The 288358-nt window shown below is 41.3% G+C and overlaps 1 long non-coding RNA gene and 1 pseudogene across 2 annotated transcripts; one reads left to right on the forward strand and one right to left on the reverse strand.

The window, feature by feature from the left end:
* The first annotated feature begins 37008 nt into the window (after window positions 1-37008).
* Window positions 37009-37502, forward strand: LOC307057898 (small ribosomal subunit protein uS12-like; annotated as a pseudogene). The gene has a single exon. The product of its transcript is annotated as a small ribosomal subunit protein uS12-like (transcript).
* A 53143-nt stretch (window positions 37503-90645) lies between these two features.
* Window positions 90646-201434, reverse strand: LOC307057748. The gene is made up of 4 exons (XR_013811071.1): window positions 201369-201434; window positions 175834-175889; window positions 174641-174722; window positions 90646-90713 (listed from the first exon to the last, which is right to left on the reverse strand). It is a non-coding gene; the product is annotated as an uncharacterized lncRNA (long non-coding RNA).
* Window positions 201435-288358: the final 86924 nt, after the last annotated feature.

Below are 288358 nucleotides of genomic sequence, written 5' to 3' on the forward strand. Positions count from 1 at the left end.
GCCATAGTTCATTCAGGAAAGTTGTATCTGAATTTCAGCCACACATGCCCTCAATTCTCTTCCCACTGTACTCCGTACATCTTTTCAAGGCACTTTAGAATTTTATGTATGTATATATATGTTATATATATAAACTATATATATATATATATAGCATATATATATTATATTTTATATATATATAGTTTTAAAATAGTTTCTTATTGTTAGTTTTTCTGTGTGTGGTGGGATTCTATTTTGAAAACCTAGAGAGGCCTTGCAGTCTGGGGAGGGAGGACACAGTAGGGAATGCCAGTTTGGACTAATGACCTGAGATCAGGTTTAGCCTGGGTGCTTTTTGGTTAAGCACACTTGGTGAGTCCTTCCGACATGAAGCCCAATATCCTTCTGTCTGGGGAAACTGTTTCCTTTGTTATTTGCTTTGTGGTTTTTAAGGCTCTCCTTCCTTCCCTTTCTCTGCTGTCTCTTATTAGAATATTGTTTGTCAAATGTGGGCCTCCCTAACTCATTTTGATGCTTTTTACTGGTTTTCTTTTCACATGTTCCAGTTTATTGACTTTTTGTTTTACTTTTGCTTAGAATTCCTAGACTGCACTTTTCATGTTTTACACTGATTTTTTTTTCCATTTTGACAATGATATTTTAAAAAAAATTTTTATTGGAGCATAGTTTATTTACAATGTTGTGTTAGTTTCAAGTATACAGCAAAGTGAATCAGTTATACATATACATATATCCACTCTTTTTTTTTTTGACAGTCACATTTTTATTTACTGAATGTTCTTTCATGTTCTCTGATATCTCTTTTTTTATGGGATCCTCTTTTTGTTTCATGGATTAAATATCCCCTCAATCTCTCTGAAATGCCAGATGTTCTTTTCCAGTTCTAGATTTTTCACTTTATTATTTGTTTCTTCTGGGGACTTTTTTCCTCTTAATTCTGGTCTTTTCCTTCCAGGTTGCATATTTTCCTCAAAGTTGGTGATCCTTGCCCACTATTCCATTTTGTCCTGAAAATTTCCATGCCGGTAGTTTTTATCTAAAAGCAAAAAGTCTTCACATCTGCATTGATAGCCAAAAATATTTTTATGGGTTCTTCACCCTTAAAGTACACTGTTCTTTCATTACTAATGGTGATGTGTTTAATAACTCTTTGGAATCCTCTCACCAAAGGAGGGCCTTCTTTTGCTCTTATAAATAACCCCAGATGATATACTCATTTGCATGTTCGAGTACAGTCTGGATTCTGTGACAGCTGGCAGAGTGGGTGAGGAGTGGTTCCCCACCCACTCATGGTCAGCAGTTAAAAGCTCTGTTTGGGTCCACCTGCCAGAGAGAGTTGCCCTGCACCTGCATCTATCCAGACCCTGTGATCCTGGTCACTTTAGTTTCTGGTTGTTCTGGTAGTTCCTGAAAAGCACACCTGGTTCATTTGCATCCTGGGTAATAGCTCCCTCTGCTTCAAACAGGCCATTTCATCAGGAGTTTGGCAAGATGATCTTTATAGGCTGAGGATAGGTACATATAAGCCCAGATCTCCAAAGAGGGACCGTCCTTCCTGGGAACAGGAATTGTAGCATGTTGAGGGTGCCATCTGTCTTATGGTGAAGGGAAGAAGTTGTTCCAAAGCACATTCTATACCTTTACATTCTAATCTCGCTTATAGTCAAGAATTATACCCTTAGTAGAGCTTGATTTGGGGGGAAGAAAGATTAAGAAAAAAGAGGGAATAAGAGCCCTGAGTATGAGACACTGGCACAGTCACACCAGCAATTTTTACTTGGCTAATTGGTATTTCTTTATCCAGAATAATTCTAAATGATAATTTTCCTTACTAGATTATTAAATTCAGGCAAATCTGCTTCTATCTGAAAGGCTTAGGAGTCGCAAACCTTCGATTATTCTGTAACTAAATGCATTACTTATAATAAAAATAGAGATGAACTAGTAATCCTCGTTTCAGCTTTAAAACATGAAAAGGTCTTAAATGATTAAGAATCCTAATCCAGCAAGTAAAATTGGATGGATGCCAAGGTTTTAGATTTGAGAAGATGAGAGTTCAGGTGAGTAACATTCCAGGCTTTTATGATACAAATCTCTCTATTGGAGTAAAAAGATAAGGACAAGATTAACACTTGTATAACCAGTGAGAGTGTACATGAATGCATCTGTTTTGTAATTATTGTGTTGCTCTATACCTATTCTTAAAGGGTGTTAAAGCATTTACAAGAATCTGATATATTAGATGTTGAAAAATGTAAGTTGTAATCAACATTTAAGTATCTGTGGAACTCTTATATTCATATTTATTTGTTTTTTATTTTTTGTTAAGTGCATAAATACTTCGAGGAATTTTAAATGTTTACAACATAATACACTAGATTTTGTAGGATAATAAAATGGATACTAGATGAAGCACTACCAATAAAGTGCAGTCCTCAGTTAGAGAAACATCCCTCCCTCCCCCAGCCTCTGCATATTCTGCTTTTTTTGTTTTGTTTTGTTTTGTTTTGCATATTCTGCTTTGAGAGCTCTCTCTGATTACACCAAACCATTTATGTTATTTTGTCATGAGAAAAAGAGAGAATTCTACAGAGGGAGGACAAGACCAGAATCAAGAGTGATAAATTTTGTCTCATTATAAAATCCTTTCCATGGCTATGTTTCTCTCTACCCCACATTAAACTCATGACTCTTCTCCCTGTTTCTCAGGTGGCAATTTCTTCAATGTGTTTGGAACTCTACCTAGAAAAGCAGACTGGATAGTGTCCCAAAACAACTTTTATATGCACAATAGGCCTTTACCAAACAGTAATAAGAAAATTACTTTTAATTAATCGTGTTGCCTCTTTATATTATTTCTCTTCACAGAAGAAAACTAAATAACAAAACCCCCAAACTATTCTAGATAGAAAAATTTAAAACATTGAGTTTTTGAAAATTTTGAGTAATTGAGTTCTATTTTGAGGTTTTTTTGTTTTTGTTTTTTTGGCCACACAACTTGTGGGATCCTAGTTCCCCGACCAGGAATCGAACCCGGGCCCTTAGCAGTGAGGGCATGGAGTCCTAATCACTGGACTGCCAGGGAATTCCCAGAGTTCTGTTTTTGAACTCAGAAAGATCCTATGTACTCAAAGTAAGTTAAAATTTAGATGGAAGGAGATACATGGACTTTCACACTAACAGTAAGAATGAAGAAGATAATGAATATGTTTGTATGCTTGCTCTGTGCAAGCTTTATTTTAGGTCTTACCTGAGCCTCACTGTGTGGGCACCATTGTGGTTCCCATTTTGCAAATGGGGAAACTAACTTGCAGAGGTGGGCCGTTGCTCATATTCACCCAGACACAGACCTTCTCTTGGTCAAAAGTACAGAAAGTAATTTATTCTTTAAACTTCTATTTGCCTGTTATGTGAATCTGGTAAAACCATGTAATATTTGGGTTAAATACAAATAAGAAAGTGTTGAATAGAAACTTCATTGTTATGAGGGTGCTCCATAGCTCCCAAGGATAGTACATTCTAACGGCTTAAAGAAAATGTCACTAAAGGGTTAAAGAGCTGACTTAGCTGACTTTTCTATTTCAGGCACAATTTTATTTAGGTAGTGATGGTCTTCATAGCCTGGGATAGAAAGCATCTGGCATTATGCCCAGAACTTGCCAAGCGTTCAAGTCTTAGGAGAAAAATTATGGTTTCGGTTAATTTGGGATCTTGGCTGGTGGCCACGGCTTATATAGCTTCTGAACTGAGAGCAGGGGAGGGGTGAGCTGAATTTCACTCCACCTCCTTCCTTTAGTAAAAGGAGTGTGTGAGGAGAAGGGAAAGGGATGCTACTAATCAAAGGAAAAGTGCATATTATTAAAATGAGCAAAATCAGGACCTCAATTACCAGGTCCCTGGAGGAGCCTAGGCATGCTGCAGGGGACTCCGAAAGAAACAGGAAGTAGAAGAAGGTTGGTGAGACAGAGGCGGATCCCAAGTGGAGGAGGGGGATGCTGGCTCAGGGGAAAGTCACTAGGAGTTGGCTCAGCTCTCCTCCTAGGCAGACTGGAGGGGAGCCAGTGTCCTCAAAGAGGCTTCCTCTCCCGGAGCTGGAGAGTTTAAAGGCCTAGAGTAGAGTGACAATGAAGGCCCCAGAGGGAGGTGTCTCCCCCATTGCAATGCAGGTACTAACTGGTATACAAGGTGGAAACTTCCAGTATTATCACCCCAAACAAAGATTTTACTATTGAATAAACTATTTCAAATGGGAATTATATAGGCAGGGGCTATCCCCAGCAAATTCCAGACAGCAAAAATAAATTAGAGGCCTCAACCAGGTCCTAGCCAGAAGCTGAACCTCGTGGGCCTCTGTGCTTAAATAAATGGATGGATGGATGAATGAATGAATAAATGGAGGAGGAGGAGGAAGGAAGGAAGGGAGGGAGGGAGGGAGGGAGGAAGCCCTTATTTGTACTTGTTGTCGATTTCTATGGTATCTCCATAGATACTCCCATCATGGCAGGTTTTGAGCTATCAATGTGAAGTCACTGCACAGAGTTGATAAGAGGTGCAGAGCGGTGACCCTCTTGGGCCAGTATCATCCAGCCGCAGCCCACCACTGAGTCTGCCCTGACTCAGGGGTCTGGTTTGTCCTCATCCATAAAGCAAAGACAACTATAATAAGGTGACTCTGTGTCCCTCCCCCTCCACTGATTACACATTCACCACAGAATGCAAAACTGGAGCTTGATGTGCTTTGGAAATGTGGGTGTTAATCAAAACTTTCCATAAATGTTGTGAAATTCTTTGGTTGTTTTATATCAAATAAAACCCTCTGGCAGGGTTTGAAATGTGTCTGAAAATTACTTGTAAAGTTATTAGGAGATAACAAAATGTAATTTAAATATAATTTTGCTACTAAAACATGTTAATTAAAATATGCTAATGTCTTTTGAGTAGTTCTTGTGGAATATCAACAGTGTTTTAAAGCTGTTTACCTACACAAATTGCTCCAATGACATTTCTGGATCAAAAGTTCTAAAAATCCGTGATAATTCTGGTTATTAATTTGGTGATACTTGCTGATACCTTTAGAGTTAATGCAACATTGAGACAGTAAATACTTATTTAAAGACCTTATAAAAATGGGAGTTCAACATTAAAGTTATCTGTCCTAAAAGAGAAATAATGTACTGATTCCCATAAAAATAGAGTTAAATGAGAGTCAAAGTCTCAGAGTCCTAATTGGTCTGTTTTTCTCATTATTCTCTATTACCTCACTGCACCCATTTATTCTCTTTCTTCTCTGCTTTGCACCATGATCTGAGAGCTGGACTCTGTGATTGCATCACCAAGCTCCTCTGCATCAGCTTCTGGTTGAGTTTGGCAAATGGGAGGCAAAAGATTGTGGGGCAGGAGGGATAAGTCTGGATACTTCTTCCCCCTTCCTTCCTTGCTTTGGAGTCACATCTTGGGCAGTAAGTGGATCCTTCCATGAAAACATTTCCCACTGGGTGAACTTCTTCCCCAGTGACATTGTTTTCTCCCTTTGTCTCTTCCTTCCGAGGGATTCTAGTGGCTCCACGCTGCTGCTAGTCTCTGGGGCCCTGGCTTTGCTTCATTTGTTCCCGTAACCCTGCCCAGCCCTCTAAAATCTCCCCCTCACTCCGGTCTCTTCATTTGAACCATCTGGAGTGAATTCTTCTTTCTGCCGAGATCCTGCCCTGATACATTCATATTATGTTCTTTCATTTGTATTTTCTATTAATGGCGAATGTAGTTCTAAGAACAGTTATTCCATGTGTTTGTGTTTTCTACCATGTGCCTTTTGAAGAGATTTATTTAAAGCCTTGTACGGTATGAGCAGCAGCCAGTCATACCAGACGCTGACTTGTGTGTTGTTCTAGTACATTCTGGGTGAATATTAGCCCTTTTTAGTACAATAAAACCTAATTCCAAGATACTGGGATTGAAAGGAAATAAATAAAAAATAACTGATGAGGTCTAAAAATAAATGCATTAGCTTATTCTGCAGCCAAGGCAATGGCCTTCAGTCTTTATTCTGTTATTTCCTCTGTTTGAAATGGTTTTTCCATTAAAACTGACTTTCCCACTGCTGTCTTTTTGAGATGTGGCAAATTTAAAAAACTAGGCCCCAGAATTAGGAAAAAAATATCGTAGAGCAGTGGTACCCAAACTTTAGTGAGCAATGGGGTCATCTAAAGAACTTGTCAGGACAGGGACTGCTGGGCCCATCCCCAGAGTTTCTGATTCAGTATGTGGTATAATAAGAGACATATTTGGTCTTTGTCCCTAGTTCCTGGCACAGAGCTCCTAAAACTCTTGGAATTTCCTGAGCGGTAGGAGTGTCTTTCGTTGTTTGTAAGGAGGCCCTGTTGAGTGCACCAGCATTTATGCTAGTGAGGTGATAGGATGGGGCCCCTACGTAGCCTCAGGATGGGGCTGGTCACCAGAAAGACCAAGCAATTAGAGGGCTGGAACTTTCAGCCCCATCCACTGACCTCTGGGAAGTGCGGGTGGGGGGAGGAGCTAGAGATTAAGCTGCATACAAACTCTTGAACAAGAAGATTTGATGAGCTTCCAGACTGGTGGACCCATCCACATGCTAGGAGGGAGGTGCACCCCAACTCCATGGGACAGAAGCTCTGCATTAGGGACCCTCTCAGACCTCGCCTGTGTACCTCTTCATCTGGATGTTCATCTGCATCCTGTATAATATCCTTTATAATAAACCGGTAAATGTAAGAAAATGTTTCCCTGGGGTTTGTGGGCCATTCGAGGCAATTATCAAACCCAAGGAGGGGGTTGCAGGAACTCAGATTTTTAGCCAGTTGGTCAGAAGCACAGGTGACAACCTGGACTTGTAATTGGTGTCTGTAATCGGTGTCTGAAGTCTGGACTGAACCCTTAACCTGTGGAGTCTGACAGTGTCTCTAGGTAGATGGTGTCAGAATTGGGGTAAATTTATAGGACACACAGTCTGTGTCCCTTAGAATTGGAGGATTGTTTGGTGGTATTGGAAAACACACCAGAAGTAGGTCTGAGGTAAGGCCTGAGGATCTGCATTGCTGACATGTTTCCAGGTGATGCTGATGTTGCTGGTCCGGGGACACACTTTGAGAACCACTGCAGTAAATAATCTGGATCATACAACAGATGGTTGTCTGGTGGCCCTTCAGATTATTCTCCATTTTACAGTTTATATTGGTGCTCTTTGCTGCTTGTGAGAGAAGGGGAGATAATAAATCAGCTAGAAAACATTTGTTTTGCCCTAAGTATTAAGCACCTTTCTCAAGACTTTTACCTCTAATGCTTTATGTTCACAGTGTAAAGAATCCTGGGAAGACAGCTGTGTCCTTTCCTAAACTTTCTAATGGGTTTTCTTTCAGTTTCCCAAAGTAGTGACTATATATTTTCCAGATATATAGATGCAGCTTATTTTAAAAGAGCTAATTCATCTGCAGTTACAAAGACATATTTGAATGATTTAATTCCTGATTGGAGACGGTCTGTTTCCATTGTCAGGGAGAATGGGTCAGGGAATAAATCAAATAAATACATTTTAGAGCCTAACAACTTTTGTACTTCCTTACTAACCTCAAAGTGCAGGCGGAACTAAGGAAAAACACAGTATTTCAAAGAAAATAGTAGCTATGTTGTTGTAACACTAGATGGACTTCTGTTAAAGCAAGATACCCATAAATCTAGAGGCTTCTTTTTATTGAGAATAGAATATGCCATACCAAAATAACTGAGTTTAACCCCACATTATAGTTATTGTTGAATATATTAGGAAACTTAAGATAGAAAACTAAGGCAAAGAAAAAGCTCATAAACTTTAACTAAATCATAAACCTTTTAGGGGTTTTCACATTCGAAGTCAGCTCACAGCCAGAGGATACTAGGAAGGTAATCAGGTTCTCAACCTGACTCAGATCAACCTGACTCCCATCTGGGAAGATGGATTAAGTTGCTACATCTGGGCCCATGGCCCAGCCAACATACATTAAGACTAGATTTATTTGAGTTACTTTAAAAATATTGATTTCAACACTCTTTGACATAAGTCATAGCAATTTTTTTTAGATCTCTCTCCTAAGGCAAAGGAAACAAAAGCAAAAATAAACAAATGGGACCAAATTAAACTTAAAGGCTTTTGCACAGCAAAGGAAACCACTGACAAAGCAAAAAGACAGCCTACTGAATGGGAGAAAATATTTGCAAATGATATGACCGATAAGGGGTTAATATCCAAAATATATAAACAGCTCATACAACTCAATATCAAAAAGACAAACAACCCCTACAAAATGGGAAAAAGGACTGAAAAGACATTTTCCCAAAGAAGACATACAGATGGCCAATGGGCACATGAAAAGATGCTCAACACTGCTAATCATCAGAGAAATGCAAATCAAAACCACAATGAGATATCACCTCACATCTGTCAGAATGGCTATAATCAATAAGATCACAAATAAAAATGTTGGCAATGTGGAGAAAAGGGAACCCGTGTACACTGTTGGTAAATTGGTGCAGCAACTGTGGAAAACTGTATGGAGTTTTACCATATGATCCAGCAATCCCACTCCTTGGGTATATATCCAAAGAAAACAAAAACTCTAATTCAAAAAGATACTTGCACCCCAATGTTCATAGGAGTACTATTTACAGTAACCAAGATATGGAAGCAATATAAGTGTCCATCAACAGATGAATGGATAAAGAAGTGGTATATACATACAGTAGAATACTACTCAGCCATAAAAAAGAATGAAAATTTGCCATTTGCAACAACATGGATGGACCTAGAGAATATTATGCTTAGTGAAATAAGTCAGACAGAGAAAGGCAAATACTGTATGTTATCTAAAAAATAGAATGAATGAATATAACAGAAAAGGACTCACAGATATAGATAACAAACTAGTGGTTATCAATGTGGAGAGGGAAGAGGAAGGGGAAAAGTAGGGGTATGGGATTAAGAGGTACAAACTACTATGTATAAAATAATTAAGCTACGAGGATATATTGTATAGAACAGGGAATATAGCCAATATTTGATAATAACTTTAAATGAAGTATAATCTATAAAAATTTTGAATCACTGTGTTGTACACTTGAAACTGATATAATATTATAAATCGTATATATATAGCTTTAAATTGTCATCCCATCCTGAACGACTCATGGTGGTCACTGGCAGATAGAAAGGCAGTCCTAAAGTTGAAGCCTCGTATTATAAGCACAATAGTGGCATGCAGGTGAGCCAGGTAGGGGAGCAAATTCAGCACTAATATTACTCCAGGGAAGGTAACTAAGGCATTTTTAAAAATCTTTATTGGAGTATAATTGCTTTACAATGGTGTGTTAATTTCTGCTTTATAACAAAGTGAATCAGTTATACATATACATATGTTCCCATATCTCTTCCCTCTTGCGTCTCCCTCCCTCCCACCCTCCCTATCCCACCCCTCTAGGTGGTCACAAAGCACCGAGCTGATCTCCCTGTGCTATGCAGCTGCTTCCCACTAGCTATCTATTTTACGTTTGGTAGTGTATATATGTTCATGCCTCTCTCTCGCTTTGTCACAGCTTACCCTTCCCCCTCCCCATATCCTCAAGTCCATTCTCTAGTAGGTCTGTGTCTTTATTCCTGTCTTACCCCTAGGTTCTTCATGACATTTTTTTTTTCTTAAATTCCATATATATGTGTTAGCATACGGTATTTGTCTTTCTCTTTCTGACTTAAAACAACCTAAGTGTCCATCATCGGATGAATGGATAAAGAAGATGTGGCACATATATACAATGGAATATTATTCAGCCATAAAATGAAACGAAATTGAGCTATTTGTAATGAGGTGGATAGACCTAGAGTCTGTCATACAGAGTGAACTAAGGCATTTTTAACTGGAAATAATACTCTCTCAAGTTCCTTCCCCTACCACTTGACTTGAGGTTACGAGAGTTTCTCTTCACCTAGTAAGAGCCCTCATGCTTTCAATGCAGCCACTATGCTCAGTCAGTATCTACCCCAATTCTCCTCCTTGATGTGATTATTAGGTAGTTCCCTTTCTATACATATAAAAGCATCATTTGCATGTTTAAAATAAACTCACTCTGGTAGTGTGAGCTTCCCCTGCTGAGCAGAACACATAAATATGTGCCTGCAGGGAAAAATAAATGCTTCTTGATGTAAATGGAACAAAAAGAGGGAAAATGGTGTGGAAATTTCACTGCTGCCTGGTACTCTGTTTATATTCAGGCAAGGCAAGTTTATGAAATACATAGAGCCAAATTCAAGGTTGAGTTTGAATTGGCATGATCTGAATGCAGGCACTTTGTTGCTGTCTAATCTATATCACCTAGCTCTGATATCGAGAAATGTTTACATGACGTTTTTAACCCTTAAAGTATGCTAGTATTGCACTGCTGGTGTCAATACTAAAAATAATAATAATAATAATATGCATACAACAGGTATTTGGAATCTTCTCACTAAAAGAAGGCATTCTGCAGCTCTTTTACATAAATTCTAAATAATATATCTGTAAATCTGAGGACACTGTGGTTTCTGTTACAATCAGTGCCAGGCTAACTCTTCAATAATTTTTCAATTCTGTGGTCAAGGAGAAATTCTCTTCATTACACATTTCAGCTGACAATGTCAAGATAAAGAGATGCCTTTTTGAAAGGGCCTGCATGGGTCTGTCTGATGGAAGAACTTACCTGCCATGATATCCATTGGAACTACAAGATCTTTTTTTTTTTCTTTTAAGTCATGCACTTGTTTTAATTAGTGTGGGTAGATTCTGGTTAGCATGCCTGCTTCATCTGAGTACCAGGTATGAAAGGAACTCATTGAAGTGGTACATTATAAGTGCCACAGAGAGAGAGCTAGAGAGATACAGAGCTCTATATATCTATATCTATATCTATATCTATATCTATATCTATATCTATATCTATGAGACATTTATTATGAGGAATTGGCTCACTCAGTAACAGAGGTTGAGAAGTCCCATGATATACCAAAAGCAAGCTGGAGGCCCAGGAAAGCTGATGGTATAATTCCAGTCTGAGTGAGAACCTGGAGAGCCAATGGTGAAAATCCCAGTCAAAGGGCAGGAGAAGACCAATGTCCCAGCTCAGCAGGCAGGCGGGAAGAAAGAGGGGTGAGTTCTTCCTTTCTCTACATTTTGTTCTGTTTGGGCTTTCAGTGGATTAAATGATACCCACCCACATTGGGAAAGGCAATCTACTTTAGTGAGCCCACCAATTCAAATGCTAATTTCATCTAGAAACACCCTCACAGACTCAGAAATAATGTTTAATCTGGGCACTTCATGGCACAGTCAAGTTGACACATAAAATTAATCACCATAGTGTCCTTCAAAACTGAAAATGAAATAAAGTGATTCCCAGATAAACAGAGCCTGAGTGAATTGATATTAGAACTGCCTTATACTAATACTAAGGAAGTCCTTCAAGCTGAAAAGAAATGATGCCAGACAGAAATTCAAATCCAAAGGAAGGAATGAAGACCAAAAAAAGTGATAAATCTGTGGGTAAATGTAAATAATTGTATAAATTTTTCTTTTTCTTTTTTTCTCTTTATTTAAGAGACATAAGATTGTTTAAAGTAATAACTAACATTGTGTTTTTGGGTTTATAACATATATAGATGTAATAGCATATTTATATGCTATATCTATATGTGTTATAAACTATATAAATATAAATACATAAAATATAAATATATAAACAGCATCTATAGATGTACAGATGTAAGGAGGGAGAAGGAAATGGAGCTATAGTGTAGCAAAGTTTCTGTTTTACCGAAATAACCTAAATATTAATCTGAAGTAGATTGTGATCAATTAAAATGCATACTGTAATCCCTACAGAAACCACTAAGAAGATAATTCAAAATGTATAGTTAAATCAACAGAACAATTAAAAGGGTGCGCTAAGATTTTTACTTAACATAAAAGAAGACAAGGAGGAACAGAGTAACAAAAAATGACATGCAGATAACAAATAGAAAAATACCAGGTGTAAATCCAACCACATCAATAATTACATTAAATGTGAATGAACTAAATACTCCAGTCAAAAGGCAGGTATTGTCAGAATGGATAAAATAGCAAGATGTAACTATGTTCTGACTATAAAGTCCGGCTTCAGATTCAAAGACACAAATGGCTTGAAAGAAATATAATAGAAAAATATATACTATGCAAACAGGAATCATAAGAAAGCTAGAATAGCTAGCTATATTAATATCTGGAGGAAATTGGTAACTTTAAACACCTATATTATAAAGGAAGGTCTCAAATCAATAATCTAAGCTTCAATTTTAGTAAACTGGAAAAAGACAAAGTCAACCTAAAGCAAGCATAAGGATATAATAAAGATTTGAGTGGAGATCAGTGAAACAGAAAACAGAAAAAAAAATTAGAAAAAAATCAGTAGATACAAAAGTTGTTTCTTTGAAAAGCTCGACAAAATTGATAAACTTTATTTAGCTAGACTAAGAAAAAAAAAAAAAGACCAAGATTACCAAAATCAGGAGTTTAAAAAAAGGATCATCAATGTCAACCCTACAAAAATAACAAGGATTATAAGGGAATGTTCTAGACAATTTTGTACCAACAATTAGGTAACTTAATTTCATGAAATGGTAAATTTCTAGAAGGACACAAACTATCAAAATTGACTAATAGATAAACAGAAAGGCTGAACAGACCTATAACAAACATGCTAAATTTGTAATTAAAAATCTTCCTACAAACAAAGCTTAGGCCCAGATGGCTTCGCTGGTGGATTCTATCAAATATCTAAAGATGAAATAATGTCAATCTCACACAAACTCTTTCAGCAAATAGAGGAGGAGGAAACACTTTCCAACACATTCTGAGTCTAGTATTACCTTAATAACAAAGTCAGAAAAAGACATGATAAGAAAAGAAAACCACAGAACAATATCCTTAATTAAAACAGACATAAAATTCCTTAACAAAACATTAGCAAACCAAATCCAAAAACCTATGAAAAGTATTATACACCATGACCAGGTGTGATTTATTCCAGGAATGAAGGTTGATCTAACATCCAAAAATCAATTTATGTAATAATACACCATACTAATAGAATAGAGGACAAAACCCACATAATCACTTAAATAGAAACAAAAAAAAGCATTTGACAACAGCCAAAAACTATTTATGATAAAAACTCCCAACAAGGGCCTCCCTGGTGGCGCAGTGGTTGAGAGTCCGCCTGCCGATGCAGGGGATACGGGTTCGTGCCCCGGTCTGGGAGGATCCCATATGCCGCGGAGCGGCTGGGCCCGTGAGCCATGGCTGCTGAGCCTGCGCATCCGGAGCCTGTGCTCCGCAACGGGAGAGGCCACAACAGTGAGAGGCCCGCGTACCACAAAAAAAAAAAAAAAAAAAAAAAAACTTCCAACAAAATAGGAATAGAAGGGAATTTCCTCAGCCTTATAAAACAGGCATCTACAAAAAAGCTACAGCTAGCATTATTTTTTTTTTTTTTTTTTTTTTTTTTTTTTTTTTTTTTTTTTGCGGTAGGCGGGCCTCTCACTGTTGTGGTCTCTCCCCTTGCGGAGCACAGGCTCCGGAGCACAGGCTCAGTGGCCATGGCTCACGGGCCTAGCCGCTCTGCGGCATGTGGGATCTTCCCAGACCGGGGCACGAACCCGTGTCCCCTGCATCGGCAGGCGGACTCTCAACCACTGCGCCACCAGGGAAGCCCGCTAGCATTATTTTTAATGATGAAAGAATGAATGCTTTCTCTGTAATATAAGAGATAAGGCAAGAACATTGGCTCTCGCCACCCCTATTCAACATTGTACTGGAGAAATTAAAATTGCAGAAAAATAAATTTAAAGGAATACAGGTTGAAAGGAAGATGTTAGAGTCTTTATTCCCAGACGACATAATCCTATATGGAGAAAATCCTAAAGGGTCAACAAAAAAATTTGCTAGAACTAATAAGTGAGTTTAGCATGTATGCAGAATACAAGACCAAGATAAAAATCAATTGTATTTCTATATGTCAGCAACAAATAATCCAAAACCAAAATTAAAAAATTCTTTTCACAGTAGTACTGAAATGAATAAAATGCATAGGAATAAATTTAATAAAAGACAAGTACACTGAAAATTAGAAAGCACTGCTAAGATAAGATAAAGAAGAACTATACAAGTGGAGAGACAATTTATGTTCATGGATTGGAAGACTCAGAATTAACAGGTGGCAATTGTCCCCAAAATGATCTATAGGTTCAATGCAATCCCTATCCAAATCCTAGCAAGCATTCTAATAGAAATTGGCAAGCTGTTCCCAAAATGTGTATGGAATGCAAAGAGCCTGAAACAGCCAAAACGATTTTGTAAAGTAAGAACACGATTTTATGTACTTGATTTTAAAACTTACTATAAAGGGACAGCTTGGGTGGTTTTAGTGTAAGGATATAGATATCAATGAAGCAGGGTTGAGAGTCAGAATTAAGAAATAAATCCTTATATTATGGTTAATTGATTTTCAACAAAGGTGTCCAGGCAACAGAATAGGGGAAAGAATAGATTTTTCAACAACAAGTGGTCCCGAGGGAAAAGAGAAAAACACCCTTAACCCACAGCACACAGAAGTCAACTTAAAATGAGATGACAGAGCTAAATATAAGAACTAAAACTATAAAATTCTAGTAGAACACATTGAAGAAAATCTTTGTGACCTTGGATTCAGCAAAGATTTCTTTGCTTAGTATGATATGATACCCAAACCATGATCCATTACAGAACAAATTCATCAAATAGACTTCATCAAAATTTAAGACTGTTGTTCTTCAAAAGATAACATTAAGTAAATTAAAAGTCAAACCACAAACTGGTAAAAATATTTGCAAATCACATATCTGATAAAGGACTTATATCCAGGATATAAAAAGAGCTCCTTTAACTCAAAAGACAAACAATACAATTAAATAATAGGCAATAGATTTGAAAACCCATTTCACCAAAAAAAATATGAATAGCTAATAAGCAAATGAAGAGATGCCCAGCACCTTAGGGAAATGCAAATTAAGACTACAATGAGACACTATTACATACCTATTGGAACGCTATAATTAAAAATAAAACAATACCAAGTGTTGGTGAGGATGTGGATAAACAGTAACCTCATACATTGCTAGTGGGAATGGTATAGCCACTTTGGAAAACGTTTTGGCAGTTTCTTAAAAAGTTAGGTGTAGGACTTCCCTGGTGGCGCAGTGGTTGAGAGTCCGCCTGCCGATGCAGGGGATGCGGGTTCATGCCCCGGTCCGGGAAGATCCCACATGCCGCGGAGCGGCTGGGCCCGTGAGCCATGGCCGCTGAGCCTGCGCGTCCGGAGCCTGTGCTCCGCAATGGGAGAGGCCACAACAGTGAGAGGCCCGCATACCGCAAAAAAAAAAAAAAAAAAGAATCCTCCTGCCAATGCAGGAGACATGGGTTTGAGCCCTGGTCCAGGAAGATCTCACAGGCCGCAGAGCAACTAAGCCTGTGTGCTGCAACTACTGAGCCTGCGCTCTAGATCCCGCGAGCCACAACTACTGAAGCCCGCGTGCCTAGAGCCTGTGCTCTGCAACAAGAGAAGCCACTGCAATGAGTAGCCTGCACACTGCAACAAAGACCCAACGCAGCCAAAAATAAATAAATAAATAAATAAAATTTATTTTTTAAAAAATGTGTAAACTTACGATACAATGAAGCAATTGTACTCCTACATATCTGTCTACCATAAATGTAAATATATGTCTACTCAAAGATTTTAAGTGAATGTTCATAGCAGTATAATTTGCAATAGACAAAAACTGGCAACAATCCAAATGTTAATCAACTGGTGAATGGATAAACAAGTGTACATATTCATATATTACTCAACAATAAAAGGGAATGAACTATTGATAAATGCTACAACATGGGTAATCTCAAAATCTCAAAAATATTATGCTAAGTGAAAAAATAGACATAAAATATCACATAATTATTATTCCATCTATATAAAATGTCCAGAAAGGGCAAATCTGTAGAGACTGAAAGTGAGGATTTACTTCAAATAGGCATAAGGGAATTTGGGGGCTGATGGAAATATTATAAATTAGGTGATAGTTAAATTGATATATCAATAAATTTACTTTAAAAAATTGAATTGTATACTTACAAAAACAAACAAACACTCAAGCTCCTGCGTATTCCAATTCTTGCCCCTGGACCCGCCCCTATACTATCCTTCTCCAAATAGCTGGACCAATAATAATTCCCTTCACTTCAAGATGGGTAACAACTACCAAAAAACCAACCAAACAAATAAGGACAATAAAACAAAACAAAACAAAACCCCACAATGGAACCTGTGTAAAAATGCACGAGAAAAAAAGAAAAGAGCCATGATAAATAAAAGACAGAAAAAAATACACACACTAGAAAAATTACCTCATGATCCAGTAAAAATTGCGATCAAAGAATTCTTTATGAAATCAAATAATTTAATGCGTAAATGATCCCCATGAAAAGTAAGTACAAATAAGATATATAGAGGCTCAAGAAAGAAATGATAGGACAGTACAGGAAAATAAAAATAAGTTAGCAGAGATCTAGAAAGCGAAAGAGGAGAAAAATTAAAATGATCATGAAAATTAAAATCACTGTTAAATCAGCAATGAGGAGAATATATACTGCTGAATATACACACCTGGGGTCATGGGATAAAATCTTTAAAAAATTGAATATTATTAAGTGGAAATGAACAAAGAATGCAAATGGATTGGATAGAAGATGATAACTTTGAAAAGAGAGAGCTGAGTTAACATACTCAAAATTAGTGACCATGGAAAAAACAAAAGAACATAAGAACAAGAAAAAAAGCATTCAAAGATGAAATTAAGGACAGGTCTTAAAATAGACGTGAATCTACAGATTGAGAGTACACACTATATTTTAAGAAAATACTACATATGCTAATACACACAAGACATATTCTGGTTAACATATTCTATATAATATAAAGTTAAACATGGGTAATGAATCTGCTGGGCATCAGGCAAAAAAAAATAAGACACTTTTTTTTTTTTTTTTTTTTTTTTTGCTGTACACGGGCCTCTCACTGTTGTGGCCTCTCCCGTTGCGGAGCACAGGCTCCGGACGCGCAGGCTCAGCGGCCATGGCTCATGGGCCCAGCCACTCCGCGGCATGTGGGATCTTCCTGGACCGGGGCACAAACCCCTGTCCCCTGCATCGGCAGGTGGACTCTCAACCACTGCGCCACCAGGGAAGCCCAATAAGACACTTTTAAAGGAGAATCTGTTTGGTCTCATACTTCTACCTGGCAATATTCAGTATTCTTAGTGAAAAAAGTGGTGAATAATTTTACGAAATTTTTATCCAAGTTCGAAGGCAAATATTTTCAAATACAGTTTCCTGGTGTATTTCTCAAACAAAGTATTAGAAGTTGAACTTCTGTGAATCAAATGTTGAATGGAAAAGTTTGGGGTCAAAAAACTGATGGCATTGAATCCATTGGATGCAAAACTAAGATTTAACAAATGAGAGAATAGTTAGAAAATTGCAGGTAAGTGTTTACTCTTAAGGTAGAAAAATGATTTATCTAAAGTCAGGAGACGGAAGAGGAGAAACAGTGGAAGACAGTGTAAATATGTCAATTTGCTCATGTTCTATGATGAGTTAGTAGATGTCTTTCAGAGTTGATAAGTTAATATGAGAACTATTAGTATATTATTTAACAGTATAACAGTAATATTGAGTAGTCAGATTTGAGTGTGAAGGGGAGGATGGTGCAGTGAAATGTAGAATTATACCTATTTCCTCATTTTTCAAGTGAGAATCCAATATGAATCTGATTGTAAAGTAAAAGAAGATTTAGTATATTGTATCAACATTTAAAACCTGGGGGTATGGATGGTGGGGGGTGGCCGCGTGGCGCGGGGAGATCGGCTCGGTGCTTTGTGGCCGCCTGGAGGGGTGGGATGGGGAGGGTGGGAGGGAGGAAGACGCAGGAGGGAGGGGATGTGGGAACAGATGTATATGTATGACTGATTCACTTTGTTGTAAGCAGAGACTAATAAAAAATAAATAAATAAATAGTGGGAAAATAAATAAATAAATAAAATAAAACCTGGGGGATTAATTTTGCTATTATAAGAAAACAATACATTGGGTCAGAAAGCAAAACCATTTATAAAGGATACAACTAAAACAAAGTGACTCGGAAAGTTCAAAAATAAGAGGATAGGAACTAAACCCTACTGTATAGCACAGAGAACTATATTCAATATCCTATGATAAACTATAATGGAAAAGAATATGTAAAAAAAGAATGTATATATATATAACTGAATCACTTTGCTGTACAGCAGAAATTAACATTGTAAATCAACTATACTTCAATTAGAAAAATAAGAGGATAGAAAGAGTCATACGAGGCAAATTAAATTAAGAGAAGGCAGAGATTTTTTTTTTTAACATCTTTATCGGAGTATAATTGCTTTACAATGTTGTGTTAGTTTCTGCTATATAACAAAGTGAACCAGCTATATGTATACATATATTCCCATATCCCCTCCCTCTTGCATCTCCCTCCCACCCTCCCTATCCCACCCCTCTAGGTGGTCACAAAGCACCGAGCTGATCTCCCTGTGCTATGCAGCCGCTTCCAACTAGCTATCTGTTTTACCTTTGGTAGTGTATATATGTCAATGCTACTGTCCCACTTCGTCCCAGCTTCCCCTTCCCCCTCCCTGTGTCCTCAAGTCCATTCTCTACGTCTGCGTCTTTATTCCTGTCCTGCCCCTAGGTTCATCAGAACCATTTTTTTTATAGATTCCATATATATGTGTTAGCACATGGTATTTGTTTTTCTCTTTCTGATTTACTTTACTCTGTATGACAGACTCTAGGTCCATCCACCTCACTACAAATAGCTCAATTTCGTTTCTTTTTATGGCTGAGAAATATTCCACTGTATATATGTGCCACATCTTCTTTATCCATTCATCTGTGAAAGTGGAGATCTTAATATCAGACAATGGCAAATTAAAGACAAATTAAAGTTCACCAAATGAGATAAACATGCCATTCCACATTCATGACATAACAGTCATGCACACTTGCACACCAGATAAAACAAAGAAAATCTGGAGGAACACGCAAATTCTTTTTGCTACTCATGATAGATCAATAGGTTTTAAAACTGTAGTGGGAGCTGTGGATGTCTCCCAGGAATTCTTTTACCTCTTCCCCATTGAATAGAAGCATGAGGTGCACTTGGAGTGGGGGTAATAGTGATAGAGGGAATTAATCCCATCTAGAATTCAGGGTTAGCACCTCATTGTTTTAACCTAATCAGGACCATCTTGTCAGGCCTCCCAGTAATGGTTTCAGCAAACCAGGCCTATGCAGTCACTGTGCAGTATGCCCCTTGCCTGTGATTACTTAGGAATGGACATGGGCAAATAACCCAATTTAGGCCAAAGAGTTGGAAAATTCTCTGGGCTTCTAGGCAAAATTTCCACATTCTACAAAAAAAAGAAACATGGTCATCTGTCTTCAGAATGCTGTTGTGTAGGAATGTGAGTTCTGGCACTACTCAGCCATCTTTACAAAGCACTGACAAACAAGAGGGTTTAGCTCAAGAGAATCATGGGAAATGATCTGGTGCTGTAGCCTCTGGGTAAGTCAACTTGAGGCTCATCCTACCTCTGGCTTTCAGCCAAGTACGTCTCAGATAATTAATAAGATAAATAAAATAACTAAGTATATCTAATTGGGATATAAAAGACTCCACACCTGAAAACCACACATCTGGTTTTCAAGTGCCCAGGAAAATTTTCTAAAATTGACCACGTAGGGCTTCCCTGGTGGCGCAGTGGTTGAGAGTCCGCCTGCCGATTCAAGGGACACGGGTTCAAGCCCCAGTCCAGGAAGATCCCACATGCCGTGGAGCAGCTGGGCCCGTGAGAAATGGCCACTGGGCCTGCGCGTCTGGAGCCTGTTGCTCCACAACGGGAGAGGCCACAGCAGTGAGAGGCCCACGTACCGCAAAAAAAAAAAAAAAAAAAAAAAAAAAAAAAATTGACCATGTACTAGCCATAAAGAAAATATCAACCCAATGTAAGAAGCAATATCACAGATTCCAATCATAGTACAATAAAGCTAGAAATGAGTATCACAATCTAGAAAACCCACAGTCATAAATACTAAAATAGATGAACAACAAGGAATAAAAATAAAGTTCATAGCAGCACTATTTAGCCAAAAGGTAGAAATAGCCCATATGTCTATCAACTCATGAATGTATAAACAAAATGTGGTTATCTATACAATGGATGGAAAGTAGATTAGGGGTGCCAGTGGCTGGGGGAGACCAGCAAGTGGGAAGAGACTGTTAATGGGTACAGGGCTTCTTTGGGGGATATTCTGGAATTAGATAGTGGTGATGGTTGCACAACTTGGTGAATATACTAAAAATCACCAAATCGTACTTTCAAAGGATGGCTTTTATATGTGTAAATTATATCTCAATATAAAAAGTGACATACTTCATAGAATATGTTGGTCACAGAGACCAACCATGATACAGCGTGAGAAGGGACACAAGCATGTGAATACCAGGAGGCAGGGAGCATTTGGGACTCTCTTAGAGGCTGGCTACCATATACATCTTCAAAAATGTGTGTCCTATTACACCTGACATCTTCTCCTATGTCAAATACCTTCAACTGGATTCAGCTACTAATGTACCAAAACTGACATCTGTGTACTTATGTCCTTTCATTGGCTAGTCTCAGATATATTTCACAGCTCATTTTCTATCCTAAATGATGTCCTACTTGAACAAAGGTGATATGATTTGGAAATCATTTTCTAACATAACATTATTTCTTACTGATCTGTCTGCTCTCAAGTATAACAGTTTCCACTTTTAGGAATCGCCACTATATTAACTGTAGATACATTATCTCCAGTCCTAATAGAAATCCTGTGAGGACTTCCCTGGTGGGGCAGTGGTTAAGAATCCACCTGCCAATGCAGGGGACACGGGTTCGAGCCCTGGTCCGGGAAGATCCCACATGCCGCAGAGCAACTAAGCCCGTGTGCCACAACTACTGAGCCTGCACTCCAGAGCCCATGAGCCACAACTACTGAAGCCCATGTGCCACAACTACTGAAGCCCATGCACCTAGAGCCTGTGCTCCACAACAAGAGAAGCCACTGCAATGAGAAGCCCACGCACCGCAACAAAGAGTAGCCCCCACTCACTGCAACTAGAGAAAGCCCACGTGCAGCAACGAAGACCCAATGCAGCCAAAAATAAATAAATAAATAAATTTATTTTTAAAAAATCCTGTGAAGTAGAATTGCATATTATTGATGAGGAAACAGAGGCTTGGAAAGGTTACATAATTCGCCCAAGATTTCATGGCTAGTAAGTGGCCGAGCAAGGATTCCAAACCATGTGATAACAACCACCACAATAGTTAACACATATTGAGTATTTACTGTGTCAGGCATTATTCCACCTGCTTTCCATGGATTATCTCATTTAATCATCACAACAACCTGATGAGGTAGGTACTATTATTAATATTTTACAGATGAGAAACTGAAGCTCAGTTACAAAGGTAGTGAGTGACAGAACAGAGACTAGAATCTGGGTATGTTTGACACTGGGTGCACTTTCCATTTTACCACACTGCCTCTCAGGGTAAAGCAGAGATGAGTAGATCAAGGGAGGGTTTCAGATTTTTATTTATGTACTACTCATTAATTTATGTACATATCCATTATATCTTTGGTCTATAAATAGTTTCAAGTGGCCAGTCAGTCTAAACTCTTTCCATGAGTATATTACTAACTCATCTTTCTCGTGTAGAAAATAACTGACTCAGTTTTCTACGCAAGTCTTTCACAGAAAGTCTGACTGAATTTTTCTAGATTCTATCCCTACAGCTTTCTTTCTATACCTTTTGAAATTTCCCTCTAGTTATTTCCCCTTTTAGCTCTCACCATAATGGGAGATAATGAACAAAACCTTTGAGATCCAATTCCACCAAAATGGTTTCCTCACCAACCACCTTGTCTGGAGAAAGATCTCCAGTTCCCAAAGGGGGCACTGTGGTTCTGGTTAGTGCTTCCCTAACGAGTTCCCACTTGGCTTTCTTCCTTTTGCTTCCTCTGAACGATGAATTGCAGTATAAATTTAGGATCAACTTTTGTAGGAACTGGACAACTCAAACACAAAAACCTGATTTTCTTGGAGGAAAAGGAAACAGCTGAGGTTTCTGCATAATTAGAATGAGAGGAGAATGCCCTCAACCAGTGTCCATCTAGCAAAGAATTAGAGACAGAAACAGATTTACATGAACACAGTTAATGAAAACTAAGCTTCAGGACCACCCACCCGCACAGCCCTCTCCAAGGTCCCAGGAAGAGGTCCAGCATTGTGTTCAGTCATATGTTTCTGTAAAATTTGCAAAATGTGGTATTTATTTTAACCACAGTCAGTTAAGGTTGCTATTCCTTCCTCAACTTTCTCTTGGTCACATGCCTCCCTAGATCCAGTCCTTCTGGGTGGCCTCAGCATGACTTGGACCTGGCTAAGGCCAAGTGGAGCTGGGGATGCATTCAGTTTGGGGTTAATAGAATATTCTTATGGGATTTGCAGTTATTTCTGTAGAGTTAAGTTACTGCTAGGCGCCCTGGTGCTGGAATGGCTTCTAAGAGCACTGCTATCACCCACAGAGCCAACTTACCCAATTATCATGACATGAAAGTGTGGGCCAGTGGTCCTATAGGAATAGGAACGTGTGCCCAGCACCAAAATTATGTCAGTCGTGTTGGTGGGAATGTAAATTGATACAGCCACTGTGGAGAACCGTACGGAGGTTCATTAAAAAACTAAAAATAGAACTACCATATGACCCAACAATCCCACTACTGGGCATATACCCTGAGAAAACCATAATTCAAAAGGATACATGTACCCAATGTTCATTGCAGCACTATTTACAATAGCCAGGATATGGAAACAACCTAAATGTTCAACGACAGATGAATGGATAAAGAAGATGTGGTACATATATATGATGGAATATCAATTCAGCCATAAAAAGGAACGAAATTGGGTCATTTGTAGAGATGTAGGTGGACCTAGAGTCAGTCATACAGAGTGAAGTAAGCCAGAAAGAGAAAAACAAATATCATATATTAACGCATATATGTGGAATCTAGAAAAATAGTACAGATGAACCTATTTGCAGGGCAGGAATAGAGATGTAGACGTAGAGAATGGACATGTGGACACAGGGGTGGAAGGGGAGGGTGGGACGAATTGGGAGATCAGGATTGACATATATACACAGCCATGTGTAAAATAGATAGCTAGTGTGAACACGCTATAAAGCACAGGAAGCTCAGCTCTGTGCTCTGTGATGACCTAGATGGCTGGGGTGGTGGGGTGGGTGGGAAGGAGGTCCAAGAGGGAGAGGATATAGGTGTACATATAGCTGATTCACTTCATTGTACAGCAGAAACTAACACAACATTGTAAAACAATTATACTACAATAAAAAAGCAAAACAAAACAAAAAAAACCCCAAATTATGTCAGTCGTGGTGGAAGAACAAGATTTGGAATGTATGGACACAGAAGCTAGTCCACAGAGAACTCTTACATCATTAGACATGTAAAATTATAAGCACAGGATTTGGTTCTCATAGATGCCTGGTCAAAATAGAAGTACTCTTATCAGGAATATATTTGATAATGCAGCATATCCAATTATAAATACACCAAACATTTTTAGGCAAATCACACAAAAGAATATTTCCAGGGCATGAGCCTACAACCACAAACAGTAACTTCTATGGATGAAGTTGCACCTTTTATGAACCCTAGAATCATAAAAGCAATCATAAAAGATACATTTATATGCAACAAGTATATATACTATGTATAATAAAATATATATATAAAACCATACTAGAGGAAAGAAATAGTTTTCTCTTCTTTCTATAGAAAATATTATAAAGTCACTCTCATATAAACAGGTGATCAAAGAGTATGCAGCCAAAATATGTACAAAACATATCATAGAGGTTTGTCAGGCAATAAGTCAATAAAAACATTGAATTCGATTTATGATGTCTGTGGTATTTGTCATATGTTTACAATTTTTAAATTTGCTATGACTGTTTTATCACTTTAAATGAACATTCTCATTCCTGACTAATTTTATATTTGTACATTTGTGTTCTCTTGCTCACAACAGATCTCCAAAATTACATACATTTCAGACCCCACAAGACCCACATCAGCCCCTGGTTAGAGATGTTCTTTCTGAAACTAGAGCAGAAGGATGGCAGGAAAAAAATAGATTTAAATTTTTGGCTTATTTAATAATCAGAGATTTTACTTCTGGATTTCAGTTTTAGTTCTATGAATTTCCTTTTTTACTCAGTTTTATTGAGATACAGTTTACATATGCTATATATACAGAGATCTTAATTATACATACACTTGACAAATGTATGTATGAGAAAATAGAAAATATATATATTGGTCTCTGCCCCCAGTTCCTGGCACAGAGCTCGAAAACCCTTGTATATTCCCAAGTGATAAGAGCACTCGGAACATCTTTTGTTCTATTGAAGTGACTATGGGTGGGCTCCTGGATGGCTTCTGGTAGGAGCTGTTTACCAGAAAGACAAAGACATGATTAGAAGCTTGGAATTTTAGCCCCAGTCAATAATTGATCATACCTATGTAAGGACGTCTCCATAAAAATTTCAATAGCACAGGGTTCAGAGAACGTCCAGGTTCAAACACATCCACACTAGGAGGGTGACACACCCCACCTCCACAGGGACAGAAGCTCCTACACTCAGGACCCTGCCAGACCTTGTCCTGTGCATCTCTTCATCTGGCTGTTCATCTGCATCCTTTATCATATACTTTAATAAACTGATAAATGTAAATAAATGTTTCCCTAAGTTCTGTGAGCTACTCTAGCAAATTAATCACACTGAGGAGGGGGTCATGGGACCCTCCGATGTATAGCCACATCGGACAGAAGTTGTGGGGAACCTGGGAACCGACTTCTTGCAATTGGCACTTGAAGTGGTGTGGGAGCAGTCTTAACCTGTGGGTTCTGACACTATCTCCAGGTAGATTGAGTCAGAACTGAGTTAAATTGTAGGACAGCCAGTGTCACAAAGAATTGCGTGGCGTAGGAAAAACTCCCACACATTTGGTGACCAGAAGTATCAGAAGTGGTGTTCTGTGTGAACGTGGTAGTAGTGTGAGAGTAGAGACACACAGGAGAAACTCAAAAGGGAAAGACTGGGTTTCTCCCTACACAGGAGGAGACCTGTACCTTTCTCTAACTCAGTAGGCACCCATGAAAATAACACCCAAATGAAGATATAAAACACTTTCATAACCCTCCCAAATTCCCTTGTGTCACTTTCCAGTAAATACTCCCCCACTAGAGGCAACTGGTATTCTGATTTTTATCACCAGAGATGAGTTTGCTATTTTTGAACTTCATATAAGTGAAATAATGAAGTACATATATATTCCTTTGTGTTTGACTGCTTCCTTAAGCATATGTTTCTGAGATTCATGCATGCTGTTGCCTACATGCTGTTGCCTAGGAAAGTAATCTCTTCCTTTTTATTGCTGAGTAGTTTTCCATTGTGAGGCTGTATCACAATGTGTCCATTCTCCTGTTAAACATGTGGGTATTTTCAGGTTTGGGATATTATGAATAAAGCTGCTGCATATATTTGTGTATAAGTTGTTTTGTGAAGATTGTCAATTCTCTTGGGAATGTACTTAGGAAAGGGATTGCTGGGTCCTATGATAGGAGAAAATGTTATATATATATTCTATCCATTATTGAAAACGAGGTGTTTAAGTCGCCAGACATTATTGAATTGTATATCTCTCCCTTCAATTTTTCTTTCTTTCTGTACTTTGTAATATGCCACCTCACTGCCTCTGCTGTTTCTAATGGAAAGTCAGGTGTTAATCTTATTGGGATCCTTTTGTAAATGATGAGTCACTTTTTTCTTGCTGCTTTCAAATTTTTCTCTTTATCTTTGACTTTCAGCATTTGTATTTATTTTGCTAAGAGTTTGTTGAGCTTCTTGAGTTTTCAGCTATTATTTCTCCTCCTTTCTCTCTCTTCTCTCCTTCCCATTATGTGTATATTGATGTGCTTAATGGTGTCCTACGTTTCTTTGAGATTCTGTTCACTTTTCATTTTTTCCTGTTCTTCAGATTACATAATCTCTGTAAATTTATTTTTTAAATTGTCGACTCTATCTTTTGCCTGCTCAAATGTAATATTGAACCCTCTAGTGAATTTTTCATTTCTGTTATACCTTTTGACTCCAGAATTTCCATTTGGTTCTTTTTTGTAGTTTCTATCTCTTTATTATATTGATATTTTCTATTTTATGAGACACTGTCATCATTCCTTCCTTTACTTCTTTTTTTTTTAACATCTATATTGGAGTATAATTGCTTTCTTCCTTTACTTCTTTAAGAATTGTTTCCGTTACCTCTTTAAGCATAGTTCTAATGACTGCTGTGAAATCTTTATCTGTTAAATTCAACAGTTGGGCCCTTTCATAGGCAGTCTGTTGCCTGCTTCTTTCCTGTGTATGGTCTTTCCTGTCTCTCTGCATGTCTTATAATTATTTGTTGAAAGTGTACTAATTATTTGTTGAAAGTTGTACATTATGGAATATTTTGTAGCAACTCTGGATACTGATTTCCTCCCATGCTGGGGCTTGTTGTCTGCTCATTTGTTTAGTGACTGGCTGCAATATTTTAGTGAAGTCTATAATTCCCACAGTGTGAAGACTCTGATGTTGCTTCTCAGTGGGTGCAGCCTTGGGCATGTGCATGGTCATCCTGGTCTGACTAGGCTTTTGCAGGACTCCCTTGGATTGTCTCTTTCTCACCAGCTGTTAGGCTCACTAACTGCCAGCTGATTGGTCTATTGCTTTCAATGCCCTGGGGTATACATTACTCCTCAGTCAGACCTGATTAAATCAGGCCACTTTGCAGGGGTTGTTTTTGAGGCAGGTCTTTGAGGTTTGTTCTGACTTCAGAAGTGTTTTTTGTAGCTGTCTTTTTCCCTGATTTTTTTATGGTTAGGCTAGCTAGCCCACGATTTAGTATGTTGCTCTAATGAAGCTACCAGTCTCCTCTTAGTTGCTCACCAACAAAATCTCCATCATTTTTGAGAGTGTCCTTAGGCTTGAATGTTCTCACACTATTTCAAATAAAGTCAGTTCTTTTGGGGAGAGCTTCGATGCTCTCTAATCCTGTAGACTGTCTTTCCCTCTTGGCAAAATCTCTGGAACTGGCTTCTTTTGGAGAGACACCCTGCTTTAGGTGCAGGGAGCTGGGTAGGTGGCTTGCCTCTCTTGGCATGGAGCGTCTGCCCTATGAGCAAGCTGGAGCAAGGGCACTTGGGGCTCCGATATTCTTTACTGGCTGTGTTTGTGGTAAAGCCTCTATACTATGAGCCTGGGCTGGGTGGAGGACGGGTGCCCTGATCTCTCAGCCATACTCCCCAGGAATTTAACCTCTGCAACTCTGTAACTCTCACTTTTATCCACCAGCTCTCATCCACCATGGTTGATGAAAGGCACTGGGGCATTAATTCTCCTCTCCATTCTTCTAGGCTAGCTCATGTGCTGAGCAGGTATATCAGTCAACTCAATAACAAAATACCATAGACTAGGTGACTTAAACAATAGGAAAGTATTTTCTCAAGTTCTAGAGGCTGGAAGTCTGAGAATAGAGTGCCAGCATGGTCAGGTTCTGATGCAGACTGTCTTGCTGACTTGCGGGGAGCCAACTTCTCACTGCATCATCTCACAGTAGAAAGAGATAGAGAGGGAGGGAGGGCACAAGCTCTCCGGTTTCTCTCTTATAAAGTCGCTAATCCCATCATGAGGACCCCACCTTCATGACCTCATCCAAACCTAATTACCTCCGGAGGCCCCACCTCCAAATACCATGAAACTGAGGGTTAGGGCTTCAGCCTATGGATTTGGGGGAATATACAAGCATTCAGTCCATATCAGCAGATTTCAGTGCCTTTCAGAAGGCTCTGAGGCAGAAAAGCAGAAACGCCTGGCATGCCCTTTGAGGTGGGACCCTGTTAGCATGACATATGTATTCTATATATTGATTATGCTGGTTAGATTTTCTATAATCTTACTTTTTGTCCATTTGACCTGTGCCCTGTGGACCAAAGGTGATATCTCCTAGTTTTGCTGTGGTTTTATGTATGTATATCCTTAACTTTCTGATTTATAAAGATAGTTTCTGTGCTATTTGTGTTACATATATTCACAACTGATGTATTATCATTGTGAATTAAGCTCTTGGCATTATCAAGTATTCTGCTGTCTCATTTAATGTTTTTTGTCCAGATTCAACATTTTCTGATATCATGATCACAGTCTCTGCTTTCTTATTGTCTTATTTGCCTGCTATACCTTTACACATCTCCCTCGTTCTAGCCATTTTGAATCACTTTGATTTAGTTGTATCTCCTGAGCACAGAGTTGGGTTGTGCTTTGTGAATCAATCTGAAAACTTTTTTTTTTTTTTTTTTTTTTGCAGTACGCGGGCCTCTCACTGTTGTGGCCTCTCCCGTTGCGCAGCACAGGCTCCAGACGCGCAGGTTCAGCGGCCATGGCTCACGGGCCCAGCCGCTCCGCAGCATGTGGAATCTTCCCGGACCGGGGCACGAACCCGTGTCCCCTGCATCGGCAGGCGGACTCTCAACCACTGCGCCACCAGGGAAGCCCTGAAAATCTTTTTAATAGGTAAGTTTCCATTTATACGTATTGAAATGAGTGACACGTTTGATTTAATATCTATTTTACTGTTATATTTACTGTGCATTTTGTTTTATTTAATATGTTCCTTTCTCTGTATGGTATGTTTCCTTTTCTCTTTAAAATTTTTTTGATGTTCAGAAAAATTTGAAAATTTGTTCTTGCAGTTACCTTCCAATGTTCATGTGTCACTCTGCCTGTGTGTGTTTGTGTCCAAGTTTCGCCCTTTTGTATGGATACCAGTCCTATTAAATTGGGGCCCACCCTTCTCCAGTATGACTTCATTTTAACTAAATGTACCTGCAATGACCCTATTTCCAAGTAAGGTCGCATTCCGAGATACTGTGGATTAGGACTTCAACATTTGAATTTTGGGGACACACAACTCAACAATAACAACTCCCATCTTAATATCTGCTGTGGTGCCTCAAACTCTGTCCTTTGATTCTTCAAGCTATTAAGATTGTGAGATTCCATCTAAGTTTTGTTTGTTTGCTTGTTTTTTGGCCACATGGCATGGCATGTGGGATCTTAGTTCCCTGACCAGGGACTGAACCCGAGGCCCCTGCAGTGGAAGCGTGGAGTCTCAACCACTGGACCGCAATCTAAGTTTTAGTAGCTCCCTTGGAGGAGGACTATGGGCTTCCCTTAGTCTAAAAGCCATCAAAAGGGAAAACTTGGGCTTCCCTGGTGGCGCAGTGGTTGAGAGTCCGCCTGCCAACACAGGGGACACGAGTTTGTGCCCTGGTCCGGGAAGATCCCACATGCCGCAGAGTGGCTGAGCCCATAAGCCATGGCTGCTGGGCCTGCGCATCCGGAGCCTGTGCTCCGCAACACAAGAGGCCACAGCAGTGAGAGGCCCGCGTACCGCAAAAAAAAAAAAAAAAAAAAAAAGGGAAAACTTACCCAGTCTGGTCTCTTTTCCCAAGTGTCAACCCCCACTCTTGTTTCTTCTTCCTTTTGGTTGTTCTCTAGTTCCTTCAAGTGGTTGTTTTTATATTTTGATAGGAATTTCATGGCTGTTATTTGTAGGAGGATTGGCCCAAACAAATTCTTCCACCATTATTGCAAGACTCTCATTTTATGTTACCTTGGGTTTTGTTTTGTTTTGTTTTGGGGAGGGGGAGGGGTTGAGTTTTTGAATTTGTGACTAGGTGTTTTTCATATCTGCAAATGTTTAACAATGTTTAATTCAGTTTGGTTATTGTGCATGTTTCCTTCTGCTTCGTTTTTGGGAGGGATTTTTTATTGGCTGAAATGTTATGATTTTTATTTTATGTGACCTTTATACGTTGGCTTTGTATGTTATCTTCCATTTGCCATTCATTTGGAAATGTTCTGTTTTTTTTTGGACTAGCAATAACAGGCAAGGATAAGGATTTGACAGCTTACTGTATTTCACAGTTCACGTGCGCCCTCTTCTGTTTATTTAGAAAATTGTAGTTCCTTTAATAATTACGCTTTTTGGAGGGTAGATTAGTGTCTTTCATTTTGTTCTACCAGTTATTACTAGTTATTTTTAAAAATATGCTTGGGCTTCCCTGGTGGCGCAGTGGTTGAGAGTCCGCCTGCCGATGCAGGGGACACGGGTTCGTGCCCCGATCCCGGAAGATCCCACATGCCGCGGAGCGGCTGGGCCCGCGAGCCATGGCCGCGGAGCCTGTGTGTCCGGAGCCTGTGCTCTGCAACGGGAGAGGCCACAGCAGTGAGAGGCCCGCGTACAGCAAAAAAAAAAAAAAAAAAAAAAAAAAAAAAAATGCTTAACTTCCTGAGGTTCTAACAAGGTTTTATTTCTTGATGTCTGGGATAGTTGCAAGGTGTGTTCACCTAGAGAAAATTCAGTGAGCTGTATACTTATGATATGTACATATTTATATATGCATATTACACTTCAGTAAAAAGCTAAAAATATACTTAAGTCTATAATTCTCTAAAGACTAATGTCAATAATGAAATGGTAGTATGTTTGAGAAAATTATCTTCTATCTTCCACTTTTGTTATAACCTACCTACTATTTTTGTCCAGTTGTTACTCTAAAAATTATACCTTGCATATATGCCTAAAAGGTATATTTTATGAATACACATAATGGCATCTTTTTTTTTTTTTTTTTGCGGTACGCGGGCCTCTCACTGTTGTGGCCTCTCCCGTTGCGGAGCACAGGCTCCGGACGCGCAGGCTCAGCGGCCATGGCTCACGGGCCCAGCCGCTCCGCGGCATATGGGATCCTCCCAGACCGGGACACGAACCCGTATCCCCTGCATCGGCAGGCGGACTCTCAACCACTGCGCCACCAGGGAGGCCCCATAATGGCATCTTAAAGTTACTTGTTTTTAGATCATTTGATGCTCACTGCCAGTTCTCTTCAAACTATGTCTTTAACATTCATGAATTCTCTGTCTTGATTCATCTTGCAGCTGAAGTACAAAATCAAATAGTTTTTAGTGGAAAATAGCACTCCTTCATAGTTTCACCATTAAAACTAGCACAGCCTTGCATATTTAAGATTGTCTTTCTGTTGCTTCAAAGAAAAAGAAAATTTGGCACATCACAAACATTCCCCCTCGGGCTTCCCTGGTGGCGCAGTGGTTAAGAATCCGCCCGCCAATGCGGGGGACACGGGTTCGAGCCCCGGTCCGGGAAGATCCCACACGCCGCGGAGCAACTAAGCCCGAGCGCCACAACTACTGAGCCTGTGCTCTAGAGCCCACGAGCCACAACTACTGAGCCTGCGTGCCACACTACTGAAACCCGTGTGCCTAGAGCCCGTGCTCCACAACTACTGAGCCCGCGTGCCACAACTACTGAAGCCCACATGCCTAGAGCCCATGCTCCACAACAAGAGAAGCCACTGCAATGAGAAGCCTGTGCACTGCAACGAAGAGTAGCCCCTGCTCGCCGCAACTAGAGGAAGCCCGCGCGCAGCAACGAAGACCCAAAACGCAGCCAAAAATAAATAAATAAATAACATTTCCCCTCAAAACTTGTTAGACAATGTTTTATTTTCTGACATCACATATTGGTCATAATATGAAGTCAGCCCATTTTTTAAATTAAAGATTCTTTAAATTCTACAGTGCTTTACAATTTTGAGAAGTTTCACACACGATTTCATATAATCCCAGAATAACCCCTTCCCCCCTCACTCCTAAAGTGCCCCTCCCCCTTTCCCTCTCACCACTGGTAGCCCCTGGTTTGTTCTCTATATCTGTGACTCAAAGCCAGCACATCTTCAGAAATTCCATTGTCTAATTTTTTGCTGCTGGTATATAGAAAGACAATTGATTTTTTAATATCCATCTTGTATCTAGTGACCTTGTTAATGCATTTATTAATTATGATAAATGATTCTTTTGAATTTTCTGTATATATGATTGTGTCATCTCTGAATTAAACATTTTATCTGCTGCTTTCTACTAGGATTCTTTTCCCCTGCTTTACTGTGAAATAGCAAATGCCCTCAAGGGAAAAGCCAGGGGAAATATGAAGTCCACCTCACTATGTTTCCTTTGTTTCACATATTGTAGCCCCTCAAATCCTGCCTGAGTTACATATTCTCTAAATATTTTAAACAGTTTTTAAATGTACATTGTACATCTTTTATAGTTGTTTTCAGCAGGAGAATTCATCTGATATTAGCTATTCCATCATGGCTGGACCAGAAGTACAACCTGCCTTTTTGCTTTGTTTGTAATTTTATTTTCTACTTACATGCTTATAGAATTCATTCTTTACCCTTAAATCTTAAGATTAACCAAGAAATATATAGGGGTTGATTGATTTTCATTAATTTATTGTTTAATGGGAATCTTTTTGATGTGCAGTGGGGTCTTTATTCAGTTCCATCAAATATCATTCCACTTATTTTGTTCATAAGTCAATGAAAAGAGCCACAATAAAGGAGCACTCCCTCCCTCGTAGTTTCATCATTAAAACCAACATCTACCTGCCTTTCCATCCTTGGATGGAGGATCTCTCTTCTAGAGAAAGGACAGCCCCTCCATTGTGCCCTGGATCAGAACCCTCCCTTCCCCGGTGTATTAACCTCTTCGTCTCCTGCATCACTAGCTTCTTCCTCACTCCTGAATCACCATCAGCAAACAAGCACACTCTAGTATCCCTTATCCTAAAAAAAGAAAATCTGCCTTCACCACATATCTCCTCCAAGCCCAGTTTGGCTTCCCTTCAGAGGGAAACTTACCAAAATTCCCTTCATTCTCTTTCTTCATTTTCTTCCACTTTGTCCTCAACCCTCTCCATCTGCCTCCCCTGTTCCCCACCACCACAGAGAACTCCGTCGAAACTTCCCTTGTCAAAGCTGCCAATTAGCTCCATTTGTCAAATACTATCATTGCTTAATATCTCACTCAGTCTCTCAACAGCATTCAAAACACGCTTTCTTCTTTTGGCTTCTATGACTGCATACTAACCTGGTTTTTCTCCTGTCTTCACATCATTTATTCTATGTATATTCTCTCTGGATGATCTAATCTAGTCCTTTGAATTAAATATCATTTGTATACTACTGACTTCCAAATATATACATCTTTGGCTCTGGGTGTTCCCTTGAGGGATGGGGTTGTCTCTCTAGTGGTTTATTTAACGTGTGCACACAGCTGTCTAAAGCTAATACAGAGAAAAATAAGCTCCATTCCCTCTCTTCATACCTGTTAATCCTTCATTTGCTCCCATTATGGTAAATGGCCCTACCATATATTCAGTTGTTCAACCCAAAACAGTGATCATCTGCAATCCCCCTCTTTCCTTCAACCCCTATTCCCCACTTTTCTGTAAGTCCTTTCAGATACACCTGCAAAATGCATTCAAAAGAATTCCACTTCTATTTTGCCTGTAATCAGTGAAGTTCAAGTCACCATCATCTCACCATTGCTAGTTCTCTAACAGGGCTCTGTGTTTCCACACTTGCCCCCAACAATACATCCTCCATGCAGCAGCAAGAATTATCCCTTTAAAATGTGATCCATATCACATCATTCTCCTAAACCCACCAGTGGCTGCCTTGTACTAAAGTCCAAACTCTGCACCATAGTCTACAAGTTTTATATGCTTTAGCCCTTGCCCAACCACAAAGAGCCAGAGGATACCACTGTGTACCCAGAAGGTGGCAGCTCTAATAGCTATCAACTCCTTCTCATATCATGTTGTTCACACAATAGTTTTCCAGTTATGAAATATGTCATAAAGAATGAACATTACATCAGGGGAGTGATGTCAGCATCATGACGGCATAAAACATTCCTCTTTTTTGCCCCCTTTTTAAAACAACAAAATAGACATCCATCCACAAACAAAAGCACCTTTGTGGGAGCTGTGGGATCCAGAAGTCTCACCTACCTGTGCATCCAGTAATAGGCAGACAGATTTCGGTATAGGTGGCAGAATCAGGGGAGCCAGTGAACCTGCCCAGAACCCCCTCTTGCTATGATTGGAAAAAAAAAAAAAAAAAACCGAAACTGGAGAGTGCTGACCTGGGCAGATACTCATGCATGAGAGGGAGTTCGCAGAAGTCCAGCCTTCCTGAGGGGAGATTCCAGCACACCATTCTAGAAACAACGACAACAACAAAACAAGTTTGGTCACAGCAGAGGGGGTGGTAAGAGGAACTTTCCCAGTGTCCCCTCCCCCAAGGTAACACTGCACCAGGCTGATGTATCTAGTAGCGGCACCCTCTCCCTCGTTAGGGGTAGGGGAGGATAGTTTGGGGTGAGTACCCAGCTACCTCAGTTGTGTGGGACAAACCTGTTTCTCTCCAATAGCACCCAGAGTACTGAGGTTGGTCTTTCATGCCTGGAGATGGGGTAAGAGGCAGAGAAGGGACGCCTTTCCTGCTGATTGCACTCAGCAGGAAGTCCACCCACAGACCCCTGGGAGTACCACACCTGAGGATCTCCCTACTAGATCCATGGGCCAGTGCTAAACCCACACCTTGGCCCTAGTCTGTGGCATCTCCATGTGCACGCTTCCTACTGCAGTAGTGAAAGCAAGCTCCTGTGGCTAGGAAGCACACTCAGAAACAGGCCACATAATGTGGACAAGGGAGAAACCACAAACTGAAGCTATAGCACCACCTTCTGGAAGACAATAGAGAGGTTTCCAGGAGCCTGCCTGGTGACTTGTAAGCATCAGAGAAGACCTAAAAGCTTAAGAATCCTGCCACACGAGGGAGCAAGAGAAGTGGAGTAAGAGTACCAATACAAAGACAGATAAAACCCCAGGTAATAACGACACCATTGAACAGGATACTCCATCAGAAACCAACTAACAAAGGTTTAAGGTGGCATCTCCTTAATTTCAAATGTGAAAGCAGTAATGCAAAACTACAAGGAACATTTAAGATCAAGGAAACATACCATTACAAAAAGAAAATAATGATTCTCCAATAACAAAGCTCAAAGGTACAGAATTTTGTGATCTAGCCAAAAAAGAATTCAAAATAGCTGTTTTGAAGAAACTCAACAAGCTGCAAGAAAACTCAAAGACAGTTTGATGAAACCTCAAAAAAAAAACAAAACCAAGATCAAAATGAAAATTTCCCCAAAGAGATAGAAATCATAAAAATGAACCAAGCAGGGCTTCCCTGGTGGCGCGGTGGTTGAGAGTCCGCCTGCCGATGCAGGGGATACGGGTTCGTGCCCCGGTCTGGGAAGATCCCACATGCAGCGGAGCGGCTGGGCCCGTGAGCCATGGCCGCTGAGCCTGCGCGTCCAGAGCCTGTGCTCCGCAACGGGAGAGGCCACAACAGTGAGAGGCCCGCGTACCGCAAAAAAAAAAAAAAAAAAAAAAAAAAAAGAACCAAGCAGAGATTCTGGAGCTGAAGAACTCAATATATGACATGAAAAATGCAGTAGAATCTGCAGTAGAGCAGAGCTAATGGAAGACAGAGCAAGTGCGTTAGAGATCAGGAATTTGGAAATAACCCAATTAGAGGCAACAAAACAAAACAAAACCAGTATGAAAGAGAGTGGAAAAAGCCTACGTGGTCTATGGTATTCCATCAAAAGGACAAATATCATAACTGGGGTTCCAGAAGGAGAGAGAGGGAGATGGGAGCAGAAAATTTATTTAAAGAAATAATAGCTGTGAACTTCCTAAACCTGAGGAGAGAATTGGGCACCCAAATACATGCTAATAGATCATCCTATTGGTCATGATGTATAACACTTTTAATGTGTATCTGCTCTACGTTTTTGCTTTGCAGTTACCATGGGGCTTCCACAAGACATCTAACAGATAACACGGTACATTTTAATTTGATAGCAGCTTGACTTCAATCATCTACAAAAGTTTCACCCTTTTACTTCTCCCTTTTTATATTTTTGATATTTCTCAGGATATAGAAAGAATTCTAAAAGCAGCTAGGGAAAAAAGGATTATAACCTACAAAGCAACACCCATTAGGCTATCAATGGGTTTTTCAGTAGAAACCCTACAGGCCAAGAGTGTGGAATGGCATATTCAAAGGGTTGAAAGAAAAATCTTGCTAGCCATGAATGGTCTATCTAGCAAAGTTATCCTTCAGTTATGAAGAAGAAATAAAGCCTTTCCTAGACAAAAACTGAGAGAGTTCATTACCACTAGACCTGCCTTGCAAGAAATGCTGAAAGGAGTTCTTTGAGCTGAAATGAAAAGAAGCTAATCAGTGACAAAAAATACAAAAGTATATAACACACTGGTAGAGATAAATATACAATCAGACCTAGAAACTAAATCTGTAATAGGATAGTTTGTTAACCACTTAATTTTAGTATAAAGGTGAAAGGAAAAGAGTATTAAAAGTAATAATAGCTACCATAATGTGTTAATGAATCTGCAATATAAAAATGCAACATCGAAAATATAAAAACAAAGAAGTAAAAGGGTGAAACTTTCATAGATGACTGAAGTCAAGCTGCTGTCAAATTAAAATGCACTGTGTTACCTGTTAGATGTCTTGTGTAAGCCTCATGGTAACCACAAAGCAAAAACCTAGAGCAGAAACACATTAAAAGGGTTATACTCTTTCGTTCAGGCCCATGGCACCGGCAGGATGGGCAAGTGTCGCAGTCTTTGTACTGCGAGGAAGCTCTGTAGCCACTGACGAGACCAGAAGTAGCATGATAAACAGTACAAGAAAGCCCATTTGGGCACAGCCCTGAAGGCCAACCCTTTTGGAGGCACTTCTAATGCCAAGGGAACTGTGTTTGAAAAAGTAGGGTTGAAGCCAAACAGCCAAATTCTGCCATCAGGAAGAGTGTCTGGATTCAGCTCATCAAGAATGGCAAAAAAAATCACAGCCTTTGTACCCTATGGTGGTTGTTTGAATTTTACTGAGGAAAATGATGAAGTTCTGGTTGCTGGATTTGGTCGCAAAGGTCATGTTGTTGGTGACATTCCTGGAGTCTGCTTTAAGGTTGTCAAAGTAGCCAATGTCTCTCTTTTGGCCTTATACAAAGGCAGGAAGGAAAGACCAAGATCATAAGTTTTGATGATGAAAGCATGATAGTAATAAATTTCCATATGCCAAAAAAAAAGAAAAAAAAAGCATTATACATCATGACCAAGAGGGATTTATCTCTGGGATGCAAGGATGGTTCAACATATGCAAATGTGATATACCATATTAAAAGAATGAAAGATAAAAATCATATGATAATCTCAATAGATGCAGAAAAGGCTTTTGACAAAATACATCCTTTCATCATTAGAACCCTCAACAAATTTGGTATAGAAAGACCATACCTCAGCATCATAAAGGCAAATATGATCAACACACAGCTTACACTGTACTCATCAGTGAAAAGTTGAAAGCTTTTCCTCTAAGATCAGGAATAAGACAAGGGTGCCCACTCTCACCACTCTTATTCAATATGGTACTGGAAGTCCTACTTAGGAGCAACTAGGCAAGACAAAGATATGAAAGTCATCCAAATCAGAAAGCAAAAAGTAAAGCTGTCACTATTTGCAGATGGCATGATCCTATATATAGAAAACCCTAAAGACTCAACCAAAACACTGCTTGTTGGAACTAATCAACAAATTCAGTAAAGTTGCAGGATATAAAAGAAGCATACAAAAATCAATTATTTCTATTCACTAACAACAAAACATCTGAAAAAGAAGTAAACAATCATTTTGATTCAGTAGCATCAAAAACAATAAAATACTTGAAATAAAGTAACCAAGGAGATGAAAGACCTATACAATGAAAACTATAAGACATTAATAAAAGAAACTGAAGAAGACACAAATGGAAAGATATCTCGTGTTCATGAATTGGAACAATTAATATTGTCAAAATGTTTATACTACCTAAAGCCATCTATAGATTCAATGCAATCCCTATCAAGATTCCAATGGCATTTTTCACAGAAATAGGAAAAAATCCTAAAGTTTGTATGGAACCACAGAAGACCCTGAATAGTCAAAGCAACCTTAAGAAAGAAGAACAAATTCGGAGGTATCACAATTCCTGAAACAGTATGGTACTGGCATAAAAATAAACACATAGACCAATGGAACAGAACAGAGCCCAGAAGTAAACCTACGCATATATGGTCAACTAATTTACAACAAATGAGCCAAGAATGTACAATGGAGAAAGGACAGTCTCTTCAATAAACGGTGTTGGGAAAACTGGACAGCCACATTAAAAAATAAAATCGGACTACCTTACACTGTACACAAAAATTAACCCATAATGAATTAAACACTTGAATATAAGACCTGAAACCATAAAATTCCTAGGAGAAAACATAGGTGGTAACTCCTTGACATAGGTCATAGTGATAAATTTTTTAATCTGACACCAAAAGTAAAAGCAAGAAAAGCAAAAATAAACAAGTGGGACTAGATCAAACAAAAAAGCTGCACAGTAAAGGAAACCACCAACAAAATTAAAAGGCAACCTACCGAATGGGAGAAAATATTTGCAAATCATACATCTGATAATGGGTTCATATACAAAATATGTAAAGAACTCATACAACTCAATAGCAGAAATATAAACAATTCAATTAAAAACAGGCAGAAGAGGGCTTCCCTGGTGGCGCAGTGGTTGAGAGTCCACCTGCTGATGTAGGGGACACGGGTTTGGGACACGGTCCGGGAGGATCCCACATGCTGCGGAGCGGCTGGGCCCGTGGGCCATGGCCGCTGGGCCTGCGCGGCCGGAGCCTGTGCTCTGCAGCGGGAGAGGCCACAGCAGTGAGAGGCCCGCGTACCGAAAAAAAAAAAAAAAACAGGCAGAGTATCTGAATAGACATTTTCCCAAAGAAGACATACAGATGGCTAACAGGCACTTGAAAAGATGCTCGACATCACTAATTATTAGAGAAATGCAAATCAAAACCACAGTGAGATATCACCTTACACCTGTTAGAATGGCTATCATCGAGACCCTGGGAAGATGGCGGAAGAGTAAGACGCGGAGATCACCTTCCTCCCCACAGATACATCAGAAATTCATCTACACGTGGAACAACTCCTACAGAACACCTACTGAACGCTGACAGAAGACCTCAGACCCCCCAAAAGGCAAGAAACTCCCCACATACCTGGATAGGGCAAAAGAAAAAAGAATAAACAGAGACAAAAGGATAGGGACGGGACCTGCACCAGTGGGAGGGAGCCGTGAAGGAGGAAAGGTTTCCACACACTACAAGCCCCTCCGCGGGCGGAGACTGCAGGTGGCGGAGGGGGAAAGCTTCGGAGCAGCGGAGGAGAGCACAGCAACAGGGGTGTGGAGGGCAAAGCGGAGAGATTCCGGCACAGAGGATCGGTGCCCTCAGGCACACACCAGCCCGAGAGGCTTGTCTGCTTGGCCGCCGGGGCGGGCGGGGCTGGGAGCTGAGGCTCGGGTATCGGCTTTCAGTCGGAGCGCAGGGAGAGGACTGGGGCTGGTGGCAGGAAGAGAGCCTGAGGGGGTTAGTGCACCACGGCTAGCCCGGAGGGAATCCAGGGAAAGGGTCTGGAGCTGCCGAAGAGGCAAGAGGCTTTTTCTTCCCTTTTGTTTCCTGGAGCGCGAGGAGAGGGCATTAAGAGGGCTGCTTTGGGAAGCGCCGGAGACGGGCGCAAGCTGCGGCTAAAGGCGCGGACCCCGGAGACGGGCGTGGGACGCTGGGGCTGCTGCCGCTGCTGCCGCCGCCGCGGGGCCTGTGTGCGAGCGCGGGTCACTGTCCGCCCCGCCTTCCGGGGGGCCTGTGCACCCCACCACTGCCGGGGTCCCGGAACCCGGGGACGGCTTTCCCGGGAAAGCGCACGGAGCGCCTCGGTCTGGTGCAACGTCACGCCGGCCTCTGCCGCCGCAGGCCCGCCCCACTCTGCGCGCCCCTCCCTCCCCTCTGCCTGAGTGAGCCAGAGACCCCACATCAGCGGCTCCTTTAAACCCGTCCTGTGTGAGCGAAGAACGGACGCCCTCCGTCGACCTACGCGCAGAGGCGGGGCCAGGTCCAAGGCTGAGACCCGGGAGCTGTGAGAGCAGAGAAGAGACAGGGAAATCTCTCTGTGCAGCCTCGGAGGCAGCGGATTAAAGCTCCACGGTCCACTTGATGTGCCCTGCGTCTGTGGAGTGCATGAATAGACAGCGAATCATCCCAAATTGAGGAAGTGGACTTTGAGGACAAGATTTAAGACTTTCCCCCCTTTTCCTCTTTTTACAACGAATTATCCCAAATTAAGGAGGTGGACTTAGCAAGATTTCAGACTTCTCGCCCTTTTCCTCTTTTTACAACGAAGTAACCCAAATTGAGGAGGTGGACTTGGAGAGCAAGATTTTTGATTTTTCCCCCTGCTCTCTTTTTGTGAATGTGTATGTGTATTCTTCTGTGTAAGATTCTCTCTGTATAGCTTTGCTTCCACCATATGTCCCAGGGTTCTATCGGTCCGTTTTTTTTTTTCAATAATTACTTTTTAATTTTAATAACGCTACTATATTTCATACTTTATTCTATTTTACTTTACCTGCTCTTTCTTTTTTTCCTACCTTCCCTTCCTCCCTCCCTCCCTCCCTCCGCCCCTCCTTTCCTTCTTTCTCTCTTTCTTTCCTTCCTCCCTCCCTCCCACCCCTCTTCCTTTCACTTTCTTTTTCTTTCCTTCCTCCCTCCCTCCCTCTCTGCTTCCTTTCACTCTTTCTTTTTCTTTCCTTCCTCCCTCCCTCCCTCCTGTCTTTCTTTCCTTCCTCCCTCCCTCCCACCCCTCTTCCTTTCACTTTCTTTTTCTTTCCTTCCTCCCTCCCTCCCTCCTGTCTTTCTTTCTTTCTTTCCTTCCTCCCTCCCTCCCTTCTTCCATTCACTCTTCCTTTTTATTTCATTCCTCCCTCTCCCTCCTTTCTTTCTTTCTTTCCATCCTTCCTCCCTCCCTCCCTCCTTTCTTCCTTTCTTCCTTCCTTCCTTCCTTCCTTTCTTTCCTTCTTCCTTTCTTTCTCTCTCTCTTTCTTTCTTCTACTAATTCTTTCTTTCTACTTTTTCTCCCTTTTATTCTGAGCCGGGTAGATGAAAGGCTCTTGGTGCTGCAGCCAGGAGTCAGTGCTGTGCCTCTGAAGTGGGAGAGCCAACTTCAGGACACGGGTCCACAAGAGACCTCCCAGCTCCACATAATATCAAGCAGCGAAAATCTCCCAGAGATCTCCATCTCAACACCAGCACCCAGCTTCAGTCAAAGACCAGCAAACTACAGTGCTGGTCACCCTATGCCAAGCAACTAGCAAGGCAGGAACACAACCCCACCCATTAACAGAGAGGCTGCCTAAAAACATAATAAGGCCACAGGCACCCCAAAACACACCACCAGATGTGGACCTGTCCACCAGAAAGACAAGATCGAGCCTCAACCACCAGAACACAGGCTCTAGTCCCCCCCACCAGGAAGCCTACACAACCTACTGAAACAACCTTGGCCACTGGGGACGGACACCAAAAACAACAGGAACTACGAATCTGCAGCCTGCAAAAAGGAGACCCCAAACACAGTAACATAAGCAAAATGAGAAGACAGAAAAACACACAGCAGGTGAAGGAGCAAGATAAAAACCTACCAGACCTAACAAATGAAGAGGTAATAGGCAGTCTACCTGAAAAAGAATTCAGAATAATGATAGTAAAGATGATCCAAGATTCTATTTCCAAGATCCAAAATCTTGGAAATAGAATAGACAAAATGCAAGAAACAGTTAACAAGGACCTAGAAGAACTAAAGATGAATCAAGCATCGATTAAAAACACAATAAATGAAATGAAAAATACTCTAGATGGGATCAATAGCAGAATAACTGAGGCAGAAGAACGGATGAGGTGGAAGATAAAATAGTGGAAATAACTGATGCAGAGCAAAATAAAGAAAAGAGAATGAAAAGAACAGAGGACAGTCTCAGAGACCTCTGGGACAACATTAAATGCACCAACATTCGAATTATAGGGGTTCCAGAAGAAGAAGAGAAAAAGAAAGGGACTGAGAAAATATTTGAAGAGATTATAGTTGAAAACTTCCCTAATATGGGAAAGGAAATAGTTAATCAAGTCCAGGAGGCACAGAGAGTCCCATACAGAATAAATCCAAGGAGAAATACGCCAAGACACATATTAATCAAACTGTCAAAAATTAAACACAAAGAAATCATATTAAAAGCAGCAAGGGAAAAACAACAAATAACACACAAGGGAATCCCCATCAGGTTAACAGCTGATCTCTCAGCAGAAACTCTACAAGCCAGAAGGGAGTGGCAGGACATAATTAAAGTGATGAAGGAGAGAAAGCTGCAACCAAGATTACTCTACCCAGCAAGGATCTCATTCAGATTTGATGGAGAAATTAAAACCTTTACAAACAAGCAAAAGCTGAGAGAGTTCAGCACCACCAAACCAGCTTTACAACAAATGCTAAAGGAACTTCTCTAGGCAAGAAACACAACAGAAGGAATATACCTACAATAACGAACCCAAAGCAATTAAGGAAATGGGAATAGGAACATACATATCAATAATTACCTTAAATGTAAATGGACTAAATGCTCCCACCAAAAGACACAGATTGGCTGAATGGATACAAAAGCAAGACCCATATATATGCTGTCTACAAGAGACCCACTTCAGACCTAGAGACACATACATATCAATAATTACCTTAAATGTAAATGGACTAAATGCTCCCACCAAAAGACACAGATTGGCTGAATGGATACAAAAGCAAGACCCATATATATGCTGTCTACAAGAGACCCACTTCAGACCTAGAGACACATACAGATTGAAAGTAAGGGGATGGAAAAAGATATTCCATGCAAATGGAAATCAAAAGAAAGCTGGAGTAGCAATTCTTATATCAGACAAAATAGACTTTAAAATAAAGACTATTAGAAGAGACAAAGAAGGACACTACATAATGATAAAGGGATCGGTCCAAGAAAAAGATATAACAGTTGTAAATATTTATACACCCAACATAGGAGCACCTCAATACATAAGGCAAATACTAACAGCCATAAAAGGGGAAATCGACAGTAAGACAATCATAGTAGGGGACTTTAACACCCCACTTTCACCAATGGACAGATCATCCAAAATGAAAATAAATAAGGAAACACAAGCTTTAAATGATACATTAAACAAGATGGACTTAATTGATATTTATAGGACATTCCATCCAAAAACAACAGAATACACATTTTTCTCAAGTGCTCATGGAACATTCTCCAGGATAGATCATATCTTGGGTCACAAATCAAGCCTTGGTAAATTTAAGAAAATTGAAATTGTATCAAGTATCTTTTCCGACCACAATGCTATGAGACTAGACATCAATTACAGGAAAAGATCTGTAAAAAATACAAACACATGGAGGCTAAACAATACACTACTCAATAACGAAGTGATCACTGAAGAAATCAAAGAGGAAATTTAAAAATACCTAGAAACAAATGACAATGGAGACACGACGACCCAAAACCTATGGGACGCAGGAAAAGCAGTTCTAAGCGGGAAGTTTATAGCAATACAATCCCACCTTAAGAAACAGGAAACATCTCGAGCAAACAACCTGACCCTGCACCTAAAGCAATTAGAGAAAGAAGAACAAAAAACCCCTAAAGCTAGCAGAAGGAAAGAAATCATAAAGATCAGATCAGAAATAAATGAAAAAGAAATGAAGGAAACGATAGCAAAGATCAATAAAACTAAAAGCTGGTTCTTTGAGAAGATAAACAAAATAGACAAACCATTAGCCAGACTCATCAAGAAAAAAAGGGAGAAGACTCAAATCAATAGAATTAGAAATGAAAAAGGAGAAGTAACAACTGACACTGCAGAAATACAAAAGATCATGAGAGATTACTGCAAGCAACTCTATGCCAATAAAATGGACAACCTGGAAGAAATGGACAAATTCTTAGAAATGCACAACCTGCCAAGACTGAATCAGGAAGAAATAGAAAATATGAATAGACCAATCACAAGCACTGAAATTGAAACTGTGATTAAAAATCTTCCAACAAACAAAAGCCCAGGACCAGATGGCTTCACAGGCGAATTCTATCAAGCATTTAGAGAAGAGCTAACACCCATCCTTCTCAAACTCTTCCAAACAATTTCAGAGGAAGGAACACTCCCAAACTCATTCTATGAGGCCACCATCACCTTGATACCAAAACCAGGCAAGGATGTCACAAAGAAAGAAAACTACAGGCCAATATCACTGATGAACATAGATGCAAAAATCCTCAACAAAATACTAGCAAACAGAATCCAACAGCACATTAAAATGATCATACACCATGATCAAGTGGGGTTTATTCCAGGAATGCAAGGATTCTTCAATATACGCAAATCAATCAATGTGATACACCATATTAACAAGCTGAAGGAGAAAAACCATATGATCATCTCAATAGATGCAGAGAAAGCTTTTAACAAAATTCAATACCCATTTATGATAAAAACCCTGCAGAAAGTAGGCATAGAGGGAACTTTCCTCAACATAATAAAGGCCATATATGACAAACCCACAGCCAACATTTTCCTCAATGGTGAAAAACTGAAACCATTTCCACTAAGATCAGGAACAAGGCTGCCCACTCTCACCACTCTTATTCAACTTAGTTTTGGAAGTTTTAGCCACAGCAATCAGAGAAGAAAAGGAAATAAAAGGAATCCAAATTGGAAAAGAAGAAGTAAAGCTGTCACTGTTTGCAGATGACATGATACTATACATAGAGAATCCTAAAGATGCTACCAGAAAACTACTAGAGCTAATCAATGAATTTGGTAAAGTAGCAGGATACAAAATTAATACACAGAAATCTCTGGCATTCCTGTACACTAATGATGAAAAATCTGAAAATGAAATCAAGAAAACACTCCCATTTACCATTGCAACAAAAAGAATAAAATATCTAGGAATAAACCTACCTAAGGAGACAAAAGACCTGTATGCAGAAAATTATAAGACACTGATGAAAGAAATTAAAGATGATACAAATAGCTGGAGAGATATACCATGCTCCTGGATTGGAAGAATCAATATTGTGAAAATGACTCTACTACCCAAAGCAATCTACAGATTCAATGCAATCCCTATCAAACTACCACTGGCATTTTTCACAGAACTAGAACAAAAAATTTCAAAATTTGTTTGGAGAAACAAAAGACCCCGAATAGCCAAAGCAATCTTGAGAACGAAAAACGGAGCTGGAGGAATCAGGCTCCCTGACTTCAGACTATACTACAAAGCTACAGTAATCAAGACAGTGTGGTACTGGCACAAAAACAGAAAGATAGATCAATGGAACAGGATAGAAAGCCCAGAGATAAACCCACGCACATATGGTCAACTTATCTTTGATAAAGGAGGCAGGAATGTACAGTGGAGAAAGGACAGCCTCTTCAATAAGTGGTGCTGGGAAAACTGGACAGGGACATGTAAAAGTATGAGATTAGATCATTCCCTAACACCATACACAAAAATAAGCTCAAAATGGATTAAAGACCTAAATGTAAGGCCAGAAACTATCAAACTCTTAGAGGAAAACATAGGCAGAACACTCTATGACATAAATCACAGCAAGATCCTTTTGGACCCACCTCCTAGAGAAATGGAAATAAAAACAAAGATAAACAAATGGGACCTAATGAAACTTCAAAGCTTTTGCACAGCAAAGGAAACCATAAACAAGACCAAAAGACAACCCTCAGAATGGGAAAAAATATTTGCAAATGAAGCAACTGACAAAGGATTAATCTCCAAAATTTATAAACAGCTCATGCAGCTCAATAGCAAAAAAACAAACAACCCAATCCAGAAATGGGCAGAAGACTTAAATAGGCATTTCTCCAAAGAAGATATACAGACTGTCAACAAACACATGAAAGAATGCTCAACATCATTAATCATTAGAGAAATGCAAATCAAAACTACAATGAGATATCACCTCACACCAGTCAGAATGGCCATCATCAAGAAATCTAGAAACAATAAATGCTGGAGAGGGTGTGGAGAAAAGGGAACACTCTTGCACTGCTGGTGGGAATGTGAATTGGTACAGCCACTATGGAGAACAATATGGAGGTTCCTTAAAAAACTACAAATAGAACTACCATATGATCCAGCAATCCCACTACTAGGCATATACCCTGAGAAAACCATAATTCAAAAAGAGACATGTACCAAAATGTTCATTGCAGCTCTATTCACAATAGCCCGGAGCTGGAAACAACCTAAGTGTCCATCATCGGATGAATGGATAAAGAAGATGTGGCACATATATACAATGGAATATTACTCAGCCATAAAAAGAAACGAAACTGAGCTATTTGTAATGAGGTGGATAGACCTAGAGTCTGTCATACAGAGTGAAGTAAGTCAGAAAGAGAAAGACAAATACTGTATGCTGACACATATATATGGAATTAAAAAAAAAATGTCATGAAGAACCTAGGGGTAAAACAGGAATAAAGACACAGACCTACTTGAGAATGGACCTGAGGATATGGGGAGGGGGAAGGGTAAGCTGTGACAAAGCGAAAGAGAGGCATGGACATATATACACTACCAAACGTAAGGTAGATAGATAGTGGGAAGCAGCCGCAGAGCACAGGGAGATCAGCTCGGTGCTTTGTGACCGCCTGGAGGGGTGGGATGGGGAGGGTGGGAGGGAGGGAGATGCATGAGGGAAGGGATGTGGGAACAGATGTATATGTATGACTGATTCACTTTGTTATAAAGCAGAAACTAATAAAAAAATTAAATTAAATTAAAAAAAAAAGAATGGCTATCATCAAAAAGACTAGAAACAACAGCTGTTGGCGAGGATGTGGAGAATAGGGAACACTTGTGCACCACTGGTGGGAATGTAAACTGGTGCAGCCACTATGAAAAACAGTATGGAGGTGCCTCAAAAAACTAAGAATAGAACTACCATATGATCCAGCATTTCCACTTCTGGGATTTATCTGAAGAAAATGAAAACATTAATTCAAAAAGATCATGTTCATTACAGCATTATTTACAATAGCCAAGATATGGAAACAATCTAAGTGTCCATCAGTGGATAAATGGATAAAGAAATTGTGAGATATATACATATATATTTTTGGGGGGTTGGCCAAAATGTTCATTTGGGTTTCAAATGAACATTTTGGCCAACCCAATAATATAAGATGTTATATACACACACACACACACACAGGAATATTACTCAGCTACAAAAAGAATGGAATCTTGCCATTTGCAACAACATGGATGGACCTCAAGGGCATTGTGCTAAGTGAAACAAGTCAGAGAAAGACAAATACTGTATGATCTCTCTTATATGTGGAATCTAAAAAAGACAAACTTGTAAAAAATGGAGTAGAGTGGTGTTTACCAGAGGTGGGCAGTGGAGAAGTGGGGATATGTTGTTCAAGGGTATAAACTGGGAACTAGTAGATAAATAAATCCTGGAGAGCTAATGTACAGCATAGTGATTATAGTCAACAATACTGTATTATAAACTTCAAAGTTGTTAAAAGACTAGATATTAATTGTTCTCACCACAAAAAAGAAATGACAATTACGTAACATAACAGAGTGTTAGCTAATGCTATGGTAGCAATCTTACTGCAATATATAAATGGATCAAATCAACATGTTGTACACCTTAAGCTTACATAACGTTATATGTCAGTTATATGTCAACAAAAAAGAATGAACATTACATAATGTAAAGTGTGAGGAATAATAAATAAATCTCTGTGTATCTATCACCCAGGTTAAGAAATAAATAATTCCAAGACCTTAGACACCCCTCCTTAATGTGTTCTTCAAGGAGCCACCTTCCATCCTAACCTTTGGGTTAATAATATCCATGCTTTTATTTATAGTTTTACTATATAAGCATGTATCCTTGTTTAGTTTTGGCTGTTTGGGACTTATATAGATGGCCATATATAGTTGGAGTTGTTTCTTTCAATAAATGTAACATTTGTAAAGTTAATCTATATTGATGAATGTAGTTATTATTTAAATGTATCCATTTAAAAGATTATTTATTTATGGCTGTGTTGGGTCTTCGTTGCTGAGCACGGGCTATCTCTAGTTGAGGTGAGCAGGGGCTGTTCTTCGTTGCCATGCACAGGCTTCTCATTGTGGTGGCTTCTCTTGTTGCGGAGTATGGGCTCTAGGCATGCGGTTTCAGTAGTTGTGGCACACGGGCTGAGTAGTTGTGGCCTGTGGGCTCTAGAGCGCAGGCTCAGTAGTTGTGGCACACGGGCTTAGTTGCTCCACAGCATGTGGGATCTTCCTGGACCAGGGCTCGAACCCATGTCCCCTGCATTGGCAGGCAGATTCTTAACCACTGTGCCACCAGGGAAGTCCAATGTATCCATTTTTATGTTTAGGTGTACTTGTTTTTTCTACCTTTAGGCTTTTATAAACAATGTTTCTATGAATATTCTAGTACATGTGTTTATTTTTTCCTGTTTTATTGAGATATAATTGACATACAGCACTGTATAAGCTTAAGGTAAACAGCATAATAATTTGATTTACATACATCATGAAATGACTACCATGATAAGTTTAGTGAACATCTGTCATCTTATATAGATACAAAATTAAAGGGGAAAGTGGGGGGAGGGATAAATTAGGAGTTTGGGATTAGCAATACACACTACTATATACAAAATAGATAAACAAAAGGACTGACTGTGTGGCATAGGGAACTATATTCAATAACCTATAATGGAAAAGAATCTGAAAAATATATATATATAACTGAATCACTTAGCTGTACACCTGAAATTAACACAATGTTGTAAATCAACTACACTTCATAAAATAATTAAAGAAATTGAAAAAAAATTTCCCTTGTGATGAGAACTCTTAGGATTTACTCTCTTAATAACTTTCATATACAACATACAGCAGTATTAATTATATATATATATACACACATATGTACATATACACATGTAATAAATATATATATATAATGTTGTACATTACATCCCTAGCACTTATTTATCTTAAAACTGGAAGTTTGTACCTTCTGACTGCCTTTATTCAATACTCATCCCCTACCTCTGGTAACCACAAATCTGATCTCTTTTTCTGAGTTTGTTTATTTGGTTTTGAAGTATAATTGACCTATAACACTGTGTTAGTTCCCGGTACACAACACAGTGATTCGATATTTCTATACATTTAAAAATTTTTAACTTAAAAAAATTTTTTTATTTTTATTTATTTGTTTTGGCTGTACCATGTGGTATGCAGGATCTTGGTTCCCCGACCAGGGGATTGAATCCCTGACCCCTGCAGTGGAAGCGTGGAGTCTTAGCCACTGGATCACCAGGAAAGTCCCTGTATACATTTCAAAATGATCACCACAATAAGTCCAGTACCATCTGTCACCACAGTAAGTCCAGTTACCATCTTGGTTCCCCAGTCAGGGATTGAACCCATGCCCCCTGCAGTGGAAGCGTGGAGTCTTAACCACTGGATCACCAGGAAAGTCCCTCTGTACATTTCAAAATGATCACCACAATAAGTCCAGTTACCATCTGTCACCACAATAAGTCCAGTTACCATCTGTCACCACAGTAAGTCCAGTTACCATCTTGGTTCCCCGATCAGGGATTGAAGCCATGTCCCCTGCAGTGGAAGCGTGGAGTCTTAACCACTGGATCACCAGGAAAGTCCCTCTGGACATTTCAAAATGATCACCACAATAAGTCCAGTTACCATCTGTCACCATACAAAGATATTACATAAGTATTGACTGTATTCCCCACACTGTACATTTCATACCCATAACTCATTTATTGTGTAACTGGAATTTTCTACCTCTTAATCCCCCTCACCTATTTCTCTCCTCCACCCACCCCCCTTTCCTCTGGTAATCACCTGTTTGTTCTCTGTATCTATGACTATGTTTGTTTTGTTATGTTTGTTCATTTGTTTTGTTTTTTAGATTCCCCATATAAGTGAAATAATGAAGTATTTGTTTTTCTCTGTCTGACTTATTTCACTTATCATAATACCCTCTAGGTCCATCCAAGTTGTCACAAATGACAAGGTTTCATTCTTTTTATGGCTGAGTAATATTCCATTGTGTGTGTGTGTACGTATATCACATCTTCTTTATCCATTCATCTATTAATGGGAATTTAGGTTGCTTCCATATCTTGGCTATTTTAAATAACACTGCAGTGAACATAGGGGGTGAATATATCTTTTCAAATTAGTGTTTTCATTTTCTTCAGATAAATACCCAGGAGCGGGATTGCAGGATGATATGGTAGTTCTGTTTTTAGTTTTTTGAGGAACCTCCATATTTTCTTTCATAGTGGTTGTATCAATTTACATTACCACTAACTGTGTACAAGGGGTCCCTTTCTTCCCATCCTATCCAGTATTTATTTGCGGACTTTCTGATGATAGCCATTCTGACAGGTGTGAGGTGATATCTTGTAGTTTTGACTCTGCCCATTTTTTAAAATATTTTTTATGTTGAATTCCATTAGTTCTTTGCATATTTTGGATATAAACCCCTTATCAAATATATGGCTTGCAAATATCTTCTCCTAGTAGGAGGCCTTTTCATTGACAGTTTCCTTCACTGTCCAAAAGTTTTTTACTTTGATGTAGTCCCATTTGTTTATTTTTGCTTTTGTTGCCCTTGCCTGAGGAGACATATACAAAATATTTCTAAGTCAGATGTCAAGAGCATACTGCCTGTTTTTTAGAATTTTATGGTTTCAGCTCTTACATTTAAGTCTTTAATCCATATTAAGTTTATTTTTTATATGGTGTGGGAAAATAGTCCAGTTTGATTCTTTTGCATGTAGCTGTCCAGTTTTCCCACCTTCATTTATTGAAGAGGTTGTATTTCCCATTGTATATTCTTGCCTTCTCTGTCATAGATTAATCAACCATAAGTGCATGGGTTTATTTCTGGGCTCTCTATTCTGTTCCACTGATTTGTGTCTGTCTTTGTGCCATTACCATACTGTTTTGATTACTGTAGCTTTGTAGTATAGTGTGAAATCAGGACACATGATACCTCCAGATTTGTTCTTCTTTCTGAAGATTGTTTTGGCTATTTTTGGTCTTTTGTGTTTTTATTTATTTTTTTTTTTTGTGGTACACGGGCCTCTCGCTGTTATGGCCTCTCCCATTGTGGAGCACAGGCTCCGAACATGCAGGCTCAGTGGCCATGGCTCATGGGTCCAGCTGCTCCGCGGCATGTAGGATCTTCCCAGACCGGGGCACGAACCCGTGTCCCCTGCATCGGCAGGCGGACTCTCAACCACTGTGCCACCAGGGAATCCCGCCATTGGTACTTTTATATGGATTGTATTTACTCTGTAGATTGCCTTGGGGAATATAGTCATTTTAACAATATTAATTCTTCCAGTCTACGAATATGGTATAGCTTTCCAATTGTTTGTGTCATCTTCAGTTTCTTTTACCAGTGTCTTATAGTTTTCTGAGTATAGGTCTTTTACCTCCTTAGTTACATTTATTCCTAGGTACTTCATTCTTTAGATGTGATTGTAAATAGGATTGTTTTCTTAATTTCTCTTCTAATAGTTCATTGTTAGTGTATAGCAATGTAACAGATTTCTATATATTAATTTTGTATCCTATAATTCTACTGAATTCATTGATGAGTTCTAGTACTTTTTGGTGGCATTTTTAGAATATTCTATTTATAGTATTATGTCATCTGTAAATAGTGACAGTTTTACTTTCTTCCAATCTGGATTCCTTTTATTTCTTTTTCTTGTCTGATTGCCGTGGCGAGGACTTCCAATACTATGCTGAATAAAAGTGGTGAGAGTGACCATCCTTGTCTTGTTCCTGATCTTAAAGGAAATGCTTTCCATTTTTCACTGCTGAGTATGATGTTACCTGTGGGCTTGTCATATATGGCCTTTATTATGTTGAGGTATGTTCCCTCCATACCCCTTTGTTGAGAGTTTTTATCGTAGATGGATGTTTTGTCAAAAGCTTTTTCAGCATCTGTTGAGATGATCATATGATTTTTATTCTTCAGTTTGTCAATGTGGTGTATCACATTGATAGATTTGCAGATATCGAACCACCCTTGCATTCCTGGGATACATCCCACTTGATCATGGTGTATGATCCTATTAATGTATTGTTCAATTTGGTTTGCTAATATTTTATTGAGGATTTTTGCATCTATGTTCATCAATGATATTGGCTTGTAATTTTCTTTTTTGTGTGCTATCTTTGTTTTTGGTAACAGGGTGATTCTGGCCTTGTAGAATTAGTTTGGAAGTATTCTTTCCTCTTCAATTTTTGGAATAGTTTGAGAAGATAGATGTTAACTCTTCTCTAAATGTTTGGTAGAATTCACCTGTGAAGCCATCTAGTCCTGGACTTTGATTTGTTGGGAGTTTTTCTATTACTGATTCAATTTCATTACTGGTAACTGGTCTATTCATATTTTCTATTTCTTCCTGATTCAGTCTTGGGAGATTGTACATGTCTAGGAATTTGTTCATTTCTTCTAGGTTGTCAATTTTATTGGTATATAATTGTTCATAGTAATACCTATGAACCTTTGTATTTCTGTGGTGTCAGTTGTAACTTCTCTTTCATTTCTGATTTTATTTATTTGGGCCCTATCTCTTTTTTTCTTGATGAGTCTGGCTAAAGGTTTATCAATTTTGTTTATCTTTTCTTAACAAACCAGCTCTTAGTTTTACTGATCTTTTCCCTTTTTTAAAAGTCTCCATTTCATTTGTTTCTGCTCTGATCTTTATGATTTCTTTCCATGTACTAATATCAGGTTTTGTTTGTTCTTCTTTATCTAGTTCCTTTAAATGTGAAATTAGGTTGTTAGAGATATTTCTTCTTTCCTGAGGCAGGCTTGTATTGCTATAAATTTCTCTCTTAGAACTGCTTTTACTGACGTCCATAGATTTTGGATTATTGTTTTCATTTTCATTTGTCTCCGGGTATCTATTTATTTCTTCTTTGATTTCTTCAGTGATCCATTGATTGTTTAGTAGCATGTTGTTTAGCCTCCATGTGTTTGCATTTTTTGCATTTTTTTCTTGTAGTGCATTTCTAGTCTCATAGCACTGTGGTAAGAAAAGATGCTTGATATGATTTCAATTTTCTTAAATTTACTGATACTTGTTTGATGGCTTATTAGCATGTGATCATGTGATCTATCCTAGAGAATGGTCTATGTGCACTTGAAAAGAATGTGTATTCTGCTGCCTTTGGATGCAATGTTCATATATATATATATATATATATATATATATATATATATATATATATATTCTATTTGGTCTAATATGTCATTTAAGGCAGCATTTCCTTATTGATTTTCTGTCTGGATGATCTGTCCATTGATGTAAGTTGGGTGTTAAAGCCCCCTACTATTATTGTGTTACTGTCAATTTCTCCCTTTATGTCTATTAATATTTGCTTTATGTATTTAGGTGCTCTTATGTTGGGTGCATGTATGTTTACAATTGTTATATCTTCTTCTTGGATTGAACCCTTTATCTTTATGTAATGTTCTTTTTTGTCTCTTGTGACAGTCTTTGTTTTAAAGTCTATTTTGTCTGCTTTAAGTATTGCTACCCCAGCTTTCTTTTCATTTCCATTTCATGAAATACCTTTATCCATCCTCTCACTTTCAGTCTGTGTTGTCTCTGGATCTGAAGTGAGTCCCTTGTAGGCAACATATATATGGGTATTGTTTTTGTATCCATTCAGCCACTCTATATCTTTTGATTAGACCATTTAGTCCATTTACATTTAAACTAATTATTGGTAGATATGTACATTGCCATTTTGTTCATAGTTTTGGGGTTGTTTTTGTAGTTCTCTTGTGCGCTCCTTTCTTCTTTTGTTCTCTTCGCTTGTGATTTGATAACTATCTTTAGTGTTATGTTTGCATTCATTTCTCTTTTTTGTGTATCTATTGTAGATTTTTGGTTTGTGGTTACCATGAGGTTCATATTAACTATATATGTGATTATTTTAGTTGATGATCTCTTAAGTTTGAACACATTCTAAGAACCTTGCATTTTTACTCCCTCTCACACACATTTAATGTTTTTCATGTTACATTTTACATTTTTTTGTTTTGTGTATCCTTTAACTACTTAGTGTGGATATAGATGATTTTTACTACTTTTGTCTTTTAACCTTCCTACTAGCTTTATAGGTTGTTGATATACTACCTTTGCTGTATATGTCTTTACCAATGAGATTTTTCCTTTTGTAATTTTCATATTTTTAGTTGGGGCCTTTTCCTTCACACTTAGAGAAGTCCCTTTAACATTGCTTGTAAAGGTGGTTTCATGGTGCTGAAGTCTTTTAGCTTTTGCTTGTCTGTAAACTTATTTCTCCTTCAAATCTGAATGATAGCCTTGCCAGGTAGAGTATTCTTGGTTGTAGGTTTTTTCCTTTTATCACTTTAAATATATTGTGCCACTCCCTTCTAGCCTGATAGTCTTATGGGCATTCCCTTCTATGTAACTAGTTGCTTTTCCCTTGTTGCTTTTAATATTCTCTCTTTATATTTAATTTTTTTGCCATTTTAAATGCAATGTGTCTTGGTGTGGTTGTCTTTGAGTTCATCTTGTTTGGGACTCTCTGTGCTTCCTGGACCTGGATGTCTGTTTCCTTTCCCAAGTTAGGAAAGCTTTCAGCTATTATGTCTTAAATATGTTCTCTGCCCCTTTCTCTCTTCTTCTGGGACCCCTATAATGTAAATGTTCATATTCCTGATGTTGTTTCAGAGGTCTCTTAAACTGTCCTCATTTTTTCAAATCTTCTATGTTCTTCTGTTCAGCTTCAGTGATTTCCACTGCTCTGTCTTCCAGATTGCTAACCTATTTCTCTTATCTTCTAATCTATTAGTGTATTTTTCACTTTAGTTATTGTATTCCTCAGCTCTGTTTGGTTCCTCTTTATATTTTCTCTTTGTTAGAAACTTCTATCTTCTCATTGTGTTCATCCATTCTTCTTCTGAGTTCTTCTGACCATCTTTACAATTATACCTTGAATTCTTTATTGGGTAGATTGCCTATCTCCACTTAGTTCTTCTTCTAGACTTTTATCTTGTTCCTTTGCTTAGAACATATTTTTCTGCTCCTCATTTTGCCTAATTCTCTATATTTCTCTGCATTTGGTAGGTTGGTTATATTTCCTGATCTTGGAGATGTGGCTTTATGTAAGAGATGTCCTATAGGCCCCAGGAGGATACTACTTTCTGGCCACCAGAGCTTTATGCTCTGGGGGGGTGCCCTCTTTGTGTGCTGCATGTGTCCTTCTGTTGTAGGGGGCTGACTACTGTGGGTGTGCTGGTAGGTGTGGATAGCCCTTGGTCAGGTTGGTTGTCAGGCCTTGCCTAGTGTGAATGCTGCCAGCTGCTGGTGGGTGGGGCCTGGGCCCAGGGGATCCTGTGGTTGGTGTCAGCCTGCTGGTGGGCAGGGTCAGGTCCTGAGGGCTGGCTCAGGGCCCTGGGTGTCCTGAGGCTAGTGCTGGCCCACTGGTGGGTGGGGCCATGTCCTGGGGCAGCTTGTGGTTCAGGGGTCCTGTGGCAGCCAACCTGCTTGTAGGTGGGGCTGTGTCCCTGCCTGGACAGCTGCTTGACCTGGGGTGTCCCAGGACTGATGCTGACTAGCTGGTGGACAGGCTGGGTCCCAGCATTAATAAACTAGAGGGAGGATCCCAAAATGGCACTTGCAACACTAGCATCCTCATGGTAGGATGAGCTCCCCAAGATGGCAGCTGCCAGCATCTGTCTCCAAGATGATTCCCAGTTGCCTCCTGCTTCTCTGGGAGGCTCTCTAAGATTAGCAAGTGGGTCTGACCCAGGCTTCTTTCAAATTACTGCTTATGCTCTGGGTCTTGGGTGTGTGAGATTTTGTGTGTGCCCTTTAAAAATGGAGGCTTTATTTCCCACAGTCCTCTGCCTCTCTTGAAAGTAAGCCCCAGGGACCTTCAAAGACAAATGTTCTGGTGGCTCATCTTCTGGGTGCAGGACCCTCACGCTGGGGAACCCGATGTGGGGTTTGGACCCCTTGCTCCTTGGGGAGAACCTCTGCAATAGTAATTATCCTCCAATTTGTGGGTTTCCTACCAAGGGGTATGGGTGTTGACTATACTGCATCTCTGGCTCTACTATCCATCTTGTTGTGGGTCCATATTTATATCTTTAGTTGTAGAAGATCTTTTCTGCTAGTCTTCAGGTCATTCTCATTGCTTGTTACTCTGTAAATAGCTATAATTTTGGTGTGTCTGGTGTGTCTAAATTTGGAGGTGAGCTCAGGGTCTTCCTCCTCCACCATCTTGGTTAGTCCCCCTCTAGTACATATATTATGGGAGTGGATTTGCCAAATTATAGGATACGTACATGTTCATTTTTACTAGATAATGTCAAATTGTTTTCAAAAGTGTTGTAAAATGTACTCCCAACACTATGAGTTCCAGTTGTTCCATGTCTTTACCAACACTTAGGATTGTTGAGCTTTTTCATTTTTGTCAATCTGGTGGGTCTACGATGGTCTCATTTTATTTTTGCTTTGATACAAATGAGGCTGACATTTACATATGTTTTCTGTTTATTTTTTTAATGAGGATGATTGGTTTATATTTGTTGTTCCAGCATAATTATTAAAAGGCCTCCCTTTGTTCTCTAACATCTCAGTTTGGACACTAAATTATGCAGCATTCTATCCTTAGTTGAGTTCCTCTACTAACATAGAAATTCCCTTCTTGCTCTTTAGGATTAAGGATGATACTCACATGGTCAAGTGGCTCTGAGGGAAGAAGACTAAATTTGGGTAGATACAGAGGATGGAGCAAAAAAAAAGAGGGAAATCAAATGTATTAACTATGACTACTTAGTCTGACTCAGGATGATCATTTCCAAAATAATGTGAGATGGTGCCTTCTAATGGATACAAGCAGATGGACTTGATCAATATCATTCAGCATCAAAGTAAAAGAATTTGTTTACTTATTTCTGAGAAATGACTCAAGTCACAATCATTATTTGAAAGTTGGTCACAGTGTATACTGCAGCCGCTTACTTCCCTCTCAATCTGTAATAATTCTTTAAAAAACTTGCATATGAAACCAAACAGTAATTTTCATACCTTGAGATCATTTTGTGAAGTCCCCTACTCTTTAAAAAACTCACTTGTAATGGTGCTATTGAACCACTTCCATATTATACTCAACTAATGCTTCATTTCCCCCCAAAAGGAAATCAAATAAATAACATCTCTGTAAATAATGTGTATTGAGGGGTACTTTGCATTTGTTAAAATGATTTATGGTTCTAGTCTTCTTCCTTGAAGAAACCCTGAGAAAGCATTTTTCCCCATCCTTGTAGATGAAGGAGAAGAGGCCCATCAAGGCCGAGTGTCCCCCAGTCATTAAGGAGGGGAAGTCACGCTGTTGCCCCTGAACTTTGGAGTCTCTGGTTTAGCCCAGCACATTTCCCAATAAAGCACATTTCCTTCCTAATATGATTTAATGGGGTTGCGTGTACGAACTCATGCTGGGGACTAAATGCCAAATTATTTTCTTGCTCAATATTCTTCTGCCATCATGTCAAACATGAGAAATTTCAACATTTCAAGTTCATTTTATTTCTAATCACTTGAACAAAAACTCTCCCAAGACAAGCTTGACAAATGTTATTTCTCCTATTTAGAAAGCTCCCTAATAGCTGGAAGGATTTTTCTTCCAAATCTCCCACAAATTGAAGTAAATTTAAAGATAAATCCCACCTTTGGAAGGAAACCAAAGGTGGGAAATTCTAGCTCTGTTTCTTTAGTTATAAGTGACTACTAGGCAGGGGCTTATCCTGTACACATTTGGCGAGCATAAATACTAGTGTTTCCTGCCGAAGATGCTCTAATTCACTGTTTACCAGATTAGATCCTGCCTGGTGGCTAACCAGTGGTTTAGGGTCTTCAGGAGGCACCATCATTCTCTTTGCCCCCCCCACCTCTTCAGATTGCTAGTAATTTAAATATGGAGCACTCAGTAGCAAGAGGATCACTGAGTTCATTTGTTTGGAGCAATCCTTTCCCAAACTCTTGACGTGCTCATGTGTTGGGAGACACGTCAATCACTGTGTTATGAGGACCACGTGGCTGTGTTATCCAATATGGTAGCCACTAGCCACATGTGGCTATTTACATTTTAATTACATAAAACTTAAAATTCAGTTGCTTAGTCTCATCAGCAACATTTCAAGGGCTCTTCAGCCGCCCCATCGGATAGTGCAGATGTAAAATACTTCCATCACTGCAGAAAGTCCTACTGGACAGGGCTGCTTCTTAGTGCCCTGGTGAGCAAGATTTCCCAAATGGTTTTGGTGTTTTCCTTACGGGCTGTCTCAGATCTCTCAAAGCCCAGCCTCTAATTGGCTCTACCCCACACACATCACACTCTTCGTGAGGGCCGAGGTACCTCTTGTTTGTTTCTGCATTCCCTCACCTCCACAGAAAGCCTCTTCCAATTTCATTCATGGGTGTATTAGGGAAGGAAACTTTTGGGCAATGACTTTTTAGAGCAAGGCGACAAGAATGCCAGTCTCATGAGTGCAACCTATGTAGTTCTGTTGGCTTTATTTAGCTCTTGATCCGCCTGGTCACCCAGCTATCTTCTGTTGGCTGGTGTCACAAATAAGCACTCCTGGCTACTGGTGAGCGTGGGGTCATTCCTCACCATCCCCTCTCCCCCAGGTGCCCTGCCCTCGAGGCACTTCTTGCTCCCCGACGTTCCTCAGACTTCCTTGTCTCACATCTTTGTTTCTTCCCTGGCCAAACCCTCCGCATTTATCCAATTTATCTTATCCGATTTCTCTCTGGATAAGCAGCTCAGTTTATGTACTTAACAGAGCAGAAAGAAAACTTGTCATTTCTGAAAAAAGAAGTGAGGTTGCAAATGTACAGGGTAGAACAAGATTGGGCAGGACCAAAAGGCAAGAGCAGGATGCTCATAACAAAGACAGTTTAAAAATTATAACCATAATTGTTCATCCTATTGGAATTTACTGGCTGTCAGCACACTGTGGGTGTAAATTGTTAGGCATTTTGATGAGTGATCGTCCTTCCTTCCTTCTGGCTTTCTGATGACATCCTCTAGCAAAGCTCAATGTCATCTTTAAAAAGAAAGAACAGCACACTGATGAATTAATTTGCAAGTATTTGACTAGCTCTTCTAGTCACAAATTTGGAAATAAATAGATATTTTGCATAAAACAAGTACAAGAGCATGGAGTTAAGTACATGGAATATCAGTCCTTATTCGCTGTTATTAGGGTTCTCCAGAGAATCGGAACCAAAAGGATGTGTGTAGATGTATGTGTGTGGGTGGTGGGAGTGTATTTTTGGGCCTCTCACTGTTGTGGCCTCTCCCATTGCGGAGCACAGGCTCCGGATGCGCAGGCTCAGCGGCCATGGTTCACGGGCCCAGCCGCACCGTGGCATGTGGGATCTTCCCGGACCGGGACACGAACCCGTGTCCCCTGCATCGGCAGGCGGACTCTCAGCCACTGCGCCACCAGGGAAGCCCGGGAGTGTATTTTTAAAATAGGCTCATGTAATTGTGGGGCTGGCAAGTCTGGTATACGCAGGGAAGGCAGACTGGAACTTCTGGCCAGGGTTCATGCTGCAATCTTGAGTCCAAAGACAGCCTGGAGTCAGAACTCCTTCCTCTTTGGGGGATCTCAGTCTTCCTATTTAAGACGTTCAACTGATAGCATGAAGCCCACCCATATTATGGGGAGTCTAAGTCTACTGACTTAAATGTCCATCACATCTAAAAAGTACCTTCACACCAACATCTAGACTGATATCTGATCAACTAGATACCATAGCCTAGCCAAGTTGCCACATAAACTTAACCGTCGCAGTCACCGAACATGTAATTAACATGATGAGTGGGTGTATTTGCTAGAGCTGCCATAACAAGTACTACAGACTGGGTGGCTTACACAACAGAAATGTATTTTCTTATAATTCTGGAGGCTAGAAGTTTGAGGTCAATGTGTCAGCAAGGTTGATTTCTTCTGAGGCCTCTCTCCTTGACTTGTAGATGACTGTCTTCTTTCTGTGTCTAACCATTGTCTTCCCTTTGAACAGGTCTGTGTCCTAATTTCCTCTTCTTCTAAGGACAACAGTCGTATTGGATTAGGGTCCACCCTGTGACCTCACTTTGATGTAATTACTTCTTTAAAGACTATCTCCAGGGACTTCCCTGGTGGTCCAGTGGTTAAGACTTCACCTTCCAATGCAGAGGGTGCAGGTTCGATCCCTGGCCAGGGAGCTAGGATCCCACATGCCTCGTAGCCAAAAAACCAAAAAATCATAAAACAGAAGCAATGTTGTAACAAATTCAATAAAGACTTTTAAAAAAATTGTCCACATCAAAAAAAAACCCTTAAAAAATAATAAAAAATAAAGACTATCTCCAAATAGTCACATTCTGGGGTATTGGGATTTAGGACTTCAACACATGAAATCTGGGGGGGAAGGGGCAATTTAGCCCATAATAGTGGGAAAACACAAGAAAATTCAGGGGTGGTGGTGACTTTCCATTGTGCTGAGAAGTGCTGTGTTCAATTTAATCATTTCCAAGTGATTGGGGTGGACCTGGAAGCAGATAATCAGTTTACTTTGATGGATGGATAACTTCCCTGTGGTAAGCTTTAAAATGGTCTTCCCGTTTAAAACATGAGTGTTTATATGCTAACTATTAGATTGAAAAAACTCAGATATGGGATAGGGAATCAATTTGCTACCCCAAAATGTAGGATAGGCATGGTTCCACATGGGCATCATCTGCAGATGTCAACATCTCCTTCCCCCAATTGTAAAACAAAGCTGTTGGATGAGAGAAGCAGGATTGTTGGACTCTCCACAGCATATGTGGCTGTTGGTTACTTTCTTTGGTTTATAAACTCACTATCTGGTTTTAGCACTTAGACTGAAGTGGTCTTCTTGATTGACTGATTGGTTGATTTTTAAGCTTATTGATTTATTTTCTAATTAGAAAAATATTCTGGCTTATTGCATACATTTAGAAAATTTATAAAAGTATGAAAAAAATTATTAAAAGTCAGAGAAATTTCACCATATATTTAGAAAATCTGTTAGTAGGTTAGTGTATTTCTTTTTTCTAGGCATACTATACATTTTCAGTAAAATTAGGATTACACTATAGTCTGTTTTCACATATTATATTGTAATCAACATTTCCCTGTTTCTTACTTATGAAAATATTTAAATGGTTATGATGCATTTATCCATTTCCATGCATGTATCTGTTCTTTTCACGTTTTTTAGTGCCTTCAACATGCTCTGCCTTGTGCTAGGTGCTGGGGATGCACTGGTAAAATAGACAGGAGTCTTGCATTCACAGAGACTTTCCCATTTTATGGACATATGAACATGTACTTAAGCACACCTTTCCTCTGCTCAAAGAGAGCTGAGTTGGGAGGAAGGCATTTTGCCCTCTCCCTCTTCCAGCTGTACACCTAGGAATGTGAAATAATGGCTGGCACTCCAGCAGCCATCTTGGACTGCTGTAACTTTGAAAATGGAAGCCAAATACTGAATACAGGAGGACATATAGGAAATCTGGGTGTCTGAGCAAACCATGGAGATAGTTTATGGGCCCTGGGCTGTCCACATCACGACTTCATCTATGTGAAACGAAAATAAACTTCTAACCTGTTTAAGCACTGTTATTATGCTGTTAGGTACAAAACATATCCTAAGTGTTACAACACTATTTGTATAGAGCCTGCAAATTTCTACATAATATATCACATTTCATCAACTCTAAGACGTTTGCTTTTGTTTCTACAATGCAGTGTCTCAAATCACTATCATCTTAAAATGAAAGACAGTTTAAATGACTTTTTTTGAGGTGAAATTCACATAACATAAAAGTCACCATTTTAAAGTGTACAGTTCAGGGAATGCCCTGGCCGTCCAGTGGTTAGGACTCCGCGCTTCCAGGACAGGGGGCACGGGTTCAATCCCTGGTTGGGGAACTAAGATCTCACAAGCTGTGTGGTACAGTGCCCGATCCCCCCCAAAAAATTTAAAAAATAAAGTGTACAATTCAGCTGTTTTTATTACATTCACAATGCTGTGCCACCACCACATCTAGTTCCAGAACGGGAAACCCTGTACCTGTTAAGTATCACTCCCCATCTCCCCTCCCTCCCAGTCTCTGGCAACCACTAACCTGCTTTCTGGCTCTGTGGATGTGCCTATTCTGGACATTTCATATAAAGGGAATCATACAGCATGTGGCCTTTTGGGTTTGGCTTATTTTGCTTAGCATAATGTCAAGGTTGACCCATGCTGTAGTACATATCAGTTCTTCATTTCTTTTTATGGCTGATATTCCATTGTTTGGCTGTACCACATTTTGTTTATCCTTTCCTCAGGTATGCATGCGTGTTTGGGTTGTTCCCACTTTCTGGCTATGTGAATGATGCTGCTATGAATGTTGGTATAGAGTCTTTTATGAGGATGTGTGTTCTCGTTTTCTTGACTATATACTGGCAAGTGGAATATCTGGGTCATATGGTCACTTTATTTCTAACTTTTTGAGGGACTGCCAAACTATTTTTACAAAAGTGGTTGTACCATTTTACATTCCCACCGGCAATGTGCCAGCAGTGTTTGTACCTTTTATCTATTAGGAATAATGCTGCTATGAACATTCGTGTACGTGTTTTTGCTTGGACATACCTTCTCAGTTCTCTTGGGTATATACCTAGTAGTGGAATTATTGGGTCATATGTAATTCTGTGTAAATTTCTGAAGAACTGTTGAGCTGTTTTTTACAGTGGATGCACCATTTTACATTCATACCAGCAATATATGATTCTGCATGCCCTCACCAGCATGGTTTAAATGGCAAATTTCTAAATTCTTTCTTAGTGGTGTACAAAATAATAGTGCATCTTTTAGTCAGTGTCATGGAGTCAATGAAATATGATATGCAAATTTTCTTTGGACTCTCATTTTCTGCCTTTTTTATCTTAAAATCTAAAGAACAGCGATAAGCACGTAGAATAAGCATTTTTATACTTAGCACCCATAATTGACAAAAATTAACTTTCTGTTCACTTTTTGACTTTAGATATTAAAAAAAAAAATAGAACATAACAGATAAAGAGTTCAAGCCCTCCCTTTCCCCTTCACCATACCTATTACATGACCCCCCTCTCCAGCGACAATTGTTACCACAAATTTGGCATTTATCCTTCTAGATTACATTTTATTACCATTGATAAATATTATAAATATATAACTTTTTTTTTTTTTTTTTTTTTTTTGGCGGTACGCGGGCCTCTCACTGTTGTGGCCTCTCCCGTTGCAGAGCACAGGCTCCGGACGCGCAGGCTCAGCGGCCATGGCTCACGGGCCCAGCCGCTCTGCGGCATGTGGGATCTTCCCGGACCGGGGCACGAACCCGTATCCCCTGCATCGGCAGGCGGACCCTCAACCACTGCGCCACCAGGGAAGCCCTATAACATTTTTATATGTTTTTGAGCTCTAAATATATGCCACCACATATTCTGCAACTTGCCTTTTTAAAAATAAACGCTGTTTTTGAAGTCTATCTAGTGATGTGCTGGTAAATATTTAACTAACAGCTCTTCTATGGGGGGAAAGGGGGTGTGCTTTGTAGCTTTGTCTAATTTCAATGTTGTAAATACTCCTAACATGGCTGATCTCAAAGTACTGCTGTAATATCAACCACCTCGCAAAATTCCTGAAATTTTAACAATCAGCTCTTGAGACCCGGCCGCAGCATTCCACTAAATTTTCCATATCCATGTGTAGATCTGGGTTCTGCTTTTGTTCTTCATCTTAATATTGTAAGACTGTGTCATGATGTTTCTATCCATTCACTTGCTGACAGACACCTAGATTGTCTCCAGGTTTTCATTGTTATAAAACAGCACCACAGCAAGCACCCTTCTACATCTCTCTTGTGCACATGTGCAAGATTTTCTGGGTCACCAGGTATGTTCATCATCAGCTTTACTAGACGTGGAAAACTGCTCCCCTTAGTAGTTGCACCAGTTCACCCACTCACTGGTGGTATGTGAGAGATCCCACTTCCCCACAACCTTGCCGACACTGGTGTTGTCAGATGGTGATTTTTGCCATTCTAAAGGGTAAAATTCCATTGATTTCAATATATTTTTGAAGTATAGTTGATTTACAGTGTTGTGTTAATTTCTGCTCTACAGCAAAGTGATTCAGTTATATGTATATACATTCTTTTTTCATATTCTTTTCCATTATGGTTTATCATAGGATATTGACTATAGTTCCCTGTGCTATACAGTAGGACCTTGTTGTTTATCCATCCTGTATGTAATAGCTTACATCTGCTCACCCCAACCTCCCACTCCATCCCTCCCCCAACCCCCTCGACAGCTACCAGCTTGTTCTCTACATCCATGATTCTGTTTCTGCTTCGTAGATGGGTTCATTTGTGTCATATTTTAGATTCCACATATAAGTGATATCATATGGTATTTGTCTCTTTCTGACTTACTTAACTTAGTATGATAATCTCTAGCTGCATCCATGTTGCTGCAAATGGCATTATTTCCTTCTTTTTTATGGCTTCCATTGTGTATATGTGCCACATCTTCTTTATTCATTCATCTGTCAATGGACATTTAGGTTGTTTCCATGTCTTGGCTATTGTGAATAGTGCTGCTATGAACATAGGGGTACATGTATCTTTTTTTATATATATATAAATTTATTTATTTTTCCCTGTTTTTAGTTCTTCGTTGCTGTGCACGGCTTTCTCTAGTTGCAGCAAGAGGGGGCTACTCTTTGTTGCTGTGCACGGGCTTCTCATTGCGGTGGCTTCTCTTGTTGCAGAGCACAGGCTCTAGGCGCCCGGATTTCAGTAGTTGTGACACGCGGGCTCTGTAGTTGTGCCTTGCGGGCTCTAGAGCACAGGCTCAGTAGTTGTGGTGCATAGGCTCAGCTGCTCTGTGGCATGTGGGATCTTCCCAGACTAGGGCTCGAACCCGTGTCCCCTGCATTGGCAGGTGAATTCTTAACCAGTGTGCCACTAGGGAAGCCCTCATGTATCTGTCTGAATTAGAGTTTTGTTTGGATATATGCCCTGGAGTGGGACTGCTTGATCATACGGTAGTTCTATTTTTAGTTTTCTGAGGAACCTCCATACTGTTTTCTACAGTGGCTGCACCAACTTACATTCCCACCAACAGTGTAGGAGGGTTCCCTTTTCTCCACACCCTCTCCAGCATTTATTTGTAGACTTTTCAGTGAGGGCCTAAAAGTAAAATTCCAATGATTTCATACATAGTTGTCCTTCATCCTGAGATCCAGCACCTATTTATATGTAATTACTTATATATTTATCGTTTCCTATTTTTTATACACTTAACTCTGGCATTTATCTCTAGTGATGATAATAAATACAATAGGTTATCGTAGAGCTTCAAAGCTCAAAACTAGGGAATGTGGCTACTTGGCTTCTCTATGAATTTAAAATAAATGTAAAACTTCAATTTGGAGATTTAGAAAGAGAAGCTAAGATGTGTGTGCAAGGTTGTATTGGTTAGTACTGCATTTGGCTGCAAGCAGCGAAGAACCACATTAACAGTGGCTTAAACAAGTGTAGCAAATATTTATTTCAAGCAATAAGAAATTCAGGGCTGGTAAAGGAGGCAATAGGCCATCCTGGACTCAGATTCCCACCATATTTCTCTGCCATCCTTAGCCCACGGCCCCTTAGTCTCATACTCATCACTTCATGGTTGCAAGATAGCTGTTGCAGTACCTGGCTTCACATCAGCACTCAAGGCAGGAGGAAGGAGCAGTGCCCAGTTCAGGAAAACAAGGGCTTTCACATAAATACCGAGAGGACTTTTGTTAGTATCATTGACCAGAACTGTCACAGTACCATCTCATGTGGTAGGCAAGTATTTTTAGTGGGGGATACATTATGTCTCATCCTCTGAACAAAACTGGCATTCTGTTAGGATGGGAAAAGAAGGGTGATGCATGCCACAAGTTATTTGAATGTGGATTTTATATGTATTATTTTTTCCTAGTATCATCAAATTGGGTAAATGCTGGGAACTTGTTCAGAAATTTCTACTATCCAAAAAAACAGAACACACAGTTTTCATTGCCTTATTCATCACTGTTTTTTTTCATTTTACACTGCCCATTAAGTATCTAGGTTTCACTTCCCTTTGTCTCTTTTCACTAATTCAAAAAGAATTTAATATTTAACCAGGAACATGTTATCTTATGATGAGTTTTCCAGGCATGCCTCATGCCATAAAAGTGCAGAAATTTTATAAGTATACATTGTGGGGTATGAGAAAGAAGCACATGGGGCCTAAAAAATCTGATTTGTCATTATCGTTTTGTGTTTGTAGACAAGTCCCTTTTAATGTCTCATATTATTAACATAACTCAGGAATGCTTTTTCCCAAAGTTGAAGACTCTTAGCAATATGTGTAGACAGGACCAAAAAAGGTGTGGTTCCTTATAGACCATTACCAAAAGGTGAATCATGGGAGGGTTGTAAATTAAACAGGAAGGAGGATATTTGGATATGAAAGGAGGAAATACATTAGATTCCACAGCAATTAGACTTTTGCATAAAAGAAGCATCTGGTTTTAGAACTTGCAAAAAAGAATAAAAAGTGAGAATTTGAAGGAGATCTTGAAGAAAGCATCTAGGCACTCAACTAACAGTAGTTAACTACTAAGTCCTGTGAAGAAAGGTTGAGCTGTGGAATGTAATCATTGCTCCACTTCCCAGGACACTTGTTATTTATTTATTTTTAAAACTTTCTATTTTATCTTGGAGTATAGTTGATTAACAACGTTGTGATAGTTTCAGGCATACACCAAAGTGATTCAGTTATACAGTTTCCCATTTAGGTTGTTACATAACATTGGGCAGAGCTCCCCGTGCTAGACAGTAGGTTCTTGTTGGTTATATTTAAAATGGATAACCAGGACACCTGTTATTGAGATGGTACATGCAGTGTATCACCATTAGGACCTAAAGAGGGTGGGTGTGCCTGTGTGTCCATGTTACTTTGTAATATTAATTTACTGAGGTCTCAATTTTATATATTCTACATTTTTATACATTCTAGAATAGATCAGAGAAGCAATTAGTCATCTACTATGAAGTGTTTCATTTAACATTTTATATTCCCACTGGAAGGATTTCAATTCTAGTTCTGGATTTAAAACTTTCTGAAATAAGAAAAAAAAAACTTGAATGATGTGCTCTCTGATCTAAGACAACACAATGCGTTTGTGAAGCTGAACTCATATGCCTCTTTAGAAGTGCATATATCACATAATGCAAGGCACACAGTTTATTAACAAGAATGGTTTTCTCCACCACGGCTGTGTGTGGCACCCATGCTTGTGTGCAGGTTCCTGTGAAAGGAAGTTTGAGACTCGCATCTGCATCAGGCTGCTGTGAGGATGGAGGTAGTTTCCATTTCACACCTGGCACACAGGGGATGATGAGCAGGTGTTAGTTCCTGTCCCCTCTGTCCTCCAGGGTCATCTGCATTCTAAGTTTGTCTGTACTTGCATAGGTTTAGCTTTTCCCTTCGAAGAGGCATTAGGAGGGGCAAAGGAATGGTTCTGGGGACAGGTCTTCCTCCCCAGAATCACTGGGGAGGCCCTTGGGGGGGCCCTTGAGGTCAGCTCCAACCTTCTGTTTTGGAGGACCCCTCAGACATCTGGATTAACGTAGCTAAGAGAAACAATGGCTCTTTCTGTTTCACAGATTAGCAGACACCGAAAATCAACAGGGGGAAAGCAGCTACCTCCAAAGTCAGAAAGACACTTAATGGGGTAAATTCAGATTGAGACCTGTGGGTGTAGGTCACTGTCCAGGCAACACTTGAGGACAGAGTGGTGCCCATCAGAGCACAGCACTGGGGCTTCAAGTGTCTTTTCTCTTGCAGACCTGAGCATTGGCTTGACTGGCCATTAGAGTCCGGGAAGAAGGTGAATTCTTTTCTTAAAAAAAAAAAGACTTTATTTTTTTTAGATCTGTTTTAGGATTATAGCAAGATTGATAGGAAGATTCAGAGGTTTCCCATGTAACCCATCCCCACACACGCACAGCCTCTCGCATTACAATATCCCCCACCAGAGTGTACATTTGTTACAACTGATGAATCTACAGTGACACATTATCACCTAAAGTCCTTAGTTTACATTAAGGTTCACTGTTGGTGGTGTACATTCTATCAGTTTGGACAAATCTATAATGGCATGTATCCACCACTACAGTATCACACAGAGTATTTTCACTGTCCTGAAAATCCCCTGTGCTCTGCCTATTTCTCTCTCTTTCCCCACCTAATCTCTGGTGACCACTGATCTTTTTCTTGTCTCCATAGTTTTGCCTTTTCCAGAAAGTCATACAGTTAAAATCATACAGTATGTAGCCTTTTTGGATTGGCTTCTTTCACTTACTAATACTCACTTAAGTCTCCTTTTCAAAGTTTGATAGTTCATTTTTTAGCACTGAATAATATTCCATTGTCTGGATGTACCACCATTTATTTATCCATTCACCTACTGAAGGACATCTTGGTTGTCTCCAAGTTTTGGCAATTATGAGTAAAGTTGTTGTAAACATCCATGCACAGGTTTTTATGTGGACATAAGTTTTCGACTCCTTTGAGTAAATACAAGGGGCACAGTTGCTGGACTGTATAGTAAGCGTACGGTTAGTTTTGTAAGACACCGCCAAACTATCTTCCAGAGTGTCTGTATGTACCAGTTTGCATTCCTGCCAGCGATGAATGAATATTCTTGTTGCATCACATCCTTATCGGTGTTTGGTTTTGTCAGCATTCTGAATTTTGGCCATTCTAATAGGTGTATATAGTGGTATCTCATCATTGTTTAGAAGGAGAATTCTTCAGGTAAAGATTCCCTTTATTTTCCTCCTACAGAGAGGATTTACTTCACTCCCAAATTCGTTATCTCTTTGGCTCTGACCATGGTGCTGAATCCTCTGATCTTGAAAATTCAGCTCCTACAATGGTAGTACATTCACACTCTCAACTGCTGTGGGATGCATTATAAGTGGTATAAGGAAGCGTGTGCCCCTCCTAAAGCCATGTATTTAAGCTATAGAGTTCACCTGCTCCCTTGAGCTCCTTTTAAGGAATATAAGATTTGGGGAGAATTTCTGGTTAAAATTTACAGATTAGGATGCTCCCAGTTCCTGAATTCCATCTGAATATGAGTAGAAGATTTTGTTTGTTTGTTTATTTATTTATTTATTTTTGGCTGCATTGGGTCTTTGTAGCTGCGTGCAGTCTTTCTCTAGTTGTGGTGAGCGGGGGTTACTCTTCGTTGCAGTGTACGGGCTTCTCATTGCAGTGGCTTTTATTGCAGAGCACGGGCTCTAGGCATGCAGGCTTCAGTAGTTGTGGCATGTGGGCTCAGTAGTTGTGGTTTGCGGGCTCTAGAGCACAGGCTCAGTAGTTGTGGCGCACGGGCTTAGCTGCTCCGTGGCATGTGGGATCTTCCCGGACCAGGGATTGAACCCGTGTCCCCTGCACTGGCAGGCGGATTCTTAACCACTGAGCCACCAGGGAAGTCCCATGAGTAGAAATAAAGTTTTTAAATAGGAAACCAACCAGTGCCAAAATAAATGTAATGCAGGTCAAGTACAGTATTTCCCCCTCAATTTCTAATGGAATAATAATAGCTATGCCATAGTTCCTAAGATAATGACCACAGAGAGGCTTCTGCTTCTCAGAGTGGGGATTCCCACCTTCAGTGTGGTGCTGCCTTGCTGACATCCAGCAAATTTTTGTTTATGTAAAGCTTTATCGTAGGTTAATCCTCTAAAGATAGAATCGCGGGAAATAGCGCTTTTCGTGCCAATTCAGTTCAATGCTGAGTGCCTACACTGTGCGAAACGTGTGCTGGGAAATGTGGACCCTGACGTCAAAAAGCTTACAGTCTATTAGGTGAGAAAAACATGAATGTGGGCGATGCTAATGGAAGGCAGAATGTACTATGTGATTTAACAGAGACACCATGTGTTAGAAGAATTGTGACAGGACAGTGATCCTTCCTGACGTAAAACCTAAGCAGAGAGTTCTCCAGAGTCCTGAGCTCTGGTCTTGACCTTCCACTTACCCTCCATTCCAGGCCAGGGGCAGACATACCTGAATTGACGAAGTCCGGTCAGCCATAAATTTCCTGTTAGAGGTGAATTCCACTCTGCTGCGAGATCTGGTCATGACCCTCAGGATTCCCGCTTGCTGGAAGCTTGGGTGGATTGCCTTTTTTCCTTCAAGTACTGCCAACCGGGGAGCGGATAGTCTCAGGCAGGTTGGGGCAGATAGTGTTTAATCTGCTCCATGGACACAAACTGCAGCTCCATCTCCACCAGCTTCTGCAAACAGACAAGGCAGAGATTAGTGTGCGGAGGTGGTGTAAACAAAGGGTCACACAGGAATTTGTTCAGCAAGGATAAACCACACGATCAGACTCTCCTCCACTGATCTGGGAGGACCCTGGTCAGCAACAGGATTACAGTGTCTTTCACCTGATTAAACAGCAGGTTTTCCTGTTGCCCTTCTTTGGGTCTCTTTCTCAGGACTTAAAAAAGTACTTCAGAGAGAAAGTTGTGGCATGCTGGGGGAACAGCATGGAGAGAGCAGCATGGGATTTTAATTGCATGAAAAGATGGCACTTGCAATCAGTTTACCAATATCTTGAGGTGGAAATGGCCTGAGAAGTAGAGTTCTGGGCACATTACAGAGGAACTCACCTCTCAAGGCCTAGACAGTGCTTAGAACATTGTAGGTGCTCAACAAATCTTTATTCAACTGAATTGCTGCTGAGATACTAAAGGAATGGGGGGACCGCTGCTTCCCAGGACCAGTGTTGTGTTCCAGAAGGCAAACAGGAAGTAGTCGTGTGTTCTGGACCTTTGGGACACTCCCACAACCCAGCAGACCATAATCCTCACATTCTACAGCACCGAGGAGAACTCTTGCTGCTGGGACGAGAGGCATGAACTCAGGAAAAGTTCACCCAAGGACCTGGAATCTGGCCCATCTCAGATGGCCACATCGTCTTCAGATAAAAAAGGCCAATATACATGTCCACAATCCCTCTTTTTCTCTTTATGGGCTTTGCCACTTTCATTTTCAGGATATCTCAATGAGGTATTGCTATTGACCTTACCTTCTAGATAGGAAAAATGGGGCTAGTGGTTTCTTTCAGTCCATCAGTGTGGAAACGGGACCTTTTCCAAGGTCATTTCAAAGTCATTCACGGGTGGGGTCCTCCCAAGAATCTCGTAACTGTTCATTGTTTTGTTGTTGAATTTCTGCTCATTTATATTTCTCCCAGCCTTTTCCCTACCCAACTCTATTTTTTGCAGGTAGTCAGCCAGTGAGGTAGGATGAGAAAATGGCTCCATATACAATCCACACCTTATTCCTTTGCCCTTGTTCTCCTGCCTGCCCCTTGACCTTCCCCTCTGGCCTGTTCAGTCACAGGAAGGAAGCCTGAAGGGAGGGGCAGCTGTTTTCATAGAGTAAAAATGCCTCCTACAAAACCATACCCAAGGGCTGTGCTTTTTTCCAAGACCAGTTCTGACAGCTAAGAAGGCTGGCGCCCAACTGGCACACTCCAGTAGCTTTGTTCTGTCACCTCCTGCCACATCAAGCCTTTGGCACAGGACTGGCTACCCAACCTCTGCCAGGCCCGTACCATCTCTGCCCAAACCATGGCGGGTGGTATCCAACATGTTCAGGGTTGATACAGACTGGTACAGTGCCACACTTCTGTGGAGTTTTGTTTTTACAAACCCTGCAGACAGGATTTGTAAAAGCAGTAGATGTACCATCGTCCTTCCTCCCTCCTCCTCTTTGACTTCCTCCTAGGACTTCTGAGGAACAAGCTCCCTGTCCATCTACAGACCCTCTTATCTCCCAGAAGGAAGAATTATGTGTCTACCGCCACTCATCTCTTCTGTAGCTTTAGAAAGTGCTAATCGTGAGACAGCAAATCTGCACAGTTTGGCCACGAGGCTTCACAACCGCACCCACATACCAGGGCAGTGCCAGCTAAGGCAATTATCTATTGTTTCCACCCAGTGGGCAGGGTTGGCCATTGGGTACTAAGGCCACCTGGGTGGAACGAACCTTTTCAAAGCAGGGTGGGTCCAAAGCAGTTGGCTACAGTTTGTTCCTTGGCCTTGAGAAAGAGTGAATGAGGGGCACGGAGATCAGAACTTCTCTAGAATCAGGTCATGGGAATTAAAAATCAATGCCGAAAAATCCTTTCATCAACTTAAAACAATTTCAGTGGGGTTCTAAGCTCCAGTCTCAGGAGAATCAAAACTCATGGCCATGGGTGGCCATTGTGCCTAGATAGGGTAGAACAAAGGGGATGCTAGTGCCTCTTCCCATCCCTCATGGACCCACTGGGTGGGTACTGAGACAACAGTTCTCCCTTTGGATACCTCTGTTTTACCAACTGTAGAATGGGGTAAATACTGTTAAAACTCATTTCAAAGTCTTTTTTAAAAAAGGAATGATTGGCTGGTAGAGCTATTGCTTTAACTATATGCTGTATGAAATGATCAAACATAACTTGTATTCAGCAGACTCAACTTTCTAAAACTTACAGCATGCAAAAGAAAGAGTGTGAACACAACTACTAAGGCAAAGGAAGATGGCCCCATGGTTACAGGTGTATGGCATTCGTCCACTCAATAATAATCCTATTGTGGCCGTACACCTGGGTTTCCACGTAGCCTCAACCAGATAACAATTGAAGACGTTAAGCCTTGCAAGGTAAGCTCATGTGGGGTCCAGAGATAAAGAACTGTAACTGCAATGTTGCTCTGATTTCTTGGAGGACAGTTAGCAGATATCCTTCCCTTCACAATTCCTCCTGACCTAGGCAAAACCTGCCCTCATTCCTTTCATCTTTCTCAGAAATACAGAAAAACGGTTCTGTCAGCCACTTACATGCAGCCCCAAACAAGTCATTTGGCTCCTTATCCACACAGAGCATAACACGCACAGAATCCCAGGAGCTATGCTGCTCTTCAGGCCCTAAAGAGCTGGAAACAAAGATCAAAACTAATATAGAGTCGTTTGGGTACATAGTGATGCTATTACCTATCATCTGTAGTTTTACCCAGTCTGTAGTTCAGTTGAGCCTGTTTTCTCAACATCATTATTAAAAACTGTGTGCCGGGCTTCCCTGGTGGTGCAGTGGTTGAGAGTCTGCCTGCCGATGCAGGGGACACGGGTTCGTGCCCCGGTCTGGGAAGATCCCACATGCCGTGGAGCGGCTGGGCCCGTGAGCCATGGCCGCTGAGCCTGCGCGTCCGGAACCTGTGCCCCGCAACGGGAGAGGCCACAACAGTGAGAGGCCTGCGTACCGCAAAAAAAAAAAAAAAAAAAAAAAAAAAAAAAAAAAAAAAAAAACTGTGTGCCGTAAGAGTGCACGGTCAGAGAGGCCATTGCTAATGTAACCTGGACTACCCCCAATGGCTGCTGGCAAAGCCTCTGCTGAGATTTCTCACCATGATTCCATGGCGTTTTTCATGATGAGCAAGTGAGAGACTTCTGGACCCTCTCTTCCACCAGCCATGCCGACTAACCATCTAGAAGTCCACAAGCCACTTAAACTCTAAGCCCCCTTTTTAATTTACTTAAAAAAATTTTTTTTATTGCTGTATAATTGATTTACAATGTTGTTTAATTTCTTCTGTACAGCAAAGTGATTCAATTATACATATATTCTTTTTCATATTTTTCCATTATGGTTTATCACAGGATATTGAATATAGTTCCCTGTGCTATACAATAAGATGTTTTTATCCATCCTGTACATTGGGTTGGCCAAAAAGTTTGTTTGCGTTTTTCATAACACCTATGGAAACCCCCGAACAAACTTTTTGGCCAACCCAATAGTTTGCATCTGCTAATCCCACACTCCCAATCCTTCCCTCAGTCCCCGCTTTGGCAACCACAAGTCTGTTCTCTATATTTGTTTTTGTTTCATAGATTTGTTCATTTGTGTTGTATTTTAGACTTCACATATAAGTGGTATCATATGGTATATGTCTTTCTCTTTCTTACTTCACTTAGTATAATTTCTAGGTCCAGCCATGTTGCTGCAGATAAAGCCCCTTGACCTCTCTGAATTCAGACTAATGCTTGGACTCCAGATTTTTTGGTTTCCTGATAAATAGTGCATTGAAAACTATTTCATTAACTCTTTAAAAGGCCTTGAAATGTCACCTTTGAAATATACTACATTTAACCTTACAGCTTTGAAAAATCAGAATGTCAGGTGACTTCAGAGGTGATCTGAGCCAGGGGTTCTAAACTTGGGGCTTAATATCCTTGGAGGCTTCTTGGAAGGCCCTCAGAGACCTGTGACCCTTCTAAAATATACTCAATTTTGTGTGTTTGTGCATGTGTACTATTTTTCTTCTAAGGGAGAGGGGCCACAGCTGTCATTAGAGCCTTAAAAAAGGACCTCGATGGCACCACCTTGTTTTTAAAAGTTTTTATAAATTTATTATTTTTGGCTGCATGGGGTCTTTGTTGCTGTGCGCAGGCTTTCTCTAGCTGTGGTGAGCGGGGGCTACTCTTCGTTGCGGTGCACGGGCTTCTCATTGCAGTGATTTCTCTTGTTGCGGAGCACAGGCTCTAGGCACATGGGCTTCAGTAGTTGTGGCTCGCAGGCTCTAGAGCACAGGCTCAGTAGTTGTGGTGCATGGGCTTACCTGCTCCGTGGCATGTGGGATCTTCCTAGACCAGGGATCGAACCCATGTCCCCTGCATTGGCACGGAGATTCTTAACCACTGCACCACCAGGGAAGTCCTGGGACCACCTTGTTTTAGAGATGAGAAAATGTGGTTCCTTAAAATGGTGAGATAGCTGGAAGTAGACCTAGGCCACTTGGCTTTGAGCTCTTTGCACGTTATTATACAATTTTCCTTAAAAAACTTACAGACGTTCAAGTTAAACACAGTGAACTCATGGGCTTGTTGACTTCCTTCTGAAATCCCACTAATATGATGATACAGGGTAAAATAAGTCTGAAGCAACAAGGACAAAGGGAATGTGAGAGCAGACAGCAGCCCGTGAGGCTGTCAACAAAATCTCAGGGAAGGGACAGATCTGTGGTAAGGAGACTTAGGCGGAAACCTGAGACCCCAGCGAAAAAAGCCCGCAAGAAGCAATCTGATTCCTGTGCAGATCGGGGGAAGGTCGGAGGTGCAGCCAGCCGCCTCTGAAGACGGGGACCGAAAACCGGTCTCACTGGGAGTCTGGGTAAGGGCTCAGTTAAACTCCAGTCTTCTCTCTCGTCCTCCCAACACAAATTCCATTCTCTGGAGAAGCTCTGGACTTAGGAATCTCAGGCACAGCCAAGGGAGGATTAGGTGCCTTACTACAAAGAGGGTTAGATTTAAGTCCACGTTGTGAACAGTGAGCTTTCCTCATTGTTCAGCTTCCAGCCGTTTTCTTTAGTTCAGCTTCCAGAACCTGGCAGCCAGGCTTACAATATACCTCCGGCTGGGTTGTCTACTGTCAGTCAACTCACGACCATCACCATGCCTGTCTACAGCTGGGAACCACGCTTCCCAGAACCCCTTTCCCGGCACGATTCCAGGCTCAATCTGCCAGTGAGAGGAACGTGCGTAAGATTCGGGCGGCTGAGTGGAGAGAACGCTATCATTCCAATCGTCAGCTGTGGAGGGTTCACGGATCTCTCTCCACAAGCTCCCGTCTCTCCCCACAAGCTCCCATTTAGCAGCCTCTTTTGGTAGATGCTGTGGCTTCTTGGAATTTCCTGGTACCTCCAGCTTCTCCCACCCCAGTGCTGCAGGCTCAAGCCCTCAGTGACAATTTCACTAATTTTCTAGCCGCGTTTTCAAGCCCTTCCCTTCCTCAGCAGCCTCCTCCCACATTTGTGAAGGCCCTAATGCCTTAATTTATTCTAGTGAAACCTATGGTGATTCTGTTTGACCCAGTCTAACTGATAGACCCCCAGCAGGAGAATGAAGGGTTCATTTCTGAGGAAATTGACCAGACCAAGAGAGAGAGAAAAAAAAACACCCCAAACTTTATAAATAACGACACTGGGAATCCTCAGTGAAGCAGGTGACTGACTGTCCTTCCAATCACCTTATATTAGTTTTCTATTGCTGCTGTTACAAATTATTACAAACTTAGTGGCTTAAAACAACATGAATTTATGACCATACCATTCTGGAGGCCAGAAGTCTGATACAGGTCTCACTGGGGTAAAAGCAGTGTCAGTAGAGCTGCGTTCCCTTCTGGAAGCTCTAGCGGAGATTCTCTTTCCTCGCCTTTTCCAGCTTCTAGAGGCTGACTGTATTCCTGGCTCATGGCTTCCTTCCTCCACCTTCAAAACTCGCAGAGTGGCGTCTCTCTGACCTTTCTTCCCTTGTCACGGCTGCCTCTGACCACAGCTGAGAAAGGTTCTCTGCTTTTAAGAACTCCTGTGATTAGATTGATCCCACCTGGGTAATGCAGGCTACTCTCCCCATCTCAATGGCCTTAATCTGAATCTCATCTGCAAAGTTCCTTTTGCCATGTGAGGTAACATTTCCACAGGTTCTGGGGTTTAGTATGTGGACATCTTTGGAAGGTCATTATTCTGCCTATCTCACCCTAAGATGAGCCCACCAGTTGCCAATGTATAGAGAGTTTCTAACAGTTTTAAGATCCCCATCATTAAATATGAACAGATAGTCAAGGATCACAAGACATCTGAGCAAGCCTCTAACATGAAAGACAAAACCAAAAATTAAAACACAAAGAACCTGAATAAACAGAAACAATGCAGGGAGCAGAAACCTTTAAAAAGGGGGAAGGGGAATACCTATTTAACATCTTCAGAGGCATTTGTGAATCCTCAAAATAAGAACAAAAGGCTAAAAAAATACAGACAAGAACTCTCAGATATTAAACACGTTAGCAGAAATAAGAGTTCTGTATTAAGTTTTGAAAATACAGGTGGGAATTTTCCCAGAAAGTAGAACAAGATCAGAAAGGTAGGAAACTGGAAAGGAAAAAATAAGAAAAATCACAGGGTTAGTCCAGGAGGTCCAGTATAGGAAAAATAACAGTTCTAGAAAGAATAGTGAAAATGAATAAAGGAAATTACCTAAGAAATAACAGAAATATTTTTGAGAGTTGAAAGAATAAACCTCCAGAATGAAAGGGATATTAAATACCTGGTCAAATAAATGAACAAAACCTCTATCATACACATGATGAAATTTAAACAACACAAGGGAGAAACAGAATCTCCTGACAACTTCCAGAGAAAAGGAGCCAGAAATGAGCATTGTATCAGGCTCCTCAGCAACACGGGGGGCTTGAAAACAAACGTCTGTTTTCCAATCAGGAATTCCAGTCAAATTATCAATAAAATATAAGAGTAAAATGAAAAGCCTCAAAAAATTACCTCCTGGTCATCCTTTCTTAGGAAACTACTGAAGGATGGGCACAAAAAAAGGGGGGAGAGGATGAGAGTTAAAAGTAAAGCAAGAAACATCCTGTGACCCAGGGTGGAGAATCCAACCCAGGAGAAAAGATAGAGAATTTCTAGGATGGTAATGGAATTAAGTCCTGGGATGATGGCTGGGAACCATGCCCAGAGAGCAGCCAGTCCAGATCACCGCAGGAGGATACACAGCTCCGAGAAAACAATGCTGAGACGGTCTTATGGTTCTATAGTAAACACTGGGAAATAATTAAGGATAAAGAAAATTAAGCAAATTAAAATGAGGAAATTATTATTTCAGAAATTTCAGAATTAAAGTTTAAAAGGAAATGTAAAACTATGTGGCTATGCTGTCAACAGTATTTATTTAATTATCAACACTAATTTTTGATTTAACCAAAAATCGTGCTATAACTAAATTGTGACAGTAACTGGAGTAGTATACCCAAGTGGTGATGTTAGAGCTAGATCCTCATTTCCCATAGTAGAAAAAGTAAAAAAAAAAAAAAAAGCCAAAATGAAGAAGTATCAATATGAGCATTTTAAATGGAGGGAAAAAATCAGAAGAAACAGATTGGGCTATTTAAATGGAGGAAGATAATCAGAAGAAACAAAATGGGCTGAACTTCCCTGGTGGCACAATTCCCTGCCTGCCAATGGAGGGGACACAGGTTTGAGCCCTGGTCCGGGAAGACCCCACATGCTGTGGAGCAACTGAGCCTGTGAGCCACAACTACTGAGCCTGCGCTCTAGAGCCCAGGAGCCACAACTACTGAGCCCACGTGCCACAACTACTGAAGCCCGCATGCTCTAAGGCCCATGTGCCGCAACTACTGAGCCCGTGTGCTGTATGAAGCCCGTGCGCCTAGAGCCTGTGCTCTGCAACAAGAGAAGCCACTGCAATGAGAAGCCGGCGCACTGCAACAAAGAGCAGCCCCAGCTCGCCACAGCTAGAGAAAGCCTGCACACAGCAATGAAGACCCAATGCAGTCAAAGATAAAAAATAAAATGTAACTCTTTAAAAAAAAAAAAAGAAACAAATGGGCTGAAAGTGGTTGCTTGTGGGAGGGCAGAGGATGGCTCATTGTTATCGTGGGACCAGCACCATCTGACTTGATAGTCTATGGACATGTATGCCATTGATAGAAATAAAAATGTAAATGTAAAGAACAACAAGCCAAATGCCCATCAAAATGATGGCAAATAAACAAAATGTGGTCTACCCATACAGTGGAATGTGATTCAGCCACCAAAGCAATGAAGTACAGACACTGCTACAACATGGAAGAGCCTTGAAAACATTATGCCAATTGAGTGGAGCCAGGTGCACATATTGTGTGAATTCATTTGGATCAATGCCCAGAATAGGCAAATCCACAGAAAGCAGACCGGTGGCAGAGGGGCACTGAGGCGTGCCCACTTAATGGCTACAGAGTTTCTTTTGGGGGTGATGAAAATGTTCTTGAACTACATAGTGGTGAAGGTTGCACAACGTCGTGAATGTACAAAAAGCCACTGAATTGTACACTTTAATTGGTTAAAATGGCGAACTTTATGTTAGGTGACTTGTATCTCGGTAATAAAATATAAAGAATACTGGATTCTGTCTATAGAGTATACAGATTTTATTTTTGGCTAAATGAGAGTTGTTTACAAAGTCTCTATAACATATTTCTACATTCTTCTGGCTTTAGTAAGCATAGGATGATGAATATGATTGAAGCCTTCGATGATCTATTGTTTCCACGGTTTCTGAGGATCAGTCATCATCCTGCATAGCCAAGATTATACTTTAGGCACATTAGACAGAAATGAATTATGTACTAACCTCAAAATATAATATTAGAAATATTTATGCATGCAGTTCTTCAGTAAACTTAACAGCTTGCTTTCTTGTCATCTGACACTTTCAGAGTAGAGAAGTGTGGAAAACTTAATGAATTCAGAGATCTGGGAAGTGACGGCTTGTGAATGAGGTTACACTGTATTCTGCTGCTTTTCTTCCCAATCATATTTATTTCTCATTCTTTGGCATCCCGTCCTTCTGCAACATCTTCTATTGTCTGTTTTATTCAATAGTCAATTACTGAAAATCAGATAAGTCATTCTGCCACAAAGAAGAGCTTGATCCTTAAGAGACAAGCCAAGAAGCAAACCTTGGCCACTAGACTTGGGGTCTCATGTGTGCATTATTTTCAGAGTTCAAATTTGTTTCTGTTATTATTTTTTAGTGGTTTGTTTATTTGGGTTTTTGGTAGGTCGCCAAGAAGATCTGAAAAATCCCATCTCACTTAAGAGCTTTTTAGGATCTATCCAAAGCTTCGCTGTGCTTGTTACTTTCTCCTAAGTCACCTGATGTCCTCATTTATACACCCTACTTAAAAAAACTCAACCACGAGAGTGTATGTAAAAATGGGATGTCTTTTCTCCTTTAAGCAACATCACTCATTCTTTCCTATAAGTTTTACTTTTATGTGGATTGTTCTTTAAGAATCACTTGGAACAATGCTGCAAAATAATGCAGCTAAATGTTTAAGCAATTAGAGAGTGGTTAGTTTTATTAAACTTTGCACACAGTTTTGTTTGCAAAATGTTTACAGCTACTAAGTGGTTGTAGTGCATGACTAATTTGTGGTAAAATTCTAGTAATATAAATTCATTCCAAAGAAAAACCCAGAAAGACCAAGTGACTTGCCAGGATCACACTGCACAGGAATGAAGAAAAATGCAGATTAGTACTTTTAGTTGAATAGCTGCCATTTAAATAGTTACAAGCAAATTAGGTATTTGCATATTATATAAATAAAAATTAATTTATACCAACATCATAAGGCAAAAGAACCATTTGTGAATCTTGTAGTATTTGACATGTTTATTAATAAATGAAAACTTTAAAAGTTTTACTTTATTAAAATATTATTGCTTTTTAGAAAGGTGTATTTTATTTTTTAAAAGTATTTGTGACTTGTTAGGGCCTTATCATTTATTACTTGGAGCCACTCCCACCTCTCCCCTCAGTAACTTTACATAATAGTTTTCAGTTAAGTTAATGTAATGGTTATTTTTCCAACTAATTATAAAGAAGATCCCTGATTAAAGACTTTGGTAATATTCCTTTCTTATCTATGGGTAGGTCTCCCAAATTTTAGCAAACACATATATATTTCATCTCTCTTTCTCTACACAAAGAGTTATCGGGTGTGATATCTATTAGGCTATTACAAATATGACCCCAATCCTGGAATAGAAAAAGGACCTTAGTGGAAAAACTAGTGAGATGTGAATCAAGTCTGAAATTTAGTTAACAATAAGGTACCAATGTTGGTTTGTTAGTATTGACAATGTACCATGATTACATACAATATAACAGAGGGTGAGAGATACAAAACTTCTTTGTACACCTTTTCTTTAAAGTTATTCCAACAAAAAGTTTATCTAAAAAGTTAGGTACTATAAGCAGAAAGTTTGAGTCTAGACATGAGTACTATGAGTTGTATAGTTATCTACTGCTGCATAACAAATAACCCCAAAACGTAGTGGCTTAAAACAACAAACATGTATTATGTCACAGTTTCTGTGGGTAAGGAGTCTGGGCACATTTTAACTGGGTCCTCTGGCTCAGGGTCTCTCATAGGCTACAGTCAAGGGTTTGGCTGCACCTGAAGTCATCCCCAGGCTGGTTGCAGGGGGATTCATTTTCAAGTTCACTCACGTGGCTCTTGGAAGGCCTCGGGTCCTCATGAGCTACTGTCTGAAGACATCAATTCCTTGCCAGATATGCCTCTCCACTGGGCAGATCCCAACGAGGCAGGTGTCTTTCCTTAGAGAGAGAGAGACAGACAGACAGCACATGCAAAAACATCAAAGAACCATAGTCCATTTGTAACCTAATCTCAAAAGAGACATCCACTTCTGCTGCATTTTATCTGGAAGAAGCAAGTCACTAGGTCCAGCCCACGCTCAAGGGGAGGGGACTACACAGGTCATGAATACCCATAGGTGGGGATCAGTGGGGGCCATCTGAGAGGCCGTCTACCAAACGAGCAGCCCCATGATTACATCCACAGTGAAGAGAACAGCACTGATCAAGAGAGAGGCACTGGAATCAGAGCGATCTGGGTTTGTACTCTTGCACAAAAACCTTATAGTTACATGATCTAGGACAAATTATTTCATTCTTCTGTTTGTTCTCTCACGTGCAGAAATTTGAATGAATACCTACTTCATGGGACTATTTTGAAAGTTAGATTAAGTGAGATAATTCATGTAAAATGTTGAGCAAGTGCCTAGCACAAAATAAGAGCTCAGTGTTAGCTGTTACTACTGTCATCATTATTGTTGTTTCTTATCTGATTTAGAGTCACTTGAGCCTGACGCTGAAGAATTGCTGGAGTTTTCAGGCTGAGGAGGAGGAGGAAGAGAGGGAAGATGTGGGCAGAGGGAATGTTACACACATGCTTGGAAATGTGCAGGTGCCTGCAGGTCAGCAGCAGCAAGCAGCTGGGTGAGCTCAGAAGCCAGGCCCTAATTGGGGGGGTGTCTGGAGAAGAGGGTGGCCACCTAGGCAGGGGTGAGACCCACGAAAGACGGAGAGGGAGCAAAGTCACGTGTCAGTAGAAGAAGAACTGGACTAAACACAAAAGCTGGACTAAAGGTTAAGAGGTGGGGCAAGAAAGCCACCTAGGAGGCTACTGAGGGTGCAGAGAAAGGGGTGAATTTTGAAGAAGTTAAGACAGAAGAGAGGCAAGGCTTGGAGAGTGTGAGTGAGGCCGGGGCAGTGGAGGCGGTCAGCTTTAACCACGGCGAGAGCTGGTTTTGGGCAATGAAAATGAGCACAGCTTTGGCATTATAATTGAAAGAGGTTTAGAACAGCAGGTTAAGCTATTTAGTACCCTCTGGAGGCAAGGTTCAAGTACCGCTGCCCCATAGCCTGTTTTGAGTAAGGCATCCTTGTGGAAGAAGGTTGCGGGGAAAGTGGCTGCTTGGTCCTGACTTGACCAGTTGAAGAGTCATGCAAATTATCTTCCAAATACCCGTGTGCGTGTGTGACTTATTGGGTGGCCAAGTCTGGTAAAGCTGTCTGAATGAACAAGTGATCCTTTCTTTTAAAACTTAAGGATTTTGTATGAAAAAACTAGAAATATGGAAACAAGGAGTTGTGAAAAATATCTGTGGCTGGAGCTCTAGGTGGGGAAAGTCATCACGTAGCAGGTGTATCTGGAAACAGGGGAGTAAGTAAGGTTACTCAGGGAAAACAGAGGAAGTAAGAAAGCAAAAGACAGAGTTCTGGGGAAGTAACCACAGGACGGAAAAGGAAGAGAAATGGTCTCACTTGATTTGCGTGGCAGACAGAAATTCCAAGCCCTAGCCCTGAGGTGAAAGGCCTTTCCCGGACAAATTATGAGCAGGAGTGGGGAGAGGCAGGGCGGGTGTGGGAAGGGTAGGAAGGTGGAGGCCTGAGCTTTGGGAAGCAGGGCGAGCTGTCACCTGACGTCAGGCTGCGGAGCTGCTCCAGGCCGGAGGGAAAGCGGAAGGACAAGGCCTGGACTTTCCCAAGGTGCCCCTTCCATGCAGCAGGATGGCACGTGGAGACAGCTGGTGGCGTGGCAGGCTGACCTTCGGCTAGATCAATACCTGGGGCAGAAAGAAGCGGCAGAAGAGCCCTGGGAGGTGGGCGGCTGAGACAGCTCCCTCCCGCGCCATTTTTTTTTTTTTTTGCGGTACGCGGCCCTCTCACTGTTGTGGCCTCTCCCGTTGCGGAGCACAGGCTCCAGACGCGCAGGCTCAGTAGTTGTGGCTCACGGGCCCAGCCGCTCCGCGGCATGTGGGATCTTCCCGGACTGGGGAACGAACTCGTGTCCCCTGCATCGGCAGGTGGACTCTCAACCACTGCGCCACCAGGGAAGCCCCCTCCCGCGGCTTTTCAACCCCCTGCTCGGACCTAGAAAACCCGGCGTTGCTTGTGGTCTAACAACTTCCCTTCCAGGGTAAGAAGGTAAAATTTAGGAAAGTAGTTCAAGTGTGACCTGGGGCCTTCTTCACCTTGCTTTCCAAACCGAATGGAAACGTTAACTTTGTCGTGTCCTGGACACAGAAACCTAGTCGTCCGTGCCATGTTCCCTCCCGCGCCTTGTCAGATTTAGCTTCCAGCCCACCTGAGCCTGGCGCTGCCTGTTAAGAGAAGGGTCTGGCGGACCACGGGACCCACTCTACTCCAGGAGGCAGGGGAGCGTCTGAAGGTGAGGTCTACAAGCTCGGAGCGGGATACACTCCCGCTCTACACCTTCCAAGTGACCCGAGGCACCGACTTCACCCACTCTTTCCTAGGTATCCAGCATCAAAACAAATATCCCCACAAATTCTGTGGAATTCCTCTAAAATACAACCATTAGCAATATGCTAATAATTAACCATTTATCAGCATTAAAAACACACGTAATTCAGGGCAATGAAACTCAAAAACTGAAAGAAGAGAAACCACCTTGGTATTTCTGTTTTCTTGTTTCTTATTCACGGCCCCAAAGGTCACCAATCCATTTTCTCCTCTTAATCGGCGGCACGGTGCTCTTCCCCAGTCATTATAACCGATTTCAGATGGTGCTAGAAAATTATATTGACTCTGAACACCAAAAGAAATCAGTCATCCTCTAAGGGGTCATAGGAGGATGCGAGGGCTGGGAAGGGCCCAAAGATTAATAAATCCGCCATACACTCAACCTTTTAACCCATGCACGACGGAGTCCGTATTACAGGAAAAGTACTATAGAAGGTGTATCGTACAAATGAGTGTGAAGTTCTAGCAGTGAGACGTCGCATAATTAACCTGTTGTTTGTAACACCACTGCTCACCGCTGGCGGCAGGGAGCTGGGCGGGGTGACGGCGGGGAGGATGGATCAGCTGCAGCGGCAGCGCCGGGTGGGCTCTCCTCACCGGCTGGTCTTTGCTTTCAAAGTCTTCAGGGCTGGTCCCATTCGTTCCTTTTGCCGCTGGCAGCGCAGCTGGTCTCCCCCAAGAACACTGATTTCAAATGGTGCTAGACAATCACTATTTAAATCTAAACCACCATGTGAAACCAGCTTCCTGAAGAAGCTTTAGCATCTGTTCTTCCTTCAGAGTGCTCTCTTACAATAAATAAGACAACCTAGAAAGGAAAAAGTTGAAGCTCCGCTGTGAGGTATTTACTTTGTGGTCTAAATCGAGCTTTAGCAAATCTCTGTGCACGTGCTGCTCTCACCAAATCTGATGTGGGGCGGGTTGTGTGTGTGTGTGTGTGTGTGTGCCTGTGACTCTTTATTCTTGAGCTGCCCAGACAAAGATTCGGTTTTATAATTTAGAGGCAACGGCACACATCAACTCCTTCACTCCCGGTGGGAGGTCCAGGGAAATCCTTTCCTTGGGGAAAAGATCAGCCAGAGCTGATCCAGGGGTCAGAGTGCCCAGGTGCAGGATAAGTCAAAGTGCTACAACATACATGTAAATGGTACCAAGTAAGCAGGCGCTCTGGTACGAGTTCAAGAAAACGCTTCCCTAAACCTGGTGCTTTCATTTGAAGATAATTTTGTTTGATTCAAAGGATGACTATGATTTGGGGGTCTAAGGAGGACAATGGAATAGCTCAGAGGCAAAGTAATATATTGATGCTAATGAGATCCTAATGTTTTTTCCAGAACGGAATTCCTTAGATTGCACCTATGAGTAAAGGACTTTTGTTGGCTTTACTTAAGGTTCTGCTCCCCTCCACTCACTGCACTCCCAGTTCCCCTTAAATTATTTTTTGCTGCAGTTCTTTTCTCCTTCCCATCATGGTTCTTGATATCATTTTACGAGGAAGCCTACCACCATTCCCTTCAGGGTTCTAGGGATTCAAGAAGATACTTACTGTATCTGGGACACCTAACTAAAGAGATGTGCATTCTTTTTTTAAAATGGTTATGAAAAATTTCACACATACATTAACTTTGAATGACAATAAATGTATTCCTAAATTTCTTCCACCTAAATTCAATAACTGTTCATTTTTGCCACTTTTGCTTTAGTGATGTTATCTACATGTACAACATAGGTATACTTTTTGCTGAATCATTTGAAAGTAAATCAACAACCATCCTGACATTGTTTTCCTAACTTCTTGAGCAGGTCTAAAAAAATAAGGCCATTCTTCTATATCGTTACAATATCTTATTCATACCTAAGAAAATTAACAATTTCTTAGCATCATCTAACATGTAGCCTATATCCAACTTTTCTCACTTTCTCCAAAAAAATTTCTTTTGTGGTTTTGTTGGCTTATTTTCAACCCCAAATCCCGCTGAGGTTCACTCATTAAGACTCTTTGGTTTCTTTCAACCTAAAACATTTCCCCACCCTTTTTTGGTTTTATCATGATCGCGTCACCTTGTGAGAATGGTTCTAATCTTGGCTGTACCGTTCACTTATTCTGCTTTCTTTGCTTAAATAAGTTAACAGAAACTTAGCTTTTCTTTTTAACTTTCCTCATACATCAAATGACTGTGGGAAGAACAGCCAATTACAATGTGCCTGTGGTTGAGGATTTCAGGTGGGTTCAGCTGGATGTTAATAAGCCAGGAGGGACAGAGGCTTCAGCTCAGGTCTGATTCCCATTCTTACCCGACAGGCTTGGCCACTTACCCCTCAATAGGAGATCCCAAAGCAGACTCACCCTTCACAATGGAAAAGCATCACTGCACGTGCCTACCACTACTAGGCTAGTTTTTTCATCTCTTTAAATAAGGAAATAGAACACTATGGGCTGCAGACTGGGCAGCAATCATTGCTGGGTAGCAATCACTAACTTCATCAAAGTAGCTCACTAACTGCAAAGAAATGCACATATTTTGTCAAGTGACAGGCAGTTAGATATTTCAACTGGATAGTAAATTCAAGCATTTAAAATTGAAAAAGTGCCAAGAATCACTGGCACTCTCAAATAACTATTTCACGAATTTTGTGATTAATTTAGGGGTCCCCTGTATCCTTCTGGATATGCTATTGTAATTGATAATAACAATGATTGAAGTATGCAAGATGCAGCCAGATTGTTCTCATTAGTTAAAAAATCAAAAACCAGAACAAAAAGGTCTGCTTACTTTTTACAAATGACTAGTTACAGCTTTTGCTTACTGCCACGTAGAAGTTTTTTTGTTTTGTTGTTTTTTGTTTGTTTGTTTCCCTGAAGAGTGAATTTCTTCCTTTTACTTATGACTGATAAGATCATACATATCTTATACATCAAATATGTCACACCCACACATACACATATATGCACGTGTGCACACACACACACACATATACATACAACCATACCGTTCTGTTACCTGAGCAGAAACAAAGAGATATGGTAAGTTTTCTGTATTATCCTTTAAGTATGTTTTTCAAAAAATTCAGCAGAAGAACGAAGGTGGATATATTCTTTCCCATGTATGTCTCTTCACACGAGGAGGCATTTTCAGCAGACAAAGAGTAATTACTAGCACAGGGATCAGTCACGTAGTATACTTCTCTGAAGTTTGTAATCCCTTGGGGGGAAACTGAGGTATTTAGTTGGTGACTGTGAAATGACTTAAACAAAATACAGTGAATTAGAGATCTTGAGTTGGACCTCTGTTTGTGTTTAATCGTCCAGCAAGAGGTCGGTTTCCTGCAAAGCAGCCTGCATGGGCAGACTGGCTATCAAATTAACACAGAGAAAAAAATCTCATTGTTCACTAGTAGGGAAGTGAAAAAAAAAAAAACAGTTGATAAATTAACAGGGGCTCATTCATTCTCTTTCCAGGACGTACATAGGTAAACAGGATGACAGCACGTGGTATCTACTTACTTTTTTTTTTTTTTTTGCGGTACGCGGGCCTCTCACTGTTTGTGGCCTCTCCCGTTGCAGAGCACAGGCTCCAGACGCGCAGTCTCAGCAGCCATGGTTCATGGGCCCAGCCGCTCCACGGCATGTGGGATCTTCCCGGACTGGGGCACGAACCCGTGTCCCCTGCATCGGCAGTTGGACTCTCAACCACTGCGCCACCAGGGAAGCCCTCTGCTTACTTTGTTGAGTCTTTCAGTGACAGTCAACTGCAAGGAGAGATTTTACTCAGTAAACATCAGCATGTTTCCACTCCTCCCCATCCTCCAACCTGCAACAATCAACCTGATTGTTCTGTATTTTCAGGGCAGGAGACGGCAGGGCTGAACTTCTGTAACTCAGGGTGTCTCTATTTTAACCGTTAACAGTTTTAAGGTACTGCATCGTTCGAAAGGAATGTTACTTTTTAACAGCTTTCTTACACACAGAACACACACTTAACACTGTTAAACTCTCCACCTCCACGTTAAAGTGATCACCTTTCAAGAACAAAATTCCTCCTTGGTGTCTCTCAGCACAGGGGCTACAAGAATGTGTTTCTATTTCAAAATTCCACCTGCGATTCCTTACTTCATGCTGTTCTGGAGCAAGCTGCCACTCTGTTTTTTTTCTTCCAGATCTGATAGGAAAGTTAGAGCCTGAAATGTGAATCAGTAAGCCACACCGGTAACTCCTGTGTGGCAAAAGCGGAACAGTGGAAACACGCTGTCTTCCTTGAAGTGAAATGCCAGTCTGTTCTTGCATGAGCAAACTGGATTAAGATAATGTCCCCTGGGGCTTGAGGATATTTCACAAGGAGACAGTATCTGACTATGACGCTTCTTTAAAGAAGGCAGCTTCAGAACGTTACAGACTTCAGGATACAAGAGTCCTAACCCAAATATTCAGGCCAGACTAAAGATGCAACCGTTATCGGTTGGAAGGTGCTGGATCGTACGGTGGGAAGTAGTTCTCTGTTGACTTACATGCCTTTAATGAATACTTTCTTACAGGAAGCAGATAAATAAGTAGCGCAGGATCTGGAGCTCTGGCTCCAAGCTGAAGTTCTGGCTGTGCTTTTGACTAGCTATGGGATCTCGGGCAATCATTTAATTTTGCTGAGCCTTAGCATGCCGATCTAGAGAACGGAGATACAAATTCCTATCCTGCAGTGGTTCTTAGAGGCATATGGAATTCTGTATATGGCAACAACTGTAATTTTTTAAAAAGCACTACACACAAATATTGTTTTATTAGATGGATCAGGACGCTGCAGTGCCGTTTCAGAGTGAAGGCCAACATGAACTGCGAAGCGGATGGAAAGGTACTCTGCTAAATAATAACAGCTTTCATTTTTGGAAGACTTACTCCGTGCCAAACACTGTGCTACGTGCTTTCTATGCATTTTCTCATCATTCACAACCACCTACAAGGCTAGTGGCGTTATTTCCATTTTTCAGGTGAAGGAACAGAGACATAGCGAGGGTACAGCACTTGCTCTTGGTCACAAAGTTTAGGAATGGCAAGACCAGGATTCAGACTCCACTCTGCTTGATTCCAGGCCCAGGCTCTTACTCACCATTCTTTGCTGCTTGGTGCTTTATAAATACTGTAACGGCCAATCTCCACATGGCCATGTGGACCTCTGAACATAAACGGGCTCTGAGGTGCAGGGTTTTGTCAATAAGCACATGAGCAAACCACTGAAACCAGCTTTGGTCCCAAACAGCAGAAGCGGCACCTAACAGCCAAGAGGAAGGAGAAAACTTGGAAACTGGTAGGATTTGGCCCCAGACCCTCCACCACACTCTGACTTGCAGCGTGACCTTAAGCAAGTCACATCGTCTCTAAAGCCTTGCTCTCCTACTAGTCTTAAGCAAGCTCAAGTCTTTTTAAGTCCAGCAGCCCCCTCCCGCATGGGATTGTGGCAGTGCTAAAACACCGTCTCTGAATACAGTCTGCCAGCTCATCCTCCAAAGCTGCCTGTTTCTAGGGGGCAGTTTGGTGGGATGGTCCAACGCAGACTTCTGGGGCTGGAACGTCAAGTTCTGGAACTCGCTCCCCGCACAAACTGGGGGAAGTTACTTAACTCTCTGTCTCCTCATCTGTGAAATCAGGGTAATAACAAGACCTACCACGTTAAGGTTGTTGTGAGAATTAAGACGGAGAAGGAGAAGCAAGTGGAAGTAGAAATAGCACATGTACACATTCAATAAATGACGGTTACAGTGATAAAAATAAGAAATCGGTTTTCCTTCAGCCTGTTATAAGCAGAGATGCGGCTAAGAGAGATCTGTCACGGCTCCCAAACGGAAGGGCTCCCGGATCCCGTGCCCACACCCTGAGCTGTACGGGGCACATTCCACAGTCGCTAACCACAGAGGAGTCTGACGAATACTAAACCCTGAAAAGATGCCCTCGGATCTACGAATGGCATCTCCAACTGAATTGACCAAAGTGAGTGGTTTTAATATTTTCTGCCTTCTCCTCTTCCCATTCTGAGACCTGAATATGGGATCCATACCCTTGATTTTAAGCAGAAGTTCATGTTATAGACTTTTTCTGATAGTAAATTGGAAGTTGAGTGTTTCAGAGAAAAAAAAAACCAAGATCAAACACGGATGACCCCCTAAAAAAACTTACTGGGGGATTCTCCAGGAACAAACAAAATAAAACAAAGCTCCCTTGAGACTGATTTTTGAGCACAAGCCTCTACTTACATAGGGTGTCAAAGAAATCGTAGACAGATATTTTCCAGGCACAGAAATCCTCAGGGGGCATTTGTTCAGAAGATCAGCACCTGGAATTTAAAAGACAGTATATGAGCCCTTAGGAAATATCCCAGAGTTGACAGAGGAACAAAGTCAGTTGTTTTCTCTCGTTACTCCACCAGTGTGATAAAGAGATGAATTTTTTAGAAGGAAAAAGGAGCACCTTCTCTTTCCTGCTTAAGACACACAGGCTGGGAAAGTTCCTGCCCAGCAAGCGGCACACACCTCCTCAAGCTGGAGTTCTCTCTGTGTGAAGCTGGTGTGGCTGCGTGCATTTCACATCCCCTCAAGGTGTGGTCAGCTAGACGTCTTATGAAATAAAGCACTGTATGGACCCTATACCTCCAGTCACGGAGAAAGGCATGAAAGCAGCCTGCACAGGAGGCTTCTATTTCCAAAACTGGTTTTGCAACCTCCTGCTGCAGCAGCACAGACTCCAGAGGGCCAGCAGAGGGCAGCACGAGTCTGTAAATTTGCCCTTTTCCTGCTTGGGAATCAGGCGGAGGACAATCTAGAAAAGGATCCGGGTGACACTCGCTCCTATGTGGTCTAACTTTAAAGGTGGAAAGCACCTTTCACCACATCACAGGAGCGGAAGCCCAGGTCGTCGAGGTCTTCGGTCCTGAAAACTGGTTGTTCGAGGGAACGCTTGAGTCTTCCGCACACGGGGCCTGCCCAGCTCCTGGGAGGGCTTCGGAGCAGCTCCAAGGAAGGTTTCTTAGGGAGGCCTGGCTCTCAAACGCTCACGTTTCTGCCAGCGACAGGCTGAGTGACTCAGCAGTGCCATGCAGGAAAGCCTGTCAAGTGACTGCCTATTGAAAGGTCTTAAGTTAATGATTACAACCCCTCAGAGGAGGAACTTAAACACAGCCAAGGCCAGAGAGCAGGCTTGCTCATCAGCAGACGCGTCAGACCTGGTTCACAGGTGTGACCTTTCAGCCGAGTGCTACTGAGCGGGACTGTGCTCAGGTGCTTCAAGATGCCGTCAAAACAGGGACATACTATGTTAGGAAGATTCTTCGGAGTTGGGACTGAAATTCAAGAGGATCTTGACCAGTAAGAGAAACGGTTGAGAAGAGCAACAGGTATATTCAGTACTGCCTTACAACAATCTAAAAAAATCAAGCAAGTGGAGAAGTACACATGGGAAGGAAGATCTATCAGGGTAAACACACACAATTCAAGCCAACATGGAGTCACACACAATTCTGGAATATTTAAACAATGTTATAAAATGATAGAGTGTTTCCCAAATTGTCTGATCATAAAAATGAGGATAGGACCCAAGTCAGAGAGGAGCTCTTTCCCTTTTTGACAGGGGCTGAGACGTGCATCAGACCGCGGGGAATGCCAGTCTGCTGTTTTCTGGGAGCGTTTCAGTCTTTGGAAAAGTATTTGGAATAGTTCATTTAAGCCGCTGGGAAGTCCTCCTTCGATTAACCTTTTCTTGTAAAAGCATGTGATAAAGCCTAATTCTGCACTATGCTTCTTCCATCCTTGCTGTCACTTCTCTGAGGAACTTGGGACCTGTGCCTGCAGCCTCTTAAGACTTAGATGCACGGACATCATCTGCAGTTGGGGAGACCAGAGCACAAAAAAAGGTTTGGTCAAGAAAACTGCATGAGTTGGTGCTAAGGTTTCTTAACTATGAGGATATAAGCTTGACAGAGGCATTTTCCGCTTCCCGTAACTTCTCTGCCCTTCCCCCTTCCCATGAGCACTGGAAGTCTGCACCTCCTACAGTTGCTCTCATCTAAGTATGGTGCTGAGGCTTGTACTGAGCCCATCACCAAAGGGGAGAGCGAGAGCCAGTGAGCACGCTTCACTAACGGGATTCCTGCTGCTTTCTTGGGGGGTGGTCAGGGGTCAACCTACACTCTCCACTGACAGCCCCCTGTCACAGAGCCCCCAAAGGTGGTCTTCTCAGGTGCTCAGCAGTCACCCTTCTGAACTTTTAAGGTGTTAGAAGCTGACCTCTGTCAATCCCTGCTTAGAATCAACCTACCAATGAGTATCTTTTCCTTACCTCTGACTTTCCTCATGAGCATTAGCTTATCTGAGTTAGTACTTATGCGCTGCCTTTTTACCCTCAAGTACTATTAAGCAACCTCCCATTTAATGGCCCATTTAACTGGGAACAGAGAGACGGGCAGTATAAGCTTTGAGATCAGAAAGACCAGGATTCAGATTTTCCCTCTGTCACTTGTTACACAGCTTGGACACGCTGTTTAACCCTTTTGAGCTTTAGTTTCTTTATTTATAAAGTGAAAATAATAATGTTAATTCTCAGAGTTGTGAAAACATAACTAACTCAAATAAGATGCACGGTAGGTACACAGACCTTCAATAAATGTCAACTAACCCCATCACCCCCAAGTTTCCCCGTGAGGGGATGGCTCATCTAACATTCTGGATAACAGTTCCTAAAGCATTATAATCAACATGTTAAAGTTGGTGTGAAAGACTGAAATAATATTGGCCATCAGTACACAAAACCTGTGGGGCTGGGGGTTTCTCTGGCGGGAAAGGGTAGCACATAAGCCAAGGGATGTTGCAGCAAGGAGTCGAGAGTCCAAGACAAGACAGATACAATCTGAAACTGGGATGAGGATGTTCTGACCACGTCCTGCAATCTATTCACGCATCACGGATTCATTGAGATTACAACGTAGCAGGAGCTGAATGAGGCTCAGAGGACACGAGAGCAAGCAAGGCAGGTGAGTCCAGTGTAAGTAAACAAATCAACAGATGATGATAGGATGGAACAAGGGCTCCACAGGAAAACAGCTTGTATGGGGGCCAATTTAGGGCCACGTCCAAGGGAGGGGCTGGGACAGTCATGTCTTTCATTGAGGGATTAACAACAGAGTGCTACAGAGCCACGAGTCACTTCTCAGTACTACTGATAAAGACAGATGCTTCAACATCAATCAGCAGGTACTCACTGATTGCCTCCTAAGAGCCCGGCACTGGGCTAGACACTAGAAAACCAGGTAAGGAGTGATGTGGATGCACTTGCACACGACCTTACAATCTAACTGTGGAATGACGTCTAACACACAGAACAGGTAAGTTGCTACAGGTAAGTCCCGCCCCTCCCCCCACTGAGGCCTTGGGTGGGAAACTTCCTTTGACTGGGTTTTCCTCCTCAGATGAGTAACTCTATCCATCTCTTGGTTCAGGGTGTTGTCCTTACACAAAGACAGGCGACATCGTCCTCCTAGGGGATCAGGGAAGCCGCTGGCAGAGAGCTAGGGACCTGGCATGTCCTTCTCTGAAGCTCTTGTGGACACGGAAGTGGGGGGGGGTCGGAGGACATGGTGGCGCGTGGGCCCAGCAGGGGTCATGGTTCACGCCGGGGCTCACGGGGAACCGAGTCCTTTCCCGTGGGCTTCTCGAGGCCCGGCCTGCAGTCCTTGGCCCCAGCAGGAGGGGTGAGTCACTGCTCCCCCAGCGGCGGCTTCTCTGCCCCATCTCCACCACCCTTCACTCTATTCCCAGGAGACACGTGCAAGCTTCTAGAGCATCTTCTAAACAACACATTCACTCAGTGCCCCGAGGAGCACAGTGTGCTCTCAGAACATTGCTCAATTCTGTCTCCTGTGGGAAGGAGTCGACGTTTGTTTTATTAAGAACTAGCGTGAAATAAGTTAATTCTCATCCAAAAAAAGAAAAAGAGAGAGAGGAGTCTATCAAGTCTCCCATTTCGGCACATAGATAGAAATGCTATTATTCTTATTTCTGGAAGCCCAGGAACTAATAAATTCACCAGGCTGACAAAGGAGGTTGGGCGGAAGCTGTGTACGCAAGTTAAGTAACTGATTTGTTTCATTCTGTACAAATGAGGTTCTCCTCTCTGACCTAAGCCATTTTCTAAGCATCATCCAAGGGCAGCAGCTTCTCCCGCCAGGCTGGGGCAGGAGCTGTGTGGTCAGAGGAGGGCGGCCCGGCTCCCACCAGCCTCTGCTTCCCGCGCCGTGACCTCCAGCCAACCACGGCCCCTGGTTCAGTCTCCTCATCTCTGAAACAAGCAGCTGTCTGTGGCAGTTTCCCTTGTGCTCTAAAATGATTCTAAGATGTGACATGAAGTGTGAGGCTGGTCTCCACTCTGGCCTTAACCTAAGGGGCTTCAGTCGTAAGCCCATGAGTGGAAAGCGGCCCTGCCAAGAGAGAGACATCCTGAATCACTCAAAACCATGAAGAATGTTGGTTGGCTCTGACTTCAGAAGGGCAGGATGAACAAACCCATGCCCAGGCAGGCACCTGCTGACTGGCTGTCTCTGCCTTTTTAACTCCTCAGGGCCTGAGTGCTTCTCAAGAGCCTTCTGACGCTCTGATGCTTCAACGCTGTCAGGCTGGTACCCTTTGCCGGCTTCCTTACAGGCGGGCATGCCGAGTCCGGGACGAATGCTCATTAATCTTTCTGTATGGTCATTGGGATTGGCTTTTTTGCAACTTCTACCCCCAAAGCAGATTAGTTCTCCCTCCCAACACAGGTCAAAAAACAAAGAATAAAGCTGCCCTCTTTTTAAAATCCTCTCTCCAAACTGCACACCCAAATCCAGTGAGTCTAGAGATTCTTTCAACTGGAATGGATTCTAGAATCAACTGACCTCTAACTTCCAAATGCATTTCAATTTGGCCTTTATTGATCTGAGATCATAAAGGTTGTAGGAATCAGGATATGGCTCTGGTTGCTAGTAGAAGCTGCATTAATTCTTCCTGCCTTCGAGAAACTGGGAACACTTTGGACCGTCCATAGTTTTGTGTGGCTCACGGAAAGTAAACAAGATAATAACAGAGAAAACCCAACTTCCTGGTCACAGCTCACAGCATCTTTGGCAACTAAGTAGTGAGTTCCCCGGCCCTGATGAAAACTGCCCCATGGTCAGAGCATGTGAAAAAACCCAGTGCTCAAGACAATTTGCCCAAGAAAATGACTGGGTTTTTGCCTTCAGGGACACTTCAGCTGTAGAAAATAGCTGGGCACACGATGTGTGAAGTTTAAAAAAAATGAAGCTTTTTTTTAAGTTAAAGAATTGCACACTCAAAAGGCAAGAGATGTGATGCTGTTTTCTCCGATTCTGAAAGCTCACAGTGGCCACAGCACAGTTAACCACACAGAGCATTCGCATTCAGGCAACTGTCTGATTAATTGTCACCAGACTTGTTATGGCCTTATAGGAACTGAGTAGGCTGGGAGTATTTCCTAAGAGCTATTCAGTTGTGAAAATGTAGAGAGCCTTCTGTTTTGTCTTTTGTAAAATCTAATCAGGTAAAATGATGACTTGGTGATCAGACTTGCGATTCTTTTGCTACTTGAAAAAGGCTTATTTTGCCAGGCAAGGAGAGAGATTATGGTTAACTTGTTTTTTGAGACTGAGGTCATCTCTATTCATTGGTGTAGTAAACAAGCCAGACTTAAACAAAACAAAACAAAACATCAAAAACAACAACAAAAAACAACCCTCCTTTCAAGAACAACACACTACATTTTTATCTTCTCTGGGATGAACTAAAAGCACCATAATTTTTAAAAGACAACAGCCATCAGAGTATCTATGAATGATAAAGAAAACTTTAAAAAACCCTAAACCTCATTTGCTCATTTCCAAGAATATTGACAGCTTAAGATATCTCTTCATATCATTTTATTCCTTAAGCTCTCTTAATTTACAAGGTCTAACAGAATCTTAAACCATCGTTTTAAAATACTCTTCATTCCATTCTTAAAGATATCTGTAAATGGATAATTTTGGTATGTTCAAATAAAACAACCACAGCCCATAAGTATAATTGTGAAAAAAAACTCTTTGTATTTTGCCAAAGATACCAGCTAGAAACTACCATTAGGACAGTTTCCTTTTTGGTCTTCAATTGCCTTTATTTCACTTTCCTATCAGCTCGGTGACACTCTAGATGCATAAAGCTTTCTCTGCAGCTCTGGTGGTGCCCTGAGAGCCTTGCAGAGCCGGGTGAAGTGGAGAGCTCCCGGTTTGCCAGGGCACCGTTCCCAGGGCGGTGACTCAGCTCTGGAGGCCACCTGCTGCAGGGGTGCTACCACTCTCCGGGTCATTGCCAGTCACAAGGGTAGAAGGACAGGACAGAGCTGAATGGACCCAAAGAATCAACAGCTCAGAGCCAGGTCAAGGGCAGCGTCCGAAGGAAAACGTTTGTTTATATAAAAGTCCAGCCTTTCCAGGTGAGGCTCTGCGTAGCAGAGGGGCTTCACACCTGGGGGCTAAGCATCTTGGTCACCACCTGGGCCTCTGGCTGCGGTATAAAATGAAGGCAGGGCCACAGGGCAGCTCCCACTTTCAACACCACTTTGATCAAGTCACCATGGTTTTCAAAAGTAACAAAGGATGTCTGCTGCCGCAAGACAGCCCATTGCTTCTGAGGTCTTCCCTCCACCTGAATCCAAACTTCCTCCAGGGCATTCTCTCGACTTCCTTTAGGTAAACCCTCTGCTCCAACTAAAATCGGCTGCCTCCACTGCCCCACTCTGCGGGGCTCCCTCCCTCTGGTCTGTTTTTCTGTTTTGAGAGGCCGGTTGGGTTGCCAGCAGCCACAGACACTGAGCTACTCCACCCGGGATCCTTCTCATTCCTTGCCCGTTTTAGGTGTACAAAACCGCTAAGGTTCAGTTCAATATTCCCTTCTCGCTCTACGGAGCCTCCCTGGACCACTTGGGCATGTCACCCTCTCCTGCACTCACAGCACCTTACGTCTTAACCGTGCAAAGCCAACCAATGTCTGCTCAGTCCTTCCAATGTGTTAAGTCCTTTCAGTCAATGACAAACACTTAAGGGACATGTGCTCCACGTCAGACAGCATGTCAGGTGCTCCGAGTATGAAGGGAAAAGACACTGTCCCTGCGGCAGGAGTTTACATCCCTTGCAGGACAGAAGCACGCGAGCATCGCCGCCTAGCACGTGGAAGGAGCTCTGCCTGCAGACTCAGCAGGCTTTACGGAGGAACTCTAGGCTGAATTTTAAAAAAAAGGAAGGTTTTAACGGAGGGACAAGGTTGGACAAGGAAGGAAGGTGGGCGCTACAGAAATAAGACGGCGAGTTCACTTCGGTATCTCTGCAGCTTTGGGTTGAAGGGTTGGGGGGCACACGGGGCTGGGAGGTGGGCCGGGGCATGAGGGGCTTTGCACTGGCCAAGTACCTACATTGTATGAGGTGGATCAACAGGGTGTGAGAGAGGCGGACGGCAGGGCTGGCTGGGCTCAGGAGTGCTGAAGGGCTGAGGCACTTGGATATACATTATCTTGCTCAATCCCCACCACATTCTTGAGCTCTCTGTTTGGCAATTAATCACACACTGCCTTGTGACACGTTCACATCTGCTATCTCATTCCCTAACGTGGCCTGCATGCTCTGTCTTCTCCCCAGCTAGATGGTCAGCTCCTTGCAAGCACAGAACAATGCCTTCTCTCTGCTGGCCCGCAGTGGCCAGCGCAGTGCCCCATACCCACAGACGGTCAGAAACACACGCCATTTTTTTTTCCTTCCCTGTTCTTTTTTTTTTTAAATTGAAGTACAGTTGATTTAACACAGGTCTTAACTGACACTTCAGGATGTGCTCTTGCCGCCTGTCAAATAACTAATTAAGTCCATCAGCAAATAATTCTTGAGACCTAGACTCTGGACGGTACTTAGGGCACATATTAAAAAGGTGTGCAGGGCCTCCCTGGTGGCGCAGTGGTTGGGAGTCCGCCTGCCGATGCAGGGGATACGGGTTCGTGCCCCGGTCTGGGAGGATCCCATATGCCGCGGAGCGGCTGGGCCCGTGAGCCATGGCCGCTGAGCCTGCGCGTCCGGAGCCTGTGCTCCGCAACGGGAGAGGCCACAACAGTGAGAGGCCCGCGTACCACAAAAAAAAATAAAATAAAAAATAAAAAAAAAAATAAAAAGGTGTGCAATAGGGCTTCCCTGGTGGCGCAGTGGTTGAGAGTCCGCCTGCTGATGCAGGGGACACGGGTTCGTGCCCCGGTCCGGGAAGATGCCACATGCCGCGGAGCGGCTGGGCCTGTGAGCCATGGCCGCTGAGCCTGTGCGTCCAGAGCCTGTGCTCCACAACAGGAGAGGCCACAGCAGTGAGAAGCCCGTGTACCACAAAAAAAATAAAAGGTGTGCAATATAGGTGGGTGGGTCCTGCCATGGAGCCTGGACTCTTCCACAGAAGCATTCTGAGTGAGGAGAAGGAGGGCGGGCTGGGAGAAGAGCTTAGCTGGCCAGCTCCGCGAGGTGATGCACTTCTCTTCACCCGCACTGACTGGCTGTGCCTTTACTCTTGGGCCTGGAGCTTAGCTTAGTTCTTTCCCGAGCTCCATCACGCCCAAGAGGAATCAGTCGGTGATCTGGGTCTTCGCCTGCTTTTATCCTGTCTCCCTTTATTCCCTCTATAGTGGTGAGCAACAGTGATTTGCCAGACACTGTGACACAGAGAAAAAAAGTCTCCCCTTTCAGGTAGCTTATGTCTTGTGGGAGGGGAAGAAAAGCACTTGGTTATAACGCGGCGTTGCTCACGTTTTCTCCCTCCCCCTCCCCTTATTACATTACATCACATTATCTAATGTAATCCAGAGGGCTCCCTGGAGGAGGTGATACCTGAGACGCCTCCTAAGAATGCACAGGTGTCAGCAGATGAACGGACGAGGAAAAGAGAGGAACACAGGTAAAGACGAGGTCCAGGGCAGAGAAGTGGGCCTCAGGGATCTTCTGAGAGAGGCACTGGAACCAGGAAAAGGAGGAGCTATTAAAGGGCTTTGAGTAAGAGAAAGACAATCAGATTTACATTTTAAAAAGATCAGTTGGGAGGCCAGTGGAAGAGCTTACTGGAAAGTGGTGACCTTGGAGTCCAAAGAAGGCAAAGTACGGATTAGAAAGATAACAAAGCAGAATGGTTAAGCCCTGGATATGGAGTGACACATGTAGAGAGAAAGTGACTGAGAAAAGTCTTTTAAAAAGACCTTTAAAACGACTATTTCAGAGAGCCTCCAGCAACAGGTTACGCACGCACTGCTGATGCTGGCCACAAGGGGGCAGCCTCACACAGCCATTCCATGGCCAGACCCTCCAGGGTAAAGGGAGAGAATTTCCAGGTTTTTGTGCAGAAAACTGGGAGCACTTGGTTTTAACCACCAGAAGTGGCTAGCCTTTTCTAGGCCTTTTGGACTAACAATTTTGTGTGATGAAGAATATCTACAATTCTCAGCTTAGTTCCTTGTAAAGTCGATTTAAGACACTGTTATCTATTCAGGGTGGTTCTCTCCTTACACAGAGATCTGACAAAACTTCAGGTTTGTGACTTACAGGCAATCAGCACAACTTCATCTACCCTCGACCTGGCTTTCTCTTCCCGGATTGCTCACCTCTTCAGCTCCCCCCCTTGGATTCATAGATGCCCCTCGCCAATCCCCAAGGGAGTCCTGGACTCTCCTACCCAGGCAGCCTTTAAAGATGTAATTCCTGGTGGAGGCTGGATGGAACCACCCAAACTTAAGAGAACGGGGTTCTCCACCACATAGGGCAAAGCCACCAAGTAAATTCTGGAAAGGAGACACAAGCTTTCTGAACTTGCCCCATAAACATAACTTTTCTCCCACTGAGAACCTCTGTAGAAAGCATGGAGTATCAGGTGATTTGGGGGGTGGAGAGGTGTGAGCAGCATGAAAACTGGTGGTCTTGTCTCTCACTGGGATACCTGAAGGGTAGCCAGCCAAGCCCTCAGAGAAGTGTGTTGGGTGTTTGAAAATGTAGACTGAGAAGGAAAAGTTTTCAGTAAGTTTTCACCAAGGAGAACCAGCTAGTAAAGAGCTTGGCCCCATGACCCAGCCTGACAATGATCCTTGAAACTGCAGGAAACTGGCACATGCTGCTGGGACCTTGACAGGCCCAGGGGCACTGTGCCCAGGTCAGCAACACTGTCCACCTGGGGCCCCGTGTCCCCCTGTGCAGTTACCCGCGGGGGCTGCTGGAGCCTGTGCTGTGTGTGGAGCTGAGCCTTTCCTGGGGAGGCAAGGGCTGCTGTGTAAGCAGCCGGGGAGGAAGGCAGGCACAGAGAGGGGACCAAGACCCCAACCCAGGGCCCCTCGGGCTTCCTGGGTCGTCACTTGCTCTGACTGGCTCTCGTGACCGTGCAGGTCTATCTGCCTGAAGAGGTAGGAGAAAGTAACAGAGACTCCATCACTGGAACCAGCGTTTGTGATCCTTCCCAAGAAAGGCCAACCACCTTGCAGGCAGGCACTCCACACACCTTAACCCATTCAGGCCTCACAGCAGCCTGTGAGGTGTGTACTACTCCCATTTGACAGACTAGGAAACTGAGGCACCAAGACATTAAGTCATGTTAACGTGCCCAGAGTCACACAGCCAGCAAGTGGCAGAAGCGGGTTGCAGACCCAGGTGGCCTGACTTCAGGGCCTGTAGGTTATATCCTGTCTCATCAACAGGGAGAGGGAGAGGCCCGGGAACCTCCCAGGGTCACTGGGGCTCACGGACTGGCATGGATATTGAGGAGGGGGCGGGGATTGGATGGAAGAGACAGGGATCCGGCCTCCTAATCCCACCCAGAGCTTCCTCCACACAGTACGTGGTGCCTTCTATGCTCTCACTGGCACCACTTGCTCAGAGGGCCAGAGAGACGGACCAGCCCTCAATCAAAACAATGACCAGCCAAGCAGAAGTTTACCAAAGAGGCAAAAACCCTTGCATGAAAATTGACCTACACTTTTCTTACTACAGACAGAAGCCCTCCAGCTTGCAAAAGTGATTCTAGAGACAGCTGGTATATTCCAGACAGGATCCCTTCCTTTTATCACTTTTCGCAAGTTGTACTTGGTTTATAACCTCACTGAAGTTTTCAATTGATTTACCACTGCTAGTGGTTTAAATCGGCTCACCCCAAATTTTAAGAACCTACGTGTAGAGGTCATGTCAGCATCAGAACTTCCACACATGCCTGAATCACCTCAATGTAGGAAAAGAGAAAAAGAGTGAACTATGTCCCCAGGCCCCGATTTCCAGAGAAAACCACACCTCAGAGGGAAGGCACTGGTCCCTGGGTGGGACACAGAGCCCTCTGAGCGGCCCTCTAAGCAATGTCACAGACTCGAGCTGAACTGTGTGGGTTTCAAAGCTGCTTCATCAAATCGGCAGCCCACGAGGCCTCATGAATATTTGAAAGCATAATAGAGAAGTGAAGTGAACCAGAGCAAGTGCGCCTGGCACTGAGCCTCCTGCTGGGAAGTACTGCGGTAGGGGAAGAACCCATGTCTCAGAGCAGCCCTGACAGACTAAAAATATCTTCTGCTTCTCCTCTCATCCGTCTGGTCACTGTCCCAGACGCAAGCTCAGCACAGCCTGGTCCACAGAATCAATTACATCACCGCCTACCTGCACTTCATAACTGGATAAAGAAGGCGGAATATTCTCCTTTTTTTCTTTCTCACGGACTCGAGTACAAATTTACAGACTAGGATATAATGACATTCTATTCAAAAACAGGCGCCAAGGGTACCTGCTTCAGCCTGGCATCTCAGGAAAACTTTGGAAGTAGAGTCCTTTAAAGGAAATCACTTAACTTTAACTGCAGATTGGCAATAATAACTCACCCCAGAGATCCAGCTAAATGCTGGCACAGGAATTCTTAATGACAGTCAAGCAAATAAGATCTTATGTAAAGGGAAACTTCTGCGTAAAATGCCTCGTGGACAAGCGGCTCTGACCTCCTCCTGCATCCTCAAAGCTCTTCTGCTCTGTTGCATAACCTGTAACCTTGAGAACAATCAGCCCTTCCTGCCAGCAGCTTCTCCGCGTCCACCTGCCCCTACAGGTAGTAAAAGACAAAAAGGATCAGGACCAGTGTTTACACAACACGTCCCAGCACTCTCTTCCTCTTGGCCTCACCCCACCCCCCGGCTTCGAAGTTCACTTCTTCTAAAATGGGGGCGAGGTGACTAGAAGAGCGAGGGTGCGCGGCGAAAGAGGAGGGACGCGTGGCCAGAGGCCTGCCCCGACCTCGTGGGCAGCGCAGGGGAGCACTCCCTTCCCACATGGGACTCGGGACTCGGGAGGGACTCGCCAAGCAGGAGGCCGCCAGGCTGCTGGCTGGGGACGCCAGGACTGGAGGAGGTTTAACGTCAGAAGAGGGCCTCTCCCACCCCGCCCGCTCGGCGGACCACCAGAACCTCGGGGGCCAAGAGCGCAGGTTCCACTTGGCAGCCCTGACCAGGGTTTTTGTTTAAATCCTGCCGGCCTGGCTGTGTTCCTGCTCACAAGACTGGCACGTGTGACCCACGGTACGGCGGGCAGATCATCGGTTTAAAACCAGTTCCATTTAAAGTCACTGTATAGTCCTGTGGGCATATTCTCACACTCTGGGGTACCTGATATGACTACTGGTTTCACTAAAATCTGCTTTTGCTGTATATCCTTATTTATTCCCCTCAACAAGTGACAGTATCAGGAGATGAAGGTGGCAGGCAGCCTTCTGGGGACAAGAGCTCTAAGAGCCTGGGTGCCTGGGCCGCGGACACTTCTGGGGATCATCGAGCATGTCCCTGAGACTTCTGGGATGGACACCTTCCAGAGCAGGGAGGGACCAAGCTGAAGGCCTCTGAGGGGCCGCACCTGCTTGCCCCTCCCTCACCTGGGCCACACCTGCCTTCTTGGCGGGCCTCTCACTGCTGCGGCCTCTCCCGTTGCGGAGCACAGGCTCCGGACGCACAGGCTCAGCGGCCCCGGCTCACAGGCCCAGCCGCTCTGCGGCATGTGGGATCCTCCCGGACCGGGGCACGAACCCGTGTCCCCTGCATCAGCAGGCAGACTCTCAACCACTGCGCCACCAGGGAAGCCCTCCAGAGCCTCTTAAACGTGCGGTTCTCGGTGCTTGGAACCTTCCCCCCAACTCCTCCGCCCACACATTCCTTCCCATCCTGCAGCTCTAACCTTGGAAGTCACCTCCTCACAGAACCACTTGAAAGGAAGGCCCTCTTTCATCACAGAGCACCTTTCCCCTCGTCTCATGGAACCTGAGTTTTAATAGACTGCTTTTCTGTGCATTTACTCAGGTTCCATGGTGACAGAGATCACTGTCATCATCTTCTCAGTGCTAACCAGTACCTGGCACACAGCAGCTGCTCAAGAAATCTTTGTTGACTGAATGAACAATGACGCCAGCCTGCCTTGACCTCCCTGAGTCACTCTGATCTGTGAATGTCCTGTAGAAGGTACTTCGAACTGCATCGCCATTTCATCCTGACCTTGCCCACCCCCCAGTTAAACCATAATAAAATGCTGGGATGGCTTCTTACTGTGGATAACCAGGTACAAAAGGAGACGTCCATAACTGACACTCCAAACCACTGCTGGAGGAATTTATGAACTTTGTCTAACGTTCTATCATGGTGGCAAAATTAATTTCTGTGTGAAATTAAAAATTCCTCCCTTTGACAACATTCCCAGGAGTACCTAGAACAGAGCAGGGCTGAGTATTAAATCCTGAACTTTTAAAGTTTAGGAAACGTTGCCCAAATCTCTCTGCCTGACTCTGTATTCCGCGGGTTACTTGCTTACGGAAATGACAACAGGCCCTGCATTCCAGGTGAGTCCGTCATACCTAGCTCTGTGTGTCCAAGATGCTGCCAACTTGCCCTGCCGCCCGGCCCAGCCCGCCCCCGCCGGCAGGCCCGTGGAGAACACCCCAGTCTGATATTAAGATCTATTCAACTGGTCAATTACACAGCCAGCAACCTCTCAACAGCCTCTTACTTGTCAACCGAACCAGCCCAACTCATACCCTCTTGCTCACTTTCTCGGTGCCCAGACACACACACCTCCCACCCTGCTCATTTCGTACTCCCTAATACACCAGGATCTTACTCAATTTGCTGAAGAGCTTTACCAGAACCCCTGCAGTTCTCCATTTTTCCAAAAGCTCTACTACCCCTCTCCCCCAAAGAAGAGCAGCAGCCAGCTTGGTCTGCATACAAAAGATTCACCGTCAACACCTAGAAACTTGGAAAGGATCCATCACAGGTCACTGTAAGGCTTTTGCTGGAAACGTGGGTGGGGATGGGGGGTAGGAGGATGCCAAGGAAGACATTAAAAGGGAGAGAAATTAAAACCTGTTGACTCTCCCTCTGGATCTACTCGGTGAGGACAAGAATGACACACTGCCTTGTTACAGAGTCTAATACCTGGACTAAGACCGGCCTTGGAATATTCACATGGTATGTCAGAACGTAAGACCTGGGGTCAGAAACCGAAGCTCAAGTCCTGGCTTTCCCACCTACAAACTGTGTATATGCACCAGGGTAAGCTGATGTTTCCATGTCAGTGCAATGGAGTTAAAGAAATTGACGTCCCAGAGTTGCGGTGAGGATTCAGTCAGGTAATATCATGAATGTACCTTAGGAACTGTCAACACTGGATATTTCATACATTAGTTTCCCTTGTCACCAAGTATGTCATTTCTACCTCTCTTTCATTCGAACATTTGTTGAGTACCTGCCATGTGTCAGGCACTGTCTTGTGTGTCAGGGTGTTTATCCAAAGGTAAACAATACCAATCCTGGCTCTTAAAGGGCCAGTGCAAGTCAGGGAAGACAGACAAGAAACAGGAATTTAGAACTTGGTATGATGTGTGCACAAAGGGGTGCTGTGGAAGCATGTGGGGCACTTGACCTGGTCCTGAGCAGTCAGGGAAGGCTGCCTGGAGGAGGTTTCATCTGAAGGGAACAGTAGTGGCTGGCTAGGAAGAGAGGGAAGGAAAGAGATTCCACGCAGAGGGCAAACATGACCAGCTTCATCTGGCTGGACCAGAGATCATGAAATAGGGGTAAGGATGGGGTAATGCCAAAAGATGAGACCAACGCATGAAGGGCCTTTGTGCCATATCACTGGAAAACCCGCTCTTCCTGACTGAGGCATTATGTAGTCAGTCTACCAAGCAATAATAGTCTCACAAGATGACAGATTTCTGGGTCCTGACAGTGCGCTTAAATGATAGGGCCTGAACTTACTGGAAGGCACAATATTAATGAGTTTCTATTCATTTCCAGTAATAAAAGAAAAGGTGATTCCATCATGGGCCACACCTCATCGGTTTTTGGTAGTTGGGATAGTTGCTTTGTTAATTACCTTTTTTGGACATACTACTCTCTGATTACCAAAAGTGCATTGCCTGGAGCCGTGGGGGCAGGTTGTGGTAATGTGCATCATTAATGACAAGATGTAACCAGGTGAAGATCCAGAGCAAGGTAAGGCACGATAATGCGCAGCTTTGGGGGCTGCATCCATCCTCCCTAATACATTAAAATCACTACAAAAGATAATTGACTAATTGAAATTGAGTGGCCCCAAAGGATAAAAATACCTCCAAAATATGAGTCATTTATGGAAACTGAATAGGATACAAATTAAGAGCTTGGGTTTAGGAGCCAGACTTCTGTGATTTGATCCTGGCTCCTCCACTTACTAGCTATGTAATCTTGGGAGAAAAAAACTTCTCTGTGCCTCAGTTTCCTAGCTGTAAAATGGGTATAATAATAGCACCTGCCACACAGGATTGCTTATTAAAACAGACAACCAAGTAAAGTACTCGGCCCAGTGCCTGACATATGGGGCCCAGCTAAAAGTGTTACCTACTGTTGTTAGTATTACTAATCTCTTGCACCTGTGTTGGGTCAGGTCTATTCTCACCTATTGTTTACATGAATGAAGAATTAGAGGCCTGAACACAGAAATGAGTTATTCCTTGTTAATCCTGCCCCCGGAACAGTGAGGCCACAGGAAATACAACCGAAGTGACCTGGAATCCTTGGTTAGTCATGGTTGGTACAGATTAGGTCACAGCTAACTGACACTGTTATCACCACAGTGGTGATGATATTCATACTTCAGTTTCAAATGAGAGGGCTCTCAATTAAATCAGTACATGAAAGATTCCGTACTGGAAAATATCACCCATCTACCTAAAACATTGTTTCTGTGCCCTCTGTTGTTTTTTTTTAATCCCTGAAAGTAACACCATAGGGTATTTCGTTAGAGTTTTCTCTTCAAGACATCTATCTTAAAAGTTAAGGACGTACCTCACATATCTTATTTTCCTTACAAACCTGTTATATAATCCCACTGCCTGTGAATGCACCCCAAACCTTATTTTATGTTTAAAAACTTTATGATTTAATTTAAACTCATTTTAAAGCCATTTATATTTTTGACATGTTAACCCCTTTGGAGATACTAGGTTCCAAACAGGTACAACCCAGCTTACAAAGCAGCTTTCGTACGACTCCCAATGCTAACATAACAGGACCTGGTAAATAACTTCATACTCACTCCATAACATTTATGATCTCACAGTCGTATTTCCTGCAGACCTAGCCCGGAAGCTAGATTTTAAAACTAGCTGTGGATTTAGAAGACGATTCATAAACCCTATGCACGGCACGGTGATGACTGGTGGGGACAGCCGGTTCTTACATCAGTCTGCTTTACATTCTAATAGCGTGGAAAATAACAGGTTAGAGTAGTGCTTTGTAACTACCCTCCCCTTGCTTCTGGCAAATTAATGAAAGCCAAATAAACTCCACACTTTAGTATTTGTGTATCTGCAGAGTGAAAGGCAGCACTGGGCTGGGTGGGGCGTGATGGTGCTCAGGAGGTGGGCAGAGGGGTAAGGCTGGAGGCGCTGCGTGTTCAAAGGGAGGGTAACAGGAAATGGCCCGGCGGGTTTGGGAAGCAACAAGCTGAGTCTTGCTGGAGTGTAAAGGCGAGAGGGGACAGTGGCATGGGAAAAACTCAGGTTCTTGAACTTTTCTTTTTCCTGAAAATCCCTCAAGTAGGATGCCTCTTCTGAATACTGATATTACTAGAATATCAATTTAGATTATGTTAAATTTTTTCAGTATAGCTATCCTTCCATTTCAAAGCACTGGTTGGCTAGACTTCTAAAATACTATCACATCATCCGCTACGAGCAGAATATTTAGAACAAAGGTGACACTGGACCACAGGATGAGTCTCCCGGAGGTCGAGGAGGGAACATGCTCTGTAAGCAGCTAGTCAGCTAATATGCTTCCTGTGAGTAAGGCTTCCCCCTCTGCGCCGTCTCAGGAATGCCCTCTCATTCCTTTCACAAGGAACTAACGGCTTTACAATTCTAGCCCTAGATCCAGAGTCTGGTGAGCTTCGTCGATGGTCTTAACAGCCTGGAAAGTATTATTCAAAGAAACTGGAAAAAACAAAAACAAAAACAAAAAACTGTCTTCCCAGATTTCTGAGAAAGGGGTGAATACTGACCTACATTTAATGCTCTAGATTAAAATCAAAGGTTTAGGATAAAGAAAAAAAATCTTCTATATAATCTAATGAAATCAACTTATTCTGCATATAGGAAATTGAGGCTTGGATGGGGAAGAAAAAGTACAAAAATTAAACCATGGTTAATTTCTAGCAGTGACCACGGGTGAGTCTTTTAACGCAGGTTGTGCCTTCTTCCATCATCTACTTGTTTGCTGCACCGAGAGGCAGACGCGGTAGGTCGGTCTGCTGTTGAGACAGGGCTGCAAACCCATCTCTAAGCTGAGATGCTTTCAAGCACCAAAAACTCATGGGAATTTAGTGTGCTCATCATTTAGGCTGGAAAGAGGTGACTAAGCTCCTTGACCTAAGGTTTATTCGTCCTGATCACGTGCTGTGAACCAGGGACATTCAAAGCCAAACGTTAGCAGGGCAGGTCTGGGACAGGCTGCCCTGGGCAAAGGCAGCCTTCATGCTGAGGGCTCGGGCGGCAGAGCCTGATGGCAGCTACTCGGGAACGTGGCTGACTCCAGCAAAAGCCTTCTCTCAAAGCCCACTGCGGCCCAGCCAGCCCCCTTGCCAGCTGTGGCAAGGCCCACCCACCACAGACTTACACAAGCATCTCGGTGTCTACTGAGGGGCCTTTCTATCCCTTTCTTCAATGTCCCCTTCAGTTCCATCCGAAAAGAACAAAAAGCATCTGTACTGTCGTGGAGGACGGAGCCCTTAACAGAGATGATGTTTGAAAAACAAACCCACCGTGATGTGAATCATCATCATAACGCTGACAAATCAAACCATATCCATGAAATTAAGAGAAACCAAGCAGTTTCTTTTGGTATCTATTAGGATGTTCACTATTTTACTGTATTAATATAAATTGCTAAAAGTTTCCTGGAAATCAAGCCTACAAGTTAGAGAAAAAACAGAATGAAAGAAAATGTCTTTGAGCCCAGTTTTGAATTCAAATGATTCAGGAAGTTTAAAAGGTATCACATGAATAAATAAATGATAAAGGAAAAAGTGCTAAAACATTAATTGCAGAATCTAGTAGGTGTATATATGGGGGCTCACTGTAACATTCTTTCAACTTTGCTGTGTGCTTGAGATTTTTTATAATAAGATGTTGGAAAAAAAGTATTTTCATATCTCCACTTGGGTGCTAATATCCACCAAAACTCATGGACTCCTACAGCTAGATACAACAGTACAAGGTCTTGAAATATAAAAGAAGCACCAAAGATTAACTGGGTAAATGCAGATGACTCAGCACACAATGTTGATGGATCTACTTTGTGGAAAAAAAAAAAAACCCATTTGGATCTTTTTCTCACACTTCACTTCTAATTTGGTGAATTTTACATAAAAAATGTTTCTCTAAATTTTTAATTAGATGAATATTTTCCAACTTCTGAGTGGGAAGGAATTCCTAAGCCCAAGGTAACAGAAGTCACAAAGGAAAAAAAAAAAACAGACAAAAATCATTTCATTTTCAGCTAAATAAAGTGTAAAGGTTCTATATCTCAAAAAATCATAAGCAAAATTAAAAATCAAAGAAGCTGGGAAAAATATTTGCTGCAAATATCACATGCACACGTGTGCATGCACACACACACACACACACACACACAAGACTAAATAAATTACAGAACAGTTCAAATACATTATAGAATAATTACACCTCAACAGAAAAGTTGGTAATGGACATGAACAGAACATATACAAAAGGAAACAATGGACTAAAAAACACATAAAGAAGTTAAACTTTACTAATAGCCATTAAAAAATGCCACATGCCTGTCACAGAGTGGGTACTCATCAAATAGCTGTTGAATAAATCAACCAAAAATAATGTAATGTTTTTGTCCAAAGATTTAAAAATAGGTAAAACTCAAGAAATTATGGTGAAACAGGCATTTCATCCATTGCTAGAATGTGTGTGACTTGATATAAATTTTCTAGAAAACAAACAGGCAAAGGGTATCAGCTCCTTTGCCTTAATAAGTACACTGCAAGGAATCTATCCTAAGGAAATCATTAAAAATATGTCCAAGACGCATGTATTTAAAAGGTTAATTACTATCACAGCAAAGAAAACCTTCGACAAAACAAAAAGACAACCTACTGAATGGGACAAAACGAAAAGACAATCTACTGAATGGGAGAAAATATTTGAAAATGGTATGACTGATAATGGATTGATATCCAAAATATATAAACAGCTCATATAACTCAACATCAAAAAGACAAACAATCCAGTTTAAAAAATGGGTAGAAGACCTGAATAGACATTTTCCCAAAGAAGACATACAGATGGCCAATAGGCATATGAAAAGATAGTCAACACACTAATTATTAGAGAAATGCAAATCAAAACCACAATAAGGTATAACCTCACACCTGTCAGAACAGCTATTATCAAAAAATCTACAAATAGCAAATTTTGGTGAGGATGTGGAGAAAAGGGAACCCTTGTACACTGCTGGAAATGTAAATCGTTGCAACCGCTATGGAAAACAGTATGAAGGTGTCACAAAAAAACTAAAACTACTACCATATGATCCAGCAATTCCACTCCTGGGTATATATCCAAAAAAATAAAAAATAAAAACTAATTGAAGAAGATAACGTGCACCCCAGTGTTCATAGCAGCACTATTTACAAAAGCCAAGATATGGAAGCAACCCGTGTCCATCAACAGATGAGTGGATAAAGAAGATGTGGGAGGTGTGTGTGTGTGTGCATGTGTGTGTATATACATACACATATATATGTATACACACACACACACACACACACACACACACACTATGGAATATTACTCAGCCATGAAAAAGAGTGGAATTCTGCCATTTGTAACAACGTGGATGGACCTAGAGGGTATTATGCTGAGTGAGATAAGTCAGACAGAGAAAGACAAATACTGTATGTTAGTGGAATCTAAAACAATAAAATAAACGGATGTAGGGGCTTCCCTGGTGGTCCAGTGGGTAGGAATCTGAGCTCCCAATGCAGGGGGCATGGGTTCGATCCCCACTTGGGGAACTAGATCCTGCATGCATGCCACACCTAAAAGATCCCACATGCCGCAACTAAGACCCGGAGCAGCCAAAATAAATTAATTAATTAATTAAAAAAATAATAATAAGTTTAAAAAAAACAAATGAATGTATATAACAAAAAAGAAACAGACTCACAGATTTAGAAAATAAACTACTGGGTACCAGTGGGGAGAGGGATGGGGGGAGGGGTAAAACAGGGGTATGGGATTAAGAGATACAAACTACCTTTTATAAAATTATTTTGTAATAACTTTAAATGAAGTATAATCTATTAAAATGTTGAATGACTATGCTCTACACCTGAAACTAATATAATATTGTAAATCAATTAAAAAAAACTTCTCAGGAAAATTCTAGCCAAAATATAATTAAAAGTTTTATACTAAAAACAAAAGGATAATTATTGTAATGTAAAAATAGCTTTTAAAAAAATGCAATTACCCCCAAATTAGAGAATAATGCACCATTATTTAAAAACATTTTAAAATGTTTTTAAAGCAGTTTAAAGCATGTGGAGAAGATGTGCATTTAATGTGAGATATAAAAATGCCTATACAGAATGATGCTGATCTTGCAACTGTGTGTGTGTGTGTGGGTGTGCACACACATGTGTGCATATTCAGAAAAATATTGGAAGCAAATAAATATACATAAATATTAACAGAGCTTTGGGTGATGGAATCAAAGGTAATTTTTATTTCATCTTCATCTTATTCTATATATTTTTAAAAGTTTCATTACAAGTTAGTCAGAAAAAATTTTAAATACCATATAAACAATTTGGAAGAGTGACCCACTGCTTTAGCAACAGGTCTCCACACAAGTCAAGGTCACCACCGACTTCGAATTGTTGCTGCTAACCTACATTTCAAGGTCCACACCCATAAAAACCGCCTTCCGGCCCGCTTGGGCTCTTACACCTCGGCCTGCTCCATCCACGTCGCCTTGTCTTCCCCTCCAAACTGTTTTTCCTCTTGGATTTCATTCTGTGGTGATCGATACCAACGAATAACCTAAGCCGCTAACCTTACTTCACATTTTCCCGGTTTTCACCGTGCTGGTCTCTCTGGAATCCACAGCCATCGGTGTCCTCGTCCTTTCCTCACTGGATGACGAGAGCTTTCTTTCTATCTGGTCTCCTCGCCCCTTGCCCGACCCATCCCCTCCGCCCCCAGCACACACACACACACACACAGGCCGCTCCCTCCAGGGCAGCCCTGTGATCTTTCTGAAGAGTACATCTGGCCTCGTTACCCTCCTAGGTGGACACCTTCAGGCAAACACGGCACAACGCATTCGACCCCTCTATCAGTGATTCCTTCTGCTTCACCTTCTCTCATCATTCCTTTCCCCACACCCTCCACCATACCACCTATTGCTCTGAGCCTGTGCCTACAGTGTTCCTCCTGCCTGAAGCTCTCGCCACAACGCCTGCCTCCCTGGTCCAGCTAACTCCTTGAAGGCTGTCCTTTAAGGGTGAATTCAGACACCACCTCCGCTGGCAAGACTCACGGATGGTGGCTGAGTGTTATGAGGTCCTGCAGCATGTGCTGTTTTCTTGCTGCCAGAGCACTAATCATACACTGTGAATCTGTTTTTGTACCTTTGCCTCCTCTATCAGATCGTGAGCATCTAGCAAAGGAGGCCCTCAGAGCTTGTAGAAGGAATTAATCAATGTTTCCACCGTCTAAAACAGAATTCCCTATTCTCATCTTGAAAGAGATCCCAGAGATTTCATAACTTCCCTCAGCCACTCGTTTACTTTATCATCTTGGCAATCGAGATTTTCTTATCTATTAATCAACAAAGAAGTGTATTTATTATATACTTTATGTCCTGACGACATCTCTTTGGTTTTATTTGAATTTATTTCACTCTGGCCGAAGCTACCACAGAAGTGTTACAAGTGTCCCTACACAGGACAGCCATTTAAAGTACTGCAATTTGCTGAAAGCAGGCAGTGTGTTACAAAGATAAATCAGACTGTTACTACTTAAAAACCTTTAGCAAGAAATCCTTTAGTCTTCTGGGGACTAAAACCTCTGGTTACTTTCTCTTTTGCTAGAAGGGTATATAACTTTCTGTTGCTTGTATATCGGAGCTCTTCACAATTACCCAAAATCTTTTTTCAAATGTGACTCAGATTGGACATAATAATGAGTCTGACTAATGCCAAGTCTTATTTTCTTACTCTTTTATGTCATACTGCTTTTAATATACTCAAGAATCATGTCTATTTTTTTCCACAACAGCATTACAGTACTGACTTAAATTTAGTTGACGGCCTGTAAGGGCTACATTTTCTTTTTAATGGCGTTTTTTTGTGTACTCAGCTAAACTACCTTATATCTATCCCCACCCAGCAACCACAGAGAATGACTTCCTTCCGACTTGGATGCCTCCTCTTTTAAATTCTAGTGTTTGCTGGGAAGCCAGGGAATGGCAGAGTCACGGTGAGGTCTTGCTCTTGGCGGGGCCCTTAAGCGGGGCCCGCGGATGAGCCCCGCTGTGGCTGCAAAAGCGCCTTAAATGCGGGCGAGTGTTTGTGTATGAGTGTGGGAAGAGGATTTGTGGCTTCCGTCACAATCTCAAAGGGGTCCTACACCCTGGCAAGGGTAAGAGCCCCACCCTAAGGCATTCAGACATAAAGCAGTAAATTGGATAAACAGCGCCAGCATGACCGAATCAACTTTCTCCTCATCCATCTCCAAAGAGAATGAGAAACTCTGTAGTAATTATACACTAAGCATCTTTTGCAATAGTGAAGAACAGAACTTGAGGGTGTGATTTGGTGGACCCATCGTATATGAAATTACACGGAGGCCATAATCTAACACTTTAAATACCAATCACTTCAAACACCCTCAGCTTCTACTTTTATCCAAGTACAGTATACTTACTTTGTTCTCTTTTGATACCTTTAGCTGATTCGATAAAACTTACTTTAAAACCAAAACATCAAGAATCAAAAGTTTCTCTGCATATAAATATTATGTTAGTAGCCAAAAATATATGCCTTTCATGAACTATTAGTAATTATATTATTTCTGCTAGAATATACTGTTACCTTCCGTACTTGTGTTTTAAATAACATTACCAAAAAAATCACTTAATTGTGTCAAAATCGAAACTGCCTTCATGTCATTAAGCTGCAAAAATCTATTCTATCAAAATATATCTTCAATCTTAACTTTCATTGCTGTCTACCGGTTATGCTATCTCTTATAACTATCACCGCACCTAGTGTATTTTCTACAGGTCAACATAAAACGTAGCATAAATGTGCCAGGAAAAAATGCTCTTTAAAGCGTTTACTTGGATAAAATGCCCTTCAGAAACTGAGAAGCAAAAACTAGTAAAACTCAGAAACTGCTGTCATCCGTACTCACCACTGAACAGCCACACAAAGGATCCCCAAGCACAGGCTAGACTTGTCCTGGAAGCAAGGGACTGAATTCCATTAGGAGAACAAGCAAGTGGCCACACTACCTTTCTCCAGCTCATCTTATTTGCAGACACACAGACTTTGGAATCCTCCAGGACTAACAATGAAAACCACACTAGGTTGTTTTCCCCAATTCCTATGAAATGAGTCAGTAGGTCAAACAACTTCTCCGCTCAGGAGAGAGAACAATTTCTGAAGCTGCACTCACTGTTTCCAGTAACTGGATTCCCTCTCTTTGCCCCCTCGATAAAAGTGTTGCCAATAATCTATGGAAAGCCCACCGGGTTCTGGGTGAGACACATCGCAGATACTGCCAGAAGGTTAGTCTTTTTCATGGGGTAGTTTCCCCTTGTGAATAGTCACGAGGACAAAAATCCAGTTAGGAGTAACACGTGGATGAAGTTTCTTCACTTAAAGAGTTGGCATAACTTTTTCTCTGTTGAAACCGTGTAGTCATTTCTTTCTTTCACACAAGAAGATGGAGTGATACTTAAAATAAATATAGAAGAGAAGTAACTGCACCTCTAAAAGCCCCCCACAAACTGCTTCCTTCTGTAAAACATCTTTTCTTCCTCAAAAGGACTAGTATATTCAAAAGATTCAATGATTATGCAATTAACCCATGTTCTGAAAAACCTTTCACAGGCTTCCATGAGTCCTGCAGCTCCATCCATTAAATCATACAAAGCAGAAGTATTTAAGAGCTTGCTAGCAGTCCTCTGAATCCATGACTCAAGAGGATGAGCATGGGGTTAGCAATAATCTTCAGAATCTACCACCTACTCACCGCACGTACCATTTCTTGTAGTTAGCCACCTTCTGCGGAGGAGATCACCAGCTACCGGCAATGAATCCGTAATTCCAAGGACTCACACGTTCAGGCAAGTATATGGACGTGTATCTCTAAATACAAGTACAGAGATCTTCTGTGACAGTGCGTCAGGAGGAGACTGGAAATACTTTTGCTTTCTGTATTGAGAGTACTTTCTTTCCTTTTAAAGAGGAAGTTTCGTTTTGATCTTGAGAAATTCTCTCTGATAAAACCACCAACTGAAAACCTGCCATTATAAACGAGGGATTTCACAACCTTCATTCCAAAAAACTGTGGCTATTCATTTCTGGAAGTGATTCATTGCAAAAGAATCATCGTTGGCGGTGGAGGGAGCACTAATTTTTAGAAGACAGCCCGCCCACCCTCTGAGAAGTGAGCAGAAACCTCAGAAACGGCGGCAGCCACGTGCCTCGCTGACCCCCCGTCACAGCTCCCTGAATCACCATCCACCAAGATGACGCGCGATGACCAATTTCCTCCTGTAACTCCCTCAGTACACAAAAACCCTTTGGTCTGTACACCCTGAATATTCCCGGGCTCTGGCAGAAAGGTTCAAATAGATCTGGGAGGAGGGCAGCAGCACTCTCCACCTGTCAACGCTCAGTTGCTGGCGAGTAACCAGCATATGGATACTCACTTCCTGTGAGTACTTCTAAAAGAGCTTATGATATTTCCTTTGGAAAGAAAAAAAAAAGTGGGGAGGAAAGCAATACAGGGAGGAGAAGTAACTCCAACAAGCATTCAAAGCTAAAAGCATGCAACGTGATCGCTGTTTACCAGCCACGCCTAATTTTAATTTGGTTTTTCAACCCCTGTGTAATTAAGACAGCCAAGAGAGAACAGCATCAGAAGAAAAAAAAAAAAAAAAGACATTTCACAAATGCTTAGACCTTCAGTGCGCGTGACCAGAAAAGTAATTTTAAGATTCAAGTGAACCAATCTGAAGCTGTTTAGAACATTAACCCTTCAAGGAAAAAGAGCTATTTTCGTTTGTCCCTACATTTCAAATACGGAAATCATCTTCCCCACTGGGTGCTGAGACACTGAAGACATAGCCTCTGAGTGCCATCCCCAGGGTTTGGGAGAAGAGGGAACATTTTCAGATTTGTCTGTGATGGGGGCAGAAAAACACCTATTTCTAACACCCCTTCACATTAACAGTGACCACGTGATTTTCGCACCAAAGCACCCCTTGAAAACCGACCACAAAGGGCTAAGATGTGACCTTTTGTATTTCTCTTGGCTTTAGCCAAACCTGATCACTTAGAGTAGAATTTCTTGATAACTGGGCAAATTAAGAAAAATTGCTTTTATCCCATCTTAAAGAGCATCAGTGTGACACAGCTCATTTTCTGAAGAGACTTGTAGACATCTTGCTAAATGAAGAGCTTAAAAAAAAAACCTGTCCTTTATTTTCAGGCTGTTTATGTGCTTCTATCTTGGGTGGGAATGGTGGGGTACGGGGCAGAGGAGTTCATGCAGGCAGAAAGAAAAACACGAGCTTCCACTTAATGAGACTGAAGAATAAAAACAAACAGATCCAATGTGTTCACGTTATTTGTTACATGGCACCGCTCAGCCCTTAATTTCTTCTACCCCAGCTCGTGTATTTCTCATTTTTGAACACTCAAGATAAACATAAAGAATATATGTGAAAAATTTTAATAAAACCGTCTGTGTTTTATACTCTGGAAGGAAATTTTCACGAATGTGAAATGCTTTTACAATTTTACCAAAACTGATATTTTAAAAAGAAGAGTATGGAAACCATATGCATGGTGTGAATATAACCTTCAAATTGAGGATGAGTAAGAAACAGCACCAATAAATGTCCTTAAGGATTTGATTCAAACCAACAATACTACACAACAGTCATCTGCTGTCCTCACTCCCAAGACCTCATCATGAACTTGCTCAACGTAAAGAGGACCTCTCTGTATGATGTTCAAAGAACAGGAACCCTAGAGGGAGTGCAGTTTTAAATATCTACAGCTTAAAAAACTCCTACTGATACTGAGCTTGGTGAATGATTAGAGGCCAGACACTTACTCAAATGTTAGAATATCTAATTTCCCCTCCCACTGTGTCACGTTCATACACACGCTCGAAGTTCTCAAAGCTTCTGTGCAGTTTGTTCCTGTTTCAGACTGTGCGTTATGAAAGTTCCTCTTAAGTCCCGGGTGGCCAATGCAGAGGTTTCAAAAAGAGAAAGGAAAAGTAGAACAAAACAGAATAAAGATCATTAAAATACACGCGAGGACAGTATGGAGAATATGACCCCAACCCACGTGGCCGCTGCCAAGAATCCGTGGCCCTCTAGGAACTCCTGTAAGTGGGGAAGGCTGAGGGGACCATTTCTAAGGGTGGGTATTCAGAATGTGATTAAGCTACAGGAACTATCCAGGTCCTGCTCTAATTTGCTATGCTGTGGACATCCTGCAAGCCCAAGTTTACAGAATCAGTGTTTGCTCTCCAGACCTCTGGGCCCATTGTCCCCCCATCCCCCCAAACAAAACAAAACCCTGTCACAAATGTTCTTCACAGCTAACGTTTACTCAAAGTTTCCTTTTAAACAACGGAAAGGAGTGCGCTCTTTAGTGGCCCTTTTATAGAAACGTTGGGGTGTGGCCTCACACAGGAAGGGCACCAGACCCAATGCGGGAAGTCGGGAGGCCTCGCATTGGAGTTCCGCCTCTTCCCTCGGTGATGCTTTGCTCTGGTCCAGGTCACCCAGCCTCTTTCAGCCAGTTTGTCCATGGTGACAGCAACGTGACTACAAGGGCTGGTTTAGGCACCTACACGGATCTACTCATTCGATCCTCACAGCAACCCTACAAGCTCAGTTCTTTTGATTATTCCCATCCTACAGGTAAGGACAACTGAGCCTCAGGGGCTTTAAGGGTTTGACCACGGTCACACAGTTGGCAGGTGGTGGAGTCAGGGTTCAAAGCCAGGGAGCCTCACCTTGACCACTCTGCTCGGAGCCTTCCATCAGCACGTCCGCCCGCCACGCCAGGCTGTGGTGTGTGTTAAGAAAAGCCGCCCTGCCTGCCGATGCAGGGGACGCGGGTTCGTGCCCCGGTCCGGGAAGATCCCACATGCCGCGGAGCGGCTGGGCCCGTGGGCCACGGCTGCTGGGCCTGTGCGTCCGGAGCCTGTGCTCTGCAATGGGAGAGGCCACAGCAGTGAGAGGCCCGCGTACCGCAAAAAAAAAAAAAAAAAAAAAAAAAAGAAAAGCCGCCCTGAAAACTACTACTCGAGGCAGACTTTTACTCATGTCACACGCAAATATATTCTCCACAGAACTGAAAGAAAACTAATGACAACTAAGTACTGCTAACTCTCTAACACATCAGTTTGTTCTCTGAGAACAGCTTCGTATAATTTGCAAACGACCTCTTTGCAAAATTTGTGATACTGAGTTTTGGAGGTAGAAGGGATCTAGAGATCCCTTCAGTCAGAGTGGTGGAGTGAGGATCCCCGGCACAGAGGCAAGGTTTGCCCCTCCATCACAAGGCGCCGCACCACTGCCTCACAGCCGCCCGGAACTGGGAAGCACTTCTTGAGTATTATTTTGATCTGTCAGGCATTCATTCACTCATGTGACGCATGCACGTGTAACATCAGTCCTCAGAAATGTGTGAGATAGTTTCTTCTCACTACAAGCTCCTCAGGCTTTAAGAAGAAAAGAGAAAGATGAGGGGGAAAAAATCTTTTCTTCCTGTTTTTTCTTCTTCTTTTTTAAGTCAGGGAAACACAAAGCCTCTATCAAAGTTCTCCTATGATGAACATAACTCAAGTTCTATCCAATTCTTTCTTTTCTCTGTAAACGTGCTCATATGCAGACCTGACGTTAAACAAACTATCTTTCCCATGTGCTTATGGAACGTGGAAACCAAAGGAATTGGAAGCTCGGGCCTCCTTGGCTTCGATGGTGATTGATAATTTGGTCATTTACTCTTGAAGGAAAAAGTAATTTCCTACTTAAGGTATTCAAACTTTTCATGCTATTTATTCTATAACGTTTGACCTTATTATATTCACTTAGAATTTTTTTAATGGTTCCGTGTCATATTGGGTCACAACGAAATACCCGAAAATACCTCATCCTAAAACAAAGACATCTGTGGACAAGAAAAGTTAAGAAAAGAAAGAAATAAGACCACATTCTGGTTTTATTTCCCCTTAAGAGAGCAAAGATTCTGGGAAATTTATGTACGTTAAATTTATAAGCAGGCACTTTTCCCCCCAAAGATTTATTTGGCATGAAAAGTTACTTCCTGTAATCATAAGATCAAATGTTATTTACTCCTGTCATAACCATTCACATACTTCCTGTCATAAAAACTTGAACTTGGCTGGAATATTAAATAAAACATGCAAAAAACTACAGGTAGGAAGTGACTGTATAAATATATATTATGCTAAGTTCATAGTCCAATCTAAGAAAGGGACGAATCACCTCTTCTTGGAGAAACTAGTATTATACTTTATCATCTTGGCTGACTAATCCCACAGAATGAACTTGGAGGGTAGAAAGCGTTCTCTATTTGCTGAGCTCAATCAATAGTTTTAAGGTGGCTTTAGGACGCCTCCCAGGGGTACTGTATGTGCATCGGGCTGCGATGTTCTTGAGGAGTTCATGGCCCAGAGTTAGAACTGTGAAGAGTCAAAAACTTACACAGGGTAGATGTGCACATTTTAAATGCATGCCCACATTTTTCTTTGATGGCTGCATATTTCTAAAAGAAAACAAGCTTCTAAATTCCTAGGCTTCCGTGTGTCTGGTGGGAAAAGCAGAGCCAGTGTACACATACAATGATAGAAGAAAGTGTGTGTGAGCAGATTTGTTTACAAAACAGGGCCCAGCAAAGTCTGTTTCTCCATGCCACAGCAGGATCCATCCAACAAAACAAACACAGAGACACAGAAGAATCTATGGGAATAGCTCTTCTTTCTGATGAAGGTATAACAGTTTATAATTATAACTGAGCCGTAAGTTATAATGTGGCTTAGTCCTGAATTGGGAATATGTCACAAAGTCCAGTTTAACACACACATGTGCGCGCACGCACACAGAGGTGTGTATACGTCTATACAGCACAATGGTTTCAACGCTCCTTCTTTGGCATTAGAATCTCAAAGTTATTTCTTCACACAGGCGTCTTTCTCCTACCTTCAATCCTACATACTTCCACCTGGACAGGGTGGTCCTTTCCAACTCATCAGGAAACAACAAAACCAACAACGTCTATGTATCTTAGCTTAATTAACTGTACGGCCATAGGACCAGGCTTGAGCACTTGGACCCTAAGCCTTCTTCAGGGAGCAGAGCTGAGCCAATCGGTCGCCAAGTCTCATCAGCACTTGTTTCCAGTGACTGCTGCCCTTGTCCTTTCCCACCCATTCCCGATTCTAAAAAATATGTCGGACCTCTATCATTTTGTTCCTGGACAACTATGACAGCCTTTTTAATTGGTTCACTTGCCAACGAGCAACTGCGTGGCAGAAAAACACAGTAAAGAGTAGGAAGATTGGGTTCTGGGTTTGGCTCTGCCAGATGCAAACCATGTGGTCCTGAGAAAGTTATGCGGTTTCCTTGGAACTTGGTGTTCTCATCTACAGCATGAAGAAAATGGCTATCAAATGATATGATCTCATCTGGGACATACACAGTCACCAAATATGACCTTCTGAAACTTAGTTTCCTCAGGTGAATGCACACCTTAAAAATCTTCAGTGACTTTGCTAAAGTTTAAGTTCTGCAGCCTGAACTGAATGTGAAAGTCTCAAAAAACGTATGGCACTGCACAACTGCAATAGTGACCCTAACAGGGATCATTTCTTGAGCTACATGCACTATGCATTACCCAGGAATTTTATATACGTGGGCTCTAATCCCCATGACCACTCCACAAGGTTGGTTTTATGACTCTACATTACACACCAAGAACCTGAGGTTCTGCGAATAACTCACCCAAGATTATAAAATCTATTAAGTGCCAGGAATGGCATACAAATCTACATGTGGTTGATTATAAAGCCCACTAAGCCATAGTGAGTGCTTTAAATGTACCATAATACGGGGCGGGGGGAGTGTCCCTAACTACTTGAATGATCATTCTCTGAGTCTCTGTAGCTACCAGGGTGCAAAAGGAAGCACCGATCATCAGAATATAAAAAACAATGACAGGGGCTTCCCTGGTGGCGCAGTGGTTGAGAGTCCGCCTGCCGATGTAGAGGACACGGGTTCGTGCCCCGGTCCGGGAAGACCGCACATGCCGCGGAGCGGCTGGGCCCGTGAGCCATGGCCGCTGAGCCTGCGCGTCTGGAGCCTGTGCTCCGCAACGGGAGAGACCACAACAGTGAGAGGCGCGCGTACCGCAAAAAAAAAAAAACAATGACAAAGTGATCACTTAGTGTTTAGTACTCGTTAACATCAGCATCTATTCCTGCTCACTTTCTTGGCTGCTCAGTACTACAGAATAAAAATGCAAACACAATGTAGTTCACTTGTAACAGAAACTGCAGTTTTACATATAGCTGATAAAAGTGATGCTGGGGAACTGCATGAGTCACACACAGTCACTGACAAATAAGGAAGGATCAAAGGGAGTTTGAACAGTTAACAACTGAGGAAGCAAAAGTCAACAGAGATGATTATACCAGAGGTAGGCTCTTCAAGAGAATGGTTTGTGTATCAAAAGATTAAGAGAGTTCCTTGGGGAAATTAAATGCTTATAACAAAAATCACCCTCTTTATGATTCTGCCACAGAAGTGAACAATCTTTGGTCCAAGAAATAGCCTGTTGTTGCATCACAGCCCAAATTTCTGTTATATAATGTAAAACAAACTGAGATTCAACTTTTTTTAACTTTTCAAGACTTAATCCCAATAAAATCTTTTTTTAAATTTTACTGTTTGTTTAAAATATCTGATTCAGTTTTAAGTCAATTCTCTAAAAGTAACAGTTTTCTTGGAGCGGTTATCTTCAGATAACAAGGACCTCTTGAAATGGGAATAACAGAAAAAGGAAGAATAGAAGAATTACTGATATGCAAATAGTAGTGAACAATAAGAGAACTAATTCTCCAGCCCACAAATGGGAAGTAATGTCCCAGGTCTCCTCTCATTTCAAGATTCTCAGGCTTACCCAGCCCAAAGCACCCATAGAGAAGACCTGCTCATCAGCTCCATGCCCTGGTCCCACCACTGTATCTATGGTGGCATAGATACGGCATTCATATGGCATTAGGCTAGCCTCTGGGAAAGTCTGATTGTCTAGGCAAAACTAGACCGCAGTCTAGTAAACTGTGTAAATCCTAACTTTACAAGATTCACTCCACCTATTCTATCTTTATCTAGTTACCTGAAGATCTCTACTTTTTTCCCCAGAAGACAAGAGTTTATAATCTGGAAGAATTTTGTCTTATGATAATTCAAGTTATAAAGGCCTCAACGTGTTATCAAGATCCCGCCTGACACGTGTATATACATCTCTGTATAAAATTAAATGGTTTTGGTTTCTGCAAATATCCTTCAATCAAGCGTTCAGAGAAGGGTTGTTTTGAGAAAGATTTAATGGGATTTGTAACATAAAACCTCAAAAGCATATTATTGACTTAACCAAGACAACGCTGGAATACAAAATGTGATTGCTGTGCTTTTTCTCGTAACTGTCATGTCTGCCTCCAAGAATCTAATAAAACAATGTTGTCTCTGGTGCCAGAGAAACCCAAGAAGGCACACCTTCGGGAGACTGAGTCTTAAGTCGGTGAATTCTGAGGCATGTAAGTAAGCGATCAGAACATTATATTAGTGAGCTTCTGGCCTTGCAAGACGGTTGTTTGCTGTAGGGATCTTGGCTTGTTACTAAACAGAGAGCGGTTTTGTGATACTTTGAAAAAGCTCCTTCTCTCCGAAAAGCAAGAGGTGTTAACTCTTCATAAGGAAAAATCCAGAGCCTGTTATCTACACCTTATAGTAGAGATTCTTTTTCATATACATGCAGAGGCTATACAAGCACAAAAATGCACTGTGAGAAATTAATATGTACATAAATACAAGAGCTTTCTAGAATTCAGAAATCTGAAATTGGGGAACAGAGTGAACAGAAGTGGGATGGGAAGAACCGGTGGCAGTTCAGCGGTTTTGAACTTCTGACTGTGATTCCGAAAGATTTTTAACACAGCACTGGTTTTCCAAAAAGGGTTTTGTAGCACTGACCCCAAAGGCAGCATAATGTCTTGTTGCAGTGTATGTTAATGAAGGCCATTGTTAATGATATACTCTCTTTTAAGACTACACAGAAGCTGCATATGCAAGGAGATAATGCAGAGCAATGCTGCAGCTCCATTTACAGTCCTCGGACACAGTGAAGCCTGTGCTTCAGAAGCTCAGGGTGGAATGCTTGTTTTGGAGAGCATTCAACGGAGAGCATTTGGTTTCCTCCATTTAACCAGGTCACCCAGGCATGGAATGCACAGCTCTGCCAGACAGAGAGCGTTGTGGATGCCTGAGAAACAACGGCTTGTCCAGGCTACTGATGCGAAGAGAGGCCACGGTTTCCTTTTTCTCTGCTTTGAATGGCAGCCTTGACGTCACAACAGCTAGGAACCGCTGGAGGGACAAATAAAAAGGCTCAAGCCAAGAGTGCCCTGCTCTGTTGCAGGGCCATTTTCATCCCGTTCTGGTATCTTCTGTGGCTGCAGAAAGTCAGCAAGAGCAGAGGTGAATGGCTGGAGCTTAAAAACAGAGGCGGCCTCTGGGCTGATAAAACAGACCTTTGACCATGTTAATCATCACCTTCAAGAAACCTGGATAAACTACAGCTCTTGCATTAAGCTTGTTTCTGACCAAGTGGACTCCCCAGGGAATGCCTGGAGTGATGTTGCTCACGGTTCAGACCTCTGAATTTTCCCTGAAGAGCTGAACTTCCTGTATTTCAAAGCGGACCTCTTCTAAGAGGGACTGCCACAAACATCCTGAGAGAGGCAAGGACCTCAGGGGAGCGGGCGGACGGTTTTTGCAAGAGACTTATTTTCTACGATAAAAACATCCTTTAGGGATTTTATAATTTAAGTTCAAGCAATTAAACATGCACGTTTAGCACCCAACTGCAGGTGTTTGAACAAATGGGTGAAAAATGTTCAGATGGCTGGCAGGCTTAATTCACCATTATCTAAAATGAGTTGTCTGTCTAAGTCATCACAGCAGTTTGAAAAGCATGATCTTTCATGTTTCAACCTTACCTCAAAATTATAAATTATATTTAGCTACGTGAGTGTCGGATCACTTATTTCCATTATAAATGCAATGCTAACTGTAGACATACCGGGCAATCTGCAGGCAGGATCTGAAAGCATCATGCCACCGCTTTCATGGAACAGAGAACAGCTTTCTGTTGCCACGTTTCCCCAAGTTCAGCCCTCTGCCTTTGAAGCAATAACAACTTTCACCAAACCCCAACCCTAGCCTAAAACCCACAGTGCTCGGAGTCCTTTGGGACAGCCGAAGCTCGAAAACCAGGAGCTGATGGGACGTCTTTGAGGTGTGTGTGTTGTAGCAGCACAACACACAGAGGGCAATGGAAACACCTGCTCTTATGACGTCTGTGCTCATATTTAGAAGTTCAGCAGAAGGAACAACACCTCTGAGCTACTTGGCCCCTTTTATAAGCTCTTTCTTTTCTTGATTTTTTTTTTTTAATATTTATTTATTTGGCTGCACCGGGTCTTAGTTGCAGCATGCATGCTCTTAGTTGCAGCATGTGGGATCTAGTTCCCTGACCAGGGATCGAACCCGGGCCCTCTACACTGGGAGCATGGAATCTTAACCACTGGACCACCAGGGAAGACCCTCTTTTCTTAATTTGATGAGCACTCCCAAAGCATAACTTCCCTGTGGTCATCGGGTCCGTCTTGTTTGAAGAGAATAATCTGCCGTGAAGATATACTCACTTTCAAAGATAAAAGAGGGTATAATTCTGATACAAAATTCTCATTTAAGACCTCCTACAACAGAACACACCCCTTCCTGCCTTCAGGTTGTCTTGAACATCTCTCGTCCTCTGTAGGTATCTGAGGCCTGTTTTGCAATCTAGTCTTTGGACTCAAATGATCTTTACCTGGGTAGAGAACAAATTCCGTGCCTTGTTTCTGCTGTTTAAAAAAAAATCCAAGTATCTTCAGTGATTAAACAATGGAGAAGATACAGCAAAAATTATTTGTTAACTGCATTTTCTTTCAAATGACGGTTATGCTCAAGAGGTGAAACTTATTCTAGCCTTACGCTTGTTTTTATTTTATGAGCTTTTTATAGTTTAAGAACTGTAATTAAATTTCTTCAGAACTGATTAATTAAACTTAAGTTTTCAAGAAGAGAATGATGGGTTTTCTTAAACTATTAAGTTTCCAAAAGGAAGACAAATTATTTTTATTCTAATATAAAAGATGAGAGACTGAAGGGGAAAATTTTTTCCATCTGTATTTTGATTAGAATTTTTTAATGTCCAAATTCTTGGTTATAAACCACAGTAAACAACCAGTCATTCATTAAGAAGCAACTATTGAAAAGGCGATATTTAAAGGAGAAAAAATAAAACATGATGTGATTAAAACTCCACGCACGTCTTCACTTCAAGGCAAACGCTGTGCCCATCTGGGTATTTAGAAGGTGCCAAATATCATTGGGATCTAGATTTAATTCATGTCATAAAGAAAGTACTGTGTTTAATTTGTTTACAAAAGACCTAGAACCTCATGGAAATGATGGTGGTGATATGGACATGAAGTGAACTCAACATTAAAATGAGGTACTGATTTTTAAATTATTTAAATACACAATCAATCACAAACATGAACAAACTTTCAATGATCTAGTATTCTACTCCTAATGAGAAAAGGTAATTTTAAAGATAACCTTCAGCTTTAATAGGTTTCTACTCTAATTTTCTCCTCTGTTCGGAAATCTTTAAAGGTCAGTCGGTTTAAAAATCCTGGCTGCTTTTAGTCAGAAGGGCCAAAGAAGAAGAGACAAGGTCTGTCCCGAGGGGACTCAAAGATGGATTGTGAGAATTTAAACCCTGGACATGTTACCTGAACTGAAGGCACTGTCTTTGCTCGCTTTAGTGGTGAGACTTGGCAAGGACCCGAGCTCCAGAGCCCTCTCTTCAGGTGACAGGAAGTACGAAGTGCACTGATCCCAGCAGCTCCCAGCACATGTGCAGAGGTATCCACCTTCAGAAGTTAAGCCTGAGCTGGCCGACCTGCCGGCCAGGGTGGCCACCGTCAGTGGGGCGGTGGCTTTCCTTCCACACTCTCTTGCCCACTGAGTCTTACATGAACAGCAGACCCGATCCCTGATTTCAGTCTAAGGACACTGATGGGAATTTTCCATGAAATCTTCTTTAGGAACAGACAGCTATCGTAAACACCACAGAAATGAGCTCTCCCTTTCCAAATTCCTCTGAGAGTGGCAGAGAATATGTACAGCCTTGCTCTAAACTTATTTGTAACAAATAAAATAAAATAAAATAAAATAAAATAAAAGCTTCTCCTCCAGGTTATTACAACTCTACCAACAGTCATCATCCCACCCTATAATGCACACGTGAGACCTATATGGAAACAAACTCATAATACTAATCTCCAAGAGTGATTCCGCAGTAGGTAGCTTTATAAAACCAGTCCCCCCCCCTTTTTTTTGGCCATGCCTCGTGGCATGTGGGATCTTCCCCAACTGGGGATGGAACCTGTGCCCCCTGCAGTGGAAGCACGGAGTCTTAATCACTGGACCGCTAGGGAAGTCTCTAAAACCAGCCTTTATGCTTATAAATCTACCCTCCAATAGGTGACAACAGAACAGCTCTGTCACTCTCCTTAATTTCTAATATGTACACAGAGAGGCAAACACAAGGTTTTATTGACACTCTTACTGTACATGCTTCTTTTCTTCATAGCACATCATAACTTGCAGTTGCCTTTGTGCATCTGTACACTGCCTGTTTCTTCCACTAGTCTGTAAATTCCATGAAGGCAGGATTAGTGTCTGTGTTATCCTTATATAAACACCATGGGATGGATGGAAGGAGCGTGGGGAAGAGGTGGGGAGGGAAGAAGAAAGAAGTAGCAAGAGGAAGAAGGGAGGGAGGGAAGGAAAGGAAGACAATAGTTGCAACAGCAGCTACACTGGTTTTAGCAAAGACAAGGAGTACTTTTACAATTTCATCAGATTTTTCATTTATAGAATTTAAAATTCTTTATAACTATTACCTCATCAAATCTCATAATAACCCCAAGTGATCTTTTAGCATGAAATTAAAATTATTATGTATGTGACACGGAGGCACAAAAATAAGGAATAATTAGCTCCTAGATCTTTCATGTTTTATCTGTACAACAGCCACTACAGCAGGTAGTTCTGCTCACTGACTTTTCAGGTTATCTGTGTGTAAATACAGAGCTATGTTTCTTAAGTGAACAGTTTAAGAACTGTGACCAAGGTCCAGTATTTCCGCCCTTTTTATTCATTCAACATCTCTTGGAAACCCAAAGCCCGATTTTAACTTTGGATATATCTATGTGAAGGCAGAACTAGTTCTCAAGCAACTCTTCTCATTTTTACCACCTACATAGAAATGTAGCTTCTGGTAGAGGATGCCTCTCATTGAGGAAATCATTTACCAGTAATAAGCAGGGTCACTGGGGGCAGAGGACAACATCAGACCTGACGGCTAGGAAGGCAGGTAGTGTCACTAAGAGGATGCTTGAGATCCCTCCCACCACCTGGCTCCAGGGGGAGCATCCAAGGAGTCCTTTCCTCACGCAGCATATCCTAGGAGGGTATGATGGGCACTGTTGTCAACACAGGACTGAGGAGGACTCACCTGAGTTTACACAGCCCGTGACTGACAGAGTCAGGATGCAGCCCCAGGTCTTAAAGGCTGCGTCTGCTGCCTCATCTGGCCGCCAGGCTGTTCACTGCTCAGGCTCTGAACCCGCAGGGCCGCAGGAAGTGGCAACAAAATCATCTGCACCACAGAGAAAGTGTGAACACAGACAAGCCCAAACCGATCATCATAGTTTTGAAGCATCTTGTCTAGGAACAGTTACTGACAGGAAAGTTAACCTGCTGAGCCAAGCGCAGACCTAATCAGGTCCGTTTTTGCCACAAATGCCTAAAGCCCTTCTGTCAGGGCAGAGACGAACCTCGACTCCCGTCATCTGTGGCTGCCGTGGGAATTACGAGAATTAAAAGAAATAATGCACGCTCTTGGGGCACCTTAACGCTGTGGGTCTCCTGCGCAAACTACATTCAACCCCAGCTCCCATCTGAACACAACCAGACCAGCCTTGGCAAGTCAGCTTTCATCTTGCTCAATCCTTTCTCAGTTTTTCTCTATCAATTTATCACAAGTGTTATTGTTTGAGGGTCTACAATACATCTAGCATTCTTTTGATGACAAAATAAAAAAATCACTCCCTGTATACTCTGCACTCAAGTACTTTATGATTCAGATTTTTTTCTCCCTTCTGGATGTCTATAATTTCTTCTTGACTGACTAGGGTTTAGAAAATATGGCACGTTCACAACCATAGGAAGTTAACTGCACGGCACCCACCACAGAGCAAGAAAGTCAGAAAGGTGTCAGTTCTGACTGCTGGGCTAATTCACCTGGGTCCTGACCTGTATCACCAATGTCCCAGGAATGTAACCTTCTCATCACACCCCCGATGGCAAGCAGCTGTGACATGCTGATTCTGTGGGTAGGATGTCATGCGTTCCAGCTTCATTTGCAAGAGTATTTCTAGGTCCAACTGCCGCCTTGTGGCCACAGCAGAGGTCCTGACCCCTTCAGCCAGTTCCACTGGGAGACGGAATCAAGGCCAGCGATCTATGATCTAATCCCAGTGCCAAGGTGAGTTTGTCAAAGGCCCTGAGAGCAAATTATGTTTTCCCTGCCTGGGGCTTGGTTTCTATGCTTTAAAAAGAATTCTCAGTATTTACTGCAGTAAAATTAAGCACTTTCAAATTTCTGCCAGATGCCCTGGAGAAATACGGTTTATTAACACAGAACAAATGCAGTGCCTGAAAGGCAGGAGACCTGAATCTTAGTCCCTGGCCCACTACTGATTCACTGGGTGGCTTCAGGCAGGGAACTTAAATCAAGTGCATCATTTTAAACGGGCACAGAGTGGACACTTGGCAGGTGGGCAGTACCCTGTGAGGTCTGAGGCTGGTCCAGTGGCGCAACTAAGTCAGTGCAGACGAGGCCCTTTGCCAGGGCCCAGGGCCTTGAGTGCTGTTTTGTAGCTGGCTCAAGGTGGCCACGCTGAAATGTGACCATAAAATTTGTGAAAGCTTGAAGCTGAAGGAACTGGTTGAAACCTGTCCTTGAAAAGAGGGGCAGTCCCACATATTAGGTAAGAGCACAGCTTTTAGGAGCCAACTCTGTGGATTTGAATCCTGAGTCTACCATTTTCGAGCTTTAGCTTTCTCGTCTGTAAGATATGAATAAATACCATCTACCTGTCACAGGCTGTTGTGAGGATTAGATGTGTTAATTCTTGTAAAGTAAACACTAGGTGAACATTAGCTATTAGCTAAAAGTTAACAAGGTATTAAAATCAAATGTAATAATTTATTAAGTATATATTTTTTCAGTTTCCAAAGCAAATTTATATAGAGTTCCAGTTGGAATGAATGAAACTCCATGAGAGAGGTAATAATAAAATACCTAACCTTCTACACCCCTTTAGAGTTTGCAAGACACTTTCCCCTGTTTTCTTTGAGGCTCATATTCTCCTCATTTATTCTTTTACAAGTCACACTTCAGCAAAGTGACCAGGCAGACTGGAAAGACCAGAAGCAAAAAGATAAAAACTTTTTTTAAAATAAAAATCTCAATCAATAGGTTAAATAGCATTCCAGAAACGGCTGGAGAAATAATGCTTCAGAGGCCATCTGCACGCTGGTATCTCCATCTGAGACCTCTCCCCTGAAATACAAACTTGAATATCCACTTGCCAACTCAACATCTCCACTGGAATTGCAACAGGCATCTCAAAGTCAACATGACTAAAACAGAACCTCCTTCTTTTTCTCCCCTCTCCCCATAAACAAGATAATGGGTAAACTGTGATACATTCACACCTCTGGAACACTGCAGCAATGTATACAAAGGAACTGCAGCTATACTCCCAACAACATGGGTGACTTTTATAAACATAATATGGGGGAAAAACATAAGCTACAAAAAACTACACATGGTGTGACACCATTTTTTACGTATCTCAAAATACCTTTAGCAACGCACATTTGTGTGATAAAATTTATATGTTTGTTTAAAATAAATCGAGAGAATTAAAAACACAAATTTCAGAATTGCAAGGAAGCTGGAGAATAGTGGGAAGAAAGTTCACAGAGGGATCCAGAAGCATCTGTAATGTTCCAGTTCTTAAAGTAGGTGGTGGGTCACTGGAGTACATTTTTTAAAACTGTGCTTTAGAGCTTACTTGTATGTTATGCATAATCTTTTGTATATATCAAATAATCAACAAATTAAAAAGACAGAAATACAACCCGTAAAAATGAACTGTGTTGAAAGTTATACTTTAAAACAAACTAAGCAGTGAAGGAGAGTAAATCTTGCCAAAAATATGAAGAAATTAATGTATACTAATAAAGTTGGGTTATGGAATATAATTATTTTTACAAGGATGAATAAAACACATATGTAATACATGGATCAAATGCCAAGGGAAAAAATGACTAGGTTTAGAGGTCAGAAAAAATTTATTTATTGGGGATCTTTTTTCTATTTCGCTGGGCTTTCTTTCTTAAAAACAAAATGGATTGATTGATTGATATTACTTGTTTAGTGTTCCCTGTTTAGCAGGTGGACGATCCAAGGCTGCTAAGGATGAGAACATCTCCCTCTCCTGCCCGGGCTTGGGTCTCTTGAGGCTTGTCCAGGAGAAGCTCAGCACCTCACCTGGTGAAGGCCCATGATTTTGGAGTTACCCTTCTCTCCCCAATCAGCACTGATAGCGGCAGTTTATTGTAGACAGACTTAAAATATATGCTTTCTTTTTTCTAGAGCATCTAAGTTGCAATTCTTAAAACAAACACAACATCAGAGTCTATTTTAGAAGGAAGTGACCAAGCTCAAAGCAGCACTAGGCATGATGTGCCTTGTTTATTTATCTGTTTGAACAGGCAATGAAACAAAAAGAGGCCTGTGCATTTCTTGTGCTTTTCAAATAGGAACTGGATCTATCTGAATGACCAGGGAGGAGAAGACAGTTTGATTTAGATTTGGCATGGGTTTAGGGGAAGAAATGTCTTTGTAACTGGTCCTAAATATTATGGCAACTTGGACTGAGTCAGTCTCCAAGGGAGAAGTCGCCACATGTTATAACAGAAGCCAGTGGGCTTGGCAAGGAAGGGAATTAAAGAATTACAATTAAAGCAACACCACTTTTCCATCATGGTGAAGATGCGCTGGCCAGGACCATGGTCTGTCCTCCTTTTCCATGGCTGATCAAACTAAGCACTGCCCTTTCAAATCAGTCTTTATCATCATATTCTGAAGAACACTAAATGCTGAGATTAATGTTAATTTCTAATGAATTCTTAAGGAGAACTTTTTCTTCCTCCTTACTAAAAAAAAGAATAAACGATTCAGAACAGAGATTCAAAAAGAGGAGTGCCAGCAAAAATTCTGTTAAGAAGGTTGACAGAGTACATCTTTCAAATGTACTTGTTAATTTTGGAGCTCCAATAAGATAAGATTGTGATCTGTTTTGATGTATGCTTCCGCGCCGCCCCCCCCATTTAAATTTCTGAAAGTTAGATTCTTGCCTATCTGTCTTGCTATTTTAACTGGTCATTCCCAAACATAAACTGCCCCACTTTGAAGCTTTCCAAAGCCAAGAAGAGGTGAAGTCTGGCACAAAGCAGGCTGTCAGTGAGTGTTTACTGAGTGAATCTGCATTTTTGCATGGCCTTGAGTTGGATGTAAATTCTAAGGCTTCTTACATTAACAGTAATTTTTCAGTCAACATCATCATAACTTACTATTTCCAAGAGGAAAAATAAGCTTGTATAAATGCTACTGAATACAGTATCTAGTTTTCATTTATGAGAAGCAAGGGAAAGGAATTTTGAGAAAAAAATGAGACAAAATATAAATATAAATCATACAGTTTCGGTTTACAAAGTGGTTTTTCCAAGTATACCACGTATTTCACTAAAAAAGAAAGGAGATATATATGTCTGTGAGATAGGTAGGTGACAAACTAAGGGGTGTGTGTATGCATGTGTGCAAGACCAAGAAAGCATGAGAGAAAGACACAGACAGAAAGAGAGACAAAGAGGAACCTGGAATAATTAAAGAAACAGAGAGTTTAAGGAATGTTTTAAAAATACATTATTGATGATTCCTTAAAAGCACCAGAATTCCTTAGATGTTGCCCTAGACCAGTGTGGCATACCAGCTATGAAAAGTCGGTCCTGAATGATAATGACAGGGATGTACACAGTATCATGCAGATTTCTTTTGGGAAGGAGTGTTACTGACAGAGCCATGTAGCACTGACTGAAGCCCAGGCTGATAGGCTCATCTTGAGGAGAAAACATCCTCAAATAGGTGCCCAAGGGCTAAATCCACATGCGTCCGTAATACCCTCTCTCCCCATCCCCATGGCTATTTGGGAGTGATCTCAGAGAACAGAGTGAGTCCGTCTGTCACTCAACATACATGTATAAGAACCTACTACGTGTCAGGCACTGCACTTGGTAGATGCAGAAATATGATAATGAACTCAGTGAAAAAAAAAGTTCCTGCCCTCATGGACAGCAGGGAGCTGGCGGCAGAGGTGCAGCAGAGTGACTGAGAACACGGCTGGGGGCATTAGATGAGGTTTAAATCCTGCCCTGTTTAACTCCCTCATTATTGCTTTCTCTATATGTAAAATGGGATGATAATGTTGAGAAGATTCCAGGAGATCATGTTTGTAAAGCACCTAGAACAGTCCCTGGCACACTAAAGGCCCCATAAATGACAGTTACGAGGGTTACTTCCTCAGAGAACTGAAGGACACACACAAAGAAGTTTGCCATCTTCTTCCCCAGAACACACCCCAAATTGTTGGACAAGGAACTAAGCCACATCACCACTTGATCACATTTCTGTATGACTTTTGGCAAATCAGGTAGCCAACAGTGTCACTGAGCTAGACAGGAAAGTCTAGTCGCTAAAAATATACCCCAGAAATAATATACCCCATACTGTTGCCGTAATGGGAATGTTTTCTGTTTCTCAAGGAGGTAGCAAGAGAGTATCATTGGAAGGCCTCTTGAAAAATCAATTAGAGCATTTCTCTTTTAAAACAAGCCCTACCAAAGCACCACTAACCATGATGAAGGTTCCAGATGATGGCTCCAAAGGGACAGATGAGAGGCTACATTCAGGACATCTTAGACTGAGACGCAGTAGAGCAGAAGGGTTAGGAGCACAGCCTCTGGAGCCAGGCTGCCTGGGCCCCACGCCTGGCTCTCTCACTCACCTGCTGTGCAGCAATGACCATGCTGCTCACTGGGGCTCGGTGTTTAAAATCGGTAACAGGGGGTTAATATCAGTCCCCATCTCATTGGGTAGTTGTAAGAATTAAAATCACTAACATCTGTGAAGCAATTGAAGCAACTATGATAGACCTGAGCCCTAGAAAAATAGTCTATAAATGTTAGCAATAATTATGCCTGGCAAACGCAGTAACTTTATTATGCTGCTAATAAGCATGTGACAGCCCAACAGCAAGAGAGCAACCGAACCACACCCAAGGAGTCGGGAGTCCTCTCCTTGGCTCACACATCTTCTTTCTGCATCACACTGGGTGCACCACATCCCTTCTGTAATTCACGCTCCTCATCTACACGACAAGCAATATACATCTCCACCAGCAATGCCTAGAGAGGCCTGATGCCGTTTTTCGCTAATAGCAACAGGAGCTGAACAGTTTAAATTTCTGTATCTTCCTGTCTATATCAGTCAGAGTTTTCCAGAGAAAGAGAGCCTGTAGGATGTAGTGTGGAGGGGGCGGGGGAGAAAGAGATAAGAGATCAAGAGATAGAATTTTAAGGAATTGCTTAGGCCAATTCCAGTGGGGTTTGACAAATCCGAAATCTGCAGGGCAGGCTGGTGACCCAGGGAAGAGATGATGCTGTGGTCTCAAGCCGGCAGGCAGTCCGGAGGCAGAATTCCTTCATCCCTGGGGGACAACAATCTTTTCCTCTTAAGGCCGTCAATGGATTGAATGAGGCCCACATACCTTATGGAGGGTAATTTGCTTTACTCAACATCCCTGATTTAAATGTTGATCTCAGCTAAAAATACCTTCAACAGGTATTTTTTTTTTTTTTTTTTTTTTTTTTTTTTTTTTTTTTTTCGGTACGCGGGCCTCTCACCGCTGTGGCCTCTCCCGCTGCGGAGCACAGGCTCCGGACGCGCAGGCCCAGCGGCCATGGCTCACGGGCCCAGCCGCTCCGCGGCATGTGGGATCTTCCCAGACCGGGGCACGAACCCGCGCCCCCCGCATCGGCAGGCGGACTCGCAACCACTGCGCCACCAGGGAAGCCCTCAACAGGTATTTTTATACACCTTCTTGACTGGTGTTTCACCAAATACCTGGGTACTGTGACCTAGCCAAGTTGACACATAAAATCAACTATCACACTATCCTTTCAGAAGAGATGGTGTTCAGATGATTCTTTGCTGCAGGAAAAGCCTCTAAGAATGCACAGCAACTTCACTTTCTGAGACCAGATTAGAGGCAAGAAATTCAGATGAGGCACCCATTTCTTTAGAAATGAATTCTAAGGCTGAAGAAAAACCTTGAAAGCAGACATAGAAGATGGTATCTGAATAGTTAAGTAGGAAGAGTCAGGAGAATGTACTCCAGTCCACAGAAAGGACAAGCCTTTAGAACAAGGGCTGCAAACTCAGTACCTATAAGGGCCAGACAGATAAGACAAATGAGTGAAACGAACAGGGTGGGGGACATGCAGAGTGCACAGTGCACACCCCATGTAAAACTGCTCCCCAGCTTCTGGCCGAGGAAGGCTCCAAGTCCAACTTTCTTTCTGCAACAGCCCGAGGGCACACACAAGCATGATCCAGTGGGAGAACAATCAGCTTTCAGTCAGGTCAAAGGAGCCCCGTCTCTCTATTCTACCACTCATCAGCAGCATGACCTAGAATAAGTTCCTTAAAACTCTCCAGGCCTCTGTTTTGTTTGTAGAATGAGGTCACTGCCACTTACACTACAGAATTATTGTGAACACTCAGGGAAAAGTGCCCAAAATGTGACGATTGATATACATGCTTCCTACTTTGCTTTTATTAACCACCATTTATATGGCACTTACTATGTGCAAGGCACTACTTTGCAGCTCATTTAATCCTCACAACAACCCCACGAGGCAGGTACTCATTTTACACATGAAGCAGGGAAAGGGTAAATAATTTGACCAAAGACACACAGCAGAGAATACTAGAAGACTGTCAAAAGATATAAAACAATAGGACTATTAGATGCTATAATAGATTCTATCCCTCCAGCTACCAGAAGATTCTCTGTCTTTTCTTTCAACCTAAAATTTGTTGCAAGTGTAAGTGACGTTTGCTGCCGGTACCCATTGACTCCCACTCACTCCTCCACATCTTGCATGCCCCGCCCCCACCACTCCATGAGCCTCTCCCTTAAAGGCACTCGTGACTCTGGGCTCAGCAATCCGAAGGCCTCTCACAGTCCCCCCTCCTTACCCCTGCGTTAGTGGGGCACCTCTCAACAGTTCCTCTCCGCAGCACCAACATCCACTGGCCTTCTAAGGCTCTGAAGTTCCCCGTTTTCCCCTTTGGAAGCTCCTCCGCGGTCTCCTCCCACCCCTTATCCGCCCCCAGAGGTGAGTCCTAGGGCCCATTCACTCTCTCCTCGTGCTCCTCTTCACGCTCTGACGCTGTGCACGCAGTCCGTGGAAATCACGTTTTCAACTCACACGCCTCAGTGCCCAACCTCCAAACCTACGCAGCAGGTAGTGAGCGACCTACACGCTGACCCTCTCCCCTCCAAGTCCCGCCAGCAACCTGTGTGACTTTAACCTGCACATGAACACCCGTCCAGCACGCGTCTGTTAGCTCCTTAACCTCCCCATATCCCACGGCCAGCTCTCCCCTCCTCTGGACCTGTCCACTCCAACGACCTTGCTCTCTTACTATCACTTGAACTGCTTCACTTCTGAACTAGTACATGCTGATGTCCCTCTCTCTGACCACGATCCCCTCTTCTTCAGCTCCCTTTACTAATTATTTAGGACACCAGTTGGTTACGTAGGATAACCAAACCTAATAATCCTAAACCCCACATCTGATCCTTCCACCGTGTCCCCTAGGAAAGTACCAGCAACAACCCAGCTGCCCAGTTAGAAACTTACATGTTAACTTTTATCCTTCTCTCTCCCTTATCCCCCATATCCAACAACCCCGCAAATTCCATATGTCTACCATTCTTAAACGTCAGCCAGAGTCTCTCTATCTGGATCACCCTCACCTCTCGTCTAGAATCCTCTCTACAATGAACTCGTGACCAGTTTTCTTGCTTCTGGTACTTGCTTCCCTAAAATCTATTCTCCAGCAGACAGAATGGTCCTTCTAAAACATGAGTCTAATCACATCACCCCAGTGCTTGAAACCCATGAACACTTCCCATGTCCTTAACGAGATGATCAGATCCCCTAATACAGCTTCTGGGGCATTTCTTGATCTAGCTGCTACCCACCCCTCTGGCCTTATCTCCTGTTTTCTCCGTTTCAGCACCACATAATTTCCAGTTCTTCAGATGTACCATGCTTCTCTCTTGCCTCTGGGGTCTTGGTACATTCTAGTTCCCCTACCCGGAATATGCCTTTTTCTTCCTTCTTACCTTGGCACTCATCATGCGAGTGTCATGTTAAGGATTATAGCTTCCTTCAGAGACTTCCTGGTCCCCAGACTTGGTTAGGTGCCCCGGGTCGGTGTTCCTGTAGCACATCTGCACTCCCCCCGCCCCTACATTACAGTCACCCCACAGTATGGAGTCTCCCTCGCCAGCCTGTTCTGTAGGGTAAGACTATGGCTCTCTTGTTCAGCACTCTATTCCCACTGCCACGCGGTGCTCGTCCATAAGGACGCTCAACAAGTATGTGTTGAATAAAGGAGCACGCAGCTGATTCTTAAATCCCTGTCTCCAATCCTCTTAACTTTGTCCTTGAGATTCAGCTCCACAACTCCAGTTGCCTGATGGATGTCTTACCAGTATCTAAACTGAACATGTACAAAGTGGATAGGGATCATCTTCTCTCTCACATCTGCTCTCTTCAAAACCTAGTACAGTAGAAAGAGAACAGGTATGGAAATCAGGGACGCCTGGAATATGCTGCTCTATATCCTATTAGCTGGGCAGCTTTAGACAAATCTTTCTCCGAGCCTTAGTTTTCTCATCTCTGAAATAAGGGCAAAAATACCAACCTCATAGGATTAGTCTAAGGTTGAATGAGATAATGTATGTGAAATGCCTGGCAAATGACAGAGAAATAACAAATGGCACCTGAGTTCAAAAATCTGGAGTAGGGGCTTCCCTGGTGGTCCAGTGGTTAAGGTTCCGCACTCCCAGTGCACAGGGCCTGGGTTTCCTCCCTGGTCAGGGAACTAGAGCCCACATGCATGCCACAACTAAAGAACCTGCATGCTACAACGAAGACCTAGTGCAGCGAAAATAAATAAACAATGAATATTTTTTTAAAAAAATCTGGAGTAATTCTGCTTCTATCCTCCTCCCCGCCAGGCAACCCCTCTCATCCAGGCCCATTTCAGTCGTGCCCCCTCCCTTAGGCCCCCTGCACCTCTCTCCTGGACTATCACAGCAGCTCTGCTGGGCTTCCCTGGCTATGGTTTTCTCACTGTCCAGGCCACCCCACACACTGATTCCAGAAGATCCTATTGTCATTCACCTGACCGAAATTCTTCAACTGTCCCCGTGACTTAGTGTCCAGTCTAAATCGTTTAGTCATAAGCCTTCACAGCCCTCCTGGGTCAGCCTCAACTGACCTTTGCTGCCTTCTGTTCCCGTTAGTCACTTATACACACACTGTTGCCCAGCAACGACACATTAGTCACTGCCCACTCTGCGCACCAGTACTTCCCATCCCTTTCTATATGTCTCTGCTCATGTGTCCTCGGACTCAGACCCTCGCAGTCCTCAAGTCCAACACCACCTTTCTTTGTCTGGCCAAAGCCTCTTCGATCCATGATGCATTTCTTGATGGCCCAGCCTGAGAAAAATCTCTTCTACAAATATGTAGTGTGTTTGATTTCTCTCTTTTCTTTTATACATTTTATCTCTCTTCTCTATGTTTATCTGTGCACGGAACCTTAGCTCCAAGCTCTCCGCAGGCAGCATGACATCCGGGCCCACACTGTCATGCTTAGGAAAGGCACCCAGGAAACAGCAGCTGAATGTGCACACCCACAGGGTCCTGCTGCGGACGTACCAGCACCTGGGGGGCTGCAATCATCAAGCTTCTGCTCAGCTCCTAGAACAGTGCCTGGCATACAGTGGCACTCCACAAATAACTGTTAAATGAACTTATCCACAGAGAGATCACCTATTGGCTGTGGGACAGAAATTCTGTCCCCACGGAATAAAACATGAAAGAAGACCTGAGGAAGCCTTTTCTCTGCCACCATATGCTTAGGATGCAGGCCAGTTTCAAGTTCACTGTCTCCCGAAAGCTAGACAGCTACTCTCAGCAATCAATATGGCATGTAATGCTTTGGTATATTTAATGGGTCAAAAGTACTCAATTTCAACATGTAAGTAAGAATCATTCCTCAAAAACAGTCTCCTTTGGAGAACACAGAGTTATTCTAACAATGTCCAAAATCTTTTTCAGACCTCACCTTTCATATAGCCACAACTTCTTTTGTTTAAAAAAAAAAAAAAAGATGTCTATTACAGAATGAACACCTTTTCTCATAAGGCTTTCAACTAGCTGAGAATTAAAGAATTTCAGAAATAAAATTCCCATCTCCTTATCCTTAAAGTAGAAGTTGTTTTTCAGGGGTTTCATTTCCAAAATTCTATTATGTAAGCCGCTTTATAAATCATGTACACAACAATCCTCATTTTTCCATCAAGTTTTAACTCCCCCCCTCCAACCCCGCCGGGCTCTGGGAACACCATGCACCACGTGTATCTCTGTTATAGTACTTGTCAATCTGTGATGTTACCTCTTTATATGTCATTTATCCCACTCAACTGTCCTCCTGGAGACAGGCCCCTGACATGCCCGTTTCTGAATCTGCAGTGCTGACTGCTGGAATGTAGTCGGTGGCTCAGTAAATGTTTACATGAATCAATGATTCAAATCAGTTACTGGATCATAAACTTTTTCATCAGACCTAACTACTGGTTCCTTCCTACCCTCCAGGGCCAGAGAATTCCCATCACTGTGGATAATAAAAAAGGATGGGAGGCTTTTACGGCAATGGTGAAAAAAAGTTTTGAATGTGTCCTTGGCAAAGATGGCATCGCTGTAGGAGAAGTTTAAATTCTTCCCAGCTAACACAGTACTTTAAGAAGGCAATATCCATTTGCATGTCTATGTGTCTTTTGCTAAAATATTAATTGCATTACTTTAGAGTCACACCTTATACATGTGCTTCATTTAATTCATTTATTTAGTTGCCCTGAAATATATACTGATGGGTAAAAACAAATTAGTGTAAATCACAACTTTAAAAAGATAGTTAGGGAAGCATCTAGTTCAATGTCCAAATTACATGAAAAAGCCAAAAAGACCCGCCCACTCAGCACCGTGTACCCTTCAGTGATTAGGAAATGAGCTACTTTTCAGGTATCATCCAATCATACAAACTGTTGTCAGTGTCTCCAGAATCTACAGACTGCTCTTCCCAACATTCAACAACATAAGCACATCTTAGTTTCCAAGAAACCTCATTACAGGTTGATGACAAATTTGAAAAAAATACTCTAAATAAAATTACAGACAATGACTCTGACATTTGGGCTTTCCAAACATATTGCTATGGGTTTAAGAAACACATTTCCACGTCACGAAGAGTTCCAAAAATCAGCATATTCTGAGAAGTCCATTATCTACTGCTTGGGGAGGCTTAACAGAGTGTGTTAAGGACCAAATCTTTTAGATAACTACTGGCACTTTGCTAGTTTTTGTATATGAAAACTGAAAACAAAAATAACCAAAGATTTTAGAATTTTTCAGTGATAATAAATTTTCTATCAAAGACAGAAAGTATTATTTCATATTCTCTTAAATATTTTTAAAAGCAGCACATATTTCTTCCATTTAAAGGTGTGGAAACCGAGGCAGGAAAGCTCAATCATTTTGCTAGAATATTCTATGTTTCAAAAGCAGTTAAAGCCATGACCCCAAACTACAACTAAACTCTCCAATAACCTATTCTCATGAGAAAAAGTTTAAAAGGCTTATTGCTTAACTGAAGGGTAATCAATGTAAGTTATTTCAATGACTGGACCAAAAAAGCTGCAGTAGACCAGTAGACCACTGAGTATCTTCGAGATCTGTTAACCTCTTTGTCCACAATTTCCCTTGAGATTATATATATATAGGTATATATATATTATATATATATATATAATAAATATATATATTATATATACTATATATATATATATAATAATTAACAGGTGTCCTTGGTTTTGATAAGAATAATATTCCAGTACATCCTCACTGGACAGCTACATGCTGCCATCTTCTACATTATGCCCGGTGGAGTGTAAACAATTTTTCATGAAAAAACAAAATCAATAAAAGTAGAACCTCCCACTTTTTCTGCCAGTAGTGCCCTCAGCGACAAAAGGGGCAATGACACCAACAAAGGGATTACAATACTCTCAGACATAATTCAAGCAGAATTCTAAATGGATAAATTCATGTTATAAACTTTTTTTTTTTTTTTTTTTTGCAAGTGCCTTGCATGCTTATGTTACTATTCATTCTGAGATAGAAAGATCATCAATGACCTTCTGGGTCACTGACTAGGGAGAAAGCCGACTATAAAAAAGAGTGGGAGAAAAATAAGAGGGGGGGTTGCTTCCTTCCACCCCAGACCCCCTACTGCCTTGAATGAAAGAAGACAGATGGCAGCCACCTTCCCCTTTAATTAGGAGGGGCAGCTCAGAAGGGGACAGCCCTGCTCACTTGGCACCATCTTTAACAAACCGTTTCGATGGTAATGCTCTGCTCATTCACCCTTGTTTCAAACTGTTCTCAATCTTTGATTTATAAATCAAATCTCTGTAAATTTAATTGTGAAAAATTATAGCTCTGAGCACAACACTGAAAGTACCTTCAGAAAGAAGGTATTTAAAGATGTTTGCTGAATTAATAATTCACAGACATTCATATAGGGAGCCTGGAGTGTTTCAAATGAAATACAGACACCTCAAGTCCTACCATCACCACTTTGGGATAAAATGGGAACTCCCACGGCACAGAAGCCCGCACTTAAATTCACACACTGTATTCCACACTAGATTTAGAAGTAAGACCCCTGACTTCTGCTTTCCAACGCCACACTACAGACATGCTGCCCCTTCTACCTTCAAAGTGTCACTGTTTAAGTTCAGAGAAGTCAAGAAAATTCTCCGGTAAAAGCAGTCCATTTTATGAGGAAGGATAATTTTAAATACAAATCACAAACCACTCTGCATTTCTATTCGTTTTGCATTTTCAAAACCACAGAACTTTGTATTAAAAATTTATCAAGCCATGTAACATCTTTGGAGACAGGATCAGCATAAAAAACAAACAAACAAAAATGTAAGACTGGCCAAGTGTCAGAATTAGGCTGATGTCACAGAATCTTCTGTGTAGGAGATGAAGCCTCTTAATTATTATTTTTTAAAGTTATTAAACATATTTTCTATAAATCTAGAAGGCACGAAACTTTCTAACATGAAGGAAAAATTCGGTTAGGACTTTACACATTTTATCCCATTTTTATATTAATTTTTTTCCCCAACATCATTAAATAACTTGAATTCTTCAGGTCCTTTCCATTTCCTGACAGGCTTTAAAATTACAGCCTTTTATCCAAGAGCCATTCCCACCTAGTGTCTGCAGTTCCCACGTGCAGACACCCCCGTCCTCATACCTGTCTTGTACATGCACCCTTCCTGCTTCCCAATGGAAATAAGAGCAGTGAACTGGGGCTGTTTTGCTAGATGTGCTCCTGGCTGTACCTCGTAAAAAGCCTTGTCTGTGTCACTGTCATTTAATTAATGGCAAAGTTCTTGAACCATTTAAAAAGAGAAAAAAAGAGAACTTTTTGTTTTCTCATTGATGATAAATTTGTCTCTTTTTACCTCTTAACAAGCCAGCCAGCACACTAGATACAGGAAGAGAGGCAGAAAAGATAAAAGAAGCAATCAGCTATTTAACAAACTTCATCTCCTACTTCCCAATGAAAAGGAAAAAAAAAAACCTTGGCATTTGCCAGATACTGAGTGTTTAATAATGTTAGCAAGAAAAACATGTAGAGAGACTGACTAAAAACAAACAAAACTTACTTTGTTTTCCAGCACAGTAAGCAGGTCAGGAACGAGATGAGGGTAATTCCCTTCCTCAAGGCCCCTGCTTTCACTTTATAAGCTGTGTTTACACTTAACATCCAGGTTTGCTGTGGAACTCCAAAATGCCTGCGCTTCTCAGGATGCCCCAAGTTCACAGTTCAGCTCAGAAGCTTCACCGAGGAACAGGAATCTCCAGGACAGACCAAGGCGACCTCTGGGCGCCACGTGGCACCACTGCTGCTATTACCACATGCACGCCTGGGACACCCACTTGTTAGGTCAGGAACCAGGCCACCAGCAGATAACGGCTCAGACGACCATTCAGAGACTTGAGCCTCTGGCATTCTCAGGTTCAAGGTTGGAAAATGTATTAAGACGAGAACCATGCAGTCAGCAGCATTCTGCGCCATTAACTTTCTCGAACGTAGAGGCCTGTCTAAATAAGTGCGAAAGGTACAAAATTAGAAGGAGTGTTTTACTGGTGATGGTGATTGGCGTTTGCTGTGTGCTGGGTCATATCTTGCTCTCTAAAACTGCATTTAAGAATCCTAGATCAGAAGTATTTTCATTTCCTCTGTGGAAACTACAGAGAATCAATTAAAAAAACAAAACAAAACAGGAAAAAAGTATAATTATGCTTAAAAATGTAACCCTTACTAAATCTCATCTGGTTAATTTTTTTTTAAATCCAAAAAGTAGGAAGAAAAACCCAACATATAAATTTGATGTTTGTTTTGAAAAATTACTTCATCCATGTACTGTCCAGCTCATAAAAACAAACCTTCTTTCAGCAAAACGGGACACTATGACCTTGTTTACTGCAGTGTTTTGAAACTGCTGTCTCGTAACTCCTGACATCACTGGACGTGTATTAGCACCTTTACTGCTGTTGGCTGCACATGCTGCTACCCTGACTGTCTTGAACCACCTCTGGTTGAACAAATATTCCACACAACACTAGGGATACTGGCGTTAGCATTAAACCCACAGAACTCACATGATACCTTTTGTAAGTCTCACATCTCTCTGATCACTTTTATAAGAAAACAAAAGCATCCAACATCTGATACGTTTTCAAGTCCCAGCATCCAGACCTAGTACAGACCATTCTTTCTTCTGACCCTCTCCTTGCCCAAGAGAGGGGCTTCTTTCCTCACCGATCGCCATATTGGCAAGAATTTCTGCCACAAAGCTTTACTAACAGAAGATCCTGACCTACTTTCTCCCAATAAAAAAATTTCCCACAAACTTTCCTAGAGGATAATTTATTTTAGCGTATTTTAGAGTTTCAAAGAGCACTGTTGTTGCATTTTCAATTTTGATAAAGTCAGATTTATCCATTTCTTTTTCTTTTGTGGAACACGATTTTGGTATTGTATCTGACTGTTGCATTTTTAAAGAAATAATTTTCTCCTGTAAGTCTGACATTTCCCTTCTGTGTTCTTCAATTCTTACTCTGGATCTAGCAGAATTAAACAAAAAAATTTTAAAAAAAGAGGATAGTTGCAACACAATTTAATTGTGTTAAGTCACAGTAAAATTTGAGCAAACATCTCCCATAACCCATCTCTTTAAATAAAACTAAATTCTGGTCCTACAACGGTAGTGCAATTTTACAGAGAAGTATTTAAAAACCCAAGTTTAAACTATCTGAAATCAATTGATAACATTCTCGTTCCTTTCCTGAAACAACCTGCATCAAGTCCTCAAACTATAGTCACCAAGAAATAAAAAACACCAAATACATACTTGAGCAATTATGGCCCTTGTTTGTCAGAGAAGAATAAGAAGAAAAACATCCAGGGTTAATAAAATTAATTAACTCTAGCTAAAGAACTACTAAAAAGACCCTCCAAATATCATGCCGTTACTATGACAACTTCAAAATTGCTTTGAGAAAATGTGAGGGATTTTTAGATTCATGATAAACCAAGTGTCATCCAGACTGTTAGAAATTACTTTCATTTATATCAGGCAGCAGAAAGGCTAAATGGCCATTTACAACTCTGAAATATCAAATCGTTACCTTTTGAGAGATGCTGCACTCTCCATTCAGATCATGAAAAGAATAAGTAAATGAACAGCTCTCTCAGTAATCGGAACCATTTTGATTTCAGTCCTGCAACTACACCACTCCTACGTTCTATCTACTTGGTACTTTATTTTTATACTGAAAGCAAACTCTGATGCAATCTGAAAGGGAAGGGACAAAAGAAAAAACAAAAACAAAAACAAAAAACCACCCTAACAGTCTCTAGTTTCCAAATACAAATAGGCAAACACACACTCCGATTTTTTTAGGCATCAATAATGAAACAGAAAAAGAAAACAGCATTTTTCCCTTTAAATTCCTGCTCTTAGGTATTTAGACTGATTTACATTTTACATAATCTTAATGGCTCAATCAGGAAGTGAAATTTTTAAGTGCGTGTGTTATGGACGGGAGGAATCACGTGACCCATAGAGCAAAGAAAATTATGCAGTAGACTAGCATGCTAAGAAAAATAAACTTGGGCTTCCCTGGTGGCGCAGTGGTTGAGAGTCCGCCTGCCGGTGCAGGGGACACGGGTTCGTGCCCCGGTCCGGGAGGATCCCACATGCCGCGGAGCGGCTGGGCCCGGGAGCCATGGCCGCTGGGCCTGCGCGTCCGGAGCCTGTGCTCCGCAACGGGAGAGGCCACAACAGTGAGAGGCCCGCGTACTGCAAAAAAAAAAAAAAAGAAAAAAAAAAAGAAAAATAAACTTAACAGGAGTTTAAAAATACTGTCTTTGGGATTCATTGAGCCATGAATATATTACGGCTTTTAAGAAATAAAAATTCATTTGGAAACCTTGAAAAGAAACCCTCAGGATGTTTTAAAAAATATTACGAGATCAAAGCAATGCACTATGAAAAACAAAAGTTTAATTAATAAAGAAACTGTTTCTACGAAGATCATAACCATTCAAGGTTTATTTTAAAGATGATTTTTCATGTTATTTGAAGATCAGGCAAGACATAATTGTAATGAAACGAAACATAGTTGCAGCTATGTATAGATATTTGTGCTTTATTTAATATATACTGCTGTGTGCTCCTGGAGCACAAAGAAAAAACTGTTCAGGTTTATCCAGACTTCACACAAGTTTTATAGATTTCAAGTGGTTACTGTATTTTATTACAGCAAATACATTCTTAAGAGGAAAACATCAACACCATAGAAATTTTCGTCTGAGGTTATTTTACTCTGGAAACCAAAAAGTGGGAGATAAACATTAAAACACCTTAAAAAGTGTAATGGATTGACTAATAGATGACTTCATCATATAAAAACACTACTTGACCATAGTCTCTGTGCTGGTTGTCTAAAACAGAGTACGTTAACATAAACATATTTGAAATTCAAAAGGTTTGGCCTGTGACTGTTTTGCTTCTCAGTGCAATTTCTATTATTAATTTGTTAATAAATAATAATTTATTAATACCAAAAAAAACAATTAACACGGTTGAGAGCAGGTATTTGTACCTCATAACTATTACTTTTATCACCTAATGCTTCACATTTTTCAAAATGCTTTTCATATCTTTATTTCAGCTTTTTAAAAAAATTTATACCCCAGGCAAGTGGCAGGGCAAGGTCAGTGACAAACATCAGTTCTGAGTGTTTCCTGATTACTAGCTCATCTTTTTAAATTCTTAAACACAAGAGGTAGCTGGAGAAGACATTATTAGGGAAGACAGAAGACTCTCAGAAGGGAAGCTTGAAATAGACTAGGAACGGTCAGGAATGGTAAGAAGCAGAAACCCCCTAAGGTGGAGTATTACATGATACTGTGATATTCTTCCTAAACTTGGTATCATACTGGCTGACTGGATTAATAAGGAAAGATGAACTAGTTACCAAGAAATGTTCCCCAACAAAGTCATAGCACAACCTAGCTCTGCCACTTGCCAAGACCATAACTTATTGAGACTAAATCTCAGATTTATTCTATAAATCAGGAAATTAGAGAAGTTAAAAGACTTTCCTGTTATACAGATAGTTGACTGACAGCTGAAACTGGACCCAAGCTCTCTGACTTTCCCAGGCTAGGACTATTTTTTCACCACGTGCTGCCTTACAGCTATAACCTGAGGTTCAAGTAAGCCTCCAATGAGCCGAGCCCTGGGAGCTTATCTTAGTCGAGGAAAACTGAAATGGGGTCAAGACTTCGAGAGGCTCACTCTGGGCTACTTAGTCCCTAGCTCATCGGCCCCCATTCCTTATTACCGCTGCCATCTCTGTCCCCCACCAACCTGTGTAGAGCATCATACTTCCTGAGCCGGAAAGAGACGTGGCAAGTTCTGAGCTGAGAAGTAAAGCTATTGATCCTGTCCACAGGTATATCGCAGCCTCCTCATTTTTCTCAGTGGGAAAAATCAAGGCACTTAAATAACAAAAAGCACTTGTTTCGGTTCACATCACAATTTTACTGGGATTTTGGACAAACATGAGAACAAGATAATATTCCTGAAAAAATAAAATTAGCTCCCACTTTATAACCTTCATCAGAATTAATTTTGTGGAGATTAAAGAGTTAAATGTAAAAGGGGAGAAAAAGAAACAATTAGAAGAATATATTTCTGAATTTGAGATAGGAAAAGAAGTCTTAGCTTTACAAAAGCAATGGAGAAAAAGCAACAAAAGGCAAGGTAATCAACTCCATCTGACAACATTAAAATATTAAAATCTGTAGCTTCAAAACCGGCAGACAAAACTGCAAGGTAAACAAAAAAAAATACTTGCAAGAGGATAATATATTTTATATTATTATAAATGTAAAAGGTAAAAGATATTAACAAACAATTCACCCCAACATATAAAATGTCAATTAACACGAAAAAGTATTGAATTTCACTAGCAAACACCAAGATTTTTTTTCATCAATCAGAGTCACAAAAATGCACAACAAAAAGAGCAAAGCAGGTGAAGTGAGGTGAGACAATTGTTTCAGGAAATCAGCAATATCTTTTTACAAACCCTCAAACTGTTTTGACTGATAACATGTCTATAAATATCTCCTGAAGAAACAATCACAGATACACAGGAAGATAACTATACAAGGACACACATACAATAACTTACAATAACATAAAATGGGAAACAACCTAAACATCAAAAATTGGAGGAAAGCATGTGACTAAATAAATTAGCAAATTCGTATGTTTAAATCATGGTTTTTGGAGAATACTTAATGACATTGGAAATCACAAAATATAATGTTAGGTAAAAATGCTGGATATAAAATTGTATATAAATATTATATCAGTGGAGAGAGGGACAGACAAACGGTGGGAGGCGCGGGGGTGTAGAGAAGCTTATCTCAAAGAGAGACTGGAAAAGGATACATTTAAAAAGCTTAAGAAGGGGTGGGCAGAGAACTTAGATTTTCATTACTTCTTTGCAAAACTGAGATATCTGACATTTTGTATGAGAAACATTATTTTTATAATTAGAAAAATGTTATTTAACCTAATGAACACTCTGTAAATATCTCTCAGTCATATAAAATAATTAAACTATTTACAAAGGCCTAACAAGAGAATGCTTACACTTTTAAGTGCAAAAAAGAAGTGCAAGACAATATGATCTTAAATAGATAAAAATTCACATTAAAAAGACCAGAAGAATATGCATCAAGATGTTAACAGTGGCTGCTTTTTGATAGTGCTATTGTGGGTAACATTTTTTCTATACAAGTTTTCTATGATTGTCATATATTGTTTTCATGAGGAAAAATAGATAGATATCAATATCATAACTATAGGGCTGATACATCAAGAAGATGCTACTATTAAACAGTTAAATTTCAAAATACAGATGGTCAATAGCCACAAAAATCTGCCCCGTCACTAAGGTGTCTTTTTTTCAAAATTTAGGAACCACTGGTATGTCTTCAGAAAATAGCAGGAATTGGTGGGTGTCCAGGAGGTGGGCACAAATAATATTTCTTAGCTGCCAAACTGTTTTCTCCATATAGCAGCAGCTCTGTGAGGGCCACACTGAAGCACGAGAATCTTGACAGTAGGACGTTCGTTATTAAGCAAAATGGCAAAGAAGATTGATGGGCGAGGGGTGTTAAAGAGTTCGTGAAAACAACAAAAGCATCAAGAAAGAAGATTCGAGAAATCATTAGATCCAAAATAATTAAAAGAAGGGTCTCAAAGAGTTATTTGTATACCTATGTTCATAGCAGCATTATTCACAATAGCCAGAAGGTGGAAGCAACCCAAATATCCAATGAATGGATAAACAAAAATGTGGTCTATACAAGCAACAGAATGTTACTCAGCCTTAAAAAGGAAGGAAATTCTGATACGTGGTACAACATGGTTGAACCTTGAGGATATCATGCTAGGTGAAATAAGCCAGTCCCCAAAAGACAAATACTGTCTGAGTCTACTTATGAGGTTCCTGGAGTAGTCTAATTCACAGAGACAGAAAGAACTGTGCTTGCCAGGGGCTGAGGAGAAGGGAGAATGGTGGGTTGGTGTTTCATGGGAATGTAGTTTCAGTTTTGCAAGATGAGAGGGTTCTGGAGATGGAGGATGGTGATGGCTGTTCAATAATGTGAATGTACGTAATGCCATTACACTTATTAAAAATGGTTAAGATCGTAAATTTTACATTGTATGTATTCTACCACAATTTAATAATACATGTGTGTGTGTGTGTGTGTGTACACATACCATTAAAGGAAAAAAAAAGAGAAAAGAATAAAGAAAGAAAGAAGTCATTAGAGTTAGTAGTTCTGAAGAAGGCTTTTGACTTGGCAGGAAACACAGTTTAAAGGATGTCAAGGGTGCAGGCATCAAAATAAAATAGACCTTATTTCTGATACATCTTTAAATACAATTATAGAAGTCAGCTCAGAAACAGAGACAATCAGAAGTGAAAATCAGAAGGAACATTATGTTTAACTTGGAAAGAACATACCAGACCTCTCTGTGGTTCTTTGAGACCCTCTCATTATGGCCAGCTTGAAAAATTCCCCAGGACTAGGAAAGAACCTGCAAAGCCCAAGAAACAAGATGACATTTTCCCACCAGCTAACAGGAAAAAAACATAACTATGAGGGAAACCCTGAGTGTCCTAAAAACGTACTCTATCCTTACTGTGCCCTGTTATCAGAGAATTGAAGAATTCTGGAACTGGACAAAGGCTCTCAGGCAGAGCTGCTCCAGAGACACCGACACCCAGAGAGCTTGCCCAGGCTCACTCGGTGATGCTGGATTTAAAGACAAACCCCTGGAGCACAGTTATGTTTTGTTTGTCATGTTTTATTTTTCAACAGGCATGCTTTGTATTTTAAAGGCAGCTTATTAAAGGTAAGAAGTATAGAATATTTGGAATACTCTTTTTACAAGTCATTTGATTAATTCTATTCAAAAAATATTTATTGAGCACACAGTACATACCGTACACTGTAATACCAGGCACTGGGCTAAGCGCTGAATGGTGAACAGGATGCCACCATCCTTCCTTCACCAAGCTAGCAATTATGATTTAAAAGAGGCATAGGATGCTATTGGTACACATAAGAGGGGGCTCCCATCTGGTCTAGATAGGTTGAGGATGGAAACCTGTATGAAGTGACATTTTTAGTAACAGTAGTAGTCATTATTATCATTGTTGCAAACTTGATTGACTACTATTATGGGTCAGATAGAGTTTTGGCTTTTTTTTTACATTTTTTAAACATCTTTATTGGAGTATAATTGCTTTACAACGGTGTGTTAGTTTCTGCTTTATAACAAAGTGAATCAGTTATACATATACATATATCCCCATATCTCTTCCCTCTTGCGTCTCCCTCCCTCCCACCCTCCCTATCCCACCCCTCTAGGTGGTCACAAAGCACCGAGCTGATCTCCCTGTGCTATGCGGCTGCTTCCCACTAGCTATCTACTTTACATTTGGTAGTGTATATATGTCCATGCCACTCTCTCACTTCAGATGGACTTCTAAAAGCACTCTCCATGCACAAATTAATTTAATTTTCACTATAAAGTGGAAATTAAATCTTATAAAGTGGAATTTTAAAGATGAGAAAATTGAGGCACAGAGAGGTCACCCAGTTCTTACATAGTGGAGTCACACCAGACTGTATCCTTTTCACAATCTGCCCTGAGGGAAACCCAAACTAAGACAAGACAGGGATGAAACTCAAGGATCAGAACATTCATCAAAGAGCTGAGCTCTCTGAATACGGGGGTGGTAAATGCAGTAGGAATACTACAGGTAGGAGCGGATGGGGCTGGGAGGCATTACCAGGTGAGCGGGAGAGCGTGGGAGGAACATGAAGCCCCCGATCAGGAACCTTGGAGGGCAGCGGTGAGTGATGTCCAGTCGGGATTTTCATTAGGTTCTGCTGTGTGGAGGGGGAAATAAGTCTCTTCTGCGTCCCCCTGTGAATCCTAGTGTTTGATGATTTGTTTACAAGGACACATATTCTATAGGGCCCCGATCAAGTTGGGTACAGGATATCACAGAATCGGGTCAGAGTTAAGAAGAGAAGTGACATGATGAGGCTGCTTTTCAGAAGCACCACTCTGAATGCAGTCGGGAGAATGGACTGGGGAAGAACATCAATAAGCAGGGAGTGGGATGCTAAAATGCAATAACTTAGGTCAAAGGTGATGGTAACCAAGAAGGACACACTGGAGACAGAGTAGATGGATTTGAGAATGGCTGAGACGTGGAATTTTGACCAGATTTTGTTTCTTTGTGGACTTGGAAGATGAGGAAAGAAAAGGCGCAGTAACTCACAGGTTTCAAGCTTGGGTAACTGGGATCGGTTTGGAATCTGTTGGCTATGAGGCGCTAGCAAGATATCAAGTGGGAATGTCCAGCTGGCATCTGAATACAAAGCATGGTGCTCAGAGATGGACAGAAAGAACCTGCAGAGGGCAAGGAGGAGAAAAAGGCAGAGGGGCAGGGCAAGCCAGAGAGGAGAGGACATCAAACAGGTCACGGAAGATACAATGCTAAATATATCTGGCGAATGTGGCAACAGAAGTATAGGAAGACAACCATCAGCTTTGGCCAGAGCAATATCAACTTGGTCACAGGTGCAGAAGCCAGACTGGAGGAGCCCGAGGAGGGGGCAAGGGTGAGGAAATGAAGGAAGCGAATTCACACAATTCTTCCAAGAAATTTGGCCCTGGCAGGGGACATGAATGGAGAAGTAAGTGAAAGGGAAGGCAATATGAAGGCCAGTGGTTTTGTTTTCAATGGGTAAGCCTTGAGTAGGTCTACACGCTCATGGGAGAAAGTCAGTGGTGGCTGGCAGGTAAAGGTCAGAGAGAGAAAGTCTCTGACGAGGTGAGAGGGGATAAGGTCCAGAGCGTGGACACGGGGAAGGGCTCCTCTTCCAGTGGAGCAGGAGGCAAGGAAAGCAAGGCGGGTGCAGAGGAAGTGTCGACTGGGGCCAGAACCTGAGTGAGTTCACCTTTCGGTGTCTGTTTTTCTCTGTGCACGGGAGGCTGGGACAGCTACAGAGACCGAGGAGTGAGAACGAGCACCAGGGAGAGGGCTGCCGAGAGATGACAGGGACCTAGGGCAGCAGGGAGCAGCCACGCTCAGCGGAAAGTGACCTCCCGGAGTCAAATCATGACAGCCACATGCCACCGCTCTGCGCCTCTGCGGCATTTACCAAACAACACTGGGAACATAAACAAAAACCTGACGACACCGAGTGGACCTCGTGAGAAGTCCACCTTTCAATACAGTAGGGTTGGGTAAGTCAGCTGTAATAACATCAGTCTTCCTTAGGCCTTAACCACATACGGTACAACGAAGACACATGCTTCCAAGGCGTATGATGGCCTTCCTGTGACAATGTGTGGAAAGCTCACGCTTCAGTCTATAGTCAAACTCGGTTTGTATGTGTAACCAAAACGTCATATTTCAACACCATTAATGGCGCATTAGCAACCTTCGTGTTTGGTCTGAGCTGGATTTTGCTTTCGGGCATCTCCAACCCTGCTAAATGGGCACACGGATTACAGTGAGGGTCGGACACACCCCTCCTCCCAGAGTCGTGCGGGGAAGCACGGTTGGGAAAACAGTCCTGTCACAGTCGCTTCTCCCAGACTCGGCTCTAGTTCTTGCTCTGGCCAGGAAATTGCTAGAGAAAGCAAAAACAGGGGCCAGGAACTGATCACAGCGGTACAAGTCCAAACACAGACTAGGGGAGGTGGTATTTCAAGTGAGCAACTGTTGTGTTTTACTTGAGCTCAGAGCCAAGTAGGAGGAGAGGAAGATGCGGACTCAAAGAATATCTTTCCCTGTAAAGTCTCTTTGTAGCAACAAAAGGAATTCTAGTAATTAGTATGAAGCACCTCTTGTATTTCCAGGGCATACACCTCCCAAGAAGCTCAAAAGAAAAGTCTTTAATTCAGCATCCTTTGGGGGGGAGAATTGAAATTAACAGTAAAACCTGACCAGTTCAATCGACTGGGGAGTGTGCTACAACTAGTGAGATATCTGGACCGTAGGAAAGTAATGTACTTTTGTTTTTTAGTTTCTTCTTTTTAAAAAGATTTCCTTTTCTTGTGCACCTTTATTATAAAAGTAATATAATATTACTACCGGCCAACAGTCCCCATGGTGCTCACCATGACTCAGGCACAGCTCTGAGCCTCCTGCCTTCCTTGAACTTGAGGAAGGCGCTGTGATTCTGCCGGTTTTAGGGAGAAGCACAGAGGGGCTGACTCCTTCTCCGATGGGGACCCGCAGAGCTGGTGTTCCAACCCAGGCGGTCCAGCGTCACAGTCCTGCGCTCAACCACTTTCCTGCGCTGCCATACTATGAAAACACGAATTCTAACACTCGAAAATTCAGGGTGTCAGAAAGAGATAAGCATCATTTATTCTACCCCTCTAATGGAATAATGCGGTGTGTTTCCTACTCTGTTCATCCTTCGGTTTTCAAATCAAGGACTCTCTGAAAAGAAGATGGTTTTTAACCATATTCAAGTAAAAACGCTAGATAAAACTGTTTACGAAAAACCTTTCCAAGCAGAGATTCTACTCGTAGACAAAACTTATTTAAAGTCAGCAGATCTATTTTTGTGTACAATATGCACAAACCAGCAAAACAATTTTTTCGTCACAAGTTTCTTTACGTTACGAAAAATTTTCTTAAGAGTAGTAGTATTTTTTTGTCTGACCCACACTTAATTATAATGAGTTCCAAAATCAGTCATTTTGAATCCATGCATATCCAAGTTTTCAAATAAGAAAACTGAAGTTCAAATATTTTGTTCTCTTTGAAGCTACCTGCAGGCTCAGGTTGGATTGTGCAGATTTGATGGTATACTTCCGTGCAGATAAGAACCTGACCTTCAGTGTGGGAATGCTGGAACTTCTAGAGGCCTCAGCTGGGTTAGCTTTATAAAACAAACAAAAAATGGCCCCCAAAATGGCCCCTGCAAAGTTTCTGTTAGTGACCTTTGACGCAAATGTTCCATGATATGTAAGTTCAAGACTGCCAGTCACTTGAGGCTTATTAAGGTTGACCAGTGTGAACTGTTATTTCCTAGACTTAAGTGCATGCCACATGTGGTCTGCACAAACATTCTTTAGGGTTCCTTTGAAATAGACTCACACATATATGGATAACCAATTTTCAATACAGGTGCCAAAGCAATTCAATGAGGAAAGGGAAGTCTTGTCAACAAATCATGCTAGAACTGAAGAAACATATGCAAAAGAATGAGCCTTAACCTCTACCTTACCCAATACACAAAAAATAATCTGAGATGGATCATAGACCAGAGTATAAAAGCTAAAACTATAAGGCTTCTAAAACAAAACACAGAAGGATATCTTTACAATCTTGAAGAGGCAGATTACTTAGGAAACAAAAAGTACTGATAATATATGAGGAAATTTGATTAATTAAGTTACTTCAAAATTAAAACCTTCTCCTCATCAAAAGACATTTTTAAGAAAATGATACAGACTGGGAGAATATATTTGCATTACAAGTTTCTGACAAAAGAATTTTATTCAGAGTATACACAGGAAAAAACCTCCTTCCTATCAATAATAATAGGGACTTCCCTGGCGGTCCAGTGGTTAAGATTCTGAGCTCCCACTGCAGGGGGCACAAGTTCGATTCCCTGGTTGGGGACCTAAGATCCCGCATGCCATGCAGACAATCATCATCATCATCATCCAATTTTTAGAAATTTATTTATTTATTTATTGGCTGCGTTGGGTCTTTGTTGCTGCGCGTGGGCAACTAACTCTTCATTGCAGTGCATGGGCTTCTCACTGCAGTGGCTTCTCTTGCTGTGGAGCAAGGGATCTAGGCACGCGGGCTTCAGTAGTTGTGGCACGTGGGCTCTAGAGCACAGGCTCAGTAGTTGTGGCGCACGGGCTTAGCTGCTCTGTGGCATGTGGGATCTTCCAGGACCAGGGCTCGAACCCGTGTCCCCTGCATTGGCAGGCGGATTCTTAACCACTGCGCCACCAGGGAAGTCCCCATCATCCAATTTTAAAATGGCCACAAGAAAAATAAAAATGGGTAGAAGATTGAACGAAGGTAAACAAGTGGCCAATAAGAACACGTTAGTCATCAAGGAAATGCACATGAAAAATCACAAAGAGATACCACTTGCCATCCAGTAGAATGGCTAAAATTAGAAAAACCGACAATAAACAATTGTTAAGAAGGAATTGGAGCATCTGGAACTCTCATCCACTGCTGGTTGGAGTATAAAATGGTATAATTATTTGGAAGTTTCTTATAAAGGTAAACACAGATCTACTGTCTGGTCCATCAACTAAGCCTAAATCCAAAAAGGAATGAGACTGAGAGAGAGAGGACTTGTTCATAGTGGCTTAATGTTCATAACAGCCAAAAAGGTGAAAACAATCCAAATGTCCATCGCCAGGAGAACGGATCAAAGAATTGGGTCCATTCATACAACAGAACACTACCCAGCAATAAAGGAAGAATGAACTAGGGTACACACAACAACATGAAACTGTTGTGTGAAGGAAGCCAGACACGAAAAAGTGCATGCTCTGTGATCCCATTTAGATGAAGTTCAAGAACAGGAAAAAACAGTGATATAAATCAGAAAGTGTTTGCCAATGGGGGTGCAGGCTGGGGCATGAGAAAACCTAGGTGAAGAAATGCTCTACGTGTTAACCAGCATTGGGTTACATGAGTGTACTTAACATCACCAGCATTGCACCATGGTCGTCTCGTTTCTTTGGGACCATGCATATAAGGTATTTCCTCCAGAGGAAAAGATAAAACTTGCTGATTTTTCTCTCATCCAACAGTAGCAGTCAACTGATATGACAGGTCCCAGAACCAGTGTGACGGTGCTCTAAATTCTCAGTCATAGTGTCCTTTTAGGCCCATCATTTTTCAGTAGACTACCGACAAGCCGCACTCAACACATTCCAAGTGGATATGGATAGAAGGGCACGTGGAACAAGCTGAGGATATTTGTTCTGGCCAATACCAGAAATAAATTACAAGCACGTTCTGGGAGCTTGCATCCTCGGAGCTCAGGACATTTCAGCACTCTCCACATCTGTTTCTAGGGCATGGCCTCACAGGGCCTGCTCTTTGATCTAGAACAGTCCAGAGGCTCTAAACTGGTAAACAACTTACAGAATACAGAGGTCAGATACCAGAGGATCTTTACTATCCTCAATTACGTCTAAGCCATTACACAAAGGATAATTAATATGCAACAGTACTACTTTGCAAATTCTCAAGAAAGATTTGGGGCTTCTAGTATTGTACTAGAGATCAGGATAGAGAGAGAAGATTCTGTGGTTAGGTTCAATCACATGGGAGCAACCGGCCCTAACTGTGGGGACCTCTGGGGAAGATCTCCAGGGGTTCATCACAGGGAAACAGCTGCTTTTTCCGAGTAAAATGAGGGAACGGTAAGACTGGAAACATCAGTTCAGAGTTTCTTCTGAGATACAAATGGATACCCTTGTGTGAGGGAAGCTAAAGGACTAATTAGTTAACATCTGATTTTTCCCATCTTCATGGTATCTACTATGCATTTTCAGGAACTATGGGACAAATACGAGAAAGGAATGATCAATAAGAATTTGGAGCTTTTTTTCACAAAGGAAATGGAAAGGGAGAATATGAGATGCTTCTTACAAGAACAGGGAGAAGTATGAGGGTCTATCCGCTAAGGAGTAAAAGTTATAGAAATGAAGGAACAGGAGATTCTTTCAGAAATTCCTATGTCTAAGGGCAGACAAGAAATTAAAAAGTAAGCATATGCACATTTATACTTGTATTAAAGATCAGGGACAACTACCACTACTTCTATAGATTTTTTTTTTTATTAATGACTAAGTTGCATGTTTCACAAGATGCATCTTTTCTTCTAGCAACAAAGCTAGAAGAGTGTCTTGGGGTGTTCTATGATGAATGACTATGGCCTCCACAGCTGGAAAGCATGTCTTTGTATAATAATGTCAGCTCACTGTTTCTTCCCAGCCAAGTTTTTTTTTTTTCATTTTTATTGGAGTACAGTTGATTTGCAATGCTGCGTTAGTTTCTGCTGTACAGCAAAGTGAATCAGTTACGCATATAATATATCCACTCTTTTTTAGATTCTTTTCCCATATAGGTCATTACAGAGTACTGAATAGAGTTCCCTGTGCTATACAGTAGGTCCTTATTAGTTATCTATTTTATATATAGTAGTGTATGTATGTCAATTCCAATCTCCCAATCTATCCCTCCCAGCCAAGTTATTTTGAGGGTTAGTTTTTCCAAACCCCAATACCCACTGCAGTTATCACGCCCTCATTTAAACGTTTTCCTGGCTAAATGCATTTCTGACTTAATTCTTCAGATGTGCTTCTGACAAATCAACAAATGAAAGGACTTCTCATTTGTTATGGACTGAATGTTTGTTTTCCCCCCAAATTCACATGTTGAAATCTTACTATGATGCCTTTAGGAGGTGGGGCTCTGGTGAGGTGATTAAGTCACGAAGGTGGAGCCCTCATGAATGGGATTAGTGCTCTTATAAAAGAGACCCCAGAGAGCTCTCCCGCCCCCTTCTACTATGTGAGGACACAACAAGAAGACAGCTTTCTATAAACCAGCCTCCCGAACTGTGAGGAATAAATTTCCATTGTTTATAAGCCACCCAGTCGATGGTACTTTGTTACAGAAGCCCAAACTAAGATACCGTTTCAAAATGGTGGTCAGGGCACATGAAAGATCCCATTACAGTTATAAAAAAAAGTATACATACCCACCGCAGTTAAAAGACTATCATGGGTCTGAGAGATTTCAACAAACATCTGGAAGCAATAAAATGATGAAGTCCTGATGGATGAAGCTGAGCAGAGGCAGCTCACGGCCCCAGAGGTTCTCTGAGACGGCTGCTGCTGAGGAAGGCAATAATCCAGTGAAACCTCAAAGCGGCTCTAGACTCAGAAAAAGCAAGGACCGTACGGGCCAGAGATGACAAAAAGGGTAGAAAGGAGAAGATTAGCTGAAAAGTCTAAGTATCAACAACTGTTACTTCCGTGCCTAATTCCTATCTTTATGAGAAACAACAAACCTTACAGCCCCCCACCCAGGCAAAAAACTAAAAATTAGAAAAGGGAAATGATTCTCTAAAGAAATTAAACACAACGTCTAGTGAGAACTAAACAGCTAGTATGGTTCTGAAAACCCCAAAGTCAAGCCCTCTTCACTCTGATACTGAGCCACTCTCCACACCGGGGCTGGCTCTGTGCCGCCAGAGGGACGCAAGACGCACCCAACATAACGAGCCCTGGCAGCCTTAAGGCCACCTCATCTCTATATGAGTGAAGAGTTAAGCATAAATATACAATTAAAGAAAGCCTGCCATGTGAAAGTGGAAAACCAAGATACACAATAAAAAGACCCTGGAAGAAACAGAAAATTAGAAGAGTGAAGATATTTCGTCAAGAACCCTCAAAACAACTTTTATTAGTGTCCCTAAAAAATATTTCAGAAGCGATAATTACATCCACATAAGAATAACAACAACCAAAAAATGCACAAGAAATAGCAATCCAAGAAAAAGGTCTACAGATTTAAAAATGTGGCCCCAAACAACAAGTATCAGTGAGCACTGCATGCATGTGCCTGGGTACCCTGACCTCACAGCTGTGACTCTGATGATATAATCCTGTGTCACAGACAATACCTTACCTAAGATGCACTATATTTACAGCACACAGTCAGAAGTCTAACATGGCACATGCAGAACATGTCCCTGGGAAGAAGACAGTGACACAAAGCCCCCTTGTTCAAAAAAATCTGAGTCTGTTTTTAACTCCTCTGATCGTTTACAAGATGACCTGTAACCTTCTCTCCATACCTGTCTGTCCTTTCCTACAGGAAGGGAGAAACTAAAGGTGGTGTTTTTAGAGTGACCTAATAAAGATTCCTGGAAAGTATTAATAAGAACTAGCTTAACGTGAAGACCTCAAGATACTAAAACATATTAATGTAGTACATGTGAAATCTTCCCTGGAGATCTTCACATAGAAGATAAACGTCCCTCCCATCTGGGTGATTTGCATACTGTCCTTCCTGGAACTACAGAGAGGAACTGAATCACTGGTTTAAAACCCCACTAGTCCCAAAGCTTTCTTTTTATAACCAAAAAATTCTGTAATGCCCTATTTATATTTGCTATTCTGAAATGAAATTCATTGGTAAACATTACCTGGTATACACATATTTTTAAAACATCAATATAATACCTTAAATGTAACGTAAAGCAGAACCTAAAAGCAAAACAATTTATAATAAAAACATGACATATTTCAATATGTACATAACTTTCAGGTCCCATTAACTATGTAATGAAATAGATGTTTATCACTTACTTATTAAGAATACTTGGATCAATGGAAGTCAAATCAGAAGCTTTCCATATTAAAAGTACAGGAAAACAAAAGAGGAGAGGTACAGGTGAATGAAAATGAGTATATCCTGTGTGTATTTAAAGTATGCCAAGGTTATCTTGTGTTTTTATGTAAAATGAATTTAGGTCTAAGCTCGGATAATTATAAACTAATTTTCACTGCATGAATATCCGACAGGATAGTTGAAACTCATGTGGGATACAGGGCAGTTCTTTCTGTCTTTTCCACTGTGGGACATTTAAAATCTCTGATTCAAGGCCCTTCACTGCAGAACCAAACAATGTGCCAAATTTCTACTATGTCCTCTAGGGGACAGCACTGTTCCCATGAGAACCCCTGGCTAATGACCTATGGGAGTTTTCCTTCCAGCCTTCATATTCTACCACAGAGAATCAAATCCTAAAGAACAAAATCAGTAACATACCTAAGAAAAATATTAATAAGGAAAATGACTATGAAGAAACTAGTTTAGGTTTATGCCATCAACTATAGCCATATTCAACATTATTTCCTCTTTATGAATTCAAGATAACTAGTTACTTCATATAGAATATGGAATGAAAAGCTGTTATCTCCGTGACATTTATTTAGATAGCACAAAGTGATTCTGGCTTTACAATTTTTAACTTTCCAATCTAGTTAATTAATGATGAACAGGGAGTTTTCCATAGAACTCTACAACTCTCATTTCCTCAAAACAAGAATTAATGCATTCTTTCATATGTGGTCATTACAGGAAGGGGGGAGGGAGCCATTTACTGTAAATGCCTTTCTGATGCAATTCTACCACCTCTCTCAAAGAGAGAATTCATCTAAGAAGGCTTACTCACTTCTTCAAGAAAAATGCCGCTGCACTGAATATCCACAGTCGGAACCCCCTGCCTGAGGAGAGAACTGGAGCTGGTCCCACCAGGAGTAAACATGGGGGGGTGGCAGGGGGAGAGGTCTCACGGCTCCTTCATCAGAACAGATTAAGCAGTGTGCCTCAAAATTTGGCCTTTAACATAGGGAAAAGTCTGACACATTTGTAACGTCATTGTTTCATAAATCATATGCAAACACCGATTTTCCCCGCCCAACTTTTAAAGCATACTCCCTAAAAAAACATGAGACTTAAGTTACGAACTAGTAACCTATGTGTAATTAGCATCTTAGCAACTAGAGTTATTTTATTTTAATTTAAATATTAATTTAATATTATTTAAAAATTTCATGCACAGAAAGAGAAATGGAATCCTATGCTTAAAAGATTTGAAAATGAAACTACACTTTGAAGAGGATGGATTTCACATCAAAGGGAATGATGACATACAGGGTAATCCTAAAAAGCAACTCAGAGGGAAAAACCTAAGACAAATAGTTCTGAGCTCTTCTCAGAGGACTAATTTTTCTAAAATCTCAAATCCACCCAAAGGAAAACAAGGAACGATTTCTCCAATCTACCCTTACCTGGATGCCCATTAATTCTTCTAACAGCCAGATGCACCCCTTGCTTCTGTGGAGGAGTCAGTGCCAAGCCCAAAGCCCAGAAGTCTCCCAAGACTCAAGGCTGTTTCCTGCTGGAGTCCGAAATCCGCCTGATGAGTGAAACTGCACATCGTAATATACACGTTCTGAGCAAGCTATTGGCTAAGTGAAGGCAACGCGTGTGGAAGTCTGATTTGCCACCTTTGGGGCATGCCTCTCATATCCCATCTCAGAAAGAGGAAAGACACACCACGTCTGAGTGAGTCAAAACTAGACAGGGTTCTTTTTTCTCTGTAGCATTCTCCCTAACCCTACGGAAACCACCGGGAGAACAAACCACAGTGAGATAGGACTCCCTCATCAGGCAAAGTCAATGAAGAAAGAATTATGTCGACGCTGCAATTTAAAAATAAATCTCATGCCACTGCCAAAGTTTTCTGTGTTATGCAGCTGCCTAAGAGTTACACGTAAGTATAGGCACGGTCCACATATTTTTAAGCCAAGAATTCTAAGCCATGGTTTTGGGACTCAGAATTACCAAGAAGTGGTAAAAATTCTCAAAAGAAATTTAGTCTTTATGCTACACTGATGATCAACGAAGAATAACGGAGCAGTGGTGTAACTGATCTTAGAATTAGGGGTTTTCAGCACGCAGCTCTTGGACCACGTGCATCAGAATGACCTAAAGTTGACTCAGAACTCTGGGGTGGAGCCCAGGGATCTGCATGTTAAGAAGCATTCCAGGTTATTTTTAAATCCTTTAAAGCTGGAAGATGATTTTTTCCTGTCAGTGGAACTGAACAGTTGATTACAGCTGCTGCCATCTTCCCTTTCATTCAGTTATTTTGTCTTTGACTCCTGCGGAAATCAGGAGAGATAAGGATGCTAAAGCCACCTCAGTCCTGAGGCTTTAACTCCAGGGGAAAGGAGAGCCTGCCTGGGTTCACCTGGCCTCTCCTCCCCACCACCTCTCTACCTGAGAGACAAAAGCTCAAGCTGCGGGAGCTGAAAAACACAGTAGTTGATGTTGAATGTGAACATTACATTAAAAGATGTTACCAGAATAAAACATGCTGCTAAAAACAAGGGGAGGAAAATGAGGAGAGAGGACACTAACGTTTACTGACTGCTCACGATGTTCCAGGCACCACATCAAGAACGTTACAGACAGTTTTCCTTGCCACAGAAGTCTCACCGAAACAAAAACAAACACAAAAAACCCTGCTTCACAAGGGTATGAACACACGGAGTCCACGTCCAACGGCAGGGACCTACCGGCAACGCATTCTCTATGTCAGACTTCACGTTGGCCCTGTATGCCCACCTCCACCCCCATTATCCTCTGAACAATAAAGGATTTTTAAAAAGGAAACTGAGCAACATTGTCAGAAATGCACTTAAAATGATATCGTCTTTCCATATTTCTTTTTCTTGGTTCCTTCTTTATCCACCACAAGACTGTGTGAACTTGCAGAAAACTCACAGTCCTTTTCCATCAGCTGTGCTCCATTTTAAGCAGTCAGTTCACTTCAGTCCAAAGTGCTGGGCGGCAGGGTGGCAGTAGCAGTGGGGAAGCACCATCATTACAACGTGCATAGAGAAATGTGATTTGAACATCACCAGCGAGTATAAAAATTATGTTTCACTGAATAAAAAGGGTTTATCTGTTCCTCCAACATGCATAAAATTTCTAAGGGAACTTTCTGGATGAGGGGAGCCCAACTTAGAAAACAGTGTGCTTACGAACAAACTTTTCCAAGTGCCCCCCGCTGTGTCTCAGGATGACTACACACTCTGACATCCTAACACAGACAGGGCTATAAGGAAGCCGACTTCATATCTTTAATTTTACTATGAGTTGATCTAGTGTATTTGGTGTTCCAACTATTTTGCCTAATAGGTAAAATTTGCATCTGTCAGAGCACCGGTTCTCAAAATGTAGGTTAGCGCTGGAAGCCCTCCCCCAAATGAAATCTTAGGTGAAGCCCAATATAGGCACCAGATGAAAGCAGAGCATCCTCGGTTGATGTGGTGGGCTAGAGGATGCAAAGCCCTCCTGATCTGGGCCTGCTGACTCATCTCACCCCTCAGCGTGGCTACCGAGGCAACACTGCCAAACCCCAAGGGCTCTGTTTTATCTTTTCTCAGACCTTGATGATTTTTAAAAATGTATACTTTATTATTATATTCTATGTATGCCTTTATGTCTCAAAGTTGGGCATATATAAAAATTGTTAAAAGCCCTAAGTCCAAATGCTGCTTATTTACTACATTAAGCTTAGGAATTCTGTTGCGTATTTGGCTTGTGTGGACCCAAACAGAAAGATTATAATCTCTACTGGTATCTCTTTGTCAACAATACTCTTAGCATATCTGCAAGTTCAAGGTCATTTTATAAACACAAAATTGTGTCAAGATAATGCATCTTCAATGAATGAGAACATATTCATGATGTACAAGACCCCTTGCCATGATTTCACTTTCACCAGGGGCCTTTAGCTTGCTACCTACAGTACAGTAAGTTTCAGAGTATATACTAAAACTCAAGCAAAAGAAAAATATTACCCTGAGATTAAAAATGAATAATGATTTTGAAGAGTTGTTTGGTAACCATTATTTTAAAAGGTATAATACCAGGTCGGCAGAGAGAACAAAGATTGAAATGCCTTCATGAAGACCCAAAACTTTAAAAATTCTACTAATAGGAAAGTGTACTAGCCTTTTCTTTTTAAACAGTTTCTGACTGCTGTTTCCAAGTCTTCAAAAAGATAATGTGTTTCATCAGCCAAAGCCATCACATTTCACGTGTACATGTGAGAAAGTGGCCAGAGTGAGAGGGCTGTCCTGAGTCACCTGGGACCACCAACATGAACTGGGGAAAGGCCCCAATGTTCTTCATTCAACTTTCCCTCAGAATAAACGTAGTGTTTGAAAGTAGTAAACTTTTATGTATAAGAGAGTGTCATAAACACTTATATATACAGAAATGATAAAAGTGATTTGTCATTTCAAAATCCATGCTTAAACATATTCCTATTTTCAGAATACTCTAAATTTTCCTATGATTTCCATTTTAAGTTGTTATTGAAAATAATTATGGAAGTTACTCTACTCATACTACTCTAGTAGTACTTGGGTGATTTTAAGATAGTCAACCTTCTTCCATGAACAGAAGCATGGCTAAGAGAAATAAAGACATTAAGTAGTCCTCAAATACCTGGTTACATACCCAAAATATACTTAACGTTGGTGGGTTAGAACTGGTGCCGCTTTTCCTTTAGGATTGATGCTGCTAATGAAAGTTAGTACCCAGAGGTCATTCCACAGAAACTTATTTCACTCATAATGTATCTGTAATACAATACTATATAAATATAAATATACATACACACACACACATCTGAAATGAGATGTACACTGCAACTGTGCTGCAATACTAACAATTATATGAGGAATAAAATAAACTAAGAATGATGTTTATTTCTCTACGCAAGTGTGTAAGAAGGTATAATCAGAAGAGGATGAACCAGACTAAGACACTTAAGAGATCTGAAAGTTAATGACACTGACTATCATGCTTTATTCTACCTCCAAATATACTACGCTCTTTCCTCTTGATAATGATTATATCCCTACTCCTGACTTACCAGCTATGACTGGCACCACTGGGGGCTCTCCAAAATCAAACAGAGGGAAGAAAGAAAAAAATCTTAAGAGATTTACTTGAAATATGGGGGAAATATGATAAAGAGGTAGGTATGGATTTAATAACAAAGACTATGACCTAAAGGGGGATGGGCAGGAAAAGAAGAGAATGTAATATTCAGACTTTCACCAAGTTCGATGGAAAAGGTGCTGGATTAGACACAGCAACTGAGCCAGGAGTGCTTGGCTGCTGTGTGGAGCAGGGGCGTGGGAGGCTGACCTAAGGCAACGTGCGGTTGGTCACGTGTAAGGCCTTGTGTGGTAACCTTGGTCCGAATCTGGCTGTCAAGCTTTCAAAGAAGTATCAACAGTTGTTTGGTCTGGCTGGTGGCTCAGTTGGTGAGAACAGAGAATCAGGGCTCAGCAGGGGCAGTGGCCTATGTTCAGCTTCATGGTCACAGGGCATGAGCAGCTCTAAACAGTAAGAGCCCAACAAACGGTGCTGGCCGAAGACGGAACACACTGGAGACTATGGACAGCTCAGGACGCCAACAGCTCTCAAGAGCTCTGTTCTACCAATAAAGTCACTTTTCTGCATATGTTCTTAATGCCTTATTTAACTGGGGAGGAGTGGGGCAGAGAAGTCAGGTATCACAATCTGAAAAATCTGTTACTCTTGTCATACTTAACCTTCAACACCTTCCTGAAAGTGATTATTGGATCCTACCTTATAGTGATATGAGCTCTATGTATTTTTAATATTACAAATGTGCTGAAAGTGAATCTGAAATACAGTAACACTTAAAGTCCTTTTAAATGACAATGCAAACTTTGCCCTTGCTAAATAGGTTGGTGGCATTTAAATATATGGGGGGGGTGTTTAAAGCTGGTGAATCCCAGCTCCACTCTCAGGGGAAGTTAGGAAAGAGAATGAAAAGGAAGGAAGTATTGGTTATAATCAAAGGTATCCCCACTTTGGTTCTAGACAAGTCAAACAGGTTTAATGCAGTGTTCTTCAAACTGTAGGGTAATTCATTAGTGGGTTGTGAAATAATTTCAATGCGTTGCAAGCAGCACTTTTACAAAAATGAAACAAGAGAATAAAACAGGAAACAAGAGCTCACTGAACTTAGTGTAACTATTCTTTCATAAAGTTAACTGCTTCATTTACGTGTGCTGCGTGTACTTCTTCATGATGTAAAACACAATCCTTTCCGTGAGTTCCAGGAAAGAAAATGGTTTATTAGAAAGAAGATAAAGCACCATGGTTGAGATGAGGTGGCAGGATCGTGCCTGGATGTAATTTAATCAGTGCGGTGCCTACGCGGCCTTCTGTTGAAAACTAACCAAGTTAGTTTACAAAATGCATTTACATTACCAATCAATCATTCTAAAGATACCATACAAGTCATTATTCACTCATTCACCTAGTTAAGTGTCTATTCTCCCTACATAAGGGTCATGGAGAGAGGATGAAATTTTAAAAATTAAATAGGGTCACATATCATAATAACAGCTAACACACACTCAGCGCTTACTGTGTGCCTGATAGTGTTCTAAGCACTTTACATATTAACTCATCTGATCCCCTTAATAACCCCAGAAAGGTAAATACTAATATTATCCCTGTTTTTTTTTTTTTACAAATGAAGAATCTGAGAAATTCAGTCAGTCGCCTAAGAGGCGAAGCCAGTATCTGAACCCAAGAAGTCTGGATCCAGGCTCCTCAATCTTCATGTACAGAATCCTTACCAGTTAAGAGCATAATCATCCATAATTGAGAGTCAGACAGTGGCACTGGGGAAACGGGAGCCCAGAGGCAAACTCAGGCCGTCAACACTACTGCCCAGGCTTTGCTGTCTGTCCTCATTTCTCCTGCTATTAAAGTACAAGCCACAGTCTAGGCCAGAGGCAGCTCACCTCTTTTACACTTCGATATCCTGGATGCATTCTGAACGTGATTCCCAGCAAATCAGTTCAGACTCCATCCTTTCTTCCATCCCTAGAAAACATGTTAAGAATGCGACTGAGTAGGTCCCTACATTGCTGTAATGAGTCTAACTCTCATTTATTTAAAAGTTAAAAAGAATTCATTCTCAGGTGCTGGCACTTAAACTTTTCTATTAGCCAAACATTTCTGACACATCTTCCATGTCTTATCTCCACGAAGCAGTGAATCCTGTAGCTGCAGTGAGCACTGCCAGTCTGGGTGATACAGAGCTCGTAGGGGTACCTCTTTCTTCGCACCCACTTGTGTTACTCTCCTCACTGGTTTTCACATAAGATCCAAAGAAACTGCAGGTGTAATATACACTGTGGCAAGTGAACCATCGTGTTACAGAAAAATATGAAAGAATTATGTACTAAAGATTTCTTTTCCTCCCGTCTACCCACCCTTGTCTTCCGCATATACACTAAGCCCTATAGGTAGGGCCTAAACAGATAATAAAATAAGTAAAAATCAACATAATTCCTGGTAGCATGGTTACCCTTCCTCAGCTACCTCAGAACCCAAAACAGCACCGTTTAAATGCTGAGTAAACACTATATGCTTCCACATATTGAAAGGAGAAGGCAGTACTCCTCCTCCCCTTATTTAATCTGAATTAAAACAGCCAGTGCAAATGAATTCTGGAACAAAAGCAAAACAACATTTAGGTCTCTGTCTGACAACTACACCTGGCCACACAATTTGAAACCTCTCATGAAAGCATCTTGTGACAAAACAAACATCATTATCTTTCAAACTTTTAAGTTATAAAAAAATTAATGCATAATGAAGCACTGTACATTGTGATGGGGAGGATTAAATTATGAGAATAATTCAGGATTCTTTCAAAATGCAGTGAAATACTCAGATAACTAAGACAAACTCTTGAGGCTTCAGTGTACTGTGACAATGATTTACCACACTTTGCTACATAGACATTCTCTAAGGAGTCTGGCAAAAGTAAGGCAGTGGTTTAACACCCTCTTGAAAAATACATACGAGGTAGAGTGCTGTCAAAATAAAATTTCTAACTGAATAATAACTGTGTATATGCCAGCGTCAATATAATACTAGGAGCTGGAACTATGATTTTACTATTTACCACTATCACAATTTTTAGGTTAATTTTAGGTATATTTAGGTTACTTCTTTTCCAGGTCAGATTAAACTGTTTACTTCTACCAGGTATTGTGTCTAAAACCAATACTTTTCACATGGGTTAGAGGGTACATTTGCTGTAGTTAAAAAAAAAGGATGAGTCAAGTATAAAGTATATACCAATCTAGTCAGTCAGCTTCTAAGAAAGATACATTTTTGGATAAAAGAGTGGTAAGATCTGCACTCTACAAACATGACACTTTTGACTAGTGGTATTACACATGGGGATTTTTTTTTTTTTTTTTGGGGTGATGATGCTCATTTTCCTGCCCCATTTACCCTGTCTCATTAACTGTACTTGGAACCAAGAGCATTCATGTGGTCCCACGCAAATGATAGTAGTACCTGGTTCTAAGAATTCGACTTTAAATTAAATTGGGAAGCAAAATGATTTACGGGGTAGGGGGAAAGAAGTCCAACATAAATCTGTAGCCTCAGCAAGCTCAGCGCACTAACACAGTAAGTTAATTGACAACGCTAAAACTGCCTCTCTACCAGTAAAAAATCATACAGGTAATAATATTCTAAACAGGAGGGGATCTGCCAGAGACCTCCCTAGAATACAGGAATTAGGGGGTGGTGTTTTCTGGGTTGGACATGGACACAAGTAGCTGAGAAAGACATTGAACTTCTCAGGGAGCAACTATTTCTAGAAAAGCAGGTGGTTCCAGGTTTAAAAATTATCCCATAAAACCTTCATTGTCACTGAAGTGACGATTAGGCCTCTCTCTTCCTTTCCTATCTGTACCCATCAGGCTGCCCCCAGTCGAGCAGAGTGGAAAAAACAGTACCCACGGTATGAGTGGGCTTTGCTTTCCACTACCTTTTCCCAAGACACACACTTTCCAAGTAGTGTGTTAAAAAACAAAAAGCAAAGACAAAAAAGACTGCGGTTTACTATTAATTTCTGAAAATTATTCAAGTGAAGGTAATCCTTTCACAAGGTATATGTTCATCAATCATGATGTTGTACATTTTATAATGTTTATAATCTGTCAATTATACCTCAATAAAGCTGAAAAAAATCATTAAAAGTCCCGGTTGAAGAAGTGCTATCTACCTGTCAGTATTAGTTCTGCCCTTTAATAACTCTGTGGCTTTGTGCAGTCCTATCAGCTCTCAGAAACTCAGTTTCCTTGTCTGTAAATTGAAAAGGTTAGTGTAAGTGACTTCTAGCCTTCCTTCCCATTCCAAATTCAAATGGTTAAATTTAAATTATTCTGTGACTTATTCTCCCCTTCAAATATCTTTGATCTTCATTCTATACTAATTTCACCTTTAAAAAGATAGGAATAGTGGGGGATGGGAGACAGGAGGGCTTGTTAAGATAGATTCAAGTGTTAATTAACCTGTTTTACCCTGGACATTTATAGTTTTAAGAATAGGCAAATGAATTTGAATCTACAATGGAAATGTAATAAAATCCATAATTCAATTGTGTATTAATTTAAACTTTTCACAATATTTACAATTTATTTTAGATTATAGGGATATTCCTCTATTTTACAAATATATGTTGAGCCACTTCCAAATCCACTGCTGTCTGCTGTGCATTCCAGAAAGCAAAGAACCCAAAGCAAAACTAAACAAGAAGATAAGTTACTGTGAAAAGAAAACTTTTTTTTTTTTAAAGAGAAGTAAGCCTTTATTTCCTTGTTACACAAAAAAAGCTGGCTGAGTTGGCTGCTGAAAACTTTTGATTAGCCATGCTAATGTTCCCTTCCATTAAGGTGGTAAACTGAAAATTGATTTTACATATATATATTTATTTGCCTCTTCAATCAGAGGTATTGGATTTATTTTCTTCCAATTATTGATGTGGACATAACATACCCCCAATATGGAAATCCTTCAGAATCTGTCTGCCTAAAAGGTCCATTTCCTACTGAAATCACAAGATGTATCACGTACAACTGAAAATAGCAAATATTCAGGAAATACATGAAACATGTTGATTATATACATTTAAAAAGGGAATATTACTTTCAATTTTCTTATATTACACTATTCTATCCCTGAGGACTAGATTGTAAATTGCAAATAATTACGTAAAAATCTTTAACCTCAAGAATATGAAAGCAATGCTACAAACTTAGGAAAATCTGAGTTACATTTTTACTCTGTGAAAACCCCCTCTTTTAATAAGGAGTATTTTCCTTGTGTGGCTATCACAGCTAATCAACAATGTAAAGAAGCTTTTTAAGCCTTTAAATATTGCTGCAACATTACTTAAAGCCAACTACCATTTGGTTCTGATGAGACTATGGTCTCTGCTGGGAACTGACTAGAACCTTCTGTTATCAAACACATTCTGTAAAACTGGGATGGTGGCAGTGTCTCCCCTCACACTCATCACCCAATGCTTAGCACATAGGAAATAATAAAGGCTATTAACCTCACTGTTTTCTTTGCCATACAAATTATCACAAAAAAATAGGATAGGTCAAAACAAACCCATCCTGAACTATAGGAAACACGACTAAAAGAATGTCCTGAGAGCACCACTGAGTATCTTTGTATGTGTCAACAATATCAGCTGCATGTCCTTAGCACTTAGAATGAACCAAGCATTTCACTTACTTTTTGTTGTTGTTGTTATTTTTTTATTTGGCCACACCATATGGCATGCGGGATCTTAGTTCCCCGTCCAGGGACGGGGACCTACACTGGGAGCACAGCGTCTTAACCACTGGACCGCCAGGGAAGTCCACACTTACTTTATTTCTTGACAACATAAATACTTAGGCTCTAGTGCTATGAAGGACTGAAGTTCAAAACTAGCAACCCATAACACACTATGTCATATCTTGTTGTTTACTGTCTTCTGTTTCTTTTTTTTCTTTTTTTTTTTTTTTTTTGCAGTACGAGGGCCTCTCACTGCTATGGCCTCTCCCGTGGCGGAGCACAGGCTCCGGACGCGCAGGCTCAGTGCCCATGGCTCACGGGCCCAGGCGCTCCACGGCATGTGGGATATTCCCGGACTGGGGCACGAACCCATGTCCCCTGCATCAGCAGGCGGACTCTCAACCACTGCGCCACCAGGGAAGCCCTGTCTTCTGTTTCTTTTATTCATGCTTTTAAAAGAAGTGCTTGGCTACCTGACGTGACTTCTCATGCTTTTCACAATCAATCTAGGTGCCTTAATAAAGGGGATAAAAATAATTTCTATTTTCACTTCAGTTTCCCCTCACAGAAAATGAATAAAGGAAAATGGCCAGAAAAACTGGACAAGTATGAAATAAATACTTCTTAAAAAATACATGTTGTTCTTGTTTGGGGGTTATTAAACTCATGGTAGTTTATGTTCCCAAATACTGTTCAGGTTTCTGCCATAATTTGTCCCCTGGAACCATCAATAATATCCTTTTCAGCTGTGCCATTCTCTGAAGCCAGTACAACCTTGTCCGATGGTAACGTGGTTTACCTTCTGAAATGGGGGCGCGGGGCGGGGGGCGGCACAAATGCCTATGAACGGAGCCAGGCAGGGGGCAAGGATCAACTCCTGCTTCTGTATACTCTCAAAGCTGCTGGTTAAAGGGACTAACAAATATACATTCTGGTGTTTTTCTACTGATTTCCAGGCATGTACTGTGCACTAGGACTAAACAAGAGCAGGCTAGGAAACAGACTAGAATTCACTCTTTTTTTTTTTTTTTTTTTTTTTTGCGGTACGCGGGCCTCTCACTGTTGTGGCCTCTCCCCTTGCAGAGCACAGGCTCCAGACGTGCAGGCTCAGCGGCCATGGCTCACGGGCCCAGCCGCTCCGCGGCATGTGGGATCTTCCCGGACCGGGGCACGAACCTGTGTCCCCTGCATCGGCAGGCGGACTCTCAACCACTGCGCCACCAGGGAAGCCCTAGAATTCACTCTTAACAAAAAGTTTTTTCCCAGTTAAAGGCCTTTTATGGTTTCTTAATTTTTTTCAAAAAGTAGGGATTCAAGTGAAGTAGTTTTGAAGTATTTATTTGAACTCTCTCTTTCACTACCTTCTAGCACCCGCCCCTGCCTATGCTGTGCTAATCCTGTGAGCTCACTCGTCAGGAACGGAACGGGACAAAGGGAAGACCCAGGGCTCACACCGAAGTTTTAGGATCGCTTATACGGTTACTTGGAAGAAATCATCGGGGAGGTAAGAGAACATGTAGTAGCTGTCTCAAAAGGCAAGAGTACAGAGAATGGAAAGGAATGAAAATAACCCCCTCTAACGGTAAACACATGACCGAGGTTGGCGCAGTCTTGGTGGCAATGGGGATGTGATGAGGAAACTACAGAGCACTGACTGCCATCTTGGGAGAGGCTGGAAGGATTTGTCCTCATGGTTTATTTCTATATGAGCTGCTTACTCAGTTCTTCCGAGACAGGATCTTCCATTAGCTCTATGCATATTCCCTTTTGTTTTTCCTCAATTTAGAGAGGGTTCTGGATCACCTACCAGTACAGCCCCTCTGGCATCTTCCTAGCACTGGCCTTCAACTGCCTGGAGACAATATGACTGCCAGAAAGGTACCACTGCATCACCTGCACCTTCCTAGGTCCTCTTCCATGCAGAGATGATGCATTAATTGTGTCCTAGCCCAAATGATATAAATGCACGTGGCTGTAGAATACTGCACCGATTCAATCAATCTTCAAAGAAATTAGTGAGTAAAAGAAGGAAGAATATATCTGAGGAACAGTCGTCCAGGAAGAAGTTAGTGTCCCTTAATTAATTAAGACTAAGAAAACATCAGAAAATTTTAGTGTTGTGCGTGCTCTATTTAGTTAATGGAAAAAATACTTTATGATTCATTTAAAATTGCCTTAGAAAGTAAAAAAAAAAAAGAAAGGGAAATCAAAATGAAATCCTAGATAATGATTTTTGTCAAAGGATTTTGGTAAATATACCTTAACATCTACTAGCTGTCAAAGTCTGCTTTATTCTCTTCTCCCAATACTTTCAAACCCTAGATAGGGCAAAACAAAGAAATCCAAATTGTGCTATGTGGCATTTAAAATCATTGTAAAGTATAGGAATGTGTTCACCTATAATACTTGGCTAAGTAATATTATAACAATATAAAATAATACAATATAATAACTTAACATTTGGCTAAATTTTGGCAAATATGCTATATTTATAATTACATGGAAAGGCTTCATTAATCATGACTGAAATTAGAACATACTCAAAGAACCAAATGAACTTTGGCTTGGCTTCAATAACAAAATATTTAGAAACTTCTATGACTACTCAAATTAGATCTTTTTAACTCAGCAAACTGGGATATTCTGTCTCATTTATTGCCTATAAACCTTAGAAAGAATCTTCAAAGACAGGTGAATGCTGGTTTATCTTAGGTTAAAAGAACCATTTTGCACATTATAACCATTAAAATTTATTGTACATACTAAGTAATCTTAGATTATATAATTATGATTCCTTTATAAATAAACTTGTCTCTGAAATCAGTGAGAATTTTGCTGCACAGAAGTCACCACGATATTGTGATAAGGGGTTCAAAACAGATAAAGCAATAGATTTTAGCTTCTTGTTTTTCCAGCACTAGCCTTCAAACTAGAACCAAATGTATCTCTCATCTAACAAATCAAGCTGCAAACCTACAACATTTAAAATGAAGTTCTTAACTATCTTGGAAGAGTGAACTCTCATTTCCAAAAGTTTTGAATAGATCCTGGCTTGTTGGGTGCTTTACTAAACTATCATATTATAGTCCCGTTAAGAAAAAACACATGAAGGTAAGGAATCAAATTTTACCATGAAATCCTTTTCCCTCATTACATATCAGCTCCCTGACTGAGTGATATAGCATGAACGCATTTCAGTTTATTAGATGCTGAGCCAGAAATCCTAAAAATGCTTAAGGAGATTAAGTGATTAAAGTGGGTAACTTCAATGCATTCCAATATACAAGCTTTCCTGCACACTATGAAAGTTTAGTAAACATTGAAATTAATGAAAAATACATGTGTTACTTTTTAAAAATTACATTTACTATGCAAGATCGAATAGCACAGAGGTATCTATTTCATTTGAAATAGTAATTCTTGTCTATTGGTCAGGAGAGGAATGTCAAAGTTCAAACAAAGAAAGTTGAGGAGTGAATGGTATGTGACAAAACAGAAACATAAGCTAAGTTACAAACGAGGGAGAGAGTTTCGCACATAAAGAACTAAGTTAAGGCAAGTTGGGGGGCGGGACGTTTAGGGATAAAAGATACACACACCTTACCACAGAATGTGGACAGAAAGGCAAGAAAGCGGGTGCCCCTACCATAGCACAAAAATACAGCAAGTCTGCCAAAGCACTACTGACTAGTAGGTTATGAAACCCATTTAGTAGGTTATGAGGAACGTTTAAATGAAGCGAGAAAAAAGAGAAAAAAAAAAAAGTGATAGAGAATACAATAGACTAGAAAATTCTATCACACTCACATATAGTGAAGATGTATCGGGAAACCATACATCCACGTGCGCAAGTGCGTGCACTGGGTCCTAACGTGACACATATTTCTTCCTGTGGGTTCCAATAAAAAGGGTATGAGAACCACTGACACACTGAGCACACCACGAGTGCCCGCCTCCCTCAAGTTCATAATGTCACACTTCTGAATAGAAAAGTAACTTCCAAAGATAATAATATCCCCAAATGCCAGAGGGGAAGCATAGCAAAACACAAAACCACGGAATATTTAAAATGAACTATGTGAACTCTGACACAGAAGTCCAGGGAAAGCAGGCCTTCTAGAGAAATGTCTAACACTACCAAACCAGACTGTGGGGCCTCCACTCCCAGAGTTTTTCTCCCCACCCTGAATAAAGAGTGGAGGGAGTGGAGCCGGGGGAGACAGAAGAGCTGAAGGTGGGAGGGAAGGTGGGATCTAGAGCATCACTCTGGCCAGGAGACCCCAGTCTCGCCCCCAGTGAGGTAAAGAAGGCAGGAACCGGTACAGATCCAGAGAGATGGGGTGGGTGAGGAGAAAAGTGACATGTTCATCTTTGCAATCTCAAGGCCAAGCACAGCACTAGGCACATAATAGGCCCCTTATCAATGTTTGTTGAATGTGTCAGTAGGTCTTAATAACACCGACAGTTTTGTGATGTGAAGGCAGAGCCTGGGCAGGGTCAATAGTTTGAAACTTCTTATTCCAAGTAATCTCGGCATCATCAGAAAATGTGAGTTCTGTTCTTAATGCCATCCTCTCTACCTTTACTAACTATCCACAAGCCATTTCAGTGGCCACCTGTAAACGAAGCCATCTCCACAAATGATAAGCTCTTCAAGAATTGTAAAGAAGCTTGTTTTGTTTCAAAAAACTGAAACTGATCTGACACAAGGTCATCATGAATTGAGTGCTCAAGGATTAAGAAATTAAGTTTCTCAGGCCACTGTTAAGAGGTCACACAGAGACCATGTGATGTTCACACTTGCTTTAGGGGCAAATGGTTTGTTTTTGTTGGGTAGTTTTTGGATGTATGACTGGTTTGTTTTAGGCTCAGGTACAGCTAAAGGAACTTAATAGTAGTGAACACTTATGTAGTTATTTACTGCGTGCAGGTAACCTTCTAAGGAGTTCACAAATATTAACTCTAATACATGTGTACACAACCCCTGATAATGTAGCTACCTGTTCAGTGGTTTATTCTGTTCCATTAAAAGTACCTCCGTTTTTTCCATTTTCTCCTGCAAAAGATGAGGAAAATATTGTTAGTGAGTGGTCACAAATGCACACATAATGTTTTATATCGTTGTTTGATATCTTCCGGACTTGAGAGTACCAACGGGTCTTCATTAAACTTTAGTGAATTATTTCAACTGCCTAACTTTACTGAGTTCCTAAATAAAACCATTAAGACAATATCATTACATGTATCAATAAAAGGAGATTTGAAAAACAAATACTTTATGATTTCAAAAGAAATCAACATGGCATAATAATAAAAAGATAGATGCATAGGGAAACAATGTAGGGTAAGATTCTCCTTGACTCTGAATCCTTCTACATTTAATATGCCTTTTCAAACTACATTCCCTCTGAAATTCTTTTTTAGGTGGCAGCACCCTTCCCCACTGGGTAAAATAATTTCTGTTCTAAAGATAGAAACAACTGGTGAATATAGCTATTGATATTACAGATTTACTTTAAATTTTTAAAAATGATAATGGAAAAGCATTCATCAAAAAAGAAGGTGTTGGGGCTTCCCTGGTGGCGCAGTGGTTGAGAGTCCGCCTGCCGATGCAGGGGACGCGGGTTCGTGCCCCGGTCCGGGAAGATCCCACATGCCGCGGAGCGGCTGGGCCCGTGAGCCATGGCCGCTGAGCCTGTGCGTCCGGAGCCTGTGCTCCACAACGGGAGAGGCCACGACAGTGAGAGGCCCACATACAGCAAAAAAAAAAAAAAAAAAAAAAGAGGGTGTTGCTTAGGAAAGGTAGCAGTTCAGAGAGTCTCCACCAGGTGACATTTACCTCGGGGAACTCACAACTGTCCAGGTTCTGTCCCTCCCTCTGCTGGCTCCAAAAGTCTATCTCACTAAGGTTTCAAAAATGATCATGTTTATCAATACTGATTCATGTTAACAAAGCTCATAAAAGATTGACAGATAAGCCACAAAGCCTATGGATTCATTTCCAATGAAAAATATGTCATCACACAGCCTGGACACTTGCTCCATCCAGCTTGACCAACATACTCACATTTCTTTGGTCAATAAATACTGCCTGAAATCCCAGGTATGGGTACCAAACAGGCAGATCAAGCCAAATTAACAGCAGATTGTTGGGTGAGCATGTCAGAGCAATCACAGTTCAGATGCCAGTGGCCTCCAATATTCTCTCTCCAGACAAGTGTTCTCCTATCTCCTCCACTACCACCATCCTAGTCCAAGCTGCTATCATCCTTTTCCTGGACAAACATGAAACACTTCTTGCTATTTTCCCAGCTTCCGCTTCCTCCCTTCCAATCTATTATCCACAATGTGTCCAGAGTAAACATTTAAAAATAGAAAACAGGTCATGGCTCAGCCCTACTTCGACTCCTTTAGTGCTCTGCACGGGTCTGATGATAAACACCCGAGAGCTGACTCTCAAGCCTTGGTCTGGCCCAGCTCACCCCTCCAGCCTCCTCCGTGCTCACTCTTCCTGTCACCCTCACATTTCAGCCACACTGGTCTCCTCTTTTACTCTCTTAAACGCAAAGATCCCTCAACGCCTCAGAGATGTTGCACACCTCACTTCCTCTGGCTAGAAACGAATGCACATACTCTCCACCTTCCCCACACAGCACACACGTGCCTAGTCATCTGCAGCTCCTAGCTCATATGTCACACGACCCCAGACAACGACACTCCCTTATCTTAAGCTCCCACAGCATCTTGATCTTCTCCGTTGTAGCACTTACTACCGTTTATAATTACACATTTATGTGATTATTTAATTTACGTTTATTTCTCTCACTAGACTGTAAGATGCTCCATAAAGGTGAATACTGTGCTCATTTTATTAGCATGTCCCACAACAGTGGACACTCAAGAGATATCTTAATGAATGAATGATGGCTTTGGGCCGTTAGAACCCGCTGCATCCGTCGCCAAAACAGGGATTATTTTGCCAGGCAGACCATATGGCTTTCCTGAATGGGCTCCATCCTCCCTGATGTGTCCTGCCCCTGGGGGGGTCAATAATTAGATGGGCATTGTCTAACTCACTTCCGTAACTTTACTGTTTCCTAGGCTTCCATAGCCAAAATAAATCTTAAGATACTAAAAGAGAAACGGCACAAAGTTCAAGATACATTTGAGTAGCACCTCTGCAGACAGGACTTGTAGCAGTGGGCTACTAAGAAACACTATAAACAAAAAGGAAAACATAAATTGCGGCCAAAGGAAACCCTTGCTGAGACAACACTGGAAAACAAATAAATAAACACGCACACATGTGCACAAGCACCCAAAGCAGTGGTCCTCGGAGGGGGGCATGGAAGGCTTTGAGTTTGCTGTGGGATGCCTCCACGACTACGGGGCCGACAGCAACGAAGTGTGCAGCTCTCTGAAGGAGGCCCCATACACTGCACCTCCTCCTGTCCCTGGGGCCTGACTCTGCACACACGGCACACAGGAGACCTGGTGTGTACTGACTGTGTCATTCTCCTATTTGCCTTACAAATCAACAACTAATCGACATTTCCTAACTCGCCGCACAGAATGTTTTAAATGGCTCACAGCCGTGGTTTACACTTTAAAGATGTTCTAACATTTCAGTCCTCTTATGTAATGAAAATGAGAACAAAACTGATAGGAAGAAGTTCCACAATGCCCTTGACTCTACATTCACATCTAGTCATCGGGGGCTAGAAAGGGCCAACTTCACTCACTCATTCAACAAACAGCGTGCACCTGAATAAGCCAGGCATGGTTCTAGGTGCTGTGGACACAAAATGAACAAGACAAAACCTCTGCTTCTCAAGGAGGTAAAGTTCTAAGAGGAGACAAACGGTGAACATATGTTAAGTACAGGTATACCTTGGAGACATTGCAGGTCTGGTTCCAGACCTCAATAAAGCAAGTCACACACATTTTTTGGTTTCCCACTGAATACAGAAGTTATGCTTACACTATACTGTAGTCTATTAAGTGCGCAACAGCATTATGTCTAAAAAAAAAACAACATACATACTTTAATTTAAAAATTCCTTATTGCAATAAAATGCTAACCATCATCTCACACAGAGTTGCCAGAAACGTTCAATTTGTAAAAAGACAACATTTGCAAAGCACAATAAAGCAAAATGCAATAAAGCAAAGTGCAATCCAATGAGGTATGCTTGTAAAATGTAAAATAGGTTGGGGGGGTGTTAAATTTTAAATAGGATGGTCAAGGAACGCCTCACTGAGAAACTGACATATGAACAGAGAGCATGACCTCTTTTGGAAAAGAGTCATGTAGACATCTTGGGAAAGACAGTTCCAGACAGAGGATCAGCAAGTGCAAAGGCCCTGAGACAGAAGTGTGGCCTGTCTGACCCGGGGCATGCATGGGAGACAGTAGTAGGATGTGGGGTCAGAGAGGTAAACAGTGACCTTGTTAGGGTACCCAAAGGTCTTTGGCTTTTATTTTGAGGGCCCTGCAATGCAACAGAGGTGTTTGGGGCAGAGGCAAACATGATCTGGCTGCTGTGTTGAGAACAGACTGAAGTGAGAACAAGGGAGGGAGCAGCAAGACCAGTTATTAGGCTTCTGAAACAGCCCAGGCAAGAAATTACAGGGGCTTGGACTGGAGTGCAGCAGTGACGCACAGCAGTGCTTCTAAAAAGCTGACAGATTCTTCATGAAACTTTAAGAAAATACCCTAGGATTAGCTCCAACTCATTTAATGGCTGATTTTAGCAGTCAATCTTTTTATCACTAAAGGGTTTTTTTTTGTTTCAATTATTACTTTTATAAAAGAAAACTTAGTGGATTTTTAGCTATGAAGAAGTAATATATGATCATCACAGACAGTGGAAAAGATCGAACAGACAAAAACATCATCACATCACATTACAAAAGAATTGAATATTCAAGTACTTGTGACACTGGTCACCACTATGTATTAGCATTTTTCGTTTACTCTGAAAATAAAAGGCTCCTCTAAGTGAGGAGAAAGATCATTGAATACATGTGGCCATGGGAGTTAATGACTATTTAACATGAAGATTTTCCACCTGAAGATCTGTTGATGTACAGCAGGATAAACACCAAACACAAGTATTCTTCTTAAAATCAGGCTTAGGCCAACATGGTCCTACGCTGACCTTTGTCAGCTGTGCCAGTTTGAGCTTAGCCCAGAAGGAATGTTTGCACATCACTGAGGAAGCTACGCTTTTCTGCACAGTCTTTTCCCCTGAGAAACCCATGATGATAACATGATGTAAAAAACGGACACGACGAATTCTAAAAATAAAAAAATTTAAAGTATTCTTTTAATTCTCTGCTCTGTTGGTTAATGGGGTGGGGGGGAGGTAGGGGGAGATCACAGCTCTCCCTGTCGTCATGGAAACAATTCCACTCTAGGGCAGGGAAGCAGCTCTTCACTTGCTATCCAAGCCATGGGGCACATCATCTGTGCAGTAAACAGAACCCCGTCCTCCCCTAAACAGGATTTGCTGTTTAGTCAACCGTGACAAACAAAATTAAACTCTGATTCTCAACATTTAATACTTTTGGCAGATATGCCTTATTTGTTCAGCTTTTCTCAAAGTGTGCTAAGACAGGTAAATCGCTCATGGTGAATTAGTTACTGTCATCACCCACCAGAGCAGTCCTTCTCAAACTTCAATGTGCACAGGAATTGCCAGGGGGTCTGTTAAAATGCAGATTCTGATTCAGAAGCGCTGGGTTGGGGCTTGAGACTCTGCATTTCTAGTAGGCTCTCTGGTGATGCTGCTGCCGCCGGTCTATGGACCACCATTTGAGTACACAGGGGTAGAATATTTATTATCCTCCCTCCTTCCCCTCTCCCTACTATTCCCTCGATAAGTACCACTGATGGAGACTGAAACTACTGCACTGAAGACTAATTGTTTTCTTACTCTTACATTAAAAATAAGAATTTGCCCTCCACGGCGTAGGATACTTGAATCCCAGCAATAAGCAAACAGTCTCTTCTGGGGCATACTTAGCTAACTGATTAGATCTGAAACTTCTACTTGAGCAACCACATATGGTTTTCTTTTTATTCTCCCTTTTCTTCACTCATCCTTTCCCCACATGGAAGAATGGTTCGCACAAACGATCACGGCTATAGGGTAAGCTCCCGGCTACAGCACTAGGTGAGGGTGTGAAAGAACCAAAATTACTGAACCTTTTCCATCTCGTCCTTTTTTTGTAAAGAGGATAATCCATAGACAACCATGGCACTGGCACTGGCTTGGAAAGTACAGAATTTTTATCAAGGGGTTAAGAGTGGTCGACTAATGATTGCTTACAGGTACCGACATTACCGGCTGCCATCAACAAATAGGCTTTGAGAATCTCTCTCTAGAACCCACCCAAACCCTGCACTTTCAGACAGAGGGGTCTCATATTACACACATGGCCAAATCTCTCATTCAGAACATAACTGATATTTCCAAATTACAGATAATTCATGTGAAAATGTAACCTGAGCTTTAACATGCCTCTCTCAACCCTTAACTTCTAAGCTATTTTAGTTCAATCCTAATTAATTTTTATTAGCATTTCACAGGTACATATTTCTTTCTTAGTTTGCCTCTCAAGTAAAACATAATAGTTATAAGATTGTAAAGAAAAATACTGTTCCTCTAGGACAAGGATCCCCGGCATATGTGTGAGAAAGGCCTACTTTTTGTTTCTCTAAAGCCATAAGGTGACCAAAAGGAAATGGTGTGGTGGGGAAGAAGTGGAGGAGATGCTGGACTAACACCTCTGATTGCTTCCTGCCCTCTGGGATCCTGTGAAACCACAGAGGGAGGAACCTGGCAGAAACGAGGCCGACAGACAAGAGGGTACAGCAGCAACAGCAGCAACAGCTGCTTTGGAGATCTGTGAGATCAATCTAGGCAATCACAATCAACTGTTTGTAGATTCTAAAAGGACCAACTGGAATTATCATTGGGTTATGTTAAGGAAACAAACGACTAACCAAAACCTATTAAGAAGGACAAAGGTATACACAGCCTGGGGCAAGACTTAAAGAAGCAAAACACCACTTACACATAAAGGCAGGTGGCAAAGAGCAGACAGGCTCATTCTGGGCTGCTCCTGCGGCTTGAACTCAAAGGTAAAACAGAAAAGGAGACAGACTTGGCACAATACAAGGAAACACTTTCTAACAAAATACAGTTCTCAGCCAGAGAACAATTTTTCTTTATTTATTATTATTTTTTTTTTGCAAAGCGGTGAGCTCCCATCACTGCTGAGACAGCCTCATCCTGCTACCCTCCTCCTCCCCAGCATCAAGCACCACCGCTATGCCAGACTGCATGCCATTCCCCAAACATGCCTTCACGACTCTCACACAAGTACCATGCCTGGGATGCTTTTTCATTTCTAGGCCACCCTTTCAGGCTTGAAATCTCAGCTTCTACATAACTTCTGTGAATCGTATGCTGTCTCTCTTCCTCCAAACAGGCTGAGAGTGGGCCGCTCACCCAGGTAACCTCACACGCCTCCTCCCTGCACATCCTCATCCTGCTGTACATACTTTTAGACTGGGAGGCCTCTGAGGGAGGGGTCATGAGTATTTACCTGTGTATCTGCAGTGCCTGCCATAGTGAGCTGGACACAGCACGCATCAGCTGGAAGGTGAAGGAAGGAAGAGGAGAGGAGGGAAGTAAAGAGAAAGAAGATGATGCCTAAATTATCACATCTTGGGCTTCCCTGGTGGCGCAGTGGTTGCGAGTCCGCCTGCCCATGGAGGGGACACGGGTTCGTGCCCCGGTCCGGGAAGATCCCACATGCCGCGGAGCGGCTGTGCCCGTGAGCCATGGCCGCTGAGCCTGCATGTCCGGAGCCTGTGCTCCGCAACGGGAGAGGCCACAGCAGTGAGAGGTCCGTGTACCGCAAAAAAAAAAATTATCACATCTTAGGCACGTTGCAGAAGGAATTCTGACATTGGGAGAGAAGTTAATTTGAATGAACCTTTTCTACATAGAAAGACATGAATTACTGTGGCTTTAAGGTTTATCATTTTAGGTATGTTTTGATCTAATTATTGTTAATAGCTGTTTAGAAACAGTCCCAATATTTTGCTTTTATTTATGTATCTAAATACACGTATTTACTATGCTATTTAATAATACAAATAATTTTCCCAAAAGTTTAAAAAATATTAAAAAAAAATCTTCCATAGTTACTGGGAAGCCTGCAGAAAATGCATCCATGGCATTTCCCCCAAGTTTGGAATAAGTATATCACTAAAGCAAGTACAGGGCCACTACTGGCAAAAGACCCTGGCGATACTTTGTAAGCCTTTATGCTAAAACTCTGCATACCAGAAACAAAACTCTGTCTTCAAACTTTTCCTAATTCATGCAAGCCTTTACCATCAGTTCTTGTCTTCCTAAGCATCTACACCCAATTAATCTGCTCTGTACACCACCAGCGGCAATTCTCAAAACATGACGAGTATGTGAAGGGCCGTTCTGATGGCCTCAGGGGACTGACAGGGCAGTGACAGGCAGGTGAATACATCTGGGAACTACAGAACCATTGCTAATGACCATAATTACTCTTTGGGAGGATTTCTATAAACCGCACCAGCACCCTTCCCAAAGAACAGATGACGACAGGTGAACCCACACCTGAGACCAGAAAACTGTCCGCCAGAGCCTGGCTCTGCATCAGCCCCAACATCTTCCCCCCACAGACGACTATGAACACACCGCCACCCTTGCCTCCCGCACAGCCCGCTTCCTTAAGTCCCACCTTCTTTCCCGTGCTGCTGCCCTGGGTGGCAACAGAACGGGTCTGGGCTCTGTGGGCACCCACCCAGCCAATTCCCGTGGCTGTGGGGCAAGGCTGAGGAGGATGCTGACCTCCTCGCAGTGGGTGGTGGGGTATCTGCATATGAACTGCTGCCCTGTTTCCTTTTTATAGAGGGAGGCACAGTTAATCGTCTCCATGAGAACGTTAGTCTAGGAGTGAGTGAAATCTTTTTTTTTTTTTAATAAATTTATTTATTTATTTATTTATGGCTGCGTCTGGTCTTCACTGCAGTGCGCAGGCTTTCTCTAGTTGCGGTGAACATGGGCTACTTTTTGTTGCAGTGCGCGGGCATCTCATTGCGGTGGCTTTTGTTGCGGAGCACGGGCTCTAGGCACACGGGCTTCAGTAGTTGCGGCGCATGGGCTCAGTAGTTGTGGCTCACGGGCTTAGCTGCTCCGTGGCATGTGGGATCTTCCCGGACCAGGGCTCGAACCCGTGTCCCCTGCATTGGCAGGCGGATTCTTAACCACTGCGCCACCAGGGAAGCCCCTAGGACTGAATGAAATCTTTATTGCACTTCATGAGACTTAAAAAAATAGCTTTGAGATATATATGTATTTCAGAGGACAGCAGAAGTCTTCTGGCCTAACATCAAGTCATACAATCGATAAACTTATATTAGCATATCTTTTTACCAAAAAAAATGCTAGATTTGTAAAATGGAAAAGGGCAGGATGGTGCAACAGACTGGCCAGATGCAGCTTTGATCATATTGATTTCTTTTCATCCTACAGGTTTTACAGTGGCAGTAAGAGGTGGCCTGGGCTGAGTAACAGAGGACACGGATATGCTTCAAGGTGAAAAATGCCCGTGCAGAGCCCTGAGCACAGCCAACACCCGAGCAGGGCGGCTGCCCCAGGAACGACCAGCAAACATGCTGAGGAACAGGATGTCTGGTGGTTACTCGTGATCTGAGGCTGTTTGTCAATAGAGTAGAATTTTCAAAACAAAGTCTTTTTTATTTTTAATTTTGCCAGTTCTTCCTTATATCTGAGCAAACTAGAGGGGAAATAAAGTGGCAAAGTTCAAAGTGGGTTTTTGCGGCCCGACCCCTGCTCCAATTCCTCAGCCGGCCACGAGGGAGAAGGATGCTTCTTTCAGGAAGACCCACCTAGGCCCTGACTGAAGGGCAAAGGCCCCCCAAATATCAGTCTCCCATCCTGACACCTGGTCAGGTCATTAGGAAGAATCTGCCGAATACCTACTATCCCCACAATAAGCCTGGGTTCCATAGTCCAACAAAGAAATGGAGGGAAAGGAGCCGTTACTGAGGGCTGCCTACATCCCACACGGTTTCACCTTCACCTTTTATTTATTTATTCAAAGTTTGTTTGTTTGTTTATGTATGTATGTATGGCTGTGTCGGGTCTTAGCTGCAGCATGAGGGATCTTTGGTTGTGGCGCCCAGGCTTCTCTCTAGTTGAGGCGCGCAGGCTCAGTAGCTGTGGCACGCAGGCTTAGTTGCCCTGCAGCATGTGGGATCTTAGTTCCCTGACCAGGGATCGAACCCGAGTCCCCTGCATTGGAAGGCGGATTCTCTACCACTGGACCACCAGGGAAGTCCCCAATGTTCACCTTTAGAACAACCCATGGGTAGATTTAAATGGATGGGAGGTGTGAGTACGTAGGCTCAGAGAGGTTAAGTAACTTTCTAAGCTTAGCTCCCACCAAGGAGATTTCCCGAGGCCTGAGAGGCCTCTTGCCACCCTCTCCCAGGATGCCTCCTCCAGGGTAGGCCCCGAAACAGGCCCCCTCTCACACTCAGAAAAAGAACACACCTGCTCTAATGACAGGACTTAACTAGGACAATGGGATTGAAGGCTAAATAGGCTAACAATAAAAACACGAACCAAGCCAGGAATAACTGAAGGTCACGCAGACCACATGTCCCGATGTGGCGCGCTTCACAGGAACGGGAAAACAAGCCCCTCTCTGCAGTGCTGTGTGGAAAAACCCCTCACCAGTCTCCCCAGGATACAGACAGGAGACAGCCTTCAGGAGTACCTGTGATATGCCCCAGTGCAAAGGCAGGGGGGCCTCTATCCCTGGTTACAAGAACTAACAGAAAATTCCAGGACATTTCTAGAGGGCCTTGTCCCAGACCCTGAAACTCGGGATCCATGCAGGGAGCCCTACAGTTCGTCATCTTACGCTGCATGTTGCCTTCCTGGGCTTGGGAGAAATTTGCACAAGTGCAATACCAAGGGACAAATAAAGACCCAAACTTCAGCGAACAAACAAGCAGGAAGGTGGGGGGTGGGGGGGCAGGGTGGAAGTTCCCTGGAGTCGGGGAAAGGAGAGAGAGAAAAGCATTTTTAAAAAAATAAAAATATTTGTTTCTCTAGAATTGAGAATGAAGAGAAATGACCAGAAAGCACTGGTGAGCGGAGGAAGAAGGGTGACACCACAGTCTCAAGCCAGAACAGAGAGTTCACATAAGCCCGGGTGTGTGCTTGCTTCCATTCCCGCCCACCCACGGTTCCTGGGGCAAACAAATTCTTGGCTGAGCAGGTATGTGTGGGAGGCCTGACTTATTTTCCAACCACTAGAGCTTTGCCCAGAACTACTTAATCATAATTTTTCAAGGTCATACATTCAAATATGATGTTACTACCTCACAAAACAAACAACTCTAGGGTCTGTGGAATAGGAGGCGGGGAAAGAAGGAATTATCCATCCTCACTTGAACTATCTTCTTATCCACTCTTACTGGGTATCTCTTATATGTTCTCAGAAAATCAACGAACTGCCAAAACGCATAGCTAAAAGAAATAATAGGTAACTTTAATATAATGCTTACACTCTATGGCAAGCACAATTCTAAATGCTCTGTATATATTAACTTATTTGACCTTCAACAATTCTTTGAGGTGGGTACTATTATCATTATTATCCCTATTTATAGCTGCATCCAGAGGGTAAGTGACTTGCCCAGCTACCAACAGCAGGGCACCCTGTGCACCTGCCCTGTACTATACTCCTTCCTTCTCTGTGTTCGGCTCTCTGGCACCCCCAAAAGGCAAAATTGTAACAAGAGCTCTGTTCCATTATGGGATATCTAACTGATTTTCCCTGTGCAGTAGGGCTTTCTTTAAGCTACTTTTCTGGGAGGAATATTATCAGAGCCAGTCCCCACCTTTAACCCTGCTGCTCAAAAAAGCCATATAAGCTGGAAAAGTCCCAGAGCTCAAACCACAATTCCCCTTACACGCTGCCTGATTAGAAGCAGTTCGAAGCAAAGCTTTGATCCCTGTTAAAATGTAAAAGCTCTGGGAGGTGTACTCTTTATGCTGTTATCAGTTTGTAGCGAAAGCTGCACTGTTATCTTTTTAATGGTAAGTTTAATGATAAGAACTTCAGGTGGTTTCCAGGCATCCAATCCACCTGTCCAGTTTGGACCTGTTCACTGCTGGGTGCCTAGAACTCTCCAGGACCTGGCACATTAACAGTTGTTCAATATACCAGCGTGGGTGAACAACTGAACAAATGAATGGCTATAATTCTTGCAGAGGTCAGTTTTAGGGCACATTTATGATGCAGGTAGGTCTTAAAGTGGCAGCCAGGTTGGGCAAAGTATCACTGGAAAGGTCTAAAGAACAAGTAAATCACTGTCTCACAGTAATGACATTGAAAGAAACCCCAGGCATATTTAAATATATAAAAAGGATCTCTCTTTGAATTTATTAAGAATGGATTATATTTTTAAATGTATATAGGGCTAATTTATTAATGAAGAAGGTAATCTAAGAGGGTAGTGATATCTACATCATCTTCCTCTACAATTACACTTTCCCAAAAGATGTGGTGCCCTAGAACAACATCTCTTCTCCTTAATATTCTCATACCCAAGTCCTGTATGTCCTCAAGGGCCTCCACAAATGTCTTTTATTCCAGGAACCCTTCCCTGTGTTCCTGGCCAGAAGAGGTCATGCCCCACTTTGTACTCAAAGTTACTTTGCTCTTTCTTTTGTGTGCATAAATGCACTTCCTGAATTGTTGTATTTTTCTCATCTGCACTACCTGGCTGTCCCCAGCTCTATCTCCGTATTCCACAGGGAACCAAACATTTTTCCTAACATAATCAGCATCCAGTCAATATCAGACTAATGTTTTTAAAAAGACTACTATGGAAATGCTCCAAGGATACACCACCATCTGTTTCTAATGTTCAAATACATTTTAGGTATTTTAAAAGCTGTAATTTTTTTTAAATGACACTGAAATGGTTCATACGCAAGCTTCTCACCCACTGCGGACACACAGCATCGTGTGCCAAAGATCCCGTCTGGGAGATCCAGGCGATCCCCGTAGCAGGCTCCCCTGCCACCTCCATGTGCACATGTGGACTCCTTGTAAGTGTGACACTGGGAAGGGAAGCTGTAGCTCCACCCGGTTGTGTGAAAAATACTGTGTGCACAGTCTGCTCTCAAGAGGTTGTTCAAGTAAGCACATGAATACAAACCGCACCCCAGTGTCGGCTGCCCTTAAATGCGGGCGGGGCACCGGGGGCATCTGGTCGGCCTTGCTTTCATCACAGTAGAAAGTCCTTTGTGATAATACCCTACTTGAGAGCGGGTAAATATTTATTCTAAGAATTAGATGTTTCCTGTATGACTTTAGATTTATGATAAGGAATGTGAGCTATTGTTTCCTTACGTTTAGTTACAGGGTTACGATTTTGAAACAAATATTCCCTACCTTAGATTGGTTGAATTGAAAAACATCCTGGGATCCCAAGGCAAGTTATTTAAAAACAAAACAAAAACAAAGAACTCTCGTTATAATTTGCAAGTAATTATCTATGAGAACAGATTTTTTAAAAAATATATGATGCATTTAAAGCAAAGTATATGTTTATTAAACACAGCTGATAACGTGAATACAGCTATTATTATACAGTTATCATCAACACCAGATTTTTTAAAGAGTTTCATTATATCTTAAGAGCTTCATTACTCTTGCTGACTCTTCAGTAAACATTATAAATGTAAACTCCAAAAAAATTTATAGTACTAGGAAATGTCACTTTATCTGTTTTATATGGTAGAGTTTCATTTCATTTGATGAAAGGGCTCCCTGCCCCCGCAAAAGTTTGAAAACGTCTGTTAGTTTTTCTCAAATCCCAGTCTAGGGAGCGGCTGCAGTAGACCTGGATGAGCTTTTTTACCATATGGTTTTTCCTGGGCTCTTTTCTCAGTAGTTCCCTTTGGATAGGCATAAAGTGAGGTGAGAATATGGCAAGGGGTGGGGAAGCAGGGCAGGAGCGGGGAGGGGGGATAAAAAGGAAACCACTGATCTAATCAGCACATAACTGTCTTCATAGAATTTTTGGTCAAATGCTTCAGTAAAACCAAGACAAAACAAGTCAACAACATGTGAACTTTTTCACAAAAGGAAACAAAGTTAGTTTTATATTATTTGTCCTTTAGTGAACTCACACTGGACCTACTAATACCATATACTTTTCAAAAAGTTCACAAATCATCTATTTAACTCTATGTTTCGTTGGTGATCAATAGCCAGAGCATGCATTTGGTTTCTAGAACCTCTTGCTTTATTTAAAATTTGGAAAAAGGTTGTTTTTCTCCTGTCTTCAACCCCTTTTAAATTCTGTATGATGTGTCAACATTTAGTAAACACTGAGGTCTTTTGAGATATATGCAAGTTCCTTCAGCAAACTAGAGAGTTTGAGAACCACCAATTTATAACAGTCATCACTGGCTATCTCCTCCACACTGAGCTACACTTCCCAAGACACTGCTGCAGTTCTGTACACTTTACAATTTCAAAATCATTCTTCTTGCTGGAAAAGATTGGAAGTAAAACAGCACTCAGTAGGATCACAGATTTTTTTTACACAGAAGGATACTTTGGAATGTAACTACTCTACTACACTGATTTTTCTTAAGATAAGGAAATACACTTAAGAAACATACCCAAGATGAAACAGTCATTGGCAAAGTGAGAACTCAGCACCTACCTTCCACAGTTTAGTAATCAAAGACCTAAGGTCATATTCAGATTCTTCTACTCACTAGCTGCAGGCGCCTTGGTCAAACCCCATAAGCCACAATTTACTTAGATATTAAAATGGGAATTATATCTTCCAGGGTTGTTAGGTATATTAAAATGAAGATACTTAATGGTCTTCTGGAAAAGCATCTGACTCCAAGTAAGTACACAATAAATGTTAGCAGCTGTAAACACATTTTTTTTGGCTGGAGTTTTAGAACAAAAGAGAATTCTCCAGGTATGCGGTAGACTACCCTGGAAAACCTTTGCGTTCTTAAAGTGGGGACAAAAGGAATTAAGTGCTAGAATATTCTCCAGTGCTATGGGTATGAAGGTTGGGGGCTTGTGGTCTTGAAAAAGGGAGTTAACCATTGGGGATGATTTCTCCAAAACTGGGAGAGGAAAGGGTTAGGGTCCCATGAAGGGCAGAGCCCTGACCCATTCACACGCCCACAACCTTCATACCCATAACCCTGGGGGATTCTAGCACCTTGATTTCCTATTTAAACAGTAAAAGAAATGGAGAGCATTTGAAGGTGGGGGAAAGAAAGGTGACTGGCCAGGAGAGACCAGCCCCTTCCTGGCCACAGGTCAGTGGAACCTCATTACTTTATATAAGATACATCAGCCACCTGCCAATTCCAAAGAAGTGCCTGTCCTCAAATGCAATTTCTGCTAAACATATTTCTATACAGAAATTTCTCATCTATTGTATAGCTCTAGAGTAGATGGGTTTAACATCCTCTCTTGCACCCCCAGTGGCAGTGCAGCACCCCCTCCAGCTCCTGCAGGTTCTCCTTGGAGCAGCAGAGCTAAGCAGGGGTTGAGGAAAAGGAGAGGGGTGAACCACACACCTCTTTAGGGACAGTCACCAAGTTAATTTCTCCTTCTCCACATCCATGGGTAATATGCCCAATGTAGCACTATAAAATACCAAAGCTAGAGTACTAGTGAAGTTGCTGCCAAGCTATTTTATCATTTCCAACATTCTTGGTAGCAACTACCATACCTGAACCAAAAAGAATAGGCCATCTGAGAACACACATAGGCACTTGGCAAGTTTCTAAGAAAACTATTTGCAGATCAGTAGGGATATCCATCTCCAATCTCAGTCTTTGACCAGAAAGTTCTACTGCACAACAATAGTTTTTGAAAAGACACACCTTTTAAAATATTTATCTACTGCTCTAGACTCCAGCTCCACCCATTCAAGCCCTACCCATTCTTTTACTTTCTGCACAATTGCCACCTTTTGTATTGAAACTTTCCACAAACCATATCCATTCTTCTCGGGGAGAAAGGCGTGAACTCCCACGGCACTCTGTCTCTAATGTCCCAATAGCACCATCGTTTTCTACCTGCATGGCTTTATTTTCTCTTTAAGCAACATGGGCATAGGACCTGTATGGTTCTGACTTTCTTCTAGTGCCCAGCATCTTGCACATACACCATGCGTGTATGTATATATGAGTGTATGTCCTGGGAGGACACGTGGACACACACCAAGATTTACTGAGCAGCTACTATGTCCCAGGCACTGTGTTTTACCTACAACATTGGTTTTTATCTGAACAACATCTCTATCAAGTAGTCCTTATCAGCCCCAGCTTGCAGATGAGAAAACTGAAATTCAGAGAGGTTAAGGCTTGGCCAAAATCACAGAGCTGAGTTTCAAACCCAGGTATGACTGACTCTAAAAGCCCATGCACTTATAAAGTTAATATCCAATAAGCATTCAGTAAATCACTTAATGAAAAGCATTTCTATGCAGGATATTGTGCTGAGAACTACTGAGAATCAAGATGCTTTAAGTTCAGCAACTGTAAGTAACTATACTACAAAGTAGTAAGTAACGAGGCCAAGAAAAGAGTTTACATAAACATGAAGGATGTTCAGAGGAGTGTGAGACCACTGTTTTTGGAGGTGGAGCAGGTAAGTGGAGGGGGTGGGGGGAGAATTAAGATAATCATGAAGAATATGGCAGACCTGAAACTTGGATTTAGACAAGCAGAGATGAGAGGTAATAGTATGTCAAAGATTAAATGAGCTTACCCTAATATTCCTCCTAAAGCAGGAAAGTGGACTAACAAATTACATTCAATAAGTTTGTATCCTTGACAGCAAAGACAATGCCATATACTTGTTTTTTATGTAATATTCATTCTGGAAACATTTAATAACTATTTAGTGATGGAGAAAGGACAGGAAAAGGGATAAGGGGTGTGGGGTTTGTAGTACTCCTTAGAATATTTAATTAACTCAGACACACTGTCCCACATGCAGTCTGGTTTTATAATACATATTAATTAAATCCTATTCCAGTCATTAACAATCTTTCACTAAGTTGTATATGTTTTCTACCCGATCATAAGTCTTTATGGGTACTTCATATTCACAATGACTAGCCCAAATCACTGTTACCAGTTTTACTCCCAAAACTAAGCACAAATGTATTTTAATCTATTTATCTGTACATCAAAGAATTTTTCTTTGGAAAATAGCCTAGTATTTAAAAAAAGGTAAAAATTAACAAAAGGTGCCCATCTACCTAAAAGAGAAAAGAGGAGCCATCTACATGCAAAGCAACATAATAGAATTACAAAGCCAAACTTAAATGCAACATCTGCTTCTAAAGGATATGTTGGCAGAGAAAATTAACCAGTTGTATTATGCCTTAAGCAATGAAAACCTGTTTCATTTCCTTCTTGTCCTTTTGAAAAGACAACATGTCACAGTCAGACTTTTTTAAATAACAGCATCCATTCTTGTGACAAATGTTTGCCAAGGGGGGCGGGGAGGAAGGAAAGGAATAAAAAGGAAAAGAAAGAGGAAAAGAGATAGGAAACAGTAAGACGCCACCTGCTGACAAAAGGGAGAAAAAAAGGGAAAGAAATTTGAGAGCACCACTTCCTGACTAGTGTGTTTGAAAAAATGTCAAATGAGTTTTCCAGTCATCCTCATGAAATAGAAAATGTTACTACAAAAATATGTGGAATAATTTTTTTTACTTTTGTAAAGTTCATGTCCTAAAAATTTACTGTTACTACTAAATCAAATTATAAAGACCACCATTCCTCGAGTGCAGACAGAACTACACCCGAAACTATTTTAGGCATCAGAGGAGTATTAACACTGAATGAACTAGAAATATCCCAATGATATATTTCAGCTTTTCCAGGCAGAGTCAGCTAAGGGATGACTTCTTTGGTTAGAAGCAGTCATCTAAATTTTAAGCACACCTGTAACAGCAGAAGACTACAGAATACTAAAGGATGATCATTCTCTACAAATAGGATGTTGAACATTATTCACCACTGATTACAAGCTAGCTAAGCAATATATCAATTACTCATTCTATGCTACAAAAAGGTGTAACAAATTATAAGAAGTAAAAGCTCAGTGGCTGTGAATAAAATTAAAACTAAATGATAAGTCTCAGAGCTGAGGAGAAAGGAGAAAGGGAAAGAGGGGTTTACTTGCATGTACACCTTTAAGAAATTGTAACAAACCGGTTTTCTTCTTTTTTCAATTAACCTGGCCACCACACACACACACACACACACACACACACACACACACACACACACACACACACACACCCTCTACCTGTTTCCATTTCAAATACACTCACACCCTCTACCTGTTTCCATTTCAAACACACACACACACACACACACACACACACACACACACACACCCTCTACCTGTTTCCATTTCAAATACACCCATACTCCCAGCTGAAATAAGACATCTCAGCTTGACAGGCAGTTTCTTTCAACACCCCAATTTTCGGTATGCGGCATTTCTCAGCATTTAAGTACTACTACTATGTATTTGTATATGGAGCACCTGAAGGCCAGCTGCACACCAAACCAAAGGACCAAAGTACCCAGTGGACATCACTGTGGTTTTAGAGCTGCAGCATGTTGTCTGTAAGTTCTCATTTCACAATACTTGGGGTTTGTTAGTTCACTACACTGATAACTTCAGGCATTTAACCTTCAAAAATACATGGTTTCGGGGCTTCCCTGGTGGCGCAGTGGTTGAGAGTCCGCCGATGCGAAGGACGCCGGTTCGTGCCCCGATCCGGGAGGATCCCATGTGCCGCGGAGCGGCTGGGCCCGTCAGCCATGGCCGCTGAGCCTGCGCGTCCGGAGCCTGTGCTCTGCAGCGGGAGAGGCCACAACAGTGAGAGGCCCGCGTACAGCAAAAAAAAATAAAATAAAAATAAAAAAAAATACATGGTTTCCATTGATTTGTCTATATACTATTTGATTGTTTTGCATTAAACAGAATTTAAGAGATATTCTGAGGACTTCCCTGGTGGCGCAGTGGTTAAGAATCCGCCTGCCAATGCAGGGGACACGGGTTTGAGCCCTGGTCTGGGAAGATGCCACATGCCACGGAGCAACTAAGCCCGTGCGCCACCACTACTGACCCTAGGCTCTAGAGCTGTGAGCCACAACTACTGAGCCCGCATGACACAACTACTGAAGCTGGCGCGCCTAGAGTCCATGCTCCACAACAAGAGAAGCCACCGCAATGAGAAGCCCTTGCACCGCAATGAAGAGTAGCCCCCGCTCGCCTCAACTAGTGCACAGCAACGAAGACCCAATGCAGCCAAAAATAAATAAATAAATTTATTTTTAAAAAAGATATTTTGTTACCGAATCATGGTATTTTTTGTTTTCGATTGTGGTCTTAAACTCTGTGTACAGAGGCTACAAAAGCTCAAGAAAAGTGGACAAAGAGCCATATTACAGGGAACATAATGTCTTTTTACCTCATGTTATGGTAACTATGCTACTCCTTGAAGCAGTTATGTCAGTTTCTAACTGAATGTAGTGTTGTGTTAGTATAAATGGATGTCAGTTTGAGGGCTTAGGATCACTAACATTTTTCCTATTGAAATTATTTAATTATTGACAATTTTGGGGGGGGATTTTTTGATGTGGACCATATTTTAAAGTCTTTATTGAATTTGTTACAATATTGTTTCTGTTTTATGTTTTGGTTTTTTGGCCCTGAGGCATGTGGGATCTTAGCTCCCCAACCAGGGACTGAACCCGCACCCCCTGCATTGGAAGGCGAGTCTTAACCACTGGACAACTTTTAAGAATTTATCCTACAACGATTTTTCAGAACAAATGACCCACATAATGTTGAGGCCAACTTATAAAACACCTCGGAGGGAAAAAAATAAATGTGGGTTGACCCTAATATATTTTAACAGAAGAAAAATGCACTAAGGTTTGATGATCTATGCAATTGCCATGGTTTAATAATGATACCTTAAAGCACCAGAGTCCTCTGAAGTGCTCTAATGGAGGGTACCAAAAAGGGTTAAGGACATGGTACCAGTGACATAAAACTACAGAAAAGATCCTTCATTAGGGAGGACACACGGTGAGGTGCAGGGAGTACTGAGCAAGCAGTCGGAAAACCCTGATTCTTATTCTCAGTCCCGTCACCAGCAACCTGGATTTCCACCCCTGCCTCTCAGTCACCTCGGTCGACAAAGGGAGATTAGTCCTTCCAGCCCCACCTGCCAGTTTCTATCAGCCCTATTAGCCAATAAAACAAGCACACACTCAAAACCCAAAACCCATATCTATTACTGAGAATAGGATCCTAGACAGTGTCACCTCTAAAGATGATTGAGGACTATTAAATCACATATCAGCAAGAAAAAATGGGCTCAGCTCAAACTACTATTCTAAATTTAGTGTGTATCAATCCATGGATGTCTTCATATTTTTACCACTTATTATTTCTACATCCACAAAAGTTAAATAGTGGTGTCTTCCTGCACTTGTCTCTTTACACACATGTTCCAAAGTTTCTCTAGGGTATATTCCTGTAAGTGGAAAGGCTAGGTAGGGGGTCTGCCCAGATTTAACCTTACTATAATGCCTTGGTCTATGTCTCTGGTCCAGAATGGCTTCTTGCATTGGAATCTACTCTTAATTCCAATTCCTGTTGGTCTCTGACTTTACCTCCCCTTGTCCCATTTATAGTTTTTTCCTTCATACTTAACACTCGGCCTGGCTTTTACTGTATGACTTTACCTCCCCTTTTTGATCATCGATCACTAGGTACTACTCCAGCTATGCTGTCTCCATCCAATCCAGCCTCAGGACCCTTTTGCCACACAGCCAGTGCACGGTGTGTGAAAGGCACTCCTACAGTTACCCCATTTCCCAGTTTCAAAGACCACTGCTTGCTACTTCGGAAGTCAGCAAATATTTATTAAGTCTTTACTCTGTGCAATGCACAGAGACCCAACATACATGTGTATGTGCAGGGTTTGAATATCATTTGCTTTCCCTACATAGACTCAGTGAGTGCTCAATTAACAGATTACAATTAACCAGCCATAAGAAACTCCAGTCTGAAGTCGGTGACATTTTCAGAGAAGAGGAGGAAGGGAGCAGGTATGCATATGATAAGAAGGCGACCTTCCTGTCCCTACCTCCCACCCTATTTCGAGGTATATGTTGGATTAAGGGAGATGAAGAGTAGATTTTCTGTGTAGCACTGAGGATCCTGGAACTTGTTCTATCAAGTGTCATCCTGCTCCCCTTCCCCCCGCTGAAGGGCCACTGTAGACACTCAGCATTACTTGTTACATCGTGACCCTGGCAAATCATTTCGTTTCTAAAAACACTGAGGATCTCCAGTTGCTAAATCTCAGTCGCCTTATCTGTAAAAGGGAGGTAAATGATACCCACCTGCCAGGCTTTTTCTGCAGATTCCGTGAGAATGTACAGAACAAGCGTATGTAGTGGGGCTTTGTGCCTTGCTCCAAAACCGGGAACACGGGCCAAAGTCACCATCAGACAGACGCCTACTGAGTATAAAGAAGAACTTTATATATAATAATTAGAGCAATCTAAAGATAGAAGCAGCAGTTAGGTACCAAAGTTCAAGCAGGGGGTTGTAAGGCCTACTCATTCAAAAGGATTTTTCATAAATCTCCCTTCCATAGGAAGAATTATCCTAGTTCAAACAGGAGAAAATACTGTGCTTAGTTATCTTTCTCTCTCCATCTGGATATTTCATGATGCAAAGGACTGAACTGTCAAATAAGCAGCCACACGGCTCTGTCTGCACCAGGCACCACTTGCCCCCATCCACACTCCCCAGAGGGGCTTCTCCTCTGGGCTCCCTGCTATGCCTGCCACTGCCGGCCCATCACTGCACCTCTCCGCCAGAGGGCTGTGCCACATGCATGCACCGGGCGCCCGCAGGGCAGGAAGAGTAGTAGAAATGAATGGCAACACCCTCCTCCTGCCCTCAAACAGGGGCTGACCAGAGCGGATGTGTGACTGATCCAGCTTCTACACCCTCAGGTGGGATCCAGTGAGGCAGGTTCCTCAGTCGGCCTCCCAGAGGCCCAGCAAAGCTGGCCACTGTGGTAACTGGCTTGATAACACACTATTGGTGCTTCTGGTGTTTCCCTCACCTTGCAAATAAACTACAGGCACAGGCATCCATGTCTCTCTCAGGGGAACTCAATCTAAGAAAATACGTCATACCACGAGGACTTGAAGAGACATATTTACAAAGCACAGAAGGGTCTTGTCTTAGTTTCTTCTTAAATCTCCTTGCAACAAATAAATAAACTCCAGAGTCTCGGGTTTATCACAGAATTAGCAACACACAATCTAGAGATATTTACATAATATTAAGATAAAATATCAGTGGTGTTTTTGTGATGACCAAAGAGTCCACTGGACTCACAAAAGTAATTCAGAAAAATACTATTATGAATTTTTTCTATTGGATAGTGAGTTCATTCTAATTCAAAAAGATAAAATCACTTTGATATAATGAGAAGAAATTCTAAAACACAATTTTATTACGTGGAGAAGTTCAGTTCCAGAAATAATTATTGAAGACCTACTAGTTTCCAGACATGAAGACAACCCAGGCCCTGTCTCCAGAAAACTCAGCGTCTAGGGAGACAGACATGTAAGTCAATAATTACATTAGAGTCAAAAAGTGTGGTAATTAAACTGTGAACAAAGACACTAGCGGAAGTCCGTCTGGACGGAAAAGGATCAAATAAGGTTTCCCAAGCAGGTATTGTTGGAACAAGGTTTTCAAAGATGTCTAGGAGAGTTGACTAGGCATTCCAGGAGTGAGAGAGAGAGCACACCAGGTAGAGGGGCCAGCCTGTGAAAAAGGAGAGGCAAAAGCAGCTCTGTGTGTTCATCAGGCCCTGGCTCCTGTTCAACAGATGTAAAATCAATACTCATGTGTAAAAGAATAACTTTTTCCTCCAAATTGTAAAATCCTCACAAGAATCACTCGACAAAAAAAAAAATCAGACAAGTTTTCTGCTTAAAAAAAGCCTCTGGGCCCTCACGTATTATCCTTGAAGCATAAATAAGAGAAAAATTGTCTGACTCAAAATACGGTTACTGGCTACACACCATATGATCCCAACTATATGACATAAAACTAGGGACACAGTTAAAAGATCAGTGGTTGCGAGAGCTGCAGGGGCAGGGGGATGAACAGGTGGAGCACAGAGAATTCTAAGGGTGGTTAAAATACTCTATGTGATACTATAATGAGCGATACCCGTCATTATGCATTGGTCCGAACCCAAAGAATGTACAGCATCAAGACTTCAGGTGATTAAGATCTGCCCTTGTAGGTCATCAACTGTAACAAATGTACTGCTCTGGTGGGGGATGATCATGGGGGGACCTGTGCCTGGGGACAGGGGATGTATGGGGTATATGGGAAATCTTGGTTCCCAAAATTGCTCTAGGATAAATTCATATATACATATATAATCATAAATGTTCATTATTACTTGTTAAAGGCCATCAGATCTATAGCCATGGGAAGAAAACTAATACTTTTAGAAATAAGACTTATTCTGTTATCTTCTGCATGTTTGGTTCAATTTAAACTTATTCTCAGAGTTTCAATAAATATTGATTGCTACTGCCTCTTTTTACTGAAGCAAATCTTCTCTTTCAGTTCTTTACAGGAGAGGAGAGGCTGCAACAGGGACTAGAGACTTTAGAAATTGTGTCCCAGAGTTTGGCATTACAGGAATTTTCCTGACTTATTTAACAGAAACACAGCAATGCTACAGTCTTAGGATTCTTTTTCTTTGCCTGGGCTGTCAGGAAGAAAACTTAATATCCTTACAGTTTGAGGTCAGATGTGCAGCTTTTATTCTGAATGTAGCATCTTCAAAAGGGGACATGTAAACAGAAAGCTTTGGTTGTAACAGATAAGATAGTGTTGTTTCACTGTATGACTAAGATAGCATTTCATAAAACATAAGAAAAATACTCAAGATGAACTCCACAAAAATTAATGACAGGTGACATTCTGATACTTAATAAATAAAACAGAAAAAGAACCTCGCACAGCAATAAAGGATTTAATTTCAGGGTCTACTAACTTCACCACGAAAGAAAGAAAATCTAAATCAAAGCAAAATAATTTGGACCCTAATGATGTCAATACCCTAGGCCTCGTTAGAAAAACAATTTCCAGAAGTCATTCTTTCCAAATCCTTAACTCCATGAAAAACAGACAAGTGTTACTTCTGGCAGCTGATGAGCATTTCCTGATGGGCTCAAGGCAGCTGCCACCCTATAAAATATGACAATAGCGGCAATATTGTCTGCTGAGTCGTTCATCTGTTTATTGCTTAGGAACCACATGGAAGTAACTTGAAAAGACAGCTTATTTTAAGTCATTCTCAGCCACACAAATAGGATAATTTTTCAGAACACTCCTGAGCCGGGCTCTTGCTTTCCTTTGCAGGACTTCTTTTACTGAGCTCCATCTCTGCCTCCATGGGCTTGCCCCCTCTTTTGCTCACTTCACCTCTCCCAAGCCTTGACAGGAAAGCAAACATCCACTCTTTTGGTCTTCTCCCATCCTAATCCAAAGATATCACTAAAAAAGTCTTGAAAGTAAGGAACTACATACCTCAAGTAATTTCCACTAGGAACTGACTAATGGTGCATTAAGAGATCTTGGCCACAGCATCCTCACTGATTTATTAGCTGTTTAGCCTTTGGCAAGTGACTTAATCTTTCTAAATCCTACTTTCTTCAACTAGCAAATGAAGAGGCCGAATTAGACGACCTCAAAGGGCCTTTCAGGCATTAAAGTTTTTGCTTCCGTGAAATATACACAAGCAGAGATGCACTGAACTTTAAGGAACATGGCCTGGCAGATAAGAGCAGACAGGACACCAAGAAAAGGCCCATGTTGTTAAGAGTCAAATCTTGTATTTCCTCAGGGACTCAGCCCACTCAAACAGCAACTTCCAAAACCATTATTAACTGCTTATGAAAAGAATCATGAAGTAGGTTCCACAGGACATTGAATTTTAAGATACAATTTCTATTTTCAAGTAAGTTTCAGAAACTCTGTAAAGTTAAATAGATTTCTCAACGTCTTAGACTTTGATATGCTGCATGTGCACTGTGAGTTTCCAGGACAGCTATCAGAACACAGCATTTTCCAAAACTTATTTGCCACAGAATTCTCTTCTATACAGCAAATCCTGCAGATCCAGTGTTCCCAGGAATACACTCAGAGATTGCTGTTCTGAACCAATTAAATGTCTGCCCTGCGATGAGTGAATGAACTTGGAGCAGCACCCAGGGCACCAACAGGAGCCTGGGCAGCAGGTCAAGATTCCTGTCTCTGCTGCAGGTTCTGCTGCCAAGTGGTTGTTTGCACTGGACCCAGTTCACCAGCCTCCCCAGACCTGCTGGGCCCCACCTGCCCTCCAGGCATCAGCTGCCAACCTGCCCACTCCAGCCCAGCCCGGAGCAGCTCGGCATGCAGCCATCCCAGGTCTCTGTTCTGTATCTACTCTGAAGAAAATGCTGGCTGCAGAGGCTGCCTCCATGTCATCATCCAGATAACCTGTAACCTTCATTCCACCGTCATCCTAATTTCTACATTATTACATAACAAATATGGGGGAATGGTCTAGAGTTGCTGCAGAGTAAGAAGAATTCTAAAAAATCCCCAATTTTCTTCCACATAGACATAACTAAAGAAAACGAACTACAAATCTCTTTTCGAACTATTCTCTTTTCACAGAAATGTCCCAATTAGCAAATTACAATTAAGCAAATACTGGTAATTAGAGGAACAACACAGGTTTCTTTGAATTAAAAAAAAAGAAAAAGCTTTTCTGATAAGTATTATTGACTGAAAACCTGTTGACATGTTTGTCACATTCAAAAAGCCACAAATGAATTTCTCTGAAAAACCGAACGTCTATTTAAAAAATCCACAAAACTGGGTCTGTGCCAAAGCGTGAATGTTACAAAACCATACACCACATGCCCCTCTCTATGTTTCGTATGAATTACTAAAGCAAGGATTAAGCTTTTGTGGGTCTGATGTCAGGAAGATCAGACATGGATTCAAATGCTGGCTCTAGCTGGGTGTATTTGGGCAAGTTACTTAATTTTTATTTAACCTCAGACTCCTAACCCATTAAATGAGAACAAGAATACCTAGCTCACAGGATAATTAGGAGTTTTTGTTTTTTTGTTTTTAATTAGGAGTTTTAAGTAAGATAAAACTGAATCTTCCTAGCAGGTTACGGACCTGCTACATTACTTAGAATTAGGTTTGGCTGAGAATGACAGGAAGCTCAAAGTACCAGCGGCTTAAACAAGAGAGGTTTCTTTCTCTCTCAGGAAAACGTCCAGGAAGGCAAGTGGGGCACTCCATCTGTTTTGTTGTTCTATCACGTGTGACCCAACTTTATGGTCCAAGATGGTGGCATCTAAATTCCGGACAGCAGACTGGGAAAGATATAAATAAAGAGAGGGTAAGAGGGGCACATATTGTCCCTTCAAGAAGGTTCTGGAAAGGATCACATAGTAACACACTTCCAATTAACCAGAATTTAGTCTCATGGCCATAAAGCTGCCAAACGCTCCAGTTGTGAAGTAGGCTCCAGTGATTCTATAAAGAGGGGGGTCATGGATACTGGGGGACAGCAAGCAGGCTCTGCCCCAAAACCCAGGAATAGCTCATCTCCCATCTCAAATGGCTTCACCTTTCGGCAGGGGTTACATCCAGCCTGTACACATGGGTACAGCCACACCAGTTAAGGCTGGCATCCATTCTCAATGTCTGGATTCCCATGCCGTACTGATTGTTAACTATTTTGAAAATTACCCTTGCCTTTGGGAAGCTGTGCCTTAAAACTCCACAACAAAGACTTCCTTTGTAACATATGCAGTTTAGGACATAATTTTCCCCTAACTAGTTATTTTCCCCTTAGTTTTCTTTCCCGAAAAAGCACAGATCCTAGCAACTTGCTTTAATAGAAAAAGATCAGTTTTGCTGAATGATAGGGTTCTGTTTTTGTTTTTGTTTTTAACATGTTTATTGGAGTATAATTGCTTTACAATGGTGTGTTAGTTTCTGCTTTATGACAAAGTGAATCAGCTCTACATACACATATATCCCCATATCTCCTCCCTCTTGCGTCTCCCTCCCACCCTCCCTATCCCACCCCCTAGGTGGTCACAAAGCACCGAGCTGATCTCCCTGTGCTATGCGGCTGCTTCCCACTAGCTATCTATTTTACATTTGGTAGTGTATATATGTCCATGCCACTCTCTCACTTTGTCACAGCTTACCCTTCCCCCTCCCCGTGTCCTCAAGTCCATTCTCTAGTAGGTCTGCGTCTTTATTCCCGTCCTGCCCCTAGGTTCTTCATGACCATTTTTTTTTTGATTCCATATATATGTGTTAGCATACGGTATTTGTTTTTGTTTCTGACTTACTTCACTCTGTATGACAGATGCTAGGTCCATCCACCTCACTACAAGTAACTCAATTTTGTTTCTTTTTATGGCTGAGTAATATTCCATTGTATACATGTGCCACACCTTCTTTATCCATTCACCTGTCAATGGACACTTAGGTAGCTTCCATATCCTTCCATGGCTATTGTAAATAGTGCTGCAATGAACATTGTGGTACATGACTCTTTTTGAATTATGTTTTTTTCAGGGTATGTGCCCAGTAGTGGGATTGCTCAGTCATATGGTAGTTCTATTTTTAGTTTCTTAAGGAACCTCCATACTGTTCTCTATAGTGGCTGTATCAATTTACATTCCCACCAACAGTGCAAGAGGGTTCCCTTTTCTCCACACCCTCTCCAGTATTTACTGTTTGTAGAATTTTTGATGATGGCCATTCTGACTGGTGTGAGGTGATACCTCATTGTAGTTTTGATTTGCATTTCTCTAATGATTAATGACGTTGAGCAATCTTTCATGTGTTTGTTGGCAACCTGTATATCTTCTTTGGAGATATGTCTATTTAGGTATTCTGCCCATTTTTGGATTGGGTTGTTTTTTTGATATTGAGCTGCATGAGCTGCTTGTAAATTTTGGAGATTAATCCTTTGTCAGTTGCTTCATTTGCAAGTATTTTCTCCCATTCTAAGGGTTGTCTTTTCGTCTTGTTTATGGTTTCCTTTGCTGTGCAAAGGCTTTTAAGTTTCATTAGGTCCCATTTGTTTATTTTTGGTTTTATTTCCATTTCTCTAGGAGGTGAGTCAAACAGGACCTTGCTGTGATTTATGTCATAGAGTGTTCCGCCTATGTTTTCCTCTAAGAGTTTGATAGTGTCTGGCCTTACATTTAGGTCTTTAATCCATTTTGAGTTTATTTTTGTGTACGGTGGGCACTTCATTTTTGATGTCGCAGTCTCCTAAAGGCTGATATACAGAGACTTGATGGTGGAAGAAAGCAGCTCCATCCCCACTGCCCATGCCCCCCACGCTGCTGGGCCTCGTCACCTCCTGGTCACTGACAGTAGTTGTAAGCTAAGGATGAGAAGGAGAAGGAGCAGTGTAGACTATTAAATCTCCACTCAGTGCACATGTGACATATGCGGGCGGCATGTACTGAATAAACTGTACCCCATTCACCATTCCAATTAAAGCCAGTTAACACCAGTATTCATCTTCTTGAAAAACTGGAGCTGAAGCAGAGTGCCCCAGACCAGATCTTTCTAGGATAGTAATTTCCAAGAGTTTAAATCCTAAGCTGTGTTCTACAGGTGTCAAGAAAACTTGAATGGAAAAAAAAAAAATTCAGTATTAGGAATATTTTTCCTTCTAAAATGTATTAAATTAAATGTAATAAGAAACAGTTTAAAATAGCTTTAATTGCTGTAAAATAACCAGCCTGTAAGAAATGGTGTACCAACCCTAGGTCCTGGTGTGCTGTGAAAGCTCTGGCCAGCCCTCTGCTCTTATTCAACTATTTAATTCTTTCTATCTTAAGTGACCCTTACCTCCTAAACAATCTGTTCTCCATCCTGCACATTTTAAGGATGTGCTTTATTTTTTCCTTAATTACTTTATTGATTTTTTTTTTTTACTAACAAGCACATAGTTGCAAGGTACATTAAGAAAAGAATACACAGTGAAAAAGTCACCCTGTTCTCTGTTTCCCTTACACTATTTCCCTTCCCAAAGGGAACTATTCTTCCTGTTTCCTGTGAATTTGTCCAAATTATGTATTTTCTAACACAAATGTCAACATAAACACATTCTGTTTTGCATTTCCAATATTCTATTCTTTTCTCATTTTAAAAAGCTTAAACATATTTTTTGTCAGCCCTCACTGTAATTTACTTTCTATTCTAAACTGAACAGTAACGTTTACTGTATATACAGGTGCTATTTAACAGTGTGTGTGCACCACCAATTATCACAAAGTAATAGTCTAACCTTGAAAAGCTCTTGGTACCAATTTTCTTTCCCACAGTTAACTTCTATGGAACACTAATTCTCAACAAATAGCTGGAAGAACATGCGTCTTCAGAGGGAAGAATTAAAAAAATCTTGAATGGGAAGGGCATGAAAGTGCAAGTTCTCCACCCACCCCCAGAAATTCTGCATGTCCCCCTGGGCCGAGTCCCCCATCCATCACCTGTGGAAAACTCACTGAATTTAAGGAGAAAGGTATCTGAAGAAAGCTTCTAGTGCAACACTGTCCACATGAACGTTCTGCAAACTAGCAATACTCTATATCCATGCTGCCTAACACCCATATCCACCAGCCACATGTGGCTAAATGGATACTTGAAACATGCCTAGTACAACTGAGGAACTGAATTTTTAGTTTAATTTAGTTTAAATAACCACATGTGCCTAGTGGCTACCATTTTGGACAGTCCTGGTCTACCGAATAGTGGATAAACAGAAAAAGATTACAATCCCTGTTATAAAACAGGGACAGTAGGAAACGTGTGTGTATGAATACGTATGTTAAGCATGGTAGATTAAGCTCAAGCTACATCTCCTGAATCTTCTTTCTTTACATACCCAAAGCTGAGCAGACTATTTCAAAAAATAATTTTTTTTTTTTTTTTTGCGGTACGTGGTCCTCTCACTGTTGTGGCCTCTCCCATTGCAGAGCACAGGCTCCGGATGCGCAGGCTCAGCGGCCATGGCTCACGGGCCCAGCCGCTCCGCGGCATGTGGGATCTTCCCGGACCGGGGCACGAACCCGTGTCCCCTGCATCGGCAGGCGGACTCTCAACCACTGTGCCACCAGGGAAGCCCAAAAAATAATTTCTTTAGTTAAATTTGGAACAAGCCTTAAAGCTATGCTGCAGCTACCTTTAAGATCTGAAATTGAAAGAGTTTTAATTTTCTGAAACTCTCTGTTTGATGATGCACTCTGTTTTATAATTTTCCTGGCATGATGTTACATGTGCATCACACTAAATTAACAGTTTCTCCGTTAGGTGGAAAAAACAAATTGCAGAAGCATATGTACAATATTATGCCAACTGCACATATATATATATGCATATATATATTTATATATATACATGTTTGTGTATGAATAGAACTTATCTAAAACGGTGCTGCTCAACAGCACATTCTGTGATGATGGAAATGCTCTCTACCTACCCTGTCCAACATGGTAGCAACTAGTCATACACAGCTACTGAGCACTTGAAAGATGGCCAGTATGACTGAGGAACTGGACGTTTACTTATATTTAATTTTAATTAATTTAAATTTAAATAGCCACAGTGCCTTCTCTGGTGGTCTAGTGGTTAAGACTTCGCCTTCCAACGCAGGGGGTGTGGGTTCAATGCCTGGTCGGGGAGCTAAGATCCCACATAATCCCACATGCCTCGTGGCCAAAAAACCAAAACATAAAACAGAAGCAATATTTTAACAAATTCAATGAAGACTTGAAAAATGGCCCACATCAAAAAAGTCTTAAAAAACAGAAATCTAAATTGCCACAGGTGGCAAATGGCAACTTTGTTAGATGGCATGGGTCTAGAAGAATAAACCTCACACTGTTCAAAGGCTACTTCAAAAGGTCTTAAGATCGGAGGGAAGAAGATAAAGTTTTACTTAAACTTTATACACCACTGTAGTGTTTGAATTTAATTACCTAGTTTTGTACAACTGGCACGTATAGCTCATCAAATGAATAAATACGAAGGGAAGGTGTCTCATTAGCTCGCGCCTCCGTAACAAATTCCACCGACTGGGTGGCTTAAACAACAGAAAATTTTCTCTTACAGTTCTGGAGGCTGTTAGGTCCAATGTGAGGGTGCCAGATGGTCGGGCTCTGGTGAGCGCTCTCTTCCTGGCTCGGGGACAGCCCCCTTTTCACTGTGTCCTCACGGGGGAGTGAGGGTGGTGGGGAGCAAGCTCTGGTCGTCCTCTTCTTACAAGCAAACTAATCCCTCATGGGGACACCACTCTCTAAACCTGTTATCTCCCCAAGGCCCCACCTCTGAATACCGAACACTGGAGGTTATTAGGCCTTCAATATATGAATCTGGGGGACACAAACATACAGTCCATAACAGAAGGACACAGGGAAGAATGAAAAATTCCTTCTACTTTGTGCATCTCTCTACTCCATTCACTTAGCTCAGCAGGTGCCCTAGAATCCGTACTTTTAGGTTTCCGACATCTGGTTCTTGAACAGCTGGGACAACGGCATTTTCAACTGAGAAGAGTGTGGCCAGTCTCAAGACCTTAAGATCTTACAAATTCCCATTTGAAAGAACACATGAATGATTCAATGTTCTCATCTCTTTATGTAATTTCTTGATGCCCTCAACAACGGAATGGTGGTGCCAGATGTATGACAGGCAAAGCTGGAAAGGCCACTTCACATGTTACCTTTAACTGTGCTTGTTCATAGTTGTGCCAGAATGAGCAGAACTGCCTTAAACCCTCTGGGTCACCTCAACACCCTCGTTTTTCCCAGATCATTTGCTGGGAAGGTACCTTTTTGCAGGGAAGAGGACAGAGTCAAACTCAGCTTCCCGCAGGCCCAGTGCCTTCTCCTCTCTGAGTTTTGGGGAACTTCTGCAGCTTCCCACAGGTCCCAAGGCCTCGAGGTACGGGGTCGGGGTGAGGGGAGCAGCTGGTGTTCCCAAACAATATGCCTGTAAACAGCAGGTGTCCCAAATCCAGGCTCCCTGGTCCAAAGCAGCCTGTGTATTCACCCACCATTAAAGGTGCTTCCTTGTGCCCCGTAAAAAAGGTGAAGGTGTGAAGATGTTTGCCAGGGCTAGGAAGAGGGCGAAATAAGGAGCGACTGCTCAACGGATACACAGAGGTTTCTTCTGAGGTGATGAAGATGTTCTGGAACTAGACAGAGGTGGTGGCTGCACAACGTTAGTGTATTAAATGCCACTTTTCACTTTGAAATGGCTAACCTTATGCTATGAACTTCACCTAGAAAAACAAACAAAAAAATAACCAAAATCTATTTTTAAAAATATAGGAAGGGGGGCCTCCCTGGTGGCGCAGTGGTTGAGAGTCCGCCTGCCGATGCAGGGGATATGGGTTTGTGTCCCGGTCCGGGAGGATCCCATATGCCGCGGAGCGGCTGGGCCCGTGAGCCATGGCCGCTGAGCCTGCGCGTCCGGAGCCTGTGCTCCGCAACGGGAGAGGCCACAACAGTGAGAGGCCCGCGTACCGCAAAAAAACAAAACAAAACAAACAAAACAAACAAACAAACAAAAAAATATAGGAAGGGGGCACCATCCCATCACTCAAACACAGACCTACACTACACTGAGGGCGCACTGGCCCCGCACACCTCTCTGTGGGACGATGGGCAGTAGTGGACCCCCTTCCTTTCTGTTCTCAACCAATCCTTGTTAGCTCTCCCTTCCCCCAACAAAGCTTTGTCCTTTACCCATGCTCACTGACACTGCAGAATGTGCCCTAAACCCTGGGAAGGCCCATGAGGAAATGCACCTCGCTGGAGAGGCTAAGTGCATTCTCTCCAACACTCTGTATTCCAACTCAGCCACTGATCTATCTGTTGCTCTCAGGTTATTCCCTGTTGGTATTTTTTCATCCTGTTCTGCTGTTTCCTACCCGTATTCCCTAAGGACCTCCCACTCAGCATTCTACCAGAATCTAACATTGAGGGCAAATGCCATCTTCCTGTTCTGTAGTGGTAAGAAAATTCCTCAGGGAACTTTGACTGCACTCTTGATTGCTCTGGCTTCAACCAAACACAGTGGTTGACTCTATCTGAACAGTCAGTGCAATCCTTATGGTTGTGGTTAATTAAAATGTCAAATCAGTTGTTTGAATAAACTGACAAATGGTTGGACTGAATTAACTGTTTTTTTTTTCTAGGTACCACACCAACATTCAGTAACTGTTGGTGGGAATATGGATAGTTAGGAGGAAAAAATTAGGAAAATAAAGAAAAATGGTTTTCTTTAGTCTCTTCCCTGTATTCTGTCATATCTGCGCCAGCTCTCCGGATCATGCTCTAGAACCATTTTTCCAAAACGTATTTGACTATGAGATCCTTTTTCACACCAACATCCTTCCCCATCAACCCTTACTTTCCCCATCTCAGTAAATGGCACCTTCCTCCACCTAGTTGCTCAGTATAAAAATCTCAGGGTTCTCCTTGGCTCTTCTTTCATTCATACCCCACAAATGATCTATCAGCAAAATGTACCAGCTCTACCTTCAATGTCCCCAATCCAAGAACCTCTTCCCCAATCCAGACTGAGCCACCAGCCCATCTCAGGCACACCAGCTCTCCCCTAAACCACCCCAGCTTCTACTTTTGACCCTCAACCCCACAGCATCCAAAGTGACCTTTTAAAATTCTAAGTCCTAACACGTCTTTCCCCTGTTCAGAAAGACTCCTCATGCCTGGGAATCAAATCTAAACTGCCCACCACAGCTATTAGCCTTATGTGGACTGGACCTCGATCTCTGTCCAACTTCATTTCCAAATGCTCTTTCCTTTCCTGCCTGTTCTGCTCTGACAGGGCTGTCCCTCTGACAAGCCAAGCCCAGTCTCATGCCAGGGCCTAAGAACTTGCAATTCCCTGTGCCTGGAATGCTGTTCCTCACTTCACTCAGTGCTGTGGACTGAACGCTTGCGTCTCCCAGAATTCATATGTTGAAGCCCTAATCCCCACTGTGTTGGTATTTGGAGGTGGTGCCCCTGGAGGTGATTAGGTCATGAGGGCAGAGTCCCCATGATTGGGATTAGGGCTCTTATAGGAAGAGACACAAGAGAAATGATCTTTCTCTCTGCCCTGTGGGGATACAGCAAGAAGGCAGCTGTCTGAAACCAGGAAGAGTCCTCACCAAGTACCTGCCCGTGTTGGCCCCCTGATCTCAGACTTCCAGCCTCCAGAAGTGTGAAAAATAAATGTCTGTCGTTAAGCCGCCCATCTATGTTTTATTTGTTACAGCAGCCCAAACTGACCAAGACACCCAGGTCCGTGGTTAACTGTCAGCTCCTCAGAGAGGCCTGGGATGTAGTGAATACAGCAGCACACACCCCCTTCCCATTTCTCCCACCCCTTTACTCGGCTTTACTTTCTCCCAGGATCGACCACTATCTGGCTTCGCAACGCATGTTTATTGGTTTCCTGGGAGGCTCCCACACCAGAACAAAAGCTCCAAGTGCGTAGAGGTGTTACTTTGTGCCCTTATCTGTCCCCAGCACTCAAGAGTGGTACCTGGCTGGTAGTAATGCTCAATAAACATCTACTGAACAAATTAATAACTAGTTCTTACAGAACTGTCTCTCAGAATAATCAGTGAGTTGCTTCTCTAGAGTAAAATAATAAAAACAAAAGGAGCTGAGTTGGGAGAGAGGGTAGGAACTATGACGTCGGGACACAGGAGCCCTCCACAAAGAAGTAAAGGCCAGGGCACATCCGTGCACAGGACAGAAGCAGCTCAGGCTCCTCAGTAGGATGCAGAGGGGCTAGTTCCCAGCTGCCCGTGACACATAAAACTGGACTGAACTATCATCTTCAGTCATCTCAAAGGGGTTCTGATATACCCTCTGCGACAGACAACCTATCTTTTTGCTCTTTAAGACATAAAAGGCACTGAAGATATCAGGCTTGTGGTGAAGTATGTCAAGGCATAAGTCTGAAGTTGGCCTTAGACGGTAACAGAGGGGCAAATAAAATATTTTGGTGAGAATACGTTACGCATGAGAATCACAGTGATAACAAATGCACCATAAACTGAATAAAGGTGGTATGAAAAAACAGGATTTTTTAAAAGACTGTATGAAATTACATAAATATAACGCTCAGCACAGACTTTAATAGTCTTTATTATAATATACTAGAATGTCACCGTCAGATGTTTCTCCCTACGATCACCACAAGGGCAGTACTATGTCATGCTCATAAGCTTTGCATCCCTGAATGCCCAGCTCTGGAATGAAATAATTAATAAATCAGTGAATAATGTCTACTAAATGTTCCCGTTTTTATGTGAAAGCCAACCAAAGAGATGAGACAAAAGAAGAGAAGGGGGAGAAAATGAGAGAAGTGCAGAGCAGCAGCACAGGGGAGCAGCAGCACGGGGGAGCAGCAGCATTTACAAGCAGCAGCAGGAGAGTGGGCAGCAATCCTCCAACAGCGGATCAGAGAATCAGCACACAGAGGCGTAGACGAGAACAGAGCTGAGGTTGACCTGGCAGAAGTGGGAGCCAAATCTCTCACCTCACCGCACCTCGATAACCTGCAAAGGTGAACCATGCTGAAGACAACGCTTTTAGAACACTGTAATAATAAAACTGATCTATCTATGAAATTCCTGCCCATTTCTAATCTGAAAGATGCCAATCAAATTTTCTACTGCACGTATGCAGAATAAACCCTAGGGGACCATCTCTGCAGAGCACACAACCATCCAGCAGCCGAGGGAGGTGGTTCCTGTGTAAGGTTTGGCACTGCATCTGGCTAAGGTCACAGGATGAAGGTCTGTGGCCCATGTGAGTGCTCACACACACACAGCACAAGAAAGCCAGGGGCCTGCCACCCTCCAATAAATTCCAGCAGAAGGCAAAGGACAGAGGCACAAAAATGTTTTACTGTACTTAGGAGAGAAAACAGATGTCTGTACTCGTCTTATAACAGAAGTCAGTTTGATGGAAATGAAACCTACAAAGACAATTAAGACAGTATAAAAGGTGGATGAAAAACCAGGAGGTCATCAGGACCAGAGAAGGCTCCGTGGCAGGTGGGACAGGGAGTTCCACTGCAGGAACTCGGCTGACTCTCAGCTGACGAGAGTAAGCGGGGAGGAGACGGATCATGAGTTTGAGGACTGGACTAGCTTAGTAACAGGCACCATGAAGCACGAGAAGGACAGTTCACCAGAATCATGCAAGTGCTGTGCAGTGTGGGGCAGCACCTCAATTTATGCACACAGGTACCAATCTACCTCCTCGTATGATTCGCTCCAACACTGCTCAGCAGCCTGGATGCGAGCAAAAGGACAAAAAGGTCAGGAGGTGTAAGCTTTTGGCAAGAGAGTGACTTAAAACCTGGACCATGGATTCCACGTGGATAAGGAGGGAAATAAAGACAGGAAGGAACTAATGGCTAAGTACAGAGCAAAGGAGTCCGCCGATTAGGGAGGTCTCAGTGAGATCAAAGGAGAGGCAGAGGGTGTAACTCTGTGGGACAAGGTGGATGGACAAGAGGATGTGGTCAAGGAGGGAACTTCTGACTTACTGACCTGAGCCATGAGTAGACAAGGTCTAGGAAGTGGGGAACTGAGGGGAGTTGGGGAGATCACTGGTGAAGACAAGCCCCAAAACCCATGCAGTCAGGGAAGGAGATGGGTCATCCCGTGAAGCTGGGGCAGGGTGGAGAACAATGACGCAGTCATCAGTGATGAGTGGGAGTAGTGAGGAAGTCAGCAGAGAAGACTTACAGGGGGGTGGGGGGGCAAAAGGATGGTTAAACACGCGGCTGATGCTCAAAAATGTAGGGGATGGACAGGAAGGTGGAAAAGCAAAGACCCAGTGCAGCCAGGGCAGGCATGGGTGCCACCAGCCCACCTTCTGAGTAGTTTTTCATCTCTGTAATGATGAAACTAACTTACCTAATCAGGTAGTTCTGCCCATTTTTAATCTGAAAGATGTTAACCAATCTTTCCCCTGCATTTACACAAATAAGTACTAGTAGTAGACCATTAGATTACTACAGGTTTCCCAAAATAAAATCTTCAGTGATTGGGCATTCATTTTAGAATCTTCAAAAGGATCACACATTTATCCCACATGCTTACAGAGTATAAGTAAATTAACATTTCTATTAGATTTTTTTAAATGCCAAGTTTTTACCATACTTTATACCAATTGAAAATAAGCGTTTGCCTCAAAATTGGAAACCTTTTTCCTTGTCATTTAAATTGAAGATGCAGGGATCTGGTATATTTTTACTATCTCCTCATCTTCCAGTATTTGTCACGGATTTGACCTATGAACTCATTTATGATGCACCATTTATGTTAATAAATATTTCAAAGAGAAATTTGGCTCTTCCACCCCACTTGTTCAGGGATTGTCTCCTTTGGGAAGATGTCACTGATACCACATCTCCATTCCCCATTTCCCCAGCTGGATGCTCCCCTGTTCTGCCAGAGCATTCCATAGGCAGCTCTCTTTCTGCACTTAACTACATTCGACTGTCAACCAAAACAAGCTTTATGACCTTGGACAAGTGCTTAAGCTCTCCGGGCCCTAATTTGTTTTTATGTACAATAGAGAAAATAATAGTAAGAACATCATAGGGCTTTTTTATCAATTCATGAGTTAAAGTTAATGCCTAGAAAGCACTTAGAACAGTGTCTGGCATATAGTAAGCACTACAGAAGTGTTTTCTATTCTTATAACAATATTTATTTATGCACCTCTCCTTGTGTACTTGTTAGCACCTTTAAAGTAAGAGACTAGGTCTTAATCTTTGTATCTCCAGCACTTAATACAGTGACTGGCAAATAGGAGACATTCAGTGAATGAATGCATGAATCAATTGATAAATCAATTTTTATTTAACAAAAAAGTCACAGATATTAAAGATAATAAGCCAAATTATTATCTTATTTATAAGCCCAGTGTAAAAATAACTTAAGGAAGTTCGTGGACTACAGCCTGACATTTCAAATATGAAATTAAATGAAAGAAGTTAAAAGTAAGGGTAGAATTGCATCGTCAGTACCACTAAAAGGTCATTGTCAAAATGGACTTAAGAATTAAGTAGCTTAGATACATTTTGACTCTAAGAATTAGTAAATTTTCACTTTCACTATAGGGAAAAAAAAGAGTCCAGAGGCTTGACTCTAGACCAGGGATTTGTTATAATTTCTTCCACAGATCTAGGTACCCAGGGAGGAGATAAAAAACCATAACAACAAAGTTCACCTACTTAATCTGTCACATTCCTGCAGTAAAAGTCTCAAAGTTGCTGGCGATAGAAGGGAATCGACTGAGGTATCCAAAAGAAAATTATTGTGGCTAAAAGTTGAAAATGTTCATGAAGCCCTCAGGCCTCAGAGTGGGGAGGTGGCTTCTCTCAGTCTCCAGTTAGAAACCAGCCAATCGCTAGATTTCATCTTGGGTTTAACATTCTACAGAACACCTGATCTAGGACCACAGCACAGCCCTATTTAAAATTAGCACCACTAATGATTTAATATTATGGTTCTCTTCAGATTATCTCTGACACTATTGAAAACGAGCCTGTCATATAACTAGTAGGACTTTCCTCTTTCACTGGCACATGAAAAGAAGCCACCTTATGGAATTTAGTGCAAGTCCATGTTTTGTTTTCGTTTTTGTTTTTAATTTTTATTTTAACATCTTTATTAGAGTATAATTGCTTTACAATGGTGTGTCAGTTTCTGCTTTATAACAAAGTGAATCAGCTATACATATACATATATCCCCATATCTCCTCCCTCTTGCATCTCCCTCCCTCCCACCCTCCCTATCCCACCCCTCTAGGTGGTCACAAAGCACTGAGCTGATCTCCCTGTGCTATGTGGTTGCTTCCCACTAGCTATCGATTTTACATTTGGTAGTGTATATATGTCCATGCCACTCTCTCACTTTGTCCCAGCTTACCCTTCCCCCTCCTCGTATCCTCAAGTCCATTCTCTAGTAGGTCTGCATCTTTATTCCCGTCTTGCCCCTAGGCTCTCCTGACCATTTTCTTTTTTTTTTCTTTTTTTAGATTCCATATATATGTGTTAGCATATGGTATTTATTTTTCTCTTTCTGACTTACTTCACTCTGTATGACAGATGCTAGGTCCATCCACCTCACTACAAATAACTCAGTTTCGTTTATGGCTGAGTAATATTCCATTGTATATTTGTGCCATATCTTCTTTATCCATTCATCTGTTGATGGACACTCAGGTTGCTTCCATGTCCTGGCTATTGTAAATAGAGCTGCAATGAACATTTTGATACATGACTCTTTTTGAATTATGGTTTTCTCAGGGTATATGCCCAGTAGTGGGATTGCTGGATAATATTGTAGTTCTGTTTTTATTTTTTTAAGGAACCTCCATACTGCTCTCCATAGTGGCTGTATCCATTTACATTCCCACCAACAGTGCAAGAGGGTTCCCTTTTCTCCACACCCTCTCCAGCATTTATTGTTTGTAGATTTTTTGATGATAGCCATTCTGACTGGTGTAAGACAATATCTCATTGTAGTTTTGATTAGTGCAAGTCCATGTTAAAGAAAGTCTGGGAGCGTTACTGTTTCACAGAGGAAGAGAAATATTTATCATATCCTCATGGACATCCAAGTAGAAACCTATTTAAGAAGGATGAGAGTGAAGAGCTGGAGGAAAATCTTTAGCAAACCGAGGTTGTGTCTACTTGGTGGAAGAGTCCCTCACTCCCTTCCACATTTTCCCTCAAGCCATAGAGCATTACACTTCAGCAACCATCTAAGGGAGACTGAAACAACTAACACATAAGGAGAGATATAAATTTAAGTGTGAACATTGAAAGAAGAAACAAATGATTAATAGATTTCCCTGGTCCCCATGCTGATATTCTGATAATAACAAACTCAGATATAGGCATGTGAGAGATTATCTGCTTTTCCAAATAACTTCACAGCTAAATGAAATCACTTCAAGCAGTAACCTTCTATTCTGCTTTCCCAAATAAGCCAGCATTAATATATACAAACACTCCCATCAGAGAAAGAGCATCAAGAAGATACAGCACAATTGACATATATACACTATTAAATGTAAAATAGGTAGCTAGTGGGAAGCAGCCACATAGCACAGGGAGATCAGCTCGATGCTTTGTGACCACCTAAAGGGGTGGGAGGGAGACGCAAGAGGGAGGGGATATGGGGATATATGTATACATATAGCTGATTCACTTTGTTATACAGCAGAAATTAACATACCATTGTAAAGCAATTATACTCCAATAAAGATGTTAAAAAAAAAAAGACAGCACAAAACATACATATACCTTAATAGTGTGTTTTTCTATAATTAAGTATGAAGCATTTTTATTTACTTATTTTAAATGAAAAAAATGAAAACTGAGGTTTTCAATCTGACAGGGATGGCATCTGAGGATTAAAATGTCCAAGTACATACCTCTTAACTCCTCATCTTTTAATTGCTGCATAAATGGTTGCCGAGGAAACGGCCCAACTGGATGAAGAGGCGCAAGTGAACTCTCGTTTCCAAGCTTGCAGGTATGACTCACTACCTTTGCTCCCACAAAGTAGGTCCTCCTGAGTTCTTAGAGGCAGATATTTTTGCAACCTGGATGACAATTTTAAAAAAGGAGAATAATTATTTATTTTGAATATATGTTTCTAACAGGAATAGAAGTTAAGGGCAAGTCCCTATTCACATCAAGTTTAGAAGAGAAGTGCGTATTCTCAAATATGCCCGTACAATTTATAGCAAGTAGTTATGGAGGGTTATTTTTATGGCAGTATGTTAACAAGACAGTGATTAAACATTATAATGAGAGAACAGAGAAAACACTGGAACAGTAAAACCACAGAGACACCTGCCAAAGAAGAATCCGGTTACAGGGGTACGACCCCACAAACCACTGAGACCTAGCCCAAGTTCAGGTTCCCTGAGAATTCTTGTAACCTAGCTACACCTGTGCACAGAATGACACCATGACATCGTTAAATAGTGACAAGAAAACACAGCGCAGATCGTCACATGCCAACAGGTATGCAACCTGGGGCAAGGGCACTTCTGAAGGTTCTATTTTAACCACAGCGGATGCACGGAAGCAGCCCGAAGTAGTAGGTTCAGCCTGCAGATTTCTGAGGAAGGACAGAACCTTATGTAATTACAGCATATTAGGGCAGAAATGCTGAGGACAGCCTCAAGGCCGAGGCCAAGTGCAGCTGATACCCTGGGTTCTGACACTGCTTCTGGTGTCTCAGGACAGAGATGGACCATGCCTGGAAGGAGAGGGTGGGGGACCGGGACCAGGCCCAGGGCTGGAGGCAGAGGGGGCCCACCACCCACTGGAAGGGTCTCGACTCTCCTCCCTGAGCTCTTCCTCTAAAATCTTTTCACCTTCATCCTAACATAACCATCTTTTCTTTTATTGTGGTAAGAAAATTTTTCATTTAAATTTAAAAGGTTAACACCGACTCTTCTGCAGGAAAAGCAACTGCTAATTCCCACCTCCACCCCGCAGCTATGCTTCTGCCTCAGAGCTGCTCCAGGTGGAGGGGCTGGGAGGAGGGGGACAAAGGAGGAGACAGACTGAACTCAAAGCTCTCATTTTTCCCCTGGATAGTTAAAATAGTCTACTCACTTCCACCCCTGCTGCTGCAGCCTCACACTGCAGCTAATCCCCTCCCCACACTGATGGGTGGGGTCGAAGATTCCCTCAGTGACTCCCTATTGCCCTCAGGATAAAAACCCAAACTCTCCTCAGCTTAGGTTACAAAGCTCTTCACCAGCAAATCCCTGAAAACTCCAGTGCATTCCACTGTGACCTTGAACCTATAAAAGAAAAACTGCCCCAAACCTGGTCTGGAACAGAACCAAATTGCCTACTGTAAAATTCACAACATCCTAGTGAAAAGATATCAACAGCATTCCAGATAAAATGCTTTTTTCTATGCAACTTTCTAATGAACTTTAAGAAGATTAAGGTTTGTCCTAGGGAACTCACTACCACCCACCCAGGTGACTGTCAACTAACAGAGTCTAAGGATTTATAACCAGACATTCTTTTCAATGATGATTTAATCATTCTTCCTACCAAGAGTGACTCTCTGAATACACCTACCATGGGCCTCTTCCCTTGCGTTGCACAACTGTAATATAAACGCTGGCACGTGCTCATAACTCAACTGAGAAGTTTTCTTTAACAAACACTAACCTCAAGCAGGTCCTAAGACCCTGCAGTTTCCAGCATGTTCCTCAGTCTCTAGACTGTATAGGCCTTTAAATAGGCAGCAACCTCCCCCGGGAGCACCTCCAGAGCCTACATATCCCCTGGCTCTCACTCTCCTTCCTTTACCATAACCCCCGTCTTCTCCCCCATCTTGCAGCCTCCCAAACCTAGGTCATCTATCAGTTTCTCCAGAACCATCTGCCATGAGTGTCTGGCCTTCCCAGGCGCTTCTATATCAGAGCTGTTACCACACTGCACTCTATTTATCTCCCTAGACTGGAAGCTTACTGAAGACAGTGCTGGGCCTTTTTATTTCTGTTCTCTCTCACCTTATCACAGAGCCTGGTTCAAAATGAGCACGTAATAAATGTTTGTTGAATGAATGAATGTAGGAGAGAGATGAAGCTGAAAAAAAAATTTTACTGCAAGAGGTATTCACTGTGCAGCTTCAAAATCGCCCCTGAGATGCAGTGTGGTTTTGGACTGAGGGGGGCTGGACTCCACAAGGCAGCCCATGCAGCTCTCTCCAGCAGACCTGCTCAGAGCAGGCAAGTAAGGAGCTTAAGGACTGTCCCAAGTCCACTGGAGAGCACAGACAGCTCAGCAGGAGGTGGTTCAGATGCACAATTCCCTGAAGTTTTGCAACCAGAGGAAAACCACAGGGGATCTTAGAGGAGAAGCAAAATAAAAAGGGGGGCAATAGAAGATGGGTAACAGTTTCAAGGTACCCTCACAGATGGAATCTTCCTGGCATAGGAACACCAAAATTTAGTTTTTCGTGAAAATATGTTAAGTAGGGTTTTGAGATATAAAGACCTGCGGAAGCACCAGGGAAACTCAGGAGAAACTTTTGTTGTTGTTGTTGTTGTTGTTTTTTACTGCTGGCTGGCTTTTGGATGGGGCTGGGAGGACCTGTAAATGCTTTAAGGGAAAGACAGCCTCTGTTCCATGCCCACCTCCCCCAGTACTCCGTATCTCTTTCCCCAACAACAAACCCCACCGAGGCCCGGGCATGGCATGGAGGACGAGGCAGAGGACGCCCAGGCACCCTGCCTCCTGTGTGCCAATTATGAGATTTCCTCTCATCGAAGACAACTTCCATTCGGTACTAAGTTGTTTTTGCAAGTGCGCGTGCAGAGTGGTGGAGTGGACGGCCGCCTCCTGTTTGCTGCTGTGGTTCTCACGTGTCCCTGGCGGGACAAGGTAATGGAGTCAACGGGAGTGTAAACATAACCCTGTCCTCCCCAGAAGCCACAGCTTCGCCCACGCAGCTCGGGAAAGTGCAGTACAGTACAGGTGGTCCACACGCACGTTCTCTGACTGCCTTCTTCGGAGTATACCAATTACCTATGGTATGTCATGGATCTTCAACCTGGTATAGTTTCCCCAAAATGGCTCAACATTTAATACCTTTTTGAAGAGCACTTCTAGTCCTTAGGAATCTGACCTGACGGTAAGTGCGGGACACATATCTGCCAGATCTGAGCAGTAAAACTCTGCCTGACTCTGAGCATGAAGGACAGGAGAGCCTGCAGCTAACCAGAGAGGGGCCGGTTCGTGCAGCGAGAGGCAGCTGACGGGGCCTCCTGTCTCCAAAGCTCTGTAGAATTTTCTTTACTTACTGCAGAAAAAAGAGCCAGCATATGTCCAAAGATCTTACATTTAACGGGCCTTTAACTGACCTGAGAACAAATTAACTTTTTCTATTTCATTTTATAAAGCTCAGCCTTTCTCATTCTTGCACATCTATACTTAGAAAAAAGAATGAGTAATATTAAAACACAGTACCAGTACGCTGAACAGCACTCACACAACAGATAGGAAATGTACGCAGTACTGTCCTCCATTCCACACATATATGAAAGCTTCTAAAGAGACCTATTATAGAACACGTGGGAATTCCCCACATGAATCTAAGACTCTTTTGACTGACTGAAAGTAGAATTGAGGGGCCAGGGAAAGGACTTCCCCTGCCGTTGATTAAAAACATTATTCTGTTTTTGAGTTGTCATACTGAGTTGACCATGAAGTGAACAAAAGTCCCCTTAAAATGTACTTTTTGAACTTTCTCTTCTAATACTGGATTCTAAGATGGACTTATAGACAAAATCCTCTGACACACTAAAAACAGTTTCTTAAGTAAGTTCACAATCGTAAGAAGAAGGAACATGAAGTTCTAATGTTCTGAAAACACACATTAACCAGTCCACCTTAATGAAACGTGCACACCTATGGATGAAATGAAGTGTCTGCAAATGTGGATTTGCAAAGTCAGTCATTTTCGGCATCACAAACTTATTACAGGGTTTTTTTTGAAATAGCAGGTTCCTTAAGAGCACATACAATGATGATTTGATGAACAGAAACAATTTTTACATATATCATTTCAAGAACGTTCCTATTATACGCCAAAACAATAAAATATTCTTCTTCTTTCATTCTTCTTTAGAAATGGACTTGAAGTGAAAATGTAAAGTCATTTGAGTTGAGTTCAAAAAACTAATCAGACAAAAAAAATCAAATTAATTGAGAATTTCACCCCACAAACAACACAACAAGCAATCTGTAAATGTGAATTCCTAAGGTTTGAACAGAGTAGCCCACGTGGTACGAGGATGTGGCACACAGAATGTGAAGATTTTTAAATAAAACCAATAAAGCAAATATACAAAGACTAGGAGAAACATAGTTACTAACTATTTCAAGTCCCTTTTAGGCCTAGGCAGTTTTTATTTATTCTTAAGGCTTTAAACACAAAGTACAAAAAATAGTAGGAGAAATAATAGGCATGGTTTAAATATAACAGGGTCCAGACACATAGGACAATTAACAAGTCTCTTAAATTGGGACTACACTCTGCTTACTGACTTGCTTCCAAAGAGTAGAGTATGCTAAGGGGTGGGGCGGGGAGAATACGTTTACAGTGGAGGAACCTTGCAAACACTACCCTGGCCAGGTGACCAAGGTCAGCAACATCAGGGATAAGTCATGATGATGGCATGTTCCCTGCACACAACATGATAAGAATGTCACTTCACCTCTGTGGTCTTCCTCTTAAAACCCCACAACCCCAGGCTAATAATCAGAAAAACAGGAGAGATATCTGAACTGAGGAACGTTCTACAGAACATCTTACCAGTATTCCTCAAAACTGACGTCATCAAAAACAAGGAAAATCTAAGAAACTGTCACAGACAACAGGAACTTAAGAAGACATGATGACAGGATGTAATATGATATCCTGGGTGGATCCTGGAACAGAATAAGGGTATTACGGAAAAACTAGTGAAGTCTGAAGAACATGTGGATTTTAATTAGTTAATACTAATGTACCAATGTTTGTTCCTTAATTGTGACAAATATGATAAGGTAAGAGTTATCAACTGGGGTAACTGGGTGGGGGACGTATGGGAACTCTCTGTACTATCTTTGCAACTTTTCTAAAAGTATTCTAAATAAATAGTTTATTCAAACTTTTAAAAACTCCGTCCACGGCACCAATGCCTGGTGTTTCAGGTGGGTGCTGCAGCACTGGCTTGCACCAACAGGGACAAACACAGGCTAGGACGCCGGCCACTCTGTATGCTGACCGACTTCGGCCAATCTGGGAAACTAAGATGCCAGGGACCACAGATGGTGCGCATGTGAAACAGGAACAGACATCTCCGAGTGCCTAACACCCCCATGTGAAGTGAAAAATAGGCAATTTTATGCAAGAAAAAAAGACAAAGGCTAAGTGGGTTGGCCTGGAGCCACCAGTGCTCTGTGAAAACACACGACAAACCAGCCTCTAGCCTTCACTTAGCAAGTACCACTGCCAGAATCCAAGCAGGTGTGAAAAAGAGATATGCAGCCTTCCCTCCCATACCCTACAGGCTCTGTGTCCTATTTCCTTACCATAAAAAAGGTAAGGGCCTCCCTGGTGGCGCAGTGGTTGAGAGTCCGCCTGCCGATGCAGGGGATACGGGTTCGTGCCCCGGTCTGGGAGGATCCCATATGCCGCGGAGCGGCTGGGCCCGTGAGCCATGGCTGCTGAGCCTGCGCGTCTGGAGCCTGTGCTCCGCAGCGGGAGAGGCCACAGCAGTGAGAGGCCCGCGTACCACAAAAAAAAAAAAAAAAAAAAAAAAAAAAGGTAAATCAGAGAAGGGGAGGCACAGAGTTCCCTTAAAGATTTGTAGGAGGAAGACCATTGAAAGACTTTTCTGGCCAAGGAGCACACAACTCTAGTTTCAAGAATCTGTCCAGCCAGGGCACATGGTACCGTGTGAGCCATGTTCTGCAGGGGGGAGGTGAAGCCCCTGAAGTGCTGCTCAATGTAGAAAGACACTTGTCTACAGAATAAACACGTGGCATGACTCCGTTTGCTGCGATGGATTTCCTTCATTGCCTTGAATTTTAATCGAAAAAGAAATCTGGGGATTTATCTTCTCTAACCAAAAAGTTCCAGAATTCATAAGCTGGATGAATATGCAGTACTCGTTAGGCCAGAAAATTAAAATACAAATGACTAAATTTTTTTCAGAAAACTAGCACACTGTCAATCAAAATCCTAACAGTTCTAGAGGGAAAGTGGCCAACTATTTAAAGTTTATCTGAAAGAGAAACGATGTAGAAATATCCCAGACAAATCTAAAAAATAATAACAGTGCTGCTGCTGATGAAGAAGGGTGTTCTAACAGCTCTCGTAGTTAAGACAGTGTGGTATATATCTGGAATCAACAGACGGACCCATGGAAGAGTAACATGCCCGAAAATACAACAAATATTAAAAATTGGTTCATTTACTCAAACGTCTATCGCAGTATGGGCACTGCTGATGGTTCCTTGACAGTGAAACAAAAAAGGCAAAGTCAGACCAAAAGGACAAAGTATGTGAATACGGCCAACCCCATGGGGTAAGTTAGATGTTTTTCTCACATCTTACATCTGCATCTATTTCAGATAAATGTTTAATTATATAACAGCCTGGCATTACAAGAATAAAACGCAGGTGAATATTTATACATAATTTATTGATGGAAAAGATGTAAGTTCAAGAATAATCAGGGCTTCCCTGGTGGCGCAGTGGTTGAAAGTCCGCCTGCCGATGCAGGGGACACGGGTTCGTGCCCCGGTCCGGGAAGATTCCACATGCCGCAGAGCGGCTGGGCCCGTGAGCCATGGCCGCTGAGCCTGCGCGTCCGGAGCCTGTGCTCCACAACGGGAGAGGCCACAACAGTGAGAGGCCCGCGTACCGCCAAAAAAAAAAAAAAAAGAATAATCACTGTGAACTGTGCTAACCTAACTGTCAACAGGGGCATGATCAAATAAATGGATGGTTACGTAGACCTTAAACTGTTGATTAAGAAATGTATTTATTAACATGCAAAATGTCAGTATTTAGTAAAAAGGTAAGGTATAAAAATTATGTGTGCAGTACAAATACCTAGATATAGGTATTAAAGGTGACATTGACAGGAAACATCTATTCTGCAAAGCTATCAAGACTCCTCAAATTAATCTATAAAGTCAACGCATGAACTCAATCCAAGGAAGATTCTTCTTGTAGGTCTAAAATGCATGTCAGACAAAAGGCAAAAAGTAGGGACAATTTTAAAGAAGAACAAGGAGAAGGGAGGATTTACCTTACCAGACAGTAAGATACAATAAAGAAATAAAGGTATCATAAAGAAAGTGTAGAAGTGAAGCAAGAAAAAAAACCCAATAAAACAAAAAAGACCTATATAGATGGAAATTTGACGTGGCAAGATGGCACTGCACGTCAGTAGAGAAAAGATGCACCATTGATAAATGCTGCTAGGAAAACTGGCTGTCCACGGGAAAATAAAATGAGGTAACTACACCTCACAATATACACACAACTCCATTTTAGATGGATTGCAGGTGAACCTGTGAAAAGCAAAACTTTAAAACTTTTAGTAGAAAACAGAGGAGAATATTTTTATATGACCTCAGCCTAAGGAAGAATTTTTCAAATAAGACACAAAGAAACAATGCGAAAAGGACTGATTAAATTTGACTGCATAAAAGGAAACTCCTATTCAAGAAAAAGCATTATTTAAAAAGTGAATGATCAAGCCCTAAACCAAGAGAAGATAACTGTACACATATAGACAGCAAAGAAGGGGTAAGAAAAATATATAAAGATTGTTTAAATTAATAAGAAAAGGAAACCAATAGGAAAAGGGGGCACATGACTGGCATACACACTTCACTGAAGACACTCAAGTAGCTACATTCTCAATCTCACTAGTAATCAACAAAATTTTTATTAAAACCACAGTGAGATACCATTTTATACCCATCAAATGACAAAATTAAAATATGACAATGCCAAGTGTTTGTGAGGATACGGAGCAAGGTACAAGCACTGTAGAGGGCAGTTTCATTACAGTTACTCAGTTTGAAGTGATGCACATTCTAAGACCAGGAATTTTCCGGTTATATACCCCAGATGAACTAAGGACATGCACTCAGGAGATACAAACAAATTAAATGAGTGACTACAGCTATAGATATTAGCATGAGTAAATCTCAGAAACATAATATTGGACCAAAAAGGCAAAAGCTCTGATGATGCACATGATATGTACTAAGTGATGGGTGCTGAGATGTGCTGCTTAGGTCTCCCTTTATGGATGAAGGGCTTATTCCCCCAGCTACTGAAAAGAGTCACCTTGTCAAAGTCAGGTCCCCTCTCCGGGGGCAGCCTATGCCAGGTAACTGGCCACAGAGAGGCTACGAATGCTTGGCTCCTTGCCCCAACTTAGGCCAATTCTGAAGGGCTGTCCCACCTCCAGTGCTCCCTCTGGCATCGGCTGAGGCCTTTCTTGTGACTGCACTGCAGCCTAATTTCTCTCTCTCTGCCCAATCCCACGTCCTTCTCTCTCACAGGTGTTAATCCTAAAATCTCCTTAATAAACCTCCTGCCTGTTAATCTCCTTCTCAGAGTCTGCTTTCCTTGGAACTCTCCTTTCAACAGATACAATTTATATCTTGTTTGAAAACATGTACCACACAAATTTAAGAAGACTGAAATCATACCAAGTATTTGTTCTGACCACAATGGAACAAATCTAGAAATCAATAGCAGAAGAAAAACTGGAAAATCCACAAGCATGTGGAGATTAACACAGTCTTGAACAACCAACAGGTCACAGAAGAGATCAAAGGGGAAATTAGAAATATCTTGAGACAAAAAGGAAAACACAACATACTGAAATTTATGGGATATAATAAAATCAATACTAAGAGGGAAGTTTATAGTGGTAAACACCTACATTAGAAAAGAAGAAAGATCCCATATAAACAAGCGAAACTTATACCTCAGGGAACTAGAAAAACAAGAACAAACTAACCCCAAAGTTGGCAGAAGGAAGGAATAATAAAGATTAGAACAGAAATAAACAAAATAGAGAGTAGAAAAACAATAGGAAAAAATTAACGAAAGAGTTGGTTTTTTGAAAAAAATCAGCAAAACTGACAAAACATTTAGCTAGACTAAGAAAAAAAGAAAACTCAAATAAATAAAATCAGAAATGAAAGAGGAAACGTAACAACTGATACCACAGAAACAAAAAGGATTGTAAGAGACCGCAATGAATAATTATATATCAACAAACTGGATAACACAGAAGAAACAGAAAAATTCCAAGAAACCTACAACCCACCAAGACCAAATCATGAAGAAGACCAAATCTGAATAGTGTTAAGGAGGCTGAATCAGTAGTCAAAAACTTCCCAACAAAGAAAAGCACAGGACCAATGGTCACTGGTGAATTCTAACAAATAGTTAAAGAAGTATTAAAGCTAATTCTTCTCAAACTGGTACTGGCATAAAGACAGACACGTTGACCAATGGAATAGAAGAACCCAGAAATAAATCCACGCATATAGGTCAGTAGATCTTCAATAAGGGTGCCAAGAATACACAAAAGGGAAAAGACAATCTCTTCAATAAATGATGTTGGGAAAACTGGATATCCACATGCAAAAGAATGAAATTGGACCCTTATCTTATGCTATATACAAAAGTCGACTCAAAATGGATTAGACTTAAACATTAAGACCCAAAACTGTAAAACTCCTAGGAGAAAACACAGGGGAAAAGCTTCATGACACTGGTCTTGCAACAAAACCAAAAATAGACAAATATCTGTACATTAAACTAAAAAGCTTTTGTACAGCAAACAATCTAACAGAGTGAAAAGGAGTGCCTACAGTATGAGGGAAAATATTTACAGACAACATATCTGATAAAGGGTTAATATCCATGATATTTAAGGACTGCTACAACTCAGTAGCATAAATAAACAGATACACAAATAGATAAATAAATAAGTTAAATGATTAAAAATGTGCAAAGGACTTGTATAGGCTTTTCCCCAAAGAAATGACCAACAGGCATATGAAAAGATGCTCAACATCACTAATCTTCAGGGAAATGCAAATGCACAATGAGATGTCACCTTACACCTGTCAGAATAGCTATTATTAAACACACACACACACACACACACACACACACACACACACACACACACCTCCCCCAAAAAAGCAAGTGTTGGTAAGGATGTGAAGAAATTGGAACCCTCGTGCACTGTTGCTGGGAATGTAAAATGGAGCAGCTGGTATGGAAAACAGTACGGAGGTTCCTTAAAATATTAAAAATAGAACTACCATATGATCCAGCAATTCCACATCTGGATATTTATCCAAAACAACTGAAATCAGGATCTCAAAGAGATATTTGCACCCCCATATTTACTACAGCTAACAGGTGAGAACAACCTACATGTCCATTGATGGATGAAGGGATAAAGAAAATGTGTAATAAAATATTAATCAACCCTAAAAAAGAAGGACATCCTGTCATGTGGGACAACATGGATGGACGTTGAGGACATTATGCTAAGTGAAATAAGCCAGTCACAGAAAGACAAATACTGCATGATTCCCATTTGTATGCGGTACCTAAGGTATGCAAACTCATAGAAGTTCAAAGTAGGATGATGGTTGTCAGGGGAAATGGGAGTTGCTGTTTTAGTGTGTATAGTTTCAGTTGTGCAAGATGAAAAAGTTCTAGAGCTCTGCTGGACAACACAGTAGTTACAGTTAATAATGTACTGAACACTAAAGAAATTTGTTAAGAGCGTAAAAAAAAAAAAACAGGTACCACAATTCTATCTACGTTTAGGAATACATCCATATGTAATAGAAGCGTAAAAACATTCAAGAGAATGATAAACACCAAATTCAGGGTAGTTACCTCTGTAAGGTAGAAAAGGACACAGGCTTAGGAAGAACACACATAGTGTTTTACTAATTACATAACACTTTAATTATATACTATTCCTTATGCTTTCTTTATATGCTTGAAATATTCCATAATTTTGAAAAGTAACTTTAAAGGAACAGCTTGCCCCTCTATCAGCTGTTCTCTACCTTCTTTTTACCAAAATAAAGAAGACAGATGACATGCATGTGGACAAGAGTTTATCACGGGGTGTTCCCACATTTTGAAACAAGATCACATTTCATGGTGAAAGCAAAGAAAACAGAGCTACAGAGTTCTTTTTTCTTTTACATTCTTTCTCTTTAAAATGTTGCAATCTCAAAGTATTTAACATGTTTTTAACTCCTTAGAGTGTACCAGGAAGATCGTTTGAAATTTGCTGCCACACAGATAAAGTGCATCATTTTCTACAGTATTTCCACTTCTCTTTCTCCTGCTCAAGAAACTATCAGATTCAAATGAGAGAGAAATTATTAGGCTAACTTTGCTTTTGTCACATTTCAAACACAGCAGTGCGATAATTTGAACCTGGGCAGTCTGACTCTGAACTTGGATAGTGTTTATTACCAGGAACAACCCAGAGAAAACTTCTAAAAGTAGGATTCAGAGTAAAAGGAGATGCCTATGGATCATTCTTTCTAAATTCAGAACATTTTCCAATACAAAAAGTGTTAAAAGTATAATTACAGTTATGTAAAACACAACACGCTCATGATTTTTGTACTTATAATAAAAATACTAGCAAAATAAAGGGATTGCCTGGATAATTTAAATCAAAGAACACATTCACATGAAACAGTCACATAGATGAGATGAAATGATTTCCCTAAATTTATCAGAGTAATTCCACAACGGCCAGTGTCACTGTATTTGTATAGCTCTGATCTTGTCAATTGTAAAGATTTCACTGTATATTGAAATTAGTTCCACGTCCCTAGGGTTGGTTCACAGAACAATGTTCTTCCTTGTCCCCCACCCAACTTTCTGAGCTATGTATGACAGCAAAACATCAAAGGACTCAGAAACTCAAACAAAGGGAAGAAAGTGCATGGAGGGAGGCAGGATGAAAACATTTAAATTTTGCTAATTTGGGGCAAACAGATTTTGTACATATCCAAGGCACTGAGAACAAACAATCCAACTTATCTTTAACCAACATTAATCACTCAAGACCACTACTAAGAAACTAAACTTTGGGTTCTATATTTGTTTGATATAACTGATTTATAAACACATTTGCAAAGAAGGAGGAAAACAAAATAAATAAATAAAACTTCTCAGATATAGGCAAAAAAAGAAAAAAGGTTGTTGACTGGCAATGGAAATCTGTAATGATCTATGTCACGAAAGTTTTCACATCTTAAAGGGATCTTATTCACAATCCTTCCCTTTACATCACTTGATGTTTCGAGTACCTCTTTCCCTTGACACTGTCAAAATAATCTTTTTCTTTCACATTTTCCCAGCAATCTACTTGTCCCTAACTTTTCAGCCACATCTTGCAAAGGAATTCAGGCCTCAGCTCTGGTTAGCAACAACGCAGGCATGCCCTCTTGTGGCACAAAAGAAAACTGCCTGCTTACACTGGCACTCATGCGCAAGAAGTTATTTCTGTTTCAGAGCACTGGAGCATGTACCTCATTGCCTGTGTTTTTATAGACAAGGAAACAGCCTAACTGAGGTCCAGCAACTTACTTCCTCAAGGTACCTCGACCAAGAGTACATTTAAAGCAGGATCTGACCACGTATTATTAAAAGGTAAGTTGGAAGCAGTAAGTAAAACCTAATTTTAACTTCTGTTTTATGTAGTTTCAAAGCAACCGTTTACATAGTATCTTTGGCTTAATGTAATATATTCATGATCATTAAAAAAGACAGGAAAGTGCAGAGTGGGCAAAAATTTTCAGAAGGAAGCGGAGTTATTTTCCAAATTAGTTTTCAATATTCTCAAAAAGTACAGAGTATTATTTTGTGTATCATGGATCTATTTGTTACCAGTGTACTTCTTTCAAAAGGACAAAGTAGAAATGATTAGAATTTCCAAAATAATAATTTGTCATCCTCATTTACATGCTAATGTCAATGGATATGAATAAGAATTTATGCTTTGTGTTTAGGCATATCAAAAAATTTTAAACCCGTTGATTTCAAAATACTTTTATTATTAATCTTTATCAAGAATTAATAGGATTAAAAGTACCTCCTTTACAGGGTTATTTTAAAAGTTAAATGAGCTAATACATATAAAGGATGGAGCAGTCTTTTCTAAAATTTACCCTTTTAATCTTCTTTGTACCAAAGAAGTATAAAGAATGTACTTTATATATGATAAAAATGTGGAGACAAGAGGTCAAGTAGATAAAAGTAATAAAAAGGAATTACTAAATTCTTAAACGTGATAGGTTTTCATGTCCAAGCATTATTCCACTCTGTAATTGCCCTGAAGTTTTCAACAGTGATTTTACCTGTAAACATGAGACCCACTACAGCCCGAGATAATGAACAAACACAGACACCCCCAAGACCACGTCAGTTTTCACTTTCCTCCTTAATGCTCCACGTGTGTTCCCCCAGTGGATGAGGGGTCACAGAGGGGCATCTTTAAAGTTCAGTCAGGTGTATGCAAATAGCTGCACTCCTCTGATAAAACCTCTAGAGTGAATTATTGGTTTCCCAAAGCAACAATCTGGGTGTCTTGTATTCTCACCTGGTGTGAATGGTATCACCACTTGTTGAGATGGCCAAGGGCAAAGTTGAACTAATCCTTGATGTCTTTTTCTCCTACATTCTTCAAATTCTGCCAGTCACAAAGTCATGTCACTCAGACTCATTGCATCTCTTGACCCTATTCTCTCTTCTTTAAACCCAATGCCACAGCTTTAAGGTCCTCGCAACTCCCCCACACACACACCCGACAACCTGGCTAACAGCCGAGTCCTGTTCATCCTCCAAATCTCCGCTTTCTACATTCCCTGCTCCAAAGCTTCCCCAACCTCTCTCTGAACACCCCTCCCTCCAAGGAGGCAGATTACATATCATCAGGCCCCCACCCTCAATTCCATGCTTCTTTTATCCTTGTAGGTATGTCTTATCTTTGGTGTGCTTGACAAAGATGAGTGTTCCATAAATCTTTGTCGAATAAAAGATTTGTTTTGGAAGGGGGGAGGAAAAAAAAGAAAAAGAAAAATTTAGTTAAATAACTGGTACTTTATTTGGGAAAATGGCTGAATGAATTTCAGGTAAAGAACTGGGTTGTTTCCAGAATAAATTTTGTCTATTTTAATAAACTTAGGCAGAATCACAGGCAAGATGTTCTAGAGTTGTTAATTTTTTCATTAAAATTAGGTCATTTTCTGATTTTATCTAAGGAAGTAAAAATTCAATCTCCCCAGAGATCTTGATTCGTACTCTGGTGCAGAACAGCGCCAGACCCAGCTGGAAAGTGCTCCAGGGGAGCTCTCTCGGTTGCACTCTACCTCCCATTCCCAAGGACCTTATGTCCAGATTACTTGCTGTCTCCACATATATGGTGTTGGCGACAGGTGGGTGGGCACCTAGAAGGGTGTGCTTCTCTGCATCTACAAAATGCAAAGGTGTTAAGCTGTCATCAGTTTCCTTTGTGAAGAACTGAAAGGTGGAGGATAACCAACACGTTTGAACTACTGTGCACGAATAGAGTATCAATCTAAGAAACTACCATTTCTTCAGGCCGGAGGCGGGGGGGTGTTAATAGTTGTTACACATAAAGCCAATCATTCTAAATCAATGTTCACATGCAAGGGAAATGCAGCTGTTACTGTTCACTAAATTCTGGGAAAGACAACTAATAATGATTTCTGTTTCACAATTAGAATTCAAAGAACATCTGACATAGAAATTAATTCAATAGGTCTCACCAAAGTATTCCAAAGCAATAGAGTACAATGAAATCAGCAATACTGTCCCATTTCTTGAACGGTCCTCTTAAAGAGGATTTAAAATTTTGAGTGGCCACCCATTTTTAATGGCTTTATTGAGGTATAATTTATATGCCATTAAAGTCATCCATTTTAATGGTACAATCAGAAGAGTTTCAGTAAGTTTATACATAAACAGCCACACGACTGTCAATAAGAATACTTCCATCATCCCAACAGCTCCCTCCTACCTGTTTACAGCCAAACTCTGCTTCCACCTCTGGCCCCAGGCAATCACTAATCTAATATATGATTTTGCCTTTTCTTAAAATTTCATATAAATAGCATTATACAACATTCAGTCCTTTGTTTCTGGCTTCTTTCAACCGGCATAATATTTTTGAGGTTCATCCATGTTGTACTATGTAGCATGAATTAGGAGTTCATTCTTTTTCATGACTGAATAATATTCCATTGTGTGGATATCACACATTTTTGTTTATCCATTCACCAGCTGATGGATTTGGATTGTTTCCAGTTTTTGTCTACTGTGAATAAGCTGCTATGAACATATGCTTGGTTTCTGAATGGACATAATTTTTTTACAACCTTATTGAGGTGTAACTGATACACAATAAACTGCACATATTTAAGTATACAATTTGATGAATTCTGATGTATGTATACACCCATGAAGCTACTATGCATAATCAAGATAACGAATATATACATCACCCCAGTGTTTCATTGTGCCACTTCCTTTGGAATCCTTCTCTCCCTCCTCTCCTGAGCCATCCTCAGGCAACCATGGATCTGCTCTCTGTCACTACAGATTAGTCTGCATTTTCTAGAATTTCAATTAAATGGAATCAGACTGTATGGCACTTGGGGGCGGGGGGAATCTGGCTTTTTTTCATACTGCATAATTATTCTGAGATTCATCCATGCCATTGTATATATGAATAGTCCAATCCTTTTCATTGTTGAACAGCATTCCAGTGTATGGATTTATATATTCATCTGCTGATGGATACTTATATTATTTCCAGTTTTTGGCAATCACGAATAAAGCTTCTATGAACACTGTATACAAGTCTTTGTATGGACATATGCTATTATTTCTCCTGACAATATATTTATAGGAATGGAATTGCTAGATAATTTGTTAAGTGTATGTTGAACTTTTTAAGAAACTGCCAAACTGCTTTCCAACATACCTGTACCATTTTATATTCCAATCAGCAATGGGTGAGGATTCTGGTTTCTCCACATCCTTGCCAACACATGGATTGTTAGTCTTTTTAATTTTAGCCATTATAGTGGGTGTGCAGCAATATATCATTATGGCTTTAATTTGCATTTCCCTAATGACTAATGATGTTGAAACTCTCTTCTTGTGTTTATTTGCCATTCATATATCTTTTTTTGTGAAATGACTCTTCAAATCTTTTGTACATATTTAAATCGGATTGCTGTCTTATGACTGAATTTTAAGAGTTCTTTATTTTTTTTCTACATACAAATCCATTAACAGACATATGTTTTATAAATATTTTCTCCTAGTATGTGGCTTGACTTTTCATTTTCTTAAGAATGGTATCTTCTGAAAAGTAAAACTTTAATTCTGATGAAGTTCAATTTATCATTTTTTTTATTCTTCATGCTTTTTATATCCTATTGACTAAATCTTTGTCTAACCCAGGACACAAGACTTTCTGCTATGTTTGCTTCTTTACATGTTGGTCTATGATCCATTTTAAGTTATTTTTGTGTATACTGTAAGGTAAATGTCAAGGTACATTTTATTTCACATGGAAATCCAACTGTTGCAGCGCTGTTTATTGAAAGGACTATGCTGTCCCTATAGGATTACCTTAGTACCTTTGTACTAAGCAACTGACCACATATGTATCTATTTCTAGATATTTTGTTCCACTGATCTATATGTTTATCCATATGCAAATACTACACTGTTCTTATTATTATAGCTTTATGATAAGTTTTGAAAACAGGTAATATAAGTCCTCCAACTTTCTTCTTTTTTCCCCAACTTCCTGCTTTTTTGAAGTTACTTTGACTATTCTAGATCTTCTGCATTTCCATATAAATTTTAGAATCTGTTTGCCAATTTCTATAAATATATTTCTACAAAAGTCCTGTCTGAGACTTTGGCAATGACTTTGTTGAACCTCCAGATCAATTTGGAGAAAACTGCCACATCATCAATACAGAATCTTCCATTTATTCCCACTTATTTAGGGATACTTTAATTTCTCTCAACAAAATTTTGTAGTTTTCAGTATGTAGGACTTACAGTTCTCTTGTTAAATTTATTCCAAAGTATTTTGGTTTTTTGGATGCTGTATGGATGGACTTGTATATTCCTGGCATTTCATATAAATGGAATCATACAATATGTGACCTTTTGTGACTGTCTTCTTTCACTTTTCATGTTTTCAACGTTCATGCATGTTCCAGTATGCATCAGTACTTCATTCATTTTTACTGCCCAATAGTATTCCATTACATGGATATACTGCATTTTATTCATCCAGTCATCAGTTGACAGATCTCAGTTTTCTAAGGGTTGATGGTTCTTTTAGTAAGTAGCTTGAACTTAAACTGTAGAATCTGTCTTCCCCCCATGAAGTGTAGCCTCTGATACCTTTGCTTTGTTTTTAAAATTCCTATTTGTTTTCTGGCCTGGTTCCCTAGAGGTTACCTCTGTGTCTGCATAGACAATAAGCAGTGCTCACATGATGTTACCATTCATTACCTTTCATCTTCTCTCCCCATCACTCACTTCCCTCCAATCAATCACCTCACCTCCTACAATTCAAAGAAGCCAGGCACACTCCTGCTATTCCCTCTGCCTAGAACACTCTTCCCCCAAATATCTATAGGGCTCTTTCTCTCACCTTCTTCAATTCTTTGCTCAAATAACACCTATTCAATGAGGCCTTCCCTGAACCATCTATTTAGAATTGAACCCCTCCCTTGCATTTTCTCCAAAGCACTTACTGCCTTCAAATAGATTATATATTTTACTTATTTATGTTTTTAGTCTAGTTTCACTAATGGAATGTTAACTCCATGAAGGCAGGAAGTTTTGTTTATTTTGTTCACTACTGTAACACCAGTACCTAGAAGACTGTCTGGCACATAGCAGGTACTCAGTAAATATTTGATGAATCAAAGAATCATATTCTTAAAACAATATAGATTTATATTAATTGATCCATACACAGCCCAGAAGGGTCAAGGCTTACAGAATGCTGAGTAATGGATGACTAAGCATATTGATCATATACAACAGGCCAGTTCTGTTCACTGGAAATATAATGTAAGCCACAAGTAATTTACAATTATCTAGCAGCCACATTAAAAAAAAAAAAGTAAAAGAAAACAAGTGAAATTAATTTTAATAATATTTTGTTTCACTCAATATATCCAAAATATTATCATTTCAACACGATTCATGCAAAAATTATTAATAAAATAGCCTTTTTTTCATACTAAGTCTTGAAATGTGTGTATTTTATGCACAGCACATCTCAACTGGGACCAGCCACATTTCAAATGTCAATAGCTACTACTGGCTACTATACTGAACAGCTCAGATACAGACCAAAATTAAATAACCCCATTGTAGTGGGAAGCATCTTGTGTATTTATTAATTGTATTCACCTCAGCATTCCAAAAAAGGCCCTGGTACAGCCTCATAGTTTCCTAGTTTTGTCAAAACAGATTCAATGGATATAACAAGAGAACTAGTAGCTTTCATTCTGAAAAACAGTTTATATCAAAATGACTGGCTCAACTCTTTAAACTTCACTCAGAAGTTTTAATTAGAAAGAATGAATGCCCTTCTTTCTCAGTCTCTTTAATTAAGAAACAAAGTCAAAATCCAGAGAAATTCTGTAATCTTATCTATATTAGAAGGAAAAAAAATCTTTATTTTCAAATAGAACTTTTAAAATTCTACTTCCAAGAAACAAACCAGTATTTATTTCAAGTTAGCCAAAATACATTCCGTATTAAAATACAATTTTTATATACATAGAGTTGCATTTTAAAAATTCATAACAGTTGTCTTACCAATATTTTTGCATTCATAATATAAAAGCGAAATAAGGCACTAAGGAGAGTGCTCTTAAATTTTTAATATATACATTTATGTCCCCAATATGTTCCTTAAAAGCTAATGGAAAATGTTTTCATTAACTTTTTTTTTTATCATCAGGGGATTAATTTCTTCCAGAATCCCATTATTTAAAAACATTCACTTATTGGAATTATAATAATTGACATCACTATTCAACAAGAAAATTTAAAGAACCCAATTAAAGTACCTGATAACTTAAAACTTTAAAGTCATAAAATTTTCCTTTTTTTTTTTTAAGCAATAAATCAAAACACACCGCAGCATCTACTTACTCAGATGTTAGAGGGTGTTTTCTATCATCTCCCATAAACTGGCAGGTTTGAGCTTAGATCATCAGCGAGGCAGAGAAACTCCAGATGATAAAATATCCCAACTCTTTTCGCCCTGAAAAGCATAAATAAAATGCCAGTGTGAGAAAGAAAACTCGAGTTACAACCAAGATAGAACTCTCAGGAGTGGCTTGTCTAGATAGGGAGTAACTTCTGTTTCTTCGTTTCTTTTCTTTTTTTTTTTTTAAGTGAGAGCTCACAACAAGTTAATTCATGACCCAGGAGTTGTGGGTGACCTGATATAGCGATACTTGGTATTACAACTGCCCTTCTGTTTTAAGAAATCTCTTTGGGAGGAAGTCTAAATTAGCATAATAAAATATGCATCCTGTACTATAACTTGATGGCTTTTTTACCAGTCTGACCCTTCAACTGGAGAGATCCTCTATCTCTAATCACATAATTTATCAAAAAACTAAGATACTTTTGAAAGTGAAAAGGGTAACTTTTTTTTTTTTTTGCGGTACACGGGCCTCTCACTGTTGTGGCCTCTCCCGTTGCGGAGCACAGGCTCCGGACGTGCAGGCTCAGTGGCCATGGCTCACGGGCCCAGCCCGCTCTGCGGCATGTGGGATCTTCCCGGACCAGGGCACGAACCCGTGCCCCCTGCATCAGCAGGCGGACTCTCAACCACTGCGCCACCAGGGAAGCCCAAGGAGAACTTTTGAAATATTTATTTATTAAACAATAAACTGTTTTTATTATACAGGTTTTTTTTCTAAAAAAAAAAATAAAAATAATGTACATCCGCTACATTAAAGGAAAAAAATTTAAGGTTTCTTTATATTATATGAACACTTAAAATATCATAAGTAGATTAAGTATTCTTGGTGTATATTCAGTACTTTAATCCATTTTCTTAAAGAGTCTGTCTCTAATATTGTGTCACTGGTATTTTTTCCGGAAAAAAAAGTTTATTATTTGAAAATTTTCACCAGGTTACTGCAATCTTTTTTAAAGTTTCATTTTATGTTAAGCAATCTCAAATCACTGACATCTTCATCTGCCTCTTCTGTGTTGATATTATTTTTAACAAGAAAATGCTCTCTTCGCAGGTGCTGAGAAACCTGGTAAGCTCAAAGCAAATTCTGCTAAGTAGAGGATATTCTCAATTCTATTTTTTTATAAGAAAACTGTAAATATCTCAGTCTCACTGTTTTACAGATAACTCTCCTTTTGCCTAAATTGCAGTTCTTTTTTCCCACTCTTGCCGCCTCCAATCCATTCACCATGACAGTGCAGCACAGGTAGTTTTTTCCACCAATGCAAACTTATCATGTCACTTCCCACCTAAAAACTTTTCAACAGCTTCCCATTGCTATTAGGATATAATCCCAAATCTTAGAAGGCCTCCAAAGTCCTGCACAACCTGGTTCCTTCCTACCTCTCAGGCCATACTGATGACCTCTCAAATCCTCCAAAGCACCAAGTTCTCCCCTGCTCCAGGTCTCTGCATGCTCTGTTCCCTCTGCTTGGAATGCTTTTCTTTTCAGTCCATCTTTTCTTCTAGGACCATCTTTCCTATCTGAGAGGCCTTCTAATGCCACCCAATTTAAAGTACACCAAGGCATTCTCTCTCTCTCAAAAGTATTCCATACTTTTCCTACGAAGCATTCATTGAAATCTGTATTTATTTATTTGTGTGTTTTTAGGAAGCCTATCTCCACCAGACAGTAAAAACTCCACCAGAGAGTGTATAGATTGTTTGTTTGATTCACCCCTTAATCACTGTTTTTTACCCAGCCACTGGCTTGATCCTTGGCACCTTGTGAACCTTCAGTAAATATTTGATAAATGAATGAATGAAAGACTGAGAAGAGAAGAGACAAAGGACAATCTAGTTATTTCCACCAACCTGTTACTTATGATCAAAAAAACTCATTATCTTAAATCTAACTACATCATCAAGCTCTCCCCCTATACAGGATTATTCTCATCAGCATTTAACAGTCTGTACTTTCTCCCAACCTAAAAGAAAAAGACGGACAGACACACACACACACACCTTTCTCCTGACCCCACATTCCCATGAATAAATTCCCCATTTCTCTAATGCAATTTCATAGGAATACTCAGAAGAGCTGACTATATCTGCTGTCTCCAATTCTTTCCTCCCATTCTTATTTGAACCCATTCCAACCAGGCTTTTATCCCCACCGCTTCCCTGAAACTGCTCTTGTTAAGTCACCAATGACTTCCACCTTGAACCACCCAGTAGCCAGGTACTGAGGCAGGCACTTTAATGAATTCTCTCATCCATTTAAACAGTTCATCACAGCCACCTTTGAGGCAGGTACCATTTGCTATCCCCAGAGAGAGGATCCTCTCTTTTTTTAAACACTTTCTTGCTTGGTTTCCAGGACAGGACACCACACTGCTGCCTCTCCTCCTCCTTCACTGGCCATTCCTTCTTAGACTTCTCATTATCTCAGCGTCTTGATGTTAGAGTGACCCAGGGCTCTCAGTTCTCTCTCTTCTTTTCTATCTATACGCCCTCCCCTTGGTCGTCCCAATGGGCCTCATCACTTTAAACACCACCTACAAGAGCCTAAACCTCTTCCCTGAACTTAAGGCTCATATTTTCAGCTGCCTGCTTGACATCACTCCCAGATGTCTAACAGACATCTCACACTTAACATCACCTCATGACAAATTCCTGATGTTCCCCCCTAAGGCTGATGCTCCTACAGGATCCCCCATGTTAGTAAATGACAATTCAACCCTCCAAGTCATCCCTGACTTTTCTCTTTCCCTAACACCCTGTAACCAATCCATCAGCGAATCCCACTGGCTCTACCTTAAAAATATATCTAAATTCTGCCTACTTCTCCCTACTTCCACCACCACTACTGCCATCTAAGCCTCCACCATCCCTATCTAGATTATTGCAATAGTCCCCCAGTGGATTCTTTCCTTGCCTCACTGCATACTATTCTCAAAACAAAAGGCCAGAGTCATATAGAATAATAATAAAAAAAAAAATCAGATCATGCCACTCCCCGAAACCCACCAACTGTTTCCCTTCTCATCAGAATAAAAATCATTTTTCTTTTTTTCTCTTCCGCCTGTAGAATTTAAGCTTCTTAAGGGGCAAATTGTTTGTTTTGTTCAATACTGTATCCCTCCGGTGGCATGAAAATGCCTGGCACCTAACAGGTCTCCAATATATACTTACTGAATAAAAAAATGGGTGAAAACAATATCATGGATAAGCAATTTAGCTAATCTCCAGACTCTACTGCTCTTAACAGCAAGCTTTTGGAGAGCATGGACCATGCAGTTACAATTAAATTTTGCACAGTAACTTGCGCACAAAGTCTTAATATAATTTCATCATTGATATGTTGTATTTCCCACTGAAATTTTAGTTTCCTATATTATATGAATGTTAATAACTTTAAAACTTAAGCAGAACATCTTAAAATATGACATCTGGGTCTCAACTTACACTGCAACTACCCAGCCGCTCCCTCCTCCGGGGAGGTATATGCTTACTTATTAATGCTCTGCATTGTGTGAGCACTGTCTTGACCGTTGCTCTGGAGCTCTCACTGTTACGTTATTTGCTGCACCGTCTGTAGGGGGACCTCATAGCCATGCAGGGGCTTAGACTGGATGGCAGGAAGAACAGTGACTGAGAGCCCAGCTCTGGCTGCTTTCTTTTTACAGAGTTCTTCTTTCAACTTCTGGGGTATATCTATTAATGCTTTAACTCTCTCAAAGGCATTGCTCAGCCAATAGCCAAATGTTTCCAAGGTCCTTTCCATGAGTAAGCCTGTCTTCCGAGAGTTCTGACTCCTACAGGCTGTATCAGCCTGCACACACTTCCATTTCCAATCCCCAGACTCCAACCTCCTCTTGGTTCTTACTGGACTCTATGTAAGAATATTTTATCAATGCAGTATCTTTATGTGATAAATTATATTTCACAGATAAAACTAGAGCAAGTTGAATTCTGAAACAATTATTCTACTCTCGAACACTGTTAAACCTTGTCTCATTCCACCAAGAAATTCAAAACCATTTGCATTATTTTTTAAATTATCATCATTCTATAATTTAATGAGAGACTATACATTTTCAACACATGTTATTAGTGCTTTTCTTAAGTATCAATATAAAACAACACTGCTAAAATCAGGATAGATCCCATCATGCCTAAAAATATATATTTATTATGATCCAGCATAAAAATTCTGGAAGAACTTTAACGTATGGCCATCATCAATAACATGGGAGGATGATGAACTAACATTTATTAAGTACTTACTATGTACCAGGCATTTTATCCACATTATCATACGTAATCCTTATAATAGCCTTGTATGATAGATATATATCACCAGACTTCAAACCCCCCCAAGACGCCTTCCTAAAGCCCAGTACCACATCTTCTTATGTGCCAGACACTTGTGACTCACACTTAAGAAGCATTGGTCAGTTTTTACCAAAATGAGCAGCTAATAATCAACATCTATATTAAAACTATTGTATCTGGTAAACATGTAAAGGTCACCTTATAACCTACAGGACAGGCTTAAGTGTTTTAAAATTTTTTCAGTTAATTCACCCTAGCAGATCCAAGGGATACAAGCATTCTTTAAAGAAATTGCACTTTGATGACGATACTGAAGTTTTTCATGGAAAAGATGAATAGTTTTGTTATATCTGGCCCTTACATATTTCAGGCAAAAGCTGTTTCTTCCATGTCACATAAGTTGCGAAGTCACAAATTACTCTGTTACGAAAACTTATATTAATGAGCAGATGCTCCTTGAGGAAAAAAGAAAAAAAAGAAGATTCCCTTGTTGACCTTCACTCTGAAGTGAACTAGACTTCTGAATGGTCAAAAATACAAGCCCAGCTCTTGAAATTCCATAAGAAATGCTGCTTGCGTCCTTCAAAGCTTAAAACGTCACATTAATCTACAGAATAAAACATCTCCACTGAAAGCATTTGTCTGAGAACTTGAGGACGAACAGAATAAAATCAGCACTGATACAAAAACCACGCTGACGACACCAAATATTTAGAGAAACAAACAACAGAAGGGTGCTACTGACTATCGAGATTTCTTAAGCCCCTTCCTTAATGGCGTTTCCCCACGGCAGAGGTGCTGGATTCCGCGCTCCCAAAGCCACCGCCCCCAGCCCTGTGGCGCACGCACCTCCCAGCCCTGGTTCCTGCAGCCTCCTCAGACGCTGGAGAGCCCAGTCCACGTGAGCTGCACCCCTGGGTCTTTCACATAACTGTGGTTGAAGATATTTTTCACAAGGTTCTTTAAACAATGATTCACGTGATAAATTTCTGCTCGAGTTAGTTCCAGGAAATGTTTGGTTTCTGCAGATGTTTGTATGCTTCCGGTTGTCAGTACATGAAAACGATAGAATTCTGTGTTTCTTTTTCTTACTTGAGCAACTAGAAAATGTGAAATCAAATATATTGTCCAAATCTCTCAACATTGACGGATGGGAATACTTAATCCTTCAACTTCTTTCAGGTGAGATTGGTTTTATTTTTATATCAAGTTACTTTACTTTTGGCCTGAAATCTGTAAGTTGCTTTAAGTGTTTGCAGAAGCAAGGAAAGTTGCAAAATGTTTAAAACAGGAAAGACATATCTAATGTTGACCTGCTTATAAGTTCCAGAATACATTTTTAAAAAAAGAGAAAAGTACACTGAGAAGCCACAAACGCCCAGAATTAAATTCTCTGTTATCTAAAAGATACAGAAGACTCCACAAAGAAACAAAACAGTCCTCTAGTCTGTTTAAGCCCAGTTAACCAGTTTGAATACTCAAATAGGTTCTTGGTTGAACCTCCCTAGCAATTTATTTAATTTTAAAAGCTATATTAGAAGGGCAAATACCTACCCATTGGATCATACAGGTCTAAAACATTAGTTATCAAACTTTTTTTAGTAGCAGAACCATTTCTGAGTTGGCAAACAAAAACCAAACCTAATACATAAAAAATTAAAATGGTATATTCTATATATTTATTATTATAAGTTCAAATTTATAATATTAATTTGTAGTCAATGTGAATATGAGTTTTCCAATGGGTGAAAACTAGAAATTGAAGGTTATAAGTGAGAGTAATAAACTCAGATCAGCCCCAGTAAACACTTACTTCTGTATTTTGCTTGGATGCACTGTGCACTGCCCATGTGGGACTTCTCTCTACACATTCTGAGCTACCCACTTACCAAAGGCCACACGTAGCAGCCATCTACTCAGAAAGCATAAGAAGAAAACACAGCATGCCAGCAAGGCAGTTTCAGGTATTCCTCCTCACAGGAAGAGTCCACCTAAGAGTCCACATGGCCAACCAGGAGCTATTCTCTTGGGCATTCAGATGACAGCTCAGGTGCAAGGAAATGAGAATCACAGGGTAAGTGCAGAGTCACACTGGCTTAGAAGCCTTATGTCCCAAATAGAAACCAATACCTCAAATAACGATCCCAGCCACAGCTTCCAGGGTCCCCATGAAGTTCATACCCATCTCTGAAAAGTGCCCCAGGGAAGCTCAAAGCTACTGCTTCTAACCAAGAATTTAGAGTTCATGCATAGTTCCTCCCAGTCCAAATATATTTACCAAATAAAGATCATTTTTACCATAAGCAGTGTTGCCTAGTAACATGGCTGACTTTCCCCTTTATCGGGATTCAGAGAAATTAAGTAGAAAGTTCATCCAAGGTCAGGTTTGTCCTTAGAGAATGAGAATGGTTTGGTTAATTCTTTACCCACCTTCCTGATTAAAAAAATAATAATCCTAGCATATCAAGAATAGAAAGAACTTCCTTAGTTTCACCAAAAACCTATAACAAAACCATACTTAATGATTAAATAAAGTATTTCCTTTAAAAGCCAGGAAATTAGACCAAGAAGACTACAACTATCGCTTCTATTCAATAGCATAGAGGTCGTCAATGTAATAAAATAAAAATGAGATATAAAATTTTAAATTAAGTGACAAAATTTCTCCAAGTGATCATTATTTATAAAGAGAATTATGAAGGCAAGCTATTAAAAGTAATATAAAAACAAGTTCATCAATGTTGCTGGATATAAGGTCAATATACAGAAATGAATGTCATTCCTAGAAGTCAAAAAACACCACTTTGTAATTTAATTAGGAAAAGCTACCATTTAAAATGGCAGGACTTCCCTGGTGGCACAGTGGTTAAGAATCTGCCTACCAATACAGGGGACACGGGTTCAACAAGCCCTGGTCTGGGAAGATCCGACATGCCGTGGAGCAACTAAGCCCGTGCACCACAGCTACTGACCCTGCGCTCTAAAGCCCGTGAGCCACAACTACTGAGCTCACACGCCACAACTACTGAAGCCTGCACGCCTAGAACCCATGCTCCGCAACAAGAGAAGCCACCGCAATGAGAAGCCCGTGCACCACAACGAAGAGGAGCCCCTGCTCAGAGCAACTAGAGAAAGCCTGCATGCAGCAACGAAGACCCAACTCCGCCATAAATAAATAAATAAAACATATGTATTAAATAGATAAATAAATAAATAGCAACTTTAAAAAACCCCTAAGTTCATGGATAGAGCAAACAGACCTGGTGGCTGCATGTGGTACAGGGGCGTGGTGGGGGGAGCAGGGTGCAAAACGGGTGAAGGTAATCAAAAAGTACAAATTTCCAGGTATAAAATGAATGTCATGGGGATGTAATGTACAGCATGGTGACTACTGTTAATAATACTGTGTTGCATATTTGAAAGTAAGAGAATGGATCTTGAAAGTTGTCATCACGAAAAAGAACTGTGTAATTATGTATGGAGATAGATGTCAACTGAACTTATTGTGGTGGTCATTTTCCAATACATAAAAAATGAAAATCATTATATTGTACACCTGAAACAAATATAATGTTATGTCAACTATGCTTCAATGAAAAAGAGAGAGAGAAAGAAAAAAGAAAGAGAAAAAAGGAAAAAGAAAAGGGGAGAGAAAGAAGGCAATTAAAAGCTATAAGCTAATAGTAAATTTCTAGTAATAAAACTAACAAGAAAGTTTCAAGCACTTTACAGAGAAAATTACAAAGTTGAGTAAATGAAAAAACAAACCATGTTTGTGGATGGAAGACCTGATAAATATTCTTAAATGGAGTGGGATTTCAATCTGATTCTAATAAAACTCTCTACAGGGTCCTTCTTAAGAAAAAGAGAGCCAAGAACAGCCTTGACAAACTTGAAGAAGAACACAGGTAACATGCCCTCCAAAATGTTAAGACATATTAAACCACAGTAACACAGTACAGACAAATGAAAGCAACAGAACACCCAGAAAAAGACATATATGTTTGGAAATTTGATATGTAATAGAGGTAGTACTGTAAGTCAGTGGGGAAAGGATGAACTATTGGACAGTGGTGCTAAGACATAGGTCATCTGTAAGGAAGTACAATTAAATCCCTGTTTCACACCATTGAGAAACATTATCAGGCTAATTAAAGACATAAATGTGAAAAAATGTTTGAAAAATTTTAGAAAAAAAATCCTTGCTATAATGAGGGCTTTAAAAAATAAGATACAGGGCTTCCCTGGTGGCACACTGGTTGAGAATCTGCCTGCCAATGCAGGGACACGGATTCAAGCCCTGGTCTGGGAAGATCCCACATGCCGCGGAGCAACAACGCCCGTGAGCTACAGCTACTGAGCCTGTGCGTCTGGAGCCTGTGCTCCGCAACAAGAGAGGCCGCGATAGTGAGAGGCCCACGCACCGTGATGAAGGGTGGCCCCCACTTGCCGCAACTAGAGAAAGCCCTCACACAGAAACAAAGACCCAACACAGCCAAAAATTAATTAATTAATAAACTCCTACCCCAACATCATAAATAAATAAATGGATGAATGAATGAATGAATGAATGTAAAGAAGCTCATATCTATGACCAAGCAATTCCACTCCTGAATATGTGTGCTAGAGAAAAAACTGGCACAGGTCCATGAGGAGGCATATGTAAGAGTATTTGTTAGCACTGTTTGTAACAGCAAAAAACTGGAAACAACTCAAACATGAATTAACAGGAGAATGGACAAACATATGGTGATATAGGCTTATAACGAAATACTACATATATTTAAAAGAATCAAGGACAGCTACAAATACCAAAGATAAATAAATGCTACCAAAAAAACCAATGTTAGTTTCTGCACAGCCGAAGAAATAATCAACAGACTGAAAAGGCAACCCACAGAATAAGAGAAAATATTTGCATATATATATATCTGATAAGGCATTAAAATCCCAACTATGTAAGTATCTTCTACAACTCAATAGCAAAAATAAATCATGTAACCCCCTATTTATATAGACTTTTCCTTAAAGAAGACATACAAATGGACAACAGGTATATGAAAAGATGTTCAACACTACTAATCATGAAGGAAATGTAAATCAAAATCACAATGAAATATCAGCTCGCACCCATTAGGATGGCCATTATTTTTAAAAAACAGAAATTAACAAGTGCTGACAAGTATGCGTATAAACTAGAATCCCTGTGTGCACGGTGGGAATGTAAAATAGTACAGTTGCTGTGGAAAACAGTAATCGTTGCTCCTTAAAAAAATTAAAAATAGAACTACCATATGATCCAGCAATCCCACCTGTGGATCTTTATTCAAAAGAATTGAAATTGGGATCTCATAGAGATATCTGCACCCCCATGTTCACTGCCACATTATTCACAACAGCCAAGAGGTGGAAACAACCTAAATGTCCATCAACAGGTGAATGGATAAAGAAAGTGGGGTGTAAGCATACAACGGAATATTATTCGGCCATAAAAAGAAGGAAGTCTTGTCATACGTGACATGGATGAACCGTGAGGACATTATGCTAAGTGAAATAAGCCAGATACAGAAGGACAAACAGTGCATGATTCCACTTATATAAAAAGGTAGCTAAAGCAGTCAAACTCATAGAAGTGGAAAGTAGAACAGTGGTTGCCAGGGACTGGAGGGGAGGGGGAGATGGGAGTTGCTGTTCAGTGGGCACAGAGTTTCAGTCATGCAAGATGAAGAAGTTCTAGAGCTCTGCTGGACAACATTGCGCTGAGTTAACAATAATGTACCATACACTTAAAAATCTGTTAAGAAAGAAGATCTCATGTTATGTGTTTTTTACCACAATAAAGAAAAAATGTTTGAAATCATATAAAATATTATATGTATGTATGTATACAGTTGTATACAAAGGCAGTAAGAGTATAAAATACGTGTGGAAATGTTAAACACTAAATTCAAGATAGTGGTTTCTACTAAGGAGGAAGAGAGGAGAATAGGGTCAAAAATGCTAAACAGGAAGCTTCTATTTTGTCTGTGATCTTTTATTACTTAAATAAACTAAAGCAAATATTATAACTGATATATGATTTTTCATTTTATATTTATTTTTCTGTATGTTTGAAATATGTTATTACAGAAACAAATTTTTTAGAACCTAATAAATACGAAGAACACTTTCTTCCTTTTTAAGGAATGGGTATAGTTTGTCTTCTTTGATAACAAAAGGTTCCATGGGGAAGGATGGGCCTGAAATTATAGCAAAATTGCGTTTGTGTGTGTGTTCACTCTTCTCAGAAGAGAAGCCACAGATTTCATCAAAGGGGTCTGCGACTTAAAATGTTAAGAACCACGAACATAATTGATGATATCTGCCCTTTTCCAGCAGGAGACAATAAAAAAACAGAACCATTGGGTACCATCTGAAGAAAATGAAAATACCAACTCAGAAAGATAGATGTACTCCTGGGTTCACTGCAGCATTATTTACAGCAGCCAAGATATGGAAACAACCTAAGTGTCCACTGACGAATAAATGGATAAAGAAAATAAATAAATAGTATATACACACAATGTAATATTATTCAGCCATGAAAAAGAGTGAAATTTTATGACAACATGGATGGACCTCGAGGGCATTATGCCAAGTGAAATAAGTCAGACAGAGAAAGACAAATACTGCATGACCTCACATATATGTGCAATTTAAAAAAACAAACACCAAGCTCACAGATACGGAGAACAGATTGGTGGCTGCCGGAGGTGAGGGGCAGCGGGTGGGCAAACTGGGTAAAGGAGGCCAAAAGGTGCGAACTTCCAGTTATAAAATTAATAAGCACTGAAGATGTATCGATAACGTACAGCATGACAACCACAGTTAATAATATCGTAGTGCATATTTGAAAGTTGCTACGAAAGTATAAATCTTAAAAGTTCTCATCACTAGAGAAAAAAATCTGTATGGTGACAGATGCCAACGCGACTTACTGTTGTGATCACTTCCCAATACATGCAAATATCAAATCATTATGTTGTACACCTGAAATTAATATAATGTCTGTCAATTATACCTCAAAAAAAGAAAAACCAGAACCAAATCTGAATTTAAATCAATCAGCATGTTTCTCACCTTTTTCTTAGTTCTGATTTTCTGTTATATGCTTTTTCATTTTATGTATTTTTGCTGTAGAGTTGCCTCAGACTTTCTCTGAAGAAAGGCAAGCTATCAATAAAAGAAGAAACACCCTTTAAGAAATCCCACCAAGGGCTTCCCTGGTGGCACAGTGGTTGAGAGTCCGCCTGCCAATGCAGGGGACGCGGGTTCGGGCCCTGGTCTGGGAAGGTCCCGCATGCCGTGGAGCGGCTAGGCCCGTGAGCCACAATTACTGAGCCTGCGCGTCTGGAGCCTGTGCTCTGAAACGAGAGGCCTGCACACTGCAATGAAGAGTGGCTCCCGCTCACCGCAACTAGGGAAAGCCCTCGCACAGAAATGAAGACCCAACACAGCCAAAAATAAATTAATTAATTAATTTAAAAATGAATACGTCATTTTAAAAAAAAAAAGAAAGAAATCCCACCAAATCCATGCAAAAAACACGAAATAGAAGAATCATTTGGAATAAATGTAAACACTGACACAGCAGCCTTGGGATCAGGTGTGAAGACAAATGGTTCCATTACTAACTTTAATAGGAAAGGCTACACAGAAGGGATTCAAACACAGGGCAGGCTATGTCCGGGTTCTCACCTCCTTTTTGGCCACAAAAAAACCAAATGCCTAAGGCATATGACAGTTAACAAGAGCAGGTCAGAATCTGGGGGTAGGAAGTATATTGTTGAGAAAAAATTCCCCCACATGATTCTGCTACACTTTCCCCACATCCCACCACTAAAGCCCCCAGTCCCTGCCCCAGTTGAGATCACTCGGTTGAATTCATTCTTTTAAATTGTTCAACACTTAACAAATAGTTTACTGAGCACCTACTCTATCACTGTCATGAAGCGAGTATTTTTGTACTTCTGCACAGTTAGAGATTTCTGCGAAAATTTACTGAGACCTGGGTTAAAGGACAAGCCTTAAAACTTTAGAAATGACTAAATAGATAGTAAAAGATTGATCTCCCCTGAGGTATGTGTTCACATTTCAGAAAGATGATGAAACCAGGGTCATGGAGACATTCCAGAGTTACAAACTCAGAGCCTCTTGTCTTAGGTTACTGACGTAAGTAATAATCTATCCCTGCCTCAGAAACCCTATGTCTACTTTCAGGGTAATATGAACAAGTATAGATATTAAAAACTTATCAGTCACCAGGCACCAGGCTACTTCCTAAGAACACAACTGTGAGTAAGAGAAAGTTCCTGCTCTCCCAGAGTTTGTGGTCAATTGTGGTACCAACAATGATCCATCACAGCACAGTACAGCAAGTCCATGACAGGAGATGTACATGGAGCTGTGAGAGACTGAAGGGGGAGGAGTTAGCCAAATGCCTCTGTCTGCAAATCAGAGAAAATCCCCAAACAGAGATTCTATTAGAAAAGAAGAGAGTGGTGAAAGGTCGCAGGGAAAGCGGCCAGTAGGATGTGCTACAGTCATTAAGGTAATATCTCCCTTTTTAGAATATTATATTTAGCACTAACAGGGAATGCAGAGAAATAAAAGACCACCTTATTCTTTTATTATTTTTTTAAATTTTGCATAGTTTTAATATATATTCAAAAACCATGAAAACAAAATAGTTTTGTTCAGAGACTTACAACAATTCTTCACGTTATAGACAGCAACCCTCTCCCTGGTATCATTCTGAATTCCTAGCTGTCCCCTTCAGAATAATTCTCTCTCTAATTGTAAGCATCTTACTACGTCAGTTATGCATTGTAACACGTCATTTAAAATTAATTATTGGGCTTCCCTGGTGGCGTAGTGGTTGAGGATCTGCCTGCCAATGCAGGGGACATGGGTTCGAGCCCTGATCTGGGAAGATCCCACATGCTGCAGAGCGACTGGGCCCGTGAGCCACAACTACTGAGCCTGCGCGTCTGGAGCCTGTGCTCCGCAACAGGAGAGGCCGCGACAGTAAGAGGCCCGTGCACCGCGATGAAGAGTGGCCCTCGCTCGCCACAACTAGAGAAAGCCCTCGCACAGAAACGAAGACCCAACACAGCCTAAAATAAATAAATAAATAATTTAAAATAAAAATTAAAAATAAAATTAATTATTTATTTAAAATTACTTCTCCCTAGGTTACAGTTCAGGCATTATATAGGTTATTTTTGGATACAGTTCTTTTATCAGATAAATATATTGCAAATATTTTCTCCTAGTTCATGGCTTATCTTTTAATTCTCCTAACAGCTTTTTGAAAAACAGATGATTTTAATCCTGACCAAAATATAAATTACGCTTAATATTCAGTGTTTTTGGTATTCTGTAAAAAGTGTGCCTATTCAAAGTCCACAAGGATGTTCTCCTGTTTTGTTCTAGAATTTTTATGATTTTGCCCTTATGTTTAGGTCTATGGTATATTTCAATTAAGTTTTATGCCTGGCATGGGGGAGGAGGATTTCTGTTTGTTAGTTTTTGATATAGGATGCCTACTTGTTCCAGGAGCACTTATTAAAAATATAAAGCTCTTTGCCATTGAATTACCTTAAAGTTTGTTAAAAATCAATAGCTTACATATGTATAGCTCTGTTTCTGGACTCTTTCTTCTGTTATGTTGCTCTATTTTCTCCTTACATAAACACCACGTTGTTTACTGTGGCTTTATATTGCCTTGACATTAGGTGGGTGTAACTCATCTAACTTTATTTTTCTTTTTCAAGACTGTTTTAGCTCTTCTAGGATCAATAGATTTTGACGTAAATATAAGCATTTAAGCATGATCTTGTCAATTCCTAGAAAAGGCATGTTAGGATTTTGATTAGGATGGCCTTCAAGGTATAGATCAAGTTGGGAAGAAATGGGCATCTTAACAATATTGAGTCTTCCAAACCATGAACATTTGTCTGGGTCTTTTGGGTTTGAAAAAAAGGTTTCTAGTCAGAGGACACACGTGACCAAAACTATTTCTGATGAAAACTCTAATTTTCAATAAGTAGAATGGACTGGAGGAAAATGAGACCAAAAGTGTCATCCATTAAGAAGCTACTGAAATCACCCAAGCCTAAGGTAGTCAGGGCCTGGATCCAGAGGTTCAAGAACTAAAAACCAGAAGTACAATTTTAAAAAGTGCATTTGTAAGAATACACACTTTGCTTATTTTATTTACAAACAACGTCACAAGCATATAAAGAAGCAGCGTTGCATATTTTCAACTCACTTATCACTGCGTTATGAAAACTAGGATGACTAGTTTATCTGTTCCTAAATTTTAAGTTTTTACAGCACATCAACTGGGCTTTTTACCCTAGGTTTCTTTTTCAACTCCAACAGGAAAGATGCATGAACCTGAGTGCTTCAGAATCACGGTCTCTGTGGCCTCCTAGTGCTGGCCGTCGATAATGACAGCTTCTGTAGCAAATTCTCTATGAAAACAGGACAGACTCATTCTGTGCTCTAGTTTTTCTTCTGCACGTAGATAAAGTAATTATGACATCCCCCCAAATAACATCTCAGACACTATTCACAAGCATACCAGGTCTGTGACGGAGGTAAACAAAACATCCACAAAGCTTAGAGTCACTGGATCATTCATGCTTAGGTCTCCAACATTAATTCTTACAACGATCTCTGAGAAGCTACTGCCAAGGGTTTTTTCTGTTTTATTTTTGTTTCAAACAAAATTTTAATTAATGTCTGCTCATATCTTCTATGCCATTTATTCTGTATTTCACCCTGGCAACTTTATTTATCCACTCTCCTTCTATGACTATTCACTATGAAAGATAACCAGTGCTTCCACCTGTCAAAAGACTCAAGTATATTTCCCTAATCAAAAAATCTCTGATCTTCTGGATGGACTGAGGGTATTGCTAGCTTATTATGCATGCTTGACACAGCTTTTGCTGACTAGCCGTCTTGGTCACACACAAGTGGGGCTCCACTTCCAGCCAGACCTTGAGTCCCATGCCGCCCCGGAGCAGAGACGCTCCAGCTACCCAAGAAAAGACCACCAAGGTCAGAGAGGAGGGTTGTGTGCTGGCTGGCCGTGCTGTCCACTAAGGATGTGATCAGCACAAAATATCCAGATGTCTGTTTCACGCAACCATAAAGTTTTAAAGATACAAGTAGCATAAGTCTTCATGTCGTCTGGACCTTTCACACCATAAATGACAAAATATTTTAGCTGAAGAGTTAAACAACTGGGTCAAGGTCACATACCCTAACTATATTTAGACATCTGGGGAAGAGTTTAGGGAGGAATAAGTGACAAATACATAAAATCTAAGTAAGCAAACATCTTCTCTCCAAAAAAGACAATTATTAACACCAGGGAAAACAAAAAGCTGTGTTGGAAAGAAAAAGGAACCATGGATTATATTCCTCAGCTGTGAATAATGTTTTCATGGTCATAATAATGTAAACACTGATTATTATTCAAATTTTAATTATAACGAGAAGGTAGGAGGGTTCTGCACATAGAATGAGGGTGCATAAGAAAGATAAATCCTCTTCCCCTATCATGAGAAGTCAAAGGTAATGCCTAAGACTGAAAAATTAAAAACTGGAAAAAGAGCAACATGCTATTTGGAGATTTGGAGGTAAATAACGAAACAATTAGGTCTCAGAGTTGAACTTCAGAGAGCAGGGACTGGGGTGGGGGTAAGAGTTGGGAGACTGCTGAGTTTTGTAACAAGCCTTGTACAACCCCTGGACTCTTTGAATTCTGTGCATGCATAACTGAGATTAAAATTAAATCTAGAGACGAACCTACGATTTCTCACTGTGTAATATTTTTTTTTAATTACATATTTTTTTCACTCAAAGAAAACATAGAGAAAACACTGATATTTTAACTAAACAATTTAATTTTATATTATCTTGTTGTGGCTATTGTGTCTCCATTTTATGGAAGCAAAAAAAATCAATAAATCAAATATTCACCAGCTGAACTGGAGACATATGAACCTGTACTAGGTGCTGGGAAACAAATACTAATAAGACCTTCCCTGCAAAGAGTCACTCTGTTTTAGAGAAACAAACACACAAATACCCAAAAGCAATTAGATAAGCACCCTAACACTTAACTGTTCTGTGAGCCTTGGTTTCCTCATTTGCAAAACTCCTCATCAGGTTTTCGTGAATATTTAATGATTCAGTACATATAAAGTTCTTGGAACACTGCCTGGCAGATCATAAGAAAAATAAGGTCCAAAAGACAAACCTTTGCCTGCCTGATTTTAAAGCCCACATTCATTCCACTACATCACGCTTCTAAAATAATCCTATTCTTTTCAAAAACAAAAAATTTTTCCTCTTCCAAATGGTATCCAGTAAATGGACAAATTGTGACTCATTACATATGCAGATGTAGATGTAGAATAAAATCTGAGGATAAAAGAACTTTCCTAGCTCTTTTTTTTTTTTGCGGTACGCGGGCCTCTCACTGTTGCGGCCTCTCCCGTTGCGGAGCACAGGCTCTGGACGCGCAGGCTCAGCAGCCATGGCTCACGGGCCCAGCCGCTCCGTGGCATGTGGGATCTTCCCGGACCGGGGCACGAACCCATGTCCCCTGCATCGGCAGGCGGACTCTCAACTACTGCGCCACCAGGGAAGCCCCCTAGCTCTTTTTTTTCTGGTTATTTTTAATTATTTGCAAATATTTGGTTTATTTAGGAATAGTCTCCTAATATGTCTTAGGAGTTAGGCATGATTAAAAATGAAGTTCTTGATTTATCAAGAGGTAAAATGTAGTAGCGATCTTCAACCAGAAAGTAAATTATTTGGCATGATTAAAAATGAAGTTCTTGGGACTTCCCTGGTGGTACAGTGGTTGAGAATCCGCCTGTCAATGCAGGCGACACAGGTTCCATCCCTGGTCCAGGAAGATCCCACATGCCACGGAGCAACTAAACCCATGCGCCACAACTACTGAGCCTGTGCTCTAGAGCTCGCAAGCCACAACTACTGAGCCCACGCACCGCAACTACTAAAGCCCGAGAGCCACAACTACTGAGCCCATGTGCTACAACTACTGAAGCCCACATGCCTAGAGCCTGTGCTCTGCAACAAGAGAAGCCACAGCAATGAGAAGCCTGTGCACCACAATGAAGACCCAACGCAGCCAAAAAAAAAAGAAGTTCTTGATTTATCAAGAAGTAAAATGTAGTAGTGATCTTCAACCAGAAAGTAAATTATTTATCACTAGATGGCACTGTACTGGATTTTTTTTTGTCTTGTTTCTTTTAGCTCGAGGTTCAAATTACTTATCAAATTAAAAGAATTCTTTCAACAGAAGAAGGTAAGATTATATTACTCCTGTTTTAAGTTATCTCATGGCTTTGAAAATAAAGATATAGTTTAATGGAAAAGGAAACAATGATATAATCAAGTTAAACTCTATTTTTAAACTATTCTGGTATGTTAAATAACTCTTCTGATATCTTCTAAGCAGAAATAATTCTGAATGTCTCTCTTGTTTACAATACAACAAACAAGTACAGGAACGTGTGCTGGTTTGTACTGTATCAACTCGACTTAGGTGGAACTACATTTCCCAGAATCCCTGGCCACAAATGGCTCCAGGCAGAGTTGGCCAAAAGAGGAATTCACTTCAGACGGAGGAGGAGGAACTGCGGCAGCCGCTGATTCTCTCTTCTTGGTTAGATGTGGTGACAGACACCGATGCCAGCTCGTCCTCACACCCCTCTGGTCCGTGTCCAGCTGTTTTTCCCAAACACTAAACTGACTGACCAACAAAGACCCCAGGCCCACACCGGATGCTTGGCAGGAGACAGAGAGGTGGCGTTCCGGAAATATTTAATTATTGACCAATAATGTTTAGTAAGCTGTAATAATGCAGTAAACGAGTTAAGCTCCTCCTCACACAGTAGCTTCAATGTATTGATAAATGTTCTACTAATTTATAGAGTTATGTAACCTTTTGCATGTATCAAATATTATGTAACTTTTTTTAAAGAATAAAGCACGTGACAGGGCAATCAGTGATATTAAACATTTACAGATATTTAAATAAGTTGAGACTACAATGTCTGAACAAAATAGTGAGCTAAGAAATCCATCTCCACCACGTCTTTATTATTTACCAAATTATTATTTAGCAGTTTCATTCATTGTGCATGAAAACTCTCCAACATCTATAGCCACCTATCTTTAATAGTCAGCCAAACTCCTGAGTTTGACAGCTAACCACCCAGATGGCTTCTTAGTCTGTTTTGTTTTCAGTACTGAAGAAGTAGATCTAGTGCTAGAACCCATGACAGGTGTATACAACAGGCTCAATAACTGTGTGTTAAAAAGAGTTGATGAGTTAAGTCATCTTCATATTGGTATCAGTCTGATTCAACTCCCGTAGCATCTGAGTTACCACAAGGTAATAAAACAAAACATCAAAGAAGATAAATATAATTGCTAGTCCACTTTTGTGGATTAAAAAAGAGATAAGATTCTGTGTTCTGTCCTGTTATTTCTTGTGCTTATCTCTGGCAATGTCATTCAAAGTCATACAGTCTGGATGATTGCTTCCATAGAGATAACTCCCCAAGTCCTATCTCTAACACTGAACTTCCAGCAAAGTCATAATGCCCTAGACCCATAGGGCAGCATTCTGTTCAACTGTGTGTGCTGCCAGTGTTTACAGAGGACTTCCTAAGTTCCTGAGTTTACAAACTATCATCTCCAGCACTCCTATGAAATAGGTACTACTACACAGACCCTGGTGTTGACATGTACTAGGTGTGTAACCTTGGAAGGCTTAAAGAAACTGAGCAGCTTTTTCCAAGGTTATGTATCTAGAACATGTCAAAACCAGGATCTGAACCCAGGCTGGGTCTGACTGCAGAACCCAAGTTCCCAACCCTCAGTCCATCCTCCCCTCCCACTAGATCAACTTGAGAATAATGTCTGCCTCTGATTTCATCGTAGTATCCACCCAAAGCAGGCAACGCACTTGTATTTAGTATGTGTCAAGAGTTATCTCTTGGGGCTTCCCTGGTGGCGCAATGGTTAAGAATTCGCCTGCCAATGCAAGGGACACGGGTTCGAGCCCTGGTCCGGGAAGATCCCACACGCCGCGGAGCAACTAAGCCCGTGTGCCACAACTACTGAGCCTGTGCTCTAGGGCTTGTGTGCTACAACTCCTGAGCCCACGTGCCACAGCTACTGAAGTCCATGTGCCTAGAGCCCGTGCTCCTCAACAAGAGAAGCCACCGCAATGAGAAGCCCGTGCACCGCAATGAAGAGTAGCTCCCACTCGCCACAACTAGAGAAAGGCCGCACGCAGCAACGAAGACCCAACGCAGCCCAAATAAATAAATTAAAAAAATAAATTTATTTTTTTTAAAAAAAGAGTTATCTGTTGACTAAACATATCCTGATTGAGGAAGTTAGCTAAAGTGTTGCCTGATATCAAAGAATAATTCCTGCTCCAAATTAGAGAATGCTCTACTAAGTTTCATAAAACATAACAACAGTGCAGACAATGAAGACAAAAACCAGAGGATAATAAACTAAAGCCATGTAACCTCTATACCTCAAACTTATCCCAGTGTTTAGGATTCCACCTACACTAAGGACAATCATGTTATATTATCATATCTCCAGGTTCTACATTCTATGTTTCCTACCGGGGTTCCTTCCCAAATGAATGAATAAACTCCAGATCTCTACCCTTCCTGGACCTATGGCAGTTTAGGTGGGCCAAATCCAGCCATGTTCTGAGAGATGATAATTAGAGAATAATTTTTAAGGATCAAATGCTATACAAAAAAAAGGTACTTTTCTGCCCCTCTGAGATTTCACACTTGGGTTTTGTCACCCTACCTGAATTAAATGTATCGGAGTTTTGTCCTGTGAAAGTTTTATCCTGCTCTCTCTTGTCTGCTAACAGGAATCCCCTACTTGGTACTCCGTAGTGAATAACAGACTTGAGAGTTTGTTCAAATACACCAAAAATATTTACTACATGTGTATCTCGGGAATACAAATGCTATCCACTTGGATTAGGTTTTAAGCACCATAGTCTCACAGTATGCAATTTCATGATAGGTTTAGAACATTAAAAAGACCCTCCTAGGCCTTCCACGATATTTCCTTTCCCTCTGGGCGGCAATTCCCTGGAGTCAGTACTCTCTGTTAGGCCACTCTACCTCCACTCCCAGACGCAGGCTGAGCTCTCCTCTCAAGTCCCGAGGTAAAGAAAGCGAGTCCTTTTCCCTCTGGGCCCCAGATCTAGTCCTCTCAGTTCAAAAGCTTTCTCCTCAGCCACTGGACCCACCACCTAACCACTCAGGCGTCCCCCTTCCAAAGAATTCCTTCTCCTTGAGCATATTCTCAGCCCCACTCCTGTTCTCTTTAGCCTGGGTCCTTGCTAGAAGTCATTTTTTTCTACAACTCTCTCCTCCCAGCATCACCCACTCACCTGACTCAGCAAGGGTCACACAAATTGCATACTTTAAAGATCTTGCTATACCTTGAGCATTGTTCTTTCTTTTACATCTGAACAAAACAGTAAGGCGTGAACATTTGATTACAGTTTAAGTCCCTAACTCTAGGTAGGGAAGTGCCCGCTTTATCTGTGACTTTTACAATGAGAAATTTTTTGCTACAGATATTAATTAGTTGCTCTTAAATGTATGCAGTCAGAACAAGAGAAGAGCATTGAAATAAAGCAGAAGAGATCAGGTACTTCTTAATCACCTGAATACTAAAGCACTTAAATGTACCACTGATGGGGGTTGTAAAATTTCTAATTCTGTCAATCTTCAAGAAAAAAATAAAAAATAAAATGGAGAGAAAACAAGTATCTGTCTTTGATGATTTGGTATCATTTGCCTGAAGGAAGAATTTAGAGTGTTTCATAGTCCCTCTGACTTATTCTTCGTTTTCATCATTACTTTAGAAGGTAATTTGATCCACTCTAATAGTCCCAGAGAACCACTTATCCTTTTCCAAGCATCCACTATAAGACTGAACCTGGCTTTGGTACTCCTCTTTCTTTAAACTCACTCTAAAAATGGGCTTCAGAGAATGACTTTTCTAAAGTCAACACAAACTTCAGACTTCGGGTCTCTATAACAATTGGTCACAGAATGCAGATGAAACTCAAAAACTCAGTGGTGTTCTCAAAGTTTTCAAAGCAAAACAATGAACAAAGATGCAGAAATAAGCACAGCCTTCAAATGACACTGAAACCCACTGGCTTACTTCCATGAAGCTCCTGAGTTCTAGAAATTACCGTTCTGTAAATGACTTTTTTTACTTTGTCAGGATCATCCACTCAAACAACCCTGGTATGTCACCATCAGTGCTTACATCTTTAAAAAAAAAATGTCTTTCACTGGCACAGGACAGGTGATTCAAGAGTTCAGAGAAACATTCATAGGTTAAAAGAAAACATCTTCAGCAAGGCGTGTATCAGATTGTGGCTTTCAGCATCAAATACTGTAGTCAGATTTCTTGAATAATGTTTTGTGAGATCCTTAAAAATGAATGGTTATACATTTTTCATTTTTAAATATAAATTTTCTCATTTCCTACTTGTGATTAGGATTGAAATATAAATTCAGTCCAAAAAAGTATTTTTCTTCAAAAATCTGCGCTATAAATCTATCAACTTAGTTCTGTAAACTACCTCAGATAAATTCTAAGTTGGACAAATACACCAGGTAACATCAATAAATAACTGTTATTTATATTAGTTACACCAGTAATTCTCCACTTTGGGCAAATGTTTGATTCTGTTCTTAAAAGCTTAACTACAAAACAGCAAGACTTTAATGCTACGAGGAGCCAAGGACATTTGCTGAACACCAGGAAAACTTTAAAAAGCACATCTTCATTCAGTTCAAAGCAAAGAGATTTGACTCCTTCAGAATAATAGAAGTGGAGACAGGACTACGGAGAGACTGAAGGGTTTTAGAAAGAGCACGGAGCCTGGCATCAGGAGGACCAGGATCTGAATCCTGGCTCAGTTACGCGCCAGCTGCGTGTCCTCACCCAAGCTTCTTCAGCTCCCTGAAATTCAGTTTCTTCAGCTGCAGAGTAACAGGAGTATCCACCTCCCAGAGCTGCTGGGAAGACTGAGTCAGACAAAGCATTTGCAACCAGTGCAGCACCTGACACACGGTAAGTGCGACGACTTCCGTTCTTCTGCCTGCCTCTCCCCTGTAAAACCAATGCGGAGGGTCTTGAGAACTTAGAATGGCCGTGGAATAGTTGTGTTCTTTAAAAGAAAAAAATGTGTTTAAATCATATTTTAAGAATACTGACGGGGATGTTGATACAACATGGATGAAGCTTGAAGACATTACGCTAAGTGGAATAAGCCAGTCACAAAAGGACAAATACTCTATGATTCCTCTGATATCAGGTCCCTAGAGTAGTTAAATTCACAGAGATAGTAAGTACAACAGTGGCTGCCCGGGGCTGGGGGCAGGGGGAAATGAGCTGGTGTTTAATGGGTTTCAGTGGGGAAGACGAAAAGGTTCTGGTGATGGATGGTGGTGACAGTTGCAAAACAATCTAAATGTTCTTAATGTCACAAAACTGTACACTTAAAAATGGTTAAAATGCTCAATTCTATATGTATTTTACCACACAGAGACTACTGAAAAGTACTTGTTATTTAAAAGAAACTTATAATAAATTCTTTTGACAAAAGAATGATTTATAGTTAAATAAATAGTCATGTTGTAGTTTACTTGTTCCAGCTCCCAGGCTAAGGAGAGCACTATGGGAGAAAATTCAAGTACCTCTCTCATTTGGTGGAAAAACTTGCTTTCCACTTCAGCCAGGCCCTCGCTGCTGGGCAATACTCCACAACCTGTCCCTAGTCAGCTATCTCTTGATTCCTACAATTGCTGTTCCAAGCATGTGTAGACATTCAGACCGTCAAAGTATACCTATACTACCTTATGCCAAAATAAAGACCCTCCCTCTACCCTTTTTCCATAATCTACCTCCTATTTCAAATTGTTTTTTAAGATGGCCTATACATACTCACTGCCTGTACTCATTAATGCCCGCTGCACTTAGCCACTGGAATGAAGTTTCTAATGCCAATAATACAATTTTTATCACTGAGAGCCTCTGACTTGACCAAATCCAATGGCCTCATTCTACTTCTCATCCCAACTTGACCTCTTATAGTGGCATCTGATACTGACTACTTCCCTTTTTGAATCTGTTCTTCGATGGGCTTTTCCTGCCCTTTAAATGCTGGAACGTCCAGAGGTCCTCTGCTTGGCCCGCCCTCGTTCTGCTCAGGTAGCTCCCCTTCTGTAATCTCACCCATTCACGTGCATATGACTCCACCCTCCACATCTTTCTCTCCTAAACTTTGGAGTCACGTTTCCAACGGTCTGCTAGTTGTTGCCATTTAGATGCCCCCTTCTCAGATGTCCAAAACCAAATCCAAGCTTCCTTTCTACTCTCTCATCCAATGGCTAGAGGACTAAAAAAATCTACAGCCATTTGCTATTCTTCCATCTCTCTCACAACTGCTCTATGGAGCTCCAGTCAATAAGCCTCACAAACTCTACTTCCCAAAGCATACTCTACACTGCCTCCTCCTCCTCATCGCCACTGTCAGTGCCCTAATCCAGGCCCTTTATCTCGCTCATCTGGACCGCTGCTCACTGCGCCAGTCTCCTAACCAGTCTATCCTCTTTAGTTTTCTCCCTTCCAGTCGAATTTTCACACTGCTGCCAGGGCATTTTTCTAAAATGTGAATCTGTGCCATTCCTCTGATTTTAAAATCTCCAATGGCTCCCCACAGTCAACAGGGCCAAGACCAGATACTAGGACTACAGACACAGCTCCTTCCAATCTCATTTCCCACCACGTGCCCACTCCCCAACTCCCACGAGCCTCAAGCTCCTTCTCAACGTCTCAAGAAATGATCCTCGGACCTCTATGGCTAGTACATGCTCCTCCTTCTTCTGCACGTGGTGAGCAGCTACATATCCACTTCCCAGCCTCCCCAGGTCGCATTGATCACAGGCTTCCAGTCTGCCTGTGAGGCCTCTGCTGCGACACTTAACACACAGCGTCTCATTTACTTGGCTCTTGCTCCCAAGCCATCACTGAAACCTACTTGGTGGAGCACCTCAAGATCAGGAACTCCACCCCCCTCGTTTTTCAGTCCACCCCAGATTCTCTATGGCTAACGTGATCTGTCTCCCTAGTCACCGGATCTCCTGACCATCAAAGCGCAGCGACTCCACTGCCATGCTGATGTACCATGGTGAGTGTGTCTACTACAAGGCATGGAAATCATTCATTTGTTCACTCCACTAACACTTTTTAGACATGGGGATACACAGATGAGTAAGACTTGACACCTTCCACTAAGGAGTTCACGCTCTAGTAGGGAAAACAAACATGTAAACAGACATTTATATAACATATTGGAGGAGTCCAGTGACAGAGTGATTTTCAGGACATTCTGGAGTGGAGGGGCCCAGAGGAGGACAATGAACCCAGCAAGTGGGGGGAACTGGGTATGAGAGAGGCCACTGGATGAAGCTTCTGGGACTGATGGTGCCCGAAGTGAGTCCCAGAGAACATGAGGGAAAGAGGAAGGGATAGGACAGGTAGGAGACAGGAAAAGGAAAACACAGCAATTAACCACACTAACTTTTTGTCTGCTGCCCAAGTACAAGTAGTAAAAGTCATAAGACAGTCCTCGCAAATATGTCCAGACATTTAATTGTGCAAACAAACAACAAAATTGTCGACCTCCCAGGACACTCTTTCTCACTCCCTTTTTATCTGTCCCTCTCTCTCATATCCACTGACACACGAAAAACTTAATACATGTAATGAAAATTATATGTAAGACGAGTCATGGCAGTATTGACAGGTTTAGAGCCCATGTTTTCATGTCCGCTTCAATAGTCACTTCTTATCTGTGCTCTCCACGCCAAAGTTTCTCAGACTTCCCTCACTCCTGCTGGCCTTCTCCCCAACTCCCTGACCCTTTCAGCTCTTCCTGTGCTCACCTTCCATGCGCAATGCAGAACTAGGCTACATCATTTAATGTTGCCCTATCTATTCAAATATGACATTACCATGTCAGTCACATCTTTTTGTGCTAAAAAGAATTTATCAATACATTTTTTCATAGCATAAAGTCTACACTTTAATTTAGAACCACAGTTACTATTGATATACTGGTTTCATTTCTTTAAGTCTTTAGAAGACCCAAAGTTATTCTTAAAGGAAAAATAGCCCTATCAGAAAAAAAATTAAAATAATCATCATCACACCATATAGCAGAGAAAACTCAGATTTCATTTTTGGCTATGTCGGTGTTTTACTACATAATTCCTTGGTCCATCTGATCTCAAATCCTTATAGAAATCTTGATATATACTATCTCACATAAAGTAATTTTTAAAATATTTTCACATTTTTGTTCCATCTTATTGACAATTATTTTACTAATTTGAAAACTGATTAAATACACGTACCGAAACGTAACATAAAAGAACACAAAATCATCTTTCAATTTACTATTTACATTTGTCAGCAGCTATCTTAATCATATTTACTAATCAACCCTGAAAGTTCAGTTAACAAAACCTATGAATAGGGCTTCCCTGGTGGTGCAGTGGTTGAGAGTCCGCCTGCCGATGCAGGGGACACGGGTTCGTGCCCCAGTCCGGGAAGATCCCACATGCCGTGGAGCAGCTGGGCCCGTGAGCCATGGCCGCTGAGCCTGCGCGTCTGGAGCCTGTGCTCCGCAACGGGAGAGGCCACAACAGTGAGAGGCCTGCATACCGCAAAAAAAAACAAAAACAAAAAGAAAACCTATGAATAATAGAACTGCACTTAAAGTTGGGAGGTAAGGAAGAGGGAAAACATATGATCCCTTGTCTTGGTTCTGATCTTGAAGTCATACTAACAGGGGGAAGGGAAAGGAAGGCAGGAGGGCGAAGAGCACAGATAAGAATAGTTAAAAACAGTGTGTGAAGTAAAAAAATTATAAAGTAAGTTGATTTCATTCACAGTTAAGAGTCCCTGAAAACAAGTGAAGTAAAATCCCACTCCATCCCTCAGTCCAAGAACTGAGCAGAAGCTCCCTTCCAGGGAGGCTCGGTGGTGCTAAAAGGAGGCAAGAAGGATGTGAGATCTCAAGATCTAAGTGACGAGAGGCGCGCCAGCCATTCATCCTCCCACTTCAGGCGCTTTTTAAAAAAAAGTTAATCATCAAATTAAATGTTATAATCCAATTTCCAAAATTGTTCTGCTCCACTTAAACTGCTGTCACCTCTAATAATCTTACAGGCAAATGCATTCATTTCAAAACATCATTCTCTTCAGATTCTGTGATATCTGAAGCTCTCGATCGCTCCACCTTTTTTGTTCCTGCCAGGAATACAGCGGGCTCTTTCTCTAACGCTATAGATCTAGCCCCTCTTCCTAACTGTACTCCAAACCACGGTTTCCCCCTGAGGCTTGGTCCTCAGTGCTCTGGCCTGCCTCCCTGCATATGCATCCCTTGAAGAATTTAACCCTCACTTCTGGGATGACAAATGTGAAGTTTCCCTCTTTGGCTAGACATTTCAACATGAGCCCTGGTTCATGTTTCAACTGTTTAGGAATTTCCCCTGGAACGTCTAAAACCAGACGAGCACCTTTATCTCCTCAAAATTAGTTTCTCTTACCAGTTATTACATGCCTGATTATCCTGCAGGCATTTTTTTTACTCACATCTTTCTCTCTCTCATTTTGCTGCACCCCTCATGTGCATCCTACCTTCTCCTCTCTCATCTCCCCCAACTAACTCCATCAGTACTCTACCGCTGGATTATTGCACTCGGGTCTACCTCCTATTTCTCCCTTCCTTCAATTCATCTTTGCCACTGCTACCAGATTAATCTTCTGCTAGATACCATGGTGTTCTTCTTTTTCAAAATCATACCGTCATTCTCCTTCTTCAGAAGACAGATGGTGTGGTGGTTTTAAAATGCTCCAAGACTCTTTGACACACCTCTCCTTAAAAGGCGGAAGCTAATGCCCCTCCCCTTGAATGTGTGCGGAACTTACTGGCTTGCTTCTAAGGAATAGAATGTCGCAAGAGAGCTCACTGCTCCCAAATCCCTGACCCACAGAAATTGTTAAGAGATCGTAAATGCTTGTTGGTGTTCTAAGCCACTAAATTTGGGGGTAATTTGTTACATGGCAATAGATTATTAATTCAGAAGGCCTTTCTGCTGCCGAGTGGATCAAATCCAAACTCTCTGGGCACCCAAGGTCTTCCAGTAACTGTCTTTATCTTTATATACAAACACCTGCTTCAGTCTAAGGCCAGTTATTTCACTGACTTCACATGACATGGTAAAATTCTGCTTCTTTAGCCTATGCTAGTCTCACATGAAACATTTTTCTTTGATTCTGCCTACTAATCTATAAATTTATTTATTTATTTATTTTTGGCTGTGTTGGGTCTTCGTTGTTGCACACGGGCTTTCTCTAGTTGTGGCGAGAGGCAGCTACTCTTCGTTGCAGTGCACGGGCTTCTTATCGCAGTGGCGTCTCTTATTATGGACCGTGGGCTCTAGGTGTGTGGGCTTTAGCAGTTGTGGCTCGTGGGCTCTAGAGCGCAGGCTCCGTAGTTGTGGCGTACAGGCTTTGCTGCTCTGCAGCATGTGAGATCTTCCCGGAGCAGGGCTCAAACCCGTGTCCCCTGCACTGGCAGGCGGATTCTTAACCACTGCGCCACCAGGGAAGTCCCTGCCTACTAATCTAAATTCAACACTTTCCTTTTAGGCTCAGATCAAAGTCCACCTACCAAAGAAATTTTTCTATTTTCTAATGCATATAACTAAACATATATCTGATTTCCAAAACTTTAAGTTATTTAAGGGAAAAAACGTGACTTTGCTATCTTTATATTCCCCATATTAATGGATACATAGATATACTTTTTGTTTACAATTAGCTTTTATGACCTTTCCCTCAAAAAAAAAGTTTTGAATGTCTTTTAAGACAGGACATATACAATAAAGTTTAAACTTTAAAAAGTGTCAAAAATAGTTTGAGACGATAATTTGGTAGAATATATTACCAAAAAAATCTACATGGCTGATGGATAAGCAATTCCATTTCCAAGAATCTATTTTACAGATATAATTGTACAAGTAACCAAAAACAAAAGTACTAAGATATTTTCCACAGCATTGTTTATAAAAGGGAAAACTCAGAAGCAACATAAAATACATCAACAGAGAAAAAATTAAATTAGGGTACAATAGACTACCATAGATCCATTTCAAAAAGTGAAATATGTCTACATGTACTGACCTGTTCAAATTGCCATGATACAATAAGTGAAAAAAAAGCAAGTTTCAAATTTCACAAAGAAAATAAAATATTTAAGAATAAATTTGACAACAAATGTATAAAATCCACCTGAGGAAAACTTTAAAACATTCCTAAAAAAGACACAAATGAAGACTTTAACAAATAGGAAGACATTTCTTAATTTGGAAGAGAACAAGCCAACATCATAAAAATGTCCGTTCGTTGTAAATTAATTTATCAGTGTAATGTGATCCCCATAAATGTACCAATAATTCTTTTTACTGAAGCTGGAAAATTGATACTGAAAAGCATATTAAAAATATATGTGCAAGAACAGCCAGGAAAACACCAAACGGGAGAGGGGAGGACTAGTCCTACCAGACATTAAATTATACTATAAAGCCTCTCAATGGAAAGTGTGCTACTAGCCCACAAGTAGACAAATCAGTGGAGTAGCATGGAAAGTTCAAAAACAGACTGAAGTACAGATAGAACTTTAGTACTGTGTATGATAAAGGGGGCGTCTAAAAATCACTGGGGCAAAAACTGACTTTTTAATAAATGGTTAAAGCAGTTGATTAGGGCTTCCCTGGTGGTGCAGTGGTTGGGAGTCCGCCTGCCGATGAAGGGGACATGGGTTCGTGCCCCGGTCCAGGAGGATCCCACATACAGCGGAGCGGCTGGGCCCGTGAGCCATGGCCGCTGAGCCTGCGCGTCTGGAGCCTGTGCTCCGCAACGGGAGCACAACGGGAGGTCACAACAGTGAGAGGCCCGCGTACCGCAAAAAAAAAAAAAAAAAAGCAGTTGATTAGCCATTTGGAAAAAGATAAAATTAGATCCATTCTTCATACCATACACAAGAATAGGCTCCAAATGAATGAGGGATCTAAATGTAAAACAATGAAGTCATACAAGTACCAGAGGTGGGGAAATGGTGAATTCTTCTCCAACCTTGATATAAGGAAGGGCGTGCTAACTATGACTCAAAATCAGGAAGGATAAAAGACTGATAATTTGATTACATAAAAATGTTTAACAATATTTTTCTGCATGGCAAAAAAATCATTAACCAAAGACAATAGATAAAATAGAAAATATTTACATCATATCACAGATATCCACAATAAATAAAAAACACAAAATTGAGGAAATAAAAGACTAGTAACTTGACAGAAAAATAGGCAAAGGACATGAATATACACACACATATACAGACATGTATACATGTATACACATTACAGATACACGCATGTATATGAACATATGAAAAGATATTAAATTTCACTTATAAAAGAAATACAAATTAAAACTACACTGACATGTTATTTCCGACCTATCAGATTGGCAAAAATTAAATAGTGTGAAAAGTCACCCTTGGCCAGGATATGGAGAACTAGGCACTCTCATGCAGAGCTCCTTGGAGAAATGGCCACTTCCGGGACTGAGGCAGAGAAAATAGACAAGGAGGATCATTCTGTGTCAGAAAGTAAGGATATGTCAAAGCACGGTGGGGGTATGCCAAAAGGACATAGGAGCCGGCTTGAAGAGGCTCCCACTGGCCAAAGCTGGGACAATTTGAGCTTCAAAATAAGTAAGGATCTTAAGATAAAGGAAGAATTCATGAGTCTAAACTGATATTTTTAAAAAATAAATAAATGAGAGATAAGGGAACACTCTTTGTGGAAGAAATCCAATGAATAAATGAAGAGGGAATGATGAAATTATAAATCCGACTGGGCAACCATTATAAGGCTAATTGAGTCAGGCAAGAATCATCCATGGATTCTAAAGCCTACAAGTAAAAATCTGAGGAGTAACAGGTTATTAATGAAAAACATCACTCCACAAGATAGTTATCGTCTGAAAAGGGGGAAAGAGTAACACTGGTCAAACCTGGCAGGCTGGGCCTTAACCAAAGGATCAAAGTCAACATGCCCAGAAGTGGGACAAACAGACATTGTGTGCCTCTGAATATGATGAACTGAGAAGAACACAACGTCCCCTGTGCAGCATTTCTGCCAGAAATGCAAAACCTGAATCTAAACATGACGAAACTTCAAACAAACCAAAATTGAAGGATATGCTAATAATAATTGGCTAGCACTCTTCAAAACTGTCAATGCCATGAAACACAAAGAAAGACTGAGAAACTGTTCCAGACGAAAGGTGACCAGATGCAATGTATGGCCCAGGATTTTCTTCCTATAAAGACATTTGGGGAATAACTGATGGAATCTAAGATCTATACTTAGATAATATTATTGTATCAGTGGTAATTTCCTGATTTTGAAAAAGAATAAACTTAATAAAGAAGGAGAAAGAAAAGGAAAATTTGGCTGAGAATGCATAACCTGCCTCTAACGATGAGGAAACTTCAGACAAACACAAAAGGAGGAATTTTCTACTATTTCCCAAAAAAAGGCACTATATTCTTCAAAAAATGTCGATCTGATAAAAGACAAACTGTAGAAATATTCTAGAAGAAAGGACAGTAAACAGATACGACAAGTAAATGTAATATATAACCCTAGACTGGATCTTATACCACAGGGGAAAAAATGTTATAAGGACAGTACTAGGTCAACTGACAAAACTGTGATATGGACAGCAGATCAGATGAAAATATTTTAACACAAATTTATAAAATAGTTACTGTTGTGTAAGTGAAAATTCCTGTTCTTAGGACACACACTAAAATATGGGTAAAGGGCTATGATATATATAACATTCTCAAATGATTCAGAAAAATATATATACATATACACACATATACATACATAAATACATAGCAAGAAAATATACACAAATGATAAAGTAAATGCGGGAAATGTTAACAGTAAATGAATCTAATAAAAATAGTTTTTCTTTGCATTATCCTTGGGTTTTTTCCAACCTTCTTCATTTTTAATGGTTCATCCTCTAAATGAAACTACTACTCAGAATTACCATAAAAGAAAGACCAGCAATCTTCAAAAAGAAACTACGCTAACAGTTACTGCTTAAATATTTTAACAATAACTGTATTTCCTAAGTGTTCACTTGAGAGATAAGGAGTCTCAAAATGGCCATGCTACATCCTAAGGAAAACACAACTGGAAAGAAGCTGAAACGTGCAAAAGAAATTCTATCACATGTGGCTAAGATCATAAGCTTCTCTAGAGTCAGGCTACCTGGCTCTGAACTTGGGCTCCAAGCCCTGAGCTTTCCTAAGCTTTGATTTTCTATAAAGTGGGAATGATGATACTATCTATTTCCTAGGGCTGTTGTGCAATTAATGGAATAATCAGAAAAAACAACAACAACACATTTTAGCAAAGTGCCCAACACATGGTAAGCCCTCGTTATTATCATTACTATTATTTCTCCTTTGTATTGTAACATATCTGTCACAGGGTAATGGGGCTCTTGGTAACTAATTACAAAGAACACCAGAGAAGAATTCATTTTTATCTAGCACCACACAGTAAAGATGCTCTGACTTTAAGGCCCAGTTTTTAAAGTAGAACAGCCCCTGGAGCGAAAAAAAGTCCTCTATCAAATTCTCATGACTTGATGAAAATATCAGTTGAAAAGATCCCATTCTTCCCCATCGTATTTCTATGTTTCCCAAGTAAAGTTATGATCCAAATTTTACCCTTTCGACCCGTCTACAACTGACCACAGTACACCTCCCTTGGCAAGTTACCTCACTGGGATATCCAATCTCCCGGTCTCACAGTCCTCAGCGACGCTGAATGAATTGATAAAAATCAAAATTCTTCACCTGCAAGGTCACACCCTAGACACCCAAACAAAACATGCAGAGTTTCACTCCTCTTGAAGGCCTGCCTGAGCAGTCAGCGGCTCCCCTCCCTGACAGGAATGCAACTACCACTGTTGACATGTTAACTTTCCAGAAGCATCTATCAAGGGTGGACCATCTGTCTCCATTAACCACAGGATGCCTAATGGACACTGGGAGCAATTCAACACTCACTGATTAATAAACACTGGCCTTCAAGAGAAACAGCACTGAGTACCAATCGATACCTTTGTGTTAATCATTCAAAAACAGAAAAAAAAATTGTGGCTGAGTTAGCTCAAATTAAATTTCAACTTTCATGCAACATATTTCAAAACGCTTCGAAAGAGTAATTTTTAAGCATAAATATCACACAAATTCACCATATAATTACATGAAAACGATCACACGAAATAATCAAATTACTATCAAATGGAAATAATTTACTAATAACATATTTCTAGTACTTATTCAGTACGGCTTTCTTTTAATCTTCATATAATCTTCAGTAAAACCCAAGAATCTCTTTTAAAAATAAAGAAAATATCCAGCCCTTATTCCTAAATGTTCATTTTCTCTTAGCAGCTTTTTAAATGTACTTATCTTCTTTCATCATCAAAGGTGGCATGAATATATATGCAATGTAAATTCCGCGTCCCCTTTGCCATCTTCTGTACTTTTCTACTGAAACAAACTATAAAATTCTCTTCTGGTTTCCCATTCTTAGAGGAGAAAAAATTATTCAAGAGTAATAAACAAGCTCCTTCTACATCTTCCTTTGTGATTACTGTACAGAATTCCCAGACTTTCTGGATACCGGACCCCCCACCAAGTCCCAGCAGTTCCTGAAAAAAATATATTCTTACACCAGGAACATCTTTTTCCATTAAGTGACACAAACATCAAACTTCAAAATTTAAAAGATAAAAAATTTCCTCCATCAGGTCTCATTCTCCAAATTTCTTTAAGACATAAAGAGAACTATTGTCCTACACCCTACAAGGTTAATAACAGTACCAATGTAAGTCTATGCTTACTTACTATTTATTTTTGAATAAATAATATGTTCAAAGTTCAAAAGGTGAAAAAGAGTATTCAGGGAAAAGTATCCCTGTCCTCCAGCTACCTACTTCCTTCTCCTAAAGGCATGAAATGTTACAGTTCATTTTTTATCCTTCCAGAGATGTTCTTTCTATCTACCTATCCATCCATCCATCCAACCATTCACAGCTGTTTATAAGTTCTTCTTTACGCTCTTCTATGCCTTGTTCTTATCTAAGATTGTATCTTCAAGGATCTATCATATCAGAATACAATGAGCTTCCTCCTTCTATCTTAATGGCTATACAGGAATTTTAAAATATGTAGAAACCAGTTTCTGTGGCCCTATTCTCTTGTCCCACAAATTCATTAAATATGCATTGTGCCTGACAAGTCCACCTGATTTTAAATAAATAACTGAATACACATTCCACCCCCAAATGTAAATATTCTCTATATACTAGACCATGTTGTTATATCAATGCAAAACTTGTTGGGTGTGATAACTGTATTGTAGTTATACAGAAGAATGTCCTCTTTAGCAGGTATTTAGAGGTGAAATGTCATAGTATCTGCAACTTATATTCAAGTGGTTAAGCAAAATAATACAAATGTATATACCACATTTGATTCAAAAACATACATACACAGAACATGAGGCAAGTGTGGCAAAATGTTAACAACTGATTAATCTAGAAGAAGAGTAAATAGGTGGTCATAGTACTGTTTTCCTAAAGGTGTGACATCTTCAAAATAAAAAGGGAGTAAAAAGGCTCTGGTAGTCCCATAGGGTCCCCTCAGTTGCTACCTTAAAGCATAAAATTGTCATTTCCCAACTCCCAGGCCTATGTCCTAACCTAACCCAATCTCATCCCTTGTACTCTCTTCCAAAAGAAAATTGAAACAAGTTCTTTAGCTATTCTTAACTCAAATTGCTCAAATGTCATAGCTCCTTGGGGTCTTCCCCTACTGCTTGAGTCCTTCTCCCTTCTCTCTCCTTGTCTAGCCACTCTTTGGGGCACTCAGACATTTACTGCATCTTATCTTGGCCTAAGCATTGGGAACCCAGCGAGAGAGTAAATACCTAGAGCATGAAGCCCTGGATGAATAATCCTTTTGTAATTCCCACAGCGCCCAGCTCAAAAAGCGTTTATTGAGAGAATAGGTTTCTCCAAACAGAGAAGGGCAAGGGAACCCCCGCTAAGCAATGAGGAAAAAGGTCTCAAAACTCAGTCTTCTTAGAAAAGCTTCTCCAGTCTCCTCAGCTTTTTTCTCCAATATGTTATGAAAACTCATCTCATCTTTCCTGTCCTTTCAGATTGCCACAACTGTCTACACCCTGACACAACGACAGATTATCCTACTGAGAATGGAAAAACCTGTTCCACAATCCCAAATAAAGCAACTCTAGAAGTTAGAGTAGCCAATTCTCTTACATTTTATTTATTTGACATTACTCTCTAACGCTGTAATAAACTGTCAACAATTTGGGGAAAAAAAAACAAGCACCTCTCAGTCATCTGTCTATGGGATACTCCTGCGTGATACTCTCCCACCAGTTTGAAACTAAGGGAGACCAGCCTCTGAATGTGTATTTACCTCAGTTAATCAAGGTGATGCCAGAGGCAGCTATCATGTTGACTAAGACAACAACCTGTGTCTAACAACAATACACTTTGGAAAAGTTGATAATAGGAAAACATACAAATGATACCTACCAAAAAATAGGAGTGCTTCTTCTTGAAATAAGCCTCAAATTGAAATTGCACAAATTGAAATTTTACAAATGTAAAATAGGAAGATTCTAAATCTATTTCGCTTTTCTTGCCTGAGTACAAGTCACAGAACTGGAAGAGATCTTTAAGTTCAACCCTCCAAAAAAATGAGATCCAGAGAGGTTAAACACCCAGTCCAACATCCCATCACCAGCAAATGAAAGTCAAGCTAGGTTTAGAACTCATATACTCTTCCCAGGCTTCTCTGTCCATTTTACCTCTTAATTTCATAAATTTAACTTTCTGTGCAAAAAAAGCAGAGTGGATAGGGAAGTGGAAGGCCTAACTGTGGTCAGCGATGCCACTAACCAGGTGTGTAAAATTAAGTAAACTGTCTCATCTACAGAATAAGAAGACTAAATTAAATTAGCTCTGAAGCCCCCACAGAGCTAGAATATACCCTGATCCTTGACAGTGGCATAAGTAATAGTTGTGTATTTAACACAAATTTGATGCAGTCACATTTTTTATACCAAACTTAGTTACAGCTTAAGCAATTTAAAAACATTATTGTAGGGCTTCCCTGGTGGCGCAGTGGTTGAGAGTCTGCCTGCCGATGCAGGGGACACGGGTTCTTGCCCCGGTCCGGGAAGATCCCACATGCCGCGGAGCGGCTGGGCCCGTGAGCCATGGCCGCTGAGCCTGCGCGTCCGGAGCCTGTGCTCCGCAACGGGAGAGGCCACAACAGTGAGAGGCCCGCGTACCACAAAAAAAAAAAAAAAAAAAAAAACATTATTGTAACCCAAACCACATCTTTGTTTACCAAAAATTTCAAAAATACAAAGAATCCTGAAATTCATTATCTATATGGTTACTAGCACCTGAATTTTGGCAGGATGTCCTTTAGCACAAAACTTAAACTTCAATCTAAAACCTATTTGAATGCCTATTTAAATATCCTAAAGAGTTTGGGAAGTCATACATTTCACATATATTTTCCATTCAGCATGGCATCCGCTGTATAAACATACTCAAATCTTTAGAAAGAGTCTGCACCAGCATCTTGTCATAGTAAAACCTGTCTTTGGCTCTGGGCTGCCATTTAGTCAGGCTAAAAAAGTGCCTGTGGGAACTGTCAGCTGTTATTGGCTATTCATACGGTGAATGGGAAAGACAAAAGGGAAAGGAAGAAGAACAAAAGAAACGAAGAAGAACCCAAGAAGGAAAAAAAAAAAAAAAAGGGAAGGAAATCAAGAGAGTAAAGAACATGGTAAGATAGAAAGAAAGGGGATAAACAAGGAGAGGAATGGCCCAAATGGCTTGTCAGCACCCCCAAGGACACGGGGTGCCAGCATCCACAAGCCTTCAGACAGACTGCAGACACCTTTAAGTGTTCTTGTTCGTTCGTTTCCTCTTGTTCAGTTCTGGACAGATAGTTTGCCCAGAGAAGACGTTTACTTGTGCCTGCTCCTAGTCTCCACGTCGATGATTAGGAGGATTCCAATGCATGAACAGTAACACAGAAGAAGCCATGATCCACAATATACTACACTGTTTACCAGGAATGTCCAGGACCTGACATGTTCCTGATGAGTCATTTTTCCAGAGCTTGTATCTCAACTCTGAAAGAGCACAATGATCCAAAAAGATGTTTTACCAAGTACTATGTATATCTATACAAATGCAATTCAGTGCTTTCAACTGGTGCTGTCCAGAGACAACAACGAAATACAGTCCGAAGGAGGGTATTTCCAGTCATATCCTCTGGATGCCACTGCAGCCGTCCCTCAACCACACGGGCCCCTTCCTCAATCAAAGGGCTGGGACCTCGGATACAGAAGGAGCCTAGGATATCAGGCCACCATCATGCCCCTCACACACGGGCAAACGCAGCTATAATAAGGCATGGTTTCTTATACAGATGATCACTTTAAAAATCTTTTTAGGGCTTCCCTGGTGGCGCAGTGGTTGAGAGTCTGCCTGCCGATGCAGGGGACACGGGTTCGTGCCCCGGTCCAGGAAGATCCCACATGCCGCGGAGCGGCTGGGCACGTGGGCCGTGGCTGCTGAGCCTGCATGTCCGGAGCCTGTGCTCCGCAAAAAAATCTTTTTAAAGCAAATCTGTTGTTGGAAATATTTGTTTTTTAGGATCTCAAATGATCTTCTATTACGAAAAATATGTATCTTCAAAATACTCTGCAGTTCACATGAAATGACTAAACAGATTATTGATTCACAAAGCTAATGAAGTCTTTGTTCCAAACTGCTAGTTAGGTAGTAACAAAAATACACATACGGCAAAGAACAAACTCCTCTGTTCATTTTCAGAAGAATTAAATTAATAGCAGAAGGAATCTTAATTTTAAACCCTTGAAAAGTTGGAGCAAAGGAGAATTTTGGTATCTTTTTCCATAAAAATAGGAGAAGCCTGCATAGTAACTTCAACAACTAAAAGGCATAAAATAGACAACAGATTTCAAAGATGAAATCCAAAGAAAGGCTATGAATGGCATTTCATTTAAAAATACTTTTCATCTGTTGCTATCAAGTACCTGCGTTTTCAGGCAATAATCACTAAAGACTGAAGAGCCCTCACAAATTCTTTTGGGGCAGAGCCTATGAAAAGTAGGTATTACACAATTTTGAAGAGCTAAAAATTAGAAAAAGCTGAAGAAACATTAGTGACACTAAGGACAAAGCTAACAAGGTAAGTGCTCCTAGCATAGCTAACAATGATTAATCTCTCTGGAAACACAGAGAAACAAAAAAAGACAATCGTAGGTTTTTAGAAAATGGACAATATGTGCCATGAGTGCATGATACATCAGTATAAAAGCAGAAAGCAAAACAGTTGTCAATGGCCTTGACAATGAAGAGATAAGTATGATTGTGAACATTATGAAAAGATTCAGTACTAACAAAAATTCCCCTGCAAATAGGAAACAAGCACTCAAGGTCACAGACCATGTACAATTTTGCAAGAGAAAGACCTGGGGTAGCATTTTTTTAATGAGTTGTACAAGAATTAACAGAAGTATTAAGCAGGTTCCCAGAAACTCCCCTAGTGGTCCAAATATCGCCCAGTGCCTCTATCATGGAGATGAAAAGAAGCATAAGAATATTCCAAATTGGGGGTCAACAACCCTTCCAAACTGGAGTGTTGAGGTTCAATTAATTTCCAGGTGTTCTGATGTAGATAGTACAAGAATGGAGAAGGGTGCCCTCGAGACCCATCCCTAACTTCAAGGAGTCCCTGATCTCCTGATCCTGGGACTCAGGAGCAACGCCCCTACACTGAGGCCAGTCTTGATTAACATAGATCTTTCAAAAAGCTAAAGTACTCCTGTGAGCGTTTACCATCCTACCACAATGGGAAAAAACTCAATCAGAGCACTTTAGGGCCAGAAACACCTTACTCCACATTCCACCAAGCCCTAATTTTATGGACAAGCAGCCTGTGGCACAGACTTGGACACTCTCCCAAGTTCTGTAGCGAGTGGGACCCTAGTGGAAAGAATACAGAGCCCCTAGCACAGCATCCAAAGAGGCAGGTACACACTAATGATTATTAGAGATAGTAACACTATTCTAACCTCAATACTCTTTCTACCAAACTAAATAAGATCAGCCACAGCACAGATCTAGAAAGAAAAGGAAGAAGCACGTAGAGGTAGGACCATAAAGGACATTCATGGGTGGCTTTGGTCAACTGGAGGCCAGGCACCTGGCTGTCAGAGAAACAGAAATGTCAGAAGCTGGAAGACAGGAACCTCAAGAGATGTGGGAAGACAAAGACAGATGTTGCCAAGTGCTAGTGTGTTGTGTCTTAACTCCCTAAAGCACAGGAAGTTTTTCAAAGGTACTGGGGGTGGGGATGGGGGTGGAGAACCAACGAAGAGAGATGGAGGGTGGGGATCACACAGCTGAACCTCCCTCCCTCTGGCTGCTCAGTGAAAACGGGCCCATGGGCCTTCCCCAGCACTCCTGTCATGTAGACCGCCAATCCCAGCCTCAAACTGCCAAGTCTAAAGAATCCAAAACTGCTTCACAGATTTAGTTACGAAGATTATACCACAGATATTCGAGTCAAGAAATGACTGCAGATCTAAATAGCAAATCACATGCAGTTCTTTTCAAAGAAATCAGCAGTAGATCAAAATCTAAGGCTGCATCCATGAAATATAGTTTAAAATCAATTATATGGATGCTAAATCAACTCTAAGATTTAATATGCAACCATTTTATAAAAGAAGTCAGAAAATAAAGAATTTCAAGAAAAAATTAAACTGCTAGATGTGCAAAGCAGGGAGATTTCGTGGCCTCAGCCCAGCTTTGTGGCCTGTGCTACACAAATGATGTTTCCTAATCCATAAAACACATCCATAATAAGCACCACGTGTGCCTTCCAGGAATTTGATTTAAACTAGTTAACGACTATAAAGCAATCTAAAAATGTAAGCACTGCATGAATTCTGGGCATAACTTTGGAAAGGCATTTGATTTAAGTCAAGTAATAGCATCTGGTGATAATTTGAAGGATTCACCGGAAATGAAAAGGAAAACTCATTAATTTATTTTCTAACAAAAGAAACCTGTGCTATTACCTAGCCTTGACATACCCACAAAAAGGTTTAGAACATTTAATACTTAAAACCTTTCATTGTCATCCTCCCATTCCTTACTCCTTACCCATTTCTTCTTTTTTATTTCCTTGCTCTCAGATAAGATTATATTTTCCTCCAAATCTTACTCTTCTTTCTTCTCCAATAAATTCACTCATATTAAAATGTACTGTCAAACCTCACTTCTAGTCACTTCAGCCTTGAATCATTCTGACTCTGGGAATCTAGTTTAATCTGGAATGCTTCCAGAGCACCACCTGTTAGGATGCCTTGGCATCTCCATGAACCCCTCCCCTAAGTCCTCTCCCTCAATCCTTCCCTTCTTCCCCCTCCACCCTGACCCCAGCCTAGCAAAATAAACATATACTCTGGGTGAGAACAGTGTGCTTGCTCTGCAAGGGCTGCTTTAAGACATCTCCTGGCACCTCCACTGCCTTCCTACCAGATTCCAGCCCCAGAGCCCCTTCACTGAGAAACTGCAAAGCCTCCACTCTTCCCCAAAGTCCTCAAAATAGGGAAGAGCCGTGCCCTGGCTTACCCTTCATCTCCTGATGCGTATCTCATTCCTGCAACCAGGAGTCTTCTACGAGGCAGTTATCTTCAGAGGACAATGCCCAGGTGAACGCTATCAGAACCCACTATGGACCCACAGACTAGCTTTAACTAGGAAAAGAACTGCATCTCATAAAAACCATTTATTTAGTAAGTTCACAATTATCTAATGTGATATATCATGCTCCATAGCTGTATATTAAGAGGCACTTGGTTAGATTTGATACCTAAACATTTAGGTTTAGGGAGCAGCAAACAGTTTTGTCATTTAATAACATCAGTAATATTTCAATATGTTTTAACTGGAGACTTCCACTATTGGGTAAGAATACCAATGTGAGTTTTAACAGACTCAGAGTTTTTGCAAAATATATGGGATTCTGAAGAAACTCTCAAAATAAAATTAATTTAATCCATTTTAAACTTTTAAACCTCAGTTTGCCATATAGCAATCTTCAAATGAAATAATTTTGCAGAAGTCCAAGGGTAGGTGCTACAACTTGAAAAGGTAGAAAAAACAGGCATAGAATCATAGAACTTTAGAAGAGATGATCAAATCCTATGGTTCTCAAAATGTAGTCCTCTGACCAGCAACATCAGCGTCACCTGGGAACTTGTAAGAAACGCAGATCATTAGGCCCACCCTAGACTTACTGAGTCAGAAACTCTGGGGTGGGTTCCAGCAATCTCGGTTTTAACAAGCCCTCAGTGATTCTACACACACTGAAGTTTGAGAACCACTGACCCAATCCCACCACCCCACTGATGAGAAAGAAATGAAGCCAGCAACTTCCTTCAATTCTATACCAAAGTTAGTGACCGAGGTCACTAAAGACAGTTCTCAATAAACCTTCAAAACGATTCTTAAACTATACACCTAAATCCAAGTAGCCACACAGGATCTTCTAGGCTGACTACATCTTGATCTACCGCAAGCAGGAATTCTTATATCACTGCTAAATACTTAGACAGGCAGATATAGATTTTTTTGTAACGAGTAATTCACATTTAATACCTAAAAAAAGGCTTCACATTATTGGCCTCTCCACAAAAGCAACAACTCAAATCTCATAGGCTTTCTTATTTGTTCGCTTGGTTGGGTGGGCTAACTTTTGTTGCTGACAGCAGTGGTGGGTTTTGTCTTGTTATGGTTGTGTTTGGTTCCATTTTGAGGGCAACAGCACGAATTTATGGGACACATGGTTGATAGTTTGTTTTTGGTTCGGGGGGCTCCCCACTGCCACCACCAAAGAGGTTCACACACCAAAGGCATTTGAAAGCAGTCATAGAGGACTAAGAGGCCAGAAACTGCTAAAAGATCCCCCTCAAAAAACTTTACATTTTATCTTGGGATGTATCATATGATTTTTTTAGACAACAGATTTATATTTTCAATTATGTTTTACTTACCCTAGTTTAAAATTAGTTTTCATATGTGCAACACATAGTCGCAGAATGATAGGAAGCTAGCCTCTGTCCTAGGAATGATGACAGGGTTATAATCCAGGCACACATAACCCCATAAACTAGGTAAGTCTGACGCACATCACTGAGAGGCGAGTCTGTATCATCTTCTACAAGTACCAGACCACATATGGGGCTGCGTCATCAACCCACCAATATAGCATCTACCACGTGAAATGAAATCTACAATTTTCCGCTTAGGGCTCTCGCTCTAAACAGATGTTTGATGTATCTCATACCTTTTTATATAAATATTTCAAAGTCTGGTAGTGGTTATCTGAACAACTAAACATCTGTTTCTATTTACATTTTAAAATATCCTCTTTGAGACGTTTATCACTTGGGTGTTAGGATTACCACAGACTGAGATTTAGAGGTTTAAAGGTTTCCATTCCTGTTTCTCATATAGAAGCTGTTTTCTCAATGTCATGCCATACAAGAGCTATTTTCAGTCCTCTTTTCAGACTCTATTAACATATATAATTACCTTCGATTTCACAAACCAACTAACATGGCTCAGCGCATGACTATTTGAGGAAGAATCACGGACAAGCGCACAAAGCAACAGAAACAACTACTTCGATTTGATTTACACTTCCAACCCCCTCTGTGTGACCTGAGCACCAAATCTTCTTGTGACTTTATTTTTGTCATTAATTAGGGGTAACAATTCCTGCTATATATATACTTACAGAAGAGGAATCAAAGTCACTGAGTTAAGGAGAGTGCCCCTGGAGACACTGCATTCATTCCTCGGAAGAATTGTAAATTACAGTGTAGTTATTGATTCTAGGCCTCCTCTTCAGTTCCACAACACACCCTATGAGGCTAAATTAGAGGGGTTAAATTATTTGAACGTTCCTTCATTGAACAAATATTTCTGAGCACTTGCTATGTGTCAGGTACTATACAAGGACATTGGGAATATAATGACCAGCAAGACAAACGTAGCGCCTGCTCTTCAAAAAACATCTTAGGGAAGTGTTAGGTTTTTTTTTTTAGGAAAGTGTTGATTAAGCTCACAGGACTTCCAATCCGTTTATACACCAAGGGCTCAATTCCATTTGATTTTTTAAATAATTACTCAAAATCATAATGACTCATAATCACTCCACTCTGCTCCTAAAAATGGGAGACCACATGAACTACATGAAAAGCCCACAGATGCTCTACAATATGAAGGCCTTACAAAGGTCAAAAATATCACCCTGGAAACACCTTATAATCTATGAACGGGAAGCATGTTGCTATGCCCTATAAAATGAATTAAAATTTTTCTTTTAAAGGCAGAACACTGTAAGCTAATGTTTACCTATCAAACACTAGACTTAAAGCTAAGCAAATCCTCTGTAACTGTGCTGTCCAATGCAGTAGCCACCAGCCACTTGTGGCTATTTGCATTTAAATCAATGAGAAGTTCAGTCCCTATGGCACACTAGCCACATTTAAAGTGGCTCACTAGCCTCAAATGCTTAGTGGCTACCACTTATAAGTCATTATAAATATATCACTGTAAGTCCTTTCTATCATTCCAGAAGCTCTGTGGGACAGTGCTGCTCTACAAATACCTCTGCAATACTAAATCTGAAAATTGCAGTGTAATGAAATGTGATGATGCATCCGTATTCTGCTACTACACATAAAAAGCATGTTCATCGGTAATACAGTGCCACTTCTTTCTTCCTAAATAAGTTGAAAAATGATAATGTTGAACATCTCTCCCAGTGTACATGAGTAAACAATTGGCGAATTGAGAATAAAATTGGGAAACAAGTGAAAAGCTGATTACATTTAGCCCCTTCCTTCCTATTCCTTTTACTAGAATGTGTTGATGGTACTCTGAATTCTCTGTGCAAGGACGTGTGCTTTTAGCCTAGTAGCTAGCAGACGTGAGGACAGTTAAGAATGAAGATGGGTGATCAACCCAAATAATGCAACTGAAATTCAATTTAGACTGACGCAACAAACTTGAGTGCCTACTGTGTGCCAGTGATACACAAATAAACAATCACCATTTCAACCTTTTATGAAGTCAATTTAGTAGAGGTGTCCAACGTATAAATAAAAATATATGTTGTGAAAAGTGCACTGAGACAAGTACGTGCAAGGCATAAAGGTGACACAGGAGGATATTTTTAAATGTCTTCCGAGGAGAAATCAGGGGAAATTTTCTAAAGGAGGCACCCTAGGAGCAGAAGACAAAGCTGTGCAAAGGAACCACAAGTGGTTTGGCAATGCTGGATTAAAATATCTTTGGAGGTCAACAGGGATGGAGACGACAACGGAGGGAGGGAGATGGGGTTAGAGATCTATTTCCATGCCAGAACGTGACCACTCGCAGTTATGTCAAGCTTGCCCTGGTGGGTCTATAAGCTTTTCTCACCAAAACTGCAAGTAATGTGAAAACCAATCTCAAAAACTTGATAGGTAATTTGCCTATGTCTGCCATACAGCTAACAATATTAGACAGTAATCATTAGTAGGAATAAAGAGATGTCTCTTTGTTACACAGTACCATTTAATAATACGTATTGGTCACAAAAACATTGTAATTGGAACTCTTTGTTTTCAGGGGAAAACCTCTGTTGCCTGTTTTATTTGGAACATCCTTAGAGTATGTATCAATGAACACATTTTCAAAACAGGTGGATTACCCCCGCATCTAAATATTCCCAATAAGAGTTTACCTGACAGAGAAGCAAATGAAATAAATAAAAGAAGTAGGACACAGAAGCAACGCTTTTGTACTCCAGACCAGAGTAGTTGCTTTTTCCTCCCAAATTTTCATAGCAAAACTTCTGCTACTCTGTATACTGCCTTGCACTTTCTGCTACAACCAGCCTATGACCAACAAAATTATATCATGTCCAGCAACCTAAAGGACTTCTGTGGCTGCTCATGTAAATCCTTGGAAATTATCTGCATCTTCTGGACACTCCCCTTCACTTTACACGTATGTTCAAGTCTCAAAACAAAACCAAAAACGTCCACGGAATCAGTTCTCTTCAAATTACTGGGATCCTCTCTCCTCTCTTCACAATAAACTTCTAGGAAATGTTAGCAGCCTAGAGGCCTTAACGAATTTACCAAGCGATTCTCCTCCCTTTGGTACAAGCAAGACTTTTCAGATAAAAATACATATATAAATATACGTAGATAAACTGGCTGGTCCCTAGGCAAACACAAAGTATTCCTATTCGCACGAACACTTGGCCCTTAGGTAAAGGGAGATTTCCAGGGCAGCATATGTAATGATTGAAAGAATGGGCTCTGGAGTCAGCCTCCCTGGGTACTAGTTATGGGTCGTCACTGACCAACTCTTACTTAACCTCCTGAGCTTCCATCTCGCCAACTGTAAAACAGAGGTTACAATGTTTCATCAAGTATGTCCCCACACATAGGCACAGATTTAGCCCTATCTAGTGACAGATAAATACGTGTTAGCTATTTCATCCCTAAAGACGGATGGTTTCACAGCTATCTATTCCATCCAGCAAGCTAGTTACCTCTATAAGTTCTCATCCCTCACCGTGCATCAAAAATACTTAGGGAGATTTTTTTTTTCAATACATTATGTTTAGGACCTATTTGGATTTGGTTTCGATTGGGCCGGGAATCGGAGTTCTTTCTAAAGCGCTCCAGTCGCTTATAACGTGCAGCCTGGATTGAGAACCACATATAGGTCTCTATATGCCCACCGATACACACACCGACACACTGTTCGATTTCTAACTGAATCAGCGCAGGCCGGCCCCCCAGCCCGAACGGACCAAGATCGCCTAGATGCTGTGACGACCAACTCACAGGGCGGTGGGATTTACACCCACGTCCGCATACTGCTCACCGAGGATCAACTCCCACAAACTCCACCAGATGCGGCCTTGACGCCCGGCGCGGTCCGGATCTGTCTGGGGCACACGCCCCCTCGCCCCTTTGGCGACAGCCCCCCGCGGGCTGCCGGCCCTCCAGACGCGTGCGTCACCACGCCCTCGCCTCCCGCGCCCCAGCCCCCTCCCGCCCACGGCACGTGACTCGACACGCGCCAGCTGCACGCGGGCTCCATCAAAACAAAAACAGAGAGGGCTGGCCGGCCGGGCAGCGGGGGCGCGCGGGGAGCGGGCGCGCCCCCGCCGCCACTGCCCGGCGCCGCGACCGCGCCTCCGCCGCCCTCGGCGCCGCCGGCCGCGCGCGCCGGCCGGCCGGGGGCGGGAGGGCAGAGGGCGCCACCCTGTTTACAGCCGTCGCTCCGGGCCCGGGACCCCGCCCGGAAACGGTCTCCCGGGAAAAGGCCCTGGCGTGCGCACCCACCCGCGGCCGGGACGCCGGCCCTGCGTGGGAGGCTCCGGCCGCGGCTCGGAATAAAACCGTCGCCACGGCGCTGGGGTCGCGCCCGCGCGAGTCTCCGCTCCTCCTCGGCCCGCCGCCCACGGCTGCTTCGTGTCAGCCCCGGTCACGACTCTGTTACGCACTTCACCCCCATCTCTCAGCTCCGGCGCTTCCGCAGACCCTCCTCACGTGGCCGCCTCCTCCCGGCCCCGGCACTCCCCCACGACTGGGCTGCGGAACCTGGCGCACTTCGGGACCCTGAGCTGCTCCCACCCCGAGAGACGTCACCCCTCTCGGACACCCCCAACCTACATCTTCCGCCCCGGGGGCGGGGGTAGTAGCCACAAGCTGTCAGAAGCCTAGTTTTCCACATGACGAAGCTCACCCCTCACCCTTACACATCTCCACTCACCCTTCAGCCTAGCTTCGAGCTGAATCAGATATTTAACACGGGGTGGGGGGTGGTCTTGATTTTTCTCCCTAGTCGGAAAAAAAAAAAAGACGCAGCTCTGCCCATCCACTCGCTTTAAGACTCCCCACGTCGTCCCACCAAATGCAAGACTTGTAGAATACAAATGCCCACCACACACCTGCTACGCCACTCGCTCTCTGGAAACCTGGAGACCCACCCAGCCCGCCTTCTGGAACCTGCGCCGGGGGGGGGGGGGCGGGGGGTGTTGGAAGCGACGCCGTCCGGTTCCCTAAAGTAAGAGGGAGTGAGAGGGGAATCAGGCACCCCGGCCCCGCCCGGGAGAGCGGTCCTCCGGTCCCCCAGCTCCAGAGCACAGCACCGCATCCTCCGTCCCTCTCGGCGGAACGAGGGAGGTGGCCAAAGGCCTGGGTGCCAGGGGCTGTTTTTGCCTTTAGAACCCAGACACCGCGTCCTCTACGAGCACTCCCCCCTCACCCCGCCCCCCGCAGCCGCCTTATTTCTGGTCGACAGCAAAGGTAGGGTAGGTGGGAGAAAGGAGCGGGTTCGGGATGTTAGTCTCCGCGGAGTGAAGAGGTGGGATCTCGAAATGGAAAGTCTCCCCCCTCCCTCCCCTCCTCCTCCTCTTCTGTTTACCTCAAGTTTGAATTTTATCTGCGCAACATTAGCTGGAATGCGGACATTGAAAAAAAAAAAAAAAAAACACACACTCTCAAACCGGCAGCAGCTCCGGAGGAGCCATGTGGCATCAAGCCACCTCAAAGGGGAAAAAAGTGCTCTCACCAACACAAACATGGCGAAATCGCCTCGGCATTCCCGGATAACGCCACAACCCCTACCTTCCCTCGCGCGGCTCGCCAACATCCCGGCCGGGACCTGCGGCCCCTTCCGGGGAGAGGCGAGGGACCCCGGGGAGTCCCAGGGTGGGACCGCCGGGCGTGCGAAAGAGGAAATAACAGAGTCCACAGTGGAAATGTTTCTGCTGGACCATCGAACCCTCCGCCTCGCCAGCAGCGAGAGGATGCCTCGTTCACCTCGAGAGGTCCAAACGGAGAACAAAATTCCCATACCAAAGTCCTGCTGGGCCGGCTTTCCCCACCCTCCAGAACTTACCTTGGGGCTGAACACACGTTGCTGCTTAAATCCCTTTCTCTTTCCTTCCTCCGGAGCGAGACGCAAGGGGGAAAATGATGCGCATGTATATTTGTAGAACATATTCTTCTAGAATGCCCCTTTGATCATCACGAGGAGCGATGGAGGCTCCGGAGACAGGTGCAGGGCCGGCCGAGGCTGCCGGCTAAAAGTTGTTCTCTTGGCGGTGGGCAGCGGGGTCCCCGGGCCGGGGCTGGGGACCGGGTCTCCCTTCCCCCCCGGCGTCGCCCACTTCCCGCGGGCTGCTGCTGCGTGCAGCTCGGCTGCAGGGGAGGTGGCGTAGTTTCTCTTCCTCCCACCTCTTCTCACTCACTTGTTTTTGTAGCCGTGGGCTCCCCTAATGCTTTCCTCTCCACAATGTTGTTTCATTATATCATGTCCATCATGTGACACCGGAGAGGCCTCTCTATGGAAACTTAAAGGGCCTCCCACGTGACTGCAGCAGCAACAACAGCAGCGGCAGGACTGGCGGCAGCGGCCGCAGCGTTTGTACCACCACCCACCGAGCGCCCCTCGCAGCATCCCGGAGGGGCTTCTGGCGCTGCAGAAGCCCAGATGAGTGAGCCACAGCATCCGGGAGCTGTGGCGTCTGTGCGTGCGTGTAGCCTTTGCTCATTACATAGGAAACCGAACAGAAGGAGCGTCCTTAAATCCTTTCCTACAGTCACAAAACCCACGCTCTGTTAAAATTACATTTCGTGGCTCCTACTTTATTTTCCCCAAGAGCAATGAGTTTTGTATCAGGTCCGATTAAATTTTACCAAGGGAAAAAGAAAAACTGGATTTGTCCCTCTGCGAGTTCAGCCTGCTCTTGAGTAGATCAGAAATGACAAAATAATAACAGAAATAGAATCAGGCATTTGATACATAATTACCATCACACCAGCTTTAAAGCTTTTCTGGAATTACATTCCTCCGGTAACTGTGTTGATGATGCTTGCAGGAGGCAAATGCAATGCAGTTTTTCTCTTCCGCAGCTATATTAGGGCTTTGTTGCTGACAACAGTAAAAACTTGTTTGTGTCAGGAGGTGAGGTACGACGATATGACCTGGAAGATACAGACAAAACCACAGTGACAGTTTTTGCATTACTTTTCTGACCACACTCTTTCAAATGGTGAGAAGCAGCTGATCTGCTGTAAAATGCGTAGTGTGTGTTTGGTGGGAAATCAAATAATCAGAAAAACACATTTTCCCCTTAATCATTGCGGACATGCAAGACACTAGAAATTATATATAGATTTACATATACATTGTATATGTGTGTATAGAGAAAAAGGAAAGTGTATGCCTTTTTATGACATTTTGAACCAATGATTTTGTCATCATTTCTAGCATTTAACTGAAGCATTTAACAAAAACTTTGAAAGACTTAAGTCCAGTGATGTGGAAACTGTAATATCAGCTTTGAGTGCCTTCAGTGTTATTGAATCACAACCCCCAATCCTAAATCTCTGCCTTCAAAATTGGGTGGACCATGAGATTTTATCCTGTAAATCTAAGCTAAACGGCTTTTTCTATGTTTTAGTTCATGCTTTTCCATTTATAAGGAAAACTCCCTGTTGGTTTGGCAGAATTATGAAAAACTTTATAGGAAACTGAAGAATGGAACGGAAGATCATCCTTTCTTTTTGGCTTTGCCTTGACTGTATCTCTTTCCAGCTCATCAGTTTCCCTCATCAGCCATGATGCATGATCTCCACTACATCCTTTCTGATTCCTTAATATGTCCCCCAATATTTACCTTCCTATCTAACGCCTAATTCTTCTATCCCTTTCCGCTTTTCTGCCTTTGCCTCCCAATTCAGCCCAGTGCTGCCTGGATACTTAGCTCAAGCCTCCCCATATATTCCCTCCCAGTCCTTCCCCAGCAGGTCCCCTCCTCCCCTTCCCTGCTCGCTCTCCCTTCTCAGCAACTCTACCTCCTTACCTCTCTTTGACCTCCTTTATTCTCCTTCACAGTCTGGCCCTCGACTTCTCGGCCTCTTCTTCCCCTTCTTTACCTGCAGTGTCCTGCCTCAACTGGGGTCTCCTTCACACCCTTCTCTCTGGTCCCATCCCTGAGAACGCCGAACCCCAGCTTCCCTCAAGGGCTTGGCCTGGTCGGTTTTAGCCTGATTTTGTTCCCTTGCCCCTGAGCTGGGAAAAGAGTGTGTGGCGCAAAGTGGGGGCAAGAATCCCCCTCGGCGGTGGCCCCAGCCTGGTTCCCTCTCCGCCCCTCCCGAGTCCGGGTTGCGGCGCTTCCTGGGCGGATGGTTGGGACTTGCTGCGGCAGCTGCGGTTCTGCTGTGTCATGCAAGAAGGAGGCGGCGGCGGCGGCCGGAGCTGGAGGGGGAGGAGGGGAGGAACCTGATCTCTCCAGCAGCGAAGGGCTGGAGGCAAACACCGAGTTCCCCCAGAGCCGCCCGGGAGCAGGGAGGGTTCCGCTACCCCGGGGAGCCCTCCCCGCGGGGCAGATGGTAAGTGGGGCGGTGCAGGTGGTCGCCTTGGGAAGGGAGTGCGCAGGGGGGTTAGGTGGGGAGACGGGGAGAACTAGGAATCACCCCGGCCAAACTGAAGGAGTCCAGTGTCCAGCTGAAAGGGACCCAGGCCACGATAAGGATGACCCGCGGCAATAGTTACCGTTCGAATAACGCCCCGCAGTTGACCCAGGCTACACAGAGGAGTTGTGCATCCTGAACCAAGGACCGAGCTAGAGGCAATGATTCAGAGTTAGAGAACCATCATCCCATCAGCCGTGGCGCTTTAGGGTACAGCTGACTAGCAAAAGTCAACATACACCATATTCCTATAGCCTGGCTGAGCGTTATGGGTTGTCTTGTTTAACACTAGGAAAGGCTATGGAAACCTGCCCAACCTCCCTTTAGCCACGAACATAATGCTCTTGGCCAGTGGCCTTGGACAAACAGCCTCTGGTGCAATTAAACAATCAATAGGAAAAATAGCTTCATTCCCTTCACCACCCTCCTTCCCCAAGCAGCTTCGACCAGGGTAATTTACTCTGCTTAAAGGAGAAAGAAAACTGTGCCTTATGTTCCCTCCCCCACCCAGCCCCACCCCCGTCAGACTCGGTCCTACACAAACTGCCCACCCCACTATGCACTCCACTTTCAGACTGTGATTTATGTTGGTTAAGGGGACTGCCTTAAACTCTGCACAATTTCACCTCTGCTGCCCTTTACCGGGAGGGGATTCAGAGACCTAGAACTGAAAGCAGTGAACAAGGGGACAGGCTGGGCATATAGGAACATTACTTCTTTTACCTGAGTGCAATTCTCAGGACAACTTTTTAAAAAATTATTATTCTTTTCCATTTTGCTTCTGGAAATTTCAAAGCACTTTCTGCAACAGCTTTTTTTTTTTTCTCTCTTTAATGTCAGTCATACATTAGCAGTAAGGGGTTGGCGGGATTAACTGAAAGGCTAATGACTGTCTCAAAAGCACATGCTGTTGCTAGGGAACTCAAGCTCATCCTGCTCTCTAATCACTAGCATGTTATGTGGAAATCAAACTTCTCAGGGTGTTATTAAAATGAATGGCATTTGGTTAAAGGCGTTCTCGCTTGTGTTGTAGCATCCTGGACTATTATCGATTGCCTCACACCCACCTATCTTGTTTTCCTAATTTGATTTCTGTATGTGCGTCACTGCCAGGGACACGCAGACTAGACCAGTTAGGTTCACTTCCTGTTTCTCAGAACTGGTTTATATTTGGTCTCGTAGCTTTAGCTGGTAAAACATTATCAAACTGATCCTCTTGGAAAGAAATCTGTGCTTTCCGTGAAAACAAATTATCCCAATTAAATTCTAATTCCCATGGAAAACGTCATCATTTGAGGAATAAAGTAGACTGCCAGTTGTCATTTGAGAAAACCATTCTTGAAATGTAAAGCCTAGAAAAACCCATCATCTTTATTTCTCTTACCCAGAATCTTGATTCCTCAGCATTAGAACTAAAACAAACCCAATTTGAGAGGAGATTTAAGTATGATATTTATAAAATAAAGCTCAAAAAATACACATTGAAGCTGAGGGAATCATTTAGACTAAATAAGGCATAGAACTGAATAGAATCCAGGCCCCAGAAGCACAAATAAGCTTGGTTTAGCATTGGGGCACTCAGAGAACAGAGTGTGATTACAAGGCTACACTACAAATAGGAGCCCATTTCTTTGTACTAATTGTCTCTTTTACCAAGTCTCTTATGTTCCTGGATAAGACAGCCTTGCTTATTTTTCAGTTCCTTCCTCTTTATAACAAGGATATCACAAAGGCAATATCATAAAGATAAGCACTATGTAAATAGTTAGATAGGTTCCAATGCAGATAATTTGTTTAGATGGAAAATAATAGGGTATCTATGGCATTGAGGAAAGATCGGCCAACTGAAAGTTAGGAAATTCTATAGACTAGATGACCTTGGGTGAGCTATTACAGGTCTTCTCGTGTCTGTTACCTCATGGAAGCTTAACAAAAGTGCTGGGCTAAAGGATCTCTAAGATTCCTTCCATTTACAAAACTCTGTGATTATACTGAACTCACTACAAAAAAATTTCAATTTTAGCTGAATTTTGCAATGTTAAATTTTCACACTGAAACTTTAATACCCATAGAGACCTTGGAGGAAATGATAATGGGAAATGGTTTGCTGTTGACACATCACTTTTTAGTGTCAGTTGCCAGACAAATAAAATCGACCCGACTCCCAATGTATTTACTCTCTGCTTGCTTTTTGGTGCTGTGGAAGCAACAGGATAAAAGGTAGAAAGGATATAAAAGTGTATTGAAAGATCTTTCAGTCATTTTAGATATAGTTAACCCAAAGTACTTTGATGAGCAAAACGGTGGAATGATGAATAAGGGCTATTCAAGAAATACATGGTTAACTGAACCCTCATGGAGTTAGTAATCTATTTGCCTGTATTTTAATTAGTGATAGGCAAAAATGTAGCGTGGATTCTTGAAATTTTCAGATTCAAGATGTTCAGAAGTAGGATAAAGAAATGTGAGATTTGTGCCAAAGAGAGAAGATCTGACTTTGAAACCCAACTCTTCCACTTTATTTATTCATTATTGAGTGCTTGCTTTGTGTCAGGTACTGAGCAAAGCACTGGGAATACAAAGATGAATAAGACAGTCTGCTCTGAAGGATCTTGTAGTTTAATGAGGAGACAGATGAGTACATAGTTGATCACACAACAGTGAGATGCTAGCAACAGGGGAGCTCATTGGAAAGGTACTTAACCTTGACTGGGCATAGTCAGGGTCCCTAACCATAGAAGATGAATTCAGAGAGGAGTTCTGAAGCATAAGTAGAATAATCCAGACAAGTGAGAAAGTTAAAGAGAAATGTAGTCCAGGTGAAGAAAGTACTATGTGTAAAGTCCTGGGGGTAAAACAG

Source organism: Hyperoodon ampullatus, assembly GCF_949752795.1.
Source record: "Hyperoodon ampullatus genome assembly, chromosome: 9".
NCBI classification, from domain to species: Eukaryota; Metazoa; Chordata; class Mammalia; order Artiodactyla; family Ziphiidae; genus Hyperoodon; species Hyperoodon ampullatus.